Source organism: Cottoperca gobio, chromosome 11 (genome assembly GCF_900634415.1).
Source record: "Cottoperca gobio chromosome 11, fCotGob3.1, whole genome shotgun sequence".
Taxonomy (NCBI): Eukaryota; Metazoa; Chordata; class Actinopteri; order Perciformes; family Bovichtidae; genus Cottoperca; species Cottoperca gobio.
Genome location: NC_041365.1, coordinates 13,891,783 through 14,180,140, shown reverse-complemented (window position 1 = coordinate 14,180,140; position 288,358 = coordinate 13,891,783). Strand labels below are relative to the sequence as shown.

The following is a 288,358-nucleotide window of genomic DNA, read 5'->3' as shown; positions in this document are numbered from 1 at the left end:
TGACCACATCATTGGTAATCAAATCCATCATCCCTGACGTTGGCTGGAGGGGAAATAGAGAGTTTCATTAAAGAAGAGGCAGCACTATTGGTTAATTGACAGACATTAATGAAGTTTGCTTGCAACATAATTCTGAACCTCATTTTTATTTTTGCAGCATCTCACGTCTCAATTAAAAACACACATTTTCACACACAAGGAATTTTTTTTATCATTTTTCCTTGTCTGTAATCACAGCAGTAATCATCACAAGTACATAGCTATGCCCAACCTTTTTTCTAACTTAATCTAATTCTACATCTGATCAGTTAATTCTAAAACCAAGTTCTAGCCCCAGGTTTAACCCCAGATAACCTTGTGAAGACCTGATTTTTGTCCCCAAATGGGAGATGAGTCCCCACAATGTGACTGTGTGAATGATTTAATATGTCCACACAATGTCATCTTAATTTGTTTTTAACCTTAACTCTCACAGCCCTTCGATGAAGTAAGGACTAAACGATTAAATGTCCTTACTATCCAAAAATATCCTTATTCTCCAAAAATGTCCTTACCCCCAAGGTTAAGACATTGATCCTCACATGTACACACACACACACACGCACACACACGCACACACACACACACACACACACACACACACACACACACACACACACACACACACACACACACAGTGTAGCCTGAAATCAAAGGCAGTGGATTACATTTTTGCATTTGCAAAAGGTAGCCTAATTGCTTGGATTCCACTTACCCAACAAAAAAAATGAATACTAATTAAAACAAATGTGGTTGGTGTAAATTCCTAAAGAGATCGAGAGAAGATGAGAGGAGAAGTTGAACCATAAAGTGTGGGGAGGAAAGGAGAAAGAAGGTGACTAAATAATTTAAGAATGGGAGGAAGGTGGAGGGAAGATACAGTGAACAAGATAAAATTGACATTCGTGTTAAATTTACAAATCTGTCAGTCTGTGTATACAAAGCATTTCTGCTCCAGGACCTTGTCATGTTCTCTGATTAAAGTATCTTTGAGCCCCCTCCACATGGTGAAATCACAGTCAAACTGGAGAGAGTTGTTGAAGCCATCTGCCTCATTAGATAGGCCATAGCATGCACACCAGACGCACGATGCGTCCTCAGAGGCTGGGGATTTAGACGACATCCTGCAGTACCTGTGGCATGAGCAAAAAAAAACAACCTTCCAGCTGCATATTTTCTGATCCTCGGATCCTTGAAACTTATTAAAAACCTCACCAAGAAATTTCACAAACGCACAGGTGTCAGAGAGAAAAATATGAATTCCTTTGGCGACTACTGAGAAACTGGCATGTGTGCTTTTCATCCGCCAATAGTGATGTGGATTGATCCGTGTTGACTGATTGAAGCGCAACAGTCATGTAGTCCTGGATTTTTTGAGTCCAAATATCTCCTTCTTTGCCTGGAGGGAATCTTATTTAGCGCTCTGGTCACGGTTCCAAATCAAAGTTGGCTTTATTACAGGTTTTCTCCTGGGTCTGACTATATTGAATAACCCTGAGTATACACAGGTGCATGTACTGTATGTTCAAACTGCAAATAGATGGTTTTATTCTTCATTCATCTAAGAAAGATTGACTGAGCATATATTTACTTTTCCAGCACAGTGCTTTGCTTCACTCTAACGCAGTTGCATGCGTTCCCACCTGAGAACAGCCCGGCCTCATATTACTGTGAAATGACTGATTGAAATGGCAAATACTCCGCACTTTGTATGAGAAGGGGTATCTGTTTATTCACTGCCAAAGGATTAGAGACGCAACTAGAAACAATAAGCAGGCTGACATTCAAATAACACCGTGACAAGTATTTTCAACACTAACAACATGAACAATACTTATTCTGTGGGTATCATTTTCATAGTTTTATCTCGATAACAATCACCTAAACTATTAAAATACATATTTACTTAATTATTTATCACCTTGCATGTTAATGGTGCCGGCTAAATAATACTAAAAAACACCTTTAAACTAGAAGGTAAATCTCTTAAAGATGATTAATAATTACTGAAGATGAAATTTGTTAAAAGTACCTATACATATTACACACCCTGACCAGTTTTAACTGTTAGCTGATGTTTTCACATAATGAAAACTCGTTCCCTTTTCCCTGCAGTAATAAACACTCAATATTTAGAGTTGATAGTACACTAACTTGAGATTTTAGACACTTGCTATTCATAATCATTTTGCGTTATTACTGTCAGCTGTGGAGTTGCTCAACAATAATTTCCACATCTGTAAAATGTGGAGCAATGCATTGTGGGATTGTTAGCAGAACGTAGTGTCCATGCTGTGGACTTCGCTCCATTGTGGAACGATTAAGGAGCTCAGACGCTCAAATAAAATGGCAGATTGTATACAGTAAATAGAGTGATTGTGGACACAGACGTGTAAGTGGCTCATTGACTTCCTGCTATTGTAACATTCTTTTGTATTGGAGAAAGAAAGTGTAATATTCACATACTTGTTGGTTGAATCTGAACATTAGACCTTTGTCTGTTGTTTACATTCTAATAAAGTGTACAGAACAAGCACGATGGCTTATGTCTCTGGGTCGACAACAGACAAGTATTATTCATCTTATTAAACATGAGTGCTTGATCAGATAAGATAAGCCTTTATTGATCCACAGAGGGGAAACGCAGGTCAATGTTGTATCAGTCATCAGAGTTGTCGCTACCACCTTGTACTGCAATGGTCGGTCTACTCCTCTAACCAAATACTTAGCCTCATACCAACCTTTGTACGAGGTAAAACCGTGCTCAGTGTTGATTGTCTTTTTGTGATGCTAATATACATAATGCACTATATTGCACCAACTGCTAAGCAAAACTGCAGTCTTGAGCTTCAGCAAGTGACACATCAAATTTAATGGGTACAGAGAATAAGATTAATTCGACACATTTGACCTCAATGTCCCCCTTCATGTTTATATGACAGGTGTATTGTAGTTTTAAGGTATAAATAAAGGGTGCAGTGCAGATTTCTGCTTCTGGTCTGGGATATAAATGAATCATATTTATCCTTGGAGAGATGCCGTATATTCTGTTCTGTTTATAGGGTATATAAGGTTCAATTATTCTTTTCGTACGTGTAACAGCATGTACGATGAAAGACAATACCACCTGGACAGATTCATGGTCTTTTATTATACTTGTCAAATGAAACGTTTATGGCTCCTTCTGTAAAGAGTGTACTCTCTCTGCTTGATGACCTTCAATTCACCAATGAGACACTTTACAAACCAATCTGCGCAGCATTACATGAAATGTACTATTCTGAATTGTATTTATAGAACAAATATCCTTTTTGAAATGATAACAGGTGACTTTGAAGTTGCTATCTGTTCCCACAAAGAAAAATACTTTTTTTAATTCAGCTTGATTGGTCACACCTGTGCTGCTGATAATGTCGATTCGATCCGTTTAAGACAGCTGAGCAGGAGTTAACGTGTTACACATTGTTGTGAGGCTGGATCATCCAAAATATTGAAAGCACTAAATGGAGTATCCTTCAGTTGATTTGAAGGCCAGAGTGGTCCTTATCAACTTGTTAAGATCAAATTCCTTCAAATACATCAAAGTTTAAATCCCATTGATTTCATGATAACTGGGTTTACAGTACTGAGCCGTCCACCAATGGCATTGCAGGGTTCGTGGTTCAATCACCACCTTCTCTTGTCAACTTGCCAAAGTGCCATTGCCTTGCATGGTAGCTTGTCAGTGTATGTGAATGGGTGAATCCGAGGCACCTTGTAAAGCACTATGGATAAAGTGCTATATAAATGCAGTCAGTTAATCAAACTTGATTTTTATAGTGACTTACTGATTTAGCACTGCACTCCTATATCATTGTCTAATGAAAAAATAAATGGAACGAATTGACAGTAGAAAGAAACAGGAAACCTTTAATACAAGCATTCCTCTTCCACAACCCGTTGCCTACATTATCCACAATGCAACTTCGACCGCAACACTTCTGTCTTAGCTTCAGTTGTACGATGCTACTAGGACAGACCAAATGGACACCAAGAGCTTAGAACAATAAAAGGAAACCCTTTAATGAACTGGGTCTAAATTGAATCCCTGTTGTGTTTTATCAGATGCATATAATCCACATATAATACATTCATAGATTATCAATTTAAAAGACATTTGCTATTGGCAAGACATAAGAGGAATCCTGAATCGCTTCATCGTCGCCGGTTTCCAAATCTGCTGCTGAAAGTATTGAAGAGCAGAAATAAATACAAAAAATCCAACAACCAGCAGCTCACTGACACTTCACTCATTCTGATGACAGTTCTATAGATCAGAGCTGGATGGGATTTGATCTGGTGAATAAGCATGTTAGTGATGGCGGTATTCTTGGAGTTGCTCCCGTGGTGAATTTAAAGTGATTAAAAAGAATCTTGAGAGAGACTTGACAAAAATCTGCCCATGTTTGGTTTGGCCGGGACTTATTTGGGCATTCTGCTGCTGCCTCTCTGAGCGCTGACATGTTGTTTTCACAAAGGGCTTTCTGTCACTGATTTTACAGCCAGGTCTGTTCTGACAAAGACATTCATACTCTGGGGGGGGGGGGGGGGGGGGGGAGGGAGATAAAATGACCCTTATTATTTCTGTTCAAAGTGTTGCGTGTGAGGATGTATAACCTCTGAATAATTACTTGACATCCGATTAGTTTTTTAAAGTTAGAGATTTGATCTAAAATGACATTCTTATCTGACAAAAGCGATTCCTACTGTAATCCAAGTACTTAATACTAAAATAAAATAAAAATACATAACAGTATGTGCTGAGGGTTTTCAAGCAGCTCAACCACTTAAGTTAATCAAATACAACAAACTGCAGGAATTATCTTACACTGATTGACTGGAAAAATACAAAGACGTGATGCAATTTTAAATTGCAGAGTGTTAGTTATGGCTACTTCAATGTTTGCATTCTTGATTCTATGTTGTGTTTTGATGCTGTACTTTGTGGCGGTCTTGTACTGCACTGAACCGAATGGCTTGGGGTTAATACACGTTCCATTAAAGGCCTGATAAGATCATTTCTCATCGGGCAAAGCAAATTGAAGTTATGTTCGGGAACACTTGGCACTATGAACACATTTTTGATGAAGACGCACAAGTGCACTTTTTATTTAAGACTATCCATTTGCCCCAATGCTATCGTCCACATGTCATTCACAACTAATAAATGCCTTGCTTACAAAATGTTGACATTTTAATAAAGCGGCAACAAAATACTTTCTCATCAAATGAGATGTAAAAAACATGTCACATTAAAAGAAGATTATGTACTGTAGCTGAACCATTCAAATACAAAATATGCAGTATTCACAGAGCCTTATTAAATGAAAGAAATAGCATGCTGTTTTACTTTGTGCTCTGTAATCTTCCATATAGATTGACAATCCTTTAAAATAGGGCCAGGAAGGCATTTCTGTTTTCTGTGGCAGAGTTCCAAAGTAATTCATTCCCATGTCAGCTGGATAGATTGTTTTGACTTTCATTTTGCGGTTTAAACTTTCAAGTTGATAAATGTGCAGCGTTAGGATTAGCCTATGGTAATGTGATGCTTTTATTCATTAAGCACAGACAACATACACATCTTTATCCTCCACATTCTTTGGATGATTAGTTTGAGCCCAGTTTCTATTCTGTAACAGACAATTCAGATGCTATGAGTTTCAGCAAAAGCACTGCATCTCCCAGCTCGCAGGGCGACCAATAACAGCTGACATGTTTTGGCCACATCTTGCTCACTCGCAACATGTGATGCTCAGGCTGCTTCATGTGGCTGGATGTATGTTCAGCCTGATGACATCATACCAAACTGCATAATGATTTTATGACATGCTGATTGAACATTGTTTTTCCCTCGTACGGCGACTATATGTCAGACAACATGCAAAATATAGTATACTATGTACTATGTGTGGAGAATTGGTGACTAGGCTGTGACCTCATCACTCCCCATGAGGAAACACCAGCAGACACGGCCAGTGTTAACTGACGCCTTAAAGAGGAACTCCATTAATTTTACACATCAAAGTCTGTTTACAGGAGTACTACTGCATATATGAAAAATGATTTATAAACCCATGTGTCTCCAGAGGGAGCCATGCGAAGTCTGATAAAAGCCCTCAAGTGATTTCACTTGAGGCAGCGTTGGTTGGGTCTGAAGAGTACAATTATGAGTTGCATTGTGGGTAATGTAAGCGCCAGTTGTTGACAAGGAAGAAAAATTAAAAAAAGATACAAAACAAAACAAAAAGGACAACGTTATAGGAGTGTAACGCTAAATCTGTGAAGTACTCTTTTAAGTACACCGCCATGATAAACAGGATGAGTGTAAACATGAATGTATATTGCAGTCAGAATTTGCCAAATTGAAGTAGCAGTGGTCTTGATTAAACTGCCTGAAATAGCTCTTGACTTGGCTTCATTTTAGGAAACTACAAATGGTCATAGTCACGATATGCGACTAATTTAGTACAGCAAAATGCACTTTGTCCACTTGTTGTTCTTCTTTGTAGCATTTCAATAAGTCACAGTACTAACACGTTCATACAGAGAACACATTGATATGAAGGCTGAGCTACAGTAAGTCTAAATATTTTCATGAATTGGCAATGTTAGTTACCAGAGACACATATGTAGATAGATCTTAATTTGTCATTGTGCTCAGAACAATGAAAATCTATTAAATGATTATTCAGAAATGTTCAACATAAAAGGTACAGCAAGTAAAAATGTTCAACAGTAGCATATGGTTGTTTGTGCACTACTGCAATATTTGCAATATGATAAACTGTGTGTGTGTAACAGAGGTTACCGCTCTGTGGTCGAAGCTGTTTTCAGTCTCTCTGTGGGGCTTTTGATTGTCCTGTATCTTGTCCAGAGGGAAGGGGGAGCAACAGACAGGGTCCAGGTTGGGATGGGTATTTAATAATTATGCTGGCTTTCTGTGGTAGTCAGTCAGTGTAGTGTTGTCCCAATGACTTACTGAGCCGCTTTACCACTCCTTGACGGTCTCTCCCCGTGCAGCTGCTGTACCACACTGTGCAGCAATAGACCAGGCGAGGCCCATGATGGTGGCACAGTAGAAGTTCACCATCAGCTGCTCTGGGAGGTGGGACTGCTTTAACTTTATCACAAGAAGGTGATCTGTACAAATGTTCGTCCAGTCAGTCTCAATAACTTTTGGATAATGTTTAAAAATCGAGTCTAGCAACATTAAATGAGCTTGAATCTGATTTAGCCCCAAATTCTTACCATGACGTGCTTTTGCAGACTCACACTCCCCCTTTTTATATATCTTAGCAGATGTTCACCCAATTGACATTTAACAAACCCTATGGACATCCTATTACTGCTGGCAGTAATGTCAAAGTTGCTCCATAACTCACACTTTCCCTGCTGTAAGGACAAAGTGGATTCTCATGATGTTAATTTCTTCTTCACTTCATTTTAGTCCACTGTAGGGCAAATTGACAAGCTCCCAAATGTCACAGAAAGTGCTGCTAGAGGGGGGGTGCACTTGTTTTACACAATGGTTTCACAAACTCAAATTTCCAAACAAAAAATCTGACTGTTTCAGGCTCAACATTTAAACATCCATCCTCAGATCCTCTGACACTAAAACATCTAATCATCAGTCTGTAAGCTTCAATGAATTCTCAATGTTGTTCTTAACATTCCAGAAGGAATGAAGTGGATGAACCAGCAGGATGACGTATTTTGTCCATGCCTTCCAAAACCATTACAATAACAGTTTTCTGATCTTACATTGCTTTGTTTAAGGTTTGGTTAGGTTCAGGCACAGAAACGACGTGTTTGGGAAAGAACAAGACTTTGGTTAAAATAACTACTACGTCGAGTTTGGGGAACGCCTGTATCCCTGGTTAAAAGAAGTCTGAAGGAATGCTGGCAGCTTCTTAAAGGCCCTGTCACACATATCTGTATGGCAGAAACGTATGCTGGTGTATATGAATTTGTCAGAGTCGAAATACGTCCAACTTTTCATCGGATCGGAAACGTGAACGTATACAGATACACACGTCTAACCTATTGATAGCGCATCACTTACTTATACAAAATGTATCAGACGAATACCCTATGAATGCATAACGTATACAAAAATATGGCGTATACAAAATATCGGCAACGCGCTGGCTTACGTTGATATAAGGTAAGGTATAAGTAGTATTCGTTAAGAGCAGGCGGTGTTACACTGGGGTGCGTTGTTGAACACTGATGTTTTGAGCATGTTCAAAATTACCGGACGTACCCAACGTGTGCTTCATAAGATATGCAGACGTTACACATAAGTTACATTACGTTAGACATACGTGAATACGTACGTGAATACTTACGTAAATATAGTATGTGAATACCTACGTGAATACCTACGTGAATACGTTAGAGGTACGTTAGATATAGGCTACGTCGGCTGACGGTGAACCCTACAGCCTATTTATTGATAACGAGTGGATAACCTATTCCTACCCTATGTTAAGATGATGCCTGACGACGGAGTAACTTATTAAACGTGTTTCTACAGTACAGCTAGCGTTCAGCTAGCGTATTTGGAGCTTATTGGGGTTTGAATGTAGTATATAGGGTCCCTGTGAGGAGCTCATCCTCACTTCTTCACAGCACGTCTTGATGAATACATCAACCCATCATCAGAGAGCATGGAGGATGCTGAGAGGCTGCGACAAGAGTACATTCTGTTCTCCAGCATCAGCATGACGTGAACCAAATGGCATTTTTCCAGCTCCGTTGGCCAGACACTCTGATACGTTTTGTATAAGTAAGTGATACGCTATCAATATGTTGGACATACGTATAATAATTTGTTATGTATTCGTTATTTATAAAACGGACATGTCAAATCAAGCAATCTGATTGGATCTTAGCCGTGATATAATGAGCGTATATCACGGGTAGAATTGTAGTTACTTTTCACAACAATTCAGTATCCCTCCGTGTCTGAGAAAAAGCTACACCGTTACAGCTGTTAAATTACGTCCGTTAGTTAATTGATTAAGTACAATTACACACCTAGTACAACCTTACAGACTTGCTACACTTTTCTAAACAAGTCACCACGCAATACAAGTGTTGATTTACATACCGTCTTGCTTCCGTTTTAATTAAATCCGCTGTGTGTGTATTCGCTCAGAACAAAGGCGCTGTTTCGCGGGCTTCCGGTAGGGCCGTAAGTGAAGTTACCGTGATGAATCGATATATGCTGTAAAGCGCAGAGTCTCAGCTTTCGGAAACCGTTGAAATCTTTTCGATTGCGCAAACTATGACATAATTACGGTAATCCAAAGTTTTGCTTGCAATCGCCGACACATTCGGTGTTAAAGGGAAACAAATTTACAAAGCTTTATTATGGAGGAGTGGATTGATCAGTGCCTATCTCCAGAGAAGAAAGCCCCTAAAAGACGACATGCAGAGCTACGTGAAGAGCAGGTAGACCAAATAATCATCAACGTTGTCTGTCTAATATGTTCGCTAGCTGTGTTGTTGCATAGCAACCACCTCGCACTATGTTTTGTGCAGAAGGCAATGGAGGGACTATTTTATTTTGAACATCATTATTTAATAATAAAAACTATTTAAATTGGAGTGTGTATTTTTCTTTCATATTGCCACACTTGGTAACCGTTTTATAAAAGCAATAGCTCACTTCAGACCGTGATATATGCTCATTATATCACAGTTAAGGGGGTTGTCGGCCCGACGCGAACTACGGCCCTTAACTGTGATATAATGAGCATATACCACGGCCTGTCGTGAGCTATGGAAAAGTTGTACGTATTTGGATTCTGCCAAATTTTGAGCTACTTTTCATATACGCCGGCATGTTTCTGCCATACGAAACTGTGTGACAGGGCTGTACGTCTGGCGTGTTCGGCGTATCGTCTGCGTCCTTCAAACGATCACAACTTACCCTTAATTTATATCAACGTATTGCCGATATTTCGTATGCGCCGGCATACGTTTCTGTCATAAGGATATGTGTGACATGGCCTTTAGACTGTACTGAGGAACAGTTGTGCTTTGAACTAAATGCTAACTCCAGCTAACATGCTTACAATGACAATGCTAGCTTACTGATGTTTAGCAGGAATAAAGTTGAGTTTTCTTCGGCATATTAGCGTTCTTACATTTGCTAAATATCACAAACCACAGTCCAGCTGAGGCTGATGAAAATGTTGAAAAAACGTTGAAACTAAGTTGAAACTTTGACCTGATGATGGCGCTTAATGAAAAGTGAAGGGATCACCAAAGAGATTTGAATTCATCCTGAGAGGGACATGAATGTTGGTACCAAATTTTTATGGAAATCCTTCCAATAGTTATTGAGACATTTAACTAAAAACCACAACTTCAATGCATTTTTGTCTGTCGAGGCTTCTGTCCACTTCTCTTTGCCTCTTATTTCATGGGTGTGTGAAGGTTGAATGTCCATCACACAAACAAAACACAAATTCAAGTATTTTAGCAGTTTTAAACGCATGTAACATATTTCCATGAGATCATCAGAGCCACAGCGAGGGAACACCTCCTTGAAATACTGTAGCGCTGTCTGACAATACATCTCCCTAATGGCTTCTGTTGTGACCATCCATAAAAAACAGGGTTTCGATCTTTGTGCGGGTCGCAGGAGCAGCGTTTTCCAGACCTTTTCCTCTGCCAACAGCTGCTGATACATCACCATCTGTGGGATTATTACAGAACACATTATACATGACTTTATTACCAAACTATTCTGCAGGTCAAAAGGAAAGGCTATTTTCAGACCGAGGTGCTCGCCCTTCAACATCGTGCCTCAGCGGCGGAGAAGTGGAGAAGCACACACATACATACAGTACACATATTATATATGTTACCCAATGACAGTAAAGATACTGTTAGCTTTTCTTACACGTACGCCTGTGTTTTGTTTCCTGTAAGGATTGTAAAGTTGTTTTCAGTGCAGCATTAAAACTTTAAATCATGATCAAACTCAGGCCTCTCCATGTATTATATTTAAAGTTCAGCGTGATTCATTCTCATCTTTCCTTCTGCTGTGGTGGTAATGTTCTTACAGTCGTTGCCCAAAAAAACTGCTGAATGTAGAAGAGAAACACACACACACACAGAACAAACACATACACATTTTCTTCCCCTCTCTGCATGCTCCTGGCATGACACAAAGCCTCCACTTGACTGTTCTACCTGTTTAAAACCTGCTCTGGCTCAATAATGACTCATAATTACATTTTATAGAATATGATGCAGATTAAACTACTCAACAGTAAATAACATAATAATAGTAAGAATTATCTCCAGCTCACACATTTCATTGTTAATAATTATCCAATAATGACATGTAACGCTTCCCTCCTCATCAGAACTTTAGCTTTTGATACTTTAAGTACTTTTCCTCAATACATTTGGAATAATCAATGCACAATAATTAAGTATTTGTATGGCGTGGTATTACAAGGAAGGAAATAATTCAAATAGTTCCAATTAAACACCAATGAACAAGATACCAATGCCAGAAAATTACATGACTTAGAAAAAAAGTAATGATTAAAGAGATCTTCACTGAAACAACTTTGGGAGAGACAGTAGTAAATAAAATGCCTGTGTGTTTATACGTAAGTGCACCTGCATGTATCAGCGTGAGTACCATATGTTGTGTTTTCTCACCTGTGTCCATGTGCTCTGGCTTGGTCTATAGTCTGTGATTTATTTACCTTACCTTTACCTTCTTTGTATTTTCACTCCAGTTTATTTGTACTCTGGCAGACAGGCTTTTTAGGATCCAGAAGTCGATTCTCGGCATCCAATTTACAACAGCAGCGCCACAGCACAAACAAGAACCAAGATGGCCGCCTGTCTGTCCTTCTGAGACTTCTTCTGATAATTAGGGCCTATTTTTAAATGTCTCCGAACCGGCTGACTGACCGAGCGGCTGGCTGCTGCTCTTCTTTTCTATATTTATGCCTAGAAAACAACATGTACCACGTCAGCCGGGGAAAGACCAAGTGTATAGAGGGAAAATAAAATAAAACACACACACACAGACATCTGTTTGTGCCTTTATCTTTCTGTCTCTCATACACACACACGCACTGGTCCATTAAAGACGACGGGCTGGTGGAAGATAAAAGCAAGGCTCAGAGATCATTTCATACAGTCTGCTGTCCAGAACCACAGAAGGGTTTGAGTCCGATGAAGACAAAACAAAGAAAATAAGCACGTTTGTCCTTTTAGTGCTGAAGTTACTGCTGTCTGTTTTGTACGATGCCGGGAAAACACAAGAAATAATCTGCAACACTGACAATTACTGGAATCTTAAAAAGTAATGTCTTTCAAGCGCTCGCCAGCCGTGTAAGAGATAACGCTGTTGCAGTTTTGTCCTCTGAGGTGAGCGTTTTGTGGTAATTCCACGTGGAGGAGAGTCCTTTTGACAACAGAAGAAGGTAATATTTGAATGATACAAATGCTTTAAGATTAAATAAATTGGCCAAACAATTTTCTCTTTTTGAGAGCTAAATCTGAAGCTGTCTTTCTTCAGTGGGAGAATGTGAATGGAATATGTTAAGGGGGGAAAGAAAAAACTGGCGGACTCGGTTATAAAGAACAAATCCAGGCGGTAATTATCATCCATCCCCCTCCGGGGCCGGCAGGAGAGAAGGAGGCGGCTGGAATGAAAAGTTTTGCTGTTCTCACAATTAGGGGGAAGAAATTACAAAATGTGAAAATGATCAACAGTGAGAGTGAAGTGCATGTTTTTCTCAGCAGTTCATTAATCATCTTTCCACACAGGCCTTGAATACTGATTCAAACTCAACAGTCAAAATGGGACATGCATTTTTTTTCTGGTAAACATTTACATCAGTGTTGTGAAGCTGAGCTGAGAAAGGAGGAATAAGGAGGGAGTGTGAGGAGAGAGAGAGTTCAGTTTTAACCTACTTGTATCCTCAAAATGCAAAGATCAAGGGATGGCATTCCTCATTACACTTTATTTGACCATTACTTTATATTTTCTCACAAAGTCAGATCAAGTCGCGAATTTACCCGAAAATACCTACTAACGACATACTTAAAGTAAATTGAAAGCTGCTCTTCAACCATTTGCACCAGCTGCATGATTTTGGTCTCATTCAAAAGATAACTCTCTTATTATTCTTGCAAAACAGTGAAGAATCACTCCAAGTGCTTCTGTCACTGAGTAATAGTGGTCTGAATATACTGAATTTGAAGAAAATACACTCCGCCAGAATTTCTTTGTTGAAAAAGATGTCTGAAGATGGGTATAACTGGTAGTCCAGAGCTGAAATACACAATAGAAACATAGAACCAAGTGTTATCAAGTTCACCACCAAATTTCAGATAAAAAGGAATAAAAACTTAATTTATTAGACAGGTTTGTCTAAGAGTAACACCAGACGTACACCAACTGTGCAATATGTACATGTACTGTACATATTATAATATTTAATAATACATATTATTTGTATCTATTTATAAATAACTATTATATACCCATATTCCCTATTAGTAGTAATCACAGAGTAAGTGAAGTATAAAGATTTTTTTTTTCCTAATATTTTTATGTTTTGTTTTTTTCGTTTCTGTACAATAAATAATAAATATTATTTTGGAAATAAATGTTATTTTGAAAAAACAAACCAAGGGAAATGACGCATCTAACAAAAGAGGCGTTCATTTTCTATACGATGCGCGCGCCACCAGGACGCTGAGCTGGTCCAGGGTCAGTCTGTAACAAAAGAAGATCAATTGCTAACACAACATTACTGACATTGAATGACTTGAAATTGACACTCAGAGAGCAGCTCAAGTCTCTGGAACTCTGAACATATTTTCTGCTTTGCTCCTAATTTTCAATTCAATATGGCACTTTTTGTTTAAAATAAATTATTGGGAACAAAATATTTCATTTAGCTAAATATCTGACATGTTGTGTTTTGACAAAAAGAGCCATGTTTTCTGCAATGTGTAAAAAAAAGAAAGAAAAAAAAGCTTGTTATTAATCATATTTTAATCACAAGGATGTGAGAAAAGAAGGTCCCGGACTCTGCTCTTGCTCAGCATCACACTTTATTGTTCATACTAGCGTGTCGGTCCCTCTGGGCCTCATCAAGAGTATTTAACACAATCTATACAACATTGATCTTAAATAGATAATGCTCCACCTGTGTGCACACGTGTGAAACAATTATTCTCCCATGGGAGTGTCTCTCAATATTTGACCGCGACATGTGTAATCTGCTATATTAAATTCCACATTTGATAGATCGTGGACGGCCCCCGGCTGGCTTTACTGCCTGTAAGAGGCTGTAGTGTGCTTAGTTCTAAAGCTATAGTGAATATACTGTTGTTATATGAAATTAGAAAAACCTAAGGAATCCATTGGCACCAACCATGTCATGCTAAGTGGGCTAAATACTCTCTGAAGTTGGAATACATTTTGGCGCGGGAAAAACTAGCATGGCCATGTTCATAGGGCTCCCCTTGACCTCTCACCTCAAGATATGTGAATTGTGAGTTCATGAAGAGTTTTCTGTTTTACACACATGCCCACTTTATGTTAATCACATGCAGCTTTGGGCAAAAGTCATGCAGTTAGTTTCGACTATTCTTAAAACGGTGTATTTGAATATTTCTGAATGCTGGGGTCTCCAAACAATGTTGGAATTGCATGAATTGGGTATGACATTTAGGAAAGCTGATGTTCATGTGTGATGATGTTAGTCCCCTTAGTAGCCATTTCATCATATCTAGGATAATCCCAGCCTCGTGTAACTTTACAAGCACACACTTCAGACTGAGGGCATTCAGAGGATGTATGGCTTTGCATGGCCTAGGTTTATTGACAATAAGATTTCTGAGCAGTTTCCAGAACAGAAGTTCTCGCCAAAAAACAAATCCCAGCAGACATTTGTTCATGGTGTTCCTCCAAGTGTTGGTGTCTTAATGTGATATTTGGGAAGGATTTTGGAGCATTTTTAAAAAATGAATTCTTGACAGGTTTTAGCACCAAACATGCGTAACAAATGGTATCAAACCAAAAATTGCTGCAACAACTAATGAGACATAATAGAACATGGGGATGTCCATCATATACTTAAATCATAATGTTTAAATCCCTTATACACTCGCCCTACAAAACACAATGTTAATTACAGATTTAGGATTAGAGAAACTTGACACAGTGCTGAGCTGATAGATCTTCAGGTTCCCAGCTTTCAGATGGTGTACACCACTTCTATGTGGCATTTACTGTTGACCTTCTAACTCCCCCTAAAGACCCCCAGTCCCCCCCTCAGAAAGACTAAAATGGGTCTCTGGGCCTCTAAGGGTTAAGAAGACACCACAATACATGATTAAGTCTATTTACAAATTAATTTACAAACATTTCATGTGATGAATAAAAACATCTGTTTTGCAGCTTTAATAAGTAATTACAAGTTAATATATACAGTATATATATATATATATATATATATATAGTATGATCATGTACACTACTTGTATCTTGTGTACCGTAAGTACAATGAAGAGTCTTTAGAGCATGACACGGGATCAACCCTCAGGAGAGGGATTGTCCCACACCTGTGCACACGGGCTGGGAGGAGCATTATCTTTTTAACATCAATGTTGTGTGAATGGTGTGAAACACTCTTGACGAAGATCCAGGGGGACCGACACTTTAAGTATGATTAATAAATTGAGAGCACAAGCAGTGTGCGGGATCTTCTCTTTAAGTGATACTTTTGCATCCGAGATAATGAGATGTTCGAATTTCTCCTTTGGAAAAATAAACCCTATAGCAATGGAGTCCCATCATTCTTGGTGCATCTTCTTCTCAACAACACATGGTCAGTGAGGAAAGAAGTACTCGCATACTTCAGGTAAAAGCAGCAAAAATACTCCATTACAAGTACATGTAAATGTCCTTTGATAGTAAAAGTACATCATTTGAGTACAACAAAGTATTTATTATGAGAAACAGCCCCTTTTATTATATTAATATATTATTGTATAATATAATTAATCTATACATAATATGGGCCAATGTGGAGCTAATTTAACTACTTATTTACTGCTGAGTAGTTTAATCTAAAATAATTAATCCTATTCTAGAGAATGCTCATATGTTTTGTAAGATAAAAGTAATGAAAGCTGTTAAATGAATGTATTAAAGTAAATAACAAAGAATATAAAGAAAAGGCGCATAACTTCTGGACAGATTCACATACCATCGCAACACTCATGAACTATCTGTCCTACTCTTTTGGGAGGCATCATTGCACCTGTGTGTGTGCGTGTGTGTGTGTGTGTGTGTGTGTGTGTGTGTGTGTGTGTGTGTGTGTGTGTGTGTGTGTGTGTGTGTGTGTGTGTGTGTATTTGCGCTTCTTATATTAAAGATTTGTTGCATACTGTACTTAAGGTTATTGAGCTGCCAGGAAACCTTTTCTTCATAATCATTCATTCATCACCAAACTCATCTAAGCAGTTGCTCTGCTGCAGTCAGCAAGAGTTGTGTTAAACTAATTAATTAATTAATTATCATATTATAATAACTTTTTAAAAATTTGCTCAATAGACTCATTGTTTCAGCACAGTCTGAATGTACAGTAGCATAAAGTGCATAAGGCATCTGTAGATTTGATTTCATGTTCACTTCAGGCTTTGTCTTTTTCATCACTTCTGCTTTACTCGTTTCCTGTGGTGACAAGTGTTGACATGTCCCGTCACATTTGTCACAGAACACAGACGGGATGACAGGAAAAGAGGGTGATAGGATGTGGAGAGAGAAAGAGGAGAGAGGGGGAAGATGAAAGGGATGGAGGCAAAGTGGAATTTAAAAAAGGGATGATGAATAAAAGCGGAAAAGAAGAAAGAAATATTCAGATGGAAATAGAAAGAAATCATCCCACACCGGGCAACTTAGTTTAGCATTCAACACGTGTCGCGAGGAAGTGATGAGGAGAGAGAGAGAGAGAGAGATGGAGGGAGGGAGGAAGGAAGAGAGAGAGGGAGGTAGAGAGACGTTGCTAGGTGACAGAGCGTACATACTGAATTTTAACAAAATAACAGGAGAGGAGAGAGTGAGTGAGAGGGACAGAGAGGTAGCAGTCAGCAACATGTAGCCTCGCCGAGTGGAAGGAAAGGTCGAAACTGTGTGTGCGCGTGATTATCTGCTTTTTTTTTTGTTGGAGCGGTGGGGGGGGGGGGTGAGACATGTTTTCGTTTCATCCCGAGGACATTATCCCGCAACATTAGAATCGATCAGGCTCTATGCCGCAGGAAATGTCCAGCGGAGGGATGGACGGATGGATTGTAGTGCACGGAGAGAAGACGCGGAGAGCAAAAAGAGAAGAAGAAGAGTGTCAGGCTCCTGAAAACAGTGAGTCAAATCTTTTCATGTCTTATTTTGGACCCTCTAGTCTCTCCCCGCTGAAGGTGAAAATGTTGCGCCCTGTCTCAGACAACTGTCTCCGGCTTTGCCCTTCACATTCCGGCTGCTGGATGCGGAGTGCTGCTGCATTTCTCCAGGGCTTGTTGTGCATGTACAGTATGTGCTGCCCCGGGGTACTCGCGCTCTGACGGGTAGGACGCAGCCGGCCGGTGCGCGAGGCTTTGACCCCTCTGTCATTGGTGCGCGTGCACACCTGTATCTTTCACCCAGACGCGCACACACATGTACAGACCGGTGTGCCACCACTCCTGTTTCCTTTTCATGCATGAAGTCAGCGCAAAACTTGCACTCAGTGACAGACAGATGCTAGGCAGCTGGGATTCAGATGTGACATTTCTGAACACCCGAATACATGCCATCCCGCGCGCCTGTGAGCTCACCGTACAGGCATTCTGCAGTTTCCCAACCGGTTGTTGCGCATATGTGCGTTATGCCCTCTCCAGCGGCTGCCTTGGTTGCACCGAAGGGACTCGCATCTCTCCCACCCCCCCTTCCTCCTCCTCTTCTGCGAAAACCTCCTCCCCCTTTCAGTATTATTAGCTGTAGGGCAGCTATCAGATCCGCGACCAGTTCTCTGTGTGTGTGATGTGTGTGTGTGTGTGTGTGTGTGTGTGTGCGCGCACGTCAGCAGCTGATGTGCGTGTGTGTATGCGTGTGTGTGTGTGTGTGTGTGTGTGTGTGTGTGTGTGTGTGTGTGTGTGTGTGTGTGAAGATCACTCCCCAGGACAGACAGGGGAAATTGGGACTCGGAGCGTGCATCCCCCCTCCCTCTCCCCACCTTCACCACAACACACACACACACACACACACACACACACACACACAATTCCTCAGAAGATGATGAATAATAAAACACTTATGGCATTGATGATGCTGCAGTTTCACTTGTACTTGTGTGTGTGTGATTCAACACATTTAATTTCTAGTCATGTAGTGTAAACACAGTGTTTATCCCTCCCATTTCTATACAGCAGCTTGTAAGAGTGCATTTGCTGAGGTATGCTTGCTGTAATGGCGGTGAGAGCTGCTGGTCAGTGTGACATTAGCAGCAAAGACTCTTATTTTCTTGGTTCTCTCACATATTAAGTGAAATGCAGGAAACAACCAGTTAAGTGTGTAGAGATGCTTCCTCTCTTGCTGATTGCCCACTTCGCTCCTCTAAAAGCATCAAACTTGAGATACCACCTGCACATTGTGTCTCACATTCACCACAATATAAACTTAGCTGGCATCCTTTTCCCTCTAGTGTGTCCAGAAACAGTAGCTGTGCAGTGGCTCTATAAAAGAGCTGACTAAGCTGATGGCAAACATGCCAACACTCTATACTTTGTGTTGACAGACATTTTGGACATGTTTGTGTGACCTTGTGCTCCTAGTAGTAGTAGAAAAAAGAATCTTGGCTGCACTGTTTTCATGCTTCCTCCATTTTGAGGCCATCGACTGCTGAGGCAGCAGAGTTTGCATGATGCTGTTTCTGAAGCCAGAGGACTGTTTGGCTCGATCCAGGCAAAGGTTAGTTACTTAAGCCGGATAAGTTGTGATGGATATAGATGGTGGCTTCCTGGCTGAGTGCCATTCCATATTCACGCTCACTTTTCCCTTTCTTCCTTTCCCTTTTCTTCAAAGTGAATGTGGATAAGGCTTGCTTTTTAATTTTTTTAATTTGAGCACCACAAAATGAAACAAGAGGATAAAAATGGTGACCAGAGTTCCTGTCAGAAGCACTGTGGCTTTTATTGTGATGGACAAAGTGGTCCAACAGTTGGAAAAGGGATGATCCCTGTAACCTTAAACATTGTCTGTTAAACTGTTGATGAGCGAGAGCCTGAATCTATCTGCTCGTATTCTCAAAGCTACAGAGTTAGCATATCTAGTACCAGTTCATGATTAAAAATAATTCAGAAAGTTTAAGATGCACTGTTTCCTACTCAGAAGTACAGATGAGGACAAACTCAGAGATATTATGTTCCCAAACAGGGGGCTCAATGAACCGCCCAGTATCCTGAGAAATTGGGCACCTTACGAATTAGGTCCAATGCAAACGTTGAGTACAAATGCGGGTAAATATTAAATAGCGTGCTTCATTAGCCGTGTCAGATTGTTAGGGTGTGGATGTCGACAAAGTTTCATACAGGAGACCAGAGTTCGCCTCCCGTCACAGACCTGCAGTTAACAGTCAAATCTCTAGTAGCCACAACCACAATCTTTACAACAATACTATCCGTACTTATCCTTTAACCTGCCATGAAACACTTTCATGAAGCCATGAAATTTGTTTGAGAAAATTGTAGAACAAACCCTAACCCTTTTTTTAAAAAGCATCTGGTAGCTTGTTACTTGTGATGCATGTAAGAGGGAGTGAAGGGAGAAAAGAATGAGGCGAGGAAGGAGGGGAGGAGGAAGGAGTCTTGAGGTAAGAATAATACAAAAAGGAGAGAGAGGAAATAAAAGGCTCCACTTTGTGTGCAGAGATACTGCCACATGGACTGCTGTGTCTCTCTGTTTGAACACAACAGTGGAAGTTGTCATGTGGCATCACTTCCCACAATCCATCACAGCGTAGTGGTGGCGAAGCAGAGCGACAGGCAGACAGGGAGGTTGGCGCTGCCCCTCTCTCTCTCTCTCTCTCTCTGTCTGTCTGTCTGTCTGTCTGTCTCTCTCTCTCTCTCTCCCTCTGTCTGTCTGTGTGTCTGTCTGTCTCTCTCTCTGTCTCTCTCTGTCTGTATGTCTGTCTGCCCCTCTCTCTCTCGCTCTCTCTCTCTCTCTCCCTCTGTCTCTCCCTCTGTCTCTTTCTCTGTCTGTATGTCTGTCTGTCCCTCTCTCTGTCTCTCCCTCTGTCTCTCTCTTTTCCTCTGTCTCTCTCTCCCCCCTCTCTCTCCCCCCCCCCTCTCTCTCTCTCTCTCTCTCCCTCTCTCTCTCTCTCTCTCTCTCTCTCTCTCTCTCTCTCTCTCTCTCTCTCTCTCTCTCTCTCTCTTCACCACAATCACACACATTTAATTGTGACACTAAGCTGTCTGAATACTTCATTTCATTCACATAATCCCCAAGTGTTGTTGAAACACACTCACTTTCATATGTGTGTGTGTGTGTGGGAGTGACATCATATCCACTGAAAGGCTTCGCCAGGCTAAATGAGATCAGCCATTTTGGGTCGGTTTTCGGGAATTGGTTAGATTTGATTCTGCTTTCCTTTTGTTTATTCACTTTGTTGAGCTTACTGTCCTTTTGGACTCCCTCCCTCCATTCCTTCCTCACTTCTTTCTTCCTCCTGTCCCTTTATTCTTGCTCACTTTCTTTAGTTTCTTCCCTCCCTTGTCCTTTTGACTTTTCCTCCTCATTTTCTTCTTCAGTTCCTCTTTGTGTTTATCTCCTTACAACCCTGAGTCTTTTCATATTTTCCCTTGTTCCATCTTTATTTTCTTTCGTTTTCTTTGTCCTTCCATCTGTATTATGTTACCGCTTTTCTTCAACACCTCCACTCTCTAGGTGCAAGTTTTCTACCTTTCATCTTCCCTTCCCTCTGTCCTTTTGTCTTTTCTTCCTCACTCCCTTCATTTCTTCATTCCCCTTCTTCTTAATAACTTCCATTAGCTTTTGGTCTCTGACTATACTTACAAGTGCCTGTTCATCTTTCCGTACTTCCATCTTCCTCGCCTGCTTTTGCTTTGCACCATTTCCTCCTTTCCCCGACGTCCCTTACTTCCTCAGTTCTCTTTTTCTTCTGGTCTCTCCTCACTTCCAGGCACATTGTTGCTTTCTTCCACTCTCCACTGCTTCCTTCCTTTTTTATCTTCCTTCCTTAACACCTTGTTATTTTCCTTCGTTGTATTTGTTATTTCCTCCCTCTTCTTACTGATTACTCTTATCCCCTTTTGGTCTCTCCTTACTTCCGTCCTCTGCTCATTTCTTCATTCTTCTCTTTTCTTTATTTATTCTTCCCATTTTGCTTATTTTTCCGTTTGCTCTCTTCTTCCCTACATTCCTCCTTCTTGTGTTTTCTTTAATTTATTTCCTTTTTCCATTCTCATTTGGTCTCTCCTAAATTCCTCTTCCTTCCATCTTTCTGTCTTTTTCCTTTTCTTCCCCACTTCAGTCTTTCTTTCCTTTGTTCCTTTTTTTCCCCCTTGCCTCAGCACCTTTCGGTTTTGCCTTCCTACCTTGTTACTACCTTTTCATCGTATCCACCCGTTCCTTAATTTTCTCTCTTCCTTGTTTCCTTTATTCCTCTCAATTCTTTTTACTCTGGTCTGGCACTTTCTATCCTTTCTCACCTCTGTGCTTTTCCTTCTTTATCCTCTTCTGCTTCCTTTCACCATCTTCCCTACTCCTTTGATCCATATTTCCTTCTTTCCTGTATCGCTTAACTCATTCTTTCCTCCATGTCTTTGGCCCCTCCAAGTTTCCTCTCTCCTTCCCTCCCTCTTTCATTCCTATCTCCTTCTCTTCTTCATTCCTCCATTCCCCCCCTCCCACTGTCGGACCATTCATATCTCCTCTCCTCTTTATCGGCACACTCCATCAGCCTCTGTGAATGGATGCCTGAGAACAAGGAGATGAATGGACTTGCATTCATCCCTAGGTGTGTTTCATCATGCCTGGACATGACTCCCCCCTCTCCCTGTGTCCAACCCCCTTGCACACACGCACACACACACACAGCCACACACACTCTCCTTCAGCATATCTGATGCAGAACTCGGGCCAGTGTGGAGATGAAACAAAGTAGACCGGTGGCCTGGAGTGATTGGTGTTGGGGTGGAGGAGGGGGGGAGAGAAAGATGAGGAAGAAAGAGGGAAAGGAAGTAAGAATTAAAGAGGAGTAAAAGAAAGATAGCGCAAAGAAAAGAGAAAATAATAAAACAAATAAAAGAAGGCACAAAGGGATGAAGGGACACGATGAAGGCTGAGGAGATGTATGAAGGGAAGGAATGATGGAAGAGAAAGAGATAAGATGTCAGAGGACCGGTGGAGATGCTTGTGGAAAGGAGCCAGTGGCTGGGAACATTGAGAGAAAAGATTCTGCAGTGTCAAAGTTAATTGATGCACGTCGAGTTAACAAATGCCATTTGGCGGGCGCAATACAATGTCAGGGAATGTGTGTTTTTGACTCATTGGGAGCAGCGGGTGAACTAAACTAAATGGAAAAGATGAGAAAACACTTATTTTCTAAATAATGGAGTTCGCCGAAGACTGACATGAATCCTTACGAGAGGTGGATTAAAATAGATTGATTCAATTTTTTCTTTAACTTGTCCTGGTTTTCGACATCTTGATTAAGCAGACTTGATTGATGTGATTGATTGATTAAATGACCTGTAATATAATTTGATATAGAGTGAACAAGCCTCTATTGGATGAACATGTTTAAAACTATTCTGTTATTTATGGATCAGCATCACAAGTTTGCACTGGTGTGAGTATGTGTCTCCTAACATTGATTTGTTATTGGCAAGCTAGCTATAGCTATATAGTTTAGAGAATATTATAGATCCAGGACAAAACTGAGAGAAAGCCACAATTACATATAAATCTACTACTTCAGCACCACGGACAGCGCCATGGATTTATCGAAACGCAGCACAGTGAGGGGACCGATCATTCAGAGCCATGGTCGGGGCCATAGAGTCTAACTCAGGAAGATTGACATATTCAACTCAACAACCGCTCCGCCCCGGCACTCTCTCTTCCTGGGGATGGTGGGTTAACATGGTCCTGGCATGCATTTTGCTCATTTTGCCATTTTTGCCAGTCAGAACTCTTCTTGGTTAAAACTCGAGAACGTTTAACTGGAAACTGAACGTTTCTTTTTTTAGACATCTTGATTACTTAATAGTTGTTTCAACAGCATTTAAATGGCAACATTGTAGGATCTGCTTCACATTAAAACAGTCATTTGATTACAATAAAACTAATGTAACCTACTCACAATTCTATCAAAGTTTTGATGTGATGACTCCATGGCTGCACATGTGAATCCATACAATACATAGTAATTGTTAACCATTTATCCTTTTACTACTACTAGTTTTGAATTTGCCAAATGTACATATCCTATTTGAAAATGCATTTTTTGACCTCCTGATGAATGTGAGAACCAATATTCACTCTGCTTTTATCTCTTGTTTGGTCTCCTCCAACTCCTGAGAAAAACATACCTAGCCGTTTAGCCGCCAACGTCACCAGCTAGTCTATAAATGTCTCCGGTTTGGTGCTGGACAGTTACAGGGGATTTAGTTGGTGGATGTTTTCACTGAAAACAGAGTATGGATAGGACGCTGATGAGAGCAGTGAGGGTCAACCAAAACAGTAAAGTTGCTAGCTGTAAAACCAAAACATGCTTTATACCCTGATGAGCTGAGGAGAACTGAATAGCTGGGTAATAATTCGCTGTGGACTTCTTACTATGAGCGAGATCTTTCACAAACATGCAGTTATTTGAACCATTGTCCACAGACATTTCTTTTTTTTATTCAGAGGTCAGAGGGAAACTGAGGTGTGTTTTATGCAGTCATTTTGGGGGTTACTGATTATTAAAACAATAAATAAACTGATTTGTATAGTAATTTCTGTGTTTATTTTCCTCCTGAACACAAGTATGGGAACATAATGCCCAGAAAGTATATTTAGGATTGTGCAGTTTAGCCATTGTTTCAATCATTCGCTGACACATCTGCTATAAATAGTAACTGCTGCTTTTTTACTAAACATATGGCATTATTTGTTGGCATTTTCTCCTTTGTGGCATATTCTAAAAAGGTAGACAGAGAGAGTGAAGGATTAGAAGAAAGAGGATGACATGCAGCAACGTTTCTGGGCCAGATTTAAAACCAGGACGTCCCATTTATGTCCTGGTTCATTATGTGCCTCAACCAACAGACACAAAAAAAGAAAAGCCAGAAAAGTAATGATATTTCTGCATAATACTGAAAGCTATTTAGGGTTGTTGCTTCTCAGCAAACATAAATTCAGCCGCTGCTCGGTTACCTGCTTTATCATAACAGTAACACAAAATGTTCTTAGGGGAAAGGTGTCTGGTGTCAGTATGCGGGGTGGAGCTGCTCTTCACTTTTGTTTTTTCTTACTGTCAGTTGTCACGCTAATCCCTCACTTGGGATTATCCAAGCAGTCACATCTGATATTTAAAAGAAAACGTGTCAGGGATCCCGTTAAAAGGCAGCAGCAGTCAGGAAAGGCAACAGCTTGAGGATGTGAGAGGCAACTTGGAAGGAGGGGGGAAGAGAAAGAAGAGGGGGAAAAACAAAAGGACATTCAGAAGAACATTCTGGAGTTGAAGTGAACCAGGAGCTCAACGGGCCGGCATGTCGCTGTAAATCTACATCAGCAGATTAATGTGGCTGCAGCCGCTGAGGAGGGATTTGTTCGGTGCACCTGTAACCCCACCTGGTGTAGCACTCAGAGACAAGGGCACCGGGGAGCAACAGAGGGTGAGTGGTGAGAAACAGGATGAAGAGAAAAAAAGGAGACAAAGGATCGTGAGGTTGAGGGGCAATCTGCACTTGTAGCGTTGCATCACCTGAGGATTATTTATGGTCTCTTTTTTTTCTCTCTCCTCCCTCCATCTCCTATATTTCCTTGCCCTTTGCTTTATCTCTCCCATTTTAGTTTCCATCCCTCTCTCCCCCTTCTTCTTTCCTTTTCAGCCAACCAGTCAGCTCAGCTCAGCTCAGCCTCAGCTGCCTATTACCCTTCAGCTACTGTACATTTTTGACTTGTGGGCTATTAGCCCACAGCCTGCCTGGATACCCTTCTCTCCTAAAATCCGAGCTGAATATTGTTAGAGGAGATTTGGAGAGGGAAGAACATTTCTGATATTCCGTTGAGAAAAAGCCTTAGTGACTCTTCCCACTGTCAGAGGCTCAGGGCTCAGTTTACCATACGCCGCCTCTCAAGGTTGCAGTGACTATGGTGCAGTGAATGCAATGTAGTCAATTAGGCAGGGTTCGAATCCCTGCACAGGCCCGGTGGGGGAAGCAGAAAGAGTAACACTTTCTCCTCGCTTAAAGACTAGTGCCGAGCTGTAGGCACGCAAGAACTTAGCCCCCAACTGCTCTGTGGCTGAAGGAGGATCACTGTGGTTATACTTGGCCAAAATGAGTGCACTTGAATGTACGAGCTGTGGTGGAAATGAGTGCATGCGGCAGAACCTCGACATGATGATGTGTGATGCAGCGCTGGATCATGTGATGCCAGATATTTAAATGCAGACTTTGGTTCCAGGGGGATTTTTTTCTGTGGAGAAAATGGATAAAGTTTATTTATAAAAGGCAAAGTAAGACCTGTGTGTCTCTCTAATGGCAGTGGCTGCATCGATTGCTGTATCCATTTTCAAGTCAAAGCAGTAATTTTGCCAATGGCAAGCTGTAATTTGTGTCACTGCCAGCAAGAGTCATCTCTTTCTCTCAACACCCAAGAAGCATAATAAGCTCACAGAGTTAACTTTTACAACATGACCAATAGGCAGAACTTGAAAAAGTCATATAATTAATCTTTTCAATACAACACACAATAGCACTGACACAGTGAGCTGCACACACAACACTGCAGTGGCTCTGGGGGACACAATTGATACGCAGCTTTCTGTTTTGACTTGAAAACAGAAGTTAATGGACCTTATGCTATTAGAAAGACAAATCATACAAGGTTAAAATGTCCATCCTCTGCTGAATGTAGATAGTGACGGAGACAAATATGTAAAAACTCCATTAATAAAGAAATTGCTTTGGAGCCGTAACTCCATATTTAGGTCAAACTAAAGTCATATTTGATAATGACGCATGAGCGTAATTAAAAACAAGGCTTTCTTTTTAGTATAATGTAAATGATGAGCTGAAAATTATTGCCATGTTTGGCACATTTAAGCTAATTCAGTTCAGGAATGAGCAGCAGCAGGATATCTCGGCAGTCTCCAGATAACCTTACTCTTGTCCAAGAAATATCACATTTCTTTGGCGTAACGCAGGGAAGCCGCCTTGGTCCCCTGTACTTCTCACTGTAAACTTTGTTTAGGTAACGTCGTCAGAAAACATATAAAAGTTATGCTGATGATACCCAACTGTCCATCTCTGCAGAGCCAGATGAGACTGATGCTCTCGAGTTGTTCACAGCCTGTGGAGAGTAATTCTTTAAAAGCTCAAAAAAGAGAGAGAAAAAAAAAAACATTGTTTGTTTGGCCCTGCGGCCAAAAGAGATGCTCTATCCAACGATTTTAGATCTGTAGTTTCCTTAAATAAATCACACGCTACAAGCTTTTGTGTTCTCTACACTCTGTTTCATGATCGGTGACCAAAACAGCATTCTTTCATCTCAGGAAAAGTAAGTTAGCATTGTGCAGAAAAAACTAATTCATGCTGTTACCTCAGGCATCTGAACTACCCTAGCTCCCTTGATCTTTTAGACAAGAATGGTGATTGCATATAAAGCATCTAAATGTTTTAGGAGCAGCCGATGCTGCAGACATCTTGTTGTCTTCACGTTCACTCCACTGCCGGTCTTTTAGACGGTCAGAGCCACAGTCATGTGAACGTTGGACATTCGGACAAGCACTTTAAGGTGACAGCTTGAATCACATCGATTTGTCTTTACTTCCTCACTGAAACTCTAGTTCAATTTCTCAAAACACTAAACTGAAAAGAGTTGACCATTTTGTCAAAACGCTGCACTGTTCTCTCTTCTCAAAACTCACTATTTTCACCAAAACAATACACACAGCTATCATATGAAAATCTCTTAATTGAAATACTGGTGTGAAAACCATGTTACATATTTAAATGTATACATTTGTGTAGAAATAGTTTCCTTTTTTTATTTTCTTTAATAAAGTTTAGGGTTTGTTTGTCTCAAAACATGTTGCAATGTTATGGTAAATACAGTAGAAAGACTGTTGCTATATTGTAATACAATACTGTGAATATATTATGCATATTGCATTGTTGCAAACATTGCATCAGCACAGGATACAATGCACATTTGTCTTTCCAATGAGCTCCAATTGTAAACTGACAACCCAGCTTCCCAGAGTTATACTGTAAACGTGTAGCGCACTGCAACATTGTTAGAGTTCTGAGAATACGCACTTGTACAAAAGCAAAGCAAATATTTATTTGTTACTGTAATACAGTAAAATGTTCAGTTTACTGAACTGAAAAAACGTAGTCTTCCTCTTCCTCTCTGTTCTTCATGCTGCAACACAGTAGGAGGTCTCCTGAGGCCACTTTTATACTCATTATACAAATGATCAGATTTGTGCTTAGAAATGTGCAAAAAACTTGATTTAGAATGAATATTTTGAGTTTAAAAGGAAATGTAATCGTGTTTAGTTAAGCAGTCTGGAGCCTTGTTGTTGGTACGTGACTGTCAAGTTTTTAAAATTGTGTGCTTAGTTCCATTGTTTGTATACAATGGAGGAAAAAACTGTAAAATGATTTATTGTTTGGTCGAGAGGATTAATTACCACTAAGCCTTTTGGTGGTGTCAGCTACAGCACACACTGAATGTCTTTGTTGTCAGTGAACAGTCACAATAATTAAAACAGGTTTATGGCACCTTTCTACTAAGTTCTTTGATTTAGTAAATTACATGTACAGTAAGATTTTATTATACTACCAATTCATTGTTCTCCCAGTCTATAGTTCATAGAGGCAGTTGTATAAATGCATAGTTCTCAATCTGGGTGGCTTTGTGTTTGTGTATAAGTATGTTCAGGCTAAAATGGGGTGTTGAGTCACTCTTTAAGTCATGCATATATATTGAATAGATTATAGTATAAATGTATGTAGAGGCTTATGATATACCATATGCAGGTTTTCATCCAGGGTGGTTGCATTCATTGTGAGTATTATAAATTAAAATCTTCACAATGAATACTGTGATGAGCTGGATAACTACACAGTCATACTGATAATGATAGATAATCATGCCATACTGCCACATGCAAATAATCACTCACATTAAAATCAATGGTATAATATGTCCCTTTCTCCGCCACCCAGCAGGCTTGTGGCATTTGGGTCGGCAGAAGTGAAAAATTGCTTTGACATTTACGATACATGAAGCCATTGCCCAACAGCGAACAGAAACACAACGGTGCCACAGTATTGTACACATCATGTATGTTCAGGTTCACCACTCAGATCATCAGATAGCTGTGAAGCCATATTTCATTCACCTTTGTTGGGGGAAAAATACAGACTTCCTGTTGGCTGTAACTGTAATTTAATTTCACCTGACCTCTTCCTTTGCAGCGTCTGAGCCTTTTGCTCAAAGCGGTTTCTGCAGATGCCCCCTATCTGCCCACAGTCCAGCAGGCTAATAGGATGATAAGCACCATTTGCTTGAGAAGATACCTAAATCCCTTCTAATATGCTCACTCTGTCCACTTCAGTAGCACCCTTTATGCAATATTATTTTCATCTCCGCGTAGAAAATGCATGAAAAATGGATATTCAAGGCTATTTTTTTAATTGCTTTCCCTGCAGCAGAAGTGGTCCTTGTGCATGTGTATAACTGGCCTCTTGTAATATTAGTGAATTATAAGCTTATTGTTGTTGTTACCAGGTGTTTTGGATGAGTGTTGGCTATATACCTAAACCTTGAAAGTGATGTGTAATAGAGGTATTGAAGTCTGCTGCTTAAATCCTTTGTTTGCTCAAAAGCAGCCTGGCAGTGGTTGTTGAGGAAGATGAAAGCTTCTCGATACCACATCTACCACTGTGAAGTTCCCAGCTGGTCAGCATCCGTGGGGGTTCAAACATCTCATTGTTTAATGTAAGCCCGCACACCGGCGGCATCTTCACCACTCCAGAAAAGTAGGAATTATATCGTATTCGCTAAGAGTGCCACACCCTGTGTCTTCTTCTTCTGTCTGCAAGGCGTTACACAACGCCATTGATGTAGTGTTGAGTTTAGGTTTACTGGAGCCCAATGCAGATACTGATCACGTGTCCCTCTAAATGTGATGTCAATTTTAAATCAAATGGTTGCAGAAAAATCAGTAAAAGAAAATGCAAATTAATGCACATTTCCATCCCCGGCTTTTATGCTAATATAAGGAGTTGGCCATATCAAGATAAACAGTCAAGATAAAGGCTCAATGGCAGAAGAGCAGGGCACAATGTGATTACATAACTTAACGAGCGCCAGTCTAACCTCAAACAGTGGAAAACAACGTACAAAAACACAATGGAAATATGGCATTTATGTTTGTTTCATGTGTTAATGAGGAAGGTTACAGTCTAATTGCTCACATATCTCATCTTTTTGTCTCGTCACCAGAGCGGAGGCTCAATTGACAAATAAGTGTGGAGAGAGTCAAGTTCTTTGTCCAACAATTGGCAAGTTTTAAAGTCCAATCAAAGACTACCCATTGATTTTTACGTTCTCAAATAGAGGGGAAAGGTCACCTGATCACCTTGGATGACATGAACCTGCAATAAAAGCCTCCAGACATCTGCTACACCGGTCTGATGGGGGGTTTAAGAGAAGCTTGTTGGACAGGTGACTGACAGCCACTGGGCAGGTGTGGAAATTTACTAGCTGACTGGAATGGCAATTATTCATACACTATATGCCACAGGACTGTATCTACATGTACGGATAGTGACTGTGGAGGGCAGAAACCCGACCAGATGCATCTAAGCTGCTAAAAACTTTAGAAAAAAACAGAAAACATTCTGGTAAATGTGAAAAAAAGAGAGAAGAAGAAAGAATAAAGATGGTATATTTTTCACCTCAATAACACATTCTTCAGCCGTAAATGTTTACTACCTCCCATCTCCTCATAAGTCTCTTTCTTTAGAGTTTGTTTTCAAGGTTCCTGAGACGACAGCTTCTATTTTCTAATCTCAGATAAAAATGACCTTGTGTTTGTGTGCATTCACGACGTGTGCTGGGTCCTGATTACAGAGGATCCATTGTGATTATCTGGTGTGTGATGTAAATAATTCACATGTTCTCGGTACGCGGCAGCTTAGTCACTGTAGGGCAGCTTCTCTGCGATAACATATTGCATACAGGAACATGTGGAGCAAGATAGTGTTGTAAAATAATGCAACAATGGTGTGATGATTTAATGACCCCTGAAAAGATCATTTCAAATAAAAAACTGACTGTACTGAACCAGAATAGATAAGAAAAAAAAAAGAGTGAAAGAGAAATATCAATATCAAGCATGACTATTTAAATTATTTTACAACATTGACATTCATTCACTTCAGTTGTGACTGTATTTAATGCATTGTGTGGTTGTTTACAAACTAAAATTGCTTTTGCAAAAGCATAATTAGCAATACAGAGACTCAAGGACAAAAACATTTCCTGGCCTGTTTTTCTCACTTTATTTGAAAACTGATCCAGAAAGGCAATAACTTCAATTTGTATCCAATTCATTTCATCCACCACAGAGTTCTAGTAGAGTTTGTCTTTATTGGGACGCTTTTGAAGTAAAACACTTTCCTTGACATAAACATGACCCCCTCATGTGAGGATATTTGTTCAAACTGAAGGACACATGGAATGGTACAGATTATGTTTAATGGTAAGATTTCTACACCTAACCTGTTAATGTGTGTGAAGGGGGTTAAATGAAATAAACCCATAAACAAAATAACAAAGCCTGCTAGGGTTAGTTTATATTCAAGCAACAGTACTAAGATATGCCCTGATGCAGGTGACCTGGTGAAAACTTTTTTTCACTCCAGCTAGGCCCAAAATCACCCTCAACTCAAGATGTTAAGACAGAAAAAAAAGATTCAAGAGGGCAGAAAGACCAGAGTTTCTAGCTGATAATATCTGCTGAAGTAAAGCCTACATTAAGTTGGAGAAGGAGCAGAATGCCTGCGGTGTGCATTATCCACCTGCCTTCAGCCCTAAAGAAACACTCTGATTGGCCAAGAGGGGAACTGTGCACATTCAGCTCAAATGAATTGGAAAAAGGAAAATGACAACAAGCACTAAAGAATGAGGGAACGCCACAATCAGCGTCCCCGTTTTGCCTTGAAATTTATTTGATTTAATATTTTAAATATTTTGTTGCCAAACTAACTATTTTATATGTTCATAAGTGTGGTTATTGCGATGCAAAAATGTAATTCCCAGGTGTTAATGCCCAGCAAAAATGATCCCCTGCTTAAATGAAAAGTCAATATTTATGCACCAGTGTGTGGCTGTTAAAATGATATAAACATAATATTTATGTCCCAGGTGTGTCAGTATCATATACTATGTTTGCTCAACTCTGGGCAGTTTTGAACTGATGCTCTATTTTTCTATTGAAAGCTGCATGTCTGCTTCTGTTACAACAGACAGCATGAAGGAGATCTGTGTCCCAAAATCACCCATGGCAAATCTTTCTCCTTATTCTGCCTTTACCTGCCCCCCTGGCTTCTAACTGTGTGTCTTCCTCTTTGTACATGAGTCTGTCTTTCTATCTTTGTAATTTATCTTTCAGTCTTTATTTATCCAGGGGAGGGTTTTGCTGATCTTTTTTTCTTAAGGAAACGCTCTGTTTAACATTCGCATAGTTTAATTAATAACCCTGCAGAAGAAATGAAGGATTTCCAGGTGTTGTAAAACTGTTGCAGCCATAGTGGATGTTATTGTACTATAAAGCAGCTAGCATGATGGCCTCAACAGAATTAAAGCGACGTGGTTCATTTCTGCCATATTTTTCACTGGAAACCGATTATTTCACCACAGATGCATCTTTTGTGTATATGATCGTGTAAACCAGCCACCCAAGTTAGCTTCCTTCCCTTGTTTTGTACATGTAGCTATAGGTTAACATTTGCAGTGCAACGTGCTTCCCATTACCTGTTGAATGCTGGAAAGTTTGGTAAATAAAGTAGCTACCGGGTTAGCTTACTGTCACTGTCTTTTTTGTAGTGTTTGCAAAAAGTAACAACAAACCATTAGTGCACATTTAAGCTCCTCTATGAGTGTGATCATGCTTCCTTTCCTTATTCCTTAAAACATTTGTATTTGCAGTTTTTCCGAGTTTCAATTGAATAATATCTCAACCTCATAAAACATGATGCATTGCAGTATATAAACCCTTCACTGGCTACCATACTAAAACACAACCTACAGGTTAAAACATAAATAATATAACACTGTTTAATATTTACCGCTATGACTACTTTTACTTTGAAATGAGGCTGTATTTCTTAGTACGTTCACACTTTTAGTTTGTAGTTACTGTCAGAGTAAGTCTGGATTGTGAGACAACCTTTAATGGAAATGCAATGTCGCTGGATGGAAGCCTCCTGGTATCACACAGCTCTCTTTTTTTTACGTGTCCTACTGAAATCAGTTTGTGGACACATTGTTGGTACGAAGTAGATGAGCTAAAGCCATAAAAGACCACCAGCCGGCTCGACCATCATTAGTGTTCATTTAGCTGGCATCCTGTACTGGTGCGGAAAGTGGTGGTCAGCATGCAACATGCCACAGCTGCAGCTAATTGGCTCCGATGTGTGTTTGAGGGGAATGGTAGTTTTAGGTCCACTGATTACACGAGTGAACCAGCATCGAGATGCATTTTGAATTTTAAGTAGAGGAAAGCAATACATTTATAAATTGGTATGATCTCCTTAGGATTTCCCTGCACGAAGCTGCTTAATATCCCTCCTCATCCTATTCTTCTTGTATTCTGATGATTTTACTATAACTCCTCAGCAGCGTTTGGATCGCCCTGACTTTATAGATTTAATTTGGACTGAATTCACTGGAGAGTTTTAGTGCCACATGAACAACAGGTTGTTTTGTCTGGGTAAATTATGTCTATTTTCTCAGTGGGGTTTGGCTTGACTTTTACTTCTGACACTAATACTACCAAGACAAGAGGTTTGTATCTCCTGCTATACAGTATGTTTCACAAAGTATGTCCTTAGAAACTATTCTTACCATACCTTTACTGTACATCGGATTCACTCATTTATTTATTCCTTGGTTGGTCTCTTTTCAATTACTTGCAGATTATTTTCAACTCCCAGGATGGAGCTTGCTAAATAAATTGCTGGGCTGCAAGGAAACAATTTATTTTTCAGCCAAAGAAGCTGAATAATAATAATTAGATAAGGGTAAAGGCTACTTGTGAGGAATGCTCCTTGAACCTGCTTCACTTCTTTTTTTGCTGCACCTTTCCTTGTCATGCTCACAACAGAAAACCAATTTAACCTACATGGATAAAGCGGGTGATTTCTCCATATTTTTCTTATTTTCAATAAATCCCATGAAAAGACAAAACTAAAAATGAATTGATTCTATGTTTGTATCAATGCCTGATATATATTCTTCCTCTGTCCAAAAACTATTAAAACACATCAATGAGCCACACTGGGTGACATGTTCCTTCATTACCATGAACACACACAAACTTTAAATCAAGAATAAATCAGCTGTACACTCTACACACTGACTCAACCTGCAAACACTGTCCTGCTACCTTAATTACTCACTGGAGCACCAAATGTCGATTAATCCACAGCTGAAAATAGTCCCCAACAAATGCACTATTCTTTCCTACTTAAGTAACATTTGCGGAAAAAAAAGCTTCACGTCGCCCAAACCTTTGACGTACTTACACATTTTCACCTATAACCTATTTTCCAGGCTTGATAAACTTCACCACCTCATCCTGTTGGATGTTTTGCAACACAATTCTCTGGTATGAAATCTTATTTAAATTCTCAGAAAATACTTTCCTGCTCTCTAGCAACATCCAACCTTTATTTACTCTCTGTAAAAGAGCCCAGTAACTTTAGGCCACCTGTGCCCCTTTGTTTCAACAAAAAAGTTGAAATATTGGCACATAAGCAAAAAAGCAATAAATGATAAATGCTGGAGAATTGTCTGCTGCATAAAAACACCCTGCTATAACTCAAAATGTCAACTCTTTTCTATCTCACTATTCCACTTATTTCTGTGGATTCCTTATCTCATCTCTGTTTCAATTTTGCAGTAAGAAGTCTTCCTCACTATTTCCTTTTGTCTAAACTCCAGCCTCTTGTGTCTTGCTTTCTTAACCTATTTCTACTCTGTACGGTTCAAGCAGGAAACTACACCCCTCTATCTTTGCCCTTTCAACTTTTGTTCTAACGGCTCCCCATCGGCCTCCTATTCCTGAAATCCTCCTCTTTCAGATTTTTCTTAATACCATCAAATCTCCTCCTCCCTCTTATCCAGTCCTACATCTCCTATTCCCTCTGGTATGCAGGACACTTTTTTCCAACATTCTCAAGTATTCAAACCCCTTGTGAGGTCCTCCATTTTCCTTAAACCTTTCAGCTTTGCATTAATATATAAATTACTTCTCAGATAATCAATACATCCCTGAAGCACCATCTTCATGATGAAGTGCCAAACGACTCCTGGAAGGAACCAAAGCAGGAGGCTCTCAGTGGACGTCAAAGCTAATCTCATAAATCTGCACACAAATGGAAAATGGATTGAAACTTTAGTGCTTTCAGACTTACTATATCAAGTAATTTACACTACACATGTGGTCAAGGGCCAAGGACTTTTTAAAGGCACTGGAGGTTAAAACTGCTCAGGATAGCAGACTCTTCTTCATCTAGCAGACATACTGTTTGATCCTGACACCAGGTACAAATACAGGACTTTTAACAAGAGAGTAGTTTGACCACTTCTAGTTATTTTCCGGAACTTTTATAGAACTCATAAAACCTGTTTAATAAAATTGAAAGCTCAGAAAAAGCTAGTAAGTGGACCTCAAGTTTTATCTGGGAAAGGCTTTTTTTTGACTTGGCTTTGGCTGAAACCTTGTTGTCGGATTTAATGAATGATAAATAAAAAGAGTAAACAAACTGTCAGGAAGAATGTTCATGCTGCTCTCGGAGACTGAGTACAGCAGCCAACTCATCCAAGTCAGCTCCAACCGTCGACCGAGGTCGGCGGCGTCCAGCTGCAAGGTCACGCTAAGAGATGATGCTACTTGATTGCCAGAGACAGAGTAATTTGCCTGCCTATTGTCCTTGCAGCCTTCCCAGACCTCTACTTTAACATTCCTAGTGAGAAAGGGAAAAATGGCTTCTTAAGACCCGTTGATGTATGTTGCTGTATACTTGCAGAAAAATCATTAGTGTTTGCTGTAATTTTGATTCTGCAGGGGTGCTGGTGGATACTTCCAGTTTATGTCCCACATCTGTCCCTGCTTTGTTTCCAGTTCTGTTTCCAGTGCAGATTGCAATGCTAAAACATATTTTTCATCATAATGAAAACATTAGTTTCAAGCATTAGGATTCAACGTACTTTTGCTTTAGGGGGACATTAGGCTTAATTATACTGTTATACTGTTAATTTGCTGTACTCTGCAGCAGTGGAGGAAACATCTTAATATATTGCACTGCTATTCAATGAATACAGAGGAACATTATTCTTCTTTCATAGATTTCTGTTTGGAAATGATCAAGCTATGCTATTGTTCCGCAAATGGTGAATTTGCTTGACTCAAGGAAGCAAGGTTCAGATTTAAATAAAGCAGTGTGTACCATGCTTATAACCAAGGCAACATGCATACAGGTTTCATCTATTTGTCTGAGCTACAAATGAGCATTCAGGGGATTTTAATCAACAGCATTTCTCAGCCTTAAGTCCGAGCAGGACGCTGTTAAAATACGTTTGACGACAATTAAACAGTCCGTGATTGTTCAGGTGTTTTAAGACTTCTACAGAGTGAACATGCTCTTTCATAGCAACGCCCTGCTTTTCCATGTTCATGTCTGCATTTTCCTCTCTTGTTGAGCAAATTGCAGCTCCGCATGAGCAGCTGAGGGGTTACTGCATTGCTAAAGGATACATCAGCTCAGCCGTAGTTGACTGAAGAGAGCGCTACTCATGCATTTCTCTGGTCAGTCTTAAAGGCCCTGAAAACATGTAAAAAAAATAAATATTTTTCAACAATTTATGGTGATATAAGCAAACCCTACATGAACATGCTATCTGCCAGATTATTTCACATGAGACATTTCCGTATTTGTGTTCTGCGTATGTGCTGTTTTTTTTGGGCTGTCACATATTTGTACCTATCAATTAGAATTTAACTAATTAAGAAGCCCAGATGAAGAATGTTTGGCTTTAAACTCTAAGGAAGGATACTGACTTTAAAGCCGTAATAATAGATGTCTTAAACACTTGAGGGCAGAGGAACAAGATCTACAACGTTGACTGATGACCTTTACGTTTATATCTGGAAAATGTTAGCATACAGTTGACCATTTGCACATTCATTAGACATGGCGCCACATTAGAATTAATTTGGAGTAGCGATATCACGATACTAGAAATTTAGTACTCAATACCAATACTAGTGAAATTCACGATTCTCTATACCAGGGGTCGGGAACCTATATTCAATGACGCCATATATGACATACACTACATTATTACAGTTAGGAAGGTAAACAGGTAATAATTCCCTCTCTTGTATTTATTTTCTATTAATTACTTCAAACAACTGTATTTATTCAGGTTTTTCTCGCCAAAAACTCAATTTTACAGGACTACATTTGAACACATCATGTTAACGCTATTTTTTTCCTTCACCTAATACTCAGTCTATCTATTTACTGAATAGAGAGTGACTGCACCATAATGGAACTCTATGGAATCTCTGTTCACCGACTACCAACGGTTAACGTTAACGAGCTCTCCTGTTTCAACACAGATTTGTTGTTCACAATGTAGAATTATCAGGAAAGAAAAGGGTGCATTGATAGTGAGTTAACTGCATCCCAAACACATTTTCTACGACGGGACATAGTTGGTCTCGAGCCCTGACGGTACTGTAGAATAACGAGTACCATCACATTTTCAGAATTGCCCATTGTGACATCCCAAATTTAGAATCATGTTTCTGGCAACCCAACGGATAACAGTCCAATATTCACTCTTCCTTAAGCTCTGGTTTGGTCTCCACCAACTCCTGAGATAAATATATATATATATCTTTAATCAAATTAAATTGTATTTATATGGCCCAAATTACACATTTGTGTCTGGGGGCTTTACAGACTATACACCCTCTGTCTTTTGGACCCTTACAAGGCACAAAGAAAAACTCCCCAAAAGAAACCCAACAATTAACGGAGGTAAACATTTAAGAAACCTCAGGCTGTCCCAGCACGGACAGATAGATGTCATGTGTACAGAATAAACAACATTCTTAAAAATGTTTGCTTCTTTAGGCACGAATGCAAAACCGTATTACATGATATTTTAAACAAAGTTGTAGGTTTAACTTTAACAGCAGAACAGAGCGACTGTGTTAATAGTATAGTAACTTTCACCAATGCTGTGTACTGATCGAGCAAAAAACAGCTTCCACGCTTTGAATTGCTCCTGCCTGTTTTTTTCAGGCATGAATTGAGTGGTTACTTTCATTTCACGGTGCTTTTCATGCCAACAGGAAGTGTTTGCACTTTGTTTATGCACACATTAAAACCAAACCGTTATGATCTTGTAACTTGTAGTGTCCCCTTTCTTATATTTTCTTTCTCTACAGTATGTGGTCTAATTTGCCTCCAACCTTTCCATAGATCTGTTTTTAGAGACTATTTCTGCTCTGTGATGATCATTTTATAGCAGCAGAAAATATTACCATGTTCTTGTCACTTTGACCTTTACCCCGTCCTTTCTTTTGGATGCTTGTAATGCTGGTGATGTAGGAGGTAAACCCTCCAGTGTAACACTCTGAACAAGAACTTGTAAGCCGAATGCCTCCCATGAAAAGTTAAAGCTGTGAAAGCCTTTGATGACTAGCTCAGAAAACTTTGGAGGCAGGAATGCGTTCCCCCGAATGCGTTTTGCTGTTTAGTCAGCTTTTGCTTTAACAAAGTGGGCCGATAAGGTTCCACATTCACAAGTTCCCAAACCTTTGTTTTGTTATTTTGCTAATTGCCTCGGCTCACGCACAAGTCCCCACCTGTGTCGTCTCTGAACGTCAAGCACAAGTCATTCCAGATTCAGTTTGGTTTTCTAATTGGTGTATAGGTGCTGCAAATCAATGAATGCCTGTATTGCAGGAAAGCAATTTCTCCTTGGGGGGAGATCGTGGGGGAATTAAACAACTGTTATGGAAAATGACTGAGCAAGTATTTGACAAAAGAAAATTTGCGCTCCCTTTCACCGTTGCTTCCTACACACTATTCAGGGTGTAGAGGAAGGAGACCAACAACAGTTTGATAATTGTTTTGAGGTAGTTTACTTGCCTCTTTATTGCTGCTGATGAAGCTCGGGGCTTTTTGACCACCCTAACTTGCTCGGAAGGTGCAACATTGTTAGTTTACTGACTCTACTGCAGCTGATACTTTAATTTGCAGTGTCTTTAAATGAACACGTTGCTGTGGTCCCCAAATATGTGTAATATATACGTTGAATGTAAATCAAAAAAAGCATTTTTGAGGATGCACCGAATTCCTCCTGTCCTATTATGCATTTATTGCAGATTGCAAATATTTTTGAGTCATCCTTCACTCTGGCGTGTATATTGTATTGTATTGTATTGGTATACTGTATGTACTGTATTGTTCAGATAACTTCTTCTCTAATGTAAAACCAGATCTTGTTAGCTTGTGTGTTGCAGTTGTTAATGAAGCGATATCATAGATTGGAGGTGAGGTTTGGATGTCAGATGCTATATTAAAATGTTTTATTTCTCCTCCTCCACTTCTTGATCCATCATGCAGATGAGGCAGGTGTGTGGGTGGAGGTAAATAGTCTTCTGCAATTGGAGGGTAGTGGGGGAGACCTTCAGTCACTCTGATTCTTTTTATTTTCCCGTATTTTTCTTCTCATTTTTTAATGTTTTCCTCTTATCTTGCATTTATATGTCACTCAATCTTATAAATATGCTTATGTTGTGACAAGTGTGAAAAAAACTATAACACCAAAAATAATCATCACAATTGAAAACCCCTAAAAAGTGAAATCTGGCTTTATTGTCCATTCACAGTACAGTACAGAGTTGCTTAAACTTCTTTATAAAAATAAACAAATTAAGTTTTAAAGTGCAGGGAAAGGCAACAACAAATGCAGAGTAGCAGCACACTTCAAACAGCGCAGCTTTCACTGTTGACCCCCCCAACCACCCCCCATGACTGCGCTGTGATATCAGGGATGATGACAGTTCTGGCTCTTGTTCAGACAGACTTTTTAAAGTTTAATAATAGATGTTGCCTGTTTTTTTTATAACCTTCTTTTTGACATAGCATTAATTGTGCATTCATGTGCTGCTGTCCTTGCTGGATATACAGCGTCCTTGCCTGGAAGCAGCACCTGAACGCCTCTCCTTGTCTACATGTCGTTTGCTTTTGGGAGTGGAGTTGACTATGCTTTTACTTATTTGTTTGGTTTGTCTAGGTTCACGTTGGCTGATTACAAGCTAACCAGGCCCCAGTAAACAGAAGTCACATGAACTCTCTTATGTACTGGACACAGTTTGGTGACCTTTCATCCTGGCAGGTTACAGAGTTTGTTGGCGGAGTGGGAAGTCAAAACAAATCAAGAAGTGTTCTGTGCTCTCCTCTGGTGAGGAACTGAATAGAACTAAGTGAAATTGGGTTGAACCAATGCATTGATGTTATGGATATACAAAAAACACAATAATACAAGGGATAGCATTTTAAAGTGAGAACATTTATTTTCAACACTGTTTAAGATTAAACAATCTTTAAAACCAAGATCAAATCAGTATTGACAAACATCAACAATATACATCCCTATCAAATCTAACAGTAAATACAACAATAACATGATATTAGTGACAATGGGAACCTGCTCTTCTGTACACTAAAAACCATTAGGAATTAATGAAAAGATAAGAACAGACTTGGGCTGAATGTAGAGAGCATGAATTGAGGCATAAATGAGTCCATGCCATTTCAAAGACTAATTCCGAGCTGCATTTATTCACTTGACAGGAGTTTCCAAATCTGAGTTGCAGCACACACACACAGGCACACGCACACACACACACACAGGCACATTTCGCACTGACACACAATACAGTCAGAGCCAGTATGTCTATAAGTGAACTGCATTTGAACTGTCTGTTGGCTGTTTGAGGTTTATAAACTGAGACTGCAAATACACTCCAAAGGTAAATTCATGCAGATAAGTTGAGGCTAAATTTAGCTTAAGTCTATTCAAAACTTAATGAATCACAATTCAGCCAAGATCTGCAGAACAGTGTATTATATGTACACTGAATATGTACATATTTTTATATCTGGCATGTATAGACTCTGATCTCGTCACTCCTTGCAAGAATGCACCATGCTTGGCACAGCAGAGATTGGGGAATGTCAGTTATAACTTGGAAGGATGCAGGCGTGGCATTGGGGAATATAAGGTAGTCCATGTGAGGAGAGATGCTAACATGCATTCCCCTTATTTCCCCCTCTCCATCCCCTAGTAGCAGAGGGCAGGGGCAGAGTTCTTTGTTGTTGATTATTTTAGCCTAGCCTGCCTGACTTATTGATCTCTTATCTGACTGAGTTCAAGTTGGAATCTATGGCTCCGACCATGGCTCTGAAAAATCAGTATCCTCACTGGGCTGTGTATTGATAAATCCATGGTGCCGTCCGTGGTGCTGAAGTAGCAGATGAATATGTAATTGCACTTTTTTTCCGTTCAGCTCAGTTTCGTCTTGGATCTATAACTTTATCTAAATTATATACGACAAACATTCAATTCTACTATGTTTGAGCCTATATACTCTATAGAGTAGTGTTACCTTCATGTTCCAGTTCACAAGTAGCAACGTGTAGTCGTGGAAGAGCGTGAGGATCATAGCGACACACTGCTACCAGTAGTATCTCTATAATGATAATAATAATAATAATAATAATAATAATAATAATAATAATAATAATAATAATAATAATATTTGTATGATCATTCATTAGCGTCAACACCCCCAGACCAAGCCACCTCTGTTACAAAACTGTAGGGGAGACATGACTACACTTATGGTTAAGGTGTACTGCAACAATGTGGGAGGTGAACATGGGTATTGAAAAGAATTATAAATCACAGACTGGGCATATGCAATGCTATACGAAGACCAACAGCACCAGTAGCAGCAGTGTTTGCACCAGTTAAGGCTCTTTTTAAGGTGAGCAGTGCAGCAGCCGGCATAGTAGAGCGTTGAGAGTTTAAATGCACTGCTGGGGTGCATTGGATCGGATATACATAGCAGCTAGTAATAGCAACTTCTCCGACAAGTAAACTCATTATAAAGTGAATTTTAGTGATATTTTTCAGTGCCATGTTGGGTTTGAACGACACTGTTGTCATCAGAATGAACCAGACTAAAGTAGCAGTCAAATTGTGTACACCAGAGACGATCATTAGGATACAATAGCATGCATTCTTTTAATAAGCTACTCAACCTCCACCAATAGCATCAAGGTCAACAATACAATATTAATATTTCCATATAACTGTAACTTAAAAAAATTAAACGTTACATCAAGCAGCAAATAACTTGTAGGCCTACTAATCTAATGAGCTTAATAACGTTAGCTAACATTAGCAAGCTATGCTAATGTAGTTAGCAAACTAATGTTAACTTAGCTGAATTTATTACATCAAGCTTTTTAGCATTTTTCCCCCCAGTTGTTGTACTAACGTTAACACAAGTTTGCTTATGACATCAGCATAGCTAGATAGCGTTAGCAAACTCATAAGGGTCAATACAAGCTAATTGCAGCTTAACGTTACTTTACTTAACTTTGTAAGTTACAGTTATTTTGAAATATTGAGGTTGTATTTTTGGTGTTAGTGGTGGAAGTGGTGTGGCATGGATGTGATACAATGTACAAACTGTATCCTCAGTAGGCTACTTTATTTATTAACTGATGAGCAGGATAAAACAATACACTGCGCAATATAATACAGTGGTACCTAAATGTTATTTATTGATAAGAATATGATAAACACACGTGATTTTCCACCATGGGTGTCAGTGCCAGAGATGGGCCCGAGCCTGATGCTCTGTTGCGGGCCGCTATTGAGAATCTTCACATGCTCGGTGTGAATACTTCCTGCAGGGAGCCTGCAGACAAAAAAATCATGTGGTGTATCATAACTTTTGTTATTGTTAATAATAGGGATACTAATGAAACAGGGCGTAGTAGCTTCTGTAATGACGATAATCACATCTGCATGTCATTCTGCTGCAATCTCCATTCCATAACCACCCAGAGAAATTGATTTTTCACTCGGCTCAGCAGGGTCTACACTATATTACCATACTTGCACCCAGCCCATGTGTCAGCCTATGTATACGACCACCTATCTTTCTCAATATCAGTCCAATCAGCTGAGCTGCGGTTGCCAGTCTCAGTCAGCAGCGAGCGGCGTGTCCCAGCCTCAGATTAACTCTGCACATGCATTAAAGTACCCCGAGCTGTTTTTCTGTGTTGTCTTATACTCTCCGTGTCCTTTGACAGGCTTGTAAATAATGCAGGAGGACTTTGCAATGATAACTGGCTTGGAGGCAAAGCGCGCAAGCACACAATCACAGACACTTTTTACAGTTTTATATATCTCACTATGTCTTTATCCTATGCTCCTGGAATGTGGCTATTTTCAGCTTGTTTAAATGTACTTCCTGACACCTCCCCTCCCCAGTCAGGTTGTCATATTATTTACAGTTCACAGTCTTCCTCACACCCCGGGTCATAAATACCAACACATAGATTGAAAGGTATACCAGGTTTTCTGCAGTCCATTGGGGAAATGCTCTTACTTGGAACATGCCAGCACACTGATAATGATGCTTTGGAGCTTTACAGTAGGATTCCATGTCCATGAATTAATGATACTTGTTTTTTACTTTTACTTTCTTGTGGAGTTGATCTGGCCATCTGACAGTGCACATAGGCCTCTGTCCTTACCAAGGACGTATAACCTTGCTGCTTATTGATGTTTGCTCTATTATTCAAAGTCTTGTGCAAACACCTGGATAGAAGCTCTTTGTAGTGGGCTGAGAAACATATTATACTAAGACATCAAGGGGTCGATGAGTTATGAAGGTTTGAAATCTGCTGTGGTTCCTACAGTGTAAAAAATAAATAATTAAAAAGTGTGTTATTTATATTGAAAAAAAGCCTCTTTGATATTGTTTTGTTACAATGTTGTGAAAGTCAGACAATTCTAAAGGAAGTTCTGGTCCAAAGTGCCATTACAAGCTAATACATTAATTAGAAATACAACAAGGGGACAAAAAAGAGCAATGCTTACTTGCATTTGTAATTTATTTCAACTAGCTGTCTAAAATGTAGGCGTAATTGCCACTGTGGCTTTCTATTAGCAAAATAAAACGGACTCGGTTTTTTTTAACAAAATATGGAGATTAATGGGAGTTTGTCATTGCAGTGAGCTTCTCCTAGTGAGGATTACTTCATTGTTCATCGTACTGGAGGTTTTCACCGGGAGCCAAATTACCTGCAGAGGTCTACATACTCTTCACGTTAAAAATCAGTGTTTCCCCAGCAGACACAGGACGTAGCACCTGCGAGCTAACCGCTAATGTTTGCTGAGCTTGTCTCTGATAATTTAAAATCCAGACGTTGAGAAGGTTTTTATTGGGAGCTGAATTATCTGCAAAGGTCACTGAATAAAACAGTTTCACGTTAGAAATCAGCGTTGGACACGTGACGGAGGAGCTACAAGCTAAAGGCTAACATTAGCTTAGCTTGTTTCTCTGATTACTTAAGATCCAGACATCAGGTTAAAATGTATAGTTAAAAACGACGAAAAAAGTTTATCGTAAAAATGTGTTAAAACTGCATAAAAAGTACATTTATGACAGCTTCTGGCAGACGACCACAACGCTGACACATGTGCAAAGGAGATGTGTCGCTATAACAGGAGACCAAATGAAACTGAATGTTACCTTGATTAAATAACAGATTTCTCTAGGTTTGAAAATTGTAACAAAATATAAAGCATACTGTAGGTCTAGTTTTAGACCTTTTAATGCGGAAAAGTGACATATTATATGTTAAATCAAAAATGTTGGCTCAGTTACAGGTTGGATATGATAAAAATTAAGTAGAAAAACTGTAGATAGTGGAAAAATAAACACATCTGGAGAAAAAAGAACAAAAAGAGAGTTTGTTGAGAAATTGCATGGACTGTGATCGGGATCTGGACCTAAAATCGCTCCAGCAATATTAGAGGTGTATTTGTCACTGCATGGGTCCATCCGAACTGAAAGTGAGTTCTGTCTTGAAACAGGTACTAGAAGAAAGTTTCAGGAAGTTCTTTTACATCTGGTCACCCATTTTCCACTTTGAATCAACTCGTTTAAGGAAATGAGTATCAATAACCTTTGGGATGTAAACTAACTGTAACATACATAACAATTGTTCCACAAAGATTATAATCTTTACATATCACACACTATGATTTTATCTTAAGGCAGACTGCTGCACTAGAGTCATGAACACATTTCTATCCATTCTCTTGTTTTGATATAATAAGACCTTCAGGACTCATACACAATTAACTTGATAAAATGGAGATTTTTGCAGTCTTGTTTTTACGTTTTTACCCTCTGAGTTGATGATTAAAACAGAAGGAGCGGTTGGTAGATATTGTAGAACATATTTACCAGCAGAGCAAAGCTGCACAATACGTGGCTGCTGATAATTCTCCAGCATGTCTGCTGAGGGGCATTGAGGCTCTCCTCAAAATGAGTGCATTTAGGTAGGTGTTACTTACAGTTTGCGCTTGTGTGACCAAACTAAATTTCCGTCACCACAGGTGGAAAGATAGAGAGAGACAGTGGTCACATAGATAATGAATGTTGTGTTGTTATGGGTAAAGGAGGTATGACATACAGAAGTAAACACAAAAACGAATTGTGAGAATATTCCTCGATCCTCTCCCCTCACATACATACAGAAACCCACACATAGCGTAATCCATTTTGGCACCTTGTGGCACCTTTTGTCACCTTTACCATCTGGTTCAGCTGTGATGGGAAGCCAGCCGTCTGCCAACACGGCAGTTGGACAATCTTCAAGGATGTAGTTGATGGTTTTGCTGCAGCCTTCAGGGACACATGAGGCTTTAACCTCCAAGTCGGTGGAGGCTGTCAGGGGAAGAAGTGCATCCAGCTCCACAGCTGCTCAAAAGGCACAATTATGGTATATACTGCTAGGAATTACCTTGTGCATAATTTGAAAAGTCTGCATCTTTTCTATCCTTTATTAAAACATTGCTGTCCAGCTTTTGGTGGCCTGGTGGTTGTAAAACCCAGAAACCATGTGACATAATATCAGTTAACAAGAATATATGTCACCTTTTAGTGTTGGGTACAAAACAAGTTCTCACATTTGATGAAAACAGTAGTAACATGTTTTCACTCACTACAGGCCACAACTTTTCTCTTCATGAAACAGTGTGACTTCCTGTTCACACCCCAATATCTGCACACTTTTGTGGTCGCCAGATGCTCCTTTCTATTGCGTTTAGGACTCATGTGTGTTTCTTGATTCACATTTATACCTGCCTCACCATGTTTCTAGGATTAGCACGTTTTTTCTTTATCATTGCCCAAGAAAAGGGAGATTATGATTTTTACTCTTATTTTAAACTTTGTTAAATAACTACAGAAATGCCATGGTAACTAGTTTTATGCCTCCACGCCGTCGCAAGCTTTGTTTTTCAGATGTTCCATCAGTCTGTCCAATTCTAGTGGACAGCATATGTCAAGAATGCCTTAAGGGAATTTCTTCAAATTTGGTACAAACATCCACTTGGACTCACTGATTAGAATTCTGTTGTCAAATATCAAGGTCACTGTGGCATTTGACCTCTAACCATGTTTTGGCCATATGATAATTTCACACAAATGTGTAATAGGTTAAAATGAGGAAGTCATAATATTTTGGACAGACATGGATGTAAACTGCAACTTGACTGGTTGGCGGAGGCATACAACGTTAGGCAGTAATTCTAGCTTATCTAACTTCTCACCTTGCTTCACTGACCTTGCTATAACTTACTTGAAACTGCTTTAAGTGAGAGTGTCTCCTCGATACTTTTTGAAGGATTTTAATAGTTTCAGGGTATGACTGCTAAAGCATCCAGCATACTCCAGGGTCTATGAGTAGACTGTTGGTTGTAGTTACAGGTTCAAATTAATTGAGTTCTTGCATTTCTTTTCATACAGACATACATTTCCAGTCGGTTTTGGCTCACATTACTCCAGCGACCTACTGAATATAGTTTGTTTGGCGGCTGACAACACTTTGGGTTTGGGTGGTTAAATGCCTTGCTTAAGGGCACCTTATCTGTACAGGCCAGATGAAAGGGCGCATTCACAACTTTCAGTCCTCTTACGTCTTGCATGAATGAACAATGTTGCTTCTTTGTTTTCTTTGCCAAGATTCATCCAGGGATCCAGCCCAAAAGCATTTTCCGTCGCAAGCCCTCGTGTCCTGTGGAAGAACCAAACCCTGCAGATAACCACCAACTGCTCCTTTTCAAACAATCAACCTTGAGTTGCCTATCTGTGCCAGAGAATGGTAGCGTATGGCCTCGAATGGGCTTGTTCTCTGACACATGTGAACATAAGAGGCCTGAGAGCAGCGAGCAGATGGCTCCCCGCCTCTGTTTCAACACTGCGTTTCAATCAAGGGCCGTAAATTGCATATCGGAGCCACAGTTTGAACATTTGGCTAAGAGCACTGAACATAAATACCACTCCCACCCTCTCCTTGGCACACTTTGGCTTATATCAACGCTGGCAGTCGATGGCGGTAGATGGTGCTCAGATGAGTCTCAAAAAAGAACACTTTCTGACTCGACCTTCTGCATAAGCGTTAACACATTTCCTCAGACGTGAAGAAGAGTTGAGCGGTGCTTGTTGTGGTGAGCCACCTTGTTTTTCCCCTGTCTACCTCGAGCCAGGTGGTTTTATTGGCAGCCTCGTGGGCATATTTTACAGCAGGACAATGAATAGTGTTGAAGGATGAATCAGTCTGTTTAAAAAAAATAAAAAATCTTTTTCCTCAACCTGAAAGACGGACGAGCTGTAGAACGTACAGGAAATGTGAGAGGAGAGAGGCTGTGCCATGTTACAGAAACCGAAATAGCAAAGCTGTTGTTTTCCCCTCAGGATTATTTTTGTTTTTCTTTCATCCTCTCCATCACTCTCTGCTCACCTCCTTCCCTCCTTACTTCACTTTCTTCCTGTCCTCACTCCTCACTTCCCTTCCCTCTATGTTCCCTTCACCTTTTTCTGCTTGAAGCATTCCTTATGTGGTTCCTTTTCTTGTTCCGTCCTTCATCCCGCCTTCATCACATCTTCATCCGTCCATCCTGTCTTTGCTTCGTTCCCAATCCCAGTCCTTGTTTCCTTTCGCTCCTTCTTTCCTCCACCCTTTTCTTTTTCCACACCGGCACATAAAGGTACTTTGTCAAGTAAGGTGAAGGTTCAGTGTTCCCCCGTCCAAGTGGATCAATGACCCAACACAGTGTCCGGATGTTGCTTATCTGGACATATATGAATATTTAAATGCTATATATTAATATAACAACAAGTATCATTAGAGTAAGTGTTGTCTGTAAATATGAATAACCAACTGTTCCTAATTCTTTCATTCTCCTTTATTCCAGTCTTTCCTTCTTCCTCCCTCCCCCATTTTTGTTTCATCTCACTCTTTCCTTCCATCCTTCACTCTCTCTTTATGCTTCCCATCGTCCCTCCCTTTGCCAGTTCCTCCTCTTGCTATCCTTCTTTCTTACTTTCCTCTCTCTCTCTACCTCCTTTCTTGCTTCTTTTCATTTCCTTTTCTAACTCCTTCAGTATCATACTTGTATGTATTTGCTCCCTCATTCCTTTCTTTTTCTTCCATCGTCTTCTCCCCCTCTAGCATTCCACTTACCTTCCCTCCCTCTTCCCTACTCCTGCTCTCCTTTGTCTCTCCTTCTTTCTTTCCTTTCCCCTACTTCCTTTCATAACGCGTATTCCATCCCCTCACTCTTTTCTCTCCTCTCCTTCTAGCCATTGTTCCTTCCTCCCCTCTCTCCAATTTTGTTTCACTCTCCCTCCTTTAAATCTTACTTTATTTCCTCCTTCCTCCCTTTTTCTACCACCCTTTACTGTCCCCTTTCAGCCCTTTCTTTCTTTCTGTCCCCTCATCTTACTTTCCTTTCTTCTCCGTATCGTTTCTTTTATCCTTGCTTCCCTCCCACCCTTTCTCCTCCTCCCCTCTCTGCAGTAGATGACAGAGATTTACAAATTATTCTAGCCTGTCAGTGTGTTTACAGCCCGGTCTCTATTGACCTGCCTCTTCCACTCAGCCTTCCTCACTGCAGCAGAAACACGCCCGGCCCTGCACACGTCGCTTCAATTCACCATCTTTAATACAAACTCAGCAGCTATTTGCAATTCATACTTTTTGCCACAAACATGGTTATTTTTAAATCAAAGCGGAGCAGATAAGAACGGGCTGAGGTGATGATGACGGCACGATAGGGTGCCATGTTCCCATCACACAGAGATTTGTTCATTGGGATTCAACAGGTGCAATCTGCTGTATTGGAAGGAAGAGATGTGATCGCTGTGAGGAGCTTTGCTGTAAATATTCCAACACTTAAAGCAGAAGAGTTTCAGTTTGCATTTACGCACGTACAGGAAAGCATAACTAAAACATGGAAGTCATTACACAAGCTTTGTAGACACCGCTACTGATTAAAGGAGAAGCACAGCTGATCTGAAAAAAGGAGCTGAAACTCCTGTCTAGACGAGGTGGAAGATAAGGCTGCTTGTTTCAAGTGCTTCAGAACACGAGTCAAAGCCGACCACATGCCATACGACATAGGGATTGTTATCGTCTTCTTAGAGTCAGAAATGTCCCAACGTTATAACACAAGTTCATGCAAGTTCATGCATGAAAACACAGATTCCCTACAAACTTTTTTTAAAAAGACGATGGAAGACTCGTTACTCAAAAACGTCTAATTTTCAAAGCAAATAACCCACTTTTTTCACTTATTAAAACAAATATTTTCAAGAAAGGTTCTCATGAATTATCAAGCATGTGCATGTATGTCTCTTAAATCTAACTTCAAACTAATTTTAAATTACTTCTAGGCCAAATGAAAATGAAGAATATACCGGATTTAGTCAGTAAAACAACACAAGTGGACAAGTGGTGCGTGGTGGGATACAGGGTAATACATTTCATTTATTTGTTTGGGTATTTAATATATTGCATATTGCATCTTAAACTACAGCACAGTCAGACTGATAAATGAGTGTAATTGTGAAGTAGGTGTGATAACTGTAGTTACTGTATTACGACTCCAGTAGAGTTCATTACACTTTGCCCTCCGGAGAAAGTGGACTGTCAAAGTAATTTAAACCCAGACCGCAAACAAACAGAGGGGCTGCTTGAGACCTAATCTCAGCTCCCCTGAGGTTAAAGTTTAGCATCCTGAGCCGCATAAACACCAAGTCATTAAGATAACGCAGACGGAGTCAGAGAGAGGCTACAACAAACCTCTTGCTTTCTTTCCAGGCTCTGATTTTTCGTCCTATAAATGAAGCATTGTTATATTTACTCACCTTGACTTTACTCAACCTCCTCCACCCTCCCCCGCCTCGCCCATCCACAGCACCGTCTCTTAGATTACAATTAAGGTAATGACCATTGAAAAAGGCACCTGTAAGGTCAGTGAAGAGCTTTTGTTAATTACTTTGAAGACGCTGCAGGAGACAGAAGAAGCTCGGAGCGTCTCATTAATCTCATCTCGCTGTCCTCGTGCTCTCTGTTGGAATGCAAGCGCTTCTTTTATAATTTCTTTTTTGTTTTAGCCGTTTAACCAGCGGAGTTTTGAAATGTGCATGAGCAGAGGTCTGACTAAGTGAAAACACCCATGTGGATTGAGCCACAGTATTAATTAGTAGCATATGTTGGCTTAAAAAGAGGTCAGGCAATTACTGTTTTCACTTGTGAGTTTTCATGCAACACGAGGAAACAACTTCCCGTACAGAGTAACAAAGAGGTCAGAACAATAAGACAGTAACAGAAAGATATGAAAGAAACATATTATTGCTTATTTTCACCAAATACAACCCTTATGAAGTATCTTTTGAATATGGTGTTGGAATGGCCACATTTCCAAAGAAGTTTGTCTTGTACATTATTCCATTACCAAAGTGAAGGTTTGTAATGACAAAATAGAAATATATTTCCCAAAATTGGTAAACAAAGGTCTAGATCTTTACGACTGAAGCTGTGTAGAGCAAGTGTGTGTCATAGAAATAAAACATATATGAGCAAATTAACATCCACGCCTGACAGAGCCACTTAACCCCAGTTAAAAATCTTGTTTTGCAGCGATGTAGAAGTTTAGTCCCAGGTTTGTCTGACCACAGTACACTTCCACATCAGTACAGAATTATGAAATAAAGAGGTGAACAGATACGACATTATCTGTATCTGTTCAACCAACAGACTGATCCATCTTTGTATCTGTATTCGGTTATACTAATAATAATAATAGCACCTTTCATACAAGAATTGCAGCCCAAAGTGCTTCACAGCAAAAACACAACAATTAGTATAAGACCGAAAGTGGGCGTGGTTTATACCGTAAGTAACATTAAAATTGGGCAAATGTTGTATTTTCTAACACAATATTCATTGCCAATGCAATTATTGTGCCTTCAAAGCTTCACATTAAATATGACAATCAATAATTCTGAAATCAATTTCCATATCCTCATACAGTACTTTTCAGCTCAAATTTATTTTAACAAAAATGTATTGTATGAACAGTCTGAACCCATCCACCCCGACACTTTAACTGGGGAATACTGAACAATCAAAAACTGAATTTTCCATGAAACTTATAGCTGATACAATCAGATAATATTGACAGAAACACAAGGTGAAACGTTGTTTTTCTCAATATTTTTGATGTTTTAAAAAGAAAAGAGGAAATTAACACATACTGCTAAAACTTCAGGTTCTCAGCTTCATTTAGATGTGTAGGTTGCCTTGGTTTGAAAGAAGAGAAGGTCCGATGACGTTGCTCTGAATAATAATTAGCCATGTGCTTCTGTTTGTTGCAGGGAGAGTGTGTATTTTTGGAGCATGGGGCCTTCAGAACAATGGATGTTTGTTTTCGGGATCACAGGCTGTGGACAATAGGCTTCCAGTCCAATGGGACATTTTTCAGACTAATGTGGTCTGAGAATAAAACGTGATCAACTCCCTGCTTGTCATATTTAGCCGCTGCAGAATAAGACCGTCAGAACAATGGGCAGTCCCCCTGCTCTCAGCCTGCTGCCTGCTGTGCACTGAGAAATCCCTTTTCAATAATATCTAGTAAATAAAACAGCTAGAAAGTGAAATCAAAGAAATTACAAACAAAATAAGCATTTCTATCCTGTGGCCATTGATTTAAATCAAATTGATGAAATAACGGACGCACAGACATGTCAATCATAGCTTTTTAACCCATAATTAATAACAAGCAATTTCCGGTAGAATAATGTCATAATTTCCATCTCATTATTTGCGCTATCCCGAATAACATATTTGGATTTGGGTGTGTATATTTTCCATTTGATGTATTTCTGTTTTATGAATGTTCTTGCTTCATATCGTTTTTGGGGTCATATACTTGCTTTTGTAACAATGGTTATTACCCATTAATGCATAAAAAGCATATTTGAGCTCGTATAGTTACTGCACTGCAGCATTTAATGTAACATGTGGAAACCTCTCAAGAGTAATCACAGACAGATGCCAACTATGATAGCAGTTCATGTCTGGCCGCTGTAGCTTTTTGCTGCAGGGCTATTAAAAAGTATATGCATGTGAGTCTGTGTTTATTTATGCATGCACATGTCTGCTTGCCCTGTTTGGAGGGCTGGAGGCTTTTATGATTTGTATATATGTACGTAAGAGTGTACATTCCACTCCATTTCTTAGATCGATTTTGTTTCAATCAGCCAGGCGGCCTTGTTGTCTGCGAAATCAGAAAATACGGAATTTCACCAGTGGCCCGCACTGTCAGACAGCAATATATTTGGATTTGGCCAATTACTTATCTCGATAGATACATACACGCCACTCTCCGCATCCTCGCCGGTGGCTCCCCTGCACCATTTCCAGTGCCAACATTGCTTTCATGCAAACATGGTGAAAACACAGAAAGGCAGATGCTTATATTTCAAGAAAAATAGGAAAACCTTTCCCTAAAAGAAAAATCAGCGAAATGTGAAATGAAAGCAAAATATGGAGGAAGGAGAGGTCTTTAAGTCAGCCAGTGAAACATGCCTGCAGGGATTTTCAGCCCTTAAACTAATGATTGCCTGTCATCAAGATGAATTTCGGTGGCATTTATGCTCAAATGGCTCAAAGAAGCACTCTGCATTGCAGCTCTTGTTGATGGAGAGGATTAAAATTCATTCAAACTCATGAATGGATTACAGATATTGTCTGTGACTCTACCAGAGTTCAGAGCTGCTTTCTTTTGTTTACGACTGTTCAGCTCCCAATCTTCTTTTCTTTCAAGGAATCCAGCATCAAGGTTTATTATATTTCAGTAAGAATACCAAAGTCCACAAATGTTTACTTATTAATTTCTCTACCAAGACTTTTGATGTTCTTTTCTTTCAAGGAACAACGATGTATGTTGTATTTGCAAGTCTGTTTCGTACGCCTACTGTGGAACTAGAGATTGAGACCAAAATAATAAAAAGTGTATTTTATGCTGGGATACACAGGAAGCATCATCTGCATCATTTAAACTATGTGCGACACAATTAACAGATATTTTTTAAATAAGTTTCAGTTAGTTCAGGTATTTTAATGCTGCAGCTTTTGCAGAAGCCCATACCTACAACACAGTACTTTTGGCACAATTATACATATTCACCAGATATGTAATAATGTAGATCAATGTCTGCAACACCAAATTAACTCGTTTTATAATCAGTTGTATTTGATAAAAATTGTTTTCCTGAGGCTACCTGTTTATTTGAAGTCGGCAGGACTTAGTTGTTGGCCAAAGTCGAATATCGCATAAAAATAACACATAATAAAAATCCCATACTATAAAAATAAAAGTTTTATTTAGATGAGATATGGATTCCTAATAATGAGTCTGAGATGGTGAATGATGTCAAAAACAACTTTCTCTTTGATCTTTTCATCCAGCTACATCCATCTTGGTTTATTTTAGAATTTTAATGCGATTGTTGCCTGTGGTCGTTTCTTTTGAATATGTATTTGTAAGCTTGCAACTTTTTACGAGTATAGTTTTCACTTGCATCCCAAAATGAACCTTATTTATAAAAACCTTAATAATATGGCCCCTGCAATAAATAGATGCAAAAAACATATCATAAAAGAAAGTGACTTTATTTCAGGGGGGAAAAAGTTGAACACATAAATTAAACCACATAGGATCTTCTCTGAATGCATTATTAAACAACACTCCTTAATGTCTCATTCACACACATCAGCTCTTTTCTCTGTGACAACTTATAAAATGGATTAAGCATCGAATTGACTAATTGAAGATGTCGCAACAAAGTCAGGCTTGTTCCCGTCTTCATATAGCTGTCAACCCGCTTTCTGTCTTCATGTTTCATTGTTTCCCCTCTGGACTGCTTCTGATGCGTTCAGTAACGGACCAGTCAAATGGGAAAACAGGACTTTGTGGGGAAATGAGAGCTTCTGTTTCCAAACTGAGCCAGAAGAAGGCGGGAGACAGATCACGGAAGCTACCTCTTCTCATTGCCAAGCAGATTTTCAGTCATACGTTTGGTAAACGTTCACTGTGGAGACCCTGTTGTGCATATATTTAAAGCCACATATTCATGGTTAAACTGTCTTTACAGTAATATAAGTATCTTTATTGTAGGCCATGCTGCCTTTGTTACAAAGAGGACTATGATTTAGTACAACGGCAACCATCACAGAAAGTCTCCTGTCATATCTCTACGCTTCATGTACTTTTCATCTGTACTGCAGTGGCCACTGCAGCCTATTATTGCTCTGATATCTGACACAAATATTGCATCTCAAATTGCTGGTTGCCACAAGTTTTCTGTTACTTTGAATTGTTAAATCTGCAGAGCACCTTAGCAGAACTTCTCTAGTGTTCTCTAGCTGCATTAGCATTTGCTGTCACCAAGAATTGTGTCATAGGCTGAGATGGACCTGCAGAGCTGAGCACTGAAGGCTTTGTGGTAAGCAGAAGAGAAATCTGTGTTTTAAGGTGTAATGAGTTGAGATCGGAGCTAAAAGCACTTTGTGGCAACAAAACAAAAACTGCATAAATCAACAAAACAACGAGGAGCCCGAGTGGAGATAAACGAGGAGGTGATATGTATTTTAATTGGGGTTGGGTATCGTTTGGTTTTTTAACGATTCCGGTCTGATTCTGGTTCTACTTATCGATCTCGGTTCTTCTGAGTTAAAAGGCTAAATAACATTCATTGCGTGTTAGAGAAAAGCATACGACTGAGTTCAGAATGATGAATGGTGTTATTCGAGTAGTTAAACGAGTTAGTGTGGAGCGAGTGAGAGAGGAAGAGACACTACTGCACCGACTGCAATCAGCTCTTACGGAGCAGAACACCTGCAGTCCATGGGACACAGTCTTCTTTGCTCGCAACTCTCACTAATCTTCCCATAGGGACGAGACAAAACAAAAACTAAATGTATCGCTTTGTGGAGCGACATCCAGTCCAGAGAGACATGTAGGAATGATAAGCACAACCGAATTTCTCTTTTGTTTTGATATCTGGCATTTAACATTTGGTTCTTATTGGTTTCCTTAATTTTAACTATCCTGAGCTGCTAAAAGCCTTTTCATAACTTCAGGGCATAAAGCTCTTGGAGTCAGTCAACAGTTTAAGTGTATAGTAAGTGATGTAAAAGGAGGCCCATGGCTTGGTTTAGATCAGGGGTCTTCAACGTATTTCAGGACAAGGACCCCCAAACTGATGTAGTGTAGATCAGGGACCCCCTGCTTCAAACGAAGGAGGGGGGGGTGCTGTCGGAGTTATGTGCGAAGGGGGGGTGCTGTTGGAGTTCTGTGCGAGGGGGGGTTGCTGTCGGAGTTCTGTGTGAAGGGGGGTGCTGCTGGAGTTCTGTGCGACAGGGGGTGGGGAGGATATAAGTTGATATATGATGTTGTTATAAAAAACTATTTTTTATAAAACATTTTTTGCTTTATCTACAAACAATTTTGCGACCCCCCTGCAGTACCTGTTGAAGACCTATGGTTTAGATCAGGGGTGGGGAACCTCTGGCCTCCGGGTCGTATACGGCCCACGAGACCATTTGATCCGGCCCTCAAGGTAATTCGTAAAACGCACGCAAAATAATACACTAGCACAAAAAATTAGACGCCAATATTTTAAACGGCCGACTGACTGTTTTTCCTGGCCACGGTCAGGGTCCTTGAACACAACACGAGCGAAACGTGTCATCACGTGGTCACGTCATGTCAAAAAACTTCAATTTTAAACGAGACTGTCATTGACATCAGTGAACCCAGTGTGGCGAGTGTAAACAAGAGAAAGCTGGATGCGGAATGTCGCACTTTCCAGGAGAAATAATCTCGAGCGTCATTACAACACGAAACATGCCGAACTGCATGAGCTGAAAGGACGAGTGCGTTTGGATAAAGTTAACGCTCTTCGGCGGAGTTTGGCCCAACAAGCAGCTCTCTGCAGAGCGTAACATACAAACATGGAGAGATAGATCGGTAGACCACCACACCAAGAACAGACTATTCCACCACTGCTGTGCAGTTATCACTGCCATTTACAATACTCACTTTATTTTCTATCAACCTCTTGGTACTTATATTTTATTCTATTTAATTATTGTGTACTGCCTTTTTACTTCATGTGTTGTTTTGCTGTGACAAGATACATTTCTCCGTTGTGGGACTAATAAAGGATTGTTTTCTGATAAAACAGAAAGATACATGGATAAAAAAGTTGCTTTTTTGCACAGCATAAAAGAAAGGTGAAATGAATGGGCTGCGCCTTAAAAAAAATGTGCAGAGGTTATGAGTTCAATAATTAGTATGGCCCTCGAAGCATGTTGTAAAAACAAAATGGCCCTTGATAGGAAAAAGGTTCCCCACCCCTGGTTTAGATGAAAGACTGGTGGTTGAATACTGCTGAAACGTCCAGCTCTGCTTCCAATCTCTTTGTAAACTTTATCTTTACAGAAACATATTTTGAAAGAGAATTGTCTGTCTTTTTAAGGCTGAGCTGGGGCCACTATAGTTAAGAGTAAATGCCAAAACCGAGCTGCCCCACTTAGAATAAAGAGTTCAGCGTGTTTGATACGAAAGGGCTTGTACAATGTGTTGTTCAACGGCAGAAGCGTTAATACCCGTTATGAATCCCTACACTAGAAGGCAACGTAAAGGACCCCTCCTGGTTGCAAGATACTGATCTTTCTCCATGACCGCTTTGTATTTTTGTCATCTGTGTAGTCTTGATGCAATGAATTGTACAAATAGAGATAAGGGCACACACTTTTAGACCCTTTGAAAAGTGGGTTAGCATAAGGGATACTACTCTAAACTGATTTTAATCTTATTTATCAAACATAACTTTTCTGGTAGTGGACGGGGATGCCTCCTCTTCTTTGGACCATCTGAACTGTGACGTTCCCCAAGGCGCTATACATGGCCCCATGTTTTTCTGTATATACATGCTGCCACTTGGCCATATCATATATACACACAATTCAGTATCATCGTTATGCAAACACACAAATTGATGTCCCATTAAAAACCAGAGAAGAAGGCAATATTTTGTCTGAATATACAAAAGTGCTGGACGTCCGAAGACTTTCTCCAGCTAGATGAAAACAAATCTGAAATCGTTCTTTTTGGTCCTTCAAAGTCTATCACAACTTTGTAAAAGACGTCTTGGCTCCCAGTCTACAAATGTCAAACCTGCAGCCAGAAAGCTGGATGTAATATTTGACAGTGACCTTTCATTTGAAAAACAAGTTACTAAAGTCGATCAATCATGTTTTTGTCAATTGAGGAGCGTCTCAGGAATCCAGCCTTTTCTCTCTCGGCCTGATTTTGTGAAGGTCATTGATACTTTTATATCATCTGGGTGGGAATATTTTAATTCATTGCCTTTTGGGTTAAGCCAAACAAATATCTCGTGCCATGCTCTACTCAACAAAGTACTCGGCACTAAAGCATACTGGAATCACTTTACCTTCCTCACATTTAATTAAAAACAAATGTTTCATTGCATCACAGATGGGACACATGTTTTCTTTTGTAAACTTTTATTTTTAGTGAAAAACAAACAATCAAATATCCCTACAAAGTACACAGGATTACAATAAAATAAAATATAATGAAACTTAGTTCTTTTTAGCAGATGTCTAATAGAATCCGCCAAGATCCCATCTACCATTGCAAAGACAAGAGGCTCGATTCCCAGGACGGACACTTCTGGCTGTGTTTGTATTTGGTAAACCAGTGAGGGATGATATATTTCCCTCTGCACTTTCTGGTTGCTCATGTCACCTGCACAGTGAGGGGTTTAACTGGAGGGATTGCAGGCACCCTCATGTGTCACACCCTCCTGGTGAAGCTATGGCAGGTGAAAATAATGTCTCATGTCTGTGTCCTCGACAGGACAACAGTAGTATTAACAGCAAGGTCTGAAGTCTACAATAACGGAAATGAATAAATAGGATAAGAAAACATGTTTTTAGCATGAAAGATGTAATGAGAGAACCTGATGGAGTTTGTGCCATGCTCATCCATAAAGGGACAACTGGAACTAAATCAGTTTGGTTTGCATAATGGCTCAAGGGACGGACGTATCACAAAACCTCTTTGTCATAATTGCCGTCAGATCTTTTCATTTCATTTGCTTGTGTGTTATAGATGCAACGAAAGTGATTGTTTAGAAAGCCGCGCCTTCATCCAGTTCTGAAATGATGGAAGATGCAAGCACTTGAGACTAAGCTGCATGTTGATGTTGTTTTTGCTGTTGAGTGAAAACAAGAAATGTATGCAAAGAGACTAAAGTGGACTTTTTCCTGATTTAGCAATTTTCAGAAGACTTTCTCAGCACGTACAGTTCCATGTTAATATTGCTATCAAGCAGAAAACACACACATTTGCAGATTTACACATTAATATGGACCTGCATACAAGACTACAGAATATGATGAGGTTGATTCCTCACAGGGAGTGTTCGACCTCTTGCAGTCGCTTCATGGTTTTAGGTGGTCAAGAGATTATTTATTGAATGTTACAAAATTACATTTCTAATATACTTCCATTATATTACATTTCTATATTCTTTTCCGAAAAAATCCTGATTGCTTCTCAAAAAACATCTATTTGAAGCCTTTAGGCCTTTTCAGGTAATAAATCAAGTGGCGTTGCCTGAAATTGGGAGACAATGATTGGTTTTGGTGTCTTATTAGTGGGGTTACATGCAGCCGTCGGTTTGTTTTTTAGCTGTTGGAATCCAATCAGTTTCAGACTCTTCACATTACAGAAGCAAATCATGACTAAAAACATGACTCCCACTTATATTATGAAACTGTCATTTCCATCAGTGAGAAGGTTAGAGAAAGATGAAAAACATTCTACTTTCAAGAACAGCTTCTTTGTTTTCTGTTTTCTCCTTCAACTGGGAAACTTTGTCAGTATTCAACATTCTACAGACAGTCAAACATGTTGTTTCTCATATCTTTTGTCTCTGACGTCAAATCTAGTTTAATATATGCAACATAACGCACATTTCCTTCTTTCTGACAGCAACGTGTAGGAGTAACTATGAAGAGCGGCTTTCAAGTAATCACATGAATAATCACATGTATGCACTAGAGCAGGAATAACCGATAAGACACACAGGTTTAATGTACGTCTGCCCCGTTTTTTCTATTATTTTGAAATGTCCTTACATAAAAAAAAAGAAACTTGATTTGAATCCACGAAGGGAATAATGTGAAAAGTTATTCTGTAAAAGCCTGTATACTGTTCTTGGTTTTTGGAAGTCAATCATCTCCAGTAGCATTTAACACATGATATTACCTGTGTAGCCTCCGACTGTTAAAAAACAAGGAATACAATTATACGGCACTGATTGAAACTAAAACACGTTTCAAGTCAACAATGTATGTTGTTGCAGTTTGATAAGTAAGGTTCCAGGAAAATAATGAAAAGTGATAATGATGAAATGTCAGTTAACGAATAAAGAAAAAGTCATGGGATGATTGGAGGGTGAACAATATTCATGGAGATCTGGTCAAAAGGGCTTTGAACAGTTTCAGGAAGTTAGAAAAGAGCCATTTCTGAACTTTTGTCATTGACTCCAGTCGTGTTATTGATGATACTGATTGATATGAAGTGGAAGTAAAACCCCACAATTCAGTTTCAGATTGGATTTTATTTCATCTCACTATCTGTACATTGTAATTAGCCTATAGGCACATATCAGCAGCGCTGCATCAGGCTCATTAGCCATTTCTTTAGGACACTTTGACATAGGAAGCAATCAAACACAGGAAGCTTTGACTGATTGAAGCGACAGAACTGATGTGTTTATCGTAGACTAAGAGAGGGATCTGCAACCGATGCTTCGCACCAAGACACTGAACGCGCAACTTTTTTTCTACTTTCATACGACCTACAAGTGACGGCTGTTCACTTGCTTCCTTCATCGGTCCAGCTGTTGCAATAAAATACACAGCAGCTATTTCAATGAAAAGGGAAACAAGTGTTTCTGAGCACCATAAAGTTGACTATTTGAATGACGTTTGTGCTGCAGGCAACTGGTTTATTGCAAATAACGATTTATCGGTTGTAACTTCCCCCACCTGTGTCTTCTAACGAATTATGTGCATCATGTTTCATGTTTCCCTTTGTCAGGCTTACAATTAGTAGCTGGTTTTGGTCTATGATGTTAATGAACGTGACTTCCAGGCACGGCTGTCTTGTAATTTCATTTTGTAGTAACGGGCTATTGCAAAAATCCTCAGACTGATTCGCATCGTAACTATGCCAGCTTGCTTAAAAAAACGTATAAAAAAAAACCTGATGTGGTTTGTAAGCATGTCAAAAAGTGTCACGGTTTAAAATGAAACATTAAACGTCTATTTGCTCTCTTGGTTGCATATGATAATACAATAATGTGACAATCCTCTAGTACGACAATTTAACATTTCCCATCTGGCGACACTTAAAAAGATGCAGTGTTGTCAATATTCAGAGAACCAGCTGGGAGGCACACAATTTTGATTGTAAAAATTAAAACAAATGCTTTCCTCCTGTGGTCAAAGCTGCCGGTGTGCCCTTGAGCAAGGCATTAAACATGTTTACGCTCCAGTGTTCGGTGGTGGCAGTTTGTTGCTGAGATATCTGTATTCTGTTGACTTTATTGGATAAATGAAGGTTTATAAAAGTGTGCTATGGGTCAGAAATGTCATTATGTGTCTTATTGAAACCAGAGGAAGACTTCTTCAACTGCATGAAATTTCCATTTATGGCAGAGACGTGGGATTGTGAATGTCCATGAAAAGCAGTTTTCTGTGACGAAATTGAATTCCATTTGTCAGAGTGTAGAAAAGAATACCTTACAGTGTGTGTGTGCGTGTGTGTGTGTGTGTGTGTGTGTGTGTGTGTGTGTGTGTGTGTGTGTGTGTGTGATGGTGTTTCTGGGGGAGGGGCCGGTTTGGAGTACATTATAAAGGAGGAGGGGCCGGAGGAGGCTGTTGGTGCTCAGGGGTCAAGGATGATGTATTATGGGATGTTTTCCTCTTCCCACTAGTCAGCTCACAACAGTGATGGCTGTCATTCTCTGCACTCTTACAAGCTGTAAGTGAATGTGTACTGTGAGTGTATGTTAGATATTTCTGGTACTGTGTGTATGTGTGTGTGTGTGTGTGTGTGTGTGTGTGTGTGTGTGTGTGTGTGTGTGTGTGTGTGTGTGTGTGTGTGTTTCCATGCTTTGCTGTGCTGCTTAAGGCTCTGTCAAACTGAAGATGTAAAATTAATAGAAAATCTTGTTTTTGGTGTAATTCTTTGCAGGGTTGCTGAATATTGAGTCTAATTTTGGTTGGTAGGTTTACATGTCTGCCAATAAAGCGCCATTAAAGACTTTTCAAAACAGAGACATGACATTTTTCAATCGCTAACAAGCATCGGTCCGTACTGAATCCACTAACTCTTCATACCGTCTGCTCTAACAAAATGCATCTTTGCCAAAGAGTTCATTTCTCCTCCGAAACTCACTCAAACCACCGAAACACTTGAAAAATGAGCTTGTTCAACCATAACACTGGAAACAGTTCTCACCAAGATAGGATACATTGTCACTCATAACACACTGACTCGACAGGGAGCACTGCTTAAATGATTAACGGTTTGAATGATTCTTCACATACATCAGTATTTCATTATAGAATAAGAATGTCACCTTTTGTGTGTTACCATTTGAAAAATGTGCTGCAGATATAAATAGTGTTTTGCAGGTTGTGGAGTATGAATGAGAAAATATTATTTTGGAAAATGTGGTCTTTGAATGCATTTTCTATGAAAAAGGATTCACAGTTCAAACAGAGAAATTATGAAAATAATGTTTTCATCGGGGCAGTTGTCCTGGTTGCAGCAGTTGTTTGACATGTATAATATAAACAACATACAATCTACATTGTGTTTGATCTCAACAGGTTGTTAACACATTAACAGTCTCAGGAAATCCAGACATTACAATACTATTTGAGACTTTCGGTAGACTTTTTCATGGCATGGCCACGTATCAAAATATAAGTAATGTTAATGTATATATATTTTGGGGCCGTATGCTCTGTACATGGACACTTTGTGTTTGATACTCACATGTATGAGGTGAGAGCCTCAGCTGAGACGAAGAGCCTTGCAGGTATGAATGTTATTTTGAGAGCGCTATGCAGTTTTATCAAAGTAATAGATACACTGGGGCCAATCACAAGTCAGTATCTCTGTAACCATGGTATTAACATAAAGCCAATTTGTGACACTCTTGGCCTTGCACGGTCCCGTCTTTATACATACGTGTATCTGTATTTTCAGGTGTTACTAGACAGGAATTTTTATGTATATCTGCATACGTGCACATATTTTAATGTGTCTTCACACTACCATCCATGCCAGCCTGAGTATATACATGTGTGTGTGTGTGTGTGTGTGTGTGTGTGTGTGTGTGTGTGTGTGTCAGAAGTCAGGCAGGCAGTGAGACAGGGCAGACAGCTCCTATTGCTCTTTTGGATGAGAGCAGAGTGTGTGCCAGCGTGTCGACAGGCTTGCTGGGAGAAATACTGGATATTATCACAGCGTCTGGGTGCATTGGTTCGTGCCTCGACGTCATGTGTCTCTTGGTCTGTCTGTCTAACTGCCTGAAGTCAGGGCAGCAGGCATTAGACAGCAGCTTTAAGATAGCCAAATCTTAGCATTTCTTTTATTTTTTTTCTTCCATCCTTCGACAATCTTTATCCACTAAGGGGATAGTTCCCGGAGTGAAATGTGGCATCTGGGTTTTTTTTTTTGAACAGCAAGAGCTTGACACAGCTTAATGCATTATGTGTGTGTCTGTACATGAAACCTTTTGACAGCTGTTTTTGGAGCATTACTCCTAACGGCAATTTGGGTAAATGTTTTGGTGTTTGCATATAATGAATGCGCGGGAGTGTTTGTTCATGTGTGTGTATGGGGCTGGTACAGTGTAGCACTCCTGACTGGTGCCTGTCTGAGCCTGGCAGTGACGCTGCTGCTAGCAGAGACAGAGATGGATAGCCATGCAGCAGTGGAGTGTCAAGGATACAGCTGGCTCAGCCCCAGGCCTGTGCACCGGCAGCACAAACACACCAATGTTGAAGGACAAGCCTATTCCTTGTAAATAAAAGAACACAATGGTCCTCTGAGATGCAGATATATGCTCTGATGGAAAAGTTTTTGACAAGAGATGATTATCTAAGAATTCCGCTCAGTTTAAGTTCAAGGATGATGTTGTTAAGGGCATTCTTGTGAGAATCCACTAGAAAAGTAACAGCATTGGTTATGTGTTCAAATGCCTAAAACGACCTACAGTATGTTTACATTTCCCCGACAAATAACCTTTTGTGCTTGTGACAATAATATATTTTCCATTTGACAAGGACTGTGACTGATATACTGCCACAAACTCTGAATGAAGAAGATAGTGCTTAGGTGTGCAAACTAGCATGTGATTTGACACATGAGACTGTGGTCTATGTTCCACCTCGATGTAGACAATGGTTTCCAACCTTAATTCATTAGATTTTTGCTCCTTCCTTCTCAAAATATATCCTGCCCACATAAGCATGTTTAAAAAAGAAAAAGAAAATCTCCGTCCATATTAAAAATGCAAAGCACTGACTGTCAAGGCCAGTGGGCAGGTTGGGCCACACACACACACACACACACACACACACACACACACACACACACACACACACACACACACACACACACACACACACACACACACACACACACACACACACACACACACACACACACACACATAGGTCTGTGTTGTAGTAATGTGGGATAATGTAGCAGTGACCTCCAACGTCTCTGTTCCTCAATAAAGTGGAAGGCTAACAGTACATTCATGTTTAACCATGTAAAAAGTCCTGTTAGCAAGGTTATATGGCCACGTCCACCGCTCATGGATGCATTTGTGCATCATTAGTGACGCCTCACAAAGGAGATACCGCCGCCTGCTTGCATGAAAAAAAAACCTGAAATATTTATGGTATAGAAAAGCTGTGAACATGTGCAGAAGGTCAAAGTTTCTAAAGATGACAATGGAAGGACGAGGAGTTGGCTGTTGTCCATCCATCAGATGCATCAGTGTTGAAATGCTTAAATCCACTCGGGAATGTTTATTGATTTCTGTAAGAACGGTCAGATTGTAGATTTAGAAATGCAGCTTTTCACTTATCTTTATTGCTGCCCAAGAGCTGAGGACTTCCAACATGAACGCCAGAGATGTTATTACCACCTGAAAGCCCTCCATTCATCTTAAACATAATAGGAGCACTGACACAGTGGCAGTGATGGTTAATTTATTTGCTCATTGAAACAAAAGAAACCAGCGGGACTATTGTATTAAGTCATTAAGTTAACACTTGACTTTTTGCCAAATAAGGTCACTATGATGTGATGGGAAAATGAGTGTACTGTAGCTTGCTTTAACAGGGAAGTGTAATTGGATGGTGTCATATTGTAAAGACAAGAGTTCAGTGAACTCTCCTCCTCAGGGTGCCTTGATCCCCTTTGCTGTACACTAAACTCAGGAGGTGTTTTGTTTTAGTTAACTTTCGCTCGAGGAACCAATCCAACCATAAATATAATATGTCTCTCAGAGGATTTAATATTGAACTGTCACGCAAGATCAACTTCCCAAATAACAGCCGATCCCCTCTTCCCTTGCCAATAAACAAATGCAGAAAATGATGAATCTGTTATGGCCTGGAGGCTGGTTTCCAAGAGTGTTGGCTGCAATTCAGATGAGACTATCCAGGGAAGTGATTTGTATGAAAATTAGGACAAATTATTTAAGATAAGAGTCAATAAGACAGTGAAATTGTTATGCGGTGTACCTCGTATCAGCAGCTAGGGTTGTGTTCAAACCGGTGGGATATTAAGCCAAACAGATCGGAGCGGAATACGGGATTTTAGCGCTTGGTGTCGTACTTCACTCCGCAGCCACTCCAGAGTGGAACATAATACCTCGTTGCCTCTTCTACAATGTTTTTTATCTCACCTCTTTCGTCGGCTTCAAACCTGAAATGTTGCCATATTGGCGCAGTTTTAGTTGCCATGTCTCGTCTCGTCACCGCAAAAAAACACGGACTTTCTAGTAAACAAACACAACGTGCGCATTTCTTATTACTAAGGTTATTGTGACTCCGTCAGCACAGGTGGTTGATGTAGGATACTTTTATATTCGGCAGAACATTTCATAATGACAAATGCTGGTTTGTATAAAATCAAAACGGCTTAAGGACGGACAGCGGACCTGACCAGACAGACTCTATCAGCAGCTGCACTTTATTCTTCATGCTTTCTTTCTTATTGCTCTACTCAGTTGTTTTCCATGTCTATGCTGTTTTATCCAACTCTCAATATGAATCAATGGCAAATATAGAAATACTCGTTTCCACATATCTTACTGGGTATCCACACTTCTTCAAACTAACACTTAATAGGTGAAAGTGGTGAAAGGAGGAAAGACTGAAAGCAGGAGACCCTTCCCTCTGCCTGCCATAGACATTTCCACACACACATTTTATTGTTTTGTCAATAGCATACAGCCTCACTAATAGTTTTTTCCCAGTCGTATATCTCCACACACGCATACATGAAGTTCCAGAAACAGCTGCCTCAGCGTATGGTATGATAGGCCAGGCTGCTTGCTAAGCCGTAATCCATTCTGCTGCTGAGATGTGTGTTTGGTTTATAGCTGGGGAGTGGTCCTCCAGGGTATCTTGGACTGTCGCATTGATGTGTTTGGTTGTGTGTATGAGAGTGTATGTGAATGTTCAAACACTGGAGTAACTGTCAGGAGTGTGAGTGCGTGTGAAGGCTTGTTAAAGTGAAATACAGCTATGAGCCTGTTTGTGTAAATGTGTGTGTGTTCGTAAGTCTAACAGTGTGTGTTTTTGTGTAGTTTGAAGGGTCTCCTGCTCTCTGTCGGGGCATCTTGCAGGTTGTGTCACACAGGACTGTGCAGCAGTTTTGTTAACTTAGTTGTCGTCACTGCCAGGCTGTTGAAGCTCACATGCAAACAGCAGGCTGATACTGAGCAGATTAACTCAGGACACACAACACTGATGAGCAAATCTGGGTAGCAGTCAATATTTGAGGAGCAGCACGGCCCGGTGGACACAGAGACCGTCCTGTAACCAGAACAGCAGAACAGCAGAACAGCAGAACAGCAGAACAGCATGGGTTTGATGCAGTGAGGAATTTTAGATTATTTTTGTTATCTATTCATCTGTTGTTTATCTTTTCAATGAATTGAATGTGAAGACAATTCCCATTAGTTAGGTAATGTCTCTAAATGTTTTGACCAACAGTCCAAAACTCAAAGATGTTCAATAATATAACAATGAATGAAAACAAAAACGGAAGTACATACAATTGGCAAATTATCTCATATGAGAATATTTTTATTATTATTAATAATTGTTTCAGCACTACATACAACTTCATGAATTTAGCAAGTTTATAAATCAAATCTGAACAGATAATTATTACACATACTTCTAGAGTCAGTGCAACATCAATCTGCCCATTGCAGATACATATCCATAAATCTGTTTAGAAATCATGTAAAAAAATGCTCCTTATACTTTCAGATATTACTAATAATAATCATGTTTAGAAATGTACATCTTTGTATCAAAATACGATAATTGTGGTGAAAGGAGCATGCCTTTAATGGTGCAGAATCATATGAATCAGCAGAAGTATTCAGCAGACTTGCAGTCATTTTACTTCTGGTTTACCCAAAGCGTGATGGGAACCCTTCTGGGGATTCTTAAAATATATTCTTTGTATAAAATGAAGATTTGCTTTTTTTAGTTTTATACTATTGATCGGTTTTTGATAGTACTAAGGCTTAGAATGTCCTATTGAAATAGTGTGTTGCCTGTGGACATACAGGCAACACCACAAATAGAAAGAAAACTTGTTTTGTCTGTTTAGTACCACTAACAAGCCACCTGATGGTGTTCTGAGTAGATTAACACATCCTGAATACAACATTACTATAGCCTGTGAATAAATAAAAGAAATGACAAACTACAGTATGTTACAAAGAGCAGAGGAAGAGATTTCAAACCATTAACATTTATGTGAAATATCTGTTGTATTTGAGGATGAAGAGAAAGCCAGATGCATTATTGTGACCTGTATAACGCAGTTTATCCTACAGGAAACAGCTGCATCCTAGAATAAATCTCACACACACACACACACACACACACACACACACACACACACACACACACACACACACACACACACACACACTGTAAGGTATTATTTTCTACCTGCTGTTTCTGTTTAGCATGCAGCAGAAAACCAACAGATTTAGTTTGTTTACATTCTGTTTTGAAATTCAATTTTTGGATTTTCTTGCCGACTTTCTTGTGAGCAAATAGTGTATGTTAATAAATTCAACGAGGGAATGGAAAGTCATTTTTTTCAGTGTTTTTGACAGACAGATTATATTTTTATTCCCAGATAAGAATGCTATTATTTTATTACAGCTGAGAAAATAATTTGCTGTGTGTGTGTGTGTGTGTGTGTGAGAGAGAGAGAGCAGTTTTACAGTGCCAGTGCAATTATAATAGACTTTGTGTGTGTTTTCACATAATTTGTTCAGATGATTAACCCTGAACCTGTTGAAACCCTCAGTAGCGATTAGAATGAGCTGAAATGAACGTCAGTGTGTTTTTAATAATTCAGCCTGATTGCATTTCCCCCCGAAAATAACAAACAATTTTGCGTAGAATAAATATTTGTTTCCCCCCTCAACCCTGTTTATTAAAATGTTGGTTAGCAGTTGAAAATTCTGCTTCAGATTTAACGTCCTCCTGCTCTGGGATTTGAACCTGCAACCTGCCAGTCACAGCCCTGATGGCAATCACCAAACCGTAATGTAGCTGGAGACATAATTAAATAATTTTCTGGTCAGATCAGCAGCTGGTTTCCACACAGATCAGCCCTGGAGGGAACAGCTGATTAGTGGCTAGAGAATCTCAAGCTGCACATTTACAGCTAAACTAAACATACTGTGATCATTAGTATTAACTGTGATTATTCATCCCAGTGAATTAGCCAACATTAGTGTAGTTGGTTTTCAACCAAAGCAGCTGTGAGTCAAGTGAAATAACATTTCATATTTCTATGAGGCAGAATTCTGCAATTACCAATTATGCAAACCAAATTTACACTTTGCATTTTCACAAATCAAGTGTGCAGGTTTGTGACAAATAGTGTTGGTATTCATCAGCCCGGAATGTATTCATAAACCTCGAACAGCAGGCTGCCAGAGCCCGGAGCCAGACAGCTGGCAAGATACTGGCAAGATATCTCAGCTGTCATTGGCAGACTGGCAGAGCCAAGGAGATGGTGAGTGTCATAACCAAAAGGGTAATTGTTATATCCAAAATTGTGGGTGAGCGAGTATTTATATCCTAATGAGAATCAGTTTGGGAGAGAATAGTGTCGGGTACAATACACATCTGCAGCTGCAAATTTAGGCATGTAGGCATCAAAGCTGGTACGTTTTTGGTTAAAGTTAGGCCAGAACACGGCTTTTATTGTTAGTGCCAAGATCTCAGGAAAAATGGGTAATGCCATGAAAATCTCAAAACTCTATTGATCGTTACACTCTTCTGTTAATGGCCCTGAATGTTCCTGTCTTGTTTCTCAGTGTAACTGTGAACATGTGTTGCTGTAATGCTACCAATGTCTTGTTTCCTCTGAGTGACTCTCCAGTAAAGTCTCATGAATCATGGAAGGCCATCAACGTATTTTTACCAACACATTCGTCCCTTAACCTGAAAGCAGATTTGCACATTCAGCCTATAAATTGCACAATTTATATGATAATAGTTTGTCGGCAGTCATAAAGTAAACAATGGGCCTAACAGAAGATCGTTTACAACTGTAGCATATTGTGGAGTGTTGACAAAGAGATGCTGTAGATCTGTTTCGAGTTGTATCTTTTTCTTTTGTTGTTTTCCACAATGCTTCAGGTAACTCTTGTAGGCAATCACATATTAGGTTCATTCTCTGCCACAGTATGTTCTCTGTATAGTTCTGGGCCTCCCCTAGTGTCTCCTCTTGTTTATATGAGCCCACAACATAGAGGCGCCACACAGCATTTTCAACCACCACATCAGTTTGAGACTTTACGGGAGAGTCACTCAGTGCAGGCTTCTAGAGTTTGTTCCTCAACCCAACTTTAAGAGGATAGAGCCACCTTATCATGCTGGAGAAGTTGACATGCCTTTTGGACCCTGAGAGCTGTGTGGCATTAGCTGCTGATAGATTCTCCCTGGACAGATTGTTCCTAGGAGAGGGGCAGACAAAGAGTGATTCTTAGATATCTTGTGGGAAGAGAGTCGCCTCAACTCCAACAGGGAACTCAGTCACACAGTGTTGGCAGCCAATGCAGCAGCATTATTCACTGACAGACAATTACAGCTTAAGTTTTTATTTAACAACTTATAAAAAAGATGTACACAGCGTTGCACGTCATACATTTAATATGAACCTCCGACTTTGTGGAAACATTCCAGCATGTCAAAGCCATATTGGTAAGACAAGATACTTAGGTCCATAAATATTTGGACATTGACACAATGGTCATCATTTTGTCATCACAATGGACTTGAAATTAAACAATCAATATGTGCAGACTTTCAGCTTTAATTTGAGGGTATTTACATTCAAATCAGATGAATGGTGGAGGAATTACAACACATTTTATACGTGGTATACCCTTTTTAAGGGACCAAAAGTAATTGGATAAAGTAACATAATCATAAATCAAATTGTCACTTTTAATATTTGGTTGCAAATCCTTTGCAGTCAATGACAGCCTGAAGTCTGGAACCCATAGACATCACCAGACACTGAGTTTGGTCCCTGGTGATGCTCTGCCAGGCCTCTACTGCAGCTGTCTTCACTTTCTGCTTGTTCTTTGGGCAGTTTCCCTTCAGTTTTGTCTTCAGCAAATGAAATGCATGCTCAATTGGATTCAGGTCAGGTGACTGACTTGGCCATTGCAGAACATTCCACTTCTTTGCCTTAACAAACTCTTTGGTTGCTTTTGCAGTATGCTTTGGGTCATTGTCCATCTGCACTGTGAAGCGGCGTCCAATGAGTTCTGAAGCATTTGGCTGAATATGAGCAGATAATATTGCCAGAAACACTTTAGAGTTCATCCTGCTGCTTTTGTCAGCAGTCACATCATCAATAAATACAAGGGAACCAGCTCCATTGGCAGCCATACATGCCCACGCCATAACACGACCACCACCATGCTTCACTGATGAGGTGGTATGCTTTGGATCATGAGCAGTTCCTTCCCTTCTCCATACTCTTCTCTTCCCATCATTCTACAAGTTGATCTTTGTCTCATCTGTCCATAGAATATTGATCCAGAACTTTACAGACTTTTTTAGATGCGTTTTACCAAACTCTAATCTGGTTTTCCTGTTTTTGAGGCTCACCAATGATTGACATCGTGTGGTGAACCCTCTGTATTTACTCTGGTGAAGTCTTCTCTTGATTGTTGACTTTGACACAGATACACCTACCTCCTGGAGAGTGTTCTTGATCTGGCCAACTGTTGTGAAGGGCTTTTTCTTCACCAGGGGAAGAATTATTCTGTCATCACCACAGTCGTCTTCCATGGTCTTCAAGATCTTTTGGTGTTGCTGAGCTCACCAGTGCGTTCTTCTTTTTAAGAATGTACCAAACAGTTGATTTGGCCACACTTAATGTTTTTGTTACTTCTCTGATGGGTTTGTTTTGATGTTTCAGCCTAATGATGGCTTGCTTCACTGATAGGGACAGCTCTTTAGACTTCATATTGAGAGTTGACGTCAACAATTCCAAAATCAAATACCACACTTGAAATGAACTCTTTTAAAAGACCTTGTATCTGCTCCTTGTAAATGTAATGTAAAAGTAATGAGGAAACAACACACACCTGGCCATGGAACAGCTGAACAGCCAATTGTCCAATTACTTTTGGTCCCTTAAAAAGGGGATACCACTTATAAAATGTGTTGTAATTCCTCCACCATTCATCTGATTTGGAGGTAAATACCCTAAGCTGAAAATCTGCACTTAAAGCACATATTGATTGTTTAATTTCAATTCCATTGTGGTCGTGTACAGAGCCAAAATGATGAAAGTTGTGTCAATGTCCAAATATCTATGGACCTATCTGTATGTTTTTCCCTGTTTGGTGTGGAAGGACTTGACCTCATCCAAAATATTTGAACACCAACTTCGAGCCAGACCTTATCGAGCCAGACCTTATCACCCAGCGGCTGGCTTCACTAATGCTCTTGTGACTGAATTGGAGCAAATCCCTTCAGCAGGTTTTCAGAAGAGTAGAATCTGTTATCACAGCAGATTAATGTTCATGGTTTTGGAATGAGATGGTTCAACAATCACATATGGTTGTAATGTTTGGGTATAACATGTAGTGTATGTGTCTACAGTGTGTTCATAGAGTTATGGGGAGACACCCCAAGTAAAATATTTAACTGAGATATCACCACGAAACATCCCTGGTTCATTACTTACATTAAAGAAATACTAATTTTGGTAATACAAGTTTTTTTGAAATGTAGAGTTTAAATATGCAAATGAGGGCTTATTTTATTAAATATATGTACATTTGCATTCATTTCCAGAACTAAAATCTGAACATTGGATGAAACTAGGTTCAACATTTTAGTTTAACTTTGTTCACATATAAGAGTCAAAGGTTTTTACAGAGGGGATTTGGAATATCTCTTTGTATCACCCCATAAATACAGCCTTGAGTAAATCAATTTATTCCATGTTTTTTAAGGAATAAAATGTGATATAAATCAGGCTATGAATGATATATGAACAAACCCCTTGGAAAAAACCTTCAGAATATAGAGAGTACTTAAACTTGATAGCTTGTTGTTAGTGTAGTGCAACTGAAGTGGAGATGTATGGCTCAGAGTATGAGAACAATCTCATTTTGAGAAAATGACCTTTGAAGATGTGTATTGTAAAATTCTATACATTTCGAAAGACTACAGGGGAATAGGGTACAATAAAAAACTCACCATCAAACTCCCCTTGTTGATTACTCAAATTACGAGGGTGATTGTTTGTATTACGAGTTTACTTGATTTCTATGTTTTGATATAAGAATTAGGCATTATTTAAAGCATAGGTCTTCAACAGGGGGTCCGCGACCCCCAGGGGTCCGCAGAGGTGCTACAGGTGGGGGCGCAAAATTGTTTGTAGATAAAGCAATACTTTTTTTTTTACAATATTTTTTTTTGCCATTCACATTCCCTCCTCCGCTGTACTTCGCGAAGGGCAGCGACACACACCTACAGTCAGAGACAGAGTGCAGGAAAGGAGAGGGATGAACTAAAATAAAATTCCGGCACGCATCCCCCCCTTCGCTGTCTCCGGTTCAGGCAGTCAATAGCTCTTATGCTAGCAGTGTAAACCCTAACACTCCCCTGACATTTCAAGCTCACAGTCATGGCAGCGCTACTAACAGAGCTAACAGCTAACTAGCTGACGGCAGCTTCATGTTAGCAGCAGTTAGCCTTTACTTTTACAACTAAAGCTTTCTCTCCATCAGTAAACTGTAAATAACAGAGAGTCAAGGCAGAGCAGGCGGAGGACATCAGAAGGTAGATGCAACAAAAAAAAAAGTCTCCATAAAATAGGATCCAGTTTCTAATTTAGTGCTGTAAAGCATCACTTCTCCCCGGAGAGTGTATGACCCGCTCACCAAAGTCACATTGTGCAAGAACAGGTGTTTGCGGCGCAAAGTGGGACTGACAGATACACCATCTTCCCTATTGCATGTCAGTGTAGCATTAAAACAAATTATTTTGGGTTATTTTGACGTAAAAGTGTTACATAATTATGGAGACTCTTGTCCACAGTCAGGGATAAGGATGACAGAGAGGAGGTGTAGTGTCACACACACAGCTTTATTCTCAAACAGGTAAGCTTTCTATCACAGGCACAGCTAACAGGTCGCTCTCCTGTCCGTCGCTCTCCAGGCTGCGCTGCGTCGTGGCTCAAGAAGCGTCTCCGTCTCCTCTGGAACCCAGCCTACTGCAAGAACCCAGAACCAGGTCATCACCATGCATTTATTATGTTACTGATTACCTGATTCCGTTCAGCTGTCTGGCCTCCAGCTGGGACACTCCTGTCTCTCCCCAGCAGCCGGCGCCCTAACCACACCCCACTGCCACAATAATGTTGCTTTAACTTTAACAATTCACCGCTAACTTATCCCTCCAAAATTGAAGTCTGTCTAGATTTCAACATGTTGTGTGTATTTGTTTTAAGCCATAAAACTGTTTTAAATATTGCACAAGAAGTAAAATAAAATACTTAAATGGCGAGGTGAAGACAATAAGCACATATTGCAGTCTGGGCAAACTTTTAACACTAAGCTGAGTGCACTGACTCATCAGTGTAACTGACCAAATCACTGAATGTACTCACTTAACCATCAATTGATTCTAGTTCCAGTCTGTCTTATCTATCTTGGATAATGGGAATAAAAAGGGAAAAAATGCAAATCATTCCGTGACGTTCAAGACTGAACTGAAGACAGCCAGAAGCAGTGCTGCGAATCATGATGCAATCACTTTCTGCTGTGTGAACTGATGTTCATTTGAACACCAATGCAAGAAAAATGAACAATCTACAAAAAGTGATACCTGCAAATCTTTGAACTGCAATAAACGAAAAGGATTCCAAACACCATCATGATTGATTCAAAACAGAGAGAGAATTGTAACTTCCACTTCTGATAGAAACACAGTTGGTGCCACAGGTTGCTTCAAGCATGGCACAAGAAGAAATGAGAAAGGAGCTTAATGGAAACCCCTTCAGATTCACACTCAAAAAGAATAAACTGCAGGAAAACAGCAAACTCAAGCAGAACTGGATGAAGCAGGTTAGGGAAAAGTGGGTACCAAAGAAAATACTTTATCACTCCATTGCTCCTGGAATGCATTTAATGTGTCCTTAAAGGCAATGTCAGCAGTGGAAATCAACTGTGGATCTATGACCTTCCTTTTCAGTTTACCAACCAACAACACATGCTGATTCACTCGATCGTTCTACCTTCTCTGCCCCTCTGCAGTGCGCCATAAAACTCTTCCAAACGAAAACCGCCAACAGTTACTCGTCTCATGCTGGCTGTAAACTGCTATCCATTGCGCTTTTACTGTAAGGTTCCCCCCTGACTTGTGTGTGTGTGTGTGTGTGTGTGTGTGTGTGTGTGTGTGTGTGTGTGTGTGTGTGTGTGTGTGTGTGAGAGAGAGAGAGAGTGCATCCTCGGTTCCAAGCTGCTGTTTGTGTAAGTGTGAACGTGTGACTGAGAAGTTTCTTTATTAGGCTGTGGGTTGTGCATCTCTGTGAGAGTTGAGATCTGCCTGCAGTGAATCCTGTGTGCATGATGTGCGCTCATGGCTGCAATGCTTCTTGCGTTTTGGCTGGAACGAGGAGCTGCAGTGATCAGCCACAGGGCTGCTACACACAGGTCAGGAGCTGTGATGCAAAAACAAATTCACGCAAACACACAGATTTGTGTTGTTGCAGTTATTAAGAACATACTTAACTGCATTCACTACCTAACCCAAAGATTACAAAGACTGCGGCTCGTTTCAACCATTCTTTAACCATCACACCATATTATTACTGGATTTAAATTGAGGTACCGGTACTTGTATTTTGATTGCCTGAGAGCAGCTCTACTGTACAACAAGCAAGCATAAAACAGTCTAGTCCTATAACACAGCTATGCTGCAGTCTATATTTAAAGTCAGACACCCAAAGCAAAAACATGGGTTTTCATGCACTGGTCAATTTTGAGTTTTTGGGCTATTTTGCTTCCATGCATGTCTTCTTTTAGTCTAGTGGAAATAAAACATCCGAAATACAAATGTAGGATTTCATTTTCATTTCATTTTTTCTTTCCATCTGTAGATTTCTCTTACATTTACCAAAAGTTGGTATTAATACTGCAGCTGCTTCACAATAAACATCTTCCAGTGGTTCAATTGTGTAAGGTTGTTACTGTGAAACAGCTCCACTAAGTGAGCTTGCATTAATAGACAGTAAGGATAGATTAGCAGTGTGTTACAGTAATCTTTTTGTGGTGGAATGATTTAAAGGTTAATGTTTCCTTTCACTTTGCTGGCTTAAGAAAAAACATCTGTTTTGGAGGAAAGCTACTCCGAATACATCAGATAATATAACGATGCTTCTTCGTAGAACACAATATTAGACGGGATAAAAACAGAGTTCTGACAAAAGAGTTTGCTGTTTCTTGTGGTAGCTGGGACAACATATCTCTTAGAACACTGTTTACTGCAAAGACAATAAATATTTTCTCATTAAAAAAATTAAATGACCAAACAGACTTCACCGGAGCAGTCAAATAATAGATAAGACTTGATAACTATAATCTCAAAAAGAATTCATCAACATAAAACATTTCAAACACCATCATTATCCCTAACAGCCTGTGAGTGTAGCACAATCAATAAAGGGTGTTTTTATATGGAAATGGAGTCCATGTCATGTTTAATTCAGCATTCTGTGTGATAACTCAGGTTCCCTGTGGAGAAGTAAAGCCTTCTCGCTCAGCTTTGAAGGCAACCACTAGAGAGCCACTTGATGTCATCTGTCAGGACTCACTGAAGCCATTTGGGTGGCTTGTGTTAGTCCAGTGTCCTATTCAAACCCTTTATGTTGGGATTTTCGGCATTTTGGCAGGTACATCTATCATGCTTTCATTGGCCTTAGGGATGTAGGCGTATTGATTAACTGACCTACTTCCTGTTTCCCCAGGATAACCCAGAAAACGTTCAGACAGCCACTGACATGCTGGAGATGGACATCAGCCGAGGGCAGGGACACAATTTATGATAGCTGACAATAAAGCACAGTAACTTAAAACTTAAAGTGGGGATATCTTTCTATTTGTATGACAATTCTTTATGACAACTAATGGCCTATCAAACACTTTGGTGATACATTTTCACCAAAACCTGTGAAGTTATTTGGTTTCTGGAGCCCCACACCATCCTTCACTTTATTTCAACTCAACAATATAATTTTCCCCATCAACTACCCAAATGGTAGTATTTAGTGCCTTCTTCTTTTGCAGCTGTGACATCACACAAAGGGGCAGTTCTGATTGGATCGTTCAAGTGATGCCATTTCTTCACATCGAAAAGATGGTTAAATAAGTATGAGTAGCTTCATGCCTTAACAGCACTGTAGTAACATGTCAAATCTGTCCAATCTTGTTATTGGGTTTTTGTTTTCAATAAAAAAATTTGTCAATTTCCACAAATGATGTGGTAACAGTTAAAAAAATACACATTTCTGTACAAATGATCAAATAATGAGCGCTGTGCAGATTTATATTTTATTAATAATGGTATCATCCACAGCCATACAAGAACATAATTGGGAGGAGTTTCCTCAGGAGAGTATTTTCTTCGAAACGTCGAAAGACATTATTGCACCCATTAATATTTAAACGTGTATGTGGTCAGTTTAAACCATGGTAAGTTTAGTTTCTCCAGTTAATTAGCAACTTAATATGAAGAATCAGTATTGTTGCCATAGTTACCTACAGTTTCATGATTTTTGAGGTCATGAAACTTTGAGTGTTTGAGGTGTCCTGATACACAATGATGTGGACTTTTGGCAGATAAACAGACACAAGTATCCTCTGTGGCAGTGGTGTAAACAAAGGTAACACAGATTCTCCTTGTCCTTTATTATTTACACACACGCCGGTAGGTAGGGTCAATATAATTACTGTGCAGCAAAAATGGCCACAGAGTGAAATATTTACACCGCTGCACAAGGTTTCTGATGGTCCTGTGTGACTGCAGCTCGATGGAGGAAAGCAGGGACGATGGTAATGACATTTATTTCGACAGAAAAGGAAAATAACTGAACATAATAAAGGTTAGGGTCAGCAGTTGTGGAAGACAGCAATGGCAATCCATTAATCATTGTGGTTGTACCTAATTAACTTGATTTTGTAATGATGCTCGGACACAAGCTATTGGCAGTAATGATGGGTATTTCAGTTTAACCCAAGTTGGTGTATAAGCATTTCCCTGTTACAATACCTATAATAAGATCATCCATTGTGCTAATAAGTGCTTTATTTTACAATAAACATTACATTACATTTAGCTAACAACAGTCATGAGGATGCAACTCCGTACAATAAGAATCTTGCAAGTACATTAGCTTCAAACAGGAGAAATCATTTTAAGTGCAGAACAATAGCTCCAAAAGAGCCAAACCAAGTGCAACATACAGAAAACATTAGGGAACATTAAGCAAAAAATGTATAATGAAAAGAAAGCAGGAGCATGGATCTGCGGCAGAGACTTCTATAAACTGATTTCTCCAAATCTGTTTCTATGATTTGTTTGGTGCCTAATGTGCAACAAGACACGTTTTTTTTCTGAATTATAATCACGAGGCAACATACTTACGATAAGAGATTCACTTCACCATTGTGAAGCAGGTAGCTGAAAATCGTTTGTAAATTGCTTCTATTTAGTGAAATAGTCAATAATGTTTTTGCAAGGCAGGGAATGATACACACACACACACACACACACACACACACACACACACACACACACACACACACACACACACACACACACACACACACACTCTCTTTTGCCATTTACCATCATGGCCGACGGCTGTGTGAGCCCTTTAATAACAGCCTGAATAATGCAGCAGTGTTTCTCATTCCAGGCCTCGCCGCCTGCCGCAGAGTGAGAGTTATCAGGAACATTTCCTTTTTTCCCCGTCGCCTTAATATCTCTTTTCTCCACTTTTATTCTCTTCCCTCCATTTCCTGTTTCTCACCCTTCTCCCCATGCTGCTCCGCTCATTATACGGTGCACTTTCTCCAGTTTATTACTCTAATGTCTGTCTTTCTTACTGGCTCTATTGTGCTCTATAAAAAGGCGTGAATGAAATTGTAGTCACGTGAACATGCTCACTATCACTCTGATTTCCTCTCTCAATCACCTTCTCTCTCGCAGACTCAGGATATATAAACCATTTCCTTTTGTTATATTTCCACCAAAGCTACAGTACGTTTCCATCATATAAATCCCCTGCCCCATCTGTTTTCTTACTCTTAAGACTGCTCACGACTGAAAAAACAGGGACGGAGGGATGTGGAAATGAAATTAAAAAGAGAAAATAAGAAGAGAGAGGTTGTAGAGTGGGAGAGGAGAGAGAGAGAGAAAGAGAGAGAGAGAGAGAGAGAGAGAGAGAGAGAGAGAGAGAGAGATAGGGAGGGAGGGAAGGAAGCAGAGGGAGCATTACGTCAGAAAGCCTTCTGGTTCAAAGCAATGACATTAGTAAGTGATGTTTGGAAGAAAAAAAAGAAGCCAATCTGGGAAAAGGGTGACAGTTATGGATTGTGTGTGTGTGTTTGCGGGTGTACATCATACCCTCCATACTTGTGTGTTTCTCAATAGTGGATGTTCTCTACTCCACCTGATACATGCCCTCCCACTTCAGAAAATCTCCCATTTTGCCAATATATCTTTGTAAAAATCTAAATAAGATTATTTCACCTTGTTTATATATTATTATTATTATTAGGGCTGTCAAGCAACATTTTTTAATCTAATTAATTTCAAGCTTTGTGATTAATTCATCTAAATGAATCGCATATATCAATATTTGATGTGAGAAGCATTTCAAAATATTCAAATGTTTCTTGGAAGATAAGTGAATCAATGAGTAGCATTATAAACTGGTCAACATGTCTTTTATTTCAATACTATTTCTCCAATATCTTGTTTGCCACAATTATCGTAGACAACACAGACCAACAGTTTGACATAAAGTGACATTTAAAATCGGGCATAACATCTTTCATTGCACAATAAACAATCATTTGACGCCATCTGTAAAGCCTCCGTTAGCCTCCTGTCCTCTACCACCTGCAGTACATTGCAATACATTTTGTGATTGAGATGTTAATGTGTCTCAGGTAGACCGACTCATTCTGCGTCTGAACGCCTGATCGAGAGATGACGAGACGGGTCGCTCACTTTAGCATTAGCGGCGGTGCTAGCTAGCTCCGAGCTGCTAAGTGCTTTGCGTTGAGGTGGTATTTCAGCTTGAAGTTCTCCGATGGTTCGAACATTATTTGCTGCAGGAATCTCACAATCACACAATGTAAACTTTCCATTCACTGGACCAAGTAATGTTTTCTCATCTGCTTCATCATGTTGACGAGGCTGCTGTGGCCGCGCCGCATCGGTGACGGGTCCAGGGGCATCTAAGAGCGCAATTAATCTGCGTTAATTTTTTTGTAGAGTTAAGATTGGAACCTCATCTGATCTTTAAGGTCCTACATATTGTACACTCAAAATGGTGTTTTCACTTATTTTGCCTGATTAGAGGTCCTCTCTGAACGAGGGATGTCACAATACCAGAACTGTAGTAGTACTTAACAGAATTGCAATACCAGTGAAATTCCACGATTACCTAACCGATGTGATACCACGGTACAAAACACTAGATCTCATGTACTTCAACATACACTCCTTTAAAATAAAAATAATAATAAAAAAGTGGAAATGTAAGTAAACGAGATGTAGCATCCCTCACACTTTTGGAAAAATAACAGCAGACAAAAACATCAGATCTTAGTGGAGCGATGAGGGGAATTTTACTTTCCTCACATTAATACATGAAACAAACAGGAATGTTTTTTGTTCATTTTTAGTTGTTTTTTCTGGTGCACTCAATTACATCATCTTGTTACCACCCTGTTCTTCTGCAGTGGTTTCATGGCACTCTCGTGGAGAATTAGCTCCAGCTACTGTTTATTTCGATGAACGAGCTCCTAATATTCGCATAAGCAATATCAGAGGATGGAAATTCTTATTTTCTTTTGATTACTTTCTGAGAATCAATTTAGAATGTGCACTCATTTTGAATGAAAACGTGGCTTCTTGGTTGGTGTGTACAGACTTGACATGGCCATGTTGTCTTGTTGCAAGCTGCACATTTTTCATTTCACTTATTGGTAAACTTATTGGTAGTCAAACAACTCCACAGTGGCAAAGCCGCAGGGGTTGATGAGATCCGTCCAGAAATGCTGAAGGCTTTGGGTGTTGAGGGGCTGTCTTGGTTGACACGCCTCATCAACATTGCGTGTAAGTCTGGGACAGTGCCTAGGGGTTGGCAGACCGGGGTGGTGGTTCCCCTATTTAAAAAGGGGGACCAGAGAGTGTGTGCCAACTACAGGGGTATCACACTTCTCAGCCTCCCTGGTAAAGTCTACTCCAAGGTACTGGAAAGGAGGGTTCGGCCGGTAGTCGAACCTCTGATTGAAGAGGAACAATGCGGATTCCGTCCTGGTCGTGGAACAACAGACCAACTCTTTACTCTTGCAAGGATCCTGGAGGGGGCCTGGGAGTACGCCCATCCGGTCTACATGTGTTTTGTGGATCTGGAGAAGGCGTATGACCGGGTCCCCTGGGTGATACTGTGGGAGGTGCTGCGGGAGTATGGGGTGAGGGGGTCACTTTTGAGGGCCATCCAATCCCTGTACGCCCAAAGCAAGAGTTGTGTCCGGATACTCGGCAGTAAGTCGGACTCGTTTCCTGTGAATGTTGGCCTCCGCCAGGGCTGCGCTTTATCACCAATCCTGTTCGTGATTTTCATGGATAGGATATCGAGGCGTAGTCGTGGAGGAGAGGGGTTGCAGTTCCGTGACCTGAGGATCTCATCGCTGCTCTTTGCAGATGATGTGATCCTTATGGCGTCATCGGTCTGTGACCTTCAACAGTCACTGGATCGGTTCACAGCCGAGTGTGCAGCGGTTGGGATGAGGATCAGCACCTCCAAATCTGAGGCCATGGCTCTCAGCAGGAAACCGGATGGATTGCCTACTCCGGGTAGGGAATGAGCCATTACCCCAAGTGAAGGAGTTGAAGTACCTCGGGGTCTTTGTTACAGTCACTTTACCGCACCGTTGTGACGAAAAGAGAGCTGAGCCAGAAGGCAAAACTCTCAATATATCTTCGTTCCTACCCTCACCTATAGTCATGAAGGCTGGGTCATGACCGAAAGAACGAGATCACGGGTACAAGCGGCCGAAATGGGTTTTCTCAGACGGGTGGCTGGCGTTTCCCTTAGAGATAGGGTGAGAAGCTCAGCCATCCGTGAGAGACTCGGAGTAGAGTCGCTGCTCCTTTACATTGAAGGAGCCAGTTGAGGTGGTTCGGGCATCTAGTAAGGATGCCACCTGGGCGCCTCCCTAGGGAGGTGTTCCAGGCACGTCCACACCCTCGTATGCAGATAGGAGTCAGCTGTTCAGTGTCTGCTGCAGCAGGTGTGAGGGCGGAAACATACAGTTACATACACGCCACACCTCCATCCTAATACGAGTGCAGTGGTCTGCCTAACGTCCAATCAGATCTAGATATCATTTTACTTGATCCTGCTTTTTTGCAGTGGAGACCAAATGAATCAACAAAATGATTAGCATTATTGTTATTGTCTGTCTTCTCCCTCAGTGATATATTCAATCTATTAAATATCATATCTATTAAAACTTTAAGACACATCTGGAACAGTTACCTTTAAACAAGCTTAATGACGTAATGTAAGAGGTGCTTGACATGATGCTTCATCTTGGACGAGTAAAAATAAGATTTGAATCATCCTAAAATAAGATACAATACAACTTTGCAATGTGGTGAATGTGTGTGCGTGTGTATGAGCAAGTGCCATTTAGTAAGGAAAATGTGTGTGTTTGGGTGCCTTGGCATACATTTGTGCAAGCCTGAGGGTAAACGCGGAGAAGGAGGGGTGGGGGGGGTTAATTAAAGAGAGTGAACGGAATGAGGGAGTGTGTAACGGAGGGTACTGAAGGCGAGGGGAAGGAAAGATGGAGTGTGTGTATGTGTGTGTGTGTGTGTGTGTGTGTGTGTGTGTGTGTGTGTGTGTGTGTGTGTGTGTGTGTGTGTGTGTGTGTGTGTAGGTAGGTAGTGTTTAATGTGTATGTGTCTATGCGACATTTGGCGAGCTCAGTGACTTGAGGATGATACATTGACTTGCGCTGTTTACATCTCCTTACGTTCCTGGACACCCAGTCAAGGCTTCAGTTGGCTCACTTCCTGGCCCATATTTCATTCACACACTGATGTAAACACACACACACACACACACACACACACACACACACACACACCGTCCTAAAATACAAGCACATCGTACCTAAATGCACAACATCCTTGTAACTTACCTGTTAAGTGACAAGAACTTTGACAGTAAAATTATCTACTACACGTCTCCGGTGGCGGATGCGTTTCCCGAGCGTGCCACTCGGCACACATGACTTTGAGTTATACTGTCACTTCCATTACCCAGTGACAGATGACTGACCTTTAAGGGAAAAATGGATACTGGTCATATGGACTGTAGTTTCATAAAGACATTTTTTTTTGTCAATGGCCTCCCATGGCAGACATTTTGACTTGCCAGAGCAGGACAATCACAGGTGGAACTAATAAAATGAACAATGGTTCAATTCCATTTAAGTGTTCCAGTAAGTCACGACGGGGAGCACATAGAACTTGTTAATGAAATGCATCAGGAGTGTGATTAGCTTCCATATTTTCTTTGTAGATTAGTTGGTCACTATGGACTAAAGTAACTATAAACTAGCATCACCACAGGGAAACATTATTTATAGGTTTTTCTTTTGTTCTTCTACATGTGAGGTTCACACAGATTTTTTTTTTTTTACAAACTAATAAAGGATGTAAAAAAGATTGGAAAGTAGGAAGTCTTGCTGTGAATGGCTGCATTACTACGTTTACCCAAAAAACAACAACGTAAAGGATAAATATTTTTTATGTATTGAGAGGTAGCACACTAAACTAGTGTGTGATCCAAACCAAGTTGTGTTCCTTTGAATAGTACTTGATATATGTTGAAATATAAATAGTTTTATCTTGTAAATGAAGAGACTAATTAAACAGCCTCACTGTCAATAACTTCTTCTCCTATCCACCGAGCCACGTATTCTAAAACTGAAATGCATTCAGTGATTTGTGATGGAATCAATTATATATGTGTTTCTATTTCAGACAGACACTTCTGTAAAGGAATTCCCCATTTGTAGCAAGTTACAGTATGATATAAAGTATGATTTGGTGGAAAAGGCTGTCAAAGGGAGCCTCAAAGAATTATCTGAGAAGTTATCCCTCATTAACAAACATATGAATAATAGATCTAGTAAAGTGAACAATATCTAAAGTTTGTATACACGAGGGAGTGGTCAGGGAGCTAAAGCAGCACGTTATTAGTGAACTGTAATAAACACTGCCTTGTATAATTGTATAAATATAATTGGACGTCACTAATCAGCAGGTGGCCAAGCAGCTGCTGAATGAGATGTTGATGATGAAGGAATGGAACAGCTGATTTCTTAAAATATACCCTTGATCTCACTCTCACACACACACAAGTGCATGCACACAAACACACACAGGGAAAAATCATTATTTTCCATTTGTCTGTGCAGTTAAGGGAGCCTAAACCCTGCTGCCCGTAATGATTGTTTGCAACGTGGACTGCTGATGGAGTTCTACATGTGTGTGTCAGATATGGGTGTAATTGCATATTGTGTGTTTGTGTCCACGTTCACGCTCTGTTTCATGCTCTATGTTCATTTATCCATGCCTTTGATATGCTGATATGTATGCATGCAGTGTATTTTTGGTGGTATGGTGTGTGTGTGTGTGTGTGTGTGTGTGTGTGTGTGTGTGTGTGTGTAGTAGCGTGTATCCGCAGATTTATAGGCATGCCTCCATGCTCTCCAATGATGTGGGACTGAGCCATGAATCAGCTCAGCCTGTAATGAATTCTGATGGCCCACAGGAGGGGAAGAGTGGAGGCATAGGAGATGAGAGAAGAGGACGAAAGAAAGGAGGGTAAAAGATAAAGGGAAGATGAGAGATGAAAGACTAGAGATGGTTAGAAAGGAAAAGAGAGGAAAAGATAGGAAGTAAAACAGAGATCGATAGATGAGGAGTGGAAGGAAGCACATTGATTTATGACGAAAAAACACAATTCAGTATATTATGTGCTTGTGTTTTTGATGTTGATTTTCATATTTTGCTGCTTTCCAAATAACCATTGTTTTCTATTTCATTACTAAGTCAAAATGCAATGTCAAACACGAACTTGCTTACAGATGTGTAAACCCCCACGTTGAACATCACGTCTGTGTTACATCTTGTTAAACGTTTGACAGGAAATGTAAAGCATACATGATTTGTGATGAATGGGCTTTTGAGTTTTGTCTTACGCTCATTCCTAACACACAGTACTAAGTGATAACTGAATGGCTCTGTCAATGTCTCCTATTTGCTCCTTTTCTATCCTATCATGTATCATTTACTGTTGAGTCAAGTGTGTTTATTTGAAGTCTTAACATGGCATTACGCTGCGTGTTCCATGAAAACTGAAAGCTACAACTCACTTCTTTTCACATTGACTTACACTGATAACTAAATCCCTTTACCTGTAGTGGCAACACTTCTTTCAATATCAGGGTGTTTAAAGTAAAGCCCCTAGTTCAAACCACCAATAACACACACTTCACGTTTACTTAGATAAGATTATACAATTTTGGTAAAACCAATATCTTTCCCTAAATTAAATTAAAGTGCTTGTGTTTTCTAAACATAACCACACAAAGACTGAGGGTATGAACACAGGTCTGTGGCGTTCTGTTATCTGTGCGCCGACTCAGCCTCCTTCTATCGACCAACTTACGGGACATAAATGTTCCTTACTTCCTACACTAAAAATAAACTGTACCGGCAGAAATAATCAATCCATCATCTTTTTTTTTTCTCGAAACATAATTGCCAAACAATTTACTAAAGTGGTATGCTGTATATAGAAGAGGTGCAACGGTGTATTAGTACAGCCTATTCCCAGTTCAGGAATATCAAAAGGTTAGTCTTATGATGCAGCATTACATTTCATTACAGATGTTTGTGTTGTTTTTGTTTTCATATTAGCAATATGCTAGTATTTCAATGGCACACTTTTTACAGTAAGATTTATGGTCAATGTAGAGGAGGGAGACGGACTGTATTGCCAGCATGAGAGCAGCAAGTTACATAAAAAAAACATTAAAAAAGAAAAACCAACAGTAATATGAAACTCCTGTGTGCCGTAAGTAGATGTAATTAATACTCAGGGGAGTGACCACACTCGCTCTGCACTCGGAGCAGGAGGCTCACAGCTCCAGAGGATGTGTACTATACTCTGCTTTGTGGGTAAGTTGACCTACATTGATGTTGATTGATCGTAGTGTCGACACCCGACTGCTCCATCCTCCCCCCACATCATCTTACTCCGTCTGGAGAAATATCTGCGGCACTGTACTTCTACATGTCTTCATCCCACCTGTTCTCTCTGCTTTCTATCTATTGAATTTCATGCTCTTCCTCTTTTCCCTCCCTTTCTTTATTTTTATGCCACACTAGGCCAACTACAAAGTTGACCCACAATAAGGTTCAAAATGAATTAAAACATTTTTTTTTGTGAGGTAAAAATGATCTATATATATATATATATATATATATATATATATATATATATATATATATATATATATATATATATATATATATATATATATATATATATATATATATATATATATATATATATATATATATATATATATATGTTTGTATATGCTTTGGGATATAATCTAAACATGGCGGGGGAGGTGACACTTTGCATAATAAGTCAGTTTGGCAGGTATGAAACAATGGAGAGGCAGAGAGTTGCACAAAGACAAAGGTCATTTCAATGACGAGAACTTAGGATCCATCTCAACAATACGATACAGTAGGTGTTTGCTTTTGGCCCGAGAGCCCACTATTAATTTTCAGTTTTCGGCCCTCCGAGGGAAAATATTTGGGCACCCCTGTTCTACTTATATTTGTTGCTGAGAGACGGTTGACGGTGGAAATGATTTCCTTTTACCCTTAAATATCAAACGACTCACATGCACATAAACAAGGCTTGAAGTGTGATTTGGCAGGTGGGGGAACCCTAACATCCAATGCACATAGAAAGCGTTTTTCGAAGCGTTTCTGACATCCGTCAGATACGCTTCAATTTTAAGCATATCTGACGCCTTAGATTCCTCACGGAGACCTTAGCGTTCTTTTTTTCCACTTCCAATCTATTTTTGTTATATGTAGTGAAGCCTAATCTGTATAGACAGCTGTTTAAATCACACAAATATCCCGCTGTATGCATGTATTGAACTTATTAACCGTATTTACACTGATTGATCAAGGCTCCCAGTCCGTCTGGGAGCTTGCCAGAGTCCTCTAACTAGATACAGTGGGTGGTGAAATAAAATAAATGTATCAATACATACAAACACTGCTGATTTCTTGATTTCTTTGTTCACGGAAGTGTGGATCGGATGACAGCATGGCACTCGCGTCTCGTTTACATCTACATCTTCCATTGGGGGAAATAACCGTGCAATCAGAAAGTAATGTCACACTTTCCGATTGATTAATTGAGTATATTCTGGAAGAAACGCCAGGCACATGTATGAAACTGACAATCAGATGTATTTACTTAGTAATCGAAGTAACACCTACACATAAGCACACACACATCACACGCAAGAAAATAAAATAATCGACGGTGCACACAAGCACCTGTATCGCTTTGTAGGGATGCAGCTGTTATGTTGTTCATACAGTGTATTGAAAGGATTTAAATGCATATGTTTGGGCAATCTCTACAAAAGCTTTGGTATTTACTCTCACAGTTACAGATGTTTCAAATGCTCTAGGTCTAGTGCATCCCCCCGCGTCTTCGACAGCAGGTTACTTATTTATGATCAATCATACATTAGCAGCCTTCACACAAGCACATACAAAAAAAATTCATCTCACCAGCACTGCAACGTGCTAACTTCACAATATGCTCCAGCAGCTACCCCACTGGCAGCCGTTTGACAGTGTTAAGTGTAGGGCGCATTTTGTTTTTCTAACAACAACTATATTTGCATGCAAATTCTGACACATTCACTGCCACCACAGCTGTTCATCTCAGATTGTACATGCTGGTTTTGGTTAAGACCCATTAAACATCCCACATTTTAACCCTCACACTAATTTTGAACTCCAAGACAATGCCACCTCACCTCCCTGTTTAAAGTTACAACCATTAAGATTTCAATTTGATCAAAGTTCATTTTTGCATTTAGCATTCTAGCATTTAGGCTCGTTCACACCATCTTTTGAAACAGCCCATTTCAGAGTGAAATTAATACATGTTAATAGAATTACAGAGATCAACAGATTTTCTTGCTGGTGTGAAGTAGACTAAATATGTGCAAATATTTCTCATCAAATTCTGCTTTAGTAAACATTTAACAGCTAATTTGCACCGTTTAACATAAGCAAACCGTGTTGGCAGTGCCAGACCGTTCAAAACTGAAGAAGCTATCATGTTGTAACCCTAACCCTGCTCTGCTGGAAACATAAAATGCAGAAGTACATCTTTTGTATAAACTGTTGTCCCGTTAGTGTTAAAGCTAACTAGGTAACTAACTGTCAGTTATCAAGCTAGTTTGCTGGAAGAGACTTAGTCACTATTAGCTGGCCCTTTAAATGATCACTATGTGACTAGCTCCTCGTGCCACTTATGGATGAACTAAGTTGTATCACTTTTGGTATGGTTTGCTGTGGTAAATATAAATTATTTAATTGTATTCTTTTTTTTGTGTGAAACAAGTCAAGACAGAACTTAATACATAGGTGGACAGGATTAACACTTCAGGGCAAAACGTGCTTTTGGTACAATGTAAGAGAAAAAGCAACAGTTTGATCCTTGGGTGTGGGCTGTGTCGATAAGAAGAAGTTCTGGGCAGAATAGAGGTGGAGTAGTTTAAAAAATAAAGTTTTAATAATTCCCTTTTTAGCTGTCCCCAGGTCGTGGGGGGGAAGCTGGCCGTCAGTGATCATATCCTGCACATTTTCTTGTTTTCTCCTGTGTTGTTTCATTCAGTACTGTAGTTGCGTATGGCAAATGCACCACCACTTGTTCATTCAAAGCCTCATTGTCTATCTTTGTAAGATAAAAGAAAGATAGACATCCAAACACAGCGGTACATGCATGTGTTGTTTGGGTCAGTGCTAAATTACCTTCATTTTCAAACCCTCAGTTTGAAGATAGGTCAGATCTGTTGAAATCTCTGCAACACGAGGGAGACAATCTTTTCCATAGTTCTGCTTTTCTCACCTCACAAACAGAAACACACGCTCTGCGGCATACAAGTTAACTTTAATCGATACAGAGAAGATAATCGTGTCCTCTGAAAAGATAAGAAGACATAAAACAAGATGAGATTTTAATGATGCTTATGGGAAAGTGGGTCACCGCAGCAGTAACATTTTGAAGAAAATATAACTAGAACATTTGTGAAGATTGGAGAAAAAGATAACAACATTTATCATCATTAATAAAACTGACATTATCAGCATAACAATTGTCTTTTACGTTGAGAACAACGTTACATGATAGAACACAGGTGAGCTTTCAGCATCCATGACTGTCCCTGCAGTACTGTATGTGATTTAAAAGACCTTTCGACACAATTTAAATAATATCTTGACAGTCTTGGTTGCACAATGCAGTTTCCTCCAAATGGACATCCAACACCTGAAGGCTGAGACTGTGCCAATAACTTACCAGCTGCCTGGCTCTGCTGTTTGGCAGCTTGAAGCCCTCAAACTGCTTCACATTCTCTATGTATCCAAGGCCAACATCTTGAGCCTGCACTGACAGTATAGCAAAGGCCAACAAACATGACTAATGGTTGGTATTAAGGCTAACATGTATGATTCACCTGCATGCTTTCTGTACAGCCCTTCAGCCTTCATCATCCTCAGTGACTCTGATGCTGGAGACATGGCAACATTGCTACAAACATTATTTTTCTTGACAATATTTTACTATTACTTTTGTATATCTAGTTACAGTGCTAGTTATGTGTGTTATAGTGAATTATGAAACTCCTAATTGCATATTCATAGTGTGAGGATATGGAGTGCTGTTGGACGTGAGTATGTGTTTCATCAATAAATGTCAAGCATTAACTTCCACCTATCAGGCCCACACAATGTGCCTCTCCATTCAAGCTTTAGACCACCAACATATTTAAATATTTGTATGTGTTCTGTGTGTAGCGTGAAGGGGCTACAACTTACATTTGATTGTACAACCCTGTGTTGTTAAATGACAAATACATGAACCCTGTAACCTTGTAATCCTTGCAACAGCCTCAACTCCCATTTGCTCCCATTCAGCCACAACAGCATTAGTGAGGTTTGACGGGATTGAGATCAGGGCTCTGTGCAGGCCAGTCAAGTTCTTCTTCCCCAAACTGGGAAAACCAATTCATTATGGAGCTTGCTTGTACACAGTGGCAGTATCATGTTGAATCTGGATAGTCTTCTCCAAACTGTTGCTGTTTAAAATACTATTACATGCTGTAGCATTAAGAGTTCCCTTAATTGGAGCTACAGATGTCTAGTCCAAACCATGGACCTATACAACATGTATACATACAGTTTTATTTATTTAATTTTTTACTGTAACTTGTTGGAAGTGCTTTATTCCATGGTAAGAAGCAGAAGTGTTACCTTATAGACTAAATGCAAAAATAAATATGTTAGGGTGTTAAAGGGCCTACGAAATGATATTTAGTCAGTGTTATTGGCCTTGGTATATGATAGAGGTTGCATATCTATTGTGAAATGTGCCATATATATATTTTTAATATTGATGTATTCGTAATAAATCACGATCATAACAGCATAAAAATGACTTCCGCTAACAACAATCGATCGCTGCGCCGAGAGCAATGGCAATGTTCGGGCGATGACGTCACAAGTATAATCCAGCCGCCGCAAGTAAAATACAACCGCTGCCAGTGTTCGTCTGTGTTACAGCCGCCGCCAATGTTCGTCTGCGTTGAAGCGTCCAGCAAAGACTGCTGTCAATTATTACGAGAAAGAACGGACAACAATCGATCATCAAGGATAATTGTGAAGCGATGTGTTGTATGGGGATGTGGGGCCGTCTCCAAATCTAGCTTTCTGTGGCCAAAAGAGGATAAAATGTCGCATTTATGGACAAGACAAATGCGTTGATGAAACCGACGATTTGTGGGCAGCACTTTGAGAGATCGTGTTTCGAACAAACTATGCTCCCCAAGGAAATGAGATTCAAAAATAATGAAAAACTGAACGCAGATGCTGTGCCTACAATACTGCCGAGACCCCAGCCAGCACAAGCCAGCACGCCGACTCAAGCACGTCGGTGCAGAGTCCTCCACCAAAGAGACAACGAAATGCATTCGCCAAAAGGGAGAGAGCGAAGGTAAGCCGTGCTACTTGTTTACTGTATTTATTGTTTCAAGCATGAAGCCATAATCGGTCTAGGCCTACTGTATGTAACGAGTTGACATACAAATGTAAACTGTAATGTAAATGTTTCCTAAATTTCCCTCGGGATGAATAAAGTATCTATCTATCTATCTATCTACACCAGGCCCTAGCCAATATCTGTGTGTTATTGTTTGTAGTATTAATAACAATAGCTAATTACACTTCATTAATTAAGTATAGATTCAATGTTTATAACAGACTTCCCCATTTTATTCTGTAGTTTGAGTAAAAGCGTGAGTCTATTTAACTTTTAACTATCACCCTATTATTACAGAGGTATTGAAACATTGGTGAATGAAGCCACTGACAGAACTGAGGATACCTGTATGATCAGCGACCATCTATTGGACATCCACACTGGGGAGGAAGCTGTGTGTACAGCAGTAAGTATACAGACTGTACGTCACCTGTACATTACAGTTGTAGTGCCAGTAGACCTGCACATGACGTGTTAAAAAAACAATCACCACATGCATGTACATAATTCATATATTTGTTTAATTTGATATCATTGCGCTCTCAATCAATTCAACCACATCTTTTATTATGAATGTTATTAGATATGTTCTTTACTCAGACATGTATAAACATGCAATACAATTTCAAGCTGGTTTGAAAGATTTATGAGTAAAGTTGTGTTTTGTACATTTCAGACATGTCAGAAAGAAATTGCTGTGCAGACGGATCCCCCTCCACGGACACACCACAAGTCCATGCAGGCGCGACCATGTGTCAGGTCAGCTGGTTCCAATCCAAGTTGGTTGTTCCAAAGGTCAGCATCATAATATATATACACACATACATACATACATGCATATTATATATAATGCTTGATTATAAAACATCTTTTTTGCAGAGTATGTTACTGAACTCTTGACTGAGACTCAATGCTTTGTGCCAAGACAATGTTGATGAGGAACCTTTCGAAAGTCCCAGCTCCACTCAGCAGTCGGTGGAAGAACTAAACAAGAGGGATGCTGTTGTGCTGTATAGAAGCAGATTCAATCACTAAACTGACATTGTGTTTTGTTATTGACTCTAATAAAGTGCTGATACTTGAACGACGTGTAGTTGTCAGATGGAAACGTAGCACAGATCTTTTGAATGGCACATGATGGCATTCTGTGGTTCTTACCAAGTATTCCCCAGCAGAATCTGACCAGCTGGCGGTATGCCACATAGCGATACATTCTGTAACATACAAGATAATACATGTCAATGGTAATCACTTCAACCATATTTGTTTATTTATCTATGTATTCTGTAACTTTGCCAGAGTGACCATTCGACTTCCCAAAAATACATCAAAGTTTCTGAGCTCTACACATTTGTGCACACAAGTAACTTACTCATTACGTGGCTGATCACCTGCTTGTTGTCTGTCTCTGTTCGAATACCTGTGGTAGGCTGTCTGCAACACCCAAACATCCAGACACTTTGATTTGAATCCTGTTATGCAGGTTATATTTGTACCATGTCCCTCATATTCATTGAATTCCTCCATGACATGGCAGCAGCTCTTCAATTGCTTCCATAATTGTACAGTTTTCACATGTACACCTAAATGTACAAAACAAGAGTGGTAAGGACATGTACACAATATGCAATATCCAGAAAAAGGCCAATATTAACGTCATCTTAATGTCATACTATTTATATGCCTGTGTTTGACAACAGGCTCGTAAGCACTATAGGTGAGACGGTCAGTATACAGACTATACTTTATAAAACAGCGCTGTCCTCTGGTCTGTTTGTTAGCTAATGCTTTATATACAGCCGCGTAATATATGACGTTTGACATCAGCCACAACAATAGAACCTCAACCGTAGAAACTTCGAGAAAGAATCAAGTTATCAAGCTTTACAGACGTCGATGTGTCCAAGTAGAGAAGTAATTGAATATTTAGGGATCAACTAGTCGGGTTCAACAATAACAATTCTCGCTAGCAAGCTATCGATAGCTATCGATCTATCGATAGCTATCAATCTATTTACGATCGAGGATAATGTTACGTTTTATTATGATGTATTTACTATATATTGATAAGTTCTATGAACTATAGTCAAATGTATATACCTGTCTGTGTTCTGTTGTCGCACAGGATCTCCGCCAAATCCAGATTCTGTGTCTCCATTTTGAATACTGTCTCGAGCTGCTCTGTTTCCACCACGTTAAACTCGCCCGCATGATCTAAATCCACGACACCGGCATCCTCTTCAATAAACTCCTCTTCTTGAAGGTGCAACGAGTCTATTGACGACTCACTGTCACTCGATTCTGTCGAAATATCCGAGCCAGAGTCTGACATCGCCACATCTGCCGCTTCTGCCGCTTCTGCCTGTGTATGTCTGTGTATTCAACTGGTGGACTATTTTATACTTGTGACGTCAGAACACGGCGTCGGGTGTTTCCGGTAGAGGCAATGTAAACATCAGTGGTCGACATACTAAATCATGATTTATTAAATACTGCGATCATTGTGTCATAAATAACACATCATTTTAAAACACAAATAGCATTTACTATCATCAGTAGAAATTCATGTTTATCATTTCTTAGGCCCTTTAATGTATAGCAAACATAATCACCAGGGCTTGCATGCCTTCAGCCAGTAATACAGAGTTGCAGGGTAAAGTCTTTTGGACCACCAGTCAGTTTCATGAATCAGATATTCAGGTATGTTGTACTGAATGGGAGAATGATAAAAGCCTTTGTGCAATACCCGGCCTGACGATCCAAAACGCACCTTTTTAAACAATCTGCCTGAAGCTGAAGTTTAGCAACCTCACTGTGTGCAGTGAAGAAATCCATCCATCCATATTCCTTAGCAACAGTAAACTGACCAGTAAAGCACTTCTGGGAATTGCTGGAGATCATTTCTCATTCTGTTTCTTATGTTCTCCAACATGCAAACAAATGCCTCAATTGCACCTTTGCATTACATCACGCCTGAACCAGAAGACTTTACTTCGCGAATTCTAGAACCAGTTTTGAGTGATTATGTCCTTGCAAATATATCTATGCTACACATATTTGTTAGACATGGAAGATCTCTGCTTACATAGCAAACGCATGTTCTTTGGCTTCAATGAGCCATTTAATGAATTCATGAAATGCAAATACACAGGAAGAAAGCAAAGCCAATGCTTGAGTGTAATATTTCGAAATGGCCTACCGATAAGGAACATACTGTACTGTAGACTTTGATTGACTACATTCTCTGTCTGCATTAGAAGAGCTTTGACATCCCTTAAGGTCAGGCCTGCATGATGGAAAATGCTTTTTTCTATGATCTTTTTTTTCAATGCACTGGTTCAGTTGTTGAAATTACGTCTTTTGGTCGGTGCTGGTTTTGCAGTATTTCTTCATTCAGTAACCCTGAAATACATTAGAACGAGACCATGTAGAGTGGAAACGTTTTTTATTTTTCATCCTCACATTATTCTGTGAAAAGACGTTTGTTGGTGAAGTGACCTTTAAAGACATTTTAAACTTTTACGGCTGATGCCAGTGTGTCACTGAGGTCTGGAGAAATTATATTTTTGCTGGTAGGTGATTGGCAGTCAAAAGGTAGACTTGCCGGATGTGTCTAACACCTTGTTTTGTGCTCATAATAACTGCAGCTCCATCAAAACAGAACTATTACATCTTTACAGGGTACAGAGTACTGTATACCCTAGGTTGAGCTGCAGTTAAAGGTCTTCCTTCTTCTACATATTGTACATTAGCCCCCCCTGACAAAAAACACAGACAAACACTGAAAAAGAAAAAAAGTTACTAACTGAGAAGAGGGGAAAGCATCTGGAAAGCATTGAACTTATAAGACTGATGGTATTTGAAAGTGTATGAAGATTTTTCTGTATAAACTACAACGAGGACTATTCTGCTCTCATTTGCTATCACTCAGAAAATCTGTTTTCATATTTTAGCAATCTGTTCTATTGGAGGCATCAATGAAAGGTTGCTCAATATGTACTGAAAGATGTGAGCTCAAATCTGTAATTATTTGTATCTGAAACCATATTAGAACATCACCTAATATGGCATCTGTTTAAACACTAATATTGGTACATTAATAATTGGTTAAGGTTTTTGTACATGGTACCATTATTATATTGTTCTAGCACTCACTATTCTGTTCTTGGTACATTGAACAATTTCTATCAAGTGGTTTCTAACTATGCAAAATGTTTCTGAACCACAAACAATAGGAAAAAAATACAAGATAAGAGATTCAGACATAGAGCTTATTTGGTGCCGCTAATGGACAAGCTGCTCAGATCAAATATCTTGCAATGATCTTGACAGCTATGTCATGCGTATGTGTAAATATTGTATTTGGATAATGTTGATAGTTAGTGTGGTCCTCTACCATCTGAATCTTTTCTGAAATGTGATGTGACATGTCATCAGTCAGTTTTTATATAAGTCTTATACTGCCATATTGTGTGTTAGGATGGAGTACACTTTGCCCGTGGCCACATTGTGCCTGTGAACTTCCTGACAACACAAAATCATAAATGGAGCATAGTGCTTTCAGAGCAGTTAAGTTGTGCTTACATCAGCTGATTAACTTCAGCCGTTTTCATTCATGCTTTAAAACCACTGTCTTGTTCATCCGCTGTGTGCCTTTCAGCTGACAAGAATGATAATAATAATAATAAATTGTATTTATAAAGCACCTTTCAAAGCTAAAAGCAATCTCAAGGTGTTAAAATGCAGGACAACAACAACACAACAACAACAGACATAAGGCTTTTGTGAAAAGAAAGGTTTTTAGGCTCTTCTTGAAGGAGTCGGTGGCCTGTGGAGCCCTCAGGTGTTCTGGGAGGGCTTCTGCGGAGCTTGGTCCTGGGAGGTTGGAGCAAAGTTTTTTTAGAGGAGCGGAGGTTGCGTGTGGAGGTTTGTTGGGGGAGGAGTTCCTTGAGGTACGGAGGAGCATTTCCATGTATGCACTGATGGGTGAGTAGGGAGATTTTGTATTCGATCCTGAATGCGACAGGAAGCCAGTGGAGGGAGTGGAGAATGGGTGTGATGTGTTTATATTTTTGCACCCTCATCAGGATCCTAGCGGCGCTGTTCTGGATATATTGGAGCTTTTGAAGGCTCCCGCTTGGAATCCCGATGAGGAGAGCGTTGCAGTAGTCCAACCTTGAGGAGACAAAGGCTGGACGAGTTGTTCAGCATCTGTCAGGGAGAGTGTGGGGCGGAGTTTTGCAATGTTCCTGAGGTGGTAGAAGGAGGTCTTCCATTTTTTCCCCTTTAATTTTGGGGTTTCTTTTTAGGAAGTTTTTCCTTGTGCGATGCGAGGGTCTAAGGACAGAGGATGTCGTAACCTGTACAGTCTGTAAAGCACACTGAGACAAATGTATAATTTGTGATATTGGGCTATACAAATAAATTTGATTTGATTTGATTTGATTTGAGGTCTTGCACAGATGTTTGATGTGGGTGTCAAAGGTCAGATGATGGTCAAATCTTACACCTAGGTTGGTGACTGATGGTGATAGGGGTATGTTTTGACCAGAAAAGGTGATGTGGGTTATGGGGGAAGACTGGACCTGGTGTGGTGTGCCAACTAAAATAGCCTCTGTTTTTGAACTATTTAATTGAAGGAAATTGTCTTTTATCCAAGCCTTTATCTCCTCAAGGCAGGTGTTCAATGATGATGATGATGATGATGATGATGATGATGATGATGATGATGATGATGAAGAAGATGTCGACAGTGGGGCTGCATGTGGCATCGGGTCGGTTTTTATATATAGCTGTGTGTCATCAGCATAGCAATGGAATGGTATTCCTTGCTGGCTGATGACACGGCCAAGGGGCAGAGTGTAGATGTTTGTGACCCTAATCAGAGCTGTTTCGGTGCTGTGGGCGGAACGGAAACCGGACTGGAATTCCTCAAATTGGCAGTTGGCTTTGAGATGGTCCTGAAGCTGGGCTGCAACTACTTTTTCCAATACCTTTGATAGAAATGGCAGGTTGGAGATGGGCCTGTATTTGGTGAGGACATCTGGGTCTAAGGTGGGTTTTTTGAGAAGAGATCTGATGACGGCAGTTTTTAGAGAAGATGGGATATGACCAATCTGGAGCAAGAGGTTAATGACTTTGTTGATCAGGGGGCTTAGAGCTCAAATTTTGGATTTTACCAGGGCTGTGGGAAAAGGGTCCAGTGCACAGGTGGAAGGTTTCATCCTGCGGATGACGTCCTCAACCTCTTGCTGAGAGATCTCCAAGAAGACGCGAAGAGGTGGGAAAATCCCAGGCTGTGGGTTGACAGCAGGGACAGACTGAGCGGAGGAGCTGGAGAGAAAAGAGCGGATAGTGTCGACTTTTGTCTTGAAGAAAGTAATAAAGCTATTGCACTGCTCTTCTGTGGTGTCAGTGTGTGAAAGAGTTTGTGGCCTGAGGAGATGACTTATGGTGAATAACTGCTTGGAGTTTCCAAGGTTTTTATTGATGATATTGGAGTAGAACTGTGTCCGTGTGTTTCTGAATGACTCTGAGTAGGCTTTTTGGTGTTCTTGAAAGGCAAATCTAGTCTAGCTAGTCCAGATTTTGTGAAACGCCTCTCTAGTACACGCCCAGCTGCCTTCATGTTCCTGTAGCTCTGAAGTGAACCAGGGGACTGAGCGTGAGAAGGAGACTGTCCGAGTTTTCACCAGAGCGTGGAGATCCAGGATATTGCTCAGTGTTCTATTGTAGAAATCCACTGATTCACTGACTGTTGTGAAGTTTGCAGAGGGGATTTGCTGGAGGTCCAACGTCATGATGTCTGTGTTGATGTTTTTAAGATTTCTGAAATGAATTTGGCGTTTGGGCTTGGTCTGGTGAGGCAATTTCAACTCCATTGAGATGACCTTGTGATCAGACACTCTCAAATCATACACCAACAGATTTTTAATGGGGACCGAGTCAGTGATGACCAGGTCGAGCTTGTGCCCCCCGGTGTGTGTGGGGACATCAACATGTTGTTTTAGGTTGAGAATGTCCAGTAGTTGTAAGAACACAGCTGCAGGGTGGCGGGAGGGGGTGTCGACGTGAATGTTCAAATCCCCAAGTATGTCAGTATTTACAGATGTGGTACAGAGTGAAGTCAGAAGTTCATTTATCTCTGTGATGAAGGCCGGGTTTGGCTTGGGTGGGCAGTAGATGAGGAGAATAGTCATGGGGAAGGGGGGTTTGCATTTAAATGCAAGGCATTCAAATGAGGACAGGTCAGGCAGAGAGATGGGGGTCAATTTGAGGAATAGTCAATGCTATACATGCAGGTGGAAATCTTGGCCATTACAGCCTACATGCTGATGTGCTCATGCTAAGACATTTTGCTGCAGTAGCTCCTTCCACTACCCCAACCACCTCCTTATGTGGATTGTAAAATATTTTTTGCGATTTGCGATAAACAGTCTATTCCCTTGACTTAAATTCTCAGATTGAAGTGCTATTTTTGATGCTGTTCAAACAGACAACATACTTTGGCAATTGCTGCTTTAAACTGTATATAATATTTGATACATTGCCTGCCTCGTCAATCTGTAAATTTGTTAAGTTTGATATTGTTAGGTTATGCAATTTTAGCCCACAATAGAAAAAAAAAGTTAAAGTTAAATATGAAGTTAAGAATCATAATTTCCCAACAGGATAGCTGTGACAAAATACCAAGCTGTGGAGATAAATTGTTGCGGGCATTTCTTCATTTTGATTTTATTTTCTGTGCATCTTATTTTCAGTCAGAACATTTGGACTTGGCCATTATGTCAAATTATGCACAGATAGCTTTCCATTGCCAGGAATCATTATATACTGGAGCATGCAAAGTCTCATTGTTCAGATTCAGATGCACTGCTTGTATTTATTTTGTCTCTGCTGCACACAACACACTCTCTCCACACTTTTTCCTTCTCACTCTCATACATATGCAAATCTCGTTTTGTACCCTTTTGCACTCCCTTACAAACACACACTGCATTTGTCCTCCCCCTGTAGCTTAATCTACACTCCTCTCTCCCTCCTTCGATCTTTCGCTTCAACTCCTATCCTTTTCGTCACCTGCAGGTCTTTCTCTTTCTCATTTATTTACTTTGGTCCTGCTCTTGCCTGTTCTTCTGGGTGCATTAGCACTCTGGCATGCTGCGACTTAGGCCTCAGTCTGTGCTTGATTGTGGGGAAAACTACATTTCTAAGAAATGAAAACCCCTCTTCCGGACTTCCTGTCTTGGAGAATAAGACCTGACCTTCGTACTATGCTTTGTTCCCCTCCTGCTAACTTTATCAAAGGTTTATGTTTTTAGGCATATCAAAACACACAAGTGCAAAGCATATAATTTAATTATTACACATATAATGTGAATGTAATTATTCCATTTTATATGATTATATATATATATATATATATATATATATATATATATATATATTACATATATATTATTATTTGTATACCCTGCAGACTAATGTAAATACAATGTCGAAATGACTCTGGAGTTTTTGCACTTCATTGACAAATCCTTATCTTAACATTTATTGTTATTTATTGTCGCTGTGTTACGCTGGGGTGCGTTGTTGAACGCTGATGTTTTGAGCATGTTCAAAATTACCGGACGTACCCAACGTGTGCTTCATAAGATATGCAGACGTTACGTGACGTTAAACATACGTGAATATTTAACTACGTAAATATAGTACGTAAATATAGTACATAAATACCTACGTGAATACCTACGTGACTACGTTAGAGGTACGTTAGATATAGGCTACGTCGGCTGACGGTGAATCCTACAGCCGATTTATTGATAACGAGTGGATACCCTATTCCTACCCTATGTTAAGATGATGCCTGACGACGGAGTAACTTATTAAACGTATTTCTACAGTACAGCTAGCGTTCAGCATTCTAGCCGTTCTCCAGCATCAGCATGACGTGAACTAAATTGCACTTTTCCAGCTCCGTTAGCCAGACGCTCTGATACGTTTTGTATAAATAAGTGATACGCTATCAATGTTTGACATACGTATAATAATTTGTTATGTATACGTTATGTATGCGTCAGCTACAACACCGCTGTGGAAAAGTTGGACATATTTGGACTAATTTTCATATACGCCGACATATGTTTCTGCCATACGGAACTGTGTATGTATGGCGTGTTCGGCGTAACGTCTGCGTCCTTCAAACGATCACAATTTACCCTTAATTTATATCAACCTATTGCCGATATTTCGTATGCGCCGGCATAAGTTTCTGTCATATGGATATGTGGGACAGGGCCTTAACAGGAACTGTGAGTCAGGAGCAACACATACTAGGATGAGTTGTTGCTGTGTGTGTCCTTTCTTTTACGTTCTTTATTGGAGAAAAAGTGCCTCATAACTCAAAATAATATATAAATGTGTGTGAATGTTTGAAATTCATCTTTATGTTTGGAGAAGAAGTATGACAGCAGTGTGATTCCCCAGTTTTTAATCATCCCCTCTCTCTCTCTCTCTCTCTCTCTTCTCTAGGGTCTCCTCTCCTCATCAGGTGAAGCACTGTGAGCCGCTGACACTCCCCCCCCACCGCCCCTTCTCTCCTCCCTCCCTCCTCCCCCAAAGACGTCACCCACTACCCCAAAATCCCTAAATCCCACCTGGCCTCATCGGCCAAACCCCATCCGACAGCTGCCACTGGCCCTCCCCTTACCCCATGGTGGCCCCAAGGCCCGCCCTCTCACTGCTGTTGGCTGTCCTGGCCTGCACGGGGCCCGTGCGCCCCTCGCCCCCCCTGCTGCTGCGGCCCCGGGAGAGAGAGAGGGACTCGGGTGGGGTCAACATCGCTGTGGTCCACTCGGGCTCCTCCCTGCTCCCGGAGACTGCGGTGGCGGGAGGCGCGGGGGTTGGCGAGCCGGGGACGGGACAGGGGCAGGGACAGGGGCAGAGGCAGGGACAAGGGCAGGGACAGGGGCAGGGACAAGGTCCCGGTCTGGGAAACGGTCCGGGAGGTGGAGGCGGAGGAGGAGGAGGAAGGGGAGTAACGGATGCCGCTTCGTTGAAAGGAGTAGCTGCGATGGCCTCGTTTTCCACCTCCTTCTCATCGTCTCTGTCCCTGGCGGCGCTCGTTGGGGAGACGGTGATGACGCCGTCAGGTCAGGCCAACGTCATCTACCTGGCTGTGAATGAGAGTAGCCCGGGGAGCCTGCTGTTACAGCTGTGTGAGCTGCTGGCCACCACACCACTGCAGGTACACATAATATCACACTAACTCTCCCTTGTCCCATAGATGTTCAAGAACATTTTACAAACATTCCTAACACGACTACCTTTGAATGAAATGATTGGATTTCATACCACTTTTTAATTTATTGATTTATTAATTGCTGTCGTGATGTAAAGAATATTTCAACAAATATAACAATACATATTTTTGTAGTAGTTTATAAAATACATAACCCTCCCTAGCTTTAATTTACCATCTTGGGAAACTATTGCGTAACATTGTCCTAGTGTACACATTCCCTCAGTATAGCAAAATGTTTCATGATCCAACTATAAAGTATGTTTTAATCTAAATCATGCTCTTTCACATGTAGGCCAGGGGATGCTTAAAAATATTGTGTTTGTAAGACGTTTTGTCAAGACCAACATCAGAAAGGTGCAGGGACGATATTTCAGACCCTGGAAGATCAGAGCCTAGCTGAGAAAAGCTTTCACTCCATCAGACTATTAACACTCTGTTGCCATGGGTTGCTTGTTTGTTTTCATTCAGTTATGTTTTAAATTAACTGCAAACTGTCCCTTCATTCAGTCATGTTCATTTTCATTGTGCAGTTTGTTTATCTTTTCACTCACTCACTCACTCACTCACTCACTCACTCACTCGCTCATTCATAGTATAACAGCTTGTGGATGGGAGTCTGCACCTCAACTCTGAGAGCTGCTTGTGATCATACTGGCAGAGGTAACACAACATGCTATACTCTTGATTCATTTACTCATTCATATATTCATGTAGTCCGTTTGTCTGTATTATGTATGTATCTATTTATCTAATTTGTGTCTATCTATTTGTCTTCATGTCAGAAGAGTGGAGAGGTGTTGTTATAAACATCTTAGATCAAGTATGATATTAACTCTTTATAGTAACACTAGCTGTCATGTTTTCCAGGTCCTGTCTGTAGCCGATTTGCTTATCAAATGCTTCCCTGTGAGAATTGAGCTGTCAGCTACTATTAGCTTTAATTTTCTCCCCTGAATCGCTACACGAAAACAAGCATTAAGTCATCAAGCCAGCCTCAAATCACTGTTGCTCCTCCTCATATCATCACAGAAAATAATGGCAATTTCCAGAACTTGATGCATTTATCCTCAATTCATTACTGCTGCTGACAGTGCTTTTATGTAAGGTAATCACAACACAACTATGGTTAGCAGAATGTTCATACAAAACATGGCTTGTTTGCAGCAGTATGTATTCAACAGCCACACCTCTTAGTAAACCCTGTAGGAGCTGAGGTGGCGTATAATCCAGGAGCTTATGTGTTGTTTTTGTGTTGTGAAGCAGCTTAAGTTCTGCAGGTACAAACACACACTCTTCTCCTGACAGGATGCCAGTCCAGTGCAGAGACTTTACTCCGATTTTTATCTCTGTAAACATTGATTGCCAGCACAGAAGTCCCGTTTTTAAAAGCCTCCAACAATTGTTTAATTAGTTCATTAAACTAAAAGAAAATTCTTCAGCAGTCCAGACATGTGTTAGCAGGGTAAGAAAGTAAAATCTTTATTGGAGTATAAACTGTTATCTTGAATTATGTGGACAGCTTCTAAGTTAATCTTGTTCTGATATATTTTTGCTCACTTGGTGCATACGACATAAAATAAACATTGTTCAAGTGTTATGAGAAGTTTCTGAAATTGCATCTCATGTATGTAATGCCTTTTGTTTGATGTGCTTTATTTTACTGTGCAACCTTTGTTTTACTTCCAGGGATTGGTGTTTGAGGAGGAGAGACCGCCGCCGCCAAACCGCGCCCCACTGGCCCCAATGTTGGAGTTTGTCTCCGCTCAGACAGGGGTTCCTGTGGTTGCCGTAGGGGGAGGGGCCAGCCTGGGACGAGAGCCACAGGTATATTTCTTTACGTTGCAACGTTGATTTCATTTGGACTAAAGATAGAACTGTCTGTGGATTAAGAGATGAAACAACGAGTGACAAATTAGCTCTTGAACTGTATTTACCATTCTGAGGTTGGATTCATTTATTTTGAATTAAGATTACAGACTAGAAATATTGCTTCATTGGAGTTAAAAGATAAATTCAACAATTAAGGCTCCTTCTTTAAGCAACAGTCAGTTGCCTTCATGAGCATTGAAACATCTCTTACTTGCTGCTCATACTGATCATTAAAATATTACTTATCCTATTATCTATTATCCCATCACTTTCAATGTAAGTGATGGGGGACACAATCCACAGTACTTGTTTCCCTGAAGCTAATATGACACAACAATATTTTTAGTATAAATTACCTCTTTTTGTCCTAATCCTTCGAACAGGCAAACACAAAGAGGGAATGACTTAAAATATTATTTGATTTAAAGGGTGGTTATGGTTTAGTTATGGCTGAGGCTGATGGCCATTGCCATGCCATGATGCTGGTATAAATTGCATTATGTATATTATCAGTAAATTACTGTCAAACAATTCTATTGAAGTGGGTGGAACCTCATGTGGTCTGTAGTCTTTCCATGGATGGCAACTGTTTCTTTAGATTATTATTATGCCTTTATTTGATAGTGATGGTGGATTTGAAATTGAGCCAGGGACTCGCTCCTTTGGGCATTTGCGCCCATATGGTATGCGCGCTAAACACTCTAGGTCGCCCGGCAACTACTGCTTAATAGACTGTTTCCTCATGAGGATTACACTATTGACATAGGAAGTTATATATTAGTATTTATTTCATTTCTGATTAATATTTCATTCATCCATCCATCATCTACCGCTTATCCGGGGTCGGGTCGCGAGGGCAGCAGCTCCAGTAAGGAACCCCAATCTTCCCTTCTCCGGGCCACATCCTCCAGCTCCAACTGGGGGATCCTGAGGCGTTCCCAGGCCAGTGAGGAGATATAATCTCTCCACCGAGTCCTGGGTCTTCCCCAGGGTCTCCTCCCAGCTGGACGTGCCTGGAACACCTGAGGCGCCCAGGTGGCATCATTACTAGATGCCCGAACCACCTCAACTGGCTCCTTTCAACGTAAAGGAGCAGCGGCTCTACTCCGGTTCTCTCACGGATGGCTGAGCTTCTCACCCTATCTCTAAGGGAGACGCCAGCCACCCATCTGAGAAAACCCATGTCGGCCGCTTGTACCCGTGATCTTGTTCTTTCGGTCATGACCCAGCCTTCATGACCATAGGTGAGGGTAGGAACGAAGATCGACCTGTAGATTGAAAGCTTTGCCTTCTGGCTCAGCTGTCTTTTCGCCACAACGGTGCGGTAAGTAGTACCGCCCCCGCTGCTCCATCGTCCCCTCACTCGTGAACAAGACCCCAAGGTACTTGAACTCCTTCACTTGGGGTAAAGGCTCATTCCCTACCCGGGGTAGGCAATCCACCGGTTTCCTGCTGAGAGCCATGGCCTCAGATCCCAACCGCTTCACACTCGGCTGCGAACCGATCCAGTGACTGTTGAAGATCACAGACCGATGATGCCATAAGGACCACATCATCTGCAAAGAGCAGCGATGAGATCCTCAGGTCACCGAACTGCAACCCCTCTCCTCCACGACTACGCCTCGATATCCTGTCCATGAAAATCACGAACAGGATTGGTGATAAAGCGCAGCCCTGGCGGAGGCCAACATTCACTGGGAACGAGTCCGACTTACTGCCGAGTATCCGGACACAACTTTCGCTTTGGGCTAGCAGGGTCTCACCCTTGCTGTACACAGCTTGGATGGTTCCTCGCCTCCCGTTCCTGAGGTGCCGGATGGTTTTCCAGAAGCACCTTGGTGCCGACCGAAAGTCCTTCTCCATAGCTTCTCCGAACTTCTCCCATACCCGCTGCTTTGCCTCTGACACGGCAGAGGCTGCCGCCCTTCTAGTCCTTCGGTACCCTGCAACTGTTTCCGGAGTCCTCCCGGATAACCGGAAGGACTCCTTCTTCAGTCGGACGGCATCCCTAACCACCGGGATCCGCCACGGTGTTCGAGGGTTACCGCCCCTTGAGGCACCTAAGACCTTGAGACCACAGCTCATCACCGCAGCTTCAGCAATAGAGGTTCAATGCCCCTAACCTCCACAGGGATGTCTGAAAAGCTCCGCCGGAGGTGTGAGTTGAAGATCCCCAGGACAGGGGCTTCCTCCAGACGTTCCCAGTTCACCCGCACTACCCGACGCCTCACACCTTGGGCAACTCCGGAGAAGAATAGAGTTCAACCCCTATCCAGGAGTACGGTTCCAGAGCCAAGACTGTGCGTAGAGGTAAGCCCCACCAGATCCAACTGGTAGCGCTCCACCTCCTGCACTAGTTCCGGCTCCTTCCCCCACAGAGAGGTGACATTCCACGTCCCCAGAGCCAGCCTCTGCTGCCCTGGTCTGGTCTGTCGAGGTCCCTGACCATCACTGCCACATATGTGACAGTGCACCCGACCCCAGCGGTTTTTCCCATGAGAGGTGGGCCCACAGGATGGATGGATGGGAGGCACCACACAGCTTCTTCGGGCTGTGCCCGACCAGGCTCCGTGGCAAACCGGCCACCAGGCGCTCGCTGTCGGTCCCTCCCTCTGGGTCTGGCTCCAGACGGGGGCCCCGGGCTTCCTCCGGGCAGGGTCTCTCCTTTCCTTTCCCTTTTTTTCATGAAGTCGCTTTGAACCATTCTTAGTCTGGCCCCTCGCCTGAGACCAATTTGCCTTGGGAGACCCTACCAGGAGCACTAGGCTCCAGACAACACAGCTCTCAGGTTCATAGGGACACACGCACCTCTCCACCACGATAAGGTGATGGTTCCCAGAGAGGTTAATATTTCATTTGAAATGTAAATAATGAATAAGATATTTTTGCATCAAAGCATCTTTAATTGATTTGTTTGGCCACTTGGGAGCAGCAGAACAAAATAGAAACACAACATTAACATATAATGACGTTATATACTGTAGTTGATATGGTGAACGTGTGAGCAAGCAGTTGCCTATTTACACATGCAACAGACATCGAGCCACAGTAACATTAATTTATAGTTGCGTATTTGGCCACCTGATAAATGTAAGTCCATCCTTCTCCTTTTACTTCTGTTTTGGTCTCACATAAATCCTGAATTCTCCGCTATGTTCACCTGCTTGTTGTTGACTTTGTTTGTCTGCTGTTTGATGCTAGGCAGGAAGCTTACACTTGCATTATTAGAGTATTCTCACTAAAAAGATCTGCAGCTGGAAATGGGTTCGATGAGAGCGATGCGACTCAACCAGAAAGTCGTGAGTCTTAAAAAGCAAACAATGAGGTTAGCAACGCTAAAATGCTACGTGCTACTCTACAGTCAATTCTTTCCGGGTTCATCACTGAGCTACACCTTTCATGTTACACATTGTGTACCTAAAGGCCCTTTAGGTAAATGTACCAGTATTAGAAAAAAAGCAGAAGATATTTCCTCCCTTCGTTACACCACATTAGGTTTTCATCATAGCAAGAGCTGGCACGGACTTGAAGCAAGGCTTCTTTTATTTAGACATTACTCCTCACAGAAATGTACATTTCAGCTCTGGATGTGACAAATACTTCAGGCCTGTGAGTAATACTGATGTATAACAGTCACTACCTGTGGGCTGAGGGCTGTAGCTCATAGTGTTGGTACCAGAAAGCACAGCTAAGTGAAGGATCTGTAGTTTCATGCAGACTGAAGTCCCTTGTACGCTATGGTTATTTTCTGAATGCTAAACATATCAGAAAACATACTGCTCTGGCCTCATCAATATGCAGTAATGAAGAAGAGGGAAATTACATTTCTGTCAGAATTGCTCTGGTTCTGTCACTGCTTCTAAGCTCACCAGCATCAGAATTGCTTCTCATTACTGAGTAGAGGAAATGTGTTGGTAATTTGACATTTTCTAGTACACACTGTTTGAGTATTGCAGTCCTCCATATTACAACTGAGAAAAAAGTGTATCAACATTTGCAATCAATATATTTTATATTTGCTTTTTGGACCAAAACCAGAGTTCCAGTTACAAAATTCACGATCCAGTTAATCATGATGATTGCTGTGTCCCCTTGTTTTAAAATGCTTGCTTGCTCTTTGTGGCAGACTAATAAATGGGTGACAGCTCTCCAAATGGCATTAACGATAACCATATCCAGCTAACAAAGCAGTGAAGTAGGACAGGTGTGATATTTTAAATAAATGGTCCAATTTGTTTAAAGTGGATCTTTTTGACAGTATGATGTGGTTATTATGATTCCTACATAACTGTAACCTTAGCGGTGGTAAAATGTGATGTATCACACTCAGCTTGGGACTGAACTGTCAGCATCTGAAAATATTCATTATCAAAAGCGGCTGCGATTAAGGTGGGAGGTGAGTTTGCTTTGAAGTGCAGCACTACTTTTGCTCTTGTCAGACTCAGTAAAGTCCCTTTGAGTACATCTCTACACCTCTAATGTGCTCTATATTTAAATACTAATGCTAGATGTTTTTACGAAGCCTCATATGTTTTTTTACCTTTAATATTCTAATATATAGACTCACTGAGCTTTAAGATGTTGTCCTCAAACCCCTGGTTCCACACGGACTAGCTGCTCTGGGGACTACACTCAGATAAGATAAGATTGAGCTCATGGCACACCACTCAAACATTCTCCAACAAACACAAATGATTGATTGGTGTGCCATGGCTGGTCCTTGTTTGGAGATGTTTGGTCAGATTCAACATGTTCAATCAGTGTTTGTCCGTGTTTGATAAAGTTTGGTCAGTTTTCCATGCTTTCAAATGGACAATTACTCCGAAGTACACGTATTCATATAGCAACGCAGCTCACGCATGCCAAATATTATAAGTAAACTGAAAGACCAGCTGTTGATTTATTGTCGTTATTGTGATGTTATTTAGCTAACATGGCTTAATTTGGACCTTGTAAAGAGAGGAACTCTTGGTAGAGCTGTGGGAATGTGTTCTCTCAGCAATTTTCCAACCAAAACACCCAGATGAAAGCAAACAAAAAGATTGCTGTAAAACCCAGGACTAGGCTACTGCTAAAGGGCTAGCTTAACATGTTACTTGTGAAAAAGCTAAAGTTTAGTTTCAACTATAGACAGTTTAGTTAACAAGTAGATCATTTAGCATACATAGATCGCCAGTTGCTTGCAGATTACGAGGATTTAGTTAATCTCTTTCCTTTTCCACTGTTTTTGAGTCTAATGTTAGTTAGCTGGAAAAGCTATGGTTCCGTGACCCTGCTTATTGGGCTTCAACACAACACATGGGCATATTTGTCTCCAGAGTACCTCTGCATTAGAGAAATGTTTGTATAACTACACTCTAATCAGTTCTTAATTGCCTTTGGGACGCTGAGTCATACATCTTTTTTCTGACACACGGCAAGAATCATTCAACCTTGTATCAATAGTGCTTAGAAAACTGTGACTTGGGACAGAACGTCAGTCATTGTTTCTGGTGAGTACTAGTAGAGTATTTGAGCTTTATCTTCCAATAAGTATGAAAATGCTGTTTTATTTTTCAAACTACACCCCCCACCACTTGCTCCCAGCATGTTCCCTGTAGACTCCACTCCAAACTGGGTTAAGAAATGCTTACATCATGAATCAGGCTGATGCTGGTTTGATATTTGACCTAGTTCAGTGCAGCGTAACCTGAGGTGAGGCTTGTCAACACAGGAGGGCGTTGATACTCCCTGAAAGTTTCCTCTTTGATCATCTACATGTAGACAAAGATGCATAGTTTTGATGATTCATTTAAACCCTTGCTCACTGCCTCTAGGGTTTATGTTCAGGTAAAGCAAATTAATAAATTGTTAACAACACTCCTGAAAATATTGGACAATGTCCAAAGAAAGTGCAGAGGAATATTCACGCTGCCATGATAAGTCCTTTGCTTTATTTCAGTGTTCAAGATCATATTCATTCCAACTCTTAAGCTATATGGATTCTTCCTTTATTCTAGTTTAAAAAAAATACAATAAAAGACAGAAAGAAATTAATTCTTCTTTCAACCAGTGAGCAGCTCATCTATGCAGATTGAAGGAGGAAGGCTATCACTGTTTCTGAAAGCCCTATTCAGAAGCCAATGACTCTTTTTGACAGACAGGCTGTTTTATTCCTCAGAGTGTTCCCCTCACAGTAAATCTGAAATCAGTCAGCCACAAGGCAAAGAAAAGAGCTGAACTGGATGAGAATAGCAAGAACTACCTTAGACGGCTACCTTCTGGATTCACTCTAACAACTGGGATATGTGCAGTATGAGTCCAACAGTCCCTGCATTATGTTCATGACAGTTAAGCAGTGAAGACCAGTGTCAGTGGGCTACTTTTCACCTTGCTAGCTTGTCTGCCTGTTCTAGAGGTAAACCGTAAAGTAGCACATAACACAACTGTCCTTGGACAAACCCACTATAGCAACCGGTCGCCCCTTATTACAGTAATATTGCAGAACTTTTACCCAGATTTCAACCAGAGGAAGACTTCCACCAGCTGTCTGGCTGGAGCAATGTCAGGTAGTGAAAAGTGCACAGCTCAATGCCATTGTAGTAAAAAAATCAATTGTAACACCAAATAAAAACTCACAAAAAACATAGTTGAACTCACAATCAGAGTTGTCTACTCGATATTCTTTTAGTATAAACTCACACGGTCAGCGATGGTCAGCTGGCAGTAAACATGCGATCAGATTAGCTTGGTAGCGGTAGGGCTAGTTGTCTTCCTTGGACTTAAATTTGTTCCGAACTGTAATAACTTTTATTTTTGTTCACATTATTATGCATTTAATACTTAATAAAGAGAAGTTGAGGTGAAATGTGAGTGTTGGTTTCTTTATCGTTCTCTGCACTCTGCAGGCTTCAGGGCTCACAGATATGCATGTAGTGTCTGACTTTCATGCTGGAGACTGACTGCATCCAGTTGGCTTATTTACTAACCTTAAAGGAAAAATATGGTTTATTACAGCTTGAGCATTATCTTCGGCAGCAGCTTGAGCAGTCATATTTTATAAACTGTAATATATATTTATTAACTACCTGAATGCCTAAATGTACTCTTGGATTCATGTTGACTCTTTCTCTCATTGCTTTCAGGAAAGCGGCTCCATCTACCTCCAGTTCACCTGCTCCACTTCCCTGCAGCTCGAGGTCATCTTCGAGGTGCTCGAAGAGTACGATTGGACCTCCTTCTCTGTGGTGACCACCCGTCATCATGGCTACGAGGACTTCCTGGCTATGGTGGAGGGCATGACGGACGATTCATTTATCGGCTGGGAAAAGAAGAGTGTGGTGATTCTTAATGTGACAGATGACCCTGGAGGGACCCGAGCCAAACGGCTGCTCAAAGACAACGAAGCCCAGGTGAGTCCATTTTGATTATTCTCCTAAGTTTCTGCTGGACACAAGTGTCAAAAGGGTAAAATAATATCTCTTATGTTAAGTCATGTTTTAAATTCTACAATAGTCAATATTTAACCTGAAAAATCAACACCTGTCTCTCATCTTGATGAGCTGTCTACCTTGAAATGACTTCTTCTGTAGCCTGAGGCTCAGCTCACTTATATCTGTAAAGGCTCCACAAGCATTGCAGAAGCAGATGGTGAACACAGCCAATCTCTAGTTTGAAAAAGACCCTCTCCTCCATTATTACTGTCATTTCTGTGGATTTCAGCTGCTAGATTCACCTTGAAACATTCTTGTTTAATGTTGGTCCATAAAAGAGGAAGTGATACACAACCTAACAGTGAAAGGTTCCTAACATCAAAGTCTGTTTTTGTTGGGATTGGGTTATGTACTCACAGGGTCACAGACAGACTCTGGTAACATATAATAATCTACAATACGAAAGGGTCGAAACATGCATCTATTTAAGAAGTGTATAATGCCACAACTGTGAGTGTGAAGAGCCTTTATTCACACACACACACACACACACACACACACACACACACACACACACACACACACACACACACACACACACACACACACACACACACACACACACCTCCAGGAACGCTTGAGATGTTTGTGGACTGACTATCAGAAAGAGCTATAGAGCTCCTGGTTGCATCTTAAAAATACTTGAAGTCCAAATGAAATGGCATCCCATTTTGTGTGTCAAAAGTCATTACAAGAACTCCTAGCCAGTGTCAACATCAGCCAATGAAAGATAATTAACAGTTGATGCTAATCTATGTTAGACACCCCTGGGCTAGATGCAAACAAACCACAATATATATACAAAACAATAAATATAAATTTCTCTTTTGCGATTTTCTCTGTATACTGTAATAGAAAAACAGGCAATTCAATTTCAGTTGGACTCCAAAAACTCAATACCAGGTTAATCAACTTTGTCAGATCGATGTATTTGCGGTGCTCTCTCTGCACCTGCAGTTATAACATTATACGTTACTTCTTCAAGCATCTTAACCAGAGGAAAGGTTCTGAAGAAAGCAATAAACATCACACCATTTAAAATTGGCTTACAGTAAAAGCCTTATTTAGGGGAGGTTGACTGAGGACACACGATTCATTTACACTGACATCGTGTGGGACCACACACCCACACACACTGCTGCACACACCTGGGAGCTTTGTAGTGTAACTGCAGCGTTTAACTGTTGCAGCTCTGCACTGCAGCTGCCCTCCTGAAACAATGAGCATTCATCACTGTGTGTAGGGATTCTTTAGCAGTGCTTCATTTTGTATGAAGAGTTCACTGTGTGAGAGTTTTCAAGCATTTGGTTATAAAATCAGCTCAAATTGTCAAATTCAGTTTTTACAAAGTGACCAATCACACTAGAGGAGCAAAGGGTTTAAAGGTTATCGATGTTTATAGTGGAAAATAAATCTAGTTTTTCACTGCCTAACTTATTCCAAGTACAATATTATCAAACTCAGGGGTCTTGGTTATCAGCCTTAGAAAGCTTTAAAATTAAACAGAAATCAGACTGTGACACATTGCCAGTAAACTTTTTCTAACCATTCACAACATAGAAGGTAAGAAATGAAGAGACTCTTTGTTACGACCTGACTCAAGTGGCCACAACAGAATAACAACAATAAGCTTCATTTTAACAAATTATAGCAAATAAGACCAATTTAGAGGGTTTTACTTAAAGGTGTCGATTCTGTCTAATTTTGTACAAATGTTTATGTTTTTGCTGTGAAGCACTCTGGGCTGCAATTATTGTATGAAAGATGCTATACAAATAAAGCATATTATTATTATTATTATTATAAATTAATAACATTCAACCATGGCGCACTCCACTTCCCCCTTACATTGCGTTTATGTCACAACACCGTGGTTTCCAGTTTGATGCACAACCTGCATATTTCATGGACAGTATCAGATTTAATTCCCAGTTAGCTAACAACCATTAGCTAGCTAGAACACCTTAACTTACCTTGACTCACTGAGAACGTGGGATTGGTAACGGACCAAAGCCGGACACTCGCCGCCATACTTGTTTCAAACCCTGTTTCAAACCCTGTTTTTCCCACATTAACTGGAAACTACTAAGACTCTTCATCACCGACGATGCAGAGATACCACGTGTGACCAAGGTCGTTATACTATTGGCTCACAAGCCTTGAAAGCAACGGCACTGGCAGCAACCGTATATCTTACACAGAGACACTGTTGTCCCCAAAGGTTTTGATACAAATTAATTCACAATCATAGTAATAATTATGTTTTTAGGAAAAGCAATTTTATTCTGCACTTTTCTAAAAGCTCTGTTAATTTTTTTTTTTCTTAAATTATTCGTCTACATAAAATGTTCAATCAATAATACCTTTAGGTAATTAAAGTTTAGGGTGCGGTTATCAGTGAAGTCAGGAGTGTGTGGTGTGCATGAGTGGAAGATGTGGGTGCGGGTGTTGAGATGTCGCATTAAAGCAACAGAACTAAACATCCTGAGGTGTTCCCAGTTGCTGTGACTATCACCTGCAGACAGCACAGACAGGTGAATAACCCAGCAACACATAACAGCTGCAGACAAACAACCCGGCTCCAGATGTAATGGTCAGTAAAAGCAGAATGGACATCATCTGAGGTGACCTTATCATCTCACCTCATCTGGCTAATAGGGAGGAAGGAGTTTCTGGTGCCGTGGGATATTTTCTCTTCCGTCTCTCCCAACCCTTGTCTTTGTGCGTGAGCGATATCTCCTCCCTCTCTCTGTTTCACATCTCTCTTTCACACTGTATCCTTCTTATTCGTGTTCACTCTTTGCTCTTATCATTTTTTACCGTTGTAAGCGTAAATGACCTTTGTCAAAATGAAGTCAACGAAAGGGAGAGAAGAAGAAAGAAAAGGAGAATGGACAAAGAGCAAAAGAGCCAGAGTGAACATGATGTAATGTAAGGAAATTGATTTGAAATGTTGAATAGGAAGGGAGAGAATGAACTCTGTGCTGGGATTTAGACGTGGAGAGATGTACACATTTAGATGTCTTTTTTTTGGAAAGATGAGTCTGTAAAGGTGCAGGATATTTTAAGAGATGGGTAAATGCATTTCTTGCCATTATGACTGCATTGCATATATGTACGACACTTCCAGGCTATGTTATTGTGCATGCTCTCTTCCTGACATGGCTTAATGGGACAATTAATGAAATAACGACATTCTCATCAGCCTCAGCTGTCCTTTGTGTTTAGGACTAGTTAGCAAACGCTAGCATTATAAAGTACTGAACTTAGATGGTGATCATGGGAAAGATTAAACCTGCTCAGCATCAGCATGATAGCATTGTCATTGTGAGAATTTTAGCATAATGGATGTGGTTAGCATGCTGAAGTTAGCATTAAGCTCAATGGCTCATGGCTGTAGACTCTGAGGGGCAAATTCACAAAAGCATTGCACGGCTCTTGCACCCGATAAACCTGTGCAAATAAGACAAAAGACTGTGTAAATCTCAAGGCACCATCAAAGGGTAAAATGCACCCGTAATTGCGCTGCGGTGCAAATAGTGCTCCTGTGCTATTTCCACATATTTAAACGAGGTATTTGTGCATACATCTGGCACAAAATTGGCCCCCCTCTTTGCAAATGAGCCTCATTGCAAAACCAGTCCAATTCACAAAGATCAGCGCAAACATCCACACGCAGTTACAGTGAAAGTATTAGCATCTTCAGAGTGTTGGTGGCATTTATAAAAGGTGTCCGCTCACACTCCGTTATTTAGCGATGCAGTGAGAGGATGCAATGACAGGAACAAATGAATAAAGCTCTCCTGCATGTCATTTTTATAGCATAAACAAATAAACAAAATATTTCTTCCCTCTCCCTTCTTTCCCAAATCCTGGGCTTACATGTTTCCCTTTCCTCTCTCTTAATTGCCTTTGGGAGGTTTGGATGGACGTGGCTCTCTTGACAAGGCCTCTGGCTCAGCCTGACTCTCACCCCTCACATTGGCCTCAAGCACATTTAAACTATGCCACATGGATAATTGCAATCAGAAGCAACAAAGGGTGAAATGCACTCAGCTGCAAAACTTTACCGCCGTGTGTGCGCTGTCATATAATTAGCACAATAACTTTGTGAATGAGACTTTGAGACGGAACAGATAGAGGTTGCAAATGGTGCACAGTTCATGGTGCTATCAGCGGCCACAATCCATTCTTTGTGAATTCGTCTTGTTAAAATGAAAAGTTTCAAGTATTTTGTCTTTTTAATAATATGGAAGGTCAATTCAATCAAATGGTTTTATCGGCATTAGTATTTAAATAGGAAATGAAAAGAACTGTAGGACATAAAACTCATAATCTTTCTTTACACTTGATACTTCTGCTTTTGGATTTGAAGGTTGTTTTAAATCTTTGGCCTTCTGCAGTTGTCAGATTTGATGTTGTTAAACACATTGATTATTTTCAAAGGACCAACATGAATGGGAAATGTCAGGTGGGATTTCAAACTACCTTAACATGCTGGTGCTAAAAGTAATTTCTCGGTTGAGAACTGCTGTGGCTGCTTAACTATTATTAAATGATCCCAACAAATAAAAAAGATGTCTCATGTCTTAGCACGGGTTGCAGGCCAATTTCTGCATAATCCTCCCAAGATGCTGAGGTCGTTGATGAAAAACCAAAGGGTACTCAAATGTTACTATAGTAGCGTTATAGTGCAGGTTTAGCATTGCATTGTATAAGTCCTGCACTGTGAGTGTATGCTAAAAGCCACTCCTGACACACACACATGTACACACCCTTGACGTTGGAATCATTGATTACATTTGGTTTAGCCTCATCTGTGCTGTGAAGTGAATATAATTCAGTTTCCCGCTGAGACTTTTCTTTACTGCTCTCTCCATCTCTCTCACCCTCGGTTTTTCTTCTGCTCCTGCTCCCTCTCTCAGCGTACATTAACATGTCACACAAACACGCAAACAATCTGTATTTCATTTACACCTCAGATTAAAATTAGCCTCCAGTGCCCCCAAATAATTCCTGTGCTGCTCGCGAAACATAAATATGCCTTGCCGACCTGACAATTTTCTGTCGCAGCTAATGCAAAATTATTAATCTTACGTGTCTTTGATGCATAATCTTGGAGCATTGGAGCGGCTGTAGTGCTGCGTGGGCCATTTATTTTACTTCAAAGCTTGCCTTCGCCAATTAGCATACCGCAGGCATCAGCCGATGATTCGCATCTCTGTGTTGTGACGGGTAAGCAAGGGAGCAGGCGTGTTTGTTTTTCCTCTGCATGTCTTTACAGGAGGACAAATGCATGACAAAGCAAGCGGTGCAGCAACATCAACTGCTCGTGTAATGCTATTTCTTTCACTTTTTCATTTAGACTGATATTGAAGTGCAGCTCATGTTTTAAAGGTGTTCTCAGCGATTAACCACCAGCTTCAAAGTTAGTTAGTTTAGTTGTACTGGTGTATTTTGCAGTCATTACAGAAATACTGCTACTTAAACTTAAAAGTGGTATAGTGATATTGTAAAAAACATGAAAAGAATAGAAACAACTCAAGAGTAATTTGGAAATGCCTATTATTGCTAGGTGTTAAGAGTAAAAGTGTAATTGTTCCATTGTGAAATAAAAAGTACCTTTTGAACTACCTTTTGAAAAAAGGTAAAAGAAAGGGTAAAAAGAATAGTAACACAAAATTAAATCAAATCCCAGTTCTCTATTAAAAGATTATTTTGTACCAATATTCTCCACTTTGGAAAGAGAATTCTTTCATTTCAGCCTGGATGCTGATGCGATTAAGCTCTGTCATGATAAAATATGAAGAACCACGGGCATCTAAATGAAGTGTTTTCTTGCACAATGAGATGTCCAACGTTTGAAAAATGAGATGCCTGCACTAACAAAGTGATTGATGGCACGAAATTATAACAAATTACGCCTCGTTCTGAAGAATGGAAGAAGTCGGAGAAGTCAGAGAACTCGGCTCCCTCTGCGGAGGAGAACACTTTGACGGACTGGATCCTCTTTACTTCATACATATAGAAACGTGAGGCTCAAGAAATGCCAGCGCCGTACCTAAAGAGGTCTAACATACCCTGACTGTTGAGAGGATGTGATTGAAAGGTATTGAGCGTTAGCTTGAACCTCATGCCGACCCTGATTCCATTTGCAGTCAGTTTAGTGGCGGGGATCGGCGTCATCTTGCCGTACTCTCTTACACAAGTAACAGCGGTGGATGTGCAGCGAGCATGTGACGGGATCCGCATGCCACACGCCTGCTGCCATCAGAGTGTTAGTAAAGCATTTAGATATTGACTAATTTCAGTTTCATAACCTCTCCAATTGTCTTATAAAACTGTGGCGCACATTTTCCTCTAGTGCTTCCTCTGAGTAATCATCTGAAGTACCCTCAGAATGAACCACACACACACACACACACACACACACACACACACACACACACACACATACACACACATACACACACACACACACACACACACACACACACACACACACACACACACACACACACACACACACATATACTACAGTGTACTTCTCAACCTCTTCGTGTTTCACGTTTTTTACTCTCGCTTTGCCTTTTTAATCTCGCTCCCCCATCCAATTCCCCCTCTTTAATAATGTATGAGAGGGAAATGCAAGCAGACCAAGAGGCACCATTTCTCAAGTGCATCTCACTGTGTTAGAAAATAAACAGGATAAGCATTAATGTATAAGTGCACCAAGTGTACTAATGTATAAATGAATATAATGTATAATTGTAAAGGAGACATGAACGGACATAATGGGACCAAGCAGCAAGAACAGGAGAAGATGAAAAATGTGATGAAAATCTACCTTTTGCCTCTTTTGCGCTACACAGCCATCTCTCCTTCCTTTCTTTTTATGCACTTCTTCTTCATTCTTGCTCTTTCTTGTCTTTCTTATTCTTCCTTTACCCCATTTCCCTCCCTATCTTTCCTTCTTTCAATACTTTCATTCTGATGTTGTCTTCTTCCTTCCCCTCTGGCCTCTTTTTAAACTAATTTCTTCCTCAATTCTAAATGACCTCCCTTTCTGTCTTTCATTCCCTAACCCTTTCATTCCCGACTCCCTCCACCTATCTTTCATTACATCCTTGTTTTTCTAATTACATATTACTCCACTACCTCTCATTTGTTTATTAATTTCCTCTCCTTTTATTGTTTTCTCTCCCCCTTCTCTTTTTTTCTTGTGATTGATTCATCTTTCGCTCACTAATCATTTTAAACGTACTCCTCATTATATTCTCTATTGTTCCCTCATGCTATCCCTCTACTCTACCTCCTGCCACGTCTGACCCTTTCCATCCCTCCTTCTTCCTTCCCTCCCTCTTCCTTGCTTCCTTTACTACTAATGAATTCCCCCCTTCTCCTTCCCTCCTTCCATTAGTTAACTCTCTCCCTCTCCTCCTCCTCCAGGTCCGTCTGCTGTACTGCTCCCTAGAGGAGGCTGAGCTGGTTTTCCGTGCTGCCTCGGCAGCAGGTCAGGCCGGACCCAGTCACATGTGGTTCGCCGTGGGACCGGCCCTGTCCGGTTTGGGCCTGGAGGGGCTGCCCAAGGCCTTATTCGCCATCCGGCCACAGGGCTGGAGGGACGAGCCACGAAGGTACGAGCAGAGCAGAAGGGCTTCAAGGGTTCACTGGCTGTGGTGCTTCTACAGGTCCAGAGGAAATGATTGGAAATAGTATAAATGGTGACCTTTTTCACTTTACATGGATGGACTTTTGGGGCTAGATGAATACAAAACAGTATTAGACCAATGACTATCCGTCAAAAGGACCAAAGGGACTGTCCCTCAAGCAAGCCTCATACAACATTTATCTGCTGAATTTCTGCTTCACTTACTTAACTATTCCCAAAGTGTTTGGCCTTACCCCTTGGTCTTCAGGAATATCTAAGTAAGTGAACCTTGAGTTTAGAATTATTTTGATTTGTGTGTTCCCAAGGTCACAAATAAACTGCATGCTCAATATTTATTTAGCTGAAGTTTGCCAACATCTCCTAACATTAGCTGCCATAAGCCTCTAGCTGGAGACCCAGTGAGACTGGAGCAACACAATCCCAGAGTGCAATAAACTGACCAAGGGTTTGTTCTACTGACTAGAAATGTAACTTTTCAGCAGTAAAAGGAAGTTTGTGGTTTTTAGTCCTTCAAAAATAACATGGCTTTGTGTTAAAAGTAAATGTCCTTTTCACTTTTTCTCATAACATTCATGGCTGTGTTCATATATATTTTCATTTATAATTGTATTAAATATATTTCCAATTAGCAGAGTTTGTCTCTTTGAAACCTGCAGATACCCAGTTAGTGAACCCTTTGTTTTTCTCAAGTAACATGTGGAAATGTCAAATCCTAAGTGAAGTAGCAATATGATTCTGAACCTTTAATGCACAAGAGGGGTTTTGCATGATTTTCTGGTGCTACGTAACGTCTACACAATGTTGTGCGGTTATTACTGTTTGCTGAAGATCTATGCAGTTCCGATGTTGTAGTTTCTTCTCTCTCAGCTGAAATGAGGATTTATATGTAATAAGTGAGTTCTGCACTACAGAGTCTTAAAACTTCTGAAAACCAAACCCTAAGATTTTAAAAATGCATGAGGATCAGAGAGAAAATAAACTCACTTTGTGCACCTCCATGGTTTTTCCTGTAGTAACACACAGAGGTACACAGTAAAATTGTCCAACCACCTGCTCTGTACATGATGTATTCTCTGCTGCAGCGATGACATGATTTAACCGCAGGGATCATTAAATTTTCATCTAATCTAATCCAAATAGACTGACCAAGTGGGTCCAGGTGAAAGGTGGAATCCTTTATTGATTTGAACTATTAAATCCACCTCAGTCAAGATGGGAAGCATAGGGGGAGGCAGGTTAGAAAGCATTTGTAGAGTTTATGAAGACCGTTCAACAATGCAGGGCAAACATAAACATTTTGTAAGTGAGATTTAGTTTGAGTTTGTTGCATCATAAATCCAAACAAGGTCAAGGATTACAAATTGTGAAATAAATTTGTACACTTGTCAGTATACACACAGCTAGATGTGTTACATTTGGAGACATGAAATACCCACTGAGCTCTAGGATATACATCATCCCACATGGGTATTGCCACATCATCCGCTGTCTACCGGCCATCTTGAATCCATTGAGATGCAGGATTTCTTCCAGCATGCCAGGCAGCATTTCGAATGCATCTGATTCCTACGCTTGTGAAATTGTAATGCTCGAAGGAAAGCCCATGTGTGCAGCACACTTGTCACTACCAGGCAGAAAGTCACGGTTCGTTTTGGAACACTGATGGTGTGACCCAAGACTCGGGCTCAAAACTTAGAGGGACGTGAACAGCGCTGATGGGTCCTTCTGAAGAGACCTGACTGTCAGCCTGAACCTGCAACTCATCCCTAAATGAAAAGGTTTAGACTCACTCAGAATAGAACTTAGTTTGCATTCGGGAAACTCCTCCTCAGACTCAAAATTCCCAGTTTTATCAACAACAGGAAGCGATTAATACTAATTTTTGCATGCCAGAAGAATCCAAACTCCTGTATACTGTCAAACACTAACTTTACAATATTTACAATGGTTTAACAAATAATGTATCAGGTTAAATAATGGTGGTAATATGTCCACATAGTGAAACCTAAACCTTTCTTAAGTTGGAGTTTATGTCTGGCTTCCATTATTAGCACCATGCCAGTAGTGGAAAAGTATTAAAGACTTACTCTTCTTTTCATTTTCATTGGTCTATTTGAAGCAAGATATTTACCAGCGACTGAAGGCAATCACCTGGTAAAAAATGATTTGGTCACGTGACATTTCCCGGCTTAATGAGTTGATGAGGATCGCCTAAATGCGCCATTACAATGCACAATGAATTATTGGATACAGAGGGGTGCAAATAATGCACCAGCTGCATCCTCCAGATTCTTACAATTAAATATTTCAAATGAATCTGACACAGTTATCCTCCCCCTCACCTCCGTGTTATTTTACAGTCTGCTCTCTGCTGCAGTGTTTATGACTGCTGCTGCTGATGGATCCTCCAGAGAGCCTTTCCAGACACTAAAGAAATTATGCTTATGATGTGGACCAGAACATATTAAATAAACGACAACACCCACTGCACCGCTAACAGCTCTTCCAAGTCACATGTGAAATTAGATTCAACCTTGTGAACTGATTCAATATATCGTAACGCACAATATAAAATTTTCTGACCAGAGCATTTACTGTAACAAAAATGTCACAATTTTCAAAGATATGATAGCAACATAGTACAACTGTGAACCGCCCGCTGTTCTCCCGAGGACACCATGAGTGTGAATGAGTTTCCTGTGAAGAGAAAATAATTTGTGACACCTTAAAATTTATGCGCAGAGCACTTCTGAACTCTCTTCAACAGTCCTTCCCCACTTCGAGTCCTGTCCCGCCAGCTTGTTTGAAGTGGTAATGCACTGAATTTTGGAAGCATTGATGCTTTATGAATTTGGGATCATTAGATAGGATCTCCTGCCTTGCTAGAGCTAAAGGACTATAACGAGAGCCTATTGTTGGTCTTAAAAGTTTATTTAACATTATAAATGTTTATCATGTATAAAACGATGTGAGAAGTGCCTGGTTTTTATACAGGGTTACTAATCAGAGTTGATTTTACAGCGATATTAAATAGCTGTGCCTGTTAAATAGTCTCTCTTTGAAAGCTTCCTGTAGATCAAAGTCTGATCTATTATTAACTGTCCTGAGAAACACAGCAAGAGAGTCTGCTGATATTTATTTATTATATGAGGGAAACTTGAAACATGGAAATATTTCAAAACTGGATGTTCAGAGTTGTACTGAAGTCTTGCTTGCATTAGTTTATTGGCACCAGCTGCTTCATTCATGCATCAGTTACTCATGTATTCATCTCTTTAAACATATTCTAGTTTCCATTTGTAATCTTAGTAGTATTGACCAATCATGTTTGAGCAGGCATTGGTTGTATGCAGGTAAGCAGACGCGTGGAGAGCAAAAGAGGCTGAACGCATTGGACGAAATGCCATCTCGGAACCCATTGGCTATCGTCTGACGATGATTTAGCTTCATATTAGCTTAGCGTTAGCTTGTACTGGCTACTGGCTACTTGTGAAACAATCTGTTCGTCTCTCAAATGCAACTCCATTCCTGCGTCTCAAGTTGCTAATTGGACGACAATGTAAACAATGAGCAGCGCATGGAAAATAAAGTCTTGGATGAATAGCCAATGAATTCTGTGATTGCTCATTAATCAGCTGCTCAGCAACCACCTGACTAGTAACATCTAATCTTATTCATAGCTGTACAAGGTGGCCTTTAGAAACTTACACTTTTAACTGACTACTCCCCTAGGGGCCAATCACACCGAGACCCAATGCTAGAAAAGCGTCGCCAGCAAAATGATTGTTTTCCTACAGTACAGCGCACCAGGACTGCGCTTCTCTCTTCTGCCACATTTTTCTAGTGTTTTTTAGAGACGTCTACAAATATTCTCAACTTGGCGTGGAGTCGCATCGCTTGTCAATGTCACACTTGGCCCAGGCAGCCAATCACATCAAGGAATAGGCAGGCTTTTCTACTTTAATACGTCCTTCTTCTTTTGATGCCGGTAGATATGGTGATTGCTAGTTAGTTGGCTGTTTGACTGTAAAAGCTACAGAGTAAGTGTAAGTGTAGAGGGGATTCATTAATCTCATGTTGTGATAGTTTCATGTAGGCCACTGTCTTTGAGCGAGAGAGAGAGACCATATATTTCCGTTAATCACATTTGATCGCCTGGTAGAGCACACTGCTCGGCTCATCAGACACGTCTCGCTGTTTTTGACCAGCCATGCCTGTAGTGATGCGTCTCAGTGTGATCGCATCTTCGATGTATTGATATTCTATATATCCAGATAGTTAACGAGATGAAAATAATATCACTTTAGAGCTTTTGGAACATCTACATTTCCAATATTGTTTTCTTCTCCTTTTAACTCCCAGTAAGACAGCACATAATTGTATTTCCCTAAATGTTGCAGTATCCCTTTAACACCCAGGAATCAGGACAGCACACAGATGTTTCTCAGCTTGGCTGGTCTCTGATGATTTGTACAAAAGCAAATAAGAGAGAAAACTGGCCTAATGCTGATGAGTCCAGTTTTGAGCTGATGAGTCCGTTTGGATTTTTCTCTTTAGTCATGATTCATCACTTTCTGTTTGATAAAGTGCACACCCCACCAGAACCTAATTTGTAGAAATGTGGTAATTCTACAGTGTCTCAGTCATTGAAGATGTAATTACTTTTCATTTAGTTGAAGTCATATCATTTAAGCTGTCAAGATGGGTGTTATTTTTCCCATCAGCTTTAAGGTATGGAGGAGAGGAGTCCATTCATTTCCCCCCATAAGTTTGTGTTTTGCTGAGTTCCCATTGTCACTGTACTTATTCAAGCAGTGACAACCATCTTCCACCCCCAGACAGTCTCTCTCCTGAATTTTACTGGACGTCAGCGGAGTCAGAAATTACCTTTGAAAATGTGCCAGTGTCTTTGTCTAACATAGTTTTCTCCCTAATCCTGCAGGCGCATTGCCAAAGGCGTCTCTGTGCTCACCCATGGGGCGATGGCTCTGCGGAGGGACCAGGGGAGCACCAGCCGGTCACAGTACGCTGGCAACTGCCAGAGTGACAGCAACCAGACCCACCGAGTGCCAGACAGAATCAGGTGAGAGGGAGAAAGAGGAGAGGACAGAGGGTGACTTTGAATTTCGTTGTCATTCACACCGGATCCTGACATACAGCAGAGTGAGCGAGCAAACAGCAGAACAGCATAGAAAAGCAAATAGTGGCAAGCAGCTTTAGTGGAGCTTCCACATTCAGAGAGCTGAGTCATTCTTTCCTGGAAACAGCTGTTTTCTTTCTGCAGTGATGTTTTACAGGTGGAACTCCACATGGTGGCTACTTATGAAGACATGGATTTTATTTTACTGGTCTTGTTCTTGCTAATGCTACAGATTTAGATGATTCATTACTGTATATCATGATCATAAGGTTTTCTCCAGCTTTGGATTTACATATTATATATTTCATATTCATAATGAAAGACTTTGAAAGTGAGAGTGTATTGATTTTGCGACTCAGCAACACTCTCCAGGGTCACATTCAGCACTGCCAAAACATATACAGACATTTTGGTGCATTCATGTTCCGTAGGACAGGACTGATGCTACTTTATCAGTGAATAATGCAGTTGTCTGTGTATCCTCAACAGGCAACACATTCTCACTCCAAACTTGTCAAAAAATGCAGCTTGGTTGAGTGGCCCTATGCTTCAATTCATGAACTTCTTGTAACCCCTTTAGTGCCACTTTTGGCTTGTTACATGATTAGTGTCAATTCAAAATAAACTTCCGTCTCCACAGGAAGTTTATGTTCAGGCAACAAAACAACTTGGTAAGTGTTAGGAAAAGATTGTGGTTGATGTTAACTTCAGGGACGAACAAGTCATGTGACGAACGACTGACGAGACAAAATATCAACTGTGACTTTCAGTTTCACACAAGAGAAAGTGTTTTTTAATAATGGCACTGGTGTGTTTACATTGGCGTTGAAAGCCTGGTGCATCACACACAGATGCTAAAGGGTGCCTGTCGGTATCAGATGCCAAGGGGCAATGAACAAGGTTTAGTGTTTGACGCTTTAGAAGGGAGAATTGGTTGCAAATTGATATCTGGAAAAACTTGCTCTGTATTTTATTTTCATTTTATTCCACATACATCACTTCTCTGTTGGTTTTGTAACACAGATGTGTCGGTTTTTACCATGATGCACAACAGCAACAAGATTTTTAAATGTTCCAATACAGTGTCCAAATTCAGGGTTAGTTGCGTTTCAAGGATTTGGCCCAAGAAGGTGTGTCCTTCAGAAGACGATCAGGCTGAACCTGATTTTGGCCCAAATTAGACTGTTTAAAGAAAACTAATGGTGCTTTTGGTTTGTCAGGTTGTCAACTTGTAAATCGCCAGGATGTCAAACGACCATGAACAGCATCTTCAAAACACTCTTATATTTCAGACAATTCACCCCTCAGACCCAGAGGGACTGTGGATATGTGGAAGAAAAGGAGGAGAATAGCAGAAGTCCAACTTATAACTGAATACTTGACTGCTGCTGCTCTTTGGCACAATCCCCCAGACAGTTTGGAGAATCAGGTCTCGCTCTCTTTTCAGCTGTCGAGGTTACAGGAGCTGTCTGGTAACATGCTGCTACACTGGCTCTGGAGATTTGTGTTCATATTTACTTATACAGTTGTACTGTATAACATTTACAAATGAATTGTCTGCAGGAGAGACGCAGAATATATGCATGAAGGGCGGTTTGTACTTTGGGTTCCATTGATTCAACTTTCAGGAAAAATCTCTATCAGGAGACAAAAACACATTTAAATCAGGAACCCTGGTCTTAACAGATAAAGTCAAAATGCCCTCAAGCAAGGCAATGAATCCCACTCTGCTTCATTTGAACTGCTAAGAGAGGACAGTATAGCTTTGCTGGATCTCTGGCCTCATATTGAACGGAATATGAAGAGGCGTGTTTCTGGAAGGAAAACAAAAGGTTCCAAGACAAGTAGGTGTGAAAACAATAGCAGGGCATTATGTGGGACCTTAATTTGCATTTAAAAGGAAATAACTGAAGTGGAGATAGTTTGTTCATGTACAGCAGCAAAGCTGATGAGTATCTGGAGTCATGTTTCTGAAGTTGTTTTTCCTCATAATTGTTATTGTGCCTTAAAAATGTCATGGATGGACCAGTTCACATGAACAGTTCCAATGACGTCAGGCTGCATTGGTATTGACAAGTGTCACCCAAGAATCTGTCAATAGGGAGATTATTGACAATATCTGCAAACACAGTAAAAGCCCCATATTTCACCATATTTGTCAACATTTCAATGCTGAGGTTTGTTGCAGTCTGTGTTCATTCGCTACAAACAGCAAATGTATTAATTTGTCCTTTAGCTACCATGTGTACATGGCTCGTCTGTTAAAAATACGTTTCCCTCGAAATGTAATGGAAAATGCAATTTATTTATATGGGAATGTAATTTAACAGGAAACAAGCTGGTGCAAGAGACTTTTCTCCCTTTTTAAATAGTTTTCTTTAGGTTGGCTTTAGCTCAAGTGTTAGAGAAAATTGTTGGCTAATTGTGGGCCTTAACAGCAGCCATTACAGGATAATAGTACATTCTAAAACATAACGTAACAGCAGTAAACATAGAGACGAGTGATGAGATCAGTTAACTAGCTCAGTAATGTCTGCGTTACCTACCAAAGGTTTGCTAACAATAGCTAACATTAGCCACCATAAGCTACTTGTGATACCAGACCAACTAAGGCTGTAACAGGAAAACCACTGAGTGTATTTAATTATGGAAGTCTGCATTTTATTTCTTAACAATTAAACTTTTTTATTTCTAAGCAGAATAATATGTCTCCCTTTAGTGTTAACTGAAAAAACTAGATGTTCACACCTGTTCCCTGTAATTGTATGGGTATTGTAAGGCACTCTGGGAAATGCTCCTCCTGAAATAAATGCAGATAAAAGCAGATTGAGGAAGAACAGCCACAACATAAAGCTAAATTACACCAGAAAATAAAAGATTGGTGTAGATATGACAAAATTGATGACAGCGTTCGAGAAATCTTTCCTGCACAGACATCAAGTAAGACTGCAGATGGATGGTTACCGCAGGTTGCCTGCCTGCGCTCTTTAATGAAGTGAGGAGGCTGATTTTAAACTCGGAAAACATTTCATGCCCTTCAGAATCTGGCTTTTGAATGCTCTCAATAAGGAGCAGGGCTGTCTGTCATGCTGACAGGCGTCGAGGCTCGTGGGACTCTCATCGAGTGGCAGTGATAGTCCTCGCTACAGCAGCATGAATGACACCTGTAACACGTGAAAGGTTTTACTCTCAAGGGAGAACACCTTACCAAAAATGGCTCCTCTCCGACTGAAGTGGTGTTTTGAACAATTGTGTCACCTTATTTACATTTAAACATTTTTATTTTGGCAACACTGGAACTTCTGAATCCATAATGGTTCATGGATTCTGCGTTAGAAATCTACCTTTGTAACTGTAAAAGTCTCATATTTATATAAAATCCAGATGTGATTCAATACATTTCAGTTGATTCTTTGCCACATGTATTCTTTGCTTGTCTTGTGCTGGATACATATTTTCTTACGCCCTCCTGGAGTACAGAGGGGTGGTAATGCAACCAATACTGTTTGGTAACTGCCAAAAGAAGAAGAATACACTTAAAAACTGTTTAGCTCACTGGTCCTGACACTGGTCAGGGATCAGATAACACTACAACAGCACAATACACCTTTTACTGTATTTGACAGGTGTTGAAAAAGCTGGAACTGCTTCCTTGATGTCGCTTTAATGTGACAGAATGAGATGCTAGGTTCAGTGCGCATTTCAGTCGCCATTATCGCCATAGGAAGACCATGTAAGGGGCTACTTCCAGTGACTGTGTACTCGAGAGGAGTAAAGATGCAGCTTGGAAAGCATTCACATCTTTTTCAACATCAGGTCTTAATGGCACTTCAGGCGGTGGTTTGAGATGAATGTCAGTCCATCTCGAATGCTTCTTGGTGCATTTATAAATGCTTTTAGACGAAAAGTGCAGGTAATGGGTAAGTGTAAATATGTTCCAATGGAAAATATTCTCCTTTACCAAAAATGGGATTGTTGTGATGTCACAAAGTGAAGTAGTGAATTATGCTCCAGGAGTGTTTTTTTTAGAATGTATTTTGACACGTGTTCTGCAGTGCCTCTGGATTACCATCAGAGTCCCCTACATAGGAGCGAGCTAAACACGTTTCAGAGCTTCTTTATGAGCTTGGAGAAGCAATTTTATACACACAAAAAATGGTGGAATAATCCTACTGCTGTTGGCAATGAGATTTGGTCTGAGACGGTATGTGAACTTAGATAATACACACTTCAACCACCCAGACTTCCACACACTTGCCATGTTACTTCTTCCTGCACTGGTGCTGAAGGATGTAAATCATGATGTGTGGAATTGTCCAAAATGGACGTTACTCTTCGGGGTACTTGGCTGCAGAAAGATTAGAGAAGTGCATTATGCTGCTGGAGTGATTTGAGAAGTTATCATGGACTCTGGAGGAGTGGATTGGAATCCATTGTAACTGCTCTGAATCCAGGCTCGCTGCTGTCCTCCAGGAAGAAGAATGAACACGCTTTACAGGCAGTGCACGTTTGACGCTCATAGATAGACTTTCAGCAGCTCGTTCCTTTAAGATAATGTTGGCAAAGCGTTTTGTTTCACATTCAGATTTTAGCCTCGTTCTGATTCCGAGCTCACACAAAAATCTTGTTATTGTGGGAATAAAACTCCCCACATTATTGATGTTATCACCTATTGTGAAGCTCCTGCTATATAAAAACGGCTCTCATGCAGCTCTCTTTGTTTTTGAAAAACGGAGGTTTGAATACAAGGTAGTGCTTCAATAGTTACACTTTTCAAATCCATGACATCCTCTTTTATACTGAAATAAACTTCCAAATGTTGTTGATTAATGGAGCCGCAACTTGCCAACAGAGCTCCTCTGTTTGAATGAATAGTCCTTAATGAGTGGGAAGCCGAGCGAAAGTATGCTCAGCAAACCTCCCCTGAATAATTAATCATTAATAGATAGTAAAACAAAGTGTATATTATTAATTATCTTATTTCTTTTCTGAAATATTGAGATTGGAATATGAGATGACACACAAAGTAGGTGGGACAGCCTCACGCAGACACCATGTGTTATCTTCCTTTACAAAGAGACATTTGCAGACAACATCCCCACACAGAAATGTCAGATGACACAATACACATTTTTCTCATTCCTAACAATCACCATTAGCCGGCCTTGCTGCTCTTTGTGTGCTCTGACAGATGAGACAGATGTGTATTTAACAAAAAAAAACACAGGCATGACTGCCTTCACCAAAAAGGCCAAAAATCCTCTGAACTACCAGCTGCTCACATATACATACCCTGGCAACACAAATATCAGGATGCACAGACAGAAGAAAAGGAGGGAACATGTGTGAGGGACTGAGAAGACAGGAAGTGTGTGAGCTGGAAGTTTGGCAGGCAGAGCTGGAGGAGAGTTGAGAGGATGGAGAGAAAGAGTGAGTGGAAGATGGAGATGACAGGAAACAGAGGCAGAGATAACGATGATGATGGTGATGATGATGATGATGATTTGGCTGTCTGCTTGGAAATCATTTTGGGGCTCCCGGCCATCAGATTACAAACAACAGCAGCAAAAGCACAATGGGAGCCAGTGCAAATGGAACACATGCAGCACAACAGAACAGAGGAGAACTCATAATAACGACATTCATATAAAACTCACAATGTACGGCTCATTGCAACACACTGAAACATGACACAAAGTCAACACACACACGCACACAAGACTAATTAGTCCTGCGACAAATTCACAAAGAAAAGTGACAGATGCGAAACAAAAACAACCTGACATATCATCTTATTCAATTGTTGGGGTTAAAAGTGCAATGTGTAGTGCAAAGACACTTTCTTAAAATAAATAGTAGGGAACATTGCAACTCTACTACTTGCTCCACTAAATCAATATTTGCAGTCATCAGCTAAGAGAACAAACCTGCTACGTAGCACATAGCTGTAGCATGTTATCCTATGTTTATATTGTAGTTGTAGTAGTTTGGTATATTAATAGTGTATTATAATTTATTCTTGATATTGTGTATTGTAATCTATAGTACCGTAATTTCCGGACTATAAACCGCGACTTTTTCCCCATTTTGCGACCCTGCGGCTTATATAACGGTGCGGCTTATCTATGGATTTTTACAGCTAACGGCCACTAGGGGAATTCCTAAATCTATGGATTTTACAGGTTACAGTCCACCGGATGCAGGGAAAGAGCGCGCAAAAGTAGCGAGTGGTATGAGAGACAGACGGACATTACGAGAGCGAGGCAGTGTGTGAGACACCCTCATTATGGAAAAATTTTTTCGAGGAGTCTTATTTTGTTAAATATGCTTTTATGTTGATACTCCTGAAACCGGCACCGGATGCAGGGAAAGAGCGCGCAAAAGTAGCGAGTGGTACGAGAGACAGACGGACATTACGAGAGCGAGGCAGTGTGTGAGACACCCTCATTATGGAAAAAATTTTTCGAGGAGTCTTATTTTGTTAAATATGCTTTTATGTTGATACTCCTGAAACCGGCACTTTCTGGGGGTTCGCGCCACTTTTTCGGGAGACGGAAAGAAGGATACGCTGAAGAGAGGGGTGCATGTCCAAAAACCCCGACTGTGGAGTTACCGTATGATGATGACTTCCATGTGTTTCTTCTGTTTCAACGGTAATTTATGGACAAATTAAGGAAAACACCAACGGTCAGAGACAATAAATGCTGATTGAACAGGCAGAAGTTCTCCATCGTTATTTCCTGGTTCTACACAACACAACGCAGAGTCGATCGTGGTGTCAGCTACAGACCGGCTACATACACATCAGTCAATTTAGCGTCTGCGGCTTATAGCCCAGTGCGGCTTATATATGTTCAAATTAGTCAATTTAGCGTCTGCGGCTTATAGTCAGGTGCGGCTTATAGTCCGAAAATTACGGTAATTATATAGCTAAATCTCTCTTCTAGTGTTGATATGCACATTAACTGTGTATTTTTTTAGTATGTTTCAGCAGTTTAGTTTGGTCAAAGTGTGCGTATTCTCGCCCTGCAGTTGGTTGGTTGGACCTAATTGATACCAATTTGGGAAATTTGAAGTGTCGGTTCATACGACCAATTTGACCAAACTAAACTGCTAAAACTCTGAGAGCTGGTGAAGTAACACTGCTTTCTTATAATGTGCCGTTAGTCTAGAGTTTATGTCAGCCATCTGTGTGTGATATACTGTAAATGGTTTATATCCATGGTGTTTACTGTGGCAGTAACATCAAGTTTGTATAGTTTATCTATTGGCCTGGGTCCGGGATGGAAGAGATGAGCGAACGACTCGTGTTTGCTGGGTCTAACCTATGAAACTGAAGCTAACTGCTAACTGCTAATGGAGGATTGGTCCGTCTCTCTTAAGGCCCTGACAAGCCAGCAGTCGGTCCGTCGTCCAGTGTTGACCGTTGGCTGTAGTCTTTGCGGTGTGTTGCCAAGACGCAGGCGACATGAGCTGAGGCAACAGTGGGCCTCCGTTGCCGCCAGTTCTTTGATGTTTGTTTGGTGTGTCTGGGTCTTTAAACACACTAATCAGGTGAATCCAGGTAAAAGTCATGGTCACATGACTTTTACATCACATCCTATTTCAAACAATTAGACTCATCAGACATCCAAATCAAGGAGGGGACACGGATTCAAGGAGGACCTAATGCCTTCAGACAACTGAGACACGGAGTGCATTGTAACTGAATAAGTAAAACACACACGTGTGGACTGAACCAGAGGATGTCTGGGGAACGGAGGACCAGAATAGGACAGCCAGGATGTAACTCAGTCTTCTTTAACATCTTTACTATTTGACTGTTTTTAAAATTGCAAAGTGTAATTCTCTCTGTATTGAAGCATTAGCTCAAATATAGAAACACGATGTAGGACAGAAGATGCAGGAAAGAAGGAAGATACTATTGTCAGCTGTTAATTAAAATATTGCATTTATTTATTTATTTCTTCACTCAGATGATTAAGCTTAATGTAAAAGCCAGACGAGACAGAACAGATGAGAGGGAAAGGAGAGGATAAGGAGGTGACACAGACATAATGGTGAGGAGGAAAAAATGGAAGCAGAGGAGGAAGAAGGGAGAAATAAGGAGAAGAAATGGAGAGAACAGGAGAGCAGTACAAAAGATAAGACAGAAAGAAGTGGAAGAAAGGGAAGAGAGTGAAGAGCTCAGCCAGTCACCTCAAACCCTCAGGGGAACCGACTGCTCATCTGGAGTGGAGAAGTGTCACACTGCCCGCTCTCTCTCTGTCTCTCTCTCTCTCTCTCTCTCTCTCTCTCTCTCTCTCTCTCTCTCTCTCTCTCTCTCTCTCTCTCTCACACCCTTTTTTAATAACAAAACCATCACGGTGAGCTTCAAAAGCCCATCTCATTCAGGACAACCAGAAAACCCTTCGTACTTCACCGGCTGCACTCTCAACAGCTTTGGTAACCATGTAACTGTGTCCTGATTGATAATTTCATCAAAACTCTCGTATCTGTTACTTTTAACGATGCCATCACACAGCAGAGGAGCTTTCGCCCACACGAGCTGAACCCTCTGAGTGCGTATGCTGATGATGCCTGTATAGAATAATAGACTTTTCAGTTGGAACTACATTAAATATTCATGCAACACTTAAACCCACAACACTAACAACGAACAGTAACATTTATCAAGCGTAAGCGGTAAACGTGCATTTAAAAGTGTTGGTGAAAAACACTTTCAGGTTAGCCAATGATTCCCTCTGAACATATTAAATCAGTCCATCATTCAGTGAGTTGGAGACCTCGGATTGAATTAAAATAATTTGTTCATAAAATAACTGTTAGTTTTATTTTCAAATCAACCAGATCCCATTGATGAAATGCTTATTTTGAGCTTCTTTCATTATGTATGAGTTTGCATCAGTTGCCTCTTTATGAAGAACTAGATTACACTGAAAGATGAGACGAATGATCAAAAGGTGTCAGGACTCTTCGTCCGGTCATGATACTTTTTATCGTCTGTCTCTTTCTTTCTCCCTCTCTCTCTTCTTTTCACACCTTCCCTCGTTGCTCATCAACACGTCTGTTTGTCAGCCTCCCATCTGTCGCGTCTCCTTGCCTGGTATTAGATTGTGTTCCCTCTAGCTCTCTCTCTCTCTCTTTATCTCTCTCACTCTTTATCTCTCTCTCTCTCTCTCTCTCTCTCTCTCTCTCTCTTTATCTCGCTCTCTCTCTCTCTTTCTCTCACTCTCACTCTCTCTCTCTCTCTCTTTATCTCTCTCTCTCTCTCTCTCTCTCTCTCTCTCTCTCTCTCTCTCTCTCTCTCTCTCTCTCTCTCTCTCTCTTCTGCCCCACACATACATTCACTCTGTTTCTTTATTTTTCTACATTTCCTACCTCTTTCTTACTTCTTTTTTCCTTTCTTGTCGTGTTTTCAGTTGTGCCTTTTTCCCTTGCCTTCTACTTGAATCTGATATTTAATTTCTTTCTTTCATTTCAGCTCTCAGTTTAAGCTTGCTTCTCTGATGCAACATGTAAATTCATCAGTGCAATTAGATGTGTAGTTTTGGCAAACCGTATACCTGAAACATTTTCAGCCTAAAAGTAGGAACTGAGTGGAACTGTGAAGACCTACAAAATGAAGCCAGAAAGAAATACCATTACATGGTGTTGGATAGTTTTAACAACAGTGTTTTTGTATGTATTATATTAAACAATTACAGATTACAGATTGTTTTGTCAAGTATGTGCTCTAAGTATTTTTTAACCATTTTACAGAATTCCTTACAGTAGCGATGTAGTACAGGTCTGAGCTGCATTCAGTACATGAAGTGTGAGAAAGCTTAAGCGGTACTGCTGTAACAGCAAGAGAGTAACAGGGTCTCCAGTGTTTCAGCCCTTAACTCACTTCAGCATGTTCTCAGGCTGCAGAACTTCCTGTTCTCCCGAGGCGACTGCTGCTTTTCTCTGTCCGTCTGTTGTTGCCTTCTACAGATCTTGCCGGTGTAATTGGTGAGTGTTGGTGCAAAATGTGTGATTACCTGACATGGAAACCTGACATTTACAGTCGATGTCTTGGATCAGGAGTATGGAGAGACTTAGCTGCAGGCCATGGTGTATATCTGTCTCTCCCTCCTCTGTGCCGTCTCTCTGACTGATAGCACTGACCCGTCATGTTGAGCCTTCTGCCTTAACCATACATGAGGTGCAGGAGTCGAGTTAAAATGACAACAATCGGGACAATTTATTCTGACTGAAGGAGCAGAAGGGAGGATTAGTTTTGGAAAAAGTTAGTAGTAGTTTTAAAAAATATATTATTTAAATGAGGGTCGACTTTACTGAATAATCATACCAAGGCTTTGGTAATGGTACTGCCGGGGGTAATGTCTGCCCTATTGCTTTTTGTCTCCAATTTAGGCGACAAGCTTCCAAGATACATGGCGCTCAGTCTTCATGCTGCACCCATTCTTTCTCAAACACACCACAACTACATGTGCAAGTTGTTACTAGAAATTTAATTTAATGTACATGGGCTTTATTGCTGTAGTCGGGCCTTTTTATGAACTTTCAAGGGTGTTTTGCTTTGAGTAAACTTATTTTAATTTATACACATTACACATTTTCACTTACATGCACACCCTTTTCCTGCCTTCATTTTGCAGAGTTGCCTTTCCTGCTCTTTCTCTGTAGAATCTGAGCTTTTTGCAAAATGTTTCCCATTGTTGGATACATTTAATCTCACTCCCTTTTTCTGAAATCTTTCTTCCTCTCCAGACCGGCTGTGAGGGCAGGTTATGGCTGCCTTGTAAGGGATGTGGAACAAAACTCTTCTTCCATGCATGAATGTATTTCAAAGTTCAGCTAAAGCTTATTCAAGGCTTCAGGAGTCTGAGGAAGCTAAATCAAGTGGATTTCTTCCAAAGTTAGTCTTTTTGTAATGAAAGTATCTCTCTTAGATTCCCTGGAAAGTGTTTGACAGCTGGTCTACAGTCGAGGGATAACACAAGGAAAAAAACGCTGGAGTGCATTTTTGAAGATTCTTCCCCCCCATCTCTCAAATTGGAGCCATTCTAGGAAGTGCTATTTCATGGCCAGTATGAAGAGAATATATTATTACAGCCACTACGACCTCTTTCAATGTACATACAGTATGGGAATGTGAGAGTTGGACAAAGACAGACTTTTGCTAAACATCCTTTAATGAATGATTTAATCCATGAGGAAAACATTGACTGATGTAAACAGACATAAAGAAACTCAGCTCTGAGAGACATGTGACTTGAGTTGGTGCACAAAATGGGCATGCAGGAAGTAAAGCGAAAAATAGAGTGATAAAGAGAAATGGGGAAGGAGATAAGATTCAGTGAATGATGGGGGAAAAGCGGATTATGTAGAAAAAGAGCGGCAGAGGCAACTTTGCAAAAAGAAGCCCAGAAAAGAGATTTTAGATGAAAAGATGTAACTGGTAAGGATCTGTGCACACCGCAAACTCTTTTAACATACTGTATGGGCCCACAAACTTGTTTAACATCCTGTATGGGCATATGATTATTGTTGAACATTTTATCAAGATCCTCGAAGCCACTTTAATTCAAAGTAGAGTAGAATGGAAAGTGAACAAACACTCCTAAATGTTGGTATGACTGCTCTTTGCACAGGAAAACTGTTGAACCAGTAAGTTGGTCTGTAAACTGTTATTGCAACGGATAGTTATAGGGTAATACATGTACTCTTCACCTTCATTTTATTTTCTAAATAAGTTTGAATAGCCTAACCTGGGGGATTGTTAAAACATGTGTGATCATGTGACTGGTCCTACAATTACCCTTGAGTAAATAAAAAGCTGTTACTTGCACGAATGACAGCCACAACTCGAAAAAACAACCCTCCCTATATGAAGCCAGAATGTCCTATTGATTGGTGTCTGAAGCCTCCCTTCAGAAAAAGCTTGGTTTCACTCAATACCTGGATTCCTATGGGATCATGATTATGTTATTTAATCCCATAGATACTCAACAGCTGAGCCAAGATATTGCTGTTTGGCATAACTTTAGACTACAACAATTACATAAAAAAGATCTGTCCTACACATGTATTAGTTTCTGACTCTGTGAAAGTGAATTTTCTTTTTGTAAAATTCCCCCAAACTACTGTATCTCTGAACTATTTATTTAACCAAATCACAGACATTTTATATATATTTTTTCAATGTGATCTTCTTTTGATAACTAATGTGATATTCTTTTTTTTTCCACTTTCATTCACTGAACTTCGCCTGAAACAGTTTGGAGCCACCCTAGGGTGATTAATTAATCAATGAACTGATTGATTAATGGATTCTACCATCCATTAGCTTAATCAGTTAGTTGTAACTGGTTAGTTGTCTTTCAGTCACCACTCTCTCTGTTATTCAATCATCCATCAAGTCATCCTCCATCAATTCCCCTCACACACTCCCTCCCTCCATCTCTCTCATTCATATACAAATCTCGTTGTTACGCAACCTAAAATATATCCCGTTCATGAATAAGTTTACGTTTACTTTTTTTACTTCTGCTGATTTTTCTTGTGAAAGAGTTACATTGAGCAGTGATAGTTACTGTACCATGACATAGTGTGACAACAGAAAATCCAAACAAATTGTGCAATTTGATTCACTGTGTACTTTCGTGAAGTGCAGTCTATTTTCGCCTCCAAATATTAGCTAACATGTATCTAAGGTCATGTTCAGACACACCACAGCACTGCATTAAACATAGACACCTTCCTTATTCATTTAAATTGGAGTGCTTCGTTGACTGATGCAGCCCAATCACCAGGAATTATTTTGGAGTTTCTGCAAATCACAGATACGTTGAATGACAATGACGAAGAATGACGATGAAGTGACGTAGTATAGTGAGCGACCATTATTGAAAGTGACTTGGCATAATAACATGTATAACAAGCGCTAAAGAAAGTTGACGTTACGTCCGTAGATTTTTAAAACACAAACCATAACCTATTTTCTAAACCTAGCCAAGTAGTTGTGTTGCCTAAACCTAGCCACTCGTTTCACAACCTTTTTCCGAGTCATTGTTCGTTCCTGCAAGTGTGATACAAGGCTGATATGAAATGTATTCACAAAATGTATTGTTGGTTCATTCACATTCACATTCACATTGGCATTCAACATGGCCACACCAAGTGGGCAAGTAAAGTAAAGCGACTTCGGTTCGTAATCGTGGATTACTCGTACTGTAGTTGAAGGTGATTGGCTGATTTGACAACTGCATAAGAATGTTCAGAGTACTTTTGATATCTCTCTTACTCTTGTGAATAATTAATTTTTATGATTTCTGGAGTGCATGGAGTTTATTGACTTCATTAAATTGCTAGCATGGCGCAATCCATCTCCAAGCTAATGCTCAGCTCTATATACTACAAAACTAAAAGTTGCACGAGGAAAATACTATAAAGCCTTATAAATCAGCACGTTGCTTCTTCGATGTGATGCAGTTCCTGAACTGTAAACCTACAATTGGATATAGATAGAAAGGCTGTTTGTTTGATAGGATTAAAAATAGCTTACTCAAGCCTATTTTGGGTGGAGTAACACCCCTCTTGGGTTATACCAGCCACTTGCGGTTGTAGAATTGTTTTTATAACCTCCACTTATCTTACAGCTGTGTCTCCCACATGCCCTTGCCATGCCCATGCCCATGCCATGCCATGCCCTGCCATGCAATGCCCTTAGCATGGCAGGGAAACACAGTTAGCCTTTTTCAGTCGTTTTCACTTCACAACATAACTATGACCTCGCTCCGCGTGCAGCTGACCTGTGGAGGAAGGAGAACAAGAGGGCACCTTCACTGCGAGGAATCGTGAGAATATCACATTAGGTGGGACGTTTTTTAATCAGTGATGGATCGCAGTTGCTCTCTCATATTCACCTGCTCGCTGCAGCCTCAGAGCAGAGAGCAGGTGCTCCTGATGTGCAGCCCACTCGCTGCATTCGCTGCATGCTTAATTACCGGTTTGTCAGTAAGCGGCGAGTGGATTTCCTCAGGCTCCGTGACTTCCGCCGCCATTAAAACCCGTCAACTCACGGACACACACTCACATGCTTACACATGCACACACATGCACACACTCTCCCAGTATCCTTGCCATGACCTGTCCCATCAGTGCTAATGAAGGCAGTCACATCAGTGTGATGAGCAAAGTGCTAATATAAGTGCGTGTGTGTGTGCCTCTCCTGCTTATAAACATGCAAATGGAGCTGTAAAAGGAACATTAAACTCCTCTCATCGCCGTTTGATGTTGAAATAGCTAGTCTTCTCCTCCCCCCAGCGCCCCCTCCTTGTTCTTTCTTCTCTTTCCTCCCCTCACCATTCCTCCTTTCCGTCTCCACTCCTCCTGCTTGTCCATCACTCCTTGTTTCCTTTGTCCGTCTCTTTTAATCGTTCCTGCTTCTTCTTCACTTGTGCGTTTCCTCTCCTCTCCTCTCCTCACCCTCAACGTCTCTTGTCTCTCCCCTTCCTACTTTCTTCCTTCATTTGTCCTCCTCCCTAATTCTTTCCAGTCCTTTTTGTCCCTGTGTCTTTTCTTCAACCCCTTGCTCTATCCACTCCTTCCTTCTCTTCCTCAGAGACATTCTTTACCTGCTGTATATCAGACTCTTGATGAGGACTTATTGTCAACCCTGAATTTGATATTTCATTACATATTAAAGAGGCTTTCCACATTATACATAGTAGTTTGGACCAATGGTAATGAACAAATAATAATTGAATATTGACTTTCTTGTTGTCATTTTTTTATCTAGATTATTTCCTTCCTTCTCCGCGTCTATTTTTTTCCCTGTGCGTCCCAGTTAGGACTGCGCTGTATTCAAATATCCTTTCTCTGCTGCCTTGTTGTGGTTCAGCCGCGGCCATGTACAGCGCTAATGAAAACACATGTAATGCCAAGCTGCACACATCACCATGACAACCCCGCTGGGACGAGAGAGAGATGGAACGAAAGATGGGGAGAACTGAGAGGGAGATTGATAGACTCGGATAGAGACAAGAAGGAAGGCAAGAGAGAAATCACAAGACTCAAAGAGGAAGGAATAGAGTGGACATCGAAGATAGTGTTCTGGGAAAAATGGAAGGGAAATGTAAGGAATAAAGGATGTGGAGACAGAGAGAGAGAAATGGAGCAATCAAAAAGAGAATTTGCGGTATAACCGAACATCTAGTTTATCCATTGATACACTGCAGATTTTAATCTTATTTGCTTTCAATTTAACTTCACTGAGGAATCAAAGGCCCGGCCCGATGAATTATTTCTTATTTGTCAGCAGGATTTTATTAGTATCCCCCAACTTCTCTAGAGTCCAAAGCATAGATATTATTTTGCTACGGACCAGAGACCAAGTCAGATTTCTTTTTATCCAACATCTGTTTTTCTTTATTTTTTCTTTCTCTCTTCTCCCTTTAATTTCTGCTGCTACCTCTATCTATGCACACATACTGTCATATCCACCTACCTCATGTATATAAAGCAATCTGTTGCATTAATCATGTCATATTCATTAAGCAGCCTTTGCACTCTGCACCACGGGCCAGGCACACATTTAGCTGTATTCTTTGCCCCCTCTGTTTAAGATTTATCTATCAAAAACAACCACATGATGGATGCATGTGACACTTCGCTGTTGTTTCAGAATGACAGTGCTGTTTGTTGAGTGGACAGGGAACTGTTGTTGCAAATTCCATCCATGCCATTGTAGCAATCCACAAACCGAATCAAAACGACCGGAAAGTAAAGGGACAGTCAGCGATTATTTGACATAGAATCATGAGTTCAACAAATATTTTGCACTCTGCTACATTCTTATGTCAATGCTCTGATTAGAAGATATATCTTTGGTTTTGAAACAGCAGCCTTATATAGGCTCAGGATATTGCATGATTAAATAAATGTGTCTTCATCCTGGCCTGCTGCACCATTGCACTATTCTCCTAATGTTTACTGATTTCATTGTTGCTGTATGTCTATCTTCTGTGTATATACTTTTAGAAGTTAAATTCATTGGAAGTGTAAGCATTGTGCTGTGAAGCCTCACACAACACTTGGAAATCCTTGTGGGTAGTCGTGAAAGCTCAAGTTTATTTCATCAGCATGCGTCAGTCCTCTTTGTACAATGAACCACACTTAATGTCATGAAACAAAACCTTGTGATGGAGGTTGGCGGTGACAGCTATTGTTGGCTGAAGATCGGGACTGAAAAAGGACGACACTTCACGAATGAATCTGATCAGTTCATGGCTTACACACAACTGTACCAATTCTGGGTAGGCAGGAAGTCCTTGAATATGAAGTCTTTAACCCATATATGCCCTGATAGCGGTCATTGCAACTGAGCTTTCAGTAGAAAACTAGAATGCTTCTGTTTTAATTGATGGGGTTGGCTGAGCTAGCTGACAGCAACATAACTTTTATTACCTAAACGTTGATGAGAACCCGGTCTCTCTTTTACCCGTGTTGACCATTACTGCCCTCTGAAACTGGCAAGGAGAGACTGAACTGACGTGGATGTTAGTTTGTATTTTTTACTGGACACAGACTTCAACTGTTCGAGTGCCTTAAAGAATCATATTTTGAATCAAGGATGCTGTAAGGACGAGCTGTGTTGCGTGTGAAGACTCTGGCCAACAAAATAACATAATTTGCTAACAATCCTGATTATCTAACCAGAAATCATTTATAGAAATCAAAGTCTTAGTTTATCGCATAAATTACAACAAAACATCTAATGCTTCAATTCGCTTTTAGAAACCTTGTTTCCAAAATACGCTCTTCATCCATTTTGAAATTAAGTCATAAAGAAGGTAAATGTAACATTAGTGTACCGTTACTCCATTAGAAAAGAATGGAATGTTTTTTCTAATAATACTTTTACATTTTACATTTTGAGAGCCTAAAACTCCCCAGTAAAGAAAAAAAAGAGAACAGCGTAGAAAAGGTTCCAACCATGTATAGTACTATGAGTGTTCTGTTTATCAAAATTAAAAGCACAAAGAAATCCTGCTTTTTCCTGTTGCCTGTGTCTCGGAACCACCGTTTCACCATCTTTTGGGGCTCATGTGATGTGGACCTAATCAAAGTTTTTCACATACATACTGTAATTATTGCCAAAGAAACAGAGGGAAAAGCTGAATGTATTTTTTCAAGGGGTTGCAAACACTCCAAAGTTATTTGAATTTGCAACATCATGCAGGTCCAATAAAATGAAAAAGTCTCAAAAGACAGTATCGCTAAAGTATTTCAATGCGATTCATACGTGCAACTCATCCAGAGAAATACTCTAATGCTCACACTCTGGGGCCGAAAATGCGGATTCATGACGTTTTTTGTCATGTATGCCTGGTTAATAACATCTTAAAATGTCTCACGATGGATCTTGTAATGATATATGAATATTAAAGAGCCTCATGCAGCCCAGTTAAATCACACATGACAGATTCTGTGCTGCTCTATTCTCCTTCACTGCAAAATCTATGAGTCACACAGGAGTCATGATAGCCTTTACGGCTCTATCAGGCTGCCCCCTCCCTCTGGTGTTCATGGTCACACGCCTTTCATTTCTGTTGTGGGACTCAGCCATAGGCATCTCTTTCTCAAACACTGTATATATGTGTGTGTGTGGATGTGGGTTTGCAATAGCATGAGATGCTTAGGTTCTCCATGAGATGCTTAGGTAAGAGCAGAGACAGCTCTGCTGTTACGGTCAGTTCCAGAGGACTGGACTCACGGTGGCTCTGTCATGGAAAGTGATTAACTATGAATCATTTCAGTCAATAAGAGGAGGTGAGAGGAAGAGAGGAAGGGATGCTGACAAAAAAAGCCATTGACTATTTGCTGCCATAGATGCTGTGTCAGAGGAAAATGGGGCACATTTAGAAATGAAACTTCAATTGCCTGTACCTGCTGCATCAGGGAAACACAGAGAGTGAGACAGAGAGAGCAATGAGTTGTATTAACTCCCATTAAGGCCCTGTCACACATATCAGTATGGCAGAAACGTATGCCGGCGCATACGAAATATCGGCAATAGGTTGATATAAATTAAGGGCAAGTTGTGATCATTCGAAGGACGCAGACGATACGGCGAACACGCCAGACATACGAATTATTATACTTATGTCCAACATATTGATAGTGTATCACTTACTTATACAAAACGTATCAGAGCGTCTGGCCAATGGAGCTGGAAAAGTGGCATTTGGTTCACGTCATGCTGATGCTGGAGAACAGAATGTACTCTTGTCGCAGCCTCTCAGCATCCTCCATGCTCTCTGATGATGGGTTGATGTATTCATCAGGACGTGTTGTGAAGAAGTGAGGATGAGCTCCTCACAGGGACCCTATATACTATATTCAAACCCCAATAAGCTCCCAAAACGCTAGCTGAACGCTAGCTGTACTGTAGAAACACGTTTAATAAGTTACTCCGTCGTCAGGCATAATATTAACATAGGGTAGGAATAGGTTATCCACTCGTTATCAATAAATAGGCTGTAGGGTTCACCGTCAGCCGACGTAGCCTATATCTAACCTCTAACGTAGTCACGTAGGTATTCACGTAGGTATTTACGTAGGTAAGTATTCACGTACTGTATTTACGTAGGTAAATATTCACGTACGTATTCCGTATTCACGTATGTCTAACGTAATGTAACGTCTGCATATCTTATGAAGCCCACGTCCGGTAATTTTGAACATGCTCAAAACATCAGCGTTCAACAACGTACACCAGCGTAACACAGTGAGCTCTTAACGCATACTACTTATACCTTACCTTATATCAACGTACACCAGCGTGTTGCCGATATTTTGTATACGCCATATTTTTGTATACGTTATGCATACGTTATGGGCATTCGTCTGATACATTTTGTATAAGTAAGTGATGCGCTATCAATAGACATGCGTATCTGTATACGTTCACTTTTCCAATCTGATCCGATGAAAAGTTGGACGTATTTGGACTCTGACAAATCTTCATATACGCCAGCATATGTTTCTGCCATAAGGATATGTGTGACAGGGCCTTTACACTCACTAGCATTACAAAAAGCCAAAGAATATAGATATAGAAAGATAGTATACAGCGTACAACTGTGGCGGCCTGTGATTATTTACAGGCACTAAGTTCTTCTGCTTACGCACAAGGAATGGTGTTTTGACTGCAAATGTAGAAGTCACAAAGAAGTCCAATATAGACATTCTTGTCTGGCAATAGGCTTGATATTTGTCACCAAGGTTGTTCCCAACTGCTATTGTTAAACCTGGTAGGCTATACATAAACAACTGACTTTTTCATTGTTTTTTGATTTGTTTCGTTTTTCAGAGTATCTGAAGGACCGTGTTTTCCTACTTATGTGTATTAACTAACTAGCACACCTTGACATTATCACGTCATCAATGCCTTTTACCGCGCCATCCTTTGTGCCATGGTTGCTTATGGCATTGAATGGCAATGTTCGAACCATAGAAATAGAATAGGAGATAGGAAATTGAACTGTTTGCCGTTGTCATTCGACCAGTACATAGGAAAATGGTGATTGTTGTTAGTTGTTAGTGGTGACAACACACATTAGTGTGGTTGCAGCTATTGGACAGCTGCCTAGTTAGCGAGCTTGATAATTCCGTAAATCAGTTTTAAGTTTAGTTTATATGAAATAAAGCCCGCTATAATGGTTGCATTGGGAACGGTACGCATACAAATGGTCAGTTCCATTACTATTTTATTTCTATGGTTCCAACCCTCTGAAAAAAATGACTTTATTTCCCTCTCTCCCCCTTTTTTTCATACATATATTTCTGTTATTCACATTTGAATAGTCTCGTTTAAACTTATTGCATTTAATAATATTTAAAGATAAAATATATTATTTAACATTTAAAAAAATGCTTTTATCTCTTATATATCCTGAATTAAATGATATATTGACTTACAGTACAACCATCACTGTTCTAAAGATCTGTACTGTTTGAGTTGTCATCTTGTGATATTTTATTCATTCGATGTATTTATTTTTCTTCCCAAAAATGTTATATGTTATATTATATTCAATAATATATAACTTTACTTGTGACATCAACATTCCTGCAAATAGAATTGCGAGTAAGAGGATAGAAAGATGAAGAGAGATGGAGAATAAATGCTGACAAATCCAAGACTTTCTTCAAATGAAGCATGAAATGGCTCTTGATCGTTCAAAACTAACTTGCCCATCTCTCTCTCTCTCTCTCTCTCTCTCTCTCTCTCTCTCTCTCTCTCTCACCCTCTATCTATCTCTCATCCTCTATCTATCTCTCACCCTCTCTCTCTCTCTCCTCTCTCACCCTCTCTCTCTCTCCTCTCTCAACCTCTATCTATCTCACCCTCTATCTCTCACCCTCTCTCTCTCTCTCTCTCTCTCTCTCTCTCTCTCTCTCTCTCTCTCTCTCTCTCTCTCTCTCTCTCTCTCACCCTCTATCTATCTCACCCTATATCTCTCTCACCCTCTATCTCTCCCTCACTCACTCACTCACTCGCTCTCTCTCTTTTCATCGCTCTCTTTCTTTTTATTTGTCTGTCTCAACTGTACCATCCAGCCTCTGTATGACCAGATGAATCAATATAAAAGCCCATATTTCTGTTGCTCTGCTGCATCATTTACATCAGAGAATTATAGGTTTTTGTAGTGAATTATAATGTATTTTATTAGAAATTATAAATAAAAATGGAAAACATATTTATATTTATATAAATGTTACAAAAGCTGTAAATGTGTTTTTCATATACAAAATTATTTGATGTTTGCAGCAAGAGATTAGCCCGTTTTACACTTAATACATTCATGGATGAACTCCAAATCTTGTAGAAAATGTATCCAGCAATCAAACTATTGATGCAGGAAATTCATGGTGCCGGTAGATGTATTTGTTTATATGTTGTATATGTTTCTGTTTATCTAGAACATTAATTAGACCAAAAAATTAGACACCAGTTTTGCCAAATACCCAGCTCAGTTTGTCTTATTTTGAAATTACCAATAAACTGAACAAATTAAACAGGATTTCTTTATCATTTTCATCCCGAATAAATCCGTAAACCTGCATTTTGATCTTGAAATGTTATTTTGAAGTGTCTGCTGTCGTGACACACACTTGTAGTTGCCAGGCTCAGATGGTATTCATAGTGATGAGTCAGCAGAAAAAAACACACACCAGAAAGGAAATCTGGTCAATGGCAGAGCGGTGACATAAAGTAACAGACATCACCAAGTGGGAGGTTCTGCTAGGTGAGAAGTTCTGGTGGCCGGAGACTCACTGACCAACCAGCTGGTCATTCTTTACATTTGCAAACCAAATGTTATTTAAAGCTTTATTAATTCATATTTGTATAGTCACATTGACATACGTTCTCAAAGAAGTTGCTTTTCTTCACAAACAAAATAAAACATTTCCCAAATTCTGCTAATCTTCAGAGCTTTTTAGTCGCTTTTAGTTCATAGTTTGGGTGTTATGACACTTATGGGTCAATTTCAGTGTTTTCATCAACCGTGTTTCCAGCAGCTACCGACAGTTCTTCTCAGCAAACGCACTAGTAATCCCACTGGACTACGTTACGTTGTCATCCAGCAGGACCAAACAGAGTTAAAGGGATAGTTAATTATGTCATTTTAATTATATATGGAAACATTAATAACCTCCTGAAACCACAGACTCCTTCAAGGCACTATGGGAGAAACACAATAAACGAGCACAAAGGAACAAGTCTGAGGCGCTGACCCCCCAACGGTTCCTCCTGAATTCTTTTTTATATATTTATATAGCGCCAAATCACAAGTCACTTTTCACATTGAACAGGTGCTCTTTTATTAAATAAACTAAACGCTTATGTTATTTATCTATTTTATGTGCACGTTTCCGTGTTTACTGCGTTGCTTTGTGCATTCACATTCTCTCCGTTTCGTGAACACCTCAAGTCAGAGCGGAGGAAAGGAGAGGAGAGAACTACAAAGTGCAAAAAAAGTCAAAAATCCAACACTTTAATTATAAATGGAGCGACTTCGACTCCAACGTTCAGAAACTCAGGCGAAAATATCCGCGTTTTTTAAACACACACAGCCTGAATCAGCAGCAGTGATGCAGATGTTAGCTCTGCAGATGATAGCTCTGCTGCTACGAGCAGCCAGAGTGCAGCTCGTCTGCTGCTGGTCCAAGTCCCGAGCAGAGCGGTAGTGTTTTAACATTAATTCAGATAAAAGTCTAAAAACACACAACATTAACTTGATCCAAACGCACTCGTCCTTTCAGCTCGTGTAGTTCGGCATGTTTCCTGCTGTAATGACGCTCGAGAGCCTTTTTCATGACCGCAAGCGCGTCTGTACAAACTACACACACTGGCCTTTTACGTCCACAAAGAAATAATCGTTCGTCCATTTCTCCTGGAACATTCTGCATCCACCTTTCTCTTTGTTACACTCATCATGCTGCGTTCGCTGATGTCAATGACAGTTTAATATTGAAGTTTTTCTACATGACGTGACCACATGATGACACGTTCCGCTCGTGTTGTGTTCAAGGACCCTGACCTTGGCCAGGAAAAACAATCAGTCGCCGGTTATATTCTATAACTGACTAGATTTGGATGAGTAGATTTTTTGCGTGCGTTTATGACTGACTTTGGGCGCCGTACACACAAACACCCCCCAAAGACACGTGAACGCCCCCTTTTCTAAAATATTGCTTCCAACGCCCCCCCGACCCCGACTCCCTGATTCTCTGAACGCCCCCTGGGGGGTGCTGCCACCCCCGTTGAGAACCCCTAACCTCAGGGAAGACATGGAAGTCTATTCTATGTAGGATTCACTCCTCCACTTTTAGTGCAAGGCACTATCTTATTCAGTTTTAAGTAGTTCACCGCACTCATTAGTCTAGGGCTAAACTCGAAAAGATATTCCATAATACTGACACTAACTGTAATCATTGACACTTTTTTTCACCAATTCTGGTCATGACTTAATTGTCATGATGGTCTGTCCACCATCACATGCTCAATCTTTTTTCAATTTTGTCGAGACACGTCTCAATTGGAATTTTCCCTTTTTGCCCTCTTACAATCATTGGGTCAGAAACCTATTACGCTGCTTTAAACTGGATAAACTTAAATCGGCTCCTGGGTCTACTTTGAGCCTGCTCTCTCTCTCTCTCTCTCTCTCTCTCTCTCTCTCTCTCTCTCTCTCTCTCTCTCTCTCTCTCTCTCCTCTCTTTCTCTCTTTCCATTGCTCTCTTTCTTTTCATCTTGTTCTCCCTAACTCCCCATCTATGTCTCTCTCTTTACTTTTGATGAAGTTGTCATGGTTACATAGAAAGCTTCCCCGTAACAGCTGGGAAAGAAGCTGCAAAGGCGGCGAGAGGCTTGCTTTCTACAAGATTTATGGCAAACTTTGTTATGTTCAAGGTTAGGGAAAGGTCGTGGTTATCCAGAAATAAATATGGTTAAGGGATGGCTAGTGTTTGGCAACTAAGACAACTGATTATGGTTAGGAAAATATAATAAAAAGGTGAACAATAATTGCAAACTCTTCACCTCGCTAAATAAAGAAGACTACTTCCTGCATCAGCACTGAATGTTGTGGCTGTTAATTGTTACAAGCAGAATTATCCAATATGAGTTTATAGCATGCTGGGTTAAGCTAATAATCGTTTGAAGGACACAAAGGGTGGCCATTACACTGTAAACTATAAGATGTACGCTCAGAAGAACTTAGCCACATGTGCCATCAAACTCAAGTCAATCAGCCACCTCAAGATTTCCACAGACATTGTTATCCTAGGTTTTTGCCAGACCTCTGAGCTTCAGCAGATGGAGGTCTGGGTAAACTTTATTCCTGTGAATGAAAAGGTGGATTAACTGTGGAGAGCTGAGATTCACCCTCCATTGTATCCCCGAATCTCAGTTTGTCCATTTCTCCTGCTGGTTGAAATCCCCTTTATTGCTTTTCCCCTTCTTTTATCACTTCATCTTCACCTTATATTCACTTGATATCTATGTTTTCCTCCCCTTCTCTCTTCTTCTGTCTCATTCTGTAAAGTAATAACACTGGTAATGATTCCACAGGGAACTTTTCTACCCCCCCTTCAGTTTGCTGCACAGCTGTCACGTGTCCCAGTAATGACTTCATTGATTAAATCAGGCTCTGTCTCAGCTCTGCTGGTGTGCACGTACAATACAGATGGAGAATAGTATCTCCCACTGAGGCACGCTCAACCTCCTGCTTCTCTCTCTCTTTGTATCCCTCTCTCACTCATCGCTCCCTCTGCTCTTTGCTTTCAGCGCATTCTACCTCCTGGTTTTTATATAACATTTAAAGTAATAATCTGTGACATTTTCACAGAAATTAATGCCATTTTTAATGACTGTGTAAGTATTTGCACTTTATGTAGCTCATGAAAGTCTTTAGATTTTTTATACATATGTTATATATACCTCATATCAGGGTTCGTTAATGTTTTTTATGGCAAGGAGCTGTTAGCTAGGAACAGGGACTTCTTACTACGTAATACAATTGAGTTGCATATTAAATTTGGCCGACAATAAAGTGTAGAGCGGTCAAAAGTGCCGTGTATAAACATACCTTGTTATAGAGTATACAATACTAAGCTATTATAATTATAATATGTAGCCGTGGCTAACTAGTCTGCCACAGGGAGTTAGCATAAGATAGCTAGCTCACGTGATTGCACGAGGATTCATGGGTAACAGTTAGACAATCGTCAATGTTGTGTAATTTTAATGTGCTTTTTTACGAATAGAAAAGAACACTTTCAAAACATTATCAAACAATAATGTGGCGGGCCCCCTGCAGTAACTCTGACGACCTCCCATACCTTTTATACGGTATATTTTGTGCGCCTTTGATTTGTATTTTGTTTCAATTCCTTTTTGTTTACCATAAACGTGTGTATTGCCTTGGATAGTAATTAGATATGTAAAGATTAAATATCGTAATTTAAAGAGTGATATTCTGAGTAAAGAAAACTGTTGTTTTCAGGTAAAGTCATCCAAAGTAAATGTTTTGTAATCAAGATCATTACATTATCATTTTTATATCAGTCCAGTAGTGGATTGTGTAATGAGCTGCGTCCTTAGTAAATCATGTGCTGGATACAAAGAGTGTATTGTGCTGTAAAGTAATTCAGTTCATTTCTGCCAAAGTCTCTTAAAAACATGAAAGTTACGGGTGATCCCGTCTGCACCAATGTCATGAATGTGATAATATCGTTTGCAGTTTGATTCTCTGACACGTCAAGCTGTTGCTTTGTGCCTGTAGCAAACCTGTTTAAAGCTTCCCAGCTCATGTTTCTGTGCCTTGCAGCACACTCTGTCTCTCTCATTCTCTGTCTGCACACTCTCTCCCTGTCTGTGTCTGTCTCCCCCTTTTATTGAATCGTTTTTACCCTCCCTGTCTCTTTGTTCCTGGCTCTCTCTCTCTCTCTCTCTCTCTCTCTCTCTCTCGCTCTCTCTCTCTCTCTCTCTCTCTCTCTCTCTCTCTCTCTCTCTCTCTCTCTCTCTCTCTCTCTCTTCCACCTTCTCATCTGCTTTTTGCACCTCCTCCCCTCTCCTGCTGTTCCATTGCACTTCCTCGCTGCTTGTCACCTCTGGTTTGCTGCTCCTCTGCACTGTACTGTACTCACCGCCCGAGACAATCAACAGAATGAGGACGCACAGGTGGAAAGGGAGGCTGAAGAATAAAGGATAGAGGAAGTGAGAGGGAAAGAAAGGAGGGTCGTAGCCGCAGAGTTGGGCTGCCCGGCAGAAGTGACGGATATACTTCTGACACTCTGAGCCTCAAGGCTGATGCTTTTTCCCCTGTTTGCTGAGGTAAACTAGGGGAAAGAGAAATACTAAAGTCCTCAGTGACCTCCCAGATGTCAGTTAACATCAGGTGCTCGTGGGTGCAGCAGAAGGTTAGAGGTCTCCTCTTACAAAACTCCTGCAAGGGAGTCCAAACACTTTCCAGTCACGGATTAGTTAGACTTGAATTCAGAGGCATAGACGCAAGTACCTTTTTTTGTCTAAGTGCCCCCTGAGATAGCATGGTGTGTGAGGTTACATCTGTAGCTGATGTGTTGAATGTGTTTTTATTTCAGCCGCTGCAAGGCAACATGATAGCATGCATTGATATTCCGATATGACTCTGCTATAATGGCTTTTTATCTATTAAACACTTACCTATCAAACACTTGATAGATGTTAAAGGAGTCTGCTGAAAAGCACCACACAATGATTATATGGTAGAGCAGAATAATAATATAACCTGGGAGTGAATAAGGTTCATTTTTTCTGTTGATTCACTATTTGCATGTGTTTTCCAGAGTGCCATCTGCAAATTCAGTATCTATTCAGCGTCTGAAATTTCTGCTGGATAATATTGTTTGCTGGTAATAACAGCAACAGTAGCTATTCAAGTCTACCTCCTTGCATTTGTCCTGAATCTATTGTGCAATGAATTATCCATCTGGAATATACTCCAGGACCACATTGGCATACCATAAGGGAAGTTGAGTTTCTCTCAACCAATTAGTGAACTGAGCCTTTCTTTTAAATTCAAAGTTGCCCCAACTGTTATCCTTTGGGAAATGAAGCCGAAGTGAATCAACGGTGCAGTAAAGATCTGTGACTTTTCAGTCAACTGCACCTATAGGAGCTGCATCTAATTGACTTAACAATACCAAGGGATAAGCTCATACTCTTAATATTAGAAAGCAGAATATGATAGCTAGGATGTGCTAATAAAATCCTGATTTATAGCTTCTGTAAACTGCTTTCGAATGCTGTTTTCCATTATTTCTAATCCCCGCTGCATTTGATACATAACTTAAAGTCAACAAATGACTGGAGGGGATATTTTGCACATTGACCAAAGAAATCCCATAGTGGACAATTAAGGATTATAGGTTGGTATAATGGTAAATAAAGTAGACAGAGGCTTACTATCTTTGTCTTATCGATCTGGGCCCGCTGGGTGAAGGACTCTCCGGGGTGTTCAGGAACTGTTTTCCAAGTCAGACGGTGAGCACTGGGGCTTGCTCCTTGTTTGAACCGCAAAAATCAGTTTTTTTGTATTTCAATTTGCCGACCCCCTAGTTTCAATAGTTATCTTATGTCTGAGTTCAGTTTTATCCTCTGTAATTAGAATGGACAGAGTTGTTATGGTTGGTGATTTTAATATTCCTATCGATGATGTTTTTTGCAACCTTGCTGCGGATTTTCTTCATTTCTGTGTCTGTGGTTCCACACACATTAGGGGTCATACCTTGGACTTTGTTTTTACGCTTGCTTTAAGTATTGATCCTATTTGCTCTGAGGAGCTGCATGTAACTAACCATGAAAGTGTCTTGTTCAGTCTGTCTTTTAATTGAGATTCTCTGCCCAGCAAACGTTTAACTTCCTCCCGCTTCTTAAAATTGCGTCTCTGCTGAGAAATGTTCTGCATTTTTTGATCCAAGCACTGGGTTGTCTTCTCACGATGGTGTTGCTTCTCTGGTCCACTACTTTAACACACATTGCTCTACCGTTTTGGATAAAGTGCCTCCGAGTAAAATGAGATGTCGATTTGTTCATCCCCCTGGTTAAATGAAACCATTTGTTGTTTCCGGTGTAAATATCCAAGGGCAGAGCCAAGGATGCGAATGCTTCTTACTTTGCCAATCTAATTTTCTCCAGCAAATGCAACACTAAAGACTGTCAAACCTCCCGATGTGCCTGTCTTTTCAAGTAAGGATTGTAGTAACTTTCCCTCTCTCTTTGTGGATAAGATTAGAGATGTCAGGGCTAGCATCATCCCATTTTTCACTCCCTATCCAACTCGGCTAACAACTTTGGACTATTTCTTTCCTACTTTCCTGCAAGACTTCATTGATCTGGTGGGCAGGTTGAAACCTTTACCAAGCCCTTTCGATAGCATTTCAACTTCTATACTTAAAAATCTACTCGGGTTTATCGGGTCCATGCCTGGTCTCTATTATAAATAGCTCCCAGCTTATTGTAAACATACAGTTGTTCAGTCTCTTCTGTAAAAAAACATCAAACTTTGATCCATCCCTGCCCAAAAGCAAGAGGCACATGTCTAAGCTGCCTTTTATCTCAAATAAAATTGAGAACCTTTGCTGAACAGCTCACTGCTGTCTTGACACAACATTTTCAAACAAATTCCAATCTGGTTTCCGTCAGAAGCATTCCACTGAAACAGCTCTTCTCAGAGTCTCCAATGACATAATGATGTCTTCTGATGTGGGTGAATGCTTTGTTTTGGTGCTGCTGGATCTTAGTGCAGCAACAAACTGATGGTTCTGGCACATTTTGTTATAGGCTTCGTCTGTCCGGCTTTAAGTGCGTTTGCAGTTTATTAAGTGTTATCTGAGAGCTTTTCTTCCATCAAGGTCACCTGTGTGCTTTCATGTGCTTTTCCAGATGCTTTTAAGGTAGATATTTCATTAAAAAACATCAAAGTTAAATCTCTCTCTTTCATTTTTTGCACTATGTCTGCTTCACACCAAGGCTCATTGCTTTTGTCTCTCCTGGTATTCTTAAATATTTGTCTTCCAATGTTTACTATCTTTCTGCTTTTCATTTCCATAATTCTCTTCTCCACAAACCTCAAGCTGCTGTGTGACACGAGCAGCTGAAGACAGAAAAACATTTTGGTGAATTCTCCGCCTAATGTCGTCTCTCCTCTCAGCTCCTTGCCCCCCCCCCCCACGGTCTTTACACCTCATCAAAGTGATTTCCTCTCATATCAACAGAAATGTATTTTGTCTTCAACGCAGAATCCCTGATGTTTGTTCCCCGCAGTGAAGGTGTCGGCTCTCCCTCGAAAGCTTTGATTACTTCATTTTATTTTGTTTTCTCTTTCTCTTTTTTTTATTTGATTTTTTTTTTTCTAAAAATGTCATAAGGGAACAAATTGCTTGATGTATTTTCTCTGGTGTACTTTTTATAGACAACAGTTTCTAAAGATACTATGGCGCATATTAGTATTATGGTGTGTGTGCGTGCGTGCGTGCGTGTGTGTAGTCAGCCACTAGTTAGGTCTCTCAGAGACTGTTGAGATTAACCAGCTTGTGCAACTTCTCTTGGCTTTGAGTTAATAACAAAATGAGCGCCATAGTCATACTACATTGTTTTACATGACATTGCATTCTTTTGTCAGATGCTTTTGTCCAACCTTAAAGTGATACAAGTGAGATGTTAAACAATGTATATAGTTGAAAGTAATAAGCTCAACTCCATTGCACTGGAATAGTTAGCATTGTACTCTAACAACTATATATATATATAGACCATTCAATTAGGTCTGGTGTTGGAACCAATGACGACTGTTTCCACGGGCTGGTGAAACAGTCAACAAATCAGATATTAGAAGGCGGAGTTAAGAAAGGCGACATCCTCTTCCTACATAGCTTGCTAACCATGCAGCCACATCCGTGAAAAATAACAGAAAAAATGGTGATAAGCGTGAATGATATTGACGCAACTGCACAGGTTGCCGTAAGCCCATTTAGCATATTTCTGTGATTGTTGTAAAAAGTTACAGTTGTTAACATGAACATGATGTCAGGCTGAATGAATGAAAGTGAAACTAAACTAGAATTCAGGCAACACAGCAACTCTGATGAATTGTAGTTACAATAATAATAATAATAATAATAATAATAATAATAATAATACTAATAATAATAATAATAATAATAATAATAATAATAATAATGTGTTTTATTGGATTTGTTTTTAAATGTTTTATGTAATATTAACCTAATGCTATATATTTATCTTACTTACTTATTCAATACCACAACTAGTTTAGTCTTCCACAGGTGACGTGGGACTACTTTTACGAGACATGGTGGGTTGATAACCACACAAGATACCGGCGCCCCTACTTCTTATTCCTCTTACATGTACTTAGTCTTCTCAGGCAGTAAAATCTCATCTCTTATTTCACCTCTCCGTTCTCCTGTCTCCTCTCACAGGTACTTCAACAACATATCCATCGGTGGCCGTGATTATTCCTTCAACAGTGATGGCTACCTGTCCAATCCGCTGCTTGATGTCATCTCCTACACCAATGGGAGAGGCTGGGAGGAGGTCAGTACACAGCTGTGCAAGTTGGCACTGATTATCTTAGCGCAGCGGCTAGACTGGCTAACTGCAATTTCACAGCCCATCAAACATGCTAACTCATCACTGCTCAGTTTCACCTTTCTGCTGTCTCACTGTTTTTGCCCCTCTCTCTCTCCCAGATCTCATTAGAACTCCCCTAAGCCCCCTCCTCCTCCTCCTCCTCTCCCTCTTCTGTTTCGTTTCAGTTTGTCAGCCTTGTAAGCCGGCGCTAACTCACAGTCCAATACCCTCTCCATCAGGGGCCATGTGTAGCAGTTGTACAGTAATATCACCAGATCCATGGTCTGCCCTCAGAGGGCACTTTCAATTCCTCAAGTCTCCCTTCAACCTGAGAAAAATAAGTAAACCTTTTAGTTCTATCCCGCAGTGTTCCATCTGCTACTGACCTTCTACGACTCAATATGTTTACCTGTGAGTGCAAACTCAAGACCCCCCTCATTTAAAGGACGATAACCAAAAAGGAAAAATGAATCAACCTTTGAAAGAAGGAAAACACATTGCTCTAAGAGTGTGGCATTATGACAGCAGTGTGAGTCCTTGGATTTCAAAGTGTTTGTAGTTCTTCATCCTCCTTTCAATGTTCTATTCAGTGATTCGGATTGTCTCTATAAGAGTGAAGGATTAGAGCGCATTAAGTAGGATTTAATGAATAAGTAAACTTAATTTAATTCCGAAGTTACTCTAAGCAGGATTTCAGTGAGACCTACACCTGTCTTAGCGAGCAAACTCACAACGTAAGCAATCTGGCTAAAAGTATATGGACACCATGTTTGCTATGGGGCCGTTTGTCATGCTTTGGGATATTTCCAGTTGAGATGAATTGTACTGATACATCATACAATCCTATTTTAAAGAGGAATTACGTACATGTTAGTCCAACAATCTTAGTAAACATAAACAACTCTCTTCCGAATACAAAAAACTAGAGTGTCATCAAGTACAAGGTCTGGAACTGCTCCATAGACAATGAATTGAGGGTGATGTTACAGATGACACTGAGAGCACCCAGGGGAATATTCTGAGTGTATTGGGACATCTTCTGTTTCAGAACTAAGAAAACTACAATAGAGAAAAGCTCATTTGGGTATACAAAGGAAAACAAACTGTGGGTCCACAAAATCAGTCTCCCATTCATTGTCTATGGATCAGCTCCAGACTTGATAACATCACAAGTTTGACACTAACGTCTCTGGTTTCTGGCTTTGAGAGAGAGTAGCTCATGTCTTAGGCCATGGTAATATCATACTGGCATTCTTAATTTAGGTGGTGTTCCCCTTTGAGAAGATAGTTTTCTTCCAACATTGTGTTATCAGTGTGGGGAAGACCCTTTCCTGTTTTAACATGACAATGCCCCTGTCCACAAAGCCAGGTTCATAAGGAAATGTTTTTTCCCAGTTACGTGTGGAATAACATGACTGGTCTGCACTGAGCCCTGACCTCAACCCCATTTTACAGCTTTGGGGTAAACTGTAACACTGAATTAAGCCAGACCTGATCACCCAACATCTGAGTATGACTGCACCAATTCTCCTTTGGCTGAATAGGAGCAACCTTCAGTTGCAGATTCCAACACCTAACGGAAAGCCTTCCAAGAAGAGTGGAGGCTGGTATAGATATATAGATTAATGCTTATGGTTTTGGAATAGAATTTAAAATGATGTATGGATGCAATGCTCTGTTCCAATTTTGGTTAAAACTTAAAAAAAAAGCCAAAGTTGGCTTCAGATCCGCAAACCTGGAATTTACTTTCACTTTGAACTCAGACATTATGATATTTTGCAAGTACAACACGCTTTTTTTATTGTGCTTGTTCCATAAATTCATCAGCTGCAGTTTCTTATACTATATAATGTGAATGAACAATCAACAAGGAACTGGTGGGAAACTGTGGAGACTTTGGAGGGAGTATCATCATGGCTCAACATGATGTCAAATTGGTCAGTTGTAAAATCTAATTTTGCCTTTCTTTTGCCAGCAGTTTCAATCATTTCCAGTGTCACATAGTGAATCGTTGATAAGAGCTGGCACATAAAGCCCCAATTGGCAACATTTTCTATGAAATGTCAACTTACTGTTGGGAATTTGCACCTTAAAAGCCTTGTACTGAATGGTGAAGTTTGAATGGGGTTTGCAGAATGTTACACATCGTGCATGCTATGATCTAAAATTGACCCCAATCTTGTTTTGCAGAAGATAACAAGTCTGAGAGTAAGATTCAGATCGGGTGAAATATTTAAGTTACTGATGATACTTAGTTTAAAACCTGACAAAAAGGCAAAAAGCGCCTGCCTGTTTTTGGAGAGTCTTAGCTATTTTATTCATGTTTTTAGGTCTATTGTACCTCACTCTCTCTTTCTTTTGTTTTTGAGATCAACACATCCAGCCTGTATTTCTTCTGACAGTAGTTAACCTTACAGAAAAGCCGAACATTGCAGTAGTGTCTGCTGCAAGAAGCACTACTCCATCTGTGGGAGTGCTGTTTTCTGCCCTTTTCTGTTGCAGCTCAACATTACTGTATTGAATTTTCAATGAACGAAGGCTGAGATACTGACAGAGGAGACAGGTTAGTGTCTTGTACTCCATGGGTTTGGAAAACATAGACGAAGAAAAAACTGGCTACAGCCGGCAGAAAAACTGACAGATAAGGGTTTTGTTTGCACTGCTGCTCTCAAAAGACGACTCCTGTGCTACACTTCTATATCTGATGTTCAGGTGGAGTCAAGGAGGAAATAATCAGGATAGCCATGTGATGTTTCAAACAGGAAACCCCCCTCTTAGGATATTTCAATGTAAAGTCATTTTACAGTATATATGATCCCTCTTTGGAAAACACTAAAAGCTAATTATGCTTGTGGTCTGGCTCTTGGAATACTCAAGGACAAGCACAAAACACATGCACACTTAAAGCTGCTATAATGCATATGTTTGTATTAACAGTGGATGATATTAGGTACCAGACTCGCAGAGAATTATTGTCCGACTCTGCAGTCCCACTCAGCTCTACGTAGCGTTTTAGCATCTTTTAGCTTTTGTTTTCCGAGCTCGCAACATTAGAGTTTTAGCTCTCTCTCACTCTCACCAACATGTTAGTTATCAGCTATGAAATAGGTCTTGAAATCAAAACAGAAATCAGAGATTCAAAACGATATGAGGCAGCTACCAGAAGTCCGAGGAATCCAGGTCATCCTATCCAAAATGACAAGTGGTGATGGCCTAGTGGGCTAGTGGTACGGCTTCTAAATAGAACATCATAAGCTTGTGAGTTTAATACCAGGGCTGCCAACATTGTACCCCTGAGCAAGGTACTTAACCCCGAGTTGCTCCAGGGGGACTGTCCCTGTAGTTAGTTGACTGTAAGTCGCCCTGGATAAGAGCGTCTGCTAAATGACCTGTAATGTAATGTAATAATGTAATATAAAAAGTGCCTTGGTCGGACAATAATATTGTACCAATAACATGTCAAACATATGAAAGTCCCTTTGTAAATATAAAAGTCCTTTGGGTGAATACATCTTCAAATTATGACGCTTGAGGGAAAGTGAAAAGACATAATGGACTTAAATTTATGTTCAGTGGTTTCCAGGCAAGGACTTTAAGGTCTATTGAAGTGGCTTTGACCTGAGGGATAATGGCCAAAGGAAAGGACAAACAGTGTCGATACAATTCCCTCTGAGATCAGCACTTGACCCTAACAGCCCAGTGGTTTTCTCCAACCTCATTTGTCTGAGCATCCACGTTTCCCAGGAGAATATTTGCTGAATTAACCTCTCCTGAACTGAATCACAGGCTATATTTGCCGAGCACAGCAACCTTTAGGGCAGCTAAACAAGAGCTGGCTGCAGAGCTCGTTTTGAGATCTGGGACTGTATTTATCAAGAGTCAGGGTCAGAAAGTTCACAGAGAGTTGAGTACAGAACATATTTTGAGAACTTTTCTAATTCCCAAGCAAGTTTAGCAATTAACCTTTTTCTGATTTCATGAAAATGATGCTACATCTCAAACTTAAAGCAGCACAATGTGAATAATTTCTTGCATTTATTTAGTTTCTTGATCATATGGCATCTTCCTAATGGAATCTATAGCAAAGTATCCACACATACATATACATACATGTGCTTATGGATGCACGATTAGTGATGTTGGGGGTAAATGCTCCATTCATGATGCATTGGAAAGCACAAACCATGAGGGCAGGCCAACAGCACCACCTAAGCATTGGCTAATTTATTAGCCGAGTCATATTCACATTTCATTTTCTTGAATAACTCAAGAAATAACACTGGATCACAGTTCATTTGTGCAAAACATTTAAAAAAAGAAGATAATATATACGTTGTGTTAGATAAATGTCCAACGTTGTATTATTAGTTTTATCCTTTGCATAAGTAGCTTGTTCTCAAGTGATGTTGCTTTCACTATTTTATGCCATTTTTTCTGTGCTCTTCAGTGCAGATCATACCGGAAATGAAGAGGTTATTTTGTTGTTTGATTTTTGTTGTTTGGCTGCCAACAGAGACTTTTGTCAAACGTTTTGAGCATCTTAAGTTATGTTAAGTTATGTGATGGAACAATACTGCACGTCATCTTACATGTGTTTGTTCTTTGAGCCAAAGCGTGATAAGGGATGTACGCAGTGGATCAATGAGCCAATAAGAAATGAGAGCTGCAGCACCTTTTTAATCAATATGACATTAGAGCTTGAATCCTAAACCATACAAATCTGAATCCCAGTTCAGTTCAGGTTCAAGGTGCGATAAGAACTTTACAACCTCACAACAGAATAATTACAATATAACTGCAGGAAAAGTTTGATAGAGTTGTTAATCGATTACAAAAATTCAGCATGCACTTCACAAAGGATCAGGCTTTAAAACAGACTTCCTGGCCTGCACTCCCAACCAACTGAGTTTGTAGTTAATCCGATGGAAGACTGTTGTACAAGGAAATAACTCACAAGAATTCTGCTAAAAAGCTTCATTCTCGAGTCAAATCATCAGCAAGCAGTATTGTAAAGCCAGTATTTTGCATGTTGATGTTTTTCATCTTCTTTATATGTTTCTGTTTGATAATTTGTCCAAAGGTCGCCCTGCTTGTGTTTTGTTGTGTTGGGTGAACATGGCTGTTGATTGTATCAACAGCTTTGATTACAAAATATCAATATTTCAACTTTATTTCTATTTGTAAAATATCCAAATGTCACGAAGACTGGAAGAGTGATGAGAAAGCATGATAATGGTTACATTGATCACACACATAATTAGCAGAGATCAGATATTATCTGAGACATATATTAAATTGAGCAGCTTATCTTCTCATAACATTGCATTAATAATAAAGCTGCAGTGTAGGCAGTATTTTTAAATTGATATTAAATGAGCAAATGTAATCCTCAGAAAACACCATTATGTATGTATGTTTTAAATATGCTATTTGTCAAAATCATGCTCCAGTTTTTAGAATAGATCTTAAACTCAGTCATTTGACCTTGAGTTTTCAAACTCATGTTTGGTGCTCATTGAAGTCCAGAGTTAAAAGTATTACAAATACAGTTAAGCCAGATCTTGGTTGATCTTAACACTAGACTCTGAATACTATGTGGATCTATTGACCTTTGCTGGAAGAACAACCATTTGAAGTCAGTGTTCATCACCCTATATTGACTTAAATCAATTTATATTCATACTTTATTTGTTCCGGTTCAGTTTACCCCATTATTTGTCATGTTTTCAGAAGTTTTCCATTTCTGCAGCTAGTTGGAGTTTATAATCTATTTTGCTCGCAGACCAATTTTGTACTTCAGTTGTTTACTACAATTCACAGCTGTTTTGCACTCAGAATGGACTGGCACAATGAAAATAGATGCAGTAATCACTTAAAAGTAATAATGAATCCACTGCTGGTGGAGTTGCATGGATGAATGCACGCCCATCGATGCTTCGCTGTCCATAAAATGGCTGCTAGTCCTTTACTAAATATTACAATTGAGAACCGACTGTTTCCTTCCATTCTTTCCTTTGGAAGGATTTCTGATCTGCAATGGCCAATCATTCTCCCCCTGAAATGTCAATTTTGAAGTTAAGTGTGGTAACTTTTTAGCATTCAGAGAAACAACAAGGTTGAATATTAATTTTGGTGCTACTTAAAGAGCCTTGAATCCTCTCCGGATGTGTGACTTCATCGGGAAACAGAATAGAAGCCAGGACAGGGCAAGTCTGACCAAAATAAATAATGAGACAACTGAAAAGCACAGAAGCAGACACAAAGTCAAGACAGCAGAAGGCTCAATAATATGACTGTGGTGGTGCGTATGAATTGGTCACAATCAGAAGTTGTGAATACTCCTCCTACAACATGCGATTCTCAGAATCTATTTAAAGAGCTACTAATTAGTATTGCATTTTCATAAAATTGGAGGACTTGTGATAGACCGAAAGACTTTATATACTGTTCAATTAACACATACAATGGTGTCTCTAACAGTGCCAGACTAGTTACAAATTCAAAAGTATCAACATGTTACCGTGTTTCACTCCCTTATTGAAGAAGACCATATTACAAGTGATCCTCTTCTTAGGATAGAACCGTTTTTACAATTGCTATTCTCATCACTGAGTGTTTGCTCTTTGTATGAAAAGGTCCTCTGGTGCTCAGATAGTGATGAGTTTTACCTTTGCAGCAGCAGCAGTGATTTGTTTGTAATGAACAGATGAGGAGCTGCGTTACGATGTGCTACCACAGGCACAATGGCTGAACAGACTAAGAATAATATATAGAAAATAAAATATTCTTTCTCACATTATGGATTAAGTAAAGCAGCTATTGGTTAGTTGGGTAGCAGGTCAGATGATTAATACTATAGCATTTAGAAAGCAATGACAGCAAATATCTAATTCAAGTAAATGTATATCAGAGTGTAGATTTACGAAGTAATACACATTGAGTTACTGATTCCACCAAGTAGTGCCCCCCACACCATCGAGTCCTCTTAAGAAGTGCACCTCAGTTTATTGATCGCAATGGAAATGTCAAATATAGACACGAGGAGACTAAAAATGATTATGACTCAAAAGTAAACTAAACTAAAATTACATCTCTGTGTATGTGCTGGAGTTTAGTTTCTTTTTAGTATGATCATTTCACAGTAATGTCTAATAGGATAACATTATGGAGTGATTTTGGACAGACATGGATACAATTTGCAATTTTCCTGGTTGGTGGAGGAGGCATGGATCTGCGAGGTGATAATTGTAAAGCAGCATTTTGGTAGGGCAGTCAATAAACATTCTGTGATGCTTGTAGTACGTGAATACAACTTTTACTTTGAGCTTTTCTTAATATTGCTGTTGTCACTGAGTCTCATAATAATCTCAATGTCTGTCTGAGCTCCATGGTAACGGAGAACCACCAAATATCATGCTATTCCTGCCTTCTGCTGGGCCGGCAATCCAGGGATTCAGCCCCTGTCCGAGCAGTTTGTGTGTGTATTTGTATGTGTGCATGTCTTACCATCCGCGACAGTGAAGCTGGTATTGTTTTCAACTTGTGAGTCTGTGTGTGTTTGGACACATTTCTGTGACAGCCATTGCAGCTAAAAAAATGTAAGGGGGGTGAACTGGAGGACAATTGAGCATAGAAAAGCATCTTATCATTTTGTTCCATAATGAACTGTTGGATCTTTCATTATTATGTATGCAGCACAGAGAGTGAGAGAGAAACACAGTGAAACACAGAGGGATAGAAAGTGCATAAAAGATACAGTGAGGGTGGTCCAAAGTGCCAGGTGTTGTTAATGTGCTGTTTAAATCACTCTCTTGTTTGTATCTCTGGTCCTTTTGTTAATGTTTTGAGGGTCCAAAATTATAATAATTAGGAATAACAATGTGGAAGTGTGTTGGTGCACCTACTTGTATTTGTGTGCCTAGTTGTGTTTTCTGTGAGATTATGTGTTCTTGTGAATTTTTAGTCTGTGTCTCTGTGTGTATGCATTTATGCAGTTGAAGTGGAGAGTATTATGCTTGCATCTGTTACTTTGTTTTTTTTGTGGAGACATCAATCTCCGCAGTACATTACGGGGAATGACCTCCTATCTGGGAACAAGAAGCTGGGTATGGTTGCACCAGCTGTTTGTAAATTCAAACTTAATCTAGTCAAGGCGGGAGTGTTTAATAAGTACAGATTCACGCCTATCTAAATGAAAGTAGCTTGCCCTACACAAAGTAGTTCATAGGTAGTTAGTTGTTATATCATATTTATTTATAGTATGTACACCTACTAACTGCCAAGTGAATCAACTGACAAACCTATTTGGCTATTATATGAGATGTTAAGATTGAAGAGTAAAACATATCTGACACTTGATCAAACACTGATTATTGATGATGAAAATAAAAATAAGACCAACAGATTAAATCTAATGAAAATAACATTAAACAAATTAGAGTCCCTTAGGTTTTGTAATCTTATATTTCCCTCCCTGTGAACTGCATGAATACCATTCATTCTCAAACTCCTGTATTTCTCCATGTATGCATATATAAATCAAAGTCATACCTCCATTTAGCTTTTGGCCCTGATGCATTTGGGTGATAGAGCATGTGATGCTACAGTGACGTCCTGTTTGGTTGATTTCTTGAGCAGGACAACTCCACATCTTTTCTAGCTACCGGTTTACAAGTCGTTACTAGCTACTAGACATTATCTAAGTTTTAATGGTTTAACCACATGTAGGCTAGTGCAGTAAATCAGGAAGATTCCGAGTAGAATTAGGATCAACCTTATACACAAACTCAGTAATGAATGTTACTAATAGTTATTGCAACACAGTACTAGTCCCCTCAAGGTAAACTAGATATTTTAGGTGTATGACTTGGTTTTAGGAATAAGGTTGAAATAAGGATCTGGTTAAGTCCAGGGTTAGGGTTGGGTTCTGGGGAATGTATTATGGCTATGACAGTCTTCATAAGTATGTGACTACACATTCATGTGTGTTTGTGAAGACAGGTCTGTTCACACAGTCACATTATGGGGGTCCCCTCAAGGTTAACCATTTGTTTTAGGTTTAAGATAGACAATTATAACTATTTTAAGACTGAGGTAAGGGTTGGGCATAGGCATGAATGTATTATAGTTAAGGTTTTAGGTCATTCTACACAATGTCCTCACTAGCAACAGTTCCTGTGTATCTGTGTGTTTAAAGAGGCTTTGCATGGTTGTTTCACAAATCCCAGCAGCCACGTCTGGCACCATCAGGGAGATCCAAAGGAGAATTGTCTGTATGCAAATAACATCTAAATATATAACACCGCAGCTAGAAAATGAAAAAAAAAAAGAAAGATTTGCTGTGTTTTGGCTGCACATCCATCCTGTTACATCCTCAGTCGATTTGAACAGATTTATTTCTACATGTAGGTCACTGTGACACTGTTAACGGTCTTGTTAGTCTCAGTCTCAGTGCCAAAATACCACATTACAACATGAACACACTCTGCTTAGTTAACATGAACAAACTGCTCATTAGACAACACAACCACTGCAAAGACACTCTGGTCTCCCCACGACCCATAACTGTGCAGGAAAAAGCATGCAGCTGTAGGGGAGTAAAATAAGAAGCAAACGACTGGAGACTTGAGCTAACAGAAGACTCAAACAGTGATGATCTACAATGAGGTTAATAGAAAGATCGGCTGAGGTACCGTACATAACACACTTTACCATGCTGTGATCAGAGTAGTCAGGTCCCTGTTATTCTATGATAAGTTATGTTTTACCTCTGGCCTTACTGTAGAGGTGAGGGTGTATAAATCTCAAATAATAACAACAAGAACATGCACAGAAAATAGGGAACTGACAGTACCAACGTCAATATAGTTATATGACACGTCATGGGTGACGACTCAACTACGCAAAATGATAAAGCAGGAGAGTAAGTAGCTGCTAGTCCTGTGTTTGCAAGGGAGGTGAAGCAGCATAATACACCAGATGCACACAAGAGGAGCTGATTTTAGACATATAATACAGTCATTATTATATTGATGGACATGGAATGGAAATTCAAATTGCAAGCCATTTCTTCTTACGTACGGACTGAGCTACTTAACAATATAATAATAGATACATGGGGAGAGAGAAAGGGAATGGCTTGCAACTAACATACCCAGAAATTCAAATGACTGGGACACAAGGATACCCTAAATTCCAAAAGTCTATTGACAAAACATTGACCTTATAGTTTAGCATTCTTAGATTACCAAAGTAACATTCTGGACACAAATCAAGAAGTGGCGTTCTAAATTGAAACTGTTACTGTGACAGCTAGCTTTTGCTACATGCATTAGCTTCCCAGTAAGCATAGATTGGTTGATTTGCAGGTGTCAATGTTAAACCATATTGATTTTAACAGTATTTACATGACAAAAATGCAATATGTTGCAGGTCCTTACTTAACATTGTAGTCTTTCAAATTAAGTTGAAGCAAAGGCTATATGTAACCTAGACATTTTTAGCCAAAACGTTTTTTAACCAAATTTAGCCAGATGGCGAAAGATCTTTTCACCTGCAAATGACCAAATGTGGGTGTATTGGGGTGTGTATTTAGCTGTCATATTAGGTAACATGGTTAACTTACTAACTAGATGACATCATCCAGACTAAAACGCAAAACTGATTAGATGAGTCATTGATAAAATTACTGAAATACTCTGGAGATTTGTATTAAACAAAATGTGATCGACAGTCTGTTCTAAGTCACTGTAGTCCAAGAGCTGAAGATCTGAGCATCTGTGTTTGTGTGTTTATTCCTTAACTAGGTTGGCTGGTGGGAGAACGGCCACCTGCGTCTGCGTTACCATCCCTGGTCTCGTTATGGCTCCTTCCTGAAGCCTCTGGATGACTCCCAGCACCTCCGAGTGGTTACTTTGGAGGAGAGGCCCTTTGTCATCGTTGAGCCGGCTGACCCAGGAACCAGCTCCTGCATTCGGGACTCTGTACCCTGTCGAATGCCCGTCAACACCAGGTAACACTTCTGATTCAATGAAAGCTTTCTACGGCCATAGGCAGTGAGCAACACAATAATATAGACATGTCTTGATATCTCCTAAGGGTTTCTCCTCTAAATTCCTTCAGCCTGTAAACCCTTAGTGGAAAGTAGCAAAGAAGTTTCAAAAAGTGGTGAGATAGAGACCATCCTGAAACCAGAAGAGTCCAGGCTGTGATCCTTTGTGTAATTGAAATGTCTCGCCAAGCGTCCATGAACAAGACAGCAAATCTTTACCATCTCCAGGTGTTGGTGTGCAGGGAGAAATAGGCTTAAAGAAAGACTTTCCGTCTGGGATTAATAGATTAAAACATCACAAAATAAGTTAATTATCCCAGGGAGCAAAGCAAATTTCATCACAGCAGCTATATAAATGTTAAAAATCATATAGTAACACCTGAAAGCATGCAATTAAGAACACAGATGTTTTTAAAGCTGTTCATTAAAACAGTAATATAAACTTGAAAGCACACAGCAAAGTAAGGTTAATAGTCTTTTAATCAATGTAGATAATTAGAATCATGGAACAAGAGATCCCCGCTGCCTCCCTTCCAACACTACGAACATATTGTGAACCATCAGTGTTTCTCCTGTTTCTCCTGTGTGTGTGTGTGTGTGTGTGTGTGTGTGTGTGTGTGTGTGTGTGTGTGTGTGTATGTGTGTGTGTGTGCGCGCGCGCTCTGGGCTCTTGGTCTATCCCAGATAAGCTTCCTTCCTGCCAGCACATGACCGGGCCAATGGGAAGATAACGAGTTTATCCTCCATACATTTTATTGGCTGAGAGAGACGTTTGCTCTCTTGTTAATCAACCTACTCTGAACCAGGTTTTCTTTGTTCCTTAAAATATTTCTTCCTCACTTGCTTGCTTCTTTTAATACATATACATTTGATGTACTTTTTAACTTGAATGCACTATTATTATTATATTATTATATGTAGTGCATTCATGATTTTCTATCTTCGTAACCTGTCACATCTTAAATGTCTCTGATGTTGCTGCAGTAGTGGCTAAAAGGTTTTATGTTTGGATTTTCTCCTGTCATTACGAACAAGGTAATGATTTGTTTGTTAAATGCTTAAAATGAACATCCATTTGACTTACCGGGTCACATCCAAGCACTTAACTTAACTGCCTTTTACTCAAAATTTACCATTTTTGATCAAGACCAATTGATACATGTTTGAGTGATACATTAATCTTAAACAGTCACTTACCTATTGAGCTTCAAAATGACCATATAATGTTCAGTGTTTTAGCATCATTCAGCTCATTGAATTTCAGTGAAAAAGATCTGACAAACCCAGTGTATGCTACCTGCCCAGCATAAACAGTAGACAGACAAAGTTAGCAACTCCCTTGTGAACACAGTGTAGCATTTAGCAGCGAGAGAGCTGGCTATTGCCCTGAATGTGTGGTGGAGACCAAGCCAGAACTATAAGTAGAGAGGACAGAAACACTACTCTGAATGCTAATGTTGCTTTATTGTTGTTATTGTTTGCTAAGTGATATCATCTTCATAAAGTAATAATATGTTGTTGTTGTGTTTACAACTTGTTCCGCTGCTTTAAAGCGGATTAAAAGAAAAATGTTTGCCTTCCTTGAACACATTTTTTAAATTAATTGTATTAATTGCCGATTATAAGACAAAAGCCAGATGTTAGTGGGTGTTTTGTCCAGTGGGTGTTTTGTCCAGTGGGAAAGGGGCTTAACTTAAATGTGATCTCAGTTCAGTTATTTATCTGCTTCCATCAATTCTGTCGTGAACCCTGTTGCGATATTATGCATTTGCTAATTAGCGCCCAAACTGCTATCAAATAATTTATTGTGCGTATATGAAAACATTTAATGTAGTGATCGAGTTGCGGCACATCAGGCTTGTACTTGTATTAAAAAACAATTGCGAAAGTTGTGTTGCTGGATAACAGAGCCAAGAGGTTGCCATAGTTGCCACAAGTGTCTGAGGGTCCAACTGGATTCGGCACTTGATATGGACAGCTGATGGAGGGCACAGTAGCCATTTGACTCATCGTGATCTAAATGCACTTGGATTCAAGTATATTTCATCTGATCATGATGCATTCAGGGTTCGCTAGGTGAGATCTCACAGGAAAGAGGCTTTCAGGGGTCTTTTTTTTAATTGTTTCTAATTTAATACGACATCCAAGAGAATAAAAGTGTTTATCTTAGTTTTTTTCTGCTTTTCCTTGTTTGCTCTCTGCACTCAGTCAGGCATTGCCTCTCCAAACACCACAATCCACTCAGTCACTTGACAATTACTCATACTCAGTCTCCCATACGTCCTCTGTTACATTCTCCCTCTGTCTCTGAAGTAGCACACTCTGTTTTTTTTTTCAATTTCTACAACAGCCCATCCAGTTCAAAGTACACTTGATAAAACATCTTAAAATGTCTTAAAAGGCGTGTTCCCAATCTTACCTCTTATTGCTTTTCTCACATCATCTCTTCAGCTTGGTGGTGGACGGCACCGGGCCCATGAAGCACTGCTGCAAAGGGTTCTGCATCGATGTTCTCAAGCGACTGGCAAAGATTGTGGGTTTCACCTATGACCTCTACCTGGTGACCAATGGCAGGCATGGGAAGAACATTGACGGGGAGTGGAACGGCATGGTGGGAGAGGTGAGGATCTTAATCTTAATGTTATCATTTTAGTAAAGACACTATCATATACCTGTAAAATATAATAATGCATTATCCAAGTCCAGATCAGTCTACTCTCTATTCCAGGCGTGGTTGCTCTGTAACAAAGATGTTTAGCGTCGTTTTGAGTAATAATAGGATTCATGCTGGCAATTTAGCAGTTTAGAATTAAGCTATGTTGCGTGATCGTAGCCACAAATAGTATCTCAAAAGAAACAAATATAGCAGTTTGTAATGTAGAACACAGCAATGCAAAAAATATCATTTGTGATGAGCCCAATAAGATTATTCTCTCTAGTTAAACTAGGTTAATCTTACTCCAGCTCTGCACTTACTTTACAGAGCTAACATTGCCATCACGTGTCTCACTCTTGAAAGAATGTATTTACCAAAATGTTAAACTATTCCTTTAAAGCTGCAGAAAACACTAAATGTAAAATGGCCAGTCATTAGCAATAATAGAATATGCAGCGAACAAATAAACATCCCAGTGACAGCAACACGGGTGAGAGATTAAATGCAAGTTTATAAAAATGTGTTTTCAGATGGGACTTGAAGAAGCTTGCAGACTACATTCCCTCTGGGAGTTTATTCTATAGTTCAGCAGCCCAGCAAACACACTGTGGCCCTTTTTTGTGTGTGTCTCAGTGAGATATTGTAGCTATGGTTTTAATGCTCCATTTTTCCTGTACAGTAGCATTGTAGTTTTTCTTACTCTGTTTTCATTTTCCTTTTGTTGTGATTACAAAAAGGGGGTTTGATTTGAGGGCTCCCGTGAAATTCTTTTTATCCTGCCTCAAATCCTTTAAAACGCCACCCAATGAGAGAGGATTGGACCCGAATTGAAGAAGAAGAGAGAAAATATGGAGGGAGGCTGTCAGAAAGATTAGGGCTGAAGAAACCGAGAGAGAGAGAGAGGACAACACAGACTGTGAGGCTGTTTATACATGAGTGTATGTGCGTGTGTGCTTGTATATATGTATGTGTGTTGGCAGATACTCTGGTGTTTCCATGATGTCAATCCCTCTCTGGTGTTAATGTTTGGCATCCGATTTCACCCGCACACTATCAACAGATGTGTCACACATACATACTTATATTGAACTAAGTACAGGGACCTGGAGCAACTCTGGGTTGAGTACCTTGCTCAGGGGTACAATGGTGGCAGCCTGGTATTGAACTCCCGACCTTCTAGTTTTTTGTTTGGAAGGTGTACCACTAGACTACTAGGCCATCACCACCACTGAATAATGCACTTTATGTTATGGGTTTTACAGGCTCACTCACATTATCTGGAATAATGTGTGTCTGTCTGTCTGTCTGTCTGTCTATGTGTGTTAACATCAACCAAACAGTAAACTAAATCAGTATTTGCCAATAGTCCTGATGTCGTTGTTAACAAGCCTTCTCTCTTTCTCTCTCTCTTTCTCTCTCTCTCACTCTCTCTCACTCTCTCTCTCTGTCTCCCTCCCTCTCTGTCTCTCTCTCTTTCTCCATCCCCAGCTGCCTCCCGCCCAGCTTCTGTCACTAACTCATTAAGTTGCTTAATTATGGCGGCAGACGATCATGCGTGCACAGGGGCAGCTGAGTCTGTGTGAAAACTGTATCTCATATTATCTCACATTGTCCTGTCCTTGGTTGTTTCCTGCTACCTACAGCAGTAATTGCTTTTCAAACCAGTAACTTTTGTTGTGAATATACAAAGACAAAGCAATATTTCTGTTTCTCTCGCATTTACACTTTTACATTTAACTCCTGTCCTTTTTTTTCTTTTTACATGCATTGCATTGTTTTTATATTAACTAAAGTCCTTTCACCAAGGGCGTAGGTTTACATATGAATGAGTGTCCCTCATATTTTGGTAGACAGAATTGTCCCTAGCAATATAAATGCAAACTTGTTTGCATTATTTTTGGAGAGAAGTCATACTAGATAATTCCAGAGGTGATAATATGTCCAGAGGCTACGTCTCCAACCAGACCTAGGATGCATTTGATTGGCTTAGAGGCATGTTAATTCAGCAGGAATAACATTACATTAGAAAAGTGTAAAAGCAATACAAAAAGTAGAAATATTCTATTATATATTTTATTATCACCTGGTGCCTGAATTTGTGTTTTCCTTTACATAAATAAATAATAATTTCCACCATTAATTAATGCAGAAAAGTCAGAAATGTGTGCATAGAAATCTACCAGAATGCAGGAAATTAAGTGTTTATCGCTCAAAACTTTATTGGACCCACCCACCGCTTTATGTGTCATCACAAATGTTGAAATGAAACCTACGCTTGCCTCTCACATACCGACAAAGTAACATTTCACCAAGGATAATGTGTCCGCCTTCGTTAGACTTGTTCTGTGTCCTTGTGCCTTCAGTGAAAGCCTACACTTGGACAATCATTTCCGCTGTTCTTCAAAATGTCATTCAGCCTTGCCGTTTTGTCCTTGTTTCTAGCAGTCATTTCTTACGTCCTTAATATGTTCTCATCCTCAAACTATGAATCATCCTGGTACAATATTTATTTTCCCAATATAAAGTCAGTGCAGCACTAAAGCACCCGTGCACATGAGTGTCACAGTTGTTGATTTTAGCCTTTTTTCCGAATTTTGAAATTACCTATTTGTATTGAATGAAATTATTATCAGGGATTGATTGATCTTGACAGGCAGAGTAACAACTAATCAAACGGTATCAAAAAGTGTTAAACATGTGCTTCATCCTACTCTTGTAGAAATGTACTTTCATTTCTCCAAAGGCTTCAAAGGCAAACTATTGATTTTACTAAGTATACTTAAAAAGCTCAACTCTTTTGTTTCTGCCTTTATCCAAGTATGATGGAGCACGCTTTGATTTAGCAGCACACTTTCTCTCACAACACTCTCCCTCCTGCCTTTCAGCCAGCCATTAGTTCACATTAATTTCATGATTGCATTATGGTATAGTAGTATAACTCATTATGATATAAATAATGATAGGATATGCTAAGACTTGAAACTTGTTTGATAAAGGTAATAAATCACAGTGAACATTTAGTTGTGTTTAATTATATTAAGTCATTATTTTATGACGGTAGTTTAATGGCAATGCAAAGACTAGAAAGTATGAATTGATTAGAAAAGGTCTCGGACGCATAAACTGTGGGGCTTTTAACGTTACTCACAAAGACTTAAGGAATATATTAATTATTTTACAACTAGTTTAATTCATCCACACTCATTACTATTACTGTGGCCATTTCTATTTTGCCTACGCACTGGAACCATTATGTTTTCGTGTTGTTCCGTACATACATTTGGCCGTATTCTGGTCAACTGGGTATCTTGACAACACTTTGAAGGAATTTCGTCAAATTTGACACAAACATTCACTTGGACTCAAGGATGACCTGTTTAGAATTTGGTTATCAAAGTTTAAGGTCACTGTGACCTCACAAATCATGTTTTTGACCATAACGCAAGAATGAATATGCTAATTTTGACAATTTCACACAAATGTCTCATATGATAAAATGATGACATTTTGTACAGACATGGATGTAACCTGCGGTAATTCTAGATGTCACTTTTTTTATGGAATTGGCAAGGTAGCTAGCTAGTTATGAGGCTAGATGATGTCACCATTGCTGTTACCACCTACACAGTTATGATTGGATTGATTTTCCACAACCTAATGTGTGTAAATCCCTGTAATGAAAGATATGGACAGCATTTCAGAGGTCTGGAAACAGGGTAGTCTCTGCAAGTATATATAGGTAAAATGTTTGTCCAGCAAGTGATGATTTTTACGTTTGTGGCAACATTAACACTTACACTAACAGAAGAAGTGGACAGTGACAGAGCACTGAATTTCTATTATTTGTCCCACTTTTTATGTATAGAAAGAAAAAAGAACGGCTACACAATTTTGGCCCTCTATGTTCTGCTGTCACTACTTCAATATTACAGACATATCTGAACTAGCTCTAGTGGCATCACTGCTTTCACTTTAGCTCTCAACAATAACCATCATGGCTAAACAAAGAATAAAACACCAACTACAGAATCCCAAAATACATTAAAAAAAAAATCCAAAGATAAAAGAGATCACCACACTACCACTACTCTTTGATTGACAGGTGAGAAAAATCACGCTGAACGCTTACAATGTCAACAGTGAAAGAGGAATTTGAGTTTAAGAGCCCAGTGAAAGATGTCTTAGTGGTGTCTGGTCAGGGACAGCCTTTTGTCTTTACGGACCTTTGGGGCAAGGCCAGGACTCTGACTAATGAACTTCTGGTCAGTAGCCAGCTCCTCTGACCTCCACAGTCCCTCGGCTGCAATCAAGTAACCTCTGTTTCCTGCCAGGTAAAACATGACAGAGCGGTGAATCCCCTCACTTCCTCACCTTCTGACCACCCGAGCCTCATTTACAGCTGTCTGGCAGAGCTCTGAGGAGGAACACAGCCCAGTTTCATGTCGCATGCCGAGACAAAAGAAAACTCACTTGAATTTACATCCAGTTCAATGACAAAGCCTATGAAGTATTTATATTCTGGATTTTTCTTTTCAAAGACTTCACTCTGTGCTTCTATGCACAGAACAGTTTTAAGGCAACGCTTTGTAGGAGGGTGAAGAGTTCACAAATTATATTTTCGAACAGTTAAATAAAAGGGAATACAGTACACAGAAAAGAGAGGAGATACAACGTTGATGCAGGACAACTAGAGCAGGGAATTGATTGTCTTGTTTGGAAAATAGATAAATTCAATTTGTTGAAACATTTCTTGAGCTCTTTGACTGTCACAAAATAGTCCTAACACCCGGCTTCCTGTCTTCTAGGTGGTATCCAACAGGGCAGACATGGCCATCGGTTCTCTCACCATTAACGAAGAGAGGTCAGAGGTCGTAGAGTTCTCCGTTCCATTCGTGGAGACTGGCATCAGCGTCATGGTTTCTCGCAGCAATGGCACCGTGTCACCTTCTGCTTTCCTTGGTGAGTTTTTTGTCTCAAGTTAAATTCACTTGTGCCATTTTATGAACAATGTGTTTTATCTGTAAGGACTTAATTAACATGGGCATTATTAAATGTCCATATATTGTAGTGATAAATACAATCTCTTGAATCACAGCCTTAAAAATAAATCCAGGATGAGGTCTATAGACTTTAATACTGTAGTAACTAATTTAACGGCTCGTGTGACAGTGTGTCAAAAATGATTAAGTCAAAGTTTGAATAAAACCCCACATGTTCCTCTACAAATCGGACCATAAAGTCAAATTAAGTGAGTGTATTTGTATATCTGCCTGACAGAGAGGAACTCAGCAGAGGCTCAACAAAAAGCCAAAAGCAAAAAATTTTGCTTGGAGCTTATGAGTGTTGAACCTGAAAACCCTGGATTCAACTTTATGTGTGTGTATGAGTGTTTATTCTTCTGGAAGATTTATAAAAAGGGATGAAAAGTTCCATTATTTGTATTCCCAAAAAATGGTGTTTATCAACTGCTGCCAACCCACGTCCATGAAGTCCAATAAAATATGTCCAATATGAAGAACACATACTTAAAAATGGAACTTGATTTTGATCATGGTTCATATTATTCAAGGTGTATTTATTTCAGATGTAAAACCCACCGGTCTGACCCAGCTACAGTAATTGATTTACATATTGTGCTCACTCTCTCTGTCCTACTTACCGGGTTTGTGTTTCTGAATCAAATCAAAAGGGAATTTCACAGCTTTATTTTAGTCATTGTTGTAATCTTATTTTCTCACGTGGGTTTTGGTATATAGCCAAAACTTACATATATATCATACACAATGCCAAAATGTACACAGTTTTACGCTTACTGATTCAATGACAACTTACAGGGATGTAGTGGCTGCGTATTACTCAGGGATAGTGTGGAAGAATATAGAGCTTGGAAATGATGATACTTTACTGCTGGTGTGGAACATCTTTCTAAATCCACTTTTATTGCTCAAGTGTTTCCAGGAACCAAAGGTTTCTTAATACCCAACACCCAACAGGCTTGAACTATAAAGGTATTTTAATGAGGTGATCATTCATGTCTACAGTTCAGACAGAACATATTTAATTATTAATTATTATCATCTTTAAAGACTATTGTGGGTGTTATGTAAACCTACAAGCCAGCCCCCATCTATTATTACATTTAGTGATAAAAGGTTTTGACAACATGCTTTGTCCAGAGCAGCGCGTGACACAATTACAGAAAACAAATCTCTATGAATTCTCTTTTTAATGTGTTTATAGATCAATCTATGATGTACTTTGAAGGAAATTTTAAATCAGTCAGTGATTAGCTTACATCTCCCAAAATACCTTTTGACAGTTAACAGAAATACACTTAGCCTGTTGTTAGGTCACAAAGCCTGATATTAGTATATTATTGCCTGAATGATCCGGCTGTCGGACAGTCAGACGGATTTCTGGCACGTCCGAAAGTTTGACGTCTGTCTGCAACAGTTTGAGTTGTTCTACGGTCAGAATTCCCAACATGGCTGCTGTCAAAAGATCATTTATAAACTGTAGTGAACATCTCTGCACAACAGACAGAACACATCGTCTGCATCTTCCAGCCATCTGCAGCTCCATATTTTTTTTTTGTCTTACTTTGTGTTCTACTTTTTGCATAAGTAGTGCTGCCTTTCTCTCTTTCTAGTCAACATAGTTGAGGATGGAGTCGTCGTATTTGAAGAAACTTTATTGGAATTGTCACTTGACAAAACTGACAGGGGATTTGCTGTGAGCATCCATGTTACATCCAGTACATTGATCCGTACAGTGTGAGCATAACACAGGTTCATTTCATTAATACATGCACCATCTTACAGGATACAGGCTTGTGTCTAACAGGTTGCCAGTTCAATCAAAGACCAACACTTGCCTCTCTCTCATTATCACCTATGAGTGTACTTGAGCAAGGCACTTGACTCCAAACGACTCCAATGGAGCTGCACGGTGGCGTGTGAACAAATGCCTTATAAAAAAACTAAACGGAAACGCTCTTAGCAAAGTTTCTCTAGTTTAATAAAGGTTAAACAAAAGCTGATGTCTTGCTCAAAAAGCACTTTGTCTGGTAGCTCTTTAGCATTCCAGTCTATATTCTGCAAGTGTGGTTGTGGAAATTGCTCTCTATAATTGATTTATACCTTCCACCTAGATCTGATGAAGGTTGCACACCGGTGTGTTTTCTAAAAGAGGCGACAGACAACAGAAAAAATAACATGCCTATATGTGAAATTTCACGTTTAATAAACATGCTAAATGTGTTTCGAATGTGCTTTTGGGGAAGGTTGGACATGTACATGCAAAATGGAACCAGAAATGGAAAAAAACTGTTTTGAAGTGTTACAGATTAGATTTCCCTTCAATCTAAATATGTAGGCCTTCGAAGGGGTAGAGGAGTACAACAACCTCCATGATAACTCTCATAACCCTGTAAAGTGTGTTGTAAATGATCCACAGTTATGTAACACGCCATCAATTCTGACACACTTTTGTCTCCCACTTGAAAAGGTTCACACTCATGGCTTTGCATCTCAAAGCAAAGCTGACAATCTGGCCTTTTTAATATGATATTCTCAGCATCCCAATGAGCTCCCACAGTAACGTTTTTTTTGGGAGGGGGGAACAGAACATATGTCTCAGTCACAGTCGGCCTCTTCTAAGATAAGACCTCTTAATTTACAAATCTTCTTAGACTAATTCCAGACATTTCCAAGCATGAAGAGATGGAAAGATGAGAGAAGGAGAGAGAGAGAGAGAGAGAGAGAGAGAGAGAGAGAGAGAGAGAGAGAGAGAGAGAGAGAGAGAGACAGAGAGAGTAGATAGAATAATATAGCGTGAGAGAGATAGAGAGGAGATATCGGAGAGAGAGAAGAGAGAAAGACCGAGACAGAACAGAGAGAAGAGGGGGGGGGGAGAAGGGAGAAAGAAAGAGGGAAAGACGAGAGAGAGTACAGAGAGAGTTGGGAGAGATAGCTAGCGCGAGATACCGCGAGACAAGAAGATAAAAAACAGAGAGAGATAACAGAGAGAGTGAGAGAAAAGAAAGAGACGGGGGGGAGAGAGAGAGAGAGAGAGACATAGATAGTGGGGGAGAGTATATAGAGAGATAGAGAGAGACAGAGAGAGAAAAAACAAGAGAATAGACAGAGAGAGTGAGGGAAAAAGAAAGAGACAGAGGGAGAGAGAGAGAGAGAGAGAGAGAGAGAGACAGAGATAGTGGGGGAGAGGAATAGAGAGAGAGAGAGAGAGAGAGAGAGAGACAGAGAGAGAGGAAAAACAGAGAGAGAGATAGACAGAGAGAGTGAGAGAAAAAGAAAGAGACAGGGGGAGAGAGAGAGAGAGAGAGAGAGAGAGAGAGAGAGACTTTTCATGTACTAATATAAACCAAACACAAAAGAGTGAGGGCGAGGTTGAGTGGCTTTGACAGAGAGATAGAGCTGCTTTAGATATTTTCAGACGTCCTCAGATGTTTTAATCTGAGCAGAAGCTGGTTGACATGCTGCTCTGTGTGTGTGTGTGTGTGTGTGTGTGTGTGTGTGTGTGTGTGTGTGTGTGTGTGTGTGTGTATTATATGTATGTATGTATATGTATTGTATTATGTGGGTCATTTGATAACCCATTGCAAATTGACTTGTTAGCACAGAACACTAGCGGCTAATCTTTAAACCCTCCATCTGTGTTGTAAACCTGCTCGTGTGATTATACACCACAGTGCACATTATGCTAGTACATACTGTACTGAATCATTCTTTAAACTTTCACAACACTTTCAAGCTTTGCATTTGTAATAACTGCAAACATCTCTAAATCTGCCAAATCTGCCAATACTTAACAGAATTAGTTTGAATTTGGAGCGCTTTACTCCAAAAAAACGGAAGACAGCTTTTAATTAGTATAATAATTTACCAACATATATTAATGATACACAACTCTGTCACACCATTATTCAAATGTATAACTTTCTAAAGTTATACCGATAATCAAAATATAATCTGTTGTTTTTTTTTGAGAGAGATATATATCAGTCTATGTTGATAACCAAGAATAAAGATTGACTTAAAAAGGCAACTAAAGTACAAAGTAATAACGTGGTGTCGCTGCTATTTTGTGCCGTAAAACAGTAACTTCAGCAGACATTCTCCAATATGCTCCAATTTTTTTATGCTGCATAAGATTTGCGGCCTGAAGACATCTAAGTGCCAATATTGATATATTGAGTCATAGTGCCACATATTGGCAACAGGAAGTTACAGGTTGTGTACTTTTACAATCTACTCTTCACAGATTAAGCAGCTCCATCTCAAATTTGGTCAGAAAAGCCTTAATGATGCTTCATAGTGAAACTTGAAAGTTTACGCTGAACTGTGGCGGCGCGGCAAATTTCGATCCTTCGCCATAAACAAAGAAACTGTTGTAACTACGACTCTACAAGGTCAAATCTTTTCAAAATTTTGCACGTGTCACGAAGACACCTACAAGCCAATTTTAACTCATAGTTATAGCGCCACCTGCTGGCAACAGGAAGTCAGCCTTATGTGGCAAACAACGTCTGATTTATCTGAAAATGACATTGTGTGGTCTACACATGATATAGAGCAGAGGTCACTAACAGACGGACCGCAGTCCAAGTCCGGACCCAGACCCAGAGCAATACGATGTTTTTTTGAGCGCATTTTCTCTAGCACCATATAGTGGACACAGCAAGTGGTGTAATATTCACGGGTCATTTCCAGCACATCACACTCCATGCAACACATAATGTTCACTCGAGCGCCCGGTCTCCAACGGTCACGCCAATGCACTGCAGCGTCAACCAGCGTCCGGCCGGTACACCAACACGCGTGGATGTGCGAGGACCCATTCATCAAATAGTTTTTGTTTGGTTTTGCTTTTGTGTTTGACTCTAATTTTACCATCCAATTTAATGGCTTAATTAAGTAGTTTGATATTTTTCACAAGTATGAAGCTTACACTAGCAGTTAGCAGCTAGCTTAGCATAAACATTTGAAAGAGTAAACGCCTTGCATGGCTATGTGGAAAATGTGTTTGTATACATATTATATGGACATTAGAGTGGTATTGAATAAGAATATTTCCCAAAATGTCAAACTATTTATTTAAATTTCTATATTTATTTAGCAATAAAAGCTGGTTTAAGTTTTGCCTTTTTAATAAAATGGAGTCCTTCTAGATGATTTGAAACGACTCTGCTTCAGGAGTCAACTTATATTCTCCCTTCATAGACATGACCTTTTCCTCCCACTCCTTAAGGTATCTATTTCATACTTACCCTGCTGCAGTAGTACATCTATCCATCTGTCAAATAAGATTTAGGAGACAATCTGAAACATGTCATGGTTGGACGAAGGAGTGAAGCTCCCAAGGCTGTTTCATCATAAGTCCGCCAGGCTACAGGGCCGACAGTGACTTAATACTGTAGCTTTACATGATTGTGTGTGTCAGTGTGTGCGTGAGTGTTTGTGGATGGGTTGTAAGTAAAATGAAAAAAAGGTAAGCAAGGTCAGAGAGAGGGAAGAGGCAACAGCAACACGTGAAGAAAGGTCAATAGTGAAAGAAACAATCCATTGAGAAAGAAAAAGTGGCATGACAATGGTTTCTAATGGAGGTGCCTCAGAAAAACCTCCCAGCAGTTCAACTAGAACTGGTTGGAGAAGGGAGGGAGAGAGAGAGAAGATGAGAGGAAACAAGTGAGATAGAGAAAAACAGGTAAGGTAGTAAGAAGAGTGAGAAAAGCAGTTCTAGTCAAGGGATACGTGCCACTTGCCACAATGCTGTAATGTTTAAATTAATTGATTGGTTACTGTAAGGCACATATGTCAGAGTCAAGGCCCGCGGGCCACATCCGGCCCGCGAGAAGGTTTTTTACGGCCCCTGGGATGATCTTGATTTATTATTAGAACCGGCCCGCAGCCCGCAGATCTTTTACACGCACCAATACTACATTTCCCACAATGCAACGGTGACGCACCGAGCAGTAGGCTGCTTCATTTCAATATTTATTGGCACAGCAGTCGTCAGCATCACAGTAAAATTAACTTTCAGATACCCATCAAAAATGGCAAAACGGAAGGTGGACACTGAGAACCGGGGGTTTCAAACAAGGTGGGAGTCGGAGTATATGTTCACGGAGGTAGCTGGAAAACCTGTGTGTCTTCTGTGTGGAGAAAGTGTGGCGGTACTGAAAGAGTATAATCTGAGACGACATTATGAAACGAAACACGCGGACAAAAACAAGAATATGAGCGCACAGTTGGCTGATGGAACTGCTCGGTAACCCATTTGCTGTTGACGTGGAAAGCTCACCACCAAACCTCCAAATGGAGTTGATTGACCTCCAATGCAATGATGCACTGAGGGCAAAATATGCGGCAGTGGGTGCTGCGGAGTTCGCCCGTTTCCTCCCCGACACAATGCCCCAGCTGCGCATCCAGGCTGCTCAAACGTTGTCTATGTTTGGCAGCACATACCTGTGTGAACAACTGTTTTCTTTGATGAACCTGAACAAAACATCACACAGAAGTCGACTTACTGCTGAACACCTCCACTCAATTCTGAGGATTTCCTCAGCTCAGAGCCTTACCCCGAACATTGATGAACTTGTGGAAAAGATGGGACACCACCAAGTATCACCCTCAACCTCAAACAAGTGAACATTACTGTGCAATCACATATTTAGAGTTTTTACTCAGTTCAAGTTTAAAAGTTAAAGTTTAATATTTGTTTTCACTGCATGTTACTTCTCCTTAAACAAAGTGTTGTTTTTGATTAATAGATTTTTGCACTTTATTTTATTGTATTTCAATCCAATTATATTTTAAAAATATTTCAGTTGAGTGGATGATAGAAAATTGCTATTATTGTTTTTTTCTTTGAAGTAAATTTAGCCCACTTTTGCTAAAATAGAAAATATAGGCTACTGATGGTGCCTTGAATACCGGTTTCTTTCATTTAATGTTCATGTTATGGGGATTTTTATATAAAGGAAATTTGTCTTTTGTGTCTGTTGAAAATTAAAGATTACTGACAGAGCCATAAGAAAATATTGCTTTATTTATCTGATCATATTGGAATATATTTGTTAGGTTTTCAGTAGGTTCAATTAGGTTCACTAGACTATATGCGTCATTTAAAAAATTTTCAATGAACATTCGAACAGTCCGGCCCTCGGCTTGTAGCTAAATTTTTTATTTGGCCCTCCGTCCATTTGACTTTGACACCCCTGCTGTAAGGCATCAAAAACAAAGGAATGGCAGAAGCAAGGAGAAGAGACTTCCGGGGTCCATGTTCAAAAAAGCGCCTAGGTTGCGACCATGTATGCGCATGCATCCATGCATTTAAGCATTCACACACTCAACCTCACAAACACTTGACCTCCATGCCATATTTCAGACTCCTAAAAAGATTTGAAGACCAAACGTGGGGAAATGTTTGAGGACCGACAGAACGAGCTTTATAGCTGCTGGTCGCAGCTAATAAAATACATTTAGGTAAAGGCCCTGTCACACATATCGGTATTACAGAAACGTATGCCGGCGCATACGAAATATCGGCAATAGGTTGAAATAAATTAAGGGTAAGTTGTGATCGTTTGAAGGACGCAGACGTTACGCCGAACAAGCCAGACATACACAGTTCCGTATGGCAGAAACATGCCGGCGCATATGAAAATTAGCAAAGAATGTGTCAGAGTCCAAATACGTCCAACTTTTCCACAGCGGTGTTCTAGCTGACGCATACATAATGAATACATAACAAATTATTATACATATATATACTTTAAAATGTATCAGAGCGTCTGGCCAACGGAGCTGGAAAAGTGACATCTGGTTCACGTCATGCTGATGCTGGAGAATGACTAGAATGCTGAACGCTAGCTGTACTGTAGAAACACGTTTAATAAGTTACTCCGTCGTCAGGCATAATCTTAACATAGGGTAGGAATAGGTTATCCACTCGTTATCAATAAATTGGCTGTAGGATTCACCGTCAGCCGACATAGCCTATATCTAACGTTCCTCTAACGTAGTCACGTAGGTATTCACGTAGGTATTTACGTACTATATTTATGTAGGTAAATATTCAACTACGTATTCACATATTCATGTATGTCTAACGTCACGTAACGTCTGCATATCTTATGAAGCACACGTCGGGTACGTCCAACGTTCAACAACGCACCCCAGCGTAACACAGTGAGCTCTTAATGAATACTACTTATACCTTACCTTATATCAACGTACACCAGCGTGTTGCCGATATTTTGTATACGCCATATTTTTATATACGTTATGCATTCGCTGGGCATTCGTCTGATACATTTTGTATAAGTAAGTGATGCGCTATCAATGACATGCGTATCTGTATACGTTCACTTTTCCAATCTGATCCAATGAAAAGTTGGACGTATTTGGACTCTGACAAATGTTCGTATGCGCCGGCATACGTTTCTGTCATACGGATATGTGTGACAGGCCCTTAACATTGTTTGAACTTACACTTGCACACAGTAAACAATACAGTTACAACATTACATTGCATCAGACAATATAATTACATCAAAAACCTATACAAAACATCCATATTGCAAAAATAAAATGAAACCTATTTTACCCATTTATATACCAAACTGGTTGCATGTTTTCTATAGAACAATTTTGAAGCTTGCATTTTTGGTTTACTGCACCAAATTGTTAGTTATCTGAGAGAGAAATGTCCTATTTGGGCAACAGGCTGGAGGCTCAGGCCTTGGTCGGTCTAAAAAAAGTGAAATGTTTATCTAATTTTAATCATTGTATTTTTTATCTTTTCATTTTCTAAGCGTTTTTAAGCTACAGCTGTCAGTGTTTTGGGCGATGTGATTTAGATGCATGCAGGTTAGTGAGTAAAGGCCCTGTCACACAGTTCCAAATGACAGAAACGTATGCTGGCGCATATGAAAATGAGCATGTACCACGTATATGAATGTATACAGAGCCTATTGATAGCGTATCACGTACTTATACAAAACAAAAAAAATCAGAGCGAATGGCCAACGTATTCAACGAATGCCCAACAGATGCATAACGCATTCCTAGCGTATTCCTTCGCCGTATGGCGGAAACTATGCCGGTGTATACGGAATATATATGAAAGGTTTTTGAACATGCTCAAAAAATGTTCACGGCCATACGGAACTGTGTGACAGGGCCTTAAGACGTGATTGAAACAGTTATCTGTTAGTTTGTCCATTGGTTCATCTTACACATTATCAATTATTTGTACTTGATGAAGACAAATGTAATACGTAACGTTTTCAAAGATTACTTTTTATTTAGTTTTAGTCTTGTTTTTGTTGGGGGAAAGAAGTTGTCAACTGATTTTAAGCATTACTTTTCTCCTTCAAGAGCCGGTAGTTCGCTAAAAGTTTTATCCTAGAGTCATTGTGAAAACATTGATTAGCTTTTACTTTATTGTAGATAAACGGAGTGAACAACTAGAAACTCAAAAGAAGTGCAACTGGTTGTCTCCAGGTTCTTCCTCCTGACTGTTAACAGTAATCTGAATAAAGTGTAACCTTTCTTCCCATGCCTTTTAGATTCTAAGAAGTGGTGGGCAGCATCAGCAAGGTGTTCTAGGTCTGCTTCACATTGACTAGCATCCTGTTGCATCTCCAGTGTTTGAGTGTTTATTATATGAACGCAAACAAAATATGTTGTAATAGCCTGATTGTAAAACGTTAATAGTTACTGTTGATGGATAAAGACAAAATAGATGTACCATATTTCTTTTATTTGTGTATTTTCACATACAAATGCAAATACATAAACTGACTAACTAAAACCTAATGGTCCACAAGGAGCTGAACACATATATTCACATCCACATATTCTCCTGTCAAGCTTGGAAGTGGTCAGTTTTGGGAGCTGGAAACATTTTCTATAACTGATTAAATATTTAAGAGTCTTTTTGCCTCCCTTTCGTCTAGTTTGACATTCTGTGACAGTGTATATTTTGTTGCCACTGGACAGTTGTTTGATGATTCTGCCTGGTTACCAGCCGTGACCACACAACTGGTATTGTTTACAGCTTGAGAGTCTCTGTGTGTGGCATCATAGAAAAATATGTTTCTGGAGGCACCTACTGTAGCGACAACTACCACAGAGTACTGTGCATTGCTGCCTGTCTGTCTGTCTGCCTGCCTGCCTGCCTGTCTGTCTGTCTGTCTGTCTGTATCACCACAATAGCGTTGCAACCGTGCAAAATGCTGTAACGAAACTTTAAGATGTAGTTGAGATCCATTGCATCTCTAGTTCTTTTCTACCATCAAGACACATTTTTTTGACCCACACATAAAAACATGTGTACATTTATAAGAACTTCTATGTGTGATTATTACTTTTTCTCCTCATTCCCTCATGTCATCACCCAGAGGCGTATTGGCTCTTATCCTGCTGTGACTGTAAGAACACATTTGGTTTTTACTAGACTCATCTTGTAAAAAAGTATCAAACAAACAACAGATTATTCTGCAGAACCTCTAATCTCAAAGGAATTGATGTGATTCAACATGAATCTAATCAGAGCTACAAGGGAGGCAGACACTCAGACTCAGCTCACATCGCCCTGTATCACTATCAAGCGGCAACCTCCAGGTCTGAGGCCATTGGGGAAGTTCCTTAACCCTGCATTATTCCTAATGGCCAACAGGGGGAGACTCCACAAGATTGTATAGAAGTCTATGAGAAAATTACCCAACTTCTCACTTGATTTATTATATCAGTAAACATTTTCCTGATTAGTTTAATGTTTCAATGTTACATTTTGTAAATCATGGTCCCATTTAGAGTAAAATATAAAGTCGCTACTCAGTGTCTGGTTTGGGTGTTGTCCATGTTTTTACTTTAAACCGTACACAGTGTTTTTTCAGTTCTTGAAAGTTAATTGTAATATTTTGGTCGCCTAAATTTTGTCTCACGATAAGGCATGACTATCAAGTTTTGATAAAGTGCCAGTAACTTTGCATGCTTTCTGCCTGACAAATCTATTCAGTTTTCACCATATTTTGCATTTCCATGCAGTCCAACTGCCTAACAACATATGCCAAAGATCTTCCACTGATAGTATGCCCTAACCCTAACCCTTTCAAAACATATTCCTTGTGAGGCGAACCAAATCAAAAAACCAAAACCAAAATCATTCAAAAAGCTACTTTTGAGTGGTTTCATCAATGCCCCAATGAAGCACTACGATCAAAGAGTAGTACTAATTTTCATTTCCCTATGCATTTGTCTTCCAGGTGTGAATTAGATTAAATAATATATGCACATTATATTTGCATAATAAACACTCCAGGAGCATACTATCGCAGCATTAAAACAGAAAGCAGAGGGAGACTATGTATGGGCATTGTGTGGTTGTCAAATGTTCCATATGGAAACAATAATATTAATGGGGTCCATTTAAACGTCTTAATTGGAGAATACCTCCCTCTAATTACCGTCCATTACATTATTATGTTAATGTTAATGTAGCTAGTGACATGTTATACATTACGGTGTACTTGTCCTGTGCTCCTCTGGTTCTCACTACAGAGATCCACTAAACCCGCCCTCAGGTTCACGGTGTGGTTATCTCTCTCTTTAAAGGGACTCCTGAACACGGGCTGACTTCTCTTTGTTCCTGCTATTCTCAGCGCTCCGAGTACTAAGGTCACCAGTTTGAATCCCTGGACCTACTGGGAACAGGTTGGAAAGCAAAATTAATAAGTAACAAGTAATAAGCTATCACTTTACGTAGCTAATTGCTGCTTAAATGCCCTTGAGGAAGGGCACATGAAGCTCATTAACCTCAACCTTAACCCCATCTTCTCCAGTGGATCTGCTCACTGGAAGCAGTGCCTGACTGTTGTGGTGCCTGGCAGCTCCCGGGCGTGAGTTGTAAAGAGGGCATCATTGGCAAAGAGCGGATGTTTTATGTTGACGTTCCCTGGTTGAATATGGGTATACAAATTAAATAGATCTACTGTTGTCCAAAATGGATATATATCTGCTGGGACTCTGAGAGAGGAAACAGGAATAAAACAAGGCTGACAGCACTTTGAAAACAACACGCAGCTGCTTTATACTCCTCGCCCGTCAGAGTAAAAGACAATAAATCTAACGGAACCTTCAGTGTTTGCAGCGCGCCATGTAATTATTTACACACTTCCACTGCCAAGCCAAATTGGATTTACCACAGGATTAAATCTAATAATAATAATTGTATGTAATGTAATGTAATGTAGACTCCATAATGTCAAATAAAAAACAAAGCACAAAATGTCACAGTAACTTTCCTCAGACATTGAAACCTTTCCACGAGCACTGCCACACTGTTGCAGTCGTGTTTCTATTGGAAATCAAATTGTCTTTACACTATAGTAAGTGATTAAGTGCAATCCGTGCAGTGAAATGCAATTTAAGTCCTGTAACAAATCTTCCTTTGATATTGTGTTGGACATGTATATAAATCTGGTTTGACAATCATAAAGAAGACATGATGCATAAAGTTGATATAGTTCATTTCTGTATTTTGCTGTATTTCATTAGAGTGAACAGAAACATTTACTATACACTACAGTGCGTTCAAAGTGCTTATTTTTACTTTTCTTATTAAAATAATCAATTATTTTCTGGTAGTGCAAAGATCACTGGTGGTGAAAGTGTTGATGTTGTGAAAATGTGTATCTTAAGATACAACATTTTCATTCATAATGTTTTGCCCCTTGCTCCTAATAGGACAGAAATACAAAAAACACAAAATCATTAAAACATTTGAAAGTGGAAGAACACAATTGCCATTCATGTTGCCAGTCACCTAGCAACAGGTGACCTCACAAGACATTGAGGTTAAAGGCTCCACTATGGCACGAACCATAAACGGTGTTGCATGTCAGGCTTTTTCTGATTTTTGTTTCTTTTTGCATTATTATTAAATTTAAAAAAGCTGGCAGGCGTTTAATTTTCTTTTTAACATTTATACTGCCTTTTTTATATATATATATATATATATATATCTGCACAGATATCTGCACCTGTGATATCGTCCACTTCGACAAACCTAGATGGAAATAAAACCTGCAGCCTGTCAGCCCTCATGGCACAGACTTAAGAGCATATTAACCCTGTCTGGCAGTAAGTTTAATGGATAAATCCTGAGCCTCTCCACCTGCTCCCTCACTGTTCTTCTCTCTGCAGGGGAGCGTCAAATAAAACTCTCACATGTAAACAGTACTCTTCGGTATGCGACGCACAGTCTCTCCCTGGATGTAACACTGAGAGACAAAGGTGTTGATGAGTCGACCCAGTAGCTCAGCTCGTCTCCCCGGTGCTGGTTGATTAGCGTTACAGCTGCTGCTGCTGCTGCTGCTGTTGTCAGTGTTGGCAGGAAATCCCTCACTAATTTGGCAAATCTCAGAAGTGTGTGCTAGTTTCCTGCTGGCAGTTAGACACGCACCCATTTCTTTAGAAGGAGGAGGCGAGAGACTTTTCCCGCCTTCACCCATAGGCTTTTACCTCAACTGTTCATTTGCTTAGTCATATAGTTCAGAAATGTCCAAGTACGTACCAAACAGCACAAAAATAAATGAGTGTATTTCCTGGCTCCTACTGATGTGAGACATGTCTTACCTCTGACTCAAGACAGAATACGTTTTGCAGCTTATATTTATTATAAATGCAGTGTGACCAACAGCTGAAATGGTCTCTCTAAACATAATCTAGCTTGATTTCTCAGTCAATACTATCTTCAGCTCTTTCTGCATTCCACAGTCGCATTGCCTTTGTTCATCCTCACGTAAATGCATGAAATGTAACTTATTGGCTCATCTGCCAAAGGTCTCGGATTTGATTGGCCTTCAGGAAGAGCAGAGTAAAAATTGTGGTTTGACTTTAACCAACCAATTATTGAACCAAAGCATTCAAATACTCTCATCTCAACAAGTTGGTGCAGCAGGCAACAAAAAGTTTCAGGATACAGTTTCTTTTTCCACTTGTCCAGCCGTGACAGACAGTTTTCAATTTGATAAAGTGGAAACTTAACAGATGACAAGCACATTTCAGAAACTTTATTTGATATTTGCATGTGTGTTGCAGAGCCCTACAGCCCAGCCGTGTGGGTAATGATGTTTGTGATGTGCCTGTCGGTGGTGGCTGTCACCGTCTTCATCTTTGAGTTCTTCAGCCCCGTGGGATACAACCGCAGCCTGCAGAGCGCCAAGAGTAAGAGACGGAATCACTCCGGCGTCGGCACGCCAATCAACCCATTGCCACTGCTCATTTCACAACATTATTACCAACTTGTCACTTTGTCAGTTATATAAGCAAGGGGGGGCTGATTTGAGGAGGGTGTTTGCTGAAATTATGGAAAGTGTCCCGCTTTTTTCACAGCACATGAGTCTAAACAATCACTCCACACCCACGATCCGGCTCATCTATTTTTAATGAAACAAACAGTGATGCCGCGGTGGTGGTTGATTTTGACATTTTTACAGTACTTGTCAGTTCATCATTTATTCCAACTGTTTACTTGCTGCTCCTCTGGGCTACATTCATTTTTATTAGTCATTTGAAAATGTTATTCATTACTTTCTGATAAATTGACACGGGTGGAATTATACAGACTGTGTATAGTGACAAGTTCATCACTGTTTGTCACTTCTAAAACACCTCTGCTCTGTTTATCTTCATTTTTAAACACGCATATGGATTGTCAAAAGAATTCATAAAGAAGAAAAATAATAACATTTGATATATATATATATATATATATATATATATATATATATACACCATATTTTTAACAACTATTTAATGTATTTGAACTCTTTTTCACCACAAACTATGAACATTCGATAATACTCTATTGATGTAATGCAGGGATTTTAACTTCCTCTAAATAGTTCTATAGAATTATTTTTCTAATTTGTAAAGTGAGAGGATTTCATATTTATTAATATAATCCAGTCACATTTTGTTTATTTGTCCATATGATGAGAACAATGTAAGTGTTTGTATCTTGAATTAGTATCTCATCTGTACGCACGTGGTGCTGGTTTTACTAGTCAATAGACTAAAACCAATTATAACATAATAACATATTATCCAAACATACTAGCTCAAGGAGGCCATTAACATTCGTAAGAGATTCCACCCCCCATATCTATATCTGACAACTTGTAATCACATGACCGCCAAATGAGGGCTGTAAGATTCAACTGAAAGGTCCAAAAGTTAATAAACTGACATGTGAGCTTAAATTGTCTCCCAGATGTCACAGATGAACATTCCAGAGGTAGAAACTGTATTAAGTCATAGTATTGAATACCTTGAATGGTCAGTTCACCACTATAAAGTATCATGTGTCCATGCTTTGTTAAATCACACATCAGATTTCAGCCTCTACTTCACATGAATGGAGGTGGATGGAGCTACGTGGTGTTGAAAGCATCAGAATGACACAGTGAATGGTTTAAATTGTGACCGCTTAGATTGAAGACACAGTAATGGTAGATATCCATCAAATAAAACAATCTGTATGACGAGATACCGCCACAGTAACAGTTAATGGGAAATCTCTTTGGCAGCTTTCAAAGCTTTAACGATCTGTGATCGTAATGAATAGATTCTTCCCTACCTTAGTTTCCCTCCTTCTTGTCATAGACACATTGAGTTCACAACTCAGTAGATACTTCCAACTCTCATCATTCTCTCCCTCTATCCCCCACCATCCCGTCGATACCTTCAGAGTGTGTTGAATTTCTTTCCAGCAAGAAATGTACCACCACCTTTCATCTTGAAAGATCAACTAGATTCTTCTCCCTGCTCTACTTTGTCTCTCATCACTCTTGCCCTTCTGAGGCTTCTGAGTTTAATGATTTTCAACACAGAGGTCTTTAGCCTTTCTTGAGCTCTATCGCCCCTGTTTGGAAATTCAACATCAGACAGTTCTCAGATCACTGTGGGCAGTTTGTCCCTGCTATCTTTTGTGTACTGTCTTCTTTGTTTTTCGTGGTTTGGGCTCGGCTTTTCCTAGCTTGGTGTGACAAAACGTGACTAGCCTGCACAGAGCCCTGACATCAACCCCATCCAACACCTGTGGGATGAACTGGAACGGCAACTGTGAGCCAGACCTCATCGGCCATCATCTGTGTTGAACCAAATGAATGCTCTTGTGGCTAAATGCCAGGAAATTGCGGTATCCGAGTTCCAAAGGAAAGCTTGAAACCAGAAGAGTTGCAGGCTGTTATAGCAGCACATCAATGACCATGATTCTGTAATCAATCACAGTTATAACTTGTGTGTACACATACTTTTGGCCATGTAGTGCATTGTATTTATTTAATAATTGAGCTACAGCACTACAATATGCTCTCCTCTTCTAGCTTTAGATTTGATGCATCCTAGCCTCCTCCCATCTCTCAGCTCCTGTGTGTCAAATTGTTCTTAATCTATTGTTCTCTCCCTCTCTCTCTCTCTCTCTCTCTCTCTCTCTCTCTCTCTCTCTCTCTCTCTCTCTCTCTCTCTCTCTCTCTCTCCCCTACTCTCTCTCGCTCTCTCTGTCTCTCAGAGTCAGGTGGATCTAAGTTCACCATAGGGAAGTCCGTGTGGCTGCTGTGGGCACTGGTCTTCAACAACTCTGTGCCTGTGGAAAATCCCAGAGGAACCACCAGCAAGATCATGGTGATCACTCCTCCCCACTCACTGACAGACAGACTAGATGATTGACTAGAAGGCATTGATTGGATTATTTGCAGGTGAAACGCTGTAGTTGTAGATGTCTAAGTTACATATAACCTATTGTTTTAACAGCATTTAAATGACTATATTTTCTCCATTTGGCAAAGACTGCCTCACATCAAAATATAGCCAGTGAAATGCTGCTTTATGTAACCTAGATGTCTAAAATCATATACTTTCCAGTCAATCGATTTTAGCCCAGAAACTCATCCTATCAACACTTACTGGGCAACATATTTAACTAATTCAGCGGTTGATTGATTGAAAAATGTATTGACGGGGGTAAATGTTATACAATATCGATCGATCTGCAACCTTGTCTTGACTTCATTGCTGGTGTTTTTTGCCCCTGGCACATCCCTTTTTTGCATAAAAAACTAAACTGTATGAACTTTATGAGCCAGTGCATCAGTTTGAAAGTGTTTATTCACTTGTTTCACCATTGGTGGTGTTTTTAATACCTGCTGTTACTTTCTGTCCCCGCGATATAAAAAGAAAAATGAGTCAAAGGCTTGCCCCCTCTGCTGCAGAGTAAAGAGCTACAGGAAGTGAAAAACTCGAGGTGTCTTCTTTCTTCTTACTCTGCACAAGTGCTTTTCACAAAAACCCAATCATCTCAAGAGCTCATTATGAGCTCAATAGGCTTTAGAAAAACATTTTTTTGTTATTTTTTCTGCGGAAATGTAGTTTTTAGTTAACCTGCTTTAAGGCACCTTGCCGTATAACAAGATTAATGTTTTATTTTTTAAATACACAGAAGAGACAAAATCCCAATCTGACATACAATATCTGATATATCATATCAGATTGCCACAATTAATTTCGAATGAAGGCTTATTCTCACAATTATTTCCTTTTATTTGTTGAATTGCATACCTGCATAAGCCTGTTCAGGGTCATCAGTGTCTTTCCCAGCATGATAATTGACAACCCTATATTATTGATATCAGACATTAAAGTTTAATGGCTTTTATATAGGCCCAAGGGGTCAATAAATTCACCAGGGAGCCATTTTAAGCAAGTGATCCGTTCTTCAACTCTCCTGTTAGGACGAATCCTCCAGCAGATACGTCCTTGAGCAAAACACGTAATCCCCATTCACTAAGATTACTTCATTTTAAATCATGCCTCAGTTGCCAGAGCTGAGAGTGTACATTTTTCATCTTATTCATTAAGACAATTATACAATTTAACTGTTGGCATAAACACAGCGTACTGTGGAAGCAAATTGCCTCGTTCTTTAGTGACTGCAAGTGCAAATTTAGTGCTAAGACTAATCCACATCTCTGACTTGCTTCCTGGCTGAATGTCAACAGTGCGGCATCTTGTAGCAATACAAACAGCACGTCTGCACAGCTAAAAGTCTTAACACCAAGGTCTTAAACCACATTTCAAAGGATCTTTATATCTACTACAGCTATTTGGGTCAGTTGGTGTTATCAAGTAGTGGACATTGTACATAGATCTGTTAATTAAGAAGAAATGTTACAATGTAAAAATACTCCTTTACAGGTAAAAGTCATTATCTAAAGGTACAGGTACATTATAAGCTAAGCCTTTGTAGCAAAGTAACAAGTAAGGCTGCAGTCACACAAGATCAGGTGTTGCAGTGAAAACGGCAGACGGTGGTGGGGGCCGCAGTGGATGCTGAAAAGAAATGCAGTGGCGAAAAGTTGTAACAGAATTAACTATTGGAGAAACGCAACTCGACGTCACTGCGTTGACAAATTATGTAACCGGTGATCCAGAGCTGTACAACCCTGCCCTGCTGGAGTAACTAAACGATAATTGTTGTGCAGTTGCTTGGCGTTAATTGGGCCACTATAACTATAGCTGTCAGATAAAAGTAGTTAAAAAGTACCACATTTCTCTCTGAACTGTTTTGGAGCTCAAGTATAAAGTAGCATAAAGGTAAATACTCAAATAATCAAAGCACAAGTACTTCAAATGTACAGTTTACCTAAATACAGTGCTTTAAGTGAATGTACTTTGTTTTTCATTATTTATATATGTTGCAATTAAATTGACTTTTTGTGTCTTTGGCTTTTCCTAAGTACAGCAAAGGTACATACAATTAAAATAGGCAGGTTGTAGTATAAGTTATATAAATAATGAAAGAGAGCACATTTATTAAACAGGTGTTTCCTGATGCAGTCATTCTGTGTATACCTGCATGGCATAGGGAATAACATACTATATGTTTCGGCTGGCTTGTGGGACCCTAAGTCAACGGTCAGATGGTATCCACTATACTATAAGAGCAACATCTTGTGGTATAGTGGATGTGAGGTATCTGCAGTGCATCTGCATATGTTTAGCCTTCCCGTGTACAGCACTGTCAAATATATCACAAAGTTTTTTCTCTGACTTGCCAATCACTTTCTCTGCATCTCTAACTATCTTGGAGGGCTTATGTTTGCTCTTTGCACTCAAGTCGCCACACCATACTGTTATGTTAAGAACATTTCAAGCAGGCTTCTGTTCGCTATGTCAAGTATGTGTCTGCTCACGTCTCAGCTCCTCAGCTTCCTGATTAAAAACTATTTCTGATTGGCTCTCTTAAAAAGGCTTCTCATTAAAAAATTAGTCTGATCAATAATTGTGTCCAAGTACTTATAAATGTTCTACTTTTCCTACGGGTTGGTTATTAAGTATATAGTATGCATGTATATCACTGTAACAGACATAATAATGATGATATCAAGATGGGGGGCTGAAGGATTCCCTCGCAAGAATCTAAAACAACTTTATCATTATTGGAATGGTAAATAAGAAAAGGACAAATGCCATGCTGACAAATACGACTCCGACCCCTCCAGGCAAGGCAGAGCATCAGCTGTGGATATAACAATAAAATGGCAATAAGAGAAAACAGTGTCACTGAAATCCTAAAATACATCCACGCCTGTCACACTCAGCCCTCATTGATCTTACTCCACCACACTCCTCCTTCAGGTGCTGGTGTGGGCCTTCTTCGCTGTCATCTTCCTGGCCTCCTACACCGCCAACCTGGCTGCCTTCATGATTCAGGAGGAGTACATCGACACGGTGTCAGGGCTGTCGGATAAGAAGGTACGGTCTGGGAGAGATGGATGGATGAACAGGTGGATGGCCAGATGGATTGATAGATGAACAGATGAGCAAGAGATTAAGCTTCACGAGGATTCAGAATGACGTGTCGTTTTCACAACGTATGTTTATTTTAAGAAGGAAACAGAAACAGATGAAAAAATGAGATCATCCTACAAAGGTTGTCTTGTTCCTTATCTTTCTCTGCAACAGCTGGAGACAGACAATAGTTTGAGTTAAAAGAAAGAATTGAAATACTTCCAAATGTTTCCCTCCCTGTTGCCTACTCTTCTTTTATTTCTCTGTGCAATTTCAGCACAACCCACAAAACTGACTATGTAAATGTTTTTCAGTCTCCCCCCTCAGCTCTCGTAGCAGGCAGGCCGTTCTTTCAAAGTGAAGACTTTGAATCTTAGTAGCAGTTCATCCTGCCAGATGCAGGGATCAGCTCCCCTCCACCTCTTTTCATCTACCTCTCTATTTATCACTTTAATCTTTGCCCACCTCTTCTTCCCCTACAGTTCCAGCAGCCGACAGAGCAGTACCCGCCACTGCGTTTCGGAACGGTGCCAAATGGCAGCACGGAGGAGAACATCCGCTCCAACTATCCCAACATGCACCAGTACATGATCCGCAACAACCAGAAGGGTGTGGAGGAGGCCATTGAAAACCTCAAGACTGGGTAAGGAAATGAAAAGAGAAGGGACGGGGAAGAAGGGATGGGAAACGACTATAGGTAAAAAAAAAGTCAAATGAAATAGCTTCTTAAAAAGAGAAAGCCTAAATGAGACACAAGCAAGAAACTACTGTGTTAGCCACCTGATTTTGTCTGTGGCTCTACATACACTGATTGGTGACAAATTAAAGGAAAAACTGCATGAAAGTGCAGAAAGATACCCAATCAACAGCCTATCATAGGGGGCATTTTCCTGGCAGAGTCTCGCCACCTTAGAGAGAACGGTCACTGCAAATCAATACGAAGTTGCTCTGAGCGATCGCCTTTATCCTATCATGATGAAACATGTGTATCCTGATGGGTGTAATCTCCTCTAGGATGATAATACCCTTATCCACTGAGCCTCGAGTCACTGGATGGTACAAATTATAAGCCTTGGCCTATATAGTCACAAGAACCCAGGTGAACACACCTATGGGAGATATTTTATAGATTCTCCATCACCATCTGCAAAAACTACCAAATGAGGCGATGCTTTAAAAGAATAGCTTTCATTGCTTCAGTAGAATTCTACACGCTTGGGGAATCCATGTCAAGGAGCACTGAAGCTATTCTGCTGACTCATGGTGGAACAACACCGAGCTGAGAGACTCTTTGTCACCCATCTGTAGTTCACAGTATAAAGGCTGTAGGAGATGTGTGTGTGTTTTAAATGGCTGCCTTAGGAGATTACAGCTCACTTGGCACATAGACATAGAAAAAACATAGACTTGGAATGGATTGCAGTGAGTCACGCATGTACCCCTTGGAGTTCGTGTGGATTGATACATTTGTAGAAAATGGAAGCATATAACAGAAGTCTCAAACACTCCAGAAAACACTTAAAAAGACAGGTTTGGATTAGACATAATTGAATATTGCACAGCAGGCTAAAGTGCAATAAAGTGAAATACAGTACTTTTCAATCAGGAAACAGCAGAATGGAGTTACAAGGAGCAAGAAGTCAGGCACTGACTGGAAGCAATCAGGCTGTATCCAAGCCATCCACTTTAGCTAAAACAAACGGTTTTCTGCTACATCCCTGCTGTAATCCACAAGTCAAAAACTGCACATTCTACAGAACTGCTCTTACTTTAAACAGATACCACCTTTTCTGCTCTTTTTATTTTAATGTGAGTCAACGCTGCCGCCCACGCCTCCTTTCAATTACAGGACCCGTTTTGTCTTTCTCCACCTGTTGGCGCTTGATCTTCCTTGCCTGAGGAGCCCCGTCTAACTGTTGTAACCTGTGCAACCTCATGGAGGGATAAAAAGTAGAACTTTTAAATAATACATGCTAGCAGCAACCGCAGTGCAGGGGGGAAATCCCGCCATCTCAGCACTGGCTGCCAATCAGGCGCCGCTTGTCTTCCACAAGGGGAGGATTTATTATCCGCCTGTGGGACCACAAAGTACACAAAGCACTTGCCATAAAATATACACTTGCTCATCGAGGGGGGGGGGGGGGGGGGGGGTGAGGAGGAGGAGGGGAGGGATGCTAGTTGATGCATTTAAATGTTTAATGGGACAAGCAAACACACACTTTGGCTTTCAGACAAGCAGCGGCCGCAGTCCTTAGCAGATTCGACGTAGCGTGTTATTAAAACTCCCATGATGCATTTCTGTTTATCTTCCTTACTCTTGCGCCTTTTTCCTCTTACATCAGTTTCTAGCTCTGTCTATTTTAGTCTCTTCGGCATCTCTCATTATTCGCTGTTTATCGCTCTTTCGTTATCTTGCTCTCTCTCTGTCGCCTTGAGATTATTTACGGAGGAAACATCGGTTTATGCCGTCAAAGCAAAGCGGTATGAAGATTCCTGTGTGATTGGATCACCTCCCCAACTCTGTCTCGTCTTCCTTCCTCCTCTCCTAGCTCCCTCTTTCTCTCCCTAACACCTTTCTGTCTTCTCTCTGACCTCCTCCTCCTCCCTCATTAACTCCTTTTGCTTCTGCTTTGCACTTCCTTCTCTCCTTCCACGCTCCCTCCAATCATTATCCCCCACCCCCCCCGTTTTCTCTCCTTTTCCTGTCACCCACCTCCTCCCCTCCTGCACCATCTACCCCTCCCCTTCACCTCTTTTCAATCTCCCATCCTTCAGCACAGTCGCCCTCTCCTCCTCCGCTCTTTCTGGGGAAGACTTGGGTTGTACAGTGCAGCTTCCCAAGTGTGAATATAAATGAATGTGAAGTAGAAGAGCAGGGGTAGTTACAAATCCATCATCAGATCCTGCGCTGTACATCATCAGTCTGAGCTGAGCTGTTACATTCAATCTTTTACTTTATGATAAAGTGTTTTAACTTACTTGTGGCGTACAACCACTTTTCCCCAACCTGTCTGTTCTCTGCTTCTACTTCAGTGAGAGATTTCAGAGGAGGCTACTAATTATAATAATTCTTAATATTATTATATTTTCATTATAGTTTCATGTATTTCCTATTTTTCAATTTTTCAATTAGCTAGTTAATTGTTTTGTTAATAAATGTCAAAACTTAAACTAAGTCAAGTTATCGGATTGCTTGTTTTTGAAAAGATAATCAATTTACAGGGATATAAAACAATGAAAAGCTGCAAATCCTAACATTTTAGAGATGTGACTTAAGCAATAACTACTCGATTACTAAATTTGCACTCATAAGGTTTTGCTCATGGAGGAATTGACTAAATGTTGCAGCACTCAGGATTTCCTTCCTTTCGAAAAAAGTGTTTCTTACCAAACATGGCAAACGCTTAATGTCACATTGTACAGATGGGCATTTGAGCAGCGAAGTGGGAAGCCCTTTGATGTCAGCCTTCTAGTTGTAGGTAAGAGTAGGAGAGTTGGTGACATTCTAATGGCTCTGATGTCTCAAACTTCACAGAAATAAATGCATAATGATCAACAATGAAGCGTCAAAATAGCTGAGTGACATTTTCATTAGGCTTTCCGCAGATTTATAGCATAACAATATTAACATATTGTGTTACTATAGTCCAAATCAGCGATTCTGAGCGAATTATATATATTTAAGTGAGTCTGTGGATAACAAATGTTTGATTATTCCACATGTCATTTGCCATATTGTGATAGATATCGGTATTAAATGAAAGTAAAATTATGTTTAGATTTTAAACTAATCCCCCAGGCCTAATGCAAAATTATTTTATGTAACATATACTGTATGCATATATATTATACAGTATATTACCTTTTATAAAACGGACATGTCAAATCAAGCAATCCGATTGGTTCTTAGACGTGGTATAATGAGCGTATATCACGGGTAGAATTGTAGTTACTTTTCACAACAAGAAAAAGCTACAACCGTTACAGCTGTTAAATGACGTCCGTTAAGAAACAAACTTACAAAGCTCTACTCTGGAGGAGTGGATTGATCAGTGCCTATCTCCAGAGAAAAAAGCCCCTAAAACACGACATGCAGAGCTACGTGAAGAGCAGGTAGACCAACACAGGTTCACTTGAGAGCCAATGGGCGTGAATCACCTCTCGACAATGTTGCCTAGAATGTGCAAGCAAGCAGGAACACAGCAGAAATACACCAACCACTGCCTCCGCAGTACCACCATTCAAAAGCTTTCTGATGCGGGTCTTGAAAGCAGAGAAATTATGACCGATAGTGGCCACAGGTGCGAAAGCTCTCTCCAGAGCTACTGGAAGCCGAATCTCGCGGACCGAAGAAAGTGGAGCAATATTCTTGCCACACCAAAAAGCAACAGCCTTTTACAAGTAACTTTGTAAGCCATTCCACTGATGCTGGACAGTTTTTCAGTGGGTGCACAATAAACGGCAACATACAAATGAATGTAAATAAATAGCCAAATAATCATCAACGTTGTCTGTCTAATATGTTGGCTAGCTGTTAGTGCTGTTGCATAGCAACCACCTCGCACTATGTTTTGTGCAGAAGGCAACAGAGGGACTATTTTATTTTGAACATCATTATTAAATAATAAAAACTATTTAAATTGGAGTGTGTATTTTTCTTTCATATTGCCACACTTGGTAACCGTTTTATAAAAGCAATAGCTCACTTCAGACCGGGATATATGCTCATTATATCACAGCTTCGCGTCGGGCCGAACCACGCCCCTTAACTGTGATATAATGACCATATACCATGGCCTGTTGTGAGCTATTGCTTAAATATAATGCACTATAAAATTTAACTTGTGAAGAAAAGTGTGTGAAGACACACAGACAAACAGGGCAGCAATGTTTCTAATCATCTCGGAATAATGCAAAAGGTTTTCCGTTCCTGCTCGGCTGATGCAGCGAGTCGATGAAACATATTTTTATACGCTGCTATAACATCAGAAGAAACTCACTATCACTGTTTGTAATAACTGATTTTATTTTCTTTGCATATACGAATTCACATTAAGTGACAAAAGAGCAGTGCTCTTAAAATAAATTTTTACTTGTCCTTGCAGCACCTCCCCTGCTGCTGCATTGAATTCTGGTCTGTTGAGGCTTTTGCAGGTGGAGAACTGACATCTCTGCCTCCACTATGATGAATAGCTCTCTGTGCGATTGTTGACTGTTGGTGCAAAATAGTGTTGAGAAAGCAGCTCTTCTGCTCTCAGTGTATGTTCTCTTTTTAGATGATCATTGTCTCAGCGCAGCTTTATCCATCATCTCTGTCATTTTGTTCACTAGTTGCACTTCCTCTGTTGTCATTTAGCTCCTGGTCAGGGATTTCCATTTTTCTGTTGTAATTCTCCTCCTTCCTTCCTTCCCTGCAGGAAACTGGATGCCTTCATTTATGACGCTGCGGTGCTGAACTATATGGCCAGAAAGGATGAGGGCTGCAAGGTATAGATCTCTGTGACACACTCTTACATAGTGGCAGCTATTGTTGATGTCCCTGTGCGCTGCAGCTATTATTATGTACTACAGAGCTACGAGATCTTCAGCCTCTTCTTGAGGGAAGAACAACTGCAACCAAAGCACAACAAGCGTGCCAAAAGAGCGGCAAGCGCTACATCTGCATTAAATAAATCAAACACACCTGATGCGTTTATATTAGTCCCTTGCCGCCTGTAGCTACTTAATATTGTCATTCTTTGGACTGTGCCGGTGCTGATTTATTTATAAGTTTGCATTTTGATGCGGCTCCCTCAGCGAGAATGAAAATCCTGCACAGTGATCATTTGTTATACGATCTATGGGAGGCCTGAGCTCCCAGCAGCGCCACACAACAGCCACTGCTGCAGTAATTATTACAACTGATGTGGATCTATATTAATTCCTCCGCTGAAACAATATCACACACTCAAGCTCTGGGATTTTTGGGTATGTCGATATTAGAGCTGAGTAACCTGTTTTGCATTCAATGCGATGGCGACAACAGAAATGAAGCGAGTTTTAATTTGCTCATTGCCATCTGTCTCTTTGAATCTGACTCTTTCTACTAAGGATCCATGTGTTTGTGTGTGTATGCGTGGATGTTTATGTGTTTATGTTTTATCCCACAAGGTGATGACCATCGGCTCTGGGAAGGTGTTTGCCACCACGGGCTATGGCATCGCCCTGCACAAGAACTCCCGCTGGAAACGCCCACTGGACCTGGCTCTGCTGCAGCTGGTTGGAGACGGTAAGACAGAAGGGTAGAGGGTGGGGGACTAAGAGATGAGGATGACAGACGAAGCTATTTCAGCAATTTAGTATTTGCCGGTTGGCTAGTCATGAGGTCAATACAAGTAAAACACCAACACTAGAAAGAGAGTCCATCATGTTGGACAAAATATTTTGCAGAGCAGTTTGCAAATGCTGAATTTTTCTACCCTGGTGTTTTGGGACTGTCCTCATCAGCAACAGAGAACAGCAAGGACATTACGTAATCCTCCAGTGAATGGATTCCTTTTCTCAGTAACAAACGGCAGGAGTACTATTATGGTAAAATATTGTCAGACGTCAAATTTCTTAGAAAATAGCGGTGCACGAAGACGTCATTATATGTATCTGTTCAACCTACCAAAGTATCTGTATCTGTATCTGTATTTGGACAGAAGAGCGGGAGAGGGTGTGGTGTATACAGGAAGTAACTTTAAATCAGGAAAATGTTTTATTTTACTATAAACTTACTATTAATTTCTTGTGCCTTTAAATCATGAAATGTATTTAATATTGGCCACTTCCTCATACTGTACTTTTCATCTCTCTCTGTCTTTTTCTTTTATTATTATTTATGTATTAATTTGTTCAACTAAATTGTTTTATACTGTCTGGACCCCACCACCATCTCCACATTTAAATGGGGGACATTGAATAATCTGAATTTTCCCATGAAATCTATGGCTAATACATAAAGCATGTAACTTTTAAGTAGATGAATATTGACTGAAATACAAGGCAAAACGTAAAAATATAAATAATTTGACTAGGTTTTTTAAATGGACAAAATTAACCTATACAGCTAAAAACTACAGCTTCTATGCTTCATTCTGATGTACAAGCCCATTGCTCCAAAAATCAAACTCCCCCTAAAACAAAAGCACATGGCTAATTATTATTCAGAATGATCAGACCTTCTGCTGACTCTATGGGGGCAACTACAGAACTACTGAATTTGTTAATTTTAAGTATGCTTGGTCATCTGTTGAGATTATAATGTGTGTGTTGTACTGTTCTATTTGAATGTTGTCTCCTTAGAATTATGAGGGGGGTTTTTTTTGCATTAGTTTAGTTCAGTAAAACTGAGTGTTTAGTCATTCAATAATTTCAGAAGAAACGGCCTGTATATTCTCTTATAGTGTTTTCATACTACCACGCCTCAACATGTCGACGTTGAAGGGCCTCAAAGAATTGGTTTCTTTGATTGGAGGGACATACACAAACACATTTTTAATTTGTGTTATTTCTAATCCATCATCGAAAATATTTAGATAATGAGTCTGATGGATTTCTTTCTGGGAAAATACTGAGTTTACCTCTTTCAAGCCTTATATGTATGTGGATGTTGAAAATGCAGAAAATAGGGACTGTTTTGAAAGGTTTACGTACGTAAATCTCATTTGCAGTCTGTCTAAATTGCTCTTATACTCATAAAAGGAGTAAGTCTTGAAGAAACAAATAGATGTGATTCAGATCAGTCAGAGCAAGAAGGAATGGAGGTGGTGTGGCACCAGCATCATGGAAATGATTGGTTTCTAGTCAAAAAAATGGTGGAAATAAATGTTATTATAGAACTTGTTAAGTTCTAGTCTTGCTGCTATTTCTAAAACAAATGCAATGTTTTAATTTATTTTTGACTGAAATGTTGGCGTTCCTCCATTCATGCCAGTAGCACTCAATGAATAGAGCAGGAGCGACAGAGAGATGGTGAATAGCTTTTACAAAGTGACCTCTACAGGTTCTAGTAATGTGGATTGCAGTAGTCAAAAGGACCCTCAATAATAACATAATAACCCTTCTTTTATATGTGTATAATGGCAGGAAAGCCTTTTAGCTTTTGCTGACGATAATGCTCAGTGATAAATCTGCAGCAAAGGAAAAGAAAACACTGAATCCGTACAAACTTCAATATATCAGAAATCTTGCAGGAAGGAAAAAGTGTAGGAAATGAGAAAAAAGAGGAGACAATTTAAATGAAGTTATAATTAACTTGGGTGGTGATGGCCTAGTGGTCTAGTGGTACGACTTCCAAAATACAACACCAGATGGTTGTGAGATCAATGCTCCAGGGAGACTGTCCCTCTAGTTAGATCACTGTAAGTCACTCTGGTTAAGAGTATCTACTAAATGACCTGTAATGTAAAATAAACCTGAAAGAAAAAAAAGCATTCAAATTAAAACTCAACTTACATGGTGGAGAGTTGAACGAGACATATTATGCAGCACGAAGCAAATTGTGGAAATTTGAATAAAATATTAATTGTCTGAACAACCAGCCGTAAATTGCATTTTACAACAGTACATTCTTGGCTTACACTGTTAAGGCTAATTGTGCTCTCTAAATTGTTCATCCAGAAAATTCAATGCTGAACCACAGGAACCCCAAAGACACCTCATGAATTTACTATTCACAGCACATGCACTTCTGCCCTCAACAGGTCCTGTAATTGTTCCGTATAATACCTCTCTTTGTTCTAGCATCATCGTTTTTTTTTTTATAGCAAATCAATGGTGAGTCACCAAATTGCCTCCTCTGGGGAGCAATTTAGCCCATTCGCAATTAGCAAGCTTGAGAATGGAGTAGGAAAATGCAGGGGCAGGGGCAGTGACAGCAGCTCCCAGGGCCAGCGAACACGAGAGGCAGACTGCATGTTGATTCTGAAAATGTTCCGAGAGAAAACTAGGAAATGGCTGTGGACTTCTTAAAATTAGACATCTGGCTATATGATAGGTTGTCACCACAATTACAAAACTGTTGATATGGAAAAAAGTAATTGTCAATTGTCAGGACGGCAACATGGGTCCAAACGGACCCGTATTGGTTTCCTATGTTATCTCATGCATGGCTGAGTGTTTCTTTGCTATCATTTTGGAAATCAATTTATTTAATCAATTAATATTCCAAGTATTCATTAAATATCTTGTTTTTGATGACCACAAATTATTATTTTCATTTTTTATTTCTTAATTTATGAACTAAAATAGTTTTTGTATCACTAAATCAGGTTTACACACACGGGTCTAAAATGACCCGTGTGTGTAAAGTGTGATAACAATGAAAAAAAGACATACTATAATAATAATGTTGTTAAAAATAATTATTATAGCAGTGGTTTGGACCAAACAACACATTTCATATTTGAAATCTTTAGTTGTCACTTTGTCACACTCACACATAACATACATCATACAGCCGATAACCCTGTGAGATATTGAAGTGTTAGTATATCTGTAGTGTGTCTGTAGTGTAACTGTAGTGTAACTGTACTGAACTGTGGTGAATGTATAACATGAATGAAGAAAAGAAAAGAAAACTGATTAAATAAAAACATATGGGTAAACTGCCATCTCAGTGCAGACATGCCTCACAGATGACAGTCACATGTTTGTGCTCCTTGCACACGGGGCTGTTGCACCTTTTGGGTCTTTGGCAGCTGTGCAGATCTTCCTCTTCACTTGTTCCTCCTGTCAGGTGTCCTCCTTGTAGCTGGGTGGCACATTCCATTGCCCCTGTAATGTGCTTTTGGAGGTGGGGCGTGCCCTCCATGCACCTCTTCATATGTGGCATGGTAAGCTCTTTGCCCAGCTCCTTGATGAATAGCCGCTGTGCATTGGTCACACCACCCATGTAATCAGGGTGTTGTGCAGTGAAGTTGGTGTAGACATTGAGGGTGGCAACATCCAGCACATTGTGCCAGAGCACCATGGGCCACCTCCGTGTTCTCCGCTTACATGTGTAGGTGCGAACCATCTGATCCATTGTGTCCACTCCTGATTTAGTTTTGTTATGGTATTGGATCACTTCTGGTTTCTTCTTCACACTGTTGTCATCCACTGCTGTGTCATCATGCATGGTGCTCAGGAGGACAACAGCCTTCCCCTTCTTCGGCACATAGCTCACCATGGTCATGTTGCCACTGCATCCAAATGCTGAACTGTGCTTCTCCCTCAATGTATCGTTTCGACTGCACCTCGGCGAATGAAGAAAACTAAATAACTGTACTTTGTATGTTGCACTTGTATTGGTTTGGCTTATTTATAGCTAATAGTTGAATTTGTATTCTATTGTTTCTGTATGTTGCACTTATGTTGTTGCACTTCAAACTGGCTATTTGAAGACAGTGTTTACTTATACGATTGTACCTATTTGAAGCTATTGTACTGACAAGATTCTTGCTGTTCTGTAATGTAATGTAATGTAATGTGGATGGCTTCGTGGTGGTGATGGTCTAGAGGTCTAGTGGTACGCCTTCCAAACAGGCTGAGAAGGCTGAGAGTTGAATACCAGGGCTGTCACCATTGTGCCCTTGATCAAGGTACTTCACCCTGAGCTGCTCCAGGAGGACTGTCCCTGTAGTTAGTTAACTGTAAGTCGCTCTGGATAAGAGCATCTGCTAAATGACCTGTAGTAATAATAATAATAATAATAATGTAATAATAATGACAGGCGGTATGTCCGGCTTGTTCTGGCGAAGAGTCCCCACAATGATCAGGTTCTTCTCCAGGAGCTTCTCAGCCACAGGGATAGTGCTGAAGAAGTTGTCCATTGTGTCATTTGTAAGGCATGTATGCGCATGCCCCACCTCCAAAAGCACATTACAGGGGCAAATGAAAGATGTGGGCTAAAAAGAACAAAGCCACAACCCAGCTACAGGAGGACACCTGACAGGACGGCCAAGTGAAGAGGAAGATCTACACAGCTGCCAAAGACCCAAAAGGTGCAACAGCCCCGTGTGCAAGGAGCACAAACATGTGACTGTCATCTGTGAGGCATGTCTGCACTGAGATGGCAGTTTACCCATATGTTTTTATTTAATCAGTTTTATTTTATTTTATTCATTCATGTTATACATTCACCACAGTTCAGTACAGTTACACTACAGACACACTACAGACACACTACAGATATACTAACACTTCAATATCTCACAGGGTTATCGGCTGTATGATGTATGTTATCAAATATGAAATGTGTGGTTTGGTCCAAATCACTGCTATAATAATTGTTTTTAACAACATTATTATTATAGTATGTCTTTTTTTCATTGTTATCACACTTTACACACACGGGTCATTTTAGACCCGTGTGTGTGAACCTGATGTAGTGATACAAAAACTATTTTAGTTCTTAAATTAAGAAATAGAAAATTAAAATAATGATTTGTGGTCATCAAAAAAACGATATTTAATGAATACTTGGAATATTAATTAATTAAATAAATTGAGATCCAAAAATATAGCAAAGAAACACTCAGCCAGGCATGAAATCACATAGGAAACCAATACAGGTTCTTTGGACCCATGTTGCGCATTAGAAGTGTAGTGATACAAAAGTGATTTTTATTCAAAAAGTAAGAAAGTAAAAATGAAAATAAGAATTTGTGATGATCAAAAACAAGTTAATTGAGGAATTCCTGGAATTATGAAAGATTAAAGTAATTTATTACAAAGATATTTACAATTAAAACTCACTCTGGTCTATTTGGACCCATGTTGTGCATCAAAGGGTTAAAGGCACAGTTTCTGAATACTTGCTGTGTGTATTTCTCTGTGGATTGTGCGTTTAGATTCTTACAGTCTTTATATAACGCTTAAACCTTCTTTATAATAAAAAGACATGGAAATATCACTATTTACAACGCCTAACCCTACCTACAGAGGTAACTGGACTTACTTTTTAAACAGGCGCTTTAGTCATCTTAACATTTTCATTTGTTGTTGATGCAAACTCAATGCTTTCTCTTTGTTTATGGTTTTATGATAATGTATATTTAAATGCCATTAATTCCATTAATGCAACATGTTATTTCCACCATATTTATGCTCTGAGTATGTTGAAAATAAATTATATAAATCAGTATTAAGGGATTGCCAATGAAACTCAACACCTTCTGCACTTTCACATTAAAAACCTTCCAGCAGCTAAAACGGCAGAACACCTTCCTTTACTGAAAATCTTTAATTGTGAAGTATCTGCAGAAAGTGTTGGTTTCACTGAACAGGATAGAAAAAACAGCAAAGTAGAAGCAGAATTATTTAGTGAGGGAAGACAGTATTCCAGAGCAGCACAGTGTGAGTATGATGTGCCTCTGTTCTTGTTCTGGTGGATAGTGCTGTGGAAATATACATTATGCTGAATTTACCATGTGATCTATTACAATACAGATAATTCCTCCATCACCCTTTCTTGCTGGCCTTCATTATTGACCATGCTTTATTTGTTCAGAGATCATTTGGAAAAACAGCTTTTTATTCAATATTTGATAGTATTATGTAATAAACCAGTGGTTTCCTTTAGTTGCCAGCTGTAGTTACTGTTGCACTCTCTTTGTGGAGCGCTGCTAACCCCTCATTAGCTAAAACATAAAGAAAAGACTCGAGCACATGCACAGCAGTACTTTTGATTAAGTAAATCTTTTGAAGATGAGGAGGCTGTGTGTCAAGTCCCATTTGGCTCCAACAGGCTTCCAAGAAATAAACCATCTTCAAAGTGACGCTGTAAAGGTACAAGGAATATGTATTGTTACAACTAGTGATGAGGCACCTGGACTCAAATCCCAAAGCAGCGTGTATCCAAAGTTCGCCTCCGCTCCACTTCTCCTTTGTGTCACTCATATTGATTCATGCTGACTGAGCAAAGCCAATAAAGACACCTAGCACACAAAAGAATGATAAAAAGAAAATGCGAATGTGAACAGCTTTTTGCACTGAGGATGGAACATACTGTAGCAGCATAGTGCACTTTTGGGAAATTTATTTTCATTGTATTATTTTTTGTTCACATGGCTTCAGGGTCTTCAAGGACCCGGATGTTGATTTTAATTTATAGACTGAAAATTGAGCTACACATTTGCAATTTAGTTTTTATGTTTTTGGTTCCACAGTCAAACAAAATCAACAGGTCATTTAGTAACAACATCTTAAAACAAATGAACGCATAAACAAACGCTTGAAATTGAAGACATTTCCCTTTAAAAGACTCTTGGCGTAATTTTTATTTCCTTTATTATACTCTGACTCCAAATCTGTTGTATATTATCGCACACAAGATCTGAAACATTAACCTATACCTATATAAATGTTGCCCTCAGTAAAAATGATTTCAACAAGTCGTCAATGTTTAGTCTGTCTGATCGACTTCAGTCCCCTCGCAGTGTGTTTTTGTTGGGAGGGTAGAATAAAAGAGATGGTTGTTAAAGTTGAAATTGTTTTGGCAGCTTGATAAAATATTCTAGCACTTGCTCGTTGATAACCCCCATAACTCAAAGTACCTTGCAGAAGCACCCTTGAAAAGATTAATATTTTTAGGGATCCATCTCCCTTGTGATTAATTGAGCTTCATCAGCTTACACACACGTACACATCACTGCTCCCAACTGTCCCACCCTGTAAACTTGTACCATCTCTCAGGCTGGTTGCCCAATCATTATTTGTGCTTTTACAGGGCGGCTGACAAAAACTACTTTCAGTTTTCACCAAAACAATTTATTTTAGAGACAGAAGGAACGGTGCGGTGACACAACTGCATCTCGTACAATTTACTTCTGTCACTCAAAGAAAAGCTGATAAAATAACTTCAAATGATTTGCTGTGTTTTCTGTCCCGTCCAATATTTATCTCCCTGCAAAGTTCATTTTTGCTTTATCTACAGTTATTATATATTGAATATTTCTGCTGTTCAGAGTTTCACTGAGGATGAAATGCAATCCAATCTAAATATGACAGGTAAACAAATTTAATGAAATAGGAAATTGAACAACTTTGAAATTTGACGTAGGAGCAGATCAAAGCATTTTCTTTGTTTAACAAGCAAGCTACCATTTCCATATACAGAAAACATTGTCCAGTAATAAAAGCTTGCATCCAATCATTACTAATATTTGAAGATTGTGTATCTTGCTTCGTGCTAAATATTTGAAAGTGATATTACAAAATGACACCCTTCTTGCGAGTGAGAGTCCATTTATTTATCATGTATTTTTGCTTTTTCGCTGATGATGTCGTTCTTTTAGCATAATCACGTGGTGAAGTAGTGCGAGTGGGTTCTGATTCACAGTGTGGGTAAAAGAGATTGACAGGCTAGAGGCTAGAGATTGAGCAGCATCAACAGTTATCATTCTTGTGAGCTATTTGTGTCAGGGTTTGTGCAGAACTAGCCCAAAGCTCTCTTGTAAATGTTAATATCAGAATGGTAGTGGTTTTGTGTAGAATTAATTCATCAGTTAATTATTTTGAGTTATTGTTTTGTACCTTAACTCCCTAAGCTGCCCTTGTCTTTCCTTCTCTCTTTCTTTGTATCTGAGTAATCTTTCTTTTGTAAAAAGCAGTTAATTTGGTCTAAAGTTTAATTTAATTGGCAACACAACAGAACTTGAACAATCTAATTCATCATATTCTTCATCTGGTTTTATGTTACACATGAACTTGGGGTCATAACATGGACATTGTACCAAACTGGTTTAGTGAGGAGTGTGCTGAGCCTGAAGGCCAAGAAGCTGGTTTTGTCAATTCAGGTTCCAATCTTCTTCTATGGTCAACAATGCAACAAGCCTTCAACGTAGGTTGTTTTTCAGTGGCTTCCAAGATAATTCAGATGATTGGTCATAAAATGGCTCATACGTGTTCCTAAATTGAAACTTCTTCTAGTTCATGTTGGGTAAAGATCGTGGTCATGGTTGAAAAGAAGCCAATGTAGATTGTTGGTAAAGAGCAGATGTGAACAGCAGACTTTGGTTTTACAGTCACATGCTTTTCTAAGCCCAACCATCCACACTGACCTTCTTAGTAAGAGATGTTTGCAGTGGTACAATAATGTTACACTACCGTTGCCTTTGTTGGAGACGGCAAGGTAGATTTAATATTTTGAGACAATGACCAGTGCTGTTTTATGTTCTGGTTAAGACGGGTCCAATTTAAGCTTGTGAATTAAAGTGTCATGAAAACGACACATTTCTCTGAAACACTATTGTGTGTGTTCCACTTAAGGGATGGGGTACGAAGCTTAGTCATAGTACAACAATTGCTCCTTTGCACTGGAAGCAGCCAGTTGAAGTATTTTGGCACCTGGTTTGGATGACTCCCATTTGCCTCCTTGTGGAGCTTGTCCAGGTGAGACTGTATATATATATATATATATATATATATATATATATATATATATATATATATATATATATATATATATAACCTCTCTACCATTTCCCTTAAAGCTTTTTCTGCACAGATTAGATAACAGAGTTGTTATTTATAATGCCTCTGAGAGGACTGAAGATTGTGTGTGTGAGGGGGGGGGGGGGGGGGGGGGGGCTTAAATCCTCATTGCAGACCAATGTAAAGCTATTACAGGAAGACTGGAACAATCTCTAGGTTAGTATAGAACTTAATGAAACTGAATTGTTCTGAGATCACTGCTAAACTGTCAAAAATCAACAGAATGAAACATGAACTTAATTATAAACTCTGGTTTTTCCCCCTCAGTGTTTGCACGTCTGCTTTTTTCATTTGTGCAGACGATGCCCCCTCTTTACTCCGTGACATTTTCCTCCTTGGAGCAGGTGAGAGAGAGTACAGATGAGATTCTGCCTGTCTGTCAGTTCTTTGTGGGGAAGATTTCTCCCAAATAGCAGTTTAATGTGCCGCCGACTGCCATTATTAACATATTTACAGAGAGATAAAGGGAGAAAGGCGGAGAGCCAGACAGGGAGAGAGAAATCAGTCGAGCACTCATTGAAACTCTATGAATCAGATTATGGGAGTGAGTCGCACACAGAATGAACATGCGTATTAGCGCCCATTGTCCGGATCTGTGTGGGGAGCGAGGTGAGAGCAGGCAGTTTAATTCAGCTGTCAAAGAACTATTGAATTCCCACATATGACTGTTGAGGAAGTGAAATGTGGCACACAGTGATTCATGTTGGAGGGAGATTTGTGTTTTGTTTGACGTTTCAGTCAACATGGCCGAGTTTTTACGGTCTAATCCGTTCTGCGGGGCTTTACAGAGGGTTTTCCAGACGGTGGTAATTAACCCAGAGGTCGATAATTATTGTAACTGTGAGCATTGGGAATTGGATCTTCCTTTGACTGAGACATCTTCAAAGTGACAGTCACAGTCACAGAGTGTGTGTTTGTGTACGAGTTGTAAAAGTCCTCTGCCACCGGGTCAGGGCACATCTCTGTAAATGTGAGCCTGCTTTTCTTTCCTACTGCTTCATTCTTTTTGATTAATGCATTGATGGCCAGCGCTGAGAGTCCCAAACCGCTGCAGCTCAAGAGTGTATATCACATGTGTGCGCGCGTGATTCTGACAGTTTGAGCAGGAAGTGTTATGTCTGTGTACGTTCCCCCTTTCATCTCCCATGCACTGTCGCGACACTCTGCCCTCAGTGTGCCCGCCTAGAATGCCATGCTATTTCACAACCCGCTTCAAAGGGCTTCTCTCATTTCCAGTCGCTTTTTTCCAGTTCCAGTCATTTCCTGTAATTTCTGTTTTCAATCTAATGACTTTCACTGCAAATGGCCTCTTATTCTTTCTCTTAATACCATTACTTTAGCCTCTCAATGGTGTTCTACATTTAGATATTCCACTAATACTTTTCAAAAAATTGTATTTGTAACATCTGCATCAAAGCAAGCAGATGCACCTTTCTGTGTACTTTATTAACTAATTAGTAACTGATGCCCTGCACTTAGTTTGTTACTAAGTATACAGGTCACAAAGGGGAACACCATTTCCCTTCCATCTCATCCTATTGTTATATCTCCAATCAGTCTTACTTTCCTCTCGTTTTAGTATCATACAAACAAAGTGTCCTTCTCCCCTCTCATTTCTCTCCCACATTATGCATTTCATCATCTGTCCCTCTTTTGTGCCTTCTCCTTCTTCTCGTCTTCAACTTCCCCTCTCTTGCTTCTGTCTTCTCCCTCGGGGATCAAACACCTAGCTCTCATAACAAAGGGGTAGTAATCCCCCTTTAAAAAATGTTTCTCTTTTATTTTCTCCTATAGTGCTGTACAGTTTTAACTCTGTCTCCCCCACTGTCTTTTCCCTTCCCTAATTACTAATCTTTCTTTTCTCTTGCTCACTCTTCCACCCTCATCTTGGACTCTCTTTCCTATGAGACTTAAACCTCTTTCCTATTTCTTATCTTCTTATTAGGGTTCAAGCACTGACAACGTCAGGAGTCGAAGGACCCTTTTGAAATTGTATGAATTATTATTATTGTTATTTTTATTTTAAATCGTAAACCCAAAAGGGAGTCGGACATTTTTAATTCTACGGCGTTTATTTGAGGGCACTGTACTTTAACAAAATCCTCCTAGAGATTTAATCCAATTGGCTTAAAATTTGGTCAGTACCATCTAAAGACCTTAACGATGAAAAGTCATCAAAATCATGACACCGAATGTCCTTGCTATGGCGTCTCGGCTATTTTGACCAATTTGCCGTAAAAGAGGTGGTGTAACTTTAGCATACATTCTCCAATCTGCTCTAAATGTCTTATGCTTGATAAGAGCCTGAAGACATCTACGTGCCAATATTGACTCATAGTCACAGCACCACCTGCTGGCAACAGGAAGTCAGCCTTATGTGACAAACATCATCCGATTTACCTGAAAATGACATTGTGTGGTCTACACATGATATAGAGCAATACTTTTTTTTTTAAGCGCCCGTTTTCTTGCACCATATAGTGGACACAGCACATCACACTCCATACAATACATAATGTTCACACATTTGCCCGCTCTCCAACGGTCACAGCAATGCACTGCAGCGGCAACCAGCGTCCCGCCGGTACCCCAGACGTTCATCACTGCTTGCAGCTTTAATTTCATTTTGTTTCAGCTGCTCCTATTTTTGACCTACTTGTTCTCCCTCTATCTTTTCTCTTGCAGATGAGATTGATATGTTGGAGCGTCTCTGGCTGTCGGGTATCTGCCACAATGATAAGATCGAGGTATGTCGTCTTGTACCTTTTCTCTGCTATTTTTCCACCAACCTGGCACACAGTCAGCCTCTGCAATATTTTCAAAATAAACTAAATGTAGACGAAACCTTAATCATGGTCAGCTAGTCAGTAAGGTATTCAGTGGAATAGTTGTCCAACTAACCTGGTGTCACACACGCTATCCATGGTGCTGTCTTTAGAATGTTTCGGTAAATAAAAAATGTTTAAATCTACTTTCGCAGTTTATAGTTACCCTAGTTGTGTGGTATTTTTGGAAAAAAAGTGAATGTTATCCAGCTTGTCTGACAACTTAAACCTCACTGATGAATTTGATACTGATACTGAAAATAAAGCTACTTAATGAAAAAGAGTGGAAATACTGTATGATAAATGCTTAAATGTGTCACAATAAAAAATGATTTTTTGATTCTCTGCAGAGCTTGTAAGCAGAGGTTGCATGTAATCAAAAGTAACCTGTCAGGTTTGAGACATGTTTTTGTTAAATAAGATAAGAATCGCATTCCAAACAATACTGCACTACAGGTCTCGTAGAGGAGGACCAACACTCAGTTTTACGTGTATATGAAGTTATTTGGTGTTATGCAAATCAATAATAATTATTGATTCACAAGTGCAGCCTGAAAAGATTTTGCTTGATGCGAACCAGATATTTTGTGGTGACTGACATGTTTTGGTCTTTGCATCAGTGTTCTGAGCGCAGTGGCTCTAAAAATATCACACATGAGTGTTTTGACATCTAGTGACAGCAAAGGATTCTGTATTTTACCGCTGGTTGTAATGAACTTTTTATCTGCTGTCTGGGAGACAAATTGGCCCTTGTTAGTGATAAATATACTCTTCTGTCTCATCTCTGCCCCTCCTTTCTCATATATTTTCTCTTTTACTCATCTCTTGTCTCTGTTCTTACCTTCTATAACATTTCCCATTCCTCTCCTTCCATCCCCACCTGTCCCTTCTCCCCTCCAGGTAATGAGCAGTAAGCTGGACATTGACAACATGGCAGGGGTCTTCTACATGCTGTTGGTGGCCATGGGCCTCAGCCTCTTGGTATTTGCCTGGGAGCATATGGTGTACTGGAAACTAAGGCACTGTGTGAAACGATCTAGCGGAATGGACTTTCTCCTGGCTCTCAGCAGGGTAAGAAAAAGCAGCAAAGAACCCTCATACTCCTCAACAACACCTAGCGGTGGCCTCGTGGTCTCGTGGTACGGCTTCCAAATACTGCACTAGATGGTTGTGAGTTCAATACCAGGGCTGCCACCATTGTGCCCCTGAGCAAGGTACTTAACCCCAAGTTGCTCCAGGTGGACTGTCCCTGTAGTTAGTTCACCGTAAGTCGCTCTGGATAAGAGCGTCTGCTAAATGACCTTGGCTCGCAATTGAAAAACACATCAAAGGACAGGAATTTCTAGATTTAATCATCCAAGCAACCACAAGAGGTTTCATGCATGTATAATACCATGTAACACAATACAATTTGATTAGAACAATATGAAATTAACATGATAAAATCAAAACTTGAAACATTTCCAATTAGAAAAGCTCATTTAGAGAGAAAGCTAATAAAAACGAGACATTTGAATAAGGTTCTAAATGTTGGTCCTTCCCCAATAACCACACGTATAATTACGTGCTATACATTTTATTATTAATATGTAGGAAATGTATGCATCCATAAACAATTTTCTGATATGCAATCAACAAGCTTACCAACCAGTGAAGTAGAATTGGGTGTCATCTACAGAACAACATACACTGATACCAAATGTAAGAACCTTATGGCAGTCATAAAACAATGGAGCCAAATAAATAAGCCTGAATAACTCTCAAACAGGGAAACCAAGCTGTCTGTTATGTGAGATGTGACTCAGTATTATGTCCAAGAAAGAGGCCAAACAATATTTCTAACCCATGAGTACCCACATATATATGTATGCCATATTTGAGTAGCCATTTCTCATTTGGGTGGATCCCAGCAAGATTTCAAATGAGAACATACATCACTTGGAAAAATGGATGCTTTTGTATAATCATTGTCTAGATTGCCACCTTCTGAAGTTGTGTGCCACAAAAGGTACACATATATTTTTTTTATTCAAAACAATTCAAAAGTTATGTCAGGTTGTGAGAGAACTAAAGGAAGTCTCTGAGACATTCAAGGTTTTAAAATTTCACTTCAACGAACCACTACAGCAGCTTATTGATCTGAGTGGTATGCACACCCTTAATCTGAGAGGGTTCAACAAATCAGTGAACTGCAGATTCACAACGCAGTGTTTGGGAAGCATTGGTAAGTGATTTATTCAGGTGCAGATGCTATGATATACTGAAATGTCTAGAAGCGTTTAGGATCTCCTATTTCCTGTGTGAGATAGATTGATTGTAGCTATGAAGTCCACTTAATTTAGAAAATGTTAGATATCGATCAAGTAAGCTTAATGAACAGTTTTCAGATATAGACAAGATCTGGATTGCTAAAAAGTAAATACCACTCAATACTGGTACTTGTTTCTGGCACTCAGAAGGGTACAAGGTGTATCCTTGGTATCATGCCAAGGGTCTATTGCAGAGTGATCACTTTGCTGTCGCACAACTATTTTCTTTGGTCCTGAAAAATATCTAGTACAGGTGCTGAGAAAGACTTTCAGGGGTTGAGGTGGAAGGGACGGAGGGTTTAGAGGAAAGAATGAGAAGGTAATGAGGGAAGCTGGGATGAATTGACTGGAAATAAGGGAACAAGGTAAGAGGAGGAGGTAAGATAGGGATGGAAAATACTTGAATGTTGTGATTTGGGACGGAAAGTGAGGAGAAGTGGGAAGGTAGGGGAGGAAAACTCTGAGATAAGAAGAGAAGAGAGCCAGCCAAGGAGACAGCAGTGGGTTTGGATGGCAGAGGTAGTGGAGTATAGCATGTGCTGGGAAGATCCCAGTAGGAGGGAAATAAAAGACAGAGACAGAAAGGAGGAGGGAGGACGGAGGCGTGCTGGAGGGGAGACTGTTGAAGTGGAAAACAGGGTTCATACACTACTGGGGAGATATTCTTGTTGGTCAGAAGACATTGAGATAGAATGCTTTGGGTGTAAGGACTACTGGTTGGAATGACAACAAAAGATTGCGATTCATTACCTCCTCTTGCCTGACAAAGCAGAGAAATGGCTAATTTATGCAGAGCGGAAGAGTCTTCTAATTGCACTATAAGAAGGAGGGAGAGGCAATAATAGCACAGCTCTTACTTTTTATATGCTTCCAACATATGATGAACTCTAAATCAAAACTTTAATTTTAAGCAGCAAAAACTGGAATTTTTGCTATTGGATGTAAAAAAAACAGCAGTTGGAACTATTCCCTATAGCAGTGGTTTTCAACCTTTCTGTGGCCAAGGCACACCAAAGACCAAGTCAAAATCTCAAGGCGGGACGGGACAGGGGGTGCTGGTGCGTAGTTCACTCCTCTCCTTTCCGTCGCTATGTAGGTGTGTGCGGGAGGAGGGAATGCGCAAGGCAAGAAAAAAACAAAAAACTTGAATTTCAGGGGCGCGGGGTTCCATTGGTGGAATATATATGTGTATATGTATGCTGTCGGAGCTCCGGTGCGAGGGGGGGGGGTGCTGTCGGAGCTCCGGTAAATTAAATTAATTGATTAAAAAAAAAGTTTCAACCAGATTTGAAAAAGTTGGATCATTTCCCACGGCACACCTGACGATTTCTCACGGCACACTAGTGTGCCGCAGCACAGTGGTTGAAAATCACTGCCCTATAGTACCAGCTAAGATCTTAAAGCATGTTCTGGTACTTCTAACTCTTTAGATGTTCAATTGAATTTCAATAAAAGTTCCATATACGACATTTAGAACATTAATATAACAGTAAAACAACAATCAGTCACACTCCCCTGAAGCCAGAGTTAAACAGACAACACAATATTTCAGCACAAACCAAGCCTATAGTTGAACTTGAAAACATGCACAAAATTATACACATATAAAGAGTTAGACTAGTTCATCAGTAAGTGGTCAGTGGTAGCCTTTATATATCGTTTTAGTAATGATAAACCAGCAACCGAGTGCTTAACAAATTAAACCTGACTCGCCACTTTACCTGATGTGAGACAAAATGTAGTTCACAAACAATATCTTCGCCAAGTGGTTTAATCCTGAAAGTGCAAAACTACAGAGACTAGCTAACAAAGTGAGAAAGTTTTCTTTGACATATCCTTCAATTTAGTTTTTATTTTCCATAGATAGTTAGTTCCTTATTAATCCAAATAGAAAATGGTGTTGTTCGAGCAGCCAAGTTACACAAATCAGGAAACAGATATATTTGATTTTTCAGATGTATACATGTTGAAAAATAAATAAAATCGAAGGGTTTCAGATCCAATATTGTTTGTTTATGTTATGTGTTTATGTTAAACAAATAGGCTATCGATATCAGTATCAGCCTTTAATATCCAGTATCAGTTGGGCTATAACGTTTAATGTTTAATAGTATTTTTTTATTTAGCCTCGAAGCCTAGCTAAACCTGCAGTATGCAAGTAAAAATGTGCTCAAACCCCTGCCTGAATTTGTGAGTCCTGTTGAAGACCTCTGGGTCTTGTGTATGTACTGATGGTTGAAGTGTAATTTACTGAACACACACTGTTTTATTGATAAATTATATTGACCATGTGGGTGAAAATACATTATGTCCTCTGCAGTCTCTCATATACAGATATTCCCTGGCGGGCGTCACTACAGACCCTTAGGAGTGCAATTCCACCTCTCTTCATACATTCAGAGCATACTGTCATATTTTCTCGCATGAGCAAACTCTGCTCTTATCTGTAGCATTCCTCATTCTAAGAATAAAAACAGAAATTCCACGTAAAGGGCAATCCCTAGTTAGCTTCTATCTCCCAATCTATGTGCTGTGCTTGCTTTAATGCCTTTGCAGCTGGCCTCTGTCGCCTGCTTTAACCCAATCAGTGACTTGCCCAAGTTTCAATTTCACAGTGTGCTGCGCCCCATACTCTGGATACTGTGATATCACTTCTGCTGCTGGGACTGCTGATTCATGTGTCCGGAAGGGCCATTATTACAGTCTCTCCATCAGATCTGTGTCCCGGTGGGGAACAGAGATTTACAAGAGGCCCCACACATTTTGTCATTAAGATGTTACAGATATCGATGGATATTATGAATCATCTTCGCATATGAAGAATAATAGAGTCTTTGTGATTTACATGGCTCTCCACAGGACTGCTAATTGAGTCTCATCTATCTTAAGTGAGGTGTAAATATACAAAGGTAAGGGAGAAAAAGGAAGTGGGCACAGCAGAGGTAGCATTGCTCATCTGACATGATTGTATAATTTAATGATTCTGCCTGGGGTTTAAATTTCAAAAGGAGCAAGTCATTTACGCCGTGACTCTTTTTATGTTTTATTCATATCAAACATTGTTGTGTATTGCTGCCGAGATGGAAAAAAGACAGACTGGTTTTCACCATGCACGTTTGGAGCAGCTTATTAAAAGCAAGTGAAAACGATCTTATTTAAACTCAAGTGGCAACAAATTACAGCACCAAGACACGTGAAAATAAGGTTCTGTTTCCTAGTCCTAGTCAGGAAATATATTGTTTAATTGTATATAGATTAGAAGATTAATCTTGACATCAGATAAAAAGCGGTTCATTCTGCTCAGAGGGTTGCTTTCCATATGAATATTTTCCCTTCATAACAAAAATTTCCCTTTCATTGCATTTTTGGATCAAAAATCGACTTTGCTTGTGGAGTAAGCTGTACTAATTAAAAAAGTAAACATCATTCAAGTACGGTATATTTTAAGATTTAAGGTATTTTAAAATAAGTTTAATTACACATACATACATTTATAACTTCTAGAACATTTTTCACACAAATTAGTCTTTTAGAAATGTGTATCTCTTCACAAACACCAGAGAAGAAAGATGCAGCCCATCCTAAAGCTTCAGTAACTGGAATCAGGTCTGCTTATTGCAGTGGCAGACCGTGCATTTCACACCTAGGCCTTCCATGATGTGCTACACAGTCCTACCTGAATTATTCCACCTCTTAATACCATCATTATGACGCCATGGCTCTAGAAGCTATACATTTAGACAGAAACGCAGTATAACCGGGCGTTGCATCACCCTAACAACAGAGTTATATTAATATTTCCGAAACATTTAGTTGTAAATAGCAAGCATTCCTAGCAGTACAATGTGCAGTGCCTCTCGGAGGCTGTGAGCCGGGGGTACCGCTCGTACTTAGTGATTTGAAAGTGGCGGACAAACCGTTTTCCCGGCTGTGATAGGCCCACTAGCATCGGGGTTGGCCGTTCTCTTCTCACGATGTCTAGCTTTTCTTGAATAGTTCGTCTTGAAAATGGCGTTGTAATTATATCTGCGACTAAATCGATCTCTTCTCCTCCTTCAGCCATTGTGGGTTGAAAAAAACAGTTTGTAGAAATCTACACAAATTAGCTTGTTCAAGGTTGCTAGCTCTGCCTCTCAATAGTGCGTATGCAATCAAAAGACATGCACGTGTTGACGTTATCGTACGCCTGCTAGCTGGCCCCGGTGTCCACAACTCGAAATCTGATTGGTTAACGCCACAATTTTGTTTCCGTTCACTTTAAGCTACAGGCGCCCGCACTGTTGATTCTGAAGGCCTCAGGGCAGATTTCTTGGACCCTGGCAACACATTATGGCTGAAATATGATTGGATAAAAGCTCTAACATAAAGGCCAGCCCTCCAAATCTCGATCTGAGGCTGGAAGCAGCGCAACCAAGAGGAAAGCTATGAAATGAAGAGAATAGACTATGGGGAATAGTCTGGCTTATTGTTGCCACTTAAATCTCTAACCTTCTGTAATGGGAGAAAATTCTACTTTAGATAAGTTCAAAGAAAATAAACAATTACATTTTCAGTTAAGTAAACTGTCAACTGAAAGCAAAGGTGATTTTCTTAACATTCAGTATTGCTTTTGCTCTCCTCAAATGTTTTGACTCCTCTCCAGAAGCTGTATACTCCCTCTACAATTACTTTTCACAGTGCTTTTGAATAAAATCCAGTCCTGTTCTAGCTGAGTGATGCTTTGTGTGCTGAAAGCTTTGTTTGGTTTGATGGTGTGAAAATTGAAGCTTGGTAAACTCAGTCTAAAGTTTCTCCAAACTCTCATTAATATTTAATGGTCAGCACTCCCCGGTGTCTGCCTTTAGAGGAGATGTGGTGACACAGACAACTAGAAGTAGAGGGAAACTACCTAGAGCAATTTCCCAGAATGCTGAGAGACAGAATAAAGATAGATTATGGTGTTCTTTTCAAACTGGAGACGTTTTTTTGTGAAATGTGTTGAGCCGACAAAGTTACACATTAAGTGTTTATGCAATGCAGTGAATAAAGATAAAAGAAAATAGGGTGGATAGAGAATAAATAAAAATACATACGTTCAAGAAAAATTTAAAGCCTCTCTTAATGCTGCAAACGATCACTGGTTTAACTGGATCCTTCTGCCAGTTATGTATAGCTATTTAACATCAAGTCATTCTTCAGCACAGTATCCAGATGTTTATTTTTTTTATCAAGACATGCAGAATGACTCCAAATATTTTCCTGTGTTTTAGAGCTACTGACTATTGTTAGTGTCTATGAAATAGGAAATTATAATCACTACGTTAAACCAGGTTATTTTATTTTTATTGTTACGTCTTTTACAGTAAGGGGAGTCAGAAAAAAACAAACAGTTTTTACTCTGAACAGTGGGGTTTGATGTAATTTTGCGGGAATCCTTTTGGGTGTAAAGAGACATAATAATAATTTATAATATAATTTAATCATCATTTTTTGAGTGTACCTCAAGATCTGGATATGTTTTGACAAAACTGCTTGAAGATAGCTTTCTTCTGGTTTGTGTAGACTCAAAATTGGGAATGTCATTCTCTTGATTTCTGTGTGTCTCTTTCCCACACATACATACCCAGTTCCTCCTTATCATACTTGGCAGCCTGCTGGTATAATTACAATCTCCCTTTTATCTCTCCACCCAGGGGATGTACAGTTGCTGCCAGTTTGAGGATGAGACAGCACCTGGAGGTAGCTCTTTGCCCCAATACCACACCATGACCACCATGCCTACTGCAGCACAACAACACCTTGTTACAGCCACAATTAATAACACGACTGCCATTGCCATGGTGCAGCAGCAACAGCAACAGAAGCACCACCAGCAACAGGGGCCGACCTATACAACCATGCTACCCGGATCGCCGCCCACTACAGGACACTCAGCAATGGCCATGGGACCCTCGAACAGCCCCTTACTGGAAGGCCCCATGCCCTGCTCCAGCTTCTTGCCTCGCCATGACCGCAGACTTGCTGTGGTCGATCGCTGGAACAGGCCAAAGCCAGAAAAAGTCATGAGCGGAGGCAGTGGTACAGGAGTGGGTATTGGGGGAATAGCAGGAGGGATCACTGAACTTCAGGCCCCACAGTATCAGCTGAATCTTGGACAACACTGGAACCTGCAAGGTGGAGTTGCAGGTGGAGCAGGGGGAGGAGGTGACACAGGGCTAGATGAATATAAGCGTTACTATGGTCCTATAGATCCAGAGGGGCTAGGAGCGAACTCTGACCAACAGGCCGGGGGTCCCCAGCAGACTCCCAAAACTAATCCTCGAGGTCCCAAAGCCTCAGGGATGCCACGGCTACCTTCTAAAGGCCCTCAACAAGGCCCAGGGCACTTAATCCCCAAGCCACCTCCACTGATCCCATCTTCCCCACGAAGGCCTCCTTTCTGGCGACGAGGAAGCGTAGCTCAGGCAAGCAGAAAAAGCTCAGGAGGTCCCCTGTATGAGAATATACTCCCCCTAGGGAGGCGAGGAGGTGGGAGGTATGGAGCAAGCGATGGAGGTGGAAGGAGAGGGCGACGTCCTCCTCCACCTCCTCTTCTGCCTGTCCCTCTCTCCTCCCCAACACACACTCCTACCACTCCCTCCTCCCCAGGCCGTTTCTACTCCTCTTGCTCCAGTGCCTCATCCTCTTCCTCCTCCTCTACCTCCTCCTCTTCTTCTTCCTCTGTCTCACTCTCTCGGTCAAATTCTCCCTCTTCCTGCTCCAGTGACAGCTCCTACAACTCCTCGTTAAGTTTTCGGTATCGAGCAGGCGACCGGGATCTTACCGTTGATGATGATTGTGACTCAGAACTGCTTACAGAGGAGTCCAGCCTCCTCCTGGGGACGCGGAGGAAGATTCGTTCACGCCGGATGTCATCACGCTCGCTGCCATGCAGCCCGCCACCTCCACCAATCCCGCCCCGGAAGCCACGCCTTCAGAGAGATTATGACAGAGACAGCAGAGAGAGAACAGGCAGCCAGCTGGCCCAATTACAGGAGTGGTGGGCATCATGGGGAGACAAAGAGCGAGGGAGGGGAGGAACAACTATCCGGGGAGATGGAGGAGTGGGAAGAGATGAAAAGAGACTCCACAAAGAGAGGGAGCGTGAGAGGAAGAGGAGGAAGAAGGGCAGAAAGAAGAAGAAGAGGGAAGACAGGGAGAGAGAAAGGGAGCGAAAGCGGCGCAAAGCAAAGAAAAGGAAGAAAGACGATAAGACGAGGAAGAGAGAGCGGAAGAGGCCAGAGCAGGAGGGAGGAGATGCTGAAAAAAGAGAGGAACTCAAATCAGGGACATCAGATTACCCATCATACCCACCCCTGAGGCGAGAATCTTTTCGGAAAAAGAGTGAAAGTTCAATCCGAAGCTATGGATGGAACATCCCAGGCGAAGAGGAGAGGAAGGAAAGAGAAGAGAAAGAGAGGGATGATGGGGACGACAGCAGAGGAAAAGAAAGACAAAACAGGAGAAGGAACAGCAAGCACTATCATAGCTCTAGCAGTAAGCCTTCAACATCTGTCAAGTTCTGGGGAGGGGTCAACCCATCCTCCGACACCATTCCATCTGCCTTTCTGCCCTTGTTGCCTGTCTCCTCTAAACGGAGAAAGAGTTCAGACAGGGATGCTGTAGGAATAGAAGGAGAGAGGAGACCATTGCTGGGACGGGACGGAAGAGGTGAAATACATTCCAAGGAAGGGTTATCTTTCCACAAGTGGGAGTCTGAAGTAGAAGCTGAGGAAGAAGATTCTGAGCTGGAAAAGAGGAAAGCTGAGCGTGGAAAGAGGCGTGGAGGAGGAAGGACAATGTCCGATGAGGAGCGGGAACGTGATAAGGTAGTTGGGATATATTCTGATGATGATGCTTCTTCGGGAGAGTTTGGGAAGTTTGAGAGGTACTGGGAGGATCATGAAGGCAGGGCTGTAGGAGGAATTGGTGGGGGAGGTTGGTTTTTCAGCACTTACCCCTCCAGGGAAAAAGCTAGCAGCATCAACAGTAGAGATGACCTGTTCTTGGAGCGAGGAGAGAGGTGGGGGACAGCAGAAAGTGGATGGGGGTCTAGTGGAGGTGGAGTTGGTGGTGTTGGTGAAGGAGAAGGAGTAGATAGAGTGTGGGGATCAGGATCAAACTGGCCCCCTACTCCGCTCACGCCACCACCTCCTCGACGATACTGGTCAGTCGACAAACTCCACATACAGGATGAGAAGAAGAGTAAACGCAAGTCAAAGGACAAGGGAAGAGGGCACGCAGCTTGTTCTTCCTGTCATTCCCCTCGACATCAACTGCACTCACATTCCTCCAAATGGGCCCGTATAACCTCGCGAAGTGAAGAAGAGCTTTACCACCAAAGTTTTGGTGGTCCCCTGAAGCCCAAACATGACTCCTCATCCGCCTCCAAACCTGATCGCTCACAGAATCCATCCAAATCTGGCAGCCAGTCAAACCTCAGTATCCAGCAGCGAACACAGAGAACAGATAGGGAGCGAGATCGAGGACGACAATCATCCCCACCTCCGAGCCTCATAACAAACTTACCAACCCCACTCCCTGCCCTTCCAGCTCCTCCGTCCTCATCACACCCTATCCATGTTCCTCTCCCTACCTCTTCCTCTTCTGTATCCTCTCCCTCTGTGGTCTCATCAACCCCAGGGGCCTCCCAGCCCTCCTCCATGGCTTCGGCAAGTGCTAAACTACAGTACCAGAGGTTGCGCTCTGTTCCCCAGCCCCAGAGGTTTCCTCAGTCTCCTCACTTACCCCTCAAAGCCAAGAGCCTTTGCTCGCGAAGGGGCTCAGCCCATTTCTCCAGCGTGGAGAGCGAGGTCTGATATTCAACAAGGTATCAAAAGTCATAAGAGAGCCCTGCAAGGCTGAGTCCAAGCAGGTGATCTGGATCTGGATCTGCCCGGCAGCAAACATTGCTGTGTAGCCAAGTCAGTACAATATACACACTGAGCCCTTTCCTAAAGTTCTGCACAAACAAACAAGCCCTATGGGGTAGGTCAAAGGAAAACAGGAGCAATCTTGTGCTAAATCTTGTTTCCTTACATACCTCTCAGTATGTGAAAGACCACAGCAACAACTTGCATCCTGAACTGGATTATTAACCAATTACACTAAAAGCAAATCCGACATTAAAAATGGTACAACTGAAGGAGACTCCTTTGCTATAGACAGTAAAGGGCTTTGGATGTGGACGCAGAGCAGTAGTTTGTATTCAGATGATTCTTAATGCTTACTGAGGGCTCAGGAACTTTGTAGTACTGTATGCCTGTTGCTCTCGGAAGCCTTTAACACAGAACAGTATTCTTATATTTTTCCCTTAAACAAATCGCTTACCCCTACTTTTCTTTTTCCTTAAAAAACTGTTTACACCCCCGCAGAACTGTGACACCCTCCCGAGGCACCTTTGTTGTATATGATAACTTCTTGTTTTGAGAGAGAGGAGGATTATTGTCTTCTCTATGTTATCCATACAACCTCTCCTGTTCTCTTCACTTTTATTCTACCCTATCTTTTCTGCCTTTTTTCTATCTTATCACCCCTTATTTTCTTTCTCCTTTTCTCTGCTTTACCTTTCTTTCCTTTTCACTTTATTCAAGTGTCTGTCTTCTCATCTCTCTTGTCAACTCCTCTCCTGTCCTCCAATCTTGGCTCCTCTCGTTGATGTGATTATTCTGTGTGTCTGTGCTTTTCTGTGTTTGTATTCTTGACAACAGGGTAAGTCAACTGTGACTGATATTCTACTGGCTTAATGAAAAGCTGAGTGCCAAACTAAAGTAGAGCTCGATATCAATCTGTACAATGTTAGTTGTTTCCTTTTATCTCACAGAGTTTTTCATCATCTTTCAAATCTGCGCACATGCAAATACACACTCACACACACACATAAAAGTGAACACAAACAGTCTGCATACATGCAGATGCAAGGACAAGTGCTTCTAAACAAGTCAATTCATCTATTCTCTTTCTTGAGCAATACATTATTCACCATCTGTTCATGTTATAATGTTATACTTTTAAACTTTTATTTTACGTCTGTGTTGTAGTTGTTGTTGGTGTTATTAATTGTTTTCTATATATATACATGTATTAAGTCTAATACAATGTAAGCACTGTGCCATACTACTCAAGCTGACCATGAAACGTTTTTCTCAACTACCTAACTACAACAATGGAGGCAGTGTCTTTTCCCTCCCTGTATTTGACTGAATGTAAAGTCAGCCGCCATCAAGTGTGCTGCAATAACAATTAAGACACTTGGAGATTGAAATTTTAGCAATTATGATGTTTAGCGTCCGTGACTAATTGAGAGTTGACTTCAGTTCATTGTTGATGTAGCCTGACGTAAGCAACAGTATGCTAACGTTGCAGGGTAAGTCCGCAGTTGGTGATGAAGGATTAGATCTGCAATGGGTTAAAGTTTAAATAGATTTTCTGCTGTTTGTTTTCCTCTGCAAATCCTCCAAGTAGGGCCAAGACTAGAATACAGCAAACATTTGCAAAACTCAAACTAATCAAACTAGGATTGAGGAGGAGTGTGTCTAACATGCTAGGTGTAGCTACACAGTTTTGTTACAAGTTGGAAGATTGTTGCAGGGAAATACATACTTATAGCCTTATGCTAATTGCTCCTGCCATATGTTTTGTGTAAGGTATGAGTATCAAGGTATGTACTTTAGTCAACATGTATGGGGTTAACCTTATGCTATCGTACAGTGTGGGAGACAGTGTGATTCGAAAGGGAGCATTTTGATTTGTGCCAAATTAGATCTAGTGCAAGTGCCGTATTGATGTCAAAGAGACTGTGCCTATGTTGAATGCTAGTTAGCAGGTGAGACGGTTTTGAAGAAGTTTGGGTGACGGTGTATGAAAGATTAAGTATCACCTCCTTTGCGATTTAGTTGATTTAAAAAGTATTTCTCGCCATGTAAATGTGTAATCAAGAGCTAAAGCTCTTTAATCCATTACCGAGCTGACACCAGCAGTTACACTCCGATGTCAAGCACTTAGATAGAGTACCTACATATATCCACCAACATTAGAATTTAGCATCAGGACATCAGTGGAGTTTTAGTGAAGAGGCAAGAACCACTGAGACAACAACAGCATTTGTGCTTTTCAGTTGGTCATAACGCCTGAGCCATCTTTCCATTTACAGTTTGGACAGCTCTTGTTTGCCTGGAACTGCATCTGAGCCATAATGTACTTCACCTGAAGAAATCAAAAAGAGAACTTAAGTTTTTATCATAAACTTAAAAAGAAAATCTATATATATATTTATCATATATATAAATTTGTGGTGGTGGGTAGTGTTAGAGAAAATTGTTGTTTATCATCTTGATATTTGGGGATATTGTTTCTCATTCCAAGTCCATTGCAATAATAATATAAATATTATGTGTTCAAGAACACATATTCCCTCATATTCACTGTCAACAGGGAAATTATAGATTTACTTTCTTTAGCAAAGATTGACTGTATTAAGCAAAGTTGGAGGAAGTTCAGTGCTTTGCTTATTCCAATCAGCAATCAACAGCTTATACAAATGTCTATGAAAGCAAGAAAAGCGTTGTGTGTGACATGTTTCTGTGCATTCACACTGCAAGCAATTCAAGTCTGTTGTCTCAAGTACAAACAATCTCTGCAACCTAAAAAAATGCTTGATTTTGCCTTTAAAAAGTTGGCAGCAGTCAAACCATTTGGGCTCATTTCTCTTGCTGTGTCTGTTGCTGAAACAGTACAGCATTAGTGAGCTAGCATAAACAGGTAATTGTAGCGTAATTATTAAACCCAATGCATTTTTGGCAGGCTCACCCTGTGTAGGTGGTTGTGGTAGAGACGATTGGCTTAGGTCAGGCATTGACCTCGAGCACTTAGGCTCAGGATAGCCCATTGCTAGGGGCATAGGACCAGAACAAATCAGGGTACCGGTCCCTTGAGCAAGCATAGATGCCTGGCCAATCCTATTGTTTAAATGCTACGCACAGGTGTGCTTTGACAAGAAATGCAGTTGGATTCATAATGACGCATAACTTTCATTGGTGCAGAGCAGTAGCTGCTAGTGGTGTGAACACAAAGCTTGGTAGTTTCCTCAGAGAAATGAGCCACCTACTGTATCTTTCCTTCTCTCCACATGCCTCTTTTTTCTCATGTCTATCCATTGTGTTGTTGCGTGTCTGCAATTGTAAAGCTGGTCTGTTTTAAAAAAAAGTATCTGTGGCTATATTTATTTCATAACAAAAAAAAATGGCATATCTAAATATATATGATAGTATATTTCAAGGCGCTAAGATCTATGTTATATAAGTTTGTCTACTAAATTTTCGGTATTATCTCAATGAATATGTCTTTTTTGTCTGTTTGTCTGTCTCTCCTTGTCTCAAACCTCTTGCCCAGCTCCCTACCCCCTAGCGAAAACAGAGACCAGTATGTAACTGTGTTTTTGCTCACTTAAGACCAACCATTCGCCTCCATTAGCTATCTACTGTAGCTAACGCTAAGATTTCAACAAAGTGACAACGTGGAGGGCTGCGCGAGTGTCTTATGACCGTGTCACTGTAGCAGTGGTGGCGTGTGTTTGTCTACCCAGAGGGGCCTTTATTTTTGGTTTGGGCTACAGATTAACAACTAATTAAACCTTTTATGGATACAGCAGCTTTTACCACAACTCTCACTTATGTAGGGGTGACATTCGCAACCCTGTTTCAGGTTCACATCGGACCCTAGAGTTTTTACTGCAGAGTAGAGTAAGGTGACCTCTTTGAAACACAATGTAGCGAGCAGCACAGGCTTTTTTTGCATCTCTTAGTAGCTGTATTACTATACAAAAACATGCACAGCTACCCCTGCCAATTAACCTATACGGTATATATAAGGACTTTGATATACGTACATAGTGTGTTGTATCTGCCAAGCTGCTGTGCTGTAAAACAAAAGAGTACAAAAAATAATAATTATACACAACAAACACACTGTTTCTTTCTTAATTTTACAAATTGGTAAAGCTAATATGACACATGTCAGGGGCAGGGCTAAATATGCTCGCTAGTGTTGTTTCCACTAAGGCCAAAAAATGGCCAAACCAGGGCTTTCTTTTGATAATCACATCTTCAAACTTTTTGCCACTTTTATTCCTAAATGAACAACAATGATCCTGCACACGTCATTGGTTAGAACATGGAAACACTGCCTGAGATAGGAGATCAACTCTCCTCGCCAACTTTTATGTGCTTATGACACATTAATTTAAGTAAGTATGGTCGAAGGTAAATCAATTTTCAACACTGTGTTTATTAACAAATTAAGCACTTACCGGCCCTGAGCCCTGGTAAGCCCAGTTTTAGCCTGCAGTGGAAACACATCCACAGTTTCTGCCTGTACACCTCTGAACAATGTCTCAAGGCCTTGTATTAATACTGCTGTATTGACTGTACGGGATGATGGCTAGTTGTGCTACACTTTATTGTCAGTACCTCACACACACATATACACACAGACCCACACATATGCACACATTGTCAGATTCACATGAACACACAGACACACACGCTTCAGCCTTCTGCTATCTGTGGAGATAATGACAATATTGTGCTGTACTGCAAGCAGGACAGAAATATAAAGATGATTTTAATAAAGAACTGAAACAAATGTCTGACTTTTATTTTGGTTGGGTGAGTGGGTAAAAAATGGTACATATTAACACAGTTTTGATTGTTACTTATTATTACTTATTAATATTTGAGACATGGCTCACTTTCTTAATCCGGCTCAGTGGAAGCAAAAGATAACTGTTTTAGTGTTTGAATACCAGCATGTGATGCATGAAACCAGCCTAGCAGGGAAATAAAATCACACTAATCATTTGTTTACAATTTTACATACTGTATTTCCCATTTAGATGTATGTTCCTGTTCAAAGTGAAGAATAAGTTGCTAAATCTAGCGAGAAAGTCGACAACACTTATGGCACGTCCCTTGAGGCCTCCCTCCAAAGCCACTCCCCCAAAAGTATAATTATAATGAACATATACAACAAACATGGATAGTGTGGCTGTCACACTGGCATCTTGTCTCACTTGATGGGAGCCTATGGGGACGCACAATAGCTGTGTCTTAATTCAGGGGCTGCAGCCTTCGGAGGACGCAGCTTTCGTGGGCTTTAGAGGCCGGGTCCTCCTTAGACCGCGAAGGCTGAACCGAGCGGTCTACGAAATGAGATGGTGCGGTCTACGGGGGACTTCCTGGTACGTCACCAGCTGTTCACGCCCCTACCTTTTGCCGCTCCTGTCGCCTAGCAACTGTCAGAAGTTATCAAGCGCAGATGACGGCTTACTTTAGCATTTTCTCCCAGAGATAATACTTTTTTTTTCAAACTTGATCGAAGACATGCTTCATCACCTGCGCATACCATCAGGAGACACCAGGGTCTATATTGTGGCAGCACATCCATGTCCAGCAGCAAACTATCTGTATATACTGTAAATGTTATATTGTTTTATAATATTTTTCTGTTTATAATGATCATTCAATCATTTTCTTTGTTTGATCATTCATTTCCATTCATTGATAGGTAGTTTTCTAAATTAAATAATCCCTTTTCTAAATTATGTATGTACAAAATAAATCCTTCTTGAACCTTGAAATTAATTATATATAATTTTAATTTATAGTTCATGTAAATTAAATACACAATATATTCATCATTATATATATTATTTATTTCAATTAATTTACATTTGTCAACAAGTTTCTCCAGCAGAGAGAAGAGTCTGTCCATCCTCTCCCTGCTCTCCTCTCTCCTGCCTCCGTCTCCTTCTCCCTAAAACAAAACAAAATGTTAGAACAAGTTTAGCTATACAGATTTTGACAAAAGCAGATTAAGTTGCAAAATAAGTACACATATTATAAATAATAAAATATGTATAATCAATCCGAACGATTGCACTGGACTTTTAAGTGATATTCAACGGTCAGAAAACCATGCAAGTAACCTATCATTTTAGCGAAAATGTTATGTTATAAGGTCCTGATTTTATAACATTAGTATCGTTAGCTATTCGAGCGAGTTGAAACCCAATACTTACTGTTACGACCCCGGCTCGGCGAGGGAAAAGGGAGTAACATACACCAGATGTTGATGGCAAAATAAGATAGATTTATTAAATATGGTGGACAATTTGACAAACAATTGCTTTTAACGACACCACAAAGAACAAAAGGAGGGCTCTTAACATAAGAGAAAATAAGGCATAAAAGCCAAACTAACAAAACAAACTGGTGAAAACTTGACAACAAAAGAACACATAAAACAGCGCCGGGGCACCCTAACGTGCCTAACAGAAAACGCTGCAAACTTCTAATCAATTGACGCCAAAGGTAAATCTAGTTCCAACACCTAGGATACAGAACACAGAATTTCAACCAACAAAATACACAATACTCTAGTATCCACACACACAAGTACGAGGCATGCGGCTGACAACACCAGCAGCCCCGACTGTCGAGCTGGCCTGGCATTTGTATCCACCGGTCTCTCCAGTGCGCCTCGGATTGGAGAGCCGGAACAGGTGCACACCAATCACAGCCACTGTGACCTAACCGGTCTCCAAATGCAGCCTCCGAAGGCTGCAGCCCCTGAATTGAGACACAGCTAATGAGTGCACGGGCGGAGCGCTCGCAGTTGTCGGCCGTCCTATCATTTAGGCCGACTTATAACAGTCCTGCGACAGCCACAGATACCAGATTTCTTTCTTTAAAACATTTCTAAAATACATTACACACTCTATCTTTAAGTGCCCATATCATACCAGGTGGCAATGCATCATTAACCGAACAGATTCAAGCAAACAACACTGTCTCACAACTGATGCCATGTTTCTTTAGTGGAACAGTTTAAACGTTGGCAGAACAAGGTTCCTCGATTTTGATCTTTAGGATCTCCCTTTCCTCAAAGTTCTGCAATGTCAAGACAAAAGGTTTAAAGGTATGAATTTGCGTGTCAAAGTTCAACAAAGTTTAACTCTAAGAAAGGTTTTCATAAATTGACAAAACCCCTGATGTTTTTGATAACATTGATTTTGGTCCAAAATGTCATAACAATAATTGCTAGTGGGACAAATAGAGTCGCAAAGTGAGAAGAGCTGCTGGTTCCGGAAGTATTTTCTCCGACTGGGTTTAATGGAGTGTCCTGGATTACGTAATGACCCTTAAGGTTTATGCTCTGATGACCAATTTTATTTATTTTGAATTTATTAAAATGAGAAATTGTCTGTTTTCAACATTGTCTGTGTTGGGCAACACCACAATACTTATGAGCCGCAGCCACCATTGCAATGGAAAAGAAGTCAGACAGTCTCCAATCAGAGCTGGGGCCAATTCTCAAAACTTGTAGATGAATCCATACAAAATTGATCAAAAAGTAAATTGATTTATAATAGAGATTGTATAATACATTTATCACATCATACACTATGTATTATTTAGCTTTTCGTCGTTATAGGTGAAACACAATATTATGTTCTGTGATTGGACGTTTCTTATCAAAGTGGGAATCATTTTATTAACAAATCGGATGATTTCTAACCCAAATGTAGAAAATGCATTTGTGTTTTTCGTCTTTCATCTTTTGCATTGATGATTCAAATCCTCACATGGGTCCAAAAACAAAAGTTTTATCACATAGTATATTATTATGTTACGTCAAAACTTGATGTGCATCAACTGCATCTCATTCACTTTTTGGCACTTCTCACCATATGACCACATACACATACATTAGAGGCACAAAACATCATTCAATTACTTGTTGACTAAGGAAATTTGAACTGGCCAAAACAGCTTCATTAAAGTTAATGAGACATTTTTCTGTTAGAGCCTCAGTCTGTTGTAGAAGCTGATCAGAGCATTTTATAAAGGAGTCAATACAACTCTGGCTTGTTGCCTTCAAAAACCAAGATGAACAACTGATGATAAGGCTGAAAAGGGAAAAGAGGGAAGATAAGGCACTGGCTGCAACAAATAAGACTCAAAATACACAGAACATTTTGTGACAAAAGGCAGAAAATAAAATAAATTAAAGAAGAGAGAAGTGACAGAGGGAGGGAGTGGAGAGAAGAGGGGGAAAGCACACCAATATAATAAGAAGAGAGAAAGAAAAGAAAGAAAGGTGGGAGGAAGGAAAGAAAGAGGGAAGACAGCTCTCAGTTCTCGTGTTGTCTGCAGGGCAAGATAGAGCCAGTTGTCATTTCTGCCAACAATAGGCAACAATAAACTGATCGCTGCCTGTATTATGAACACTGCATATATGGATGAATCTCACACACACTATCCTCTGCTCTCCTTCACTCAGACATATTGCAGCTACACACATAGTCACACACAAATTTTCTCCCTCTTACACAGCAGGAATTACCTTCTAATAGTCCCTGCCGTTTTACAGTCCTATAATTACATAGCAGGTTTAGGAGTTCAAACATGTTGACTCTAAATGAGCTTCTACAACAAAGCACACACTATAAAAGGAATCTGTATTTCCGCTGTCATGAGTGCTTTGATTCATTTCTCTCCTGGGATGTATACCTGTGTACAAGTGTCTGCATAAAGCCCCAACACTCACTGCATTGTTATGTGAAGGGTAATAAAATGTTAGGGTTACAGTTCATCAGGTTAGAGCTCTTTTCCCAGAAGCACTCGGTGTCACTTTTACGAGGCGACCTGAGCCGGTGTTAAACTGCGTGTGTGACAGTCTTTTATACTGCACATACAGTAAATGACACCATGTGATAATGTATTCACTGCTGACCTAAGAGGATGTTTGGTGACAAAGAATACACAACCCGTACACAAAATACCCATATACAGTATGTAACCATTTTATCAGTTAAACCAGGTAATATCTAATTATTTTAAGGGAGATACAGTTCCTCAGATGTTTTTTTTCATTCTTCCACATCATTGGCATCAGCAGCAAAAGACCATTTATTGTCAAAGTAACAACAGATCTCTACAAAGATAATACAAAATACTTGTTTGCATATGTATTTGTGAGCTTTAATGAATCGCAACTAAAACCATCACCAGTGCAGCCAGTTGGTTTTACAAGTCATGATAACAAAAGAAGCATTACGTTAGATTATGGGGCGGCTGTGGCTCAGGAGGTATAGTTGTCGTCCACCGGTCAGAGGATCAGTGGAAGATCTGATGGCATGGCCAACGGTGTGTGAGTGTGTGTGTGTGTGTGTGTGTGTGTGTGAATGTTTATCATTATTGATGGGCAGCTGGCACCTTGTATGTACGGTAGCCCTTGACTGGATGAATGTGTGTGAATGGGTGAATGCTGACGTGTTGTAAAGCGATTCGAGTGATCGCAAAGATTGCTATATAAACTCAGTCTATTTACCATCCATTTACATTACAGTTCATTTAGCTGACGCTTTCGTCTAAGCGAACTTACAATAAGTGCAAACAATCATGATGATTGAAAAGCACAAATCAGGGGACGAATCTATTAGAGTGAATGTTGTTTAGCAATGTAACATGAAAACTACCAAGGAGGCTGAGCACCTTTTATTTAGGATATTAGTATATCAGATAAGAGGGTTTCACTAAATAATATGTATATACATATATCTGAACACATATTGTTCTACGTAACATACTTCAGTTGCTATTGCCTCAAAGTATTCCCTAATCCTAAAATACATGATACTGTATGTCCTTTATATTTAAATTCACATATTACTTTACATTGTTTGAGGGGGGGGGCTGTTATTGAGGTTTGTGCTTTCCCCCTTATATCAAATAAACAAACAAAATATGCTACAGCATACACTAATATTTCAGACAATAGTGTGCTTCCCATTTTGTGGCAACCGTTGGTTTGTCCCTGTTTTAGCATGGCAATGTTCCTGTGCAGAAAGCCAGCTCCATAAAGAAATGCTTTTGAGCCATGACGTCAACCCCCATCCAACACCTTTGGGATGAACTGGCACAGCGATTGCAAGCCATGGCCTTCTCACCCAGCATTCGTGGCCAACCTCAATAATGCTCTTGTGGCTGAATGGGTCTAAAAAAACAAGAGCTCTGAGGACACATGTGAGTGCACACACACACGAACCTGTAACACTAGCCCCTACATTTAATTATTAGAGTTATGTCATTGAGATGGATGATTTCCATGTTACATTTGTAACATTATTATTATTATTATTATTATTATTATTATTATTATTATTATTATTATTATTATTATTATTATTAAGAGCTTTATTATTTGTAAACTTAGACAGGAGATTATGATAAATATACTCTGAGTTGTGCCCTTTTTTGGCTAAGTCCATGTTTGCAAGAGAAGGAGCAGCATATGCTCCTAAATAAAAGCTGCATTTCCAATAATCCCCTGTCGTCACAAAGATGTACATGCCACTTATCCTCCTCCCTAAAAAAAAGAAGAAGAGATCATACAGACAATATATGGAGAAAAAATAACAAAGATCTGACAATTTTTAACCAGCTGAGCTAACGTCAGGTGGCTACCATCTGAATGTCTGGTGTTGAGCACACAGAGCTGTGTCTACCGATTGGAGAAATAATTGACCAATCAGAGCTTTGTAAGCGGGTGGAACATCGTGTTCCCGTCACATGTGCAACAAGGAAAGGATCCAAACGAAGGACACAAACTTGGAGCAATAGGTGGGAGGTTTATTGAAGGGGTTTCCAGGGAAAGGGGACGGAGGACATCCGGCTTGTGGAGGCAGAGGGTGAAGTGGGTAGCAGGTAGGTGGGTGGACAGGAAGCTAGGGATCCTGTAGCACAAAAACCAGTAAGAGTTAATATGAAAGCAAATTTACTTGAATCCACAATTCAAGCAGCCAGAGACGCAAACTACCACTGTAGCTGAGTAGACGATCTAGCGACGAGTGGCTGAAGACTGGGGTGAGTGAGGCTTGGAGCAGGTGAGTTGACTGAACTGCAATCAAGGGAGAGTGATGGGGCAACACGCCCACAATACAGACACATACAGAGAGAAAAACAAGCAGGCGACACAGTGAAAACACAAGGAAATGACAGGAGGCGTGGCCGTGACAGTACCAACCTCAATGTGAACCTCCAGGCGAACCACCAGGCTTGTCGGGTGGGAGTGATGGAAATGCCGGATGAGAGAAGGGTCTAAGACGTGGAATCCAGATCCGCTCCTCAGGGCCATATCCCTCCCAATGAACGAGTCAACCAATCAATGACATGGGTGGGCGGAGGGGAAGCGGCTGGAGGGCACAAAGCACTGACAGACACTGGTTTGAAGTGAGAGACATGGAAGGTGGGATGGATCCTCATCATACCTATCAACATTGGAATTTCAAAATAAGGGAAATGTTTTGCCAGACTCCGCCCATATCTTAACAGCTCTCAGCCACCAATGTAAACGTAAACACATAAGTGTATACATTCAGGAAATATATGTTTATTTAAAGTATTCATTACTTGTACAGACATGTTTATAAGATTTATGTATTTTATTTTATGAGTTATTATCATCAATTTATTTGATGATGGATGAGTTGTGTGGCTTTTGTTTCCCCCGAGGACTTCCTTGCAATGGCAGAGTCGGGAAACATGTCCGCTACACTGCAACTGAAATCAACGCAGAAGCTGAAGGCTACATTATTTTTAACGCAAAGCATCAACATCTTTCCCTCAGCTTTGGTCACTTGGTTTGCATCCGACAGTTCTTGTCACACATGAAGTCATTGACAGTGGATGTGTTTGTGCCTCTTGGCGTGCTTGGACGATTGTTCTTGCTGGCAAACATCGCTTATTCCACGTGTGCGATGCTAACATCTGAATGGCACACTTTACAAAAGGCACGAGTTTGCCCGACTGCTTTTATTAAATAAGGGAATGTCTCCTCCCATTTGGTACTTGCATAAAGTTTTAACTTGTTTGCCAGGTACAGCTGCCTCTCCATCTATCTCCCGTTCACTGTGACTTTCATCCATATGTTGTCGTCTCCTTCTGTGTTATTGTTCCTGTTTTCTTCTTCTGTGTGTTTACTGGCGGATAAAGTTTTTCAGATAAAGTTAAACATAATACTCCCACCTGCTGTACCGGAGGCCATTTTACACTTTTTTTAATTAGGCCTATTTTTTTTTGAAAGGTTAAAAATACAGGATAATTACGGGAAAATATTTAAACGGGAGGAAAACGGGATAGAAGTAAAAATACGGGATAATCCGGGAAAAACGGGAGGGTTGACAGGTATGATCCTCATGGACTTCGGCAACTTTAGTCTCACAACAGATGGGTTGATAACAGTGACAATCTCAAATGGACCAATGAAGCGGTGAGAGTTTCCTAGAATCAGTCTTTAGGGGAATGTCCTTAGACGACAACCAAACTTTCTGTACTGGTACGTAGGTGGGGGCTGGGATTCGGTGGCGATAGGCGAAGCGCCGTTTTTGGTCAGCAGTGCGGAGCAGCGCGGACTGAGCGTCCCTCCAAACCCTGCGGCACCGGCGGAGATGAGCCTGGACTGACTGTACTGCAATGTCATCCTCCTGAGCGGGAAACAAGAGGGGTTGAAAGCCCAAGGAAACTTCAAAAAGGGGACATACCGGTTGCAGCGCTGGACAGAGAGTTGTGGGCATACTCAATCCAGGCGAGTTGGGAGCTCCAGGAGGAGGGATTCCTGGCGGTGACACAGCGAAGAGCGGCTTCCAGATCCTGATTGGCGCGCTCGGTCTGGCCATTAGTCTGGGAATGGAAACCAGAGGAGAGGCTCACCGTGGTGCCAAGAGCTCGGCAGAATGCTCTCCACACCTGTGAGACTAACTGTGGGCCTCGGTCGGAAACGATATGTGAAGGGATTCCGTGGAGCCGAAACACATGATTGACCAGCAGCTCGGACGTCTCAAGGGCTGTAGGTAGCTTAGGGAGGGCCATAAAGTGCACAGTTTTGGAGAAACGATCAACAATTGTTAGAATGGCTGAGTTACCTTGGGACGGGGGTAAACCCGTGACGAAATCGAGGGCAATGTGGGACCATGGACGGCTGGCAATGGGCGGAGCAGATCAGCAGGTGGGCGGTGAGAAGACTTTCCACGAGCACACACTTTACAGGCAGAAACAAAGGCAGGTGTTTCAGCGTCCATAGTGGGCCACCAGAAATATCTCTTCAGAAGGGACAGAGTGCAGCCTATCCCCGGATGACAGGCAAACCGGGACAAGTGTCCCCACTGGAGCACCTGGGAGCGAGCAGAATTAGGAACAAACAGACAGTTAGGTGCCGATACCTGGATCTGGTTGAGTTTGTTGAGCCTCCTTAACCAAGGATTCAATCTCCCAGGTAACTGCCGCCACAACACACGAGGTAGGGAGGATGATGTCAGGACTGGGGGGGACCTCTTCAGAGATATGCTGGCGAGAGAGAGCATCAGGTTTAATATTCCGGGAGCTAGGAACCTGAAGAGTGAACCTGAAGCGACCAAAAAACAACGCCCAGCAGGCTTGGCGGGAGTTTAGACGTTTGGCTGTTTGAATGTAGGCCATGTTCTTATGATCAGTCCAAACAATAAATGGGTGTTCAGCTCCCTCAAGCCAGTGTCTCCATTCCTCCAGAGCTAGTTTGACAGCCAGTAACTCACGGTTTCCTATGTCGTAGTTCTGTTCAGCTGGGGATAGGCGGCGAGAGAGAAAGGCACAGGGGTGAAGTTTCTGGTCTGAGAGAGCGTTGAGATAGAACAGGGAAGCATCCACCTCCACAACGAACTGTCGAGAGGGGTCAGGCTGAACCAGGATAGGGGCAGAGGTGAAGAGTCTCTTCAGTTCAGTGAATGCTCCCTCTGCCTCAGGGATCCAGGAGAAGGGAACTGCTGGAGAGGTGAGTTGGGTCAGGGGGGCTGCCACACGACTATAGTCTCTAATGAACTGTCGGTAGAAATTGGCAAAACCAAGGAACCGCTGGAGCTGTTTCACTGATAAGGGTCTTGGCCACTCTGCCACTGCCAGAATTTTTTCAGTATCCGTCTTCACTTGCCCACCTTCGAAGATGAAACCCAAAAAACCCACTGAACTGACGGGGAACTCACATTTCTCGACCTTGACAAACAGCTTGTTCTCGAGGAGCCTTTGTAGAACTTGTCGGACATGCCGAATGCTGTAATGTTGTGAGAAAAAAATCAGAATGTCTTCCAAGTACACGAAAACAGAGCGGTTGAGAAAGTCCCGGAGCACGCCGTTGACCAGAGCCTGGAAAACCGCAGGAGCATTGGTTAAGCCAAAGGGCATTACCAGGTACTCAAAGTGGCCAAGGAGGGTGTTAAACGCTGTCTTCCACTCATCTCCTTCTCGAATCCTAACCAGGTGGTACGCGTTTCTCAAATCCAGCTTGGTAAAGATAGTGGCACCATGGAGAGGCTCAAAAGCTGAGTTGATCAGAGGTAGCGGGTACTTGTTTTTAATGGTGATGTTGTTCAACCCTCGGAAGTGAATGCATGGCCGTAGGGATTTATCCTTCTTGGACACAAAAAAGAAGCCAGCACCAACAGGAGAAGAAGATGGTTGAATAATGCCAGCAATGAGGGATTCTTTGATGTACTTCTCCATGGTCTCCCTCTCAGGACGTGACAGGTTGTATAGCCGACTGGAAGATAGGAGAGCACCAGGGAGTAAGTCAATGGCACAATCATAGGGGCGATGGGGAGGCAAAGCGAGAGCACGTTGCTTACTAAAAACTTCACCGAGATCATGATATTCAGGGGGAATGCTGGAAAGGTTTGGAGGCTCAGAGACTAGTGGCGTGATTGTAACAGTGCCCCCTGTAGGGGGAATGGCAGACTGCAAGCATGATGAATGACAAAAGGGACTCCAACTTACAACTTTGCCCATGGTCCAGTCAAAATGGGGGTTGTGGCACTTTAACCAGGGTTGTCCCAGAATAATAGGAGCATGAGGAGAGGAGATGAGGTGGAATTTGATCAGCTCATGATGGTTACCAGATAGAATAAGGTGCACAGGACTGGTCCGGAGTGTGACTTTGGCCAGAAGTCTCCCTTCCAGGGCATTAGCATTGAATGGGGAAGCAAGGGATTTGACAGGAATGCCAGCTTGTGCAGCAAGGTTACTGTCCAAGAAATTCTCATCTGCACCAGACTCCACTAAAGCCAACAGGGGTAACAACTCTTGATTCCAACACAGGGTTGCGTGAAACTGCAGGCGTTCGAAGGGTGGAGAAGAAGTTTGACTCACCAGTTTACCGGTGAGCCTAGTCTTTTGGCTGAAAGGGGCAGGAAGCCAGGAAATGGCCGGTCTGGCCACAGTACAGGCACTCCTCTGCTCTCATCCTTCGGAGCCTCTGAGCTGGAGACAGTCGAGCATGACCCAACTGCATGAACTCCGGTTCGAGCTGAGGGTTAGAACTGACACCCCCAAAAACCCCCAAGGGACGACCAGCTGCTCTAGGGGGCTCTGGCTCAAGGCGCCACTGAGTAATCCTAGTCAGATATCCTAATAGCTACTCTGATAGCTTCATCTAAGGACCTAACCTCCTCCCTGAGAGCCATCTCCCGACCAATATCCCTGTTAAGCCCAACCTGAAATGTAGTGATAAGGGCATCATTCCAGCCTGATTCAACTGCCAAACTGCAAAATGTTCCTATGTACTCACGGACACTGAGCTTGCCCTGTCACAGTTTCGTTAAGTGTTGACCTGCGAGCTGCCCCCGTACAGGGTGGTCAAAAACAAGGCTTAATTCAGCTGATAAAGCTTCAAATGACTGGGCTGTGGTGGAGCCTTGCACATAGAGGGCATTGTACAAGCTAAGTGGGGCTCCCTCCAACAGATTAACAATTTAAGCTACTTTAGCTACCTCACTGCTGTAGCGGGATGGCTGGGCATCAAAAGCTAGCTGACACTGTGTTAGGAACTCACGGCAGGTGTTGGGGTCACCAGAATACTTGGATGGGGGTGGGATGTGAGGCTCAGAAACTGGAGAGGCATGAGGAGCTTGTTGGGCAGCTACTGGTTGCTGAGCAGAGGTTGCTGTCACAGCTTGGGTCTGTTTGGAAGCAGAGCATTGCCAGTGTGGAGGTGATGTCCTTCAACTGATCCACAATGGTTTGCAGCATGTGCTCCTGATGACCCAAACGCTGTCCCTGGTTGGAGATTGCGTCTTCAAAACATCATAGTCCGCTGCGTCCATGGTGGCTGGATCTGTCACGTCTGCAACAAGGGAAGGATCCAAACGAAGGACACAAACTTGGAGCAATAGGTGGGAGGTTTATTGAAGGGTTTTTCAGGGAAAGGGGACGGAGAACATCCGGCTCATGGAGGCAGAGGGTGAAGTGGGTAGCAGGTAGCAGGCAGGTGGACAGGAAGCCAGGGATCCTGTAGCGCAAAAACCAGTAAGAGTTAATACGAAAAAACACACACGCAAATGTACTTGAAGCCACAATTCAAGCGGCCAGAGACACAAACTACCACTGTAGCAGAGTAGACGATCTGGCGAAGAGTGGCTGAAAACTGGGGTTGATATACTGCTGGGTTGATGAGTTAATGGATGGCAGGAGTGACGCTTGGAGCAGGTGAGTTGACTGAACTGCAACGCAGACACATACACAGAGAGAAAAACAAGCAGGCGACACAGGGAAAACACAAGGAAATGACAGGAGGCGTGGCCATGACAGTTCCTGCATAGCTAGCGTATGACCAGTTGTGAAAAAGAGCAACAGAAACAAGACTGGATGAGATTGATTCTTGTTGGGAGGCAGCTTCATGAGGGTGAGGAAAACAAAGAATAAAACAAACAGCAACATGATCAAATAGAGTGACCCACATGCATGTCTGCCTGAGTGCAGCTCGGCCTGTTAGGGTATAGACCTTTTCTTACTGCATTGAAAAAGCAACATATCAATGTGGTTTGGTTGGACATAATTCATGTCTATTTCTATTGTTTAGTGACGCTGCTCTTTGCAGTTTGATTCCCATTTTGCCCTTTTCTGAAATGACTATTTTTCATGTTTATAATGCTACCCTGTCCATGGAAACAGTTAAAATATATATTAACTTGAGGTCCACCATCTCACAATCTTTATCAACTGGTGAAGTCTGAGCCATAAGAATCAGAAATCCTTTATTAGTCCCACAACGGGGAAATTTACCTTGTTGCAACAAAAGATCAAGAAAGTAAAATGGCGAGTACACAATAATTAAATAGTCTGTGTAGTAGTATCAGCTGGGACACGTGTTCGAGCGGCAAGTTCTACAAGCTCTCTTAGCTTTTTTTGGTTAATAAATGTACTCACAACACATATTTTTCTTTATTATATTAAACAGAAAGGAATAACACCTTCTGAGTTTCTCTCTTTCACTGAACTAAGATGAGTTTAATTGCCTTGTTAACTCATCGTAAAACACAACTCGACACAATCAAAATTCTCACCAAACCTGCCCTTGGTTAGTCTTTCCACTGTTCCAACAATCACCAAATCTGGTTTGATTGTGAACCCTTAATTTAAAGAGTTAGATGTAAAAATATCCTGGCTCAACACGCTGCTTTCCCCCGCTGTCTCCCTCTCTCTCGCTCTTCGAAGGCAGACCATATGAACACACAAAAATCGCCAAAAAACAAACAATCGCTGTTGTACTCAGACAATGGCAGACAGCCGATATATTCGTACAATCACCCAACCCTAATAGGAACCAATGGCAATAATTACATGTGGTCTATATGTGGTCTAAATATAATCAAGCTAAAAGTCCTTGCTGTATTTGTATGTCTTCGCGCTTACATGGAAAACCAATAAATATCTTTGCTGTAAATGCATCGAGGGAGCTAGAGGAGCGTTGGGGTGAAAGTGTTTGTGATGATGGTTAAGTGATCTTTTTAATTGTACTAACATCGTAATTATTGTGGTCGTGATTAATTGCTGTTCAAATACCACATGTAGCTCCTTTAAAAATCTGTCTTCACCCTGTCTCCTCACTTTCAGCTGCATTTCCTTTAATGTCCCCAAAGGACGGGGACATTAAGAATATAATGAACGGCTATCTTCTCTTAATAGGTGCAATCACATTAACAGCACACACTTGGATTATCTGTTTGATGGAAACAGCATATGTTACATTAAACTGACACTATGTTGCCAGCTGTTTGGAAATGTGTTTGCATATTCATTCATAATCTCTATTTGTTTTTTCTTTGCACGTCCACACAGACACTGGGGATGATCATCGAAATGTTTGCACACTGTACTTCTGCTACTCTCTAAGCAATGCCTTACACATACACACACTAATAGTCTAGATCAGGGGTGTCAAACATATGGCCCGCGGTCCGGAACCGGCCCGCCAGAGGGTCTAATCCAGCCCATGGGATGATTTTGCAAAGTGTAAAAATTACAGAGAAGACATTAACTGCAATTTTTCAATGAAAGTAACTCTTATTTCAAATGTGTCCACTGGGGGTCGCACACAACACTGCCAAGCAAGCAAACTGTTGATGCTGAACTGCCGGTAAAAGAACTTCTGGAGCTGGCGGGTTCTGTCAACATTACACTCTTTGGCACCGTCATTACCCAAAATGTCTTTGTCAAAAAATGAGAAAAGTGGACACGAAGTGTAGAGTTTTCCAAGAAAAATGGACCGTTTCCTATTTATTCACAGAGGTGAGTGGGAAAGCTGTGTGCTCGGTGTGTTCGCGGCAGGTTTCAATGCTCAAAGAATATAATATTCGGCGCCACTATGAGACTCATCATGGCGAAAAATACAACAGCTTGCAAGGACAACTGAGAAGAGAGAAGATAAATTAATTGTTAGCGGGTCTGAAGAAGCAGCAGTCTGTTTTTACCGGTAGCCGAGATATCGCCGATGCAGCAGTGAAAGCTAGCTACCTTATTGCTAGCGAAATAGCATTAGCATCAAAGCCAGACTGTGAGGGTGAGTTTTTGAAAACATGCATGCTGAAGGCTGCAGAACTTGTGTGCCCTGAGAAGCGACAGGCTTTTGCCAACATTAGCCTGATGAGAAACACTGTGGCAGATAGGATTTCAGATCTTTCGGCAGATTTGGACAGCCAAATGAAGCACAAAGTCAAGTCATTTGTTGCATTTTCGGTTACAATTGAAAAGAGCACGGACATTTTGGATGTTGCTCAACTGGCCATATTCATTTGTGGTGTTGATGAGACTATGACCGTCACCGAGGAGTTCCTTGAGTTGGTGCCTATGACGGACACCACAACAGCAAATTACATTTTCAATGCTCTCGTTGGAGCGCTGGACTGGGTCGGAGTGGACTGGGAGAGAAAGTACAGGCTGCAAATGGAGTACATGGTTTTTGGACATTTCATTGTATTTTGCGCCAGGAAACATTGTGTTGCAAGTCGTTAAAAATGGATCACGTCATGGCAGTGGTTGTCCGAACTGTTAATTTCATCCGAGCCAGAGGTCTGAATCACCGTCAGTTTGACAGCCTTCTCAGTGATAAAGACGTTATCTATAGCCTGCCATACTACACTTATTGCAAATGCTGCTTCAGACACTTTTGCACCATGAACAATATATTTCTGTGAAAATGAATACTTACTTTGGAAATATTTTAAGACATTGAACATTGTGACATATAATGTCAGTCAGCAGCTTCAGTACAAGCTAAAGTAAAATACTATATTGTTCCAGATACCTGTGACTAAATGTGTTGTGCTTTTGTAGACACACTGTGATGTGTATGTTGTACACATGTGTAAATGATAAACTGAGGCATAACATTATTGAATTTGCACTTATTTTTCTTAAGAATTTTCAGGTTGTTCATAATGTTTTGTATAAATATAGTTAATTAAATGTGAATATTTTCAGAATTTACTTGTACTTTTTTGTACTAAAACAAAGGGGAACATTTGGAGTTGTCATTAGTTACAAGTTATTATGCTGTGATTTTACTGGTCCGGCCACTTGAGATCAAATTGGGCTGCATGTGGCCCCTGAACTAAAATGAGTTTGACACCCCTGGTCTAGATGAATTGGGAGGAAATGTGTATAAAATGATGCACAACATATGGAATATGTCTATGTGAACAGTGTGGAGTCTTGAGTTTTAATATTTTAAATGTTGGGAACCCCTGCTCAAATTAATGAGATAATGTTGCTCCATATCTGCAGGATGTGTAAATATGCTCCTGTATTATTAACAATACCAACTTAAAACGGCAATAATATATCAGTGATGTGTTCAGCTTGTTCCACTGCCCCCCAGTTACCAAAAATGATTTAGTTATTGCAGGTTTATTATCTGGTCAGGACGGTTTACAGTATACAAAATCCTTCTGGAAATAGGAAGTGAAGAGAAAAATTGGAAGAAAGAAAATTCAAAAAGTCTTTTGAAAATAAGCCAGAGGGACAAAACAAAATGGTTAAAGTACAGTGCATGTTTTCTTTACAAATAACTGATTTTCACAGTTGTTTCTATATCATTGATTTTTTTATTGAAGCTGGGGAAGACATCTTTTGGAGAAACCAGCAAGAATAAACTAGATTTTGAATTTATACAACGGGAAAAACCCCAGCCCCTCCCTTCAGGCCTCCCTCCAAAGCTGAGTCAACAAGAGAGCGTCGGGGAGACAAACGCAGCGCATTACTGTAATCGCTAACCATATGCAAAAAAACAAGAAATGTAAACATGTAAACATACACACACACTAATGTAGTTAACTTCAGTGCTGTTCAGTTGTGGGGAGGGGGCGTTTTCTGTTCTGATGCAACATCTTGATAGTCTTGGCACAGTGTGTGCGTGTGTGTGTGCGTGTGTGCGTGTGTGTGTGTGTGTGTGTGTGTCTCTTTGTATGTGACACTACTATCATTGTGTTTGTGTGTGTGCGTTTGACTGCCACACACGCACACTCTGCGCTCCATGCCTGGAATACAAGGCAGGGCGTGATGGGAAGAGAAGAAAAGAGATTGCTCCTGTATCCAGGGGCAACGCAGGTAGCAGGAGGATAAAAGGCGATGACTCGGTGGACCCCTCTTTAAGCCTTGAGACACGCTGGAGGTCTTCCACAGCCCTGGTAGCTTTTTGACACATCGCATCAGACACATAATGAAGAGGTTTATTTGTCAGATTTACATGAAATTACAGGAGGAAGCAGCTACCACAGGGTCTGCACACAGTTTCTGCAGATTATCACACACACACACACGCACCAGCAGTTGATTTCACTGATTAGTTTGTCCTGCCTGATCGACTGTGCGTTAATCAGTGAAATCACCTGGTGTTCTGATTGGTTGGAGTTTAAACCTGCAGATTTTTTAGCAATCCATGACACATGATTTCCAATCATAAATACTTTGGTAATTATACCGTTACATACCTTTATAGTACTACTCACTCTCCCTGAAATCATACAGCTACCCAGTAAGCATTTATTTGGTGATTTGCACGTTAAAAGACATATAAGTCATATAAACCGTGTTGCACTGAACTATACATGTAATCATTTTAGAAAAGAGGCTGACATGTTGACCACATAAACTAAAAAAGCAGATGCAAAAAAGAAGCAGTGGTACTGTTACAGTTAAGCCATAAGATGTTATATAAAGACACATATTTCAAAACATACGTGCACATACTGTACGATGAAAACATTCAATCATATTTCACTGAGGAGCGGCAAGTGAATGAAGTAAAGATAATTGTTTATTGTAACAGAATATTGTGATATAATAAAGGCTTGACAGAAAGTCTTTAGCGCTCTGACTACAGGGAGATTTGTAATGGAGGGCCGTGTGCCCTGATCAGCAGCAAGATAAATCCCCCATGGAGTCCACACACTGGTGCCGGAGGTGGCTGATGAGGCTGATGAAATGATAAAGCCAATGAATCTGCGAAGACTGAGTGGTGATTGGAAGGTGGAGGACCTTCCAATCACTGCGCAGTCTGCGCTTCATCATTGGCTTCATCATTTCATCAGCCTCGTAACCACAGCATGAACGTACTACAGGCAGAGAGAGAATATCATTTTAGAAAGAGACAGCAGCATGATAACATGACATGATAAAATTGAGTTGATTTTGATTCGCCGATGGTTTTGGTCTGTCAATTAAAATGAATGGACTTTATAGAGGTTTTACCTCTCAAATTGAATTATTAACAAAATCTTCAAACGTGTCACACTGCCAGACAACCTCTGGATTAATACAGCAGTTTCCCATCTAATTATCAGAACTGAAAAATCTGCAGGAAATCATCCTCAAAATATTCCTTGGTGTCCCCAGACTGATGAAACAGAAATGGTCTTCCCTTCCTTTCCTCCTTTTCCATTTCTTCTTTGATGCAGAAGACAGTGGGTGCTGTCTTAGATGAAAAATGTATTTGCATTGTTCTCTTCTGGCCTTTCATCCTCATCTCTGAGAGTCACATTTTACTTTCTTGTGGAAGCTCGTTAGTTCAAATTTCAAGAGAACAGAAAAAATGATTATTGACCCTAAGTGATCGTGATGAGCCCCTTTCTTTCTGAAGACAGAACATGTCACTGGATCACATTACATCCTCAGTATTGACTGCCCATTAAATTTAGGCCCCAATTACCAATAAACTAACATTCAATGGAGAACAGAAACAAGAAGTTTAACTTCTCATCATGTTCACATCATGTTCACTCGTGTTTCACAAATACATACGTGTTTATATCAGATGATCTTATTGCAGCATCCTTTTATAATAATAATAATATTACTACTAATAATAATACAAAACATGTCTATACCATCTTTCATACAAGACATGCAGCAGAAAGTGCTTTACAATAAATAAATAAAACATTGTACATAAATCATGGATAGAAGGACATAACTAATGGGATAAAAACAAAAAACAAACTTCATAAAAAAATTAAAAAAGGTTAAAAAAAATAAGACGAACTACATAAATAGAATACATAACATAAGATGGAAAATAAAACCCACTGAAGAACAAAACTAATAATATTAAGATCAGTATCCATATTTCTTTTCAGCATTGGCATCCATCAATGAACACTGCAGGAGCACACTGCAGTAGCATCAAAGGGTCTCTCTTCTGTTCTTTTCTTTTCTTTTGTACATCAGTGGTGGAGATTTACATTTTTAAAGAATTTTGCCCTGATTGCACTCTCTACCAATCAGCGCCTAGGTCTCTGAGGAAATAAATAAACAGAACATAACTTTTCCCGACGGACACAGACCACCTGTCTTGATGACACCGAAATAAGTGTTTTTCAGCTACCTCAGAACGTCTTCCCCAGAGTGTTTCCTCAATGTGGGTCTTATCTGTATCGGGCACAACCCAAAGTTGCCACGGAAAATCAAAAGCCCTTTCGCTGGTGCTGTGGGGATTACCACACATAGTCTTATCATCTCAAATCTAATTTAATGGCCAACCATGACGTCAATCTATATATATATAGATATACAGTATACCTATCTATATATATAGATATACACATATATATATGTATATATATATGCATATATATACATTTATATCACTGCCTGTGTCTTCCAATTGATATTGAAGAAGGCCTGAGGGCTGAAACGTTAACTGAATAATAAAAGAGATGCATATGTATGCGATCTGTAAACCACTGCCTGCGTCCAAAAGGTAATTGGAAATGCATAATAACATTGTCGTTTGTTTTGTTGCTATTCCATCATTGCAAGCTGGTCACTCAAGATATTATATCTCGTTTATCAAGCAAGATCAGGGTGAAAAAACTGATAGTTATCTTTAATATAAAATAAGTTTTCAGAATGGAGATTTGCGTCAATTTTATCTTTGCACGAGGGCTCTCTTATTTTCACAAGGCTGTGAAGTGTTTATTATGTTGTATACATTTTTTTTGAACTGGTTCAAGAAATTGTCTTTCGCTTTATATTATCAGTTTAAGTTTATTGATGGATGGATCGAACAATGGATAGATACTATACGCAAATAAATACACACTTTATAACAAAAATACACTCAATACATTATATCAACATGTAAAAATACACACTATAAATGATTGCATCATGAATTATTGATAAGAGCAATGGACGTGGGAAATTACTTTATGACAAAGATAAGAGAAGTCTAAAGCATAGGTCTTCAACAGGGGGTCCGCGGAGGTACTGCAGGGGGGTCGCAAAATTGTTTGTGGATAAAGAAAATTTTATAACGGACCTCTTCAAATCAAATCAAATCAAATCGAATTTATTTATATAATCCAATATCACAAATTATACATTTGTCTTAGTGTGCTTTACAGACTGTACAGGTTACGACACCCTCTGTCCTTAGACCTTCGCATCGCACAAGGAAAAACTTCATAAAAGAAACCCCATAATTAAAGGGGGAAAAATGGAAGAAACATCAGGGAGAGCAACCCAGGACGGACAGATGTGTAATAGATGCCGTGTGTACAGGATAAACAACATAGTACAAATACAACATTTGACAGAATGATGTTGTGTTGAAAAAAGAGAAAGTATGGATGAATCCAGGAAAATGTCAAAAAGGCTTCCCGATGTCCAGCAGGACCAGGGCAGCAGGCGCATCCACGATTCCTGATCCTGACATAAACTTTATCAGTGGCAACCTGTCACATGAAAGACACAAAAACCCCAAGGGATGATGCCCCAGATGTTCTGTTAGTAACCTACATTTACATAATGCATACAGATAGAGAGGGGGAAGAAGAGAGAGGGGAGGAGAGAGTAAGAGAAGGAGGAGAGCAGGGAGGTGTCCCCCGGAAGTCTAAGCCTATAGCAGCATAACTAGGGGCTGATCCAAGGCAAACCTGAGCCAGCCCTAACTATAAGTTTTATAAAAAAGGAATGTCTTTAGCCTGCTCTTAAATGTGGAGAGGGTGTCTGCCTCCCGAACACACACTGGAAGCTGGTTCCACTGGAGAGGAGCTTGATAGCTGAAGGCTCTGGCTCCCATTGTACTCTTAGAGACTCTGGGAACTACAAGTACCCCTGCAGTCTGGGAGCGTAATGCTCTAGTTGGTTTATAAGGTACTATGAGATCTTTAAAATATGTTGGAGCCTGACCATTAATTGCTTTGTAAATCAGGAGAAGGATTTTGAATTCTATTCTATATCTTACCGGGAGCCTGTGCAGAGCTGCTAATACAGGAGTAATATGATCCCGTTTCCTAGTTCTTGTCAATACACGTGCATTTTGGATCAACTGAAGAGTCTTAAGCAACTTTTTGGGACAACCTGATAACAATGAGTTGCAGTAATCCAGCCTTGAAGTAACAAATGCATGGACTAGTTTTTCTGCATCATTTTGGGACAGGATGTGTCTTATTTTTGCAATGTTACGTAGATGAAAGAAGGCAGTCCTTGAGATTTGTTTTATGTGGGAGTTAAAAGACATATCCTGATCGAAGATAACGTCAAGATTCCTTACGGTGGTGCTGGAGGCCAAATTAATGCCATCCAGAGCTTCTATGTCATTAGAAAATGTGTTTCAGAGGCGTTTAGGGCCAGGTATAATAACTTCAGTTTTGTTTGTGTTTAACATCAATAAGTTGCTAGACATCCAAGTTTTTATGTCCTTATTAAGGCATGCTTGAAGTTTAGCCAATTGATTGGTTTCGTCTGGTTTAATTGATAGATATAATTGGGTATCATCCGCATAACAATGAGAGTTTATAGAGTGGTTCCTTATAATATTGCCCAAAGGAAGCATATATAAGGTGAATAGAATCGGTCCAAGTACAGAAACCTGCGGAACTCCAAGACTGACTTTGGTTGTCATGGAGGATTTATCAATAACACGTAAATGGACTTGAACCAACTTAGTGCGGTTCTTTTTATGCCAACACAATGTTCCAGTCTCTGTAGTAGAATGTCATGATCAACAGTGTCGAAAGCAGCACTGAGGTCTAACAAGACAAGAACAGAGACAAGTCCTTTGTCTGATGCCAATAGAAGGTCATTGGTAACTTTCACTAGTGCCGTCTCTGTGCTATGATGAACTCTAAATCCAGATTTAAAAAACCTCAAATAAACTATTATTATCTAAAAATCACACAACTGTTTTGCGACTGCTTTCTCAAGGATCTTGGTGAGAAAGGGAAGGTTAGATATCGGTCTATAGTGTAATAGCAATTTAAATGTCTACTGTTTTAATTATATAAGTTTCCTATGTTAAACAAGCCAACTGCCATTTGATGCTAACATAGGAAAGCCGGTCAAATCAAACCAGGGCCAACTGCCATTTCATGTTAATACAAGACAGACGCATCCTGATTAGACTGATTAACTAACAAAAGACAGGACACAGCCAAATGTTTCAAACTGATTAACTAACAAAAGACAGGACACACCCAAATCCTGATCAAACTGTTTAACATACTGAGACAGAATATTGAGTGTATCACCCAATATCCTGTTTACATAACTATTACCTTACAGGCATCAAAGTGCAGTTTGGCTCGCCCCCCTGTGGTTTTTCATCACCTCGTCTCCAAACCAAATTGTATAAAATGCCTATGTGTCTTCTTCCAACCTGTGCCCCTTCCATAGACTACGCTGTATTCTGTGAAACTGGTGCCATTTTGTGGCCACAAATAAATGCACAAAGACAACTCTGTCTCTATCACCATGTATTTGATTTTATATACATCTCTCCAGAGTAAAGCAGGAAAACTTCCACAACAATAGTTAGCTAAAACCTCTGGATCAAGACTAGGCTTTTTAAGAAGTGGTTTTATTAGAGCTACTTTAAAGGATTGTGGTACGTAGCCAGATAATAGAGACAGGTTGATCATATTTAAAAACGAGGTGTTAATTAAGGGTAAAACTTCTTTAAACAGTTTAGTTGGAATCGGGTCTAAGAGACAGGTTGATGGCTTAGACCAGTGGTCTTCACTATTTTTTACGTGAGAGCCACATTGATAGGACAAAGTCAATAAGAGAGCCACTTTTACTGCAAAGTATGAAAAGCTACATCCAGTCATAAAAAGCATGTCTGTTTATTAATCTGTCATCCCACCCAGAACATACAATATGCAATGCAGCCAACCAATGCATTCATTATAAGCAGGATTACCTTAATACTAGGATGATGTCAAACTCTGCAAACAATATTTCAGCTGAAAAAAAAGCAGTGTTTCACAATTTTTGAGTCTGAGAAGTTGTTTTTGCCCGAGCCAAAATCCATGCGATTTCAAAAGATGCCTCAGTTAATCGTTCAGCTGTATTAGTTGTCCTGTGTTTGAGCCTTTGTTGTCCAGAAACAGAAGAAAGCTGCTCTATTTTTTAAAACTAATTTCTCTTCCAGATGCCTAAGTTTCGTTGAATTTTGGATGCGTGGTTTAGAAATGCCGCTCCAAATGACTTCGCTTGAAACCAGAGCGGGTTTGTTTGCACATTAAGCACGAAGGGTTCGACTTGTGGAGGACAAATACAAATTGCTGTCTACTTGTCTGGAAATTTCCTATGCTCGTTTTGTATGGCTCGTACGTTTCTTTTTTTAACAGGAGCACCTGTTGTCTGTCCACAAACCACATCTCCAGCATCTTGCGCTCAATTCTGCTGTGGTTTGATGCTCCAAAGCAAAATCTTAATTTCCCTCGTTTGTCACGCTTTGTTTCTGTCCAACTGGTGTGCAACTATTTTTTAATAAGAAATTGATCCATTTTACGTCTGTAGAAACACACGCGAACTAGCATGTAATGGTGAAACGAGTCGACCGAAGCCAAGCTAACGCGAGTATGAAGTGCCAGGTTGGTCGTAGTATCCTTCAATTTAAATGTTCAAATTTAGCGGTATAAATAATTTTTTAGCAAATGTCCATATTTATAAGCATGCTTAAGTTAACATATTTTTAATGAGCTTATGTTTAATTATTTATATACTAGCCCACCATGTATCTACCCGTCCAAGAGTACATTCTTTATAAATATTTCCTAATTATTGAAGAGGCACTGTTTGTTGTTGAGGGGGCATTTTTTCATTGTAAAGGAACTTTTGAGATTAATTTTTCCAAGTTAATATTTCTGTATCATGTGGCTGGGGGCTGGTTCTCAGGCTTTTTCTCGATTGGCTGAGATCTGGGGCGTCTGTACCGCAGTAACAATGTTATTTGATAACCGCTAATATATAAAAACAATTTTTTATAAGTAAAAATTGACTTTGGGAGAGTGGGGCCCATCCAAGCAAGTGGAAAAAAACCATTAACCATGATATATTGCAGCAATAAGCACTTCTTTTGAAGGACACAATATGCAATCACCAGAAAAACAATTGCGAATTGTGATGTATTGTCAACACAGAAGGTGCAATTACTGTTTCTGTCCTGATGAAAATCCTGTTAGATCATAACTGGTTACAGTTCTTCATATTCCTGACTAAATAAAGGCTTTGAATATAACTTATTTGCCATATAGTACTTAAAAAAGTATCATAATGAAGATTTTAAAGTCACTTTGAAATGCTGTGCGGCTCACTTTGGTACCAAAATCCCAAACCTCTCACTGTCACAAGGTTGACAAATGCGGACTAAGGTGATACGACCACATTTTATACTCAGAGGATACGAATGGGATCAAATTGACAAATGAGACGCATTGGGTGTGTCTAAAAGCTCTACAACAATCCTTTTTCTTTCCCTCCGCTGCGTCCTACTTTTTGGGAAATTGATGTCCGTGTCATGTTGTTTGCTGTCCTGACAGTTCAGAGGAGGAGACGGGGAAATGTTTCCTATACTGTTTGGGCGTTTGGAAGATTTGACCTTGCTGTGATAACATTAACAACTTGAGAGTGGGACTAGTAAAAAATAAGCAAACATTATTCCCTCACAATAACAGTTAACTGGTTGTACTACAGTCAGTTTTTCCAGCACAGCCTGATGCTTGTAATGTGGCACAAAATATATTCAAATTTAATATTCCACCATGTTCTTGTTGAACCAGACATTTCTCTTTTGGAATAACATTGGCGTTGTCATCATAATAATAATTAAAAAGTTGAAAAAGTGAAGTGATTTTGGATTCACAGAGGAGACAAAAATAAAATAAACTAAGTTGAGGTTAAACTTTCTGCTGAGGCAATCGATGGAAATAAAGTTGTTGGAGGTCAGATTCATTGCAAACCAAGATGGGTTTAAAAACTAACGGCAATGTAAGAATTATTGAATTTCATAAATATCAGAAGCATCATATTTAAAATAGTAGGGTTTCTGTATGCCTGCTGCCTCCCTTTGTGTTCAATTAATTATCCCTTTGGTTTTTCACCTTGAGTATATGCAAAGTGATATTACGTGATAAATTTAAACCTGAGAAGTTTTATTAAAAACCATAATTCACAAGTGTCTCTATTGCCTCTTCCATTTTTTTTCTTGTCATTACCAGATTCTCTACAGTTCCACAGGTGCTCATATAATATACTGAATATTCAATTTTGAAGGGTATAATATTGAATAAATGATATTTCCTTAAGAGAACAACTTAATTAAGACTTTCACGTCTTTAAGTTAAAATGGCAATTGCAATGGCATGGCTGTGTATGATTGAAGTAACGTTTTCTCATCCGCTTCATCGTGTTGACGAGGCTGCTGTGGCAAACAAACCTGTACTGATTGATCAGAGGGAGAGTACGCTGGCGCTGCTTGTTCGCCGCTTCTCCATCTGAGTTTAAGTCTTAGTGTTTTGTGTCTTAGTGTTACTCCTGTGTTGGATCTTATCTTCAAACATTCAACCCTGTATCTTCTGTTGACTGCATTTCCGTATGGATTCTGCCGGATCCATTGGATTCCAGCAGCCTGTGAGCAAAATTGGACCGCCGCCACCACAGCTAGCCGTCAAGCTAGCTGGCGTCAGTTGTGACCACTGGCTGCAGCCGATTCTCTACCAAGTGGGAGCTGTAGCCTCCGGATCATAAACCGGATCATCAAACTGCTGAGTATACTATTTCCACACCTTTTCACATCATGCGGACTGTCAAACTCTTCATATGGCTCGCTCTACTCTTCACCGCCACGAGCGCCTCACTGCCGCTGAAATACTCCACAACGGAACTAATGCGTCTCAGATTAAACTTCAAGACCCCCACAGCTCTGCTTGCCCACCGTGACATTCTCCTCAAACGACCAAGATAGGTCCATCGTGGATCTGGTCGAAATTCTCTGGACACACAACACAACAATAACACAAACATTCGCTCCTTCTGGTCCGCCAAGCCCCGCCCCCCTCGTACTGTCACCTGCACTGTCAATCACACTTATCCCCACTGTCCAAAGCAGCCACCTATGCGCCACTTGAATGCTTGAAATGAGCTATTTTCAATGTAAGATCTCTCACCAGTAAGATCTCTCACCAGTAAGGCCCTGCTGGATTCTGAGCTCATTGTGGACAGAAAGCTCAACTTTTTATGCCTCACCGAGACTTGGCAACAGCCTAATGACTTCTCCCAGTTAAATGAAGCCTTTCCACCGGGTTTTGACTATATGTGTAAACCCCGCAACATCGGGAGGGGGGTTGGTCTCGCCTTGCTCTACCGTAAGGACATCAAAGTCACTGCTGTCACTGTCCCCCATCCACATTGACGACCCATCCAGTGTTTTTGCCAATGACTTCATCTCACTCCTCGACTGTCTGAGTATCACACAACATGTTAACTCTCCTACCCATAATAAAGGCCACATATTGGACTTGATCTGCTCCACTGGCATTACTCCTTGTAATGTCACCGATGCCGAGTTTCCTATCTCTGACCACAAAGTTGTGCTCTTTGAGGTTAGCGCCCCCCTATCAAAAGCTAAAGAAGAACGGATCATCTCTTTCAGAAATATCAAACACATCGACCCCTCAGATCTCACCACCCTGATCAACTCCTACCCCATCCCTCTCCCATCCTCTTCCCCTGCTGACTTGGTGAGTCACTACAATTACTGTCTGTCCTCCTCGCTTGATGCCCTGTCAAAACCTGCAGTCTCCTTTGCCTACACCGCTCCTTGGTTCACCTCCGAACTTCGACGGCTCAAAACAACTGGTCGTCGACTTGAATGGCTGTGTAAAAAGACCGGACTATCAGTACACACCCAAATCTATGCTGATCACCTACATCCCTACAAGAACGCTCTCTCCACTGCCAAATCCACCTACTACTCCAACCTTATCAGCACTGGCACCGGTAACACGAGAGCCCTTTTCTCAACAGTCAGCCACTTACTTCAGCCCCCCAGAACCCTCCCTCCTAATATCTCCCCTGAACGCTGCACTGACTTTCTGCAATTGTTCAGCTCCAAAGTAAGCAACATCCACCTACAGCTGGCCTCATCAGGCGCCCCCTCGACGGACCCACTCTGGATGGCCACCACGGTCCAACCACCCACCAGCACCCTCTCCAACTTCACTCCAGCATCAGAAGCCACCATCTCCAAGCTCATCTGTAAAGCCAAATGCACCACCTGCCAGCTTGATCCCCTCCCCACTACCCTCGTCAAAGCCTGTCTGCAGTCCATTTCCCCCATGATCACTAATATAATTAACATTACTGGAACTGTACCCAAATCACAACCACCCTCAAAAAACCCAATGCTGACCCAGCTGACCTTAACCACTACAGGCCCATCTCCAACCTTCCCTTAATTTCAAAAACCCTTGATAGGATTGTTGCCGCTCAACTCCAGTCCCACCTCGACTCAAACAACCTCCATGAACCCTTCTAATCTGGTTTCCGCCCAATGCACATTACCGAAACAGCTCTTGTTAAAATCACCAACGACCTCCTCCGTGCAGCTGACTCTGGACTGCTCACCATCCTCATCCTCCTCGACCTCACCGCTGCCTTCAACACAATCTCCCACCCACTACTCCTGGCATGCTTGGCTGACATTGGGATCACTGGTGTTGCACTCTCCTGGTTCCACCCCTACCTTACCAACCGACAACAGTTTGTCCAGCTGGGGAACCATAGGTCAGGGTGTTCTCCTGTTTCACTGGGTGTCCCCCAGGGGTCAGTATTGGGTCCACTCCTATTCATCATTTACCTCCTCCCCCTGGGCACAATCGTCCGTCACCATGGCATCCACTTTCACTGCTATGCTGACGACACGCAAGTCTATATTTCAACCCTCTTCACCTTCTTCCATATCCGCAACATTTCCAGACTCCGCCCTTCCCTGTCACAATCCAGCACTGAAATCCTGGTTAATGCATTTTTCACATCCCAGATTCACTACTGTAATGCTATCCTCTCTGGCCTACCCACAAAACTACTCTACAGACTCCATATCATTCAAAACTTGGCTGCCCGGATCATTACCCCCACCAAATCGTCTGACCACATCACCCCCATCTTCATCCAACTTCACTGGCTCCCTGTTGAGCACCGGATTTATTACAAAAACCTTCTGCTCACATACAAAGCCCTCAACAACCTCGCCCCCACCTATCTCTCAAACCTCCTCCAGGAATACACCCCCTCCCGCTACCTGCGCTCATCCTCAGCCGGACTCCTGACTATCCCCACCTCCCGCCTCGGCACCATGGGAGCCAGGGCTTTTAGCTGCACCCCGCCCAGGCTCTGGAATTATCTGCCTCCACACATCAAACAGTCTGACTCCATTACGACTTTCAAATCCCACCTGTTTAAACTGGCCTACTCACTCTAAACCACAATCAACTTGTTATCACAGATCCTGCTTTCCATCCGTCACTCCACACTCTTGTCTTGCCTATTTTATCTATGTCGGTTTGACTAATTTGTTTTCCGTCTTTGTTTTAGCTGTTTTAACTTTTAAACGCACTGTAAGGCGACCTTGGGTGTCCTGAAAGGCGCCTCTAAATAAAATGTATTATTATTATTATTATTATTAATGGGTACAATGAGACATTTTCACCTTTTACAGTTGGTCTTCAGTTTCACCCTCCAGGGGTCCAGTTGCCCGTTAAACTTTCACTTACAAAAGCATTTCTTGATGCTCGAGCTGCTGTGAAGGCAAACATGAACTTGTTTTTCGAGTTTGTGAATCTCCATAGGCAGAAAAAATGAATACATTTGGCCAAGTAATTCTGCCATGGTCTCAGAGGAAAAAGGCAAGAAAGAAATAGATTGAACTCTGAACCCCGCGCTCCCTTACTGGGGCTGTAAAAGTGTTCTGTAATAGCTTGTTGTCTCGACCTGGGGACACACGTTAGGCTTATTGAGCTACATGTCGTTCTCATAGTTTAAAAAAAAAATCTTATTCACAGTTTGGATTCCCTTTTGACACATGAGAAATTGGCAATTCTGTTTCTGAAAATGTATGAGTTCGTGTTCTCCCAGGTTTTCATCTGTTGCCTAGTGAAGCCGCTGCAATCATCAGCCTACACATCACTCAGTGTGCGGCCTCTGTTTCTACTCAGTTTATTCTTCCCTTCAGAGACCAGACTATGTTTAGTATCTCTTCATGTGTGTTTGGTTCATCAAGAGCAATCCGATACACGATCAGCTCCGATGTTGACCTTAGTAAGTAGATTGGATGTGTGATCAACATTAGTTTAACTACTACATAACTACAATTGTCAAGTCAATGTAAAAGCCAGTTTTCAGTCTGATTCATTCAGTCACAGTTTTAGTGCCATAGCGACCCCTGTCCTCATGTTACCATACAGAAATATTAGTCAAATGAGCTGCAAGCAGGGGGGGTATACAGGTTTTAAATGGGGGGGGGGAGAGAGCAACAAAGGTCCCCAGCTGAAAGGCAACCAGGAATGTTGCAGTTCATAGTCAGCACCCTAACACCTACGAACTAGAATCAGAAACTTTAGGGGAAAGTTGAATTGGTGCATCCTTACTTTAGCTAACCTAAATTACAATTATCCACCTTCAAAATATCCAAATAGTAAGCCTGTAGAAATCATGCTGATCTTTCAACATCGTGGATGCCACATCGGATCATTAAATTAGGATGCTTTTGCTTTGACATGTACAGTAGCTTCCTCTCTCCTAAACAAGTTGAATTATCTGGTGTTGTCCTCTGTCCTCTAAAGTTCAAGTAGCAATCTATCTGAAGAGCAGCTCTGTACAGAAACATAAATGTAATTGTTTTGACTTTGTGATCGTGAAATTCGTCTCTCTGATGTCTGATCATGACAAAAGGTTTGGGCGTTGTGAGATCACAATGATTCTGCCGTCTCAAGCTGCAAAAGTGTCGTTTCTCCTGAAAAGTGCAGCTTTGTAGCTTCTTTTGTATGACTAATACTTTAAACTGCTCACTGTCTGCCTAAATTTCCCACAACAAATACTGTATATTAGATGGCTATATTTATATTAGTAAACCATTGTAATATTGTCAGTTTTGTCACATACTCTGTTTTAAGATTGTATTTCTGGTTAAGGTATATTTATGTATTCTTTGGATAAGTTATGGTGCCATGCCGGAGAAAAAAAAACCAAAGGAAACATTCACTTCTTTGTTTCTGACGCTCGTAGACAGTTATGTGGAAATCAGGCCAAGCTAGAGACATAGAGAGACTCAGTGAGAGATTGACAGGGAAAAAGGGAATAACCGAAATAAAGAGACCAAGATACACCCGGAGAGTTAGAGGGAAGTAAGAAAATATATTTTTGATAGGCTGAGGTATAGTGAGAGGAAGAGAGGACGACAGATAGGAAAAGGCTGATAGATTAAGACGTGTATTTTCTCCTCATCACCACTATTGCAATCATTCGTCCTTATCTTTGCCCTTTCATCTTCTTGTCAATTTTTTACAGTTTTTTTATTGCTTTACACTGTTAATAAGATGTCAGCTTTGACTTTGCAAGTAACCACTGTATATATAACATGCAACAGTCATAAAAAGGGTTAACCATACATCACATTGTCTTAAAAGATGGCTTTATGACACACACACAAGTTATTAAAGTGTTTGTTGACACATGATGCACACACATGCAGCCATTCATCCTGACGTCATGTCCTGAATCCCCCATTCAGACAACAACACATCACTATGTTTCATTTCTTAGTAAAAGCGCTACATTTAAGGATTGGACTTATAAACGCAACATTGAACTGAACACTGAGACTGGTGGAGCAAATATATAATGAATCATGGTTGTAAAGTGCTACTCATAGCAGTTTTCAACAAAAGAGGTAAGACCTGAAAAGTGTTCTGCATTTATTGCAGCAGAGGAGACGTTTATGTGTCAGGGAGTTCTGTAGGTCTGGATAAAAAGATGAGCAGATCAAGGAAGACTGGACGAATGGAAAGAGGGAATGAGAGGGAGAGAGATGGGTTAGATTCTCTCTTTCAGCCTCACTGAGTTTTCTCTTCTCTTTTTTCTATTAGTCTCTATGGTTACTCGCTCAACCTGGACCTGATCTGAACATTAAACAGCAACATCTCCAACTCAGATATTTCTGAAAGCAACAGTGAAGACTTCAAATGGCAATATTATATTTTTCAAATGATACAGCAGATTTTATAACAGGCAGTTTGGGTCATTTAAACTTGTATCGAGTTGTGTTGTTAATATCAACAGTGAATCAAATGATTGTGCGCTCCTTAGTTCCACTGAGCATATTGAGTTTAGCCTCTCTTAGCTCATTGGTCTCTTAACTGAGTGAAATGACCCAGAAGTATCTAAGTGGAAAGATTCTCTAAATGCTAAAGAAAGGTGCTTCACTGCTTAATGTTCTTATCTCTTTGGCACATCCTTTACCAAAGAAAAAGAGAAAAGAGCCTGTCCCGAGTTTGTCACTTTAGCCTACTCGTTTTCTATGTATAATAAAGTTGCTAACAAAATAAAAACATCTGTCCGTCGCCGTGTGCAGTAGGGTTCTCTTAGCACCGTTGTTGTCTTTCCTCATGAATTCTCCTTCACGTCTTTCCTTGACCTCATGATGTTTTCAATCAAGGACAAGGAAAAGTGGATATGAAAAGACACAGGAAGAATTTTTTTACTACTCGATTGGAGCCTTAAATGTTGAGTCTTTCAGTTCTCACCATACCGCCTTACAAAACCTTAATTAACCGTTTTCAACAAACAAGCTCAAACAACCCGACCGTACTTTACCTGCTGAACAAGATAGTCAGAGAACTGAAGTAAATGAGCGGCTGGTGAAAAAAGTTGAAAACCCAGCAGCGAAAAAGCCCGATAACCAGAAAACAGAATTGAAATGGGACATATGTTCAGCATCTTAACAGAAGTGCTAATCCAATGTGGTGATGATGTTGCCTGAGTTCTGGCAGAGGTGCAACTTGGCAGCTGTTTGCTAACACATTAGCTATACCATGTACAATATACAATGTAATAAGCTGGTTGTGCATGTGGTTCAACGGCCCCCAAGTGGCCAAAACAAAAAAATGTTGCACATTTAAAGATTTTGTTACATAATTAGATATGACATCTTACACTTAGCTCAGAGGTTTGTATCCTTTTGATTTATTTTTATTGTATTCGCCAAATGGCACGCATCACTACATATATTACGGGGAGTGTGGTGGATCTTTTAACATATTTCAAGCTAAATATCAACACATCTAAAGATTAGAAAAAACATAAAAGAGGTGACATTCAAGCAACATTTGCTGTTTAAATGATTTTTGATTTTTTTTGGAGTGGAACCAGCAGCATTGCTTTTTTCAGAAATTCTAAGGAGAATGACATGAATTCAGCAATGTGTTCCAATGTCTTCCATTTCGATTTTTCCCAGGGGAAAATTAAGTGGCTATGAAAGCATCTTGGCGGAAAAAAAGATGCTTGTTCTGACTCATAATCTTTGATGCCTCACCACTGAGGAACCAGCAACAAGTCTTATTTTGCCAAGTGCGAGTGACAGTGGAGCAGGGACATATCAGTTATATGACATCACTACTAATACTTGTGACATCAGTGACACATGGTGAGGATGAGAGGGTGTCATGTTGAGGCCGTTTGCTGATGATAAGCAGAGGAGATTGTAAACACTGAACAGGAGAGATGCATGGTCAAATAAAGGTGTTGTCATTCTGTAAGAGTTTCCTTGTGGTGCCTGGAGGTGCAGAGATGTCAATTGTCATACAACATCTTTTCTCAACTTGTTATGTGTGTCTAAATGTATTCTAGGAATGATCATGTTTAAATGTATGTGTTTAGGTGGAGAAAACATTGTCCTCTGATGGATTTCTACTTCTAGGGATGTTGAATGTCTTGACAACAGAAACCTTCACCTTCATTTCGCAGGAAAATATGTATTTTTGTGTTTCAGATCTTTTAATTTTAGCCTTATGGTTCTGCTATATGAAAGATAATTGGCAATGATTGTGTTCAAAACAAATGCAATTGAGAGGAGTGAAATACCGAGTTTCTTATATGTCCATGTGGAAAAGGATGTGTAGGTAAAACATAAAAGAGAATTCAAACAAAGACTTATAGAACATAAAAGTACTTTACAATCTATCCAGTGGCAGCACATTTAATGGGTCAATTAAAACTAAACTTGAAGCGATTTCTGTATAATCTGCTGGATTTAATGTGTTCCAAACTAGCAGGAAGTGAAACATATTTAATTAAAAAAAAGTACTGTGTTTTAGAAAATTAGCTTTAAAAAAGTTGGCTGAGAGAATATAGAATGTGTTGCTTTAGGTGTTAGATAGTATTTGCTAGAGAATATTCTGCAAACATGGTTACAAAATGATATGTTGTTTATTTGTGTTTATATTTCTCAATTCATGTTTAATCTAAAAGTAAATATAGTATTTTGCAAAAAAAGAGAGGTATTTGTTTTTAAATACTGTATGATGTTAATATGGTTTTGTATACTTAGTGTCTATGGTGATTTATGAGTCACATGACTAATTATATGAAGTGCAAGGAAACATGACACAATCTCAGACACATTGATAAAAGCTTTGGTTTTATACCCATATTTAATTACTTCAGATTGGATTTTCCCTTCAGCCGTGTCATGTTAACCGGTCTTTTAATTTATTTACTGCTGCAGTAACACAGGATTACAAACTATAATGTATATCACATGTTTAAACATGGGTAATATTTTTTGTCTGCTGTCTACAGTATTTATTATTCTGCACAGATAAACATCTGGTATTTCATGCATTGGAACATCTAGCATGATTACACAGAGAAAAGCAGTGACCTTCTGTCCCTGAATAATGTATGTAATTTATTTTATTGCCCACGTTACAGTTGGGAATTTTAAATGTTTTAACATTTCTAACCTCATCAACACTGTACAATTGTGAAACTGGTGTTACCGTCTATGGCTCAAATGAAAACCTGCAGACTCTTGAGACATTGGTAAATAATTGATTAAAAAGATAATGCCTCTCATCCAATATCAACTGCTTGATTAGCACATTAACATGGAGGAAAGCATCAGTCAGAAAAATGGAAAACTCTGACCATTCCTAAAAATAAAGCACAATTATCAGGGTATGTTATGTGGCTGTGAAGTATTTGGTGTTTTACCTACTAAAAAAGGAAAAAAGCAGTGGAAAAACAGGAAAGAAATATGTAATACTAAATGTGAGTCTCAAAAGACCCTATAATTATCTATTGAGCCCTTGAGAGGTCTTATTAGCCTGAGAACCAGACATTGAAGGAGTAACGTTGATAACAAGGCCTATGTAGATATATATTTTCCTTTAATTAATTTGATCCCTGATGTCCCTGTTAATTTTTCCTTTAAAATGGAGCCTAAAATTGTGATTTTTTTCTTTCTTTTTTTTCTTACTGTACACCAATCTCCCTGAAGGATTCCTGAGTGGTATCCTGAGGATGTGAGTTAATTAAGATGCAAAGAACAAGACATAAAGCCCACAGACAGGCTAGCAGCTCAGTGAAGCTGCACACACTCTGTTGCTTTGAGGTACAGGCTAACGGTAGCATGCTAACATGGTCATCATGACAACGCTAACATGCTGATGCTACATAGGTATTACAGTATGTTATTTTACAAATGAAAACTACAATATTATACAAATACGAAGAAGTCAAACACATAATAGGCTGAAAGCAACACTGCTGAGTGTGTAAATGCTTGAATTGACAGATTTATGATATCACTCGCCCTGTAAGGCACCAGTATATCTTACTATAGTTAAATGTGTGTATTCCTTTGAATAACTGTTGCTTGGATGGATTCTCATGAAAAATAATAGAAGATATACTTTATTCATCCCCTTGGGGAAATTATGACCTGTATGGCAATATGTTAGCCTTTCAGCTGCAACCCCGGTGGTGCAAATAAAAAATACATTTAAAAATATAACTCAAAGCTGTAAGCAGACTTACTTTCATATCTTATAATCACCCACAGCATACGTTAAAGCACCTGGAGCAAAGTGGCAAAGTGGGTCGCATGAAAACTTCTAGCTCAACAAGCGTCACAGATGTTTGAATATATGATATAATAAGAGATATATAATGTATATAATATAACTTCACAGAATAGAATTATGTAGCCTAATATTGCAAATCAAAGACCATTAAAGGTTTAGATAAAAACATGGTCCTTCTTTTGTGGAATGTAAGTTTTTTACGAGTGAGTTTAACTCAATTGAATAAAGTTTATAGCATGTTTAATTATTCAGCTAACATCTCAAGATAACTCAAACGAGTTTCATTTTCATGACACAAACTGTTTTTAATTGCGAGTGTAACATTTGTTAAATAGTGAATTGCTCATTTTGAAATGAAAGTTGTCAACTTTGACTGCTTCCCCGTGTTCTCGCAGTGTCCCCTTTCTTCACTCTGTGTGTTGGATCCTGTGAAGGCGATAATTCCTAAAGCGCTGTGCAGAGTAAATTAACGTTCCACTTCCATCAACTTTCTATATTCTCCTTCCTTTCCTCACTTTTTTTCTGTCACTTGTCATTCAGTGCGAGAATCACCTCTGAAGAGGTCCAACAGAAAGTTTAAGAGCAGATTAGAAACTAGATATTTTATATTTGTATTGGCTGACTCACCATATGAATAAATTACTGAGTCACTGCAAATCTCCTGATCGTATTTTTCTTTTTGAGGATTTTTTGTTTGTGGAAAATGTACTTTTTTTTACTGTGATGGTGTTATCTGATTTTCCTTTATACATCAATTTACCAATCCAATTATAGCAGATCGAGCAGAAATACATTATAAAGTTTTGTTTTTAATTTCAACATGGACAATAAACCACACAAAGGCCATTTGAAAGCACCCACTGAGTTGTTCGTATGAATCCATAAACCTATCAAGCTTCTGCCGATATGATATTATGTTCATTGTGAGCTATGGTGCAATAAAGACCTTACTTATTGAACCTTTAACTGCACAGTCCAGATAATATTCCCCCCACTGAACAGAGGGCAGTCTGGTTGGAGTTCACGCTCCCCATCAGCTCCTCGCTGGCCTCTTTTGACAGCACACGGCTACAGGCAGAGGCGCTAAATGAAAAAGAGCTTCGAGTGACACTCACTCTCATTTACCACACACGCGCAAACACACACTGCATATGATAAAAAATCTCATATGTGACGTCCACCTACAAAGGCTGATATACATTTAATTGAAATCCTCTCATGATACACTTCTACATTCACACTCACATGAATAACAGCCATTCATGTATCATAATTATCTTCATCGCACACAGAACTGTCCCACAGGTATGATTGAAAACCTTATATTGTACTTAGCTCAGTCCGACCCTCCACTACCTCCTGTTCCTGTGAAAGGTATGAGAGGATGTAACATTGATTGAAGTATCGTGCAGCTGATGGGGTGCGGTGGCCTGAGATGTACCGCAAATGTACCATTTACCATCTGTAATTACAGTGAGGCTAAGTGAAAGGATGATGGAGAGGCAGACGCAAATAGGGGAGAAATACAAGTAATAAAAAAATAATACAGTTGTCATACAGTTAGAATCAAAACATCATTGTATGCTGTACCATTAGGGCATACTATAAGTAGAACAACAGGGCCTAGAATAAAGCCCTCCACAGCCCCAGATCTAAACTACACCAAACAATGTGGCCATGGGTTTCACATACTTAGATACTTAATAATCTCCAGTTTTAGCAAAATGTTATATATTAATATAATAACACAATAATGTGTTCAAATGCACAGCTGTTTATTTTTAGCAGCCTGGAGGCACATTTGCTGTGGATCTTTGGGGCTTCCTGTTCGTTCTCACCGTAGGTAATTCTTAAGATTGCCAACTTTGTAAAAAACAATCTTTGCAAGTTGTCTTGAAAAGAAAAAAAATACTGAGCAATACTTTTGACAGAAGAGAATTTCATGGTTTCACTTTCAGGCAAGTCAATGTCTCTTCACTCGTAATGAATCATACTTGTGTTGAGAACTCTTAAAGGGGACATATCATGCTAATAACTTGTATTTTGCATTTATACCATAAACAATATATATGAAGTGAACATATTCACTGTGATGTCACCCATTGGTTTTTGGACTAAAGTTCTGAAGACTCGAGTTTTGAAATTTGGCCGTCGCCATCTTGGTTTTTTTGGCAACTCAGAAGTGACATGAGAGGGTGGAGCTAAGTACAACTAATGCTTAACAAAACATTTTAAGGCGACAAAAATGTTACAATTAGCTTTCATGAAGTGAAAACACACTGTAAAAGGGTTAAAGTTCTAACACCAAAACACAGATGGGCCCAGACCGGAGAACACCATGGTCGCAATTTTACTCTAAATACTTACAAATTACTTACTTACTTTACAAATAACATAATCATAATTTACTAAATGAACATAATGAAGTAGACAAGGGATTGAGACCATAAACTCATGTTTACTGAGGTAATAAATCAAGTGAGAAGTAAGGTCATTTTCTCATAATTGCTATAGAATCGGACTTATTCATGCATACATTTGCCCGTGCATATTAGAGAGAATGCAAGTTTAAGGCACTTCCGCATATGCTTCACTTATAAGACCTGGAGGTTGCAGCTGGGTTACTAGAATATGTTTACATGCTTTAATATGACATAGGAAGCCAAATCTGAATGTTTGTTTGTTTTTTACTGTTGTTTTATTTCCCAGTTTACCCAAATGTAAATGCACAATCATTGAAAAAGCGAGGTTATTTAAGTGTCCCTGTAAGCGATTCCTGTACTTACGCAGTTAAAAATGACAGAAGCAGAGGTGGTGAAGTGAAAACAAACAGTTTTAATGTTCTGGCAGCCTTCCGGCTAACACAGCTGACATACAGCTTACACAGAAGTGTTCACACACACCAACATCTCTCCGACAGCTCTGCAGCTCCTTCTCAGTCATCTCAACCCAGCCCACTACAAGAGACGGAACCAGACTACCACCATGCTTATATCAGGGGACTGCCTGGGTCTGTCCAGCTGTCTGATCCCAGGCTGAGGGATGTCCACCTCTCCACCCACAGCCAGCAGCACAACCATGACCCTCTTTCAACAAAAAATAAATAAGTGGGGGATTTTTCCCCCCAAAGGAGATGACTTTATTAGTTTTAGATTCAGGGAATATTTCTAGAGAGTAAAAGAAAGAGGGAAAACAACATACAAAAAAACATCTGGCATCAAAACATAAACCAGATCGCTTTGGGGAAGGCTGATACATGGTGAAACTAATGCTCTTTGTGTCTATCTGGTTTCTTCTTGTTTTGGTTTATTATTGTATATTCTTCTATTGTTTTGATTTCTTATTTTCTTATTTCTTATTCCTTTACACATCTATTTGTTTTCCCTGATGAGTCCTACAGTGTTTACTGCTGACAGGACTCAAGTTCTTCACTCAGATCAGTAATCAATGAGCTTCATCACATAACATATGAAGCCATATCTCCACTAAGGGCAGTAGATGAGAGATAATTAATGACTACATGTTCCAGTACTTGAAAAAAGGCTGCACTTCAGTGTTTCGCCCACTAGAGGGTACCAGAGAAAGTGATGACAGAAGGAGGTAGGGGAATCCTTTCTTGCACTGCCTGCCTTGTACTGAGTGACTTACTCGCTGCTTCAGCCTGACCTAGTAAATCACATTACCAGGGCCAGCAGTGTAATTACTGGCCAGCTGTCATGCATCTTTTTTTTTTTTACTCTGGGCTGGACTGAATGGATTGGACTGCAGGAGAGCCAGTAGAGTGGACTGCACATAAATACAATAAAGTGAACTGAACTGGACTCATGTGAGTTACAATAATTGAAATGGGAATATTCACGATCCATATCAGCACTATCCTATCGCTATGAGAACTCCACTGTTCTGCGAGAAGCTGATATGTTTCATTTGTGTATGAGATACAAGAATATAGACATACTTCTATTTATCAAATATAAGATTTAGAAATACTTGTTTAATACAGCAGATACTGCTTTAAAAAGGTATAGATTTGAATTTCCCACAGCACAGAGTGACCACATCATACATTATGTATGAGGCTTTACAGCTTGGTTAAGACTCATTTTATATTTTATTTTTCCCTGGTGCATTTTATTACATTTGACGTTTTAATGACTCAGCTGCTTCATACAGCAACAGAGAGGAAAATACTCAGACAGGTAGAAAAGAGTCACAGAGATGTGTGAGGAAAATTACAGTGTATAATGTTATCGTTCAGCTTAGTTTTCTCTGCCATGTCTACGATTGTTTGTTGCCCTATTTGACTGTGTGTGATGTGAGCACATTCTGAGATCTCAGCATTACGTTAATGGGTACAATGTTACCTGAACTGATACAAATAAAACCAAAGTTATATTCAATCATAGTTTATTTTGGCAGAAACCATCAGTACTGCCTACTTCTCATGTCCCTGCTACATAGATGTTCTCTGTTAAACATGCTTGTGATACTTATTTCCACAACAACACCAAACACTGTAGGTGGAACAGTAGGAGCTGAACCAAGACCTTGTGCATTTCACAGATCACACTGAGTTAATACCTGCGACTGTTAAGGCATTAAGATGACAATATCCCAACTGTCTCATGCTGTTTCTAATGCTCATGCTAGTTCACTGTGGAAAAGTTTTCTAGAAACAGAAAAGCAGCGACTACAAGAAGGTATATGCAAAAGTATTGTTGAAAGCTTGACAAGTTTCAAATGTCTGAAAAAGCTTTAATGTAACTACAACAGTACAGACACATATGAATGATGAATTTGTACCTTTGTTACAAAATCTACAGGAAAGACCAATGACAGTCCAGTGAGTACTGCACCTGTCCAATCACACACAGGCTCGTTGCTGATGCCTCAATTTAAGGAGAGGTGAAACCCAATCATGTGTTTGTGTATCTGCTATTACAATACCTATTATGAGGAGCTATTGTCACTTGTATCCATAGCTGATGTTTAAAAGATAGCAAAGTCAAACTGACATCAAGACTTTCAGCACCTTGAAGAGAGACGGACAATAAACTTCCTTTAATCTGATCTCATGGTGTGATAATAAAGTCAGAGCAGGTTGCCTAATATTGGTTTCTGCGGGAGGGCAAAAGAGTGTGTGTGTGTGCGTGTGTGCGTGTGCATGTAGGTGAAGCTTTGGCTGATGACAGTCAGCAGGAGATCCAGCACCCCCCCTGAGCCTGACTCCATCAGAGAGAGAAGAGGAGACGAGCAGCAATGAGGACGATGGAGGGGGGTGAAAATGTGATTCTGTGACCGTGTACATGCGTGTGAACGAATGAGACCGAGAAGTGGAGGAAAGAAAGTCATGATTCTAAAACCATGAATGTTTGTAAAATGGAATATGACATGTTATGTGTGTTTGAGTTAAACATTAAATCGTGTTAGTATTTGCTCTCCACAAAGACACGTATAAGCATTTTCTGATCTGACATCAGGATGGCTCACATTTGTTTAGGTTTGGGCACAAATTGATTTAGTAAATCATAAGAAAAACTACTTTGGGTTAAAATATCTACTTGGTTAGGGTTAGGGGAGGGTCATTGTCATTGTTGAAAGACACCAACGACGGTACTTCATCGTCTTCAACATAACATGGCATTCAACATCAATGTTGGGATTTGAGAACACAGTGACAATACTACAGCTCAGACTGACGTGATAAGGAGCACAAGCAGGGAGATGATCAGGATGGAAGCAACAAGACTTTATCTGGAGGTAAAACCAAAAGTATATATATAACATACTGTAAAAGTGGAAGTATGGTAGGTCAAAGCTGACCAAGGAGCTCAGAAATAAAAACATGCGACGTTGACACGAGACAGCGCTGTTCATTTCCCATTTCCATTTCGACTAATGCTGTCATTTGCTGTCTCGAAGAACATAAGGAAGAAAGAAAGGATGATTGGGAAAATTGGAGATAAAAATGGGAAACGAAAGTTTAAAGATCTGTTTGTCCTCGGAAACAAATGCAATCCATTTTAAGTTGGCGCAGTAAGAAATAGTGCAGCAGCAGGAATAATAATCACTCACAGTCACAGCGGGTCAAGATGAAGAGAGACTTTATAGTTCTTATTGTATTTTGGTAAACTGTCATGCAAAAAACATCGACTTTTGAAAAACACATTCCCTAGAAATTCTTCACACAAAAGATGCAACCTCCAAACATTGTGTTGGAAGAAAATGATTTTTAAAACGCGAGGAAGGTAAAGCAGCATTTAATCAATACCACTTCAAGTTTGCTATTAAGTTTCATTGTACACGACTGGATGGAGATAGGAGCTGCGATTTTTCTCCTGTGAATGTAGTGAATGGAAAACACTTCCAATACAAAAAGATACCAATTTAGAGCAAATGAATGTCCCCTTGAAGATGAATAATCATAGAGGGCAGGCCTGCCTTTTTAGATGCCTGACTCTGCCATACATCACTGCTGCAATTAAAACGTGTTCATTAACGTACGAGTTAACAAGCTCCCAGTTTCATAGCAGGGTCGTTAACCGGCCGAGCCCCAGCCAGTAAAAACCAACAAATTGAATATTTACCCGTCTCATCTCTGGGAATACTGTGTCAGTGTTTGTTTGCATGTGTGTGTGGGTTAAAATGCGTAAAGGTCGGCCACCTTGTACTCATTGCATCGTACATGGTCGCCCCCACCTGGAACAGCAGATGGTGGGAGCTCGTTGTGACACCTGACAGATGGTAAAGTGTTGAGCACCAGGAGACACAGTCTGAACCTACAAAATATTAATTTTACTGTCCGTCAACTGCATATTTAAAAATGTCAAATATCACAAAGAGGTGGTATTTTACTCATTAACTAGTTCCACCTGTTTTAGTTTGTAAAAACATCCTGCGGGGAAGTTTAAAGGGTTGAGAAATTCATGAAATGATGTTTTTGCCCCTACAACAATCTACATAAATCTGACGCCTTTAATAAAGTGTATTTCTTTGCAAATCACCATGACAATCACTCTTTCAGTAAACATCATTATGTGAAGTCCATCATTCAAAAAATAAAATAAAAAGATGAAATTCAAAGTTCTTGACCCTGTGTCATTTTTGAGAAAAACACTCTAAGCAAAAGGTGCATTTAGTAGCTGCCCTCAGGCTTTTGATCATATCACATGATCTTCATAAGAGGATGCACAATGAACACTAACTAAAACATAACTTCCTATTTTCTATGAAACGACTGTCCTTCTTTACTGTTATCAATAAATATGAAATACTATATTTATGCCAGCATATGGCCAAACACCTAAGTTATTGGTGAATAACCAACAATAACGTATTGTACTTTTATTAATGTCTTTGCTGACACTGTCTTTTAGTTTGCCTTTGTTGTCAGGGGGTCAGAGGCATGAAACAAAATGACTGTAGTGATTAATGAGGGGCTTCTACAACAGGAGACATGTGCTTTGTCTTGCTATGAGACAGAATACTGTACACTGTACATCAGGCCCATTCAATTAGCGGCCCGCGGGCCAGATACGGCCCTTCTGAACCTTTTTCTGGCCCGCAAGAGGTTGCCTGCAAATCAGGCTGGCATATATGCTATAGCATAATTAAAACTAAAGCCTGATTCACACCAAATGCGGCGAAAACGCAGGTGTTTCCATCCCACTCCGAGCTGCAGAGGCGTCCGAAAAGAAAAGGCACTCTGTCCGCACCTGCCATCGGCTCAGTCAAGCTCACGCTGCACACTGGGTTGGCGGGCCACAGAGAAAGTCACACCCTTACTTTAGCTTGGCACGCTAACAACACGGTTCAAGATGTCTCTCTCCAAGCCAAAGAAACCTAGAGTTGATTCCGAAAATCGTCACTTCCAGAGCGAATGGACTGACACATATTTATTTACTTTGCCAGCCGCAACAAGTAAAAATCTGGTGTGTTTATCGTGCAACAAATGTATTTCCGTGATGAAAGAATACAACGTGAAGCGACACTACAAGTCAAGTCACGGCTCGTTTCCGTGGGCTCAGAGGAACGGAGAAGGAAAGTACAGGGACCGTTAGCATCATTTAACGGAGTCAAGTGGCTTTTGGTCACTTTTGCACGGAACAAGAGAGCCACGATAGCAGCCCTGCTTTGTTTTGGTTCTCTCTCCTACTTTCCTCCACTGTGTCTGACTGACTGACAGACTGTAGAAGTGTGCGCACGTGTGTCGCGTGGTTGTGTGTGTGATGTGTGATGTGTCGGGGCGGGGGCGGAGAATGTGAACGCGCAAAGTAACGCAGTAAACACGGAAACGTACACATAAACAAGATACATATCATTTAATAAGCACCTGTTCAATGTGAAATCTGAGTTCTGAATATAAAAAAACCCCAAAAGTGTAATTTCTCTCAGGCTCAACATGACAGAAATCTGATATGTTTGTAGTTCTATAGAAGTACATCACCTGACTCAGGCATGTAATGCATTCTTAGTGTGTTTGACAGATTCAAACAAGCCTACTTACTGTTAAATTGTAAAAATGTATAAGATATGTATGTTATTGTGAGTCTGATGCTACTGTTTTACTATGTTCTATTTGCATTTAGTATTTCATTTTATGGATATGGACTTGTTTTCAAAGCACCTTATGTATGCTTGGAAGGGTTGAGGATATTATAGACAGGGCTACTTACTGATAATGTGGTGAATACTGTTTTATTATGTTCATCTTTTTTTCTACATTAGTGGAGCAGTTGGGAAAACAACTCTTGTCTCCTTGGTTTTAAGAATGCAACATTTTGCACTTTTGTGTGAAGCCTTGTAGCCATAGCTTTCCAACTGTTCTGAATGGACTGGTTGCTTTCTGTAATGAATTAAGGTGATACAAATAAAGTGAAAAAAGGGGATGCACGTGACTAGTTCATTTCATGTATTAGTAACTATTAACACTACTGTAAGTAAGAGTTATTTGTAGTGATTCATTGACTAAGTATTGTGTGGTTCACAAACCCTATTCGGCCCACTTGTTAATGGAGTTGAATAGCCCTGTTGTACATGATGAGCACATCAGGAGCAGAATAGTTTGCTGCCAGCTAGTGGTAACACACTGCCACTACACGTTTTAGTCTTTTTCTCTTAATACTTGTGTCCTTGTGAATCCGGAATGGTGGTGTTTCTGATTGCAAGGGCAAAACACACACACACACACACACACACACACACACACACACACACACACACACACACACACACACACACACACATATACACACAAAGAGTTTAAGAGCATGCAAATACATTTGCATAACTTGATTTAAACATTCACATAAGTAAATGTACATTTATGAGTCATGAGTTCAAAAAAGTTCAAGTTCAGATCATCAACATAAACGCACGCACGCACGCACGCACGCACGCACGCACGCACGCACACACACACACACACACACACACACACACACACACACACACACAGTCAAGGTCCAGCCTCCAGTCCTGCAGTCTGTCACAGATGTGCCTGAGCTGAGTGGCCGAGGGCTAAAAAAAACATTCAGTCGCTCATCTGGCTGAGCAGGAGGCCCTAAATGGGTCAGAAGCATCAGAGACCTGAACACACACACACACACACACACACACACGCACACACACACACACACACACACACACACGCACACACACACACACACACAGACAGTGAAGTAGCCATGTTTTAGAATTCTTAGGTCACATTTCATGATTTTCTTTGGGAGGTAACCTTGGAAAATGTAATTTGTCACTCATTGTCTTTAAACAGTTAGAATTAAAAACTTAATTGTGACCGAATTGATGACATCGTTCTCTCATTATGTAATTTAAGGTCATAGTAAGTTATAATGTGGTTTAGCATATGTGTTAACTTAGTTGTATTATGTTAGTGTGTCTGAATGAGCATGTGAATACATTGTTGATTTGTCTTTCTGTGTGTGACTGTGTATGTACAATAAATAGTGTGTGCGTGTCTGTGTGCATGTGCGTGTGCGTGTGTGTGTGTGTGTGTGTGTGTGTGTGTGTGTGTGACTGACTGAGGGGTAAATATAGTCAGTTCAGAGCTCCAGGTCCCTTCAAGCCTTGGCAGCGTCTGCCGACTCAACGTGGCTCCCGGCGTTTTCACAGGAAGCAGCGGGGAAGAGTAGGCCGCTGTTTATCAGACTTCTCCTTTCATGGAAATCAAAACACTTCCACCAATGTAAATGAAAACATGGACATCTGTTTACTTGTCTTGCTTTCATGGGACATGAGGAATAAACTTCTATTTAACCTTGATAACAGAAGGCTTTACGACATTTTATTAATTATTTGAAGCGATCCCATTTTGACTGCAATATCATATAAAACTCCTTTTAGCTCCTTGTTTCGTCATCAGGATGTTATTTTGACCGATAGCTGTGATTGACATATTCATCAACCATTCTCGGTTGATATAGATGTTGCTTTAGCAGTAAGCTTGGTATGTATCATGTCCATTATTAATTGCAAGTTATTTCCACATTTAAAAAAAAAACATTTATCAACAATTTGATGCAGTTGATATCACTATATGTATTTAATTTCAGATTTAGGATGTGCAGTGATTATTATACATGTATTCCTATTTATTCACCTTCACATCCATGGAGACCGTAATGTCACTCAATATATTGCATACTAATGTTACCATGTCATAACATATGATCTCACAGGAAATGCCATTTACATTTGTTTTGATGAATATAAATGCCACATGTCAAATGTCATATAAATGTTTCAAATTCTGGAAAGTCTGGGAAAGTGTCCAATGCAAAAAATAATAACTTTGCATAACTTTAACCTTATTCCATCACCAAAAACTCTTCAGTAAATATGTATGGTAGCAAAGCCCTTATTTAACCATTATCAACCATTACTTATTGCAGGAGAGGTCACAGAAATACCAGTTTTCATAGAAAATGGACAAACTTGAGTTGATTGACGTGTTGGTCACTAAATATCAGTACCCTGGCCCACCGGACTATGATTAGAACTGTTACTGCTAATACTCCAGAGTAATTGAAAACACTATGGGGACAGTGTCACTTGTTATGTAACTACGACGACCACGTCAGTGCGCCTCGTTTCTGCCTCCAGTCTGATCGCTGCCATATTTCATTTCAAGTGTTTGTGAGCTCTTGGATGGAGCCTGAGGCGAGTGCGGCTGTCTCTGGAAACATTAATACAAAAACAAGTTCAAATCAGTTTGCATGTTAAAGCTCCAACATCAGGGCATCTCACATGCTACATGCTTTGACTGGCCACTTTCTGAGGAATCTCACTCTATTAACGCCTCTCCTATTAATTCTTGCTTCTTTATCAGCGAGCTTCCAAAGTTATGTGATAAGAAGCACTGACGCCATAGTGGGAATACATTAAGTGGATCCTCACTGTTGTTTCTGCTGAGACTTTCCCTGCTGTGATACAGTACATGGAAGTTGGAAGGATTAAGAGAAAGAGAAAAGCCTGAGCCAAGACATAATGCCTCCTGTGAAATCCTCCGCACCCTCTGCAGACGACTAATTTCCCTCTCTTCTTAAATCCACTTTATCTTTCTCTTCCTCTATCTCTCTTTCTCCCACGGCGGGTCCCTCTCTTCGCCTTCTTGTCTCCTTGTATCTCTCTGCGGCTGTGCTGCTCTTAATGTCAATGCTAAATCCGGTTGACATCATGTATGTGATGTTTGTGTTCCTGTGACTAAGCTGATCTCGCCGGCTGATTTCCTTCATTTCAGCTGTACGGAAAATGTTCTGCTCAGTGAATAGACGGGAATTTGTCCTGTGAAATTAGTGCATAAAACATACTAACACTAAGACATCTTTACATATCAGCACATGTAATGCAATTATTATTAAGAAAAGGGGATTTTTGCTGAGTCAAAAGGCATCATATCTTGGAGCTGTTTAATGCTATGATTGAAATTGAGATTTTCACATCATGAAGACTTTTGAAAAATGACTAGATGCTGCTCTAGCAATGTGAGGAAAACTGATTTTCAGGAGTGTTAAGCATCAACCTCATCTCTGCCTCCATTATCCCTCTCTGTTGGCAACCATTCTGCCGCCTTTTCGTATTGTTCTCCCTGTCCTTCGCCGCCAGCCCTTCCCTCTCTCCTCTTGTTCACCTCTCCTTCATCCTCCCTCCTCTCCCATCCTCTCCTTCGCTCTACAGCAACAATCATAATTGGTGCAGAGATGTACAATACAGTATTGACAGCTCACGCAGAGCAACAATAATGCACATGCTGACACACATTTTTCAAGGACAGTTGGGCCTCACACATTGTGTGCCAGTACACAGGTTACCTATGAATGTGTCCCTATATTTAATATTCAATCAAGGGACATAAACAGGGCTTATACTTCATTAAGGTGCATTAAAACGACTGAACAAAAAGCCAAGTCGTATTGATTTTCTTTAATTTCTACTGGTCACCAGTAGAGGTTGACAGAGGTTATGTAGAGAGTCCTTACATCACTGTATTTGCTTTAAATGTCAACGTGAATTAGTTTTCTTACTTTTACTGTCTTACTTCTTACTTTTGGAGAAAAACATGGAAGTTCTGGTTACTGGGAAACCATAAGCATAATATTTTAATCACATGGGAGTTATTAAAATTATTATCCTGTATCTAAGAAGCTAACCTGACTAGCATGGGTTAGCGAACAACTGTCCCACTTTCAAAGCTTTTTAAGTGAAACTCTTTCACTAATATGTCACACACGTGCTAAGACAGAGACATAATTAGAGCATATTAGGCTTATTTTTGAGCAATTATTTAGGGCACCAAACCAAAGACAGTCATGTACCAAATATAAGTACACATAGCGATACACCCATAATTATAATGCATTGTGGGCATTGTAATGGAAAGGACAAAAAAAAGATTGTCATTTTACTTACCAGTTGCCCCAGTCTTGATTAAAGACAAACATGGCAATAATGAAAATGTATCATCCACATACCGTCTGTCTCTATTATTACTCATTCTGGTTGAAAAAGCCCAATCATAACCAGATCTGGTATTGACAGGGACTATGCTCTACTTGTATTATATTTCTAATCACATTCCATTATGTAAACATGCTTTAATCTGCATAAATGGCCTTCTCCTGTACCTCTATTCTTCTTATTACCCATCATCTCTCTGTCCTCCTCCTGGTTTCTTACCTTAGTTTTGTCCTGACTGTCCTTTGAAGATGCTGACCTTCCTGTTTGAGACTGTCGAAGCAGCAAAATCGTTCATTTCTCGTATCTGCCTCTCTGTCTTCCTTGATCTTCTCTATCCTGTAGCTTAGCTCACTTGGTGTGAAGCCTTTTTCAACATCAGTATCTCTTTAGTTTATATTTAATATGGAGTAGTACCATACCAGTGTGTGGTCGTATTAGGGCTTCAGCATACTTCAAATAAACTACTTTGTACGAAACGTGTTTAAAGGCAAGAATATGGATAGAATAAAAGTGGTGTCAAACAGGAGGGCAAGATGCAATCACAGGCGGCCTCTACTCAAAGGTATTCATGTGTCGGACTCTCTAGTACACGAGGACAGTAACAGATGAGAATTAAAACAAAACAATTGAGAGAAAAAAAGGATGCAATTGTCAGATTTACGGCTTCTGAGAATTACAAAAGTTAGCACACTTCTTTCATTGACTGTAAAGCAAATACAGTTTTTATTTCTTTGTCTCTTGTTATGAAGAGATTCTTCTTCACTCCACACTTGTGTCCTCACTGAAGAAAAGTGCTTGAACTGGGCGAACAAACACATTAGAAAAAGTCTTACTGTGTACCATTACATTTTAAAAATTAAACATTTGTTAAATCAGGGGTGTCCAAACTTTTTTTCACTGAGGGTCACATACAGAAAAGTATGCGAAAGGTTGGGCCACATTACTAAAGTTAAGGTATATCGCCTTATCTCTAGTGTATTAACAGTAATACAAATCAATCAATCAAATGTAGGTCAATTATGGTTGATAATTTAATATACTTAAAGAACAAAAAACAGCTTACATCACATCTTTCCATTTATCTATTTCTAAATAAAATCAATCAAATGTAGGTACATTTATAAAATATATCAAATGTATGTAAATTATGCTTGATAACTTAATATACTTAAAGAACAAAAAACAGCAAAAATCACATCTCTCCATTAATGGATTTTCATTTATCAATTTTTGTTTTTTACAAAAAGGGTTGGCAGCTCATTCTCAAAACAGAAGCCTCAGATTGCTTCTTCATCAGGATGGGGACCCCCTTCACAGCCCTGTATAAAGAGGGAAAAATAAGAGGGGAAGGGTAACGTTAGGCTATATTTAAGCTAGTTATGCAAATAATTAATTGCGGTTGTTAACACATCAGCTAATGTTTTTTAGAAAATGTTATCAACTTAACTTTTGAACACATGAATACTGTGTAATATATTTTAACTCACCTACAATGGGAACAGCGTTGCACAGTGGGAGCAGTGATTCTGCGCTTTGGACTGAAGGATACTGCAGGTCAGGAGTAAGTTGGGTGGTTGAGATGCGAAGGACATCACAGAGATGGCTGTCAGTCAGTTTGGTTCTCAATCTGCTTTTGTTCACCGTCAACAGAGAAAATGTTTGCTCGCGTATGTATGTTGTGCCAAACAGACTCGTCATTCTTTTTGGCGGCGCATCAAAGGAAACTTGACCTTTTCCAAGCTGCGGTAGAAGTCGGGTAGGGAGAGGAGCTGATGTTGATTCTTCAGAGAATTATCACACTGCATTTCGATGAGTTCTAATTGCAGACTCTCTTCCACTTCTTCTGCATCCACCAGGAAGGGAGTTGAACAGCTTGATTTCTTTCTCAATGACAGAAAGATCTTGGAAGCGCTGACTGAATTCTGCCATAAGAGACGTGATCACAGACACATATTTCCCCTTGTTATCAGAAAGGTTAGCCTTTGGAAGAGCACATTTTATTTCGGACAGCGTAGAGAAGTGCGCAAGGTTTAAGTTGCGTAGTTGTGTCTCAAAAAGAGGAAACTTCGCACAGAATGCTTTCATGTGCGCATAAAGTTGTGGTACCAGCTGGTCTTTGCCTTGTAGGCCCTTGTTCAGTGAGTTAAGATGACCAGTGAGATCAACTAGAAAGGCCAGGTCTGCCAACCATAGAGGATCATTCAGCTCATGAAGAGGTCGGTCCTTCTCTTTCAAAAACTGGTCAATTTCTGATCTCAGGAAATAAAACCGCTTCAGCGCGGAGCCACGACTCAGTCACAATGATAGAGTACGTCCCCATATTCAGTATCGACATCAGACAGGAACGCTTGAAATTCTCTGTGGTAGAGCACACGTGCTCGAATTATGTTGACAGTTTTCACAACTGTGGTCATCACATCGCCAAGCTGGACTGTCTTGGCACAGAGAGCTTCTTGGTGGATGATACAGTGCAATTTAACAGCCTCGCCTCCACTCTCTCGCACCTTGGCGCACACCATAGATGCCATTCCTTTGTGCTCGCCTGTCATAGCTGGAGCCCCATCCGTTGCAACTCCACACAGCTTGTCCCATTTAAGTCCCATCTTGTCAATTGCAGCTAACACAGCTTCAAACATAACCTGACCCGTTGTTGTGCCCTTTAGATTCTGAAGATCAAGCAGCTCCTCCGTAATGCAAAAGTTATCGTCAACTCCCCGCAAAGAAATTAACAGTTCTGCGGTATCAGTGGCATCTGTGCTCTCATCACATGCAATAGAGTAAAAATCAAAAGTACAAGCTTTATGTGACACTTGATTTTGTAAGTAATAATACATTTTATTTAAAGGCACCTTTTTTGGTTGAGATATAGACTTGTGTGTCGTCAGCATAGCAGTGAACATGGATGCCATGGGAGGAGGAGGAGGATTGTTCCCAGGGTAGGAGGTAAATGATAAATAGGAGTGGACCCAATACTGACCTCTGGGGGACACCCAGTGAAACAGGAGAACACCCTGACCTGTGGTTCCCCAGCTGGACAAACTGTTGTCGGTTGGTATGGTAGGAGGAGAACCAGGAGAGTGCAACACCAGTGATCCCAATGTCAGCGAAGCGTGCCAGGAGTAGTGGGTGGGAGATTGTGTCGAAGGCAGCGGTGAGGTCGAGGAGGATGAGGATGTCCAGAGTCAGCTACACGGAGGAGGTCGTTGGTGATTTTAACCAGAGCTGTTTCGGTACTGTGCATAGGGTGGAAACCAGATTGGAAGGGTTCATGGAGGTTTTTTGAGTCGAGGTGGGACTGGAGTTGAGCGGCAACCACCCTCTCAAGGGTTTTTGAAATGAAGGGAAGGTTGGAGATGGGCCTGTAGTAGTTAAGGTCAGCTGGGCCAGCATTGGGTTTTTTGAGGGTGGGTGTGATTGCAGCCATTTTGAGGGTGTGGGGTACAGTTCCAGAAATGAGGGAGGAGTTAATTATATTAGTGATCATGGGGGAAATGGACAGCAGATAGGCTTTGATGAGGGTAGTGGGGAGGGGATCAAGCTGGCAGGTGGTGCATTTGGCTTTACAGATGAGCTTGGAGATGGTGGCTTCTGATGCTGGAGTGAAGTTGGAGAGGGTGCTGGTGGGTGGTTGGACCGTGGTGGCCATCCAGAGTGGGTCTGTCGAGAGGGCGCCTGATGAGGCCAGCTGTAGGTGGATGTTGCTTACTTTGGAGCTGAAAAATTGCAGAAAGTCAGTGCAGCGTTCCGGGGAGATATTAGTAGGGAGGGTTCTGGGGGGCTGAAGTAGGTGGCTGACTGTTGAGAAAAGGGCTCTCGTGTTACCGGTGCCAGTGCTGATAAGGTTGGAGTAGTATGTGGATTTGGCAGTGGAGAGAGCGTTCTTGTAGTGACTGTAGGTGATCAGCATAGATTTGGGTGTGTACTGATAGTCCGGTCTTTTTACACAGCCGTTCAAGTCGACGACCAGTTGTTTTGAGCTGTCGAAGGTCGGACGTGAACCAAGGAGCGGTGTGGGCAAAGGAGACTGGGTCTTGACGGGGGCCAGGGCGTCAAGCGAGGAGGACAGACAGTAATTGTAGTGACTCACCAAGTCAGCAGGGGAAGAGGATGGGAGAGGGATGGGGTAGGAGTTGATCAGGGTGGTGAGATCTGTGGGGTCGATGTGTTTGATATTTCTGAAAGAGATGATCCGTTCTTCTTTAGCTTTTGATCGGGGGGTGCGAACCTCAAAGAGCACAACTTTGTAGTCAGAGATAGGAAACTCGGCATCGGTGACATTACAAGGAGTGATGCCAGTGGAGCAGAGCAAGTCCAATATGTCGGTGGAATGGCTTCATTTAACTGGGAGAAGTCATTAGGCTGTTGCCGAGTCTCGGTGAGGCATAAAACGTTGAGCTTTCTGTCCACAATGACCTCAGAAACCAGCAGGGCCTTACTGGTGAGAGATCTTACATTGAAAATAACTAATTTCAAGCATTCAAGTGGCGCATAGGTGGCTGCTTTGGGCAGTGGGGATAACACAGTGTGATTGACAGTGCAGGTGATAGTGCGAGGGGGGCGGGGCTTGGTGGACCAGAAGGAGCGAATTTTTGTGTTATTGTTGTGTTGTGTGTCCAGCGAGTTTCGACCAGATCCACGATGGACATATCTTGGTCGTTTGAGGAGAATGGCACGGTGGGCAAGCAGAGCTGTGGGGGTCTTGAAGTTTGATCTGAGACGCATTAGTTCCGTTGTGGAGTATTTCAGCGGCAGGGAGGCACTCGTGGCGGTGAAGAGTAGAGCGAGCCGTATGAAGAGATTGACAGTCTGCATGATGTGAAAAGGTGTGGAAATAGTATACTCAACAGTTTGATGATCCGGTTTATGATCCGGAGGCTACAGCTCCCACTTGGTAGAGAAAGAGGAGCAGAGAATCGGCTGCAGCCAGTGGTCACAGCTGACGCCAGCTAGCTTGATGGCTAGCTTGACGGCTAGCTGTGGTGGCGGCGGTCCAATTTGGCTGACAGGCTGCTGGAATTCAATGGATCTGGTAGAATCCACACGGAAATGCAGTCAACAGAAGATACAGGGTTGAACGTTTGAAGATAAGATCCAACACAGCAGACTAAGACTTAAACTCAGATGGAGAAGCGGCGAACAAGCAGCGCCAGCGTCCTCTCCCTCTGATCAATCAGTACAGACACAAACTGAACAAGTTAGTTGACAAGTCTTCGATTCACCGTGCAATTGTGTTTCTGGACATACTCACGTTGTTGAATTCCTGCATCTTTTCCGGGCACATTATTCCAGCGACTTTAGTGAGGCACTGTTTAACGAAGTCATCGTCTGAGAAAGCTTTCCCGTGTCGCGCTATGAGCTGAGCTACCACGTAGCTGGCTATTGTAGCATTTTCTTGTGTTTTCTTAGCACGGGAAAAGTACTGTTGTTGAGTCTGCAGGCTAGCTGCCATTTGCTTTACTTTCTCCTCTCGCTCAGCAGCAGTGTAGGACGTGTAGGTCGGATGCTTGGTTTCGTAGTGTCGTCTAATTATACTCTTTCATCACTGCGACCGCTTCATTGCAAATCAAACAGACACATTTCCCCTTGACTTCTTTGAAGAAATATTCAATTTCCCACCGTGTCTGAAATTTTCTGCATTCACTTGCTATCTTGCGTTATCGCGCGGCAATTTCTTTCTTTGGTAAAACATTTTGTGGAGAAGCGGCCTCAAGACTGCAGCTAGCAAGTAGCTCCTCCTACTGGTCAAACTAAGAACTACAATACAGTCAAGTGGACGTTTCATGTGTGGGCCACATTCCATTCTATATTTAGAATGTACTGCGGACCAATAAAAAATGGTGCGCAGTTTGGACACCCTTGCCTTAAATGAATGAATGGTGCCCCCAAATACTGCATGGACATGCTGTGCAGGTCTGTGTTTATTTGCTAGGCAGCGAACATCACCATGCTTGGCTAACTATAGCACACTACCTACAATAATAACGACCCCCAGGGGGTCCGTGGAGGTACTGCATGGGGGGTCGCAAAATTGTTTGTAGTTAGCAATAAAATTACAAATTAAAAATTAAAGTATTCTTTTTTTTTATTACAATTTTTTTTTTGCTTTGCCATTCACATTGCCTACTCCGCTGTACTTCACGAAGGGCGGCGACACACACCTACAGTCAGAGACAGAGTGGAGGAATGGAGAGGGGTGAACTAAAAGACACCCTCCCCCCCTGTCGCACAGACCTCTTCAAGCCTCTTCTATTCAATATATACAGTAGGGGGTCCCTGCACCACGCTACACCAGTTTGGGGGTCCTTGGCCTGAAACACGTTGAAGACCAAGCTGTGTTATTAATCTAAACCTTATATTATAGGGTTTAGAATAATAACACAGCTTGGTTTGGGAACATTTACACTCCAGCAACTCCAGCCAAACCTGTCATTGGTTATACTTCCTCAACAAATCCTTTTCTCTTGTATAAGTAAAGCAGTGTTTGAAAGTACGGCCATTGTTAAAGCATTAATTTAACCACTTGCTTCTTATTACATTAGAATGTATAACATTTTAATACATTTTATATTGAACCCTTAGATACCCACATATATGCCACATAGAAGTGGTGTACATCATCTGGAAGCTGAGACTCTGAGAGTAGATTGACCCTCAGAATAATCTTCAAACTAGACCAATCAGAGCAGAGCTGTATGACACTGATACTCCTATATAGTGGACAAAGCATGCTTCCATAGACACACCATGATACATATTATGCAGATACATATTAAATGTCCAATGTGTCCAATGTGTCAAATCATATTTAGTATTCAACCAACTCACTGACTTTTAGCATGTAGCATTAACTACAGAAGCTACCTAGAGTACAGTTATAATTTCAGCTGACGGCCATCATATATAGGAATGAGAAGTCCGCTTCTATTTACTTCTGTGTAAAATGTATTTAAAAATGAATAATTACAGAGAATTGTAGGTAAATGTGTTGTCGTTGTAAAATGCAGACAGTGTGTGCACTTCTATGGAACGCTTGACAGAAGTAGCGACAGTAACTAAGGGGGCAGGGGCTTAGTGAACTGTCCACTCCAATTTAAAAATCTATGAGAGACCAGCACCCAGCCCAGTAACAGTGTTACACTATGTCTTTGACAAAAAATATGTTTTCAATTTCCTCTATAATCTCCATTAGTTGCTCTCTACATTTTATTTCCACTTCTAGCTGTCAGTCATGTCTAATAAACATAATTAATTTGTCTGTTCAAATCACGTTTTTATCTGTGTTTTGTTAGACATGTTCTCCTCTCTCTTCCCGCTGCTCCTCTCTCCGCTCCAACTGCTCCTCATCAGCCTCCTCTTGTCCTCGCATCACTCCTACTTTTATTTGCTCATCTTTTCCTAATTGCCCTTTCCTCCCTCCCTCACTCCTTCCTTCCCATGTATTTTCTTCTTCTGTCTTCCTCCGACCTTTTTTGTTATTTACCTTCCTCTCTTTCCTCTACCTCCTCCTACTCTCTCTTAATTCTTTACTTTCATCTTTGTTTTCCATCATCTTCTCCTCCCTTTCCTTCCCCCTCTCGTTCCCTAATACCATCACCACCTCGTTCGCTCGCTAGTGTCAGACCTCTCATCTGATTTTATAATCTCTCCCTCGCTGCTTCCTTCCTTCCCTCCATCCTTCACCTCTTCCACCACACGTTATTTTCCCGAAATCACCGTTGTCACAGCAACCCGATAATGAATTTGAAAGTATTAAAAACAAGCTTTCACAGAGGAAAAGGTGGTGTTTTCCAAGCAGGTTTACTACTGTTCTCCAACACAACATTGTTCTGACATATTGTGCATGCAGCACCAACTCCTGAGGAAACAAAGATCTAGCTGCTAGATGTTACACATTCTGTTGTTGTTCTGTTGTCTGGTGCTGGGCAGGTAGCATACAGTAGATTTATCCAAGCTGAAAACAGCTTCAGGCTGCTCCTACAGACGAGGTTATTGGGTTATTAAAAGAGTGCTGAGACGGAATTCTACAGTGAATGTGCTGTAAAAACACAAACAATGTGCGTAAACAGGCTAAAAAGCCAGTGCGGCAGAGCCGTTGGTTAACAATATATATTTGGTTTGTGACGAGCAACACCTCTCACATTACAGAGTCATTTGACTTCATATAAATATAATAAAAACTGATTATGGGAGCTTTAAACTTCTATAGCAGCCATTTTGCACCGGCATTCTGAAAGAGGCAGAGATGCTAGTGTCTACTCTACACCAACAGAAGCCTTAATAGACCAGAATGCATCGCAGACAGGGAGTTTTTTTTTTTGTGATGGCTGTTGAAAACCTCTCAGTATTTCTTTCTGCATTATCATATAAAACCCATAGCTAACTATTCAATACTTTGTTCTTTAACATTAGAATCTAATGCATTTTGTTCCACTTGAATAGTCAGACCACCGCGGGTGCATGTTAATGCCTCGTGCAGGCGATCAAGCACATACACACAAACATGAAAGTGCACACACAAATACTGTACACATGATGAGCATCAAACGTATGCAAACAGGCAGATTACACACATGCATGAACACATGCAAATGTAAACACAAACATACTTGACTCATTTGACATTTACACAGCTTATAATATTATAGTGAAATTATGCTCCTGTAACATCTTTGTTTTGGGTGTTTGTGTGTACAGGTATTTGGATGGAGTTTAGTGTGACATTTGCATCTACAGTATGTGCACAGGCCCCAAGCAGAAGTGCAAATGGCACAGAAGTGTCAACGATGCCAGATAAACTATTAATGTTAGTAATTATTCTGCAATTATTCCATGCTCTTTCTCGCGTGCATATATTCAAAATGTTAATCAGATTTGTACTTTAAAAAGGGTATTGCAAGACAGTAAGGTAACATCACATACAATTAAAACTAAAATTGAGGTAGGCAAACAAAGTATTTAATAAACTGACAGATAGACAGATGACTGATAGATTACAGAATAAAAAAGAAAATAACAATTCAGAGGACGTCAATGCATTGTGGAATAATTTGAATCCATCATTATGATTAAATATTCACTAATAGAAAAATATTTTAGTAATCCCATTTGGTCCTGTGTTATAAATAAAACTACTTAATGCTTTTCAGGTGGCAAACAAAGCTTGAAACCCACCGAAGCAGAGTAAATCAGCTCATGTTTGATATTTTAAACACAGAAGTATAGCATTTATAAATAAAACCTTCACTTAAACACACAGTACTATACCACACCAGTAAACTGCAGACAAAGGAGCTAACTATCCTTCATTACCACACCACCAGTTTCTGCAGTGCATTGATGTAGAAATCCCTCCTTTTTGTGCTATTGCTCACATGTGTAGATCAATGTACAGCTGGCTATATATAGCACTGCTCGTGTATTGGATTTCCCTGGCAGGGAGCTATAAATAGAGTGAGGGACGAGGAAAAAGGGGGCGAGAGAGACCCCAAAGGAATAAGACGAACACAGAAGGATAGAGGAGGAGGAGGATCTATATGGACTCTGCTTGCTGAACGTGCAGCTTTTCTTTTGCCTTTTTCCTGCAGAGTTTTGCTGTTGATTCTGATCACACAGTATTTTAACTTTACAATAAGCCTGTTTTTATTACATCACCATCACAGTAGTGTCTTGCCTTTCTGTCATTGATGTTTTTATGTCCAAACAACACAATTCTTAATGACAGTGGTGTGTGAAGGGGCTGTTAAACCCTGGACATTACATTTGTGGATCAGTGCCCACTTATCCCTTTAGCATCTTGGTGCTGAGGGAGTTTTACTTCCGTTATCCAACAGTGGAGCTCTTAAAGGATGCCTCAGGCAGAAGTAGTAGGTTTCCATGTCCATTGGGAGGTTTTACGAGCTGTGCTAAGCAGAAGCTTGTGTTCAGCGCTGATCAAGTAGCTGCTACTGCAGCCGAGGCTGCCAGCTTCGTGTTATCCATCTGAACATCAGGCTGATTGGGATTCAGGAGAGGCGGTAGTCACCCTTTATATGCCTTCTTTGAGCAAATGTGTTTTGTTCAGAGTTGACTTGGAAATAGGTGTTAAGATTATGGATGTTACTAATTAGTTTCCTATTAATTAATTTTTTGGACTATAATTAATTTAGACTAAATTTTTTTTCCAATTTCCATTAAAATCTTACAGAGCCCAAATTAACATTTTAAAACACTGGTTTTGCCTGACTTAAGGTCCACAAACAATACATTTGTATTTATATTTACTAAGGTATAAAGTAGAGATGTAACAATCGATCCTTAGACACTCTTGTACTGATAGTGAACCTGATCATATCATATGGATTCCCAACGAGTGTTCATGTCATCAAAACAGTTGTATGACAATAAAGTTGATTAAATGAAGATAAAAATACTGTGCATTGCACAATACAACGTCCAATACATTTGGACTTTGGTTGATGTGAGCCATCCATATTTGTTTGGTTTTCAGGCACTTCTGTACTATTAAGTTCCAAGTCAGATATATCTAAGATTTCAAAATGTTTACCAGTCAGAATTGTTGACATGCTATTTAAAAGTCAGAAACTCATAATTCCTATTACTCTGATATGACATGAACATGCCACGAACTCCATCCATTTCGGTGTCGTAGCTTGTACAATAAGCCCACAGACCAAATTCTGTTCATGGACGGAGCCTCTCCAAGGAGAATGAAGTGGCAGTTGTTATAGTGGTTGAAGAGCTCTGGGACCAGATGCTGCCAGTTGCACTGAATGGACAATCACACCTTCCAATTATCTACCAGACAGAAAGTCCCAAAACAAACAGGTACACTCAAGCAGACCACTATGTTTTAGACCCAGACTCTATCTTAAGAGGCCCAAACATATATATGGTTACAACATTGACATCACCTGGACTATGAAACTGCTGGATCATACAGTTTCTGACCCTCTACACCACCATGGGGATCATCAAACTTTTCATATGGACTGCTCTTTGTTTTGTGTCTACACTATATGTCTAGTTTTGTTTGTCTGTTCTCCCTCTCATTGTTTTTGCTGTTTTTATCTCCTGTATTTTGTAAGGTGTCCTTGGGTGTCTTGAAAGGCGCCACCAAATAAAATGTATTATTATTATTATTAACAGGGCTAAATGTGAAACGTCATCTTCTGTATGTCTAGATAGATTACATACTGAAGCTGTTTGAACAGCATTTCTATTACTTAATCTCCATTCAAAGCAAGATCTTACCCCTTGAAATATAGTCATTGGAAGGTTGTAAAAAACATTCATAAATTCAACTCAGGTTTAGTTGAAATATCTGTTTTCCCTGCAACTCAATTAGTGTTAGTGGTAATATATTCAACAAATATTAAAAAGACAAAAAAAAATCCAAATATACTTTAACATTTTTTTATTCAGCTAACCATTCAATAGTAATAGATAGAATTGGAGGGATGAAATTCTCTTTTTAATGGTCACACATGCAGAGTACACAGCACACACAGTGAAATTTGTTCTCTGCTTTTAACCCATCCTAGTACCACGAGTCTAGTACTAGGAGCAGTGGGCAGCTAATGTACAGCGCCCGGGGAGCAATGGGAGTGAGGGCACCACGGCAGGGCAGGAGGTGAACTGGGACCTCTCCAAGTAGCAGTCACACTCCATATTTTAGGTCTGGTCGGTGACTTGAACCAGCAACCCTACGGCTCACAGTCCAAGCCCCTACTGACTGAAACATCAGTATTTGGACAATTAATGTTTTATACCACTGTGGGTAATTGTTTTTTTTTGCCAGAAAGCGGTTCTTAAGATGCTGACATGTTAGTTGACGTGCTCATGTTATAGATCTGATATTATGAGAAATCGATCAATAAACATATTCATTTGTGAATGGTCATTTTAAGATTCTCTCTGGTCCTAATACAGTTTCCTTCATTGAACTCTTACCTTTATATAATTATTGATTATTGCTCTTTTAAAATAGACTTCTGCCTCTCTAAGGGGATATTAGTAGTGATTCAGTGATATTTAGCATTGCTCTTAACATAACCCTTTTGTTTACTATACAAGCCTGAGGAAAGTAACAGGAAGTGTTTTACACCTGGGTCTTTACTCCAGTGTCGAAACTAAAAAAAGGCTAAAGTTGTGTCCAGACCAAATGTGAAGCAAATGATCGCCTTGCATTACTAACACAAATACGACCTCTGGAATGTTTTTGGAGTATTTTGCAAATCGCCCTTAACAGCCAATTCGAGTACTCCTTCCTAAAAGGAAGAAGGGCTTATTTTTATTATTGATTTACCTCACAATGGCTAAAGTGTGAATATTTATATGCAGATATTTTGGATATGGAGTTGTGAAACTGTACGATTGCAGCAAAGTCTGATGAATGCACCAGTAGCTATTTTTTCCCTGATATGTGCAGCAGCAGAAGGCAATTTGACTCAGGACCAGTTGGCCTGGCTCGGGAATAACCAGTTAAATAGGCCATGTGCTCCCTCGCTATTACTATGTTTGTGATTATGAGTCACACATTACTCCATAAATGGCAGGAAGTTCCTTAAACCTTTGCTGTTCTGTGCCTCATTAGAAGTGTTTTCACTGGAAAGCCAAGTTTCACTTGATAATCAACTCTGTTTGAGCTTTCCACCATGGAAGCAAAAAAAACAACTTAAGTCTAGAAGACTGTAATCCATTGAGTTTCATATGATTTAAACATGGTGTGTCTTCTTCTACTATTCAAAGCAGATTGAAATAATAAGACAATAAACTAGGTTGTGCAAAATTATAAACAAAATAAATACACAAAAGTGTTGGAAATCAATGTGTATTTTCATTGACTGACATCGCTGCAAGTTAATGTATATTCTTTGCATTTTAAAACTGATGTGCTGTGCAGAGAAGTTAAAAACACAGGTCGATAAGGCAAATATATACAAAAAGGACAAATAACAGAAACAAAAGGGATCAAATATAAACAATTAATCAGTCAAATTCTCATTTGTGTAAACTCGAAAAAAAATAAACGATGTAAAACACTATATCTCTACCTAGAGGTTTCATTTTAATATGTAATTGTTCCAATATACATTTACTGAGTATAGTGAAATTTCTAATATTACACATAGATTTCTTGATGTGAATCCAATGTGAGAACACAGTCCCAAGAATGTTCATTTGCCAAAAGGCCATTTGGCTTTTAACTTCCTCAAGGTGATCACGAGCGGAATTAAAACATTGGGCATCACTCAGTCCCAATGTAAGGTACAGCAGAGTATCATCAGCATACTGTAACATTGACATGCAATGTTTTGTTTTCTTAAAATAAAAGAGAGCCCAGTTTTTAAAGTTGAACCTTGTGGTACTCCAGAGTGCACAAATGAAATCTTAACAGAGACTTTTGTAGTTGTTGGCCATCAAAGGAAATAAAATGATCAATTATGTAAAAAAGCTTAAGAGTTTTGATAGAAGTCATGATTACCAGATTCCAAAGATACCAACAAATGTACAAATTGGTCAAAGAAAACAAAGCACTTTTGTAATACTTAAACTACAGACAATACTTTCCATGAAACGTGAGCTGTGCAGATGATACAACCATCGTCCCTCCAGTTTACATACGTTTTCAGCCCTGGATAAGAAGTTAAGAGTTCTCCCCTGGGTACATGACTTATAGAAGCCGACTGCTTGTCCTGTAACGCTTAAGTATGAAAGCCTACCTGAAGTGGGAACGACCCATTTTGAGGCTGAACTAATCTTTTTTTCGTTTGAGAATGTAGGCCAGTGGCTGTGGAGCATCAACATGTACTGAAAGATGTGATTACCATTGACTCTGTACCCTATAGAGACCACATGGCACATATCAGATCACATCAGGCTCTCGTTGCATTTGAAAGGATGATAATATATAGGGCCAGGCATGCACAATTTTTAGGATGATATAGATTTCCACATGATGTTTGACCTTGCTGCTGTGTTGTGTGTCATTGCAGGAGTCCTCCAGTTGCACCCATGCTGCATTAGTCCTGCAAGAAATGTTCTTAATTTCAGAAACAGTCCAGCAAATATGGATGACAGTTCATCTCTTCATCTTTTTATCAAAGGTTCAACCTTTTGTGAAAGGAAATTAAGGCCGTTTCCACATTTTTGTTCCATTTTGTTGTTTCATGGTCGATATTGCGTCCATCA

At 40.3% G+C, this 288,358-nt stretch overlaps 1 protein-coding gene across 1 annotated transcript; it reads left to right on the top strand.

Annotated features, from left to right (window-relative positions):
- Window positions 1-101,045: 101,045 nt before the first annotated feature.
- grin2da (glutamate receptor, ionotropic, N-methyl D-aspartate 2D, a) lies at window positions 101,046-225,262 on the top strand. Its single transcript, XM_029443000.1, has 18 exons — window positions 101,046-101,264; window positions 103,008-103,145; window positions 110,315-110,581; window positions 118,112-118,299; window positions 123,277-123,417; window positions 153,520-153,634; window positions 164,476-164,681; window positions 167,172-167,340; window positions 172,182-172,335; window positions 186,507-186,632; window positions 188,980-189,092; window positions 192,105-192,221; window positions 192,740-192,900; window positions 197,675-197,744; window positions 198,408-198,525; window positions 210,441-210,502; window positions 211,481-211,651; window positions 218,562-225,262. Exons 1-18 carry the CDS (start codon window positions 101,091-101,093, stop codon window positions 221,724-221,726), a joined length of 5,655 nt encoding a protein of 1,884 aa, XP_029298860.1. The 5' UTR covers window positions 101,046-101,090; the 3' UTR covers window positions 221,727-225,262.
- Window positions 225,263-288,358: the final 63,096 nt, after the last annotated feature.

Bases quoted from the DNA above. Each gene is read 5' to 3' on its own strand.
- grin2da (XM_029443000.1), top strand. From the start codon at position 101,091: ATGGCCTCGTTTTCCACCTCCTTCTCATCGTCTCTGTCCCTGGCGGCG. The intron at 110,582-118,111 runs GTGAGTCCATTT...CTCCTCCTCCAG, and splicing joins TCAAAGACAACGAAGCCCAG to GTCCGTCTGCTGTACTGCTC. The intron at 198,526-210,440 runs GTAAGACAGAAG...TTTCTCTTGCAG, and splicing joins GCTGCAGCTGGTTGGAGACG to ATGAGATTGATATGTTGGAG.